The 223,961-nt window shown below is 43.0% G+C and overlaps 4 protein-coding genes across 9 annotated transcripts; 3 read left to right on the forward strand and 1 right to left on the reverse strand.

Moving 5' to 3' along the window:
- The first annotated feature begins 24,823 nt into the window (after positions 1–24,823).
- On the forward strand, positions 24,824–105,365 carry PLEKHA2 (pleckstrin homology domain containing A2). 5 transcript variants are annotated; one of them, XM_070781453.1, is made up of 13 exons: positions 24,824–24,961; positions 26,019–26,174; positions 54,993–55,156; positions 73,507–73,563; positions 80,415–80,463; positions 81,823–81,920; positions 88,707–88,847; positions 89,373–89,519; positions 89,843–89,911; positions 90,318–90,388; positions 94,637–94,700; positions 101,013–101,090; positions 101,527–105,365. In XM_070781453.1, exons 3-13 carry the CDS (start codon positions 55,016–55,018, stop codon positions 101,887–101,889), a joined length of 1,278 nt encoding a protein of 425 aa, XP_070637554.1. In that variant the 5' UTR covers positions 24,824–24,961; positions 26,019–26,174; positions 54,993–55,015; the 3' UTR covers positions 101,890–105,365. The 5 variants fall into 5 exon arrangements, with proteins under 5 accessions (XP_070637554.1, XP_070637551.1, XP_070637553.1 ...); XM_070781450.1 differs by lacking the exons at positions 24,824–24,961; positions 26,019–26,174 and adding an exon at positions 41,430–41,659; XM_070781452.1 differs by lacking the exons at positions 24,824–24,961; positions 26,019–26,174 and adding an exon at positions 41,887–42,025.
- Positions 105,366–105,500: 135 nt separating this feature from the next.
- Positions 105,501–121,440, forward strand: HTRA4 (HtrA serine peptidase 4). The gene is made up of 9 exons (XM_070781449.1): positions 105,501–106,170; positions 106,800–106,899; positions 107,800–108,004; positions 109,221–109,415; positions 110,063–110,095; positions 111,401–111,515; positions 113,449–113,506; positions 114,049–114,144; positions 121,254–121,440. Exons 1-9 carry the CDS (start codon positions 105,690–105,692, stop codon positions 121,417–121,419), a joined length of 1,449 nt encoding a protein of 482 aa, XP_070637550.1. The 5' UTR covers positions 105,501–105,689; the 3' UTR covers positions 121,420–121,440.
- Positions 121,441–123,689: 2,249 nt separating this feature from the next.
- On the reverse strand, positions 123,690–129,665 carry TM2D2 (TM2 domain containing 2). Its single transcript, XM_019953512.2, has 4 exons — positions 129,324–129,665; positions 128,417–128,504; positions 125,626–125,741; positions 123,690–124,159 (listed from the first exon to the last, which is right to left on the reverse strand). The coding sequence occupies exons 1-4, from the start codon at positions 129,548–129,550 to the stop codon at positions 123,946–123,948; spliced, it is 645 nt and encodes a 214-aa protein (XP_019809071.2). The 5' UTR covers positions 129,551–129,665; the 3' UTR covers positions 123,690–123,945.
- A 250-nt stretch (positions 129,666–129,915) lies between these two features.
- On the forward strand, positions 129,916–222,632 carry ADAM9 (ADAM metallopeptidase domain 9). 2 transcript variants are annotated; one of them, XM_019953489.2, is made up of 22 exons: positions 129,916–130,246; positions 142,256–142,353; positions 145,159–145,217; positions 153,985–154,063; positions 159,832–159,908; positions 160,893–161,088; positions 162,582–162,647; positions 163,604–163,675; positions 166,570–166,739; positions 169,521–169,602; positions 170,098–170,231; positions 178,349–178,520; positions 187,589–187,681; positions 188,923–189,118; positions 192,358–192,463; positions 199,380–199,563; positions 208,696–208,776; positions 209,032–209,137; positions 214,230–214,371; positions 216,022–216,109; positions 219,522–219,589; positions 221,153–222,632. In XM_019953489.2, exons 1-22 carry the CDS (start codon positions 130,150–130,152, stop codon positions 221,250–221,252), a joined length of 2,466 nt encoding a protein of 821 aa, XP_019809048.2. In that variant the 5' UTR covers positions 129,916–130,149; the 3' UTR covers positions 221,253–222,632. The 2 variants fall into 2 exon arrangements, with proteins under 2 accessions (XP_019809048.2, XP_070637545.1); XM_070781444.1 differs by lacking the exons at positions 129,916–130,246; positions 142,256–142,353; positions 145,159–145,217 and adding exons at positions 147,932–148,117; positions 148,488–148,598.
- The last annotated feature ends 1,329 nt before the right edge of the window (positions 222,633–223,961 follow it).

A 223,961-nucleotide genomic window follows, 5' to 3' on the forward strand; every position in this document is an offset into this window, starting at 1 on the left:
CACAGACACGTTTCTATGGACGGGGATCACTTTCATTAGTATCAGCTTTCAACAGGCTTTACAGAGTTGGAAGGAACCGGATGGTGAAAGGTGGAGATGACAGAGCTGGGGAGTGGATCGGAGCACTTACGAATCTGTTTTTACCTGCTTACTCTTTCACAGTCTTGTTCTGACAGAAGTCAGTATGACAAGGGGCTTCCCTGGTGGTCCAGTGGCTGAGACTGCATTCTCCCAATGCAGAGGGCCCAGATTCGATCCCCCGTCAGCACAGTAGACCCCTACGTGCTTCAATTAAAGACCCCACGTGCCTCAACGAAGATGGAAGACCCGGCACGGGCAAATTAACAAAGATTTTTTTTAAAAGTTAGTACGACCCTGTGTCCATAACAATATATTTTTTATAGATTGGAGATGCCCTTGAGGACATCCATGCATTTCCAGACTTGATGGATTATTATCATCCCTGTTTCATAGATGAGGAATCTAGAGAAAGGCATCCTGCCCCAGGATCCACACCGGCCTGTGGCAGAGTCAGGGGTGGAACCCAGATGGGCTGGTGCAGCGTGTGAACTCCACGCCTGTGGAGAGCAATGCTGGGCTACACCGCCTGCTCCCTCGGGCAGATCACCTGGGATTTGCACAGCCCCCACAGAGCACTTCCTTCTCTCCCACTGGAGGGATGACTTGATGCCTGAGTTAGTTGTCACCTAGGGATTCTTCCTGATGCTGGACGATGCTATGGGCAGGATGGACTTCAATCTCCAATCCCTGGCTAATAGAAAATCCAGTGTCCTCGCCAGACCACCAAGAACTCTACAGCAGTTTCCCTTCTTATGGTGAGCTTCGATCCATCTTCCTTCCTCCAGGGAATTCTTTACTTTGTCTTAATTGAAGTCCAGTTGATTTACAACGCTGTGTTAATTACTGCTGTATAGCAAAGTGATTCAGTTATTCATACATATGCATTCTTTTTTATATTCTTTTTGGTTGTGGCTTATCATAGAATATTGGATATAGCTTCCTGTGCTGTACAGTAAGGCCTCATTGTCTATCTGTTCTATATATAACAGCTTATATCTGCTAACCCCAACTTCCCACTCCATCCCTCCGCCTTCCCCCTGCTCCTTGGCAACCACCAGTCCCTCCTCCAGTGAATTCTTAATCTTTACATCTAATGACTGTTTCTATGTCTCTATATTTGCATTGACTCAAATATGTACCTTAGCATCTTTTTTTGGAGGGGGTCCCAACGTCACTGCATGTGGGATCTTAATTCCCCAACCAGGGCTGAACCCACAAACCCTGCGGTGGGAGCACAGAGTCTTAACCCCTGGACAGTGAAGTCCTCTTTAAAATATTTTTAAAGAAATCACCAAAGTAGTAATCGTGATACAAAGATAATGACATAGAAATCCTGTGGACGTAGAACAAGTTCACATCACAGGAATGAAATGTCGTGGTCTGTGCGTGGGCTGAAAAAGAATTTCCAGACATGAGACAGAATGAGAGGGAAATACAGTTTATTAGAGTGGGAGACGCTGTTAGAACAGCAGGCCAGCTCAAGGGAGAACCGACGTTGAACAGGGGTCCTCAGTCCACTTTTATACCCAGGGTACAAGGAGTGGGATAGGGGTCTTGCAGGTCATTTGCTGATTGGATGAGGCATATATGCTGGCTGGGGGGAAGAGTAAGGCAAATACCTTCTCCCTATGAGGTAGGAGGGGAGCCAGGTTATACTGCTCAGGAGGACCTGAAATCCATTCGTAGTTACAACATGGGGGAGGGAAGGATGGTAAGGGTCTGGTTTTCCCGTTCCCACACTCCAAGACCCTCTCCTGGGTTTTATCTGTTCTTTAGTTCTTGGGTCACCACGTTAAATACGAATGTTAGACATGCCTGGTACCTACTGAGAGCTTATGTGCTAGATATACCCATGCATTTATTATATACACAGTAAACTCCTCCATAAGAGATACACTGAATCCAAAATTTTCAGTCCCTCAAATGCAGGATTTGGATACAGGATGCAGGAATACAGAAGCAATGCTGTAACAAATTCAATAAAGAGTTTTAAAATGGTCCCATCAAAAAAATCTTTTAAAAAATGGTTTAAAATAGTAAATGTTATGTTACATATCTTGTACCACAATTATAAAAAAGAACCTTACCCCAAGTCTGGTTGAGAATGGGAGTTGGTCAGAGGATGAAGCCAAGTACCATTCTCTTACATCTAAATACATTAATCCATGAAATGACTGGGGTGAGCTTGTCCCACCCATTGGCCATGGTTCCCAAGGTCAAGTTGTGTCCTCTGATTTCATCCTATGACCGGGTACCATCCACTCAGTGGCGACTGATCACCCTGGCTTACCTGTGGATGGGGTCAATCACCCATCCTGGGGTTACCTCATTCTCCAGGATGGAAGCAGCAACTTCAGGAACCTTCTAGTTAGATGGTACCAGGGCCACGGGCAGGGAGAACACAGGAGATGAAAGTATGCTTCTGTCTTCGGAGATTGTGTCAAACCTTCCCCCAGAGAAAGTAAGAACCTGAGCCCAGCCCAACGTGGAAGTACTCAAGGCTAGTGAACTTCCCACTTTAAAATAGTTACAATAAGGACTTCCCAGGTGGTCCAGTAGTTAAGACTTTGTCTTCCAAGGAAGGGGTGTGAATGCCTGGTTGGGGAGCTAAAATCCCACATGCCTTGTGGCCTAAAAACCAAAACACAAAACAGAAGCAAAACTGTAAGAAAATCAATAAAGATTTTTAAAATAGTCCCATCAAAAAAGTCTTTTTAAAAAATGGTTAAAATAGTAAATGCTATGTTATATATATTTTACCACAATTAAAAAGAAAGAATCTTGGCCCAGTCCTGGTTGAGCATGGGAGTTGGGTAGAGGATGGAAGCCAAGTACCAATTCTCTTACATCTAAAGTTGCTTTATTACTAAACACATCACTGTGAGTTTCATAAACAGAGGGCTCAGTGACCGAACTCTGGAGTCCCTGCTTACAGCCATTTGCACAGACCACACACCACCATTCCAACTCTGGCTCTACTATTTCCAACAACAATAACAAACAAAAGCACCCCATTCCTGCCTCTTTATTATACACAATGATTCGATAATTCCTCCACTGATTTGTCTTTTCAGGCTCTGTCCCATCGTTTAAAACCTAAATGTCTCTTCAAGGTATTTTCCCAAACAAAAACAATTCCCTCCTTCAGAGGGATTCCTGCAAAGGACTTTCAAAAAAAAAAAAAAATCTCTATATTGAAAGATGACCACAAATACACTCTAATCTATATTTTCAAAACACTTTCAACGTTTAGTGTCCTTAGTATTCATTAGGAAGAAATTACTTGGAAAAGGTCAGTTTTCATTCCAATCCCAAAGAAAGGCAATGCCAAAGAATACTCAAACTACCGCACCATTTCATGCAAAGATGGGCACAATAAAAGCTAGAAATGGTATGGACATAACAGAAGCAGAAGACATTAAGAAGAGGTGGCAAGAATACACAGAAGAACTGTACGAAAAAGATCTTCTCGACCCAGATAATCACAATGGTGTGATCACTCACCTAGAGCCAGACATCCTGAAATGTGAAGTCAAGTGGGCCTTAGAAAGCATCACTACGACAGACTGGTTCCAAATAGAAAAAGGAGTACCTCAAGGCTGTATATTGTCATCCTGCTTATTTAACTTACATGCAGAGTACATCATGAGAAATGCTGGGCTGGATGAAGCACCAGCTGGAATCAAGATAGCCAGAACAAATATCAATAACCTCAGATATGCAGATGATACCACCCTTATGGCAGAAAGTGAAGAACTAAAGAGCCTCTTGATAAAAGTGAAAGAGAAGAGTGAAAAAGTTGGCTTAAAACTCCACATTCAGAAAACTAAGATCATGGCATCTGGTCCCATCACTTCATGGCAAATAGATGGGGAAACAGTGGAAACAGTGACAGACTTTATTTTTTGGGGCTCCAAACCCCCTGCAGATGGTGTTTGCAGCCATGAAGTTAAAAGACACTTGCTCCTTGGAAGGAAAGTTATGACCAACCTAGATAGCATATTAAAAAGCAGAGACATTACTTTGCCAACAAAGGTCCATCTAGTCAAGGCTATGGTTTTTCTAGTAGTCATGTACGGATGTGAGAGTTGGACCAAAAAGAAAGCTGAGCACTGAAGAACTGATGCTTTTAAACTGTGGTGTTGGAGAAGACTATTGAGAGTCCCTTGGACAGCAAGGAGATCCAACCAGTCCATCCTAAAGGAGATCAGTCCTGGGTGTTCATTGGAGGGACTGATGTTGAAGCTGAAAGTCCAATACTTTGGTCACCTGATGCAAAGAACTGACTCATTGGAAAAGACCTTGATGCTGGGAAAGATTGAAGGCAGGAGGAGAAGGGAACGACAGAGGATGAGATGGTTGGATGGCATACCGACTCGATGGACGTAAGTTTGGGAGTTGGTGATGGACAGGGAAGCCTGGTGTGCTGCAGTCCAGGGGGTCGCAAAGAGTCAGACACGACTGAGCGACTGAACTGAACTGAACTGACTTAGACTATCATGCCCCCACCTCCCATCCCTGCTCCAGAAGCACTGTTTTAATTTTCTAATTCAGCACATGTGTTAGATTATAATCATTCTCGAGGTTCAGGAGTATTGTTTACAAGTTGTCTCCTCACAACCCGACCTCCTGACAAGTGCTGCTTGGATGCAGTCAAAAAAAGAGACTTGCCTCCTGAGCCCCCTTCCCGGAACTTGGTATCACAGAGCAGTTCTGGAATTGGCAGTGTCTCTCCTCTGTCCCCGGTACTGGCTTCTGACCCCTGGTGGGAAAATGTTGGCCAAATTGTGATTTGATAGAGAACAAACCCCAGGAGGAATCGTGATTCAGCCTTCACTGCCCCAAACTTAGAATGGAATGCTTTGTTTCCTAAACCTTCAGAGTTATCTGGTTAACCTTCTCGCCCCTCATTTTTTGCAAAAGTGAGACCCGAAGGGGCCACTGCTGCTACTGAATGTCAAAGGAACACCTCAGTTTACTCCTCAAATTAGTACCTCTGGTTTTAATGGCTCAGAAAAGATCCAAGCTCAGAAAATCAAGGAAGAAAACTGACCTGGTGAGTCTGGATTCACTAGACTTCAAAAATCCACACAGAGAGTGCTGAATTTGGAACCAGACTGAACAACTTAAGATGCCAATGTAACGTTGGAAGAAAGTGACTAAGCAAAAATTCCCCATCATGGAACTTATTGATCAAAGACATCTCACTTTCTGCTGATCAGAAGACCTCATTGCCAGAGGGCAGAGCGCTTGGCGATGACCCAGTCGCTTTTCCCTGTTTTGCAGATGTGTGATGTGGGCAACCAGGGGATCTGTCCAAGGCACATGGTGAGTCTGTGACTGTGACAGGCTGTTGGCAATGATTGGTATTCTTTCCACTCACTAGCTTACCGAATGTATAGACGAGAAAGGAGAGATGATGTCTCTAAGTTTTAAAGAGAAGTTGCTTGGGTTTTGTTGGTTGTTCGTTTAATTGAAACACAGTTGATTTACAATACTGTGTTATTTGAGGAGAAGTGGCTTGCTATTTTATAATTATATATTGTAGTCTGTGCGAATGGCACCTCTGGAGTTTTGACCAGTCCCTGAGAGGCAGACGGGGCTTCCCTGCTGGTCCAGTGACTGAAACTCTGCCCCCAGTGCAGGCTGCTTGGGTTTGAGCCCTAGGCAGGGAACTAGATTCCAAATGCCGCAACTATAAAGACCCTGAATGGCACAGAGAAATCGAAGATTCCATATGCCTTGAATGGGATTCCGTATAGCTTTATATACACACACACACATGTGTACATATGTACATATATATACATATGTACATATATATATACACACACATATGTGTGTGTGTGTGTATGTGTGTGTGTGTGTGTGACTCAGTCATGTCTGACTCTTTGAGATCCCATGGACTGTAGCCCACCTGGCTTTTCTGTCATGGAATTCTCCAAACAAGAATACTGGAGTGGGTTACCATGCTCTCCTCCAGGGGATCTTCCCAACCCAGGGATCAAACTCAGGTCTTCTGCATTGCAGGCAGGTTTTTTACTGTCTGAGCCACTAGGGAAGCTTTCATATTCATATATGAATATGAATATATATATATATATGAAAACTGAGAGGCATCACCGACTCCATGGACACAAATTTGAGTAAACTGCTGGAGTTGGTGATGGACAGGGAGGCCTGGCATGCTGCAGTCCACAGGGTTGCAAAGAGTCAGACACGACTGACCTGAAATGAAACTGAGAGGTAGAATCTGTATGGGGAAAATTTCACCAAATTAGGCCAAACTTTCAACAGCGATGTTGGAAAACAAGACTGGAGGAGACGTTGCCCTTGTGGGCCTGTTACAAAGAGCGGTGGTATTGGTGGCTGAAGAAGAGGATGCGATTTGCCTGCTTTTCTGGTTGTGACTGCCAGCCTCTAGGCAGTCTCATAATTAGAAAGGTTCTCCCCATTTGCGTGGTCCTGGGGCTGGTCCTCCCTCTCACACTAAGCCTGTCCTGTGGGTCCCAAGGCCCCTTCTGAGGGCAGCTCTGGCCTCTGCAGACCGAATCTGCGTGAATAATGATGCTCCCCCTCCTTCCTGACCTGGGCTGGCGTCCCTGCTCCTAGTGGGTGCAGCTTTGGCTGCGGCCCAGAGGAGATAACCCTGAGACATGGAAATTCCAGAAAGTGGGGGAAATATTTTCACCAACAGTAGAATTAGTTTGAGTTTGAGAAATGGGGAAGTGGGCGCGTGAGAGAGAGTTGAGCTGCGGGTAGCAAAGGGAACAGAGAGGAATCAGTCTGACTGGCTGCTTGAAAGAAACTCCAAATGTGAAAATAATTTGCCGCGGAATGTTTACACAAAAACTAATCTAAAGAAGAAACAACTTACACACCAGAATTGAAATGTCACTTGTTCCCAGAGGGAATGAGCTCAGAAGTTAAAAGGAAGGCGGGGGGCAGCCTCTCCAACTATTACATGTATTTTTTTTTATTTTAAGGCTCCTTTGGGTTTACATTGGTTCCAGGAAGAACAGAGGCTCCTATCTCCTGGGAGGTATCTCTGCAGATGCAGAGAGGAGGCCTGAAAAGCTCTGTGTTCAGAACAGAGTGGCTGGTGCTGAAGGCAGAGAGGTCAGCCAGAGACATCCTGTCGATGGTGGTTTCAGAAGAAAAATTCAGCCAGATTTTTGAGATCAAACGTTTGGAGCTTGAGAAACTTCCCCCAGGGCTCCTTTTGTTTATCATACTTTCCTGGCCATTGGAGTTCACAGAGAGTGATCAGAGAGAGAACTCGCCAAGTAGATCCAAATTTGCAAAGGCCCAGTCTTAGGAATGGGGAAGAGCCATGGGGTCAGTGTGAAAGAGTCTCACAGAAAGCAGAGTGGGCATTCTTCATAGGTGTGGCCTGAGCAGGGACAGAAGTTGAAAATACAGCTGCCCCGATGCAGGCAGCTAGCTGGGCACCAGAGGAAAGAGGGGAACCAGGCCTCCTGTTCTTGTTCATTTTGCTTTTATTATTGTTTTATTATTTTATTTGGCTGCACTGGGTCTTCACTGCGGCTCAGGGGTTTCTCTAGTTGTGGCCTGCAGGCTTAGTTGTGTGTGAGACCTGAGTTCCCAGACCAGGAATTGAACCTGTGTTCCCTGCTTTGGGGGCTTTCCAGGTGGTGCTAGTGGTAAAGAACCCACCTGCCAATGCAGGAGATGTAAGAGATGTGGGTTCGATCCCTGGGTCGGGAAGATGCCCTGGAGGAGGGCATGGTGACCCACTCCAGTATTCTTGCCTGGAGAATCCCATGGACAGAGGAGCCTGGTGGGCTACAGTCCACAGGGTCACGAAGAGTTGGACACGGCTGAGCAACAGAGCACAACACAGAGAACCCGTGCTTGGGAAGGCAGATCCTTAACCAGGGGCCACCAAGGAAGTCTCTAGTCTAGTTCTATTGTATAAGCTTCGTCCTACAGCCTAGAAGTCAGCCTTCGAAGTATAAAGTTCAGTTCAATCACACAGTCGTGTCTGACTCTTTGTGACCCCATGGGTTGCAAGCATAAAAGTAGCTCTCAGAATGAAGTTGCTTCATGTACTAAGTGCGGAAAGAAACACCTGATGTCCGCAGACACCACACAGAATCCAGACCTGGAAGCAACTTGTCACCATCTGAGGTCATCACATCAAAAGGGGATCAGGAAGATGCTGTCGCCCAGCCTGAGAGAAGGGGAGCCTGACAGCTGGGAGGCGTGAGCTAAAGGCTTGGGGAGGCCTTCTTACCGGTGCAGTAATTTCAGGAGGCTCCGACTTCCCCTTCTGCAAAACCTCTGACTTCCTCCCCCTCTAAGGCCAGGGCCTAAAGCTTCATTTGTTTGCTTCTGAACCCCCACCCCGCTTGTCTCTGTGCTTTAGGTAAGCAAGTGAAAGTCGCTCAGTCATGTCTGAATGTGTGTGACCCCATGGACTGTAGCCCACCAGGCTCCTTTGTCCATGGAATTCTTCAGGCAAGAATCCTGGAGGCCGTAGCCATTCTCTTCTCCAGGGGATATTCCCGACCCAGGGATCGAACCTCCTGCATGGCAGGCAGATGCTTTGTTGTCTGAGCCACAAGGGCTGGAGGAATTAATTTTACTGCAGGGGACTTAAAGGGAACACTGGTAAGTCCTCCCATCTCCCTCTCTCTGGGTTTCCCTTCATCTTTACCTGCAAATGCACTTCCCGCCACGACTTCCCCCTTGTTTTGTTGGAGTTTTTCCCCTCCACTGTTTTGTATCAAAAAGTCTCCAAGGTAATTACTGAAGTCTGTGTGTGATCTTCTGCCCTGAGGCCACAGCAACTTCCATTCACTCAACAACCTTCACCAAGGGGCTTCTGTGATTCAGGTGGTGTGCTAAGTGTTAGGGACTCAAAGGCCAGTCCTGGGGACTGACTTGGTGGCCCAGTGGTTAAGACTTGACCTTCCAGTGCAGGGGGCGTCTGTTCGATCCCTGGTCAGCGAGATAAGATCCCACATGCCTCATGGCCAAAAAACTGACACCTAAAACAGAAGCAATATCATAACACTTTCAATAAAGACTTTAAAAATGACCCACATCAAACAAACAAACAAACAATCCAGTCTTGGTCCCTCCATAGCCAGGCGGGGTGAGTCAGAGAGTAAAGTATTAAGGACATCTTGTAACAAAGACCCGTGCCCAGGGGAGGGGACTATACAGGAGGCTAGCTTTGCTGGGAAATCTAGCAGGGGACAGCCCAGCAGGTAGGATGTTGGGGAGAAGGGACCAGAAAGTTCACTCTGGAGAAGGATGGGGCTAGCAGATGTAAGTTTTTATATAGAGAATGGATAAGCAACAAGCTCCTACAGTGAAGCACAGGGAACTATATGCAATATTCTATATTATGCCATAATGGAAAAAATATGATGGCTGTATCACTGAATCAGTTTGCTGTACAGCAGTAATTAACACCACATTGTAAATCAACTGTACTTCAATTAAAAAAATAATAATAAAAGAAAGTTCACTCTGAACCCAGCTTGTGCAGAGGAATGGGGTGAAAGAGATCATTTCTGGGGACCATGGCAATCAGGCATGTCCAAGTTGAAAGCCCAGGCAAGGGTCAAATTGTGAAGAGCTGGCCCACCAACCTGCAGTCTGGGCTTTATGCTGGAGGAAATGGGGAGCCATCGAAGGTTTTTCTTTAACTTTTTTTTTCAATAATTTTTACTGGAGTGTATTTGCTTTATAGTACTGTGTTAGTTCCTACCGTACAGCAAAGGAAATCAGCCATACGTATACACATATCTCTTTTTTGGATTTCCTTCCCAGTTAGGGCTTTCCTTGTGGCTGAGTTGGTAAAGAATCCGCCTGCAATGCGGGTGACCTGGGTTCGATCTCTGGGTTGGGAAGATCCCCTGGAAAAAGGAAAGGCTACCCACTCCAGTATTCTTGCTTGGAGAATTCCACGGACTGTATAGTCCATGGGGTCACAAAGAGTCGGACACGACTGAACAACTTTCACTGGGTCATCACAGAGCATTGAGTCGAGTTCCCTGTGCTACACAGGAGGTTCTCATTAGTTATCTATTTTATACATAGTAATGTATATATGTCCGTTCCAGTCTCCCAATTCATTCACACACACACACACCCTTTCCTCCTTGGTACTCATGTTCGTTCTCTATGTCTGTGTCACTATTTCTGCTAGATGGACCTAGAGACTGTTACACACAGAGTGAAGTAAGTCAGAAAGAGAAAACCAAGTATCATACGTTAACACATATATGTGGAACCTAAACAAATGTTGCAGATGATCTTATTTGCAAACCGTTGAAGGTTTTTAAGCAGGAGACAGAGACAGTCGGATTTCTGATTTGGAGAATCACATTGGCTGGAGTGAGGAGAATTGGCTCGTGGAGAGGTGAAAGTGAAGTTGCTCAGTTGTGTCCTACTCTTTGTGACCCCATGGACTGTAGTCTACCAGCCTCCTCCATCCATGGGATTTTCCAGGCAAGAAGACTGGAGTGGGTTGCCATTCCTTCTCCAGGAGATCTTCCCAACTCAGGGATTGAACCCTGGTCTCCCGCATTGTAGGCAGATGCTTTACCGTCTGAGCCACCAGGGAAGTTCCTCGTGGAGAGGTGAGCCTGCAGGCCAAGCAGATTGGCATCCCTGCATGGTTTCTCGGCCAGCTTTGTCCCACTTTGGCAAGTTCTAAGTTCTCAAGAAACTGACCCTTGTGTAGAGATGGGCAGTGATTCCCAGAGAAGCATTCTACAGAGGTCTCTCCCCATATGCAGCTGTGGACAGTTTCCTAGGATTTTTTCTTCAGTCCTCAAGTTTCAGGGAAGGGAATCTGAGACATTCCTAACACACCCTTATGACAGTGGTTCTCAAAGTGTGGTCCCTAGACCAGCAGCAGTCACTATGAGAACCCTAGAAAGGCACATTTTTGAGCCTCACCCCGTACCTACTCATCAGAAACACAAGCACCCCCCCAGGGGCTCCAACACAAGGCTAAAGCTTGAGGACCATTGCCCTGTGGTCTCACACAGGAGATGGGCTCCAAGGGAAAACTGAACGCCAGCCTCAGAAGATTCTCTTTTGGTTGTTGCTGTTTAAGAGAGAGAGAGAGAGAGAGCATCTGCTAAGCAGGACAAAAGCCCACGTGGCGGACATGGAACTATAATAATCATCATTTATTTACTACAAACCTAGTAAATGATTTTGAAAGCCGACTATGTGCACAGTACTCACGGGGCAGAGGGAGGATAAAGATTTAAAAAGACAGAAGGAAAACTTTGCTGGTGGTCCAGTGGTTAAGACTCTGAGCTGCCAATGTGGTGGTGGGGGGAGGGGAGCATGGGTTCAATCCCTGGTCAGGGAACTAGGATCCTGCATGCTGTGCGGTGAGGCCAAAATTAAATAAATAAGTAAAAAATAAAAATTTAAAAAAAAAGTAAAAATGCACAGTGTTCCTGCCTTCCAGACTATCCAGCCATCATCATCGGCATCATCATCATCTACGAAAAACCTTTTAAAGCTAATGATGGTCACTTGTAATCCTCATATGAGACCTCACGGGATTGACACTGCGTACCCTAAGGTTGCTGCCCTCAGGTGATTTACTGTGGACCTGTCACGGAACTTGAACACAGGAAGCTGTCTTGGTCACCAGAGGCATTGGATAATCACTTGCTAAACTGTGATGAAACTCCAACAAGCCTTGTCGACTTGAGTCCTCCTCCAGCCTTGGTCACGTGGCCTCCATTCTCACTCCTTCCCCAAAGTCCTGGGTGGTTGTTTTTTTTTTTTTTTTTTCCCCTCTCCTTTTTTCTTAATCTAGATAATGACAATTCCATTCTCCACCACCTGCAAAGTCAGGCCTCCTTCCATCTTCTCTCTTCTAACAGCAGTTTTCTCATCGACTTTTCCAAGACCCCAAAGGAATTGTCAGGTCAAGCAGACCCCTGATGCTACCAGAGTTTCTCAGGAACTTGACTCACACTCTCCGAAGCCCTTGAGCCCCGAGTCCCCAAGCAGGAGCACTGGCTGCTCCTTTGGGGCTATGAGTGTACAAGTTGTAATAATGCTCAGTGTTCAGCCAGCCCTGGGAGCTCAGGCCTCCTTAAGTCTGTCCCACAGAGGTGGCAGGAGCAGTCCTTTGGTGCCCCGACCCCGAGAACTCTGGCCTTCGCCCTTGGATCTCTGGTTCTCCCCAGCACTGTCGTCTATCTCCCGGCATGAGTGTTGAGGATAAGGCAACCCGCTGCCCTAACAGCCAACTTTAGGAAGGAGAGGAAAACCCCAGTTTTCTAAATAAACGGGCTGCTCCAGGATGAGGTGCTGTCCACCCCTCTCCCATCCCCTCACCCTGTGACTGACCCATTGTAGCAGCCTCACGCCAGGGATTAGTGTGATCACAAGGTCACGGTAGATAGCTGGGTCCATAAATACTTCTGCAGAGCGTCAGTCATTGAACAGGAGCCAGGAGGGGGAAGACCAAGGCGGGAGGGAGAGCTGGATGCCCGCTGGAGCCAGCTTGGAAATCAACTATAAAAACAGAAAAAAAAAAGAGAGAGAGAGAGAGAGAAAGAAGACTGGCTTTCCTCCAGAATGTGAAAATCCACGTACTCATTTTTTTAGGGGGGTTAGCCTGAACCTCAGAACATGGTTCTGTCCCGTGAAGTTGGAAAAAGAAACTCGAGAGCTGGTGCTGTTGGAAATTTCAGGATCTCTGGTAATAGCATCAAAATTGCTGAAAAGTTCAAAGAAAGTGAATTTTTTTGGCACCTTTGCCAGGAGAGAATCTCCGAGAAGCAGGAAGAAACAGCTGGGCTCCTGGGCTGATACAGCTGGGGAAGAGATTACCATTCAGTCTCCTTGGATAAGCAAGGACCACGGAACAAGATGGTCACTGCCGGAGGGGCTGCTCTGTGGGTTCTGGGGAAGCTTGGGATCCTGGGGTTCTTGCCCCTTTTTAGGGTTCATGCTCTGGGAGGTACAGGCAGATAGAAATGGTGGAGAAATGTAATTGAGAGATGAAAAGCTCCATGTGGGAGCACGTTGCCTAAGAGCACGGTATCTAAATAAAGGAAGCCATGGGGTGCTGGAGACAGTGCTGTGGAACTGAGAGTCTGCATTTCACTGGGCGAGGGGAGGGCAGAGGGTGGATCAGCTGCACTGTCACCGGTGGAGACAGCTTCCCGAGCAGCTTGGATGACTCATCTGGCACACGCATGCTCAAAAAATGTTAAATATGGAAGGCGGGTGGGGAGGTGTCCGCTAGATTTGGGGCACATAATTTTGGGGCCTGGCATGTCTGTCTTCAATGACTGAGTTGTTTGGCCACTTTGAACTGAAGGTGACTTGGGGTGACTTACCTAAAGACAGACCACCACGAAGCTTCCGTGGTCAGAAGGCAAAGGCCCAAGTTACTTCGGGTGATGTGGTTAATTCCAGCAGCTAATCAAAAAACAAATTAGCTAACCGGGACATGGAAACACATTATGAATATCAATTGCTATTCATAGCTTTGTTTTCCTTTGGAAACCAAGCTCCAGAGTGAATTTGTGTTTACAGCTGATGTTCAGAGGAAAGGTCTGGAACACGGCCTGCCCTTCCCACACCTCCCTTGGAATCTGTATTGGAGACGGGACATTGAGTTGGGCGCACAACAGATCTGATGCACTATGCCAGTTCTGGCCCACAGAGAAGAGCCAGGGAATTCAATTTCTCCTTTGCCTTTAAGGTTCTACTTCTGCAGAAAAGTAAAGGTCACAGAGAGACTGTGACCAAGCAACTGGGAATACAAGAAACTGTCTTAAGAGGTTCAGAGGTTAAAAGCTAGCCAACAATAGCCATAAAACAGGGGGTCTCAACCTCTGGGATCTACTGGCTGATGATCTGAGGTGGAGCTGATGTATTAATAGAAATACAGTGCGTCATACACGTAATGCCCTTGAATCATCCTGAAGCCCTTTCCTCCCGGTGCATGGAAAAATTGTCTTCCATGAAACCAGTCAGTGGTGCCCAAAAGGTTGGGGACCGCTGTCATAAAGGATTCTGTGTGTGCTTGGAGCTAGGTGAATGTGGACTCTATGGTGATATTTAATCAACATGAGATGTCTTGCTGGGGTCTAAATATATTAGGCAAGCGGCAGATATTTAGAGTGTGTTTGTCATGTGCGATGAACTGCACGGGCCCCTGCTCTGAAAACACCGTGTCATGTATCACGTAGACGGATGAGTCAAGAAATAAATGTACAGAAAGCTAAGAAAGAGTGAACTGAACTTTTGTACCATTAAATAAGGAGACACATGGACTTGAACTTCCCGAGGAGCAACACATGGCTTGCTGCTTGATTCCAAGTGAAGTCACCACACTTAGGATTTATGGAAGGAATGAGCCGTCATAATTTGTAGTTTGATTTAAAGTTTTCAGTCTTTCTTTAGGAGTCGGTAATGGTTACATCTCATCTGAGCTCCGGCCAGCCGCCCTCTGCTCAGCCCGGCTCCGTGTGCGTCTATGCAGACAATGATGTGTTCTTGGCAAAGCCTCTGGGTGAATCGCTGCAGCTGCAGCTGTTTGGGGAGCGGGAGGATTTACGACCATTGGTCTTCCCCATGAGGAGCATATTTGCCTTTACAGCATATTATGCCTTTAGCATATTTTCCCATCAAGACTTTTTTTTTCAGTGAGAACTCATAGAAAAGTTATCCACGGACCACGGTTCTCCTGACCCCGGTCAGCAGAGCCCACGAAGGGCACGGGTCCCGTGTCCCATGTCTACTTCCCAGGACTCAGCCACCTGGCTGCCTCCAGGCTCCTCCAGGTCGGATTTTCCTCCCCTCCTTCTGAGATGCAGCTGCCAAAAAGGCAGGGGACCTTCGGGATGCATTTCTCAGTACTCTGGCAAGCACTTCGAATAAATGGCAGACAAACCATGGGGAGCCCTCGGCAGAGCCGCTTTCTGACTGTCCTTTGGTTCGTCCTCATTCGGGGTCCAGCCCATGATAAGCAGATACAAGCTGGTAGATTTCTAATTTATTTCAAATACATAATGGTTTTAAAACTTGCTGTATGTTAGTTTGCTCAAGCGGCCACAGCCAAGTACCATAGACTGGCTTAACCAACAAGAATGTTTTAAAATATTGACTTATTTATTTGGCCATGCTGGGTCTTTAGCTGTGGCAGGAGGGATCTTTTTTAGTTGTGGTGTGAGAACCTTCAACTGTGACATGTGGGATCTAGTTCCCTGACCAAGGATCAAACCTGAGCCCCATGCAATGGGAGTGCAGAGTCTTAGCCACTAGACGACCAGGGAAGTCTCGGAAGTTTATGTTCTCATGGTGCTGGAGGCTGGAGCTCTGAGGTTCCGGTGTGGGCAGGACTGGGCTCTCCTGAGGGCTCACTCCTCGCCTTGCAAACGATCCCCTCCTTGCTGTGTCTTCTCGCGCCTTTCCCTGTCTGCGTGTGTGTCCTAATCTCCTTTTCATACAAGGACATTGGTCATATTGAATTAAGGCCCACGCTAAGGGCTTCATTTTAACCTAGATTTTTAAAGAGCCCACTTCCAAACACAGCCACCTTCTGAGGGTATTAGGACTTCAGTGTGGGGGTTTGTGGGATGGGGATCGGGGGACACAATGCATCTTAGAGCACATTGGGTATAATTTTTTCTCACCCGAATTTCAGATTATTTCCTCTGGACTGATTCCTAGAGCAGAGATCCCTAGGCAAAAAAAAAAAGTAAAAAAAAATAAAATTTTTGAAAATTGCTTTCCCAAAAGAATTTAACAATCAGTACTGTCACAGTCTACTTTAAAAAAAATATTTTTATAAAAAGTGGATGAATCAATGAAGAATTCTGTTCAGTTGTGCCTAATAGAAACTCACTCCAGTGACTTGACAGATGTTTGTTCTGGAACTTACAGGGGAGCGTGGAAGCCGTTTAGAATTTGTGCAGTGGCTTCAAGGCAGCACCGAGGGGGCTGGCCCGTCTGAGTTTCTGCCTGCTACCTTCTCCATCTTCACCACGTGGCTTTCAGGCCTTTGCCCTGAGCCCTCTGCCTCCCCTCCCCGGATCTCCCCTGGCTGCTGCCTCACTGGCTTCAGACTTTTATTCCAGTGTCTTCTTCTCAACGACACATTTGGGTGTACATACAAACTTCACTTCCTCTTTATTTCCAAGTCTTTCTTCCATGTTTCATTTTTCCTTCTTAGCATTTATCATTCTTTAGTGTGGTGGTGGTTTAATCACTAAGTCGAGTTCAACTCTTGCGACCCCATGAACTGTAGCCAGCCAGGCTCCTCTGTCCATGGGATTCTCCAGGCAAGAATACTGCAATGGGTTGCCATGCCCTCCTCCAGGGGATCTTCCCTACCCAGGAACTGAACCCAGGTCTCCTGTATTGCAGGCAGATTCTTTACTGACTGAGCTATGAAGGAATCCCCCATTATTTATTATGTATATTTTAATTATTTTTATTGTTTGTTTTCTTTTTCTTCCTCTAGGAAGTAAATGTCACAAAGACACATTTGTTCATTATGGTTCGCGTGTGCACGCACACACACATACACACAAACTCTTCCACTTTCAGGAAAGACTAAGCCCACACTGATCTTTCTTTCTTTCCTTCCTTCCTCCCTTCCTTCCTCTCTTCTTTCAGCTTGCCGAAGTTCACACAAAAAGTTAGTGACTGACCAGAAGAGTATGAACCCCAGTTTCCTCAATTTTTTGCCCTTACCACTGTTCTTAAATAAGAATGTCATCAACCATGAAGAAGTAGCCTAACAGGTTTATATTAATAGATATCAACTGCCTGTTGAATTTAGATTTCACAAAGTTTTGAAACAAAGCATGGACTAAGGCCGTATTTTAAACTCAGTAGTACAGTATTTCCAATTACTGACATTTCTGAGCAGGTTGGATTGAGATGCTAAAGTTTGGGTTTGTTCTGCCATAAATTCCTGATGAACACTGAGTGCCCCTTTCCAAAAATCCTTATCAAGTAGAGAACGTTGCATATAATATGTTAACATGTGTGTAAAACAGGAGGCTAAAAATGTATTAGGATGTTCTTACCGATGCACAAAATATCCCTGGAAAGACACATGAGTATCCATCAATGATAATTGTGGGGAGGAGGCAATGGGTGGCTGGGGGCACAGGTGGGAGAGGTGACCTGTGTGAATGGTGATGTCACCATGAGACCGAAGGATACCTTTAAATTTGGTCACAAAAAGATAAAACAGACAAAAGACCCAAACTGTTCAGTCACTGGGTTGTCCCAGGCTTGGCTGGCTCACTGTGTTAGACGCGGAGTTACTGGGTCCCCAGGCTATGTGGCAGCCCAACACACGTCTCCTACACTCCTCCTTGTACACTCGCTCCAGCAATAAGGACCCGCCGCTGTTCCTTGAACAAGCGGATCTCGGGGCCACAAGGGCCTCTGACCTGCGTTCCCTTCACCTGCAGCCCTCCTGCCCCGTCCTTTCGTGGCTCCCTCCTTCACCTCTGGCAGGTCTCCCCTCCACCTTCCCTTGCCACCTCAGATCCCCGTTGCCGCCCACTCCTCCCATTCCCCTTACTCCGTCCTCCCCACACTTCTGTCACTTACTCGTAGGTTTCCTTGCTCCATGAGCTCCACGAGCCAGGGACTGTTTTCCTGAGCACCTAGAACAGGGCCTGCCCCAAAGGCAGCACTCTAGACAGCATACATATTTTCTGAATGCATTAATAAGTTCACGAATGAATCTCGTCGAGGAGCTTAATGCAAGGTAGTATTAAAAGCTGCGTAGTTCAGGAGGGGAAAGTAGGTTTCATTCATGGACCGGCTCTGGTTTCAGCTGCTTAGAAAGCTGTATTGAGACTCAGAGAGTTTGACTTAGGCCATGAGAATGCTGTGGTCAGTTAACTAATGAGTGTCGATCATGGACCCAAGAGGGAAAAAAGAGCTTGCGTGTCCCATAACAGCAATCTGGTCAGCTTGGCCAAAGATGTGGCCAGATCAAGAGCATTGAGAGTGAAATTCATTTTGAATAATGACCTTGAAAAACGTGACTCTGTGTGTCTAACAGCAAGAGAATTCTCTTGTTTCATGTTCCACACGTTTGCCTGCCTGGCTGCTTCCCTGCTGAGAGGTTCCCTGTTCAACAGTCTAAATCGAATGTTCCAAAAATCTTAAACATTAATTTATTTTTAAGCAAAATTTATTTGATTGGCTCCAAAATTGGTAGCAATTGCTTTTCAATTCATGGATTTCTGCCAGTTCTAGGAACTCAACTAGAGATTAAAATTTTCAGTTATCCAATAAATGGGAAAATCTGGATTTTTTTAAAAAGCCAATTAGATTTTGAGCATTACATGAGACTTTTGGTTACAAGTAGCAAAAACAACCCAATATAGCTTAAGGAAAAGGAAGGATTTGACGAGTGCCTTAAATGGCAACCCACTTCAGTGTTCTTGCCTGGAGAATCCCATGGACAGAGAAGCCTGGTAGGCTGCAGTCCATGGGGTCGCACAGAGTCGGACACGACTGAAGCGACTTAGCAGCAGCTCTAGAATTTCTCATGGGGTTTTTACTTCCCCAGGATTGAGGGGCCCAGCTGTTCGGTAGTCCCTACAACTCTTAATATTTTTTTTTTTTCTAACCTGGGGGCTTCATTTTTCTCAGAGCAACTTTCTTTACCAGCCTTTGGTAATCAGTCTCACACCCAACTTTGACACACACAAGAGGACCTGGATTTTTAAATTCAGCTCTAGACTTTGGCTCAGATGGTAAAGAATCTGCCTGAAATGTGGGAGACCCATGTTCGATCCCTGAGTCTGGAAGATCCCCTGGAGAAGGGAATGGCTACCCACTCCAGTATTCTTCCCTGGAGAATTCCATGGAAAGAGGAGCCTGGCAGGCTACAGTCCATGGGGTCACAAAGAGTCAGACACGACCCAGCGACTAACACTAGACTCTTTTGGCCTTAGCACCATCTTCTGAGAAACCTCCATGCCATGAGAGCTAAGTGGAAAAAGAAGCAAATACACAGGCTGAAGTACAAAAGAGGAGACAAGGCAGAAGTCCAAGTGAACTTGTATCCCCATGGCAGCCACGGGAGCAGAAACAAGGGAAGCCTTGTTTCTAGGGACGATGGTACCAATTTCTGGACTGCATGCCTACTGTCTAGAACTTGTCTCAATGGATCTGGAACATCTGAGGCTATTCTGATGGCCTGGACCACCTTTGAGAGACCCACCTTGCTCGTATCAAAATGGTCCCCTTCGGGCCTTTGCCCTGGACCTGTGATCATCTGGACTAATTCTGGTCTCAGCTATGGCTGAGTGTAACATGTGTATGAAAAATCATCTCTGTTGCTGTCGTAGCTGAAGAAAAAAAATGAATTCAGCTCTGATTTGAAACATCCCAAATAAGTTGACGAATGGGCCAGACATGGGTCACAGACTCATCTATGGACCAATCGATTGAGCCACGTAGGTGGGACTTGAGTTTGAGCAAAGTCCAGGAGATGGTGAGGGACAGAGGAGCCCGGCATGCTGCAGTCCAGTCCATGGGGTCACAAAGAGTCGCACACGACTGAGCGACTGAACAACAACCAAGGTGGGATAGGGGGACGGATTCAAATTAAAGCAGGGACCCATTGGTACCTGAGGAAGAACACGGAGACTCCTTCCCAGGAATCAGAGAAGTTGGGGCTGGAGAAAGGGCATTTTTCAGGCGGTCCAAGGTATGGGGAGGGGAGGGGGGCTTCCTCAAAGCTGAGACGTGTGGCCAAGTACCCTGGGTGAGTAGACACTGGGGCCAGTTCCGCCTGACTGGTAATTATAAGAAGCTTTCCAGCTCTCCCTCCCTTCCCACCGCAAGCCCTCCCAGCCCTCACCCCAAACGCTCACTGGCTTTTGGCCCCACATGGTTAGCAGCGGTCCTCTTCTGAATCAATGACGCCGATGGAAACCGTATTGTTACTGTTTTCTGGGATGACCGAGCTCGGCACAGACCGCTCTTGCCAAAGTCACCTGAAGCAATGTGGGTGGAGGTACTCTTTTCCTCATGGATTATTCCACCTGCAGTTAACTCACGCTTTATTTTACTTCCCTTTTCACATCTGTTGCCCGGCTCGGCCCTCTGCCACCTGGTATGACTATTTTTCCCCTCTTCCTTCCATATTGAACAACCCTATCCTTCCCCCCTGTGGGGGCACAGCCCCCAGCAGCCCTGGCAATGTGTCTGCTTCCTCATAAACAGTCAAGACTTGTGCAGTCTTAGCGTGAGAAGGGCCTGTAACAATCAGCCGATCTAATGATTTATCTTCCCTGGGGAGAAAAATGAAGCTAATATACCTGAATTTCTCAAGGTCGCTCAGGACAGCAGGGGCACAGGATAGCTGAGGTCTTGGTGTTTTCTGGTACCTAGCACAGTGATGTCGCCAGGAACTGGATAAAATGACCAGCCAAAAATAGAAACAGAAGGTGGTACAGGGAACCACTCAAGCAGTTCCTCGGGTCCTGTGACTAAAATCCCCCACCCCCATCATGCTTTTCTTATTCTCTTTTAAAATAAACCTGTCCCCCTTTATGGACACGTGCACTGCAGGACTCTCACCAAGGCAGGGCGGGCAAATAGTAATCAAGCCACTGTCATGATCTGTGGGGAATGGGAAAAAAAAAAACCCCAAACCAAAATCCTCAACCAAGCAAACAAAACACACATTAGTGATGGTCCCTAACCATGGACTTCCCTGGTGGCTCAGACGGTAAAGCGTCTGCCTACACTGCGGGAGACCTGGGTTCAATCCCTGGGTGGGGAAGATCCTCTGGAGAAGGAAATGGCAACCCACACCAGCACTCTTGCCTCGAAAATCCCACGGACTGAGGAGCCTGGTAGGCTCCATGGGGTCCATGGGGTCGCAAAGAGTCAGACACGACTGAGCGACTTGACTAACCATGAGAAAGTTTTCAACCGGTTTGGGGAGAAAGGGCAAAAATATTTGATCGGGTTTAGGAGATCGGAATGTGATGTCATCAAACACACGTGGAGACCAGGTTCCCAATACTGCCCTAGCTCTGCCTCTTGTCTTTATCTCATGTAAAAGAAAATGGAATAAAAACTTTCTCCAACCTCCATAAAAATGCCCCCAAATCTCTCCAGTTAACTCTAGAGGTTGAGTAAACCTAAGTATTATGGGAAAGGGATAAATTTCATGTCCTGGGAGCTCAGAGGATGAGAAGAGTGTTTGGGGAGACTCCTCTCCAGGGCTCTGATCAACACCCCTCTTCTGACACCATCAGCTCATCTGACGTACGAGAAACTGAAATTCTATAGCGGGATGGGAAGAAGAGGAGCCGAACTCAGATTGTCTTGTTGGTCAAGTTTCAAGCAATCATATGGAAGCCACAGAAGTGCTCAGTTTTTAAAACATGAAATAGCGCTACAAGGCTCATCAACAAAAATAGCCCCTTGCTTCAACTGTCATCCTTGCCTGGGAGGCAGTCACTATCAACTCAGCTATATCCGATGCTGTTTACTTTCCTAGTATTATATGTCATGCTTATGCTGCTAGTTCTTGATTTTTCCTTCTATGGCTATCTTACTCCAGAATGTGAGATTCTAGCTTCCTAATTACTCTCCCTTCCAGTTACGTAACAACTTTTATCAAATCAATATTCTGTGTTTACGTCAGTAAGGTAATAATGTGATGTTTACATTGACAATGCAAACATTGTTCAGAGAAGTGCCCTGCAGCACATGTTGATTACTTTTTCCTTTCCCATATAACTTTTTGTTTTTCCTGGAATTAATGATTGCCTCTTTGTTGTTGTTACTATTATTTAATTGGTTTTCTATGTGTCTTGAATTCATCTTCTAACTATAAATTATAAAATTATAACTTAAGCATTATAAATTTCTTAGTATTATAAATAAGAACATAATCCTATAACTAACAAGAACTATAAAATTCTTCCTAATACAGTCAAACATATCCAGATCTTATTTTTTCCTTTGAATGTGTCCAAGATTCAACAATCTTGGATTTCTCTGTCCTCCAGAAAGCAGATACGGACTGCTTTCCCCCTGGGTTTGCTGCACAGCTATGATTTGGAAACTTTCCTTCACTTTAATTCCGGGAATTCTTTCCACCTCTCTCCTGTCTTTGGCCTATTTTTCAGGGATCTTGGTTTGTCTCTTCCTTTGGTAGGGAGGAGTACATCTTCCGGTAGCTTTTTGAGAATAAGGGAATGGCAAGTGAATTTTTTGAGACAACGGATGCCTGAAAAATATCTTTATTCTGTTTTCATGATTGGTTTACACTTTGGTTGGGTATAGAAGTCTAGGTTATAAATCGTTTTATCCTTTCAGTGCCTTTGGAAGGCCTTGAGCCCTTTGTCCTGCTGTTCAGAAGTCTGAAGCCATTTTGACTCCTTGACTTCTCCGTGTGATATACTTCTTTCTGGAAGTTTTGGGGCCTTCTCTTGATCCCCGAGGTTCTGAAGTCTCACAGCGATGTGAGATGTGTCTTGGTGTGTGTCTTTGTGTGGGTCTGCTTTCACTCTTTGTCCTGGGCACTCACTGGCCATTTTTTAAAAATTATTTATTTTAGTTGGAGGATAATTACAGTACTGTGGTGGTTTTTGCCATACATCCACATGAATCAGCCATAGGCACATACGTGTCCACTTTCCTCTGGGACCCCTCCCACCTCCCTCTCCACCCCATCCCTCCAATTGACATACTTCAGTTCCGGGACTCATCTTCATTTAGTTTCTCTGTTTTCTCTTTTCATAACTCTCGTTTAGCAGATATTGAGTCTCCTGAATTTATATCAATTTTTTTTCATCTTTCTTACTTTCCAACTTTTTGTCTTTCTATTTCAGCTTTTGGTAGATTCCCTCAATTTGACCTTTCAACCCTCTGAAAGAATTTCTTTCTCTATCATATTTGTAACCTCTGTGACGTCTTTTTTGTTTTCTGTATGCTCTCTCTCTCATTAAAAGGCATCCTGATATTTTTAGAAAATTACTATCATTTTGAAAATGAACACAGTATCTTTTTTTTACCTCAATGTTATATTAATAGTATTTTTTCCATCCCTGCATTGCCTTTGTTTCTTCAAAGTGCTCCCTTTTTCCCTCCGTTTGTTTTAGTCTACCTTTTACGTTGGAGGATTCCCCCAAATATTCAATTTTTTTTTTGGTGGCACTGTGTAACTTCTGGGATCTTAGTTTCCTGATCAGTGAGAGCCTGGAGTCCTAACCCCTGGACTGCCGGGGAGTTCCCTTCTCTACGGTCCTTGATGGTGGTTCATAGTTACCAGTGAGGCACTAAAATCTACTTGAAACTGTTGAGCATAACTGTGGGTTTGAAGACAGGTGGGCTGTGTCAAAGCCGTTGAACCGGGAGACAAATGCTTGATTTTTTCTCTTGGGCTGGACCGTTTCCCAGTGAGATTACTCCTCCACATTCCTGCTAGGGGTTAGGGGTGGACATTGTGGAAATTTAAGCTTTCTTCAGCATTTTTTCCAGCCAAATATAGACGGAGGCCGGGGCAAGTGGTGGCACTCTGTTCAGTACACGGGCTTTCGATGACTCCACCCCTGACTGCTGTTCCACTCTCATTTCTGTCCTCGGTGGAGCCTAGATCCTCAGCCCCAAGGCTTCCGTGTTCACTCTTCTTCCTTCTCACGCAAGCTTTCAACCCATCTTCCTGTTTCCAGCCCCACCCTAACCACACCTCCTCCACCACCCAGTTCAGAGGCTCCTGGTCCTTGAATTCTTGAGCCTGTCTGGGGCTTGGAGATGCTGAACTGCTGGTTTCTTGGTGCTTCCAATCTTCACAGGTCTAGGTTTTTCTGATATAATAGGTTAGTTTCCACTGATCATAGCTTTTGTGTTTTTTAAAAGGTTTAACATTTTTTGTTGGTTGTTGCTGTTTTCACATTCTTTGTCCTTGAGGATGTATGTTCCTTTCCTCCTTTGCTATCATTTTAGTGGAGGCTTAAGAGACAGCAGAGATAAAATTACGTGTCCAGTAGACCATGCTTAACTGGGATTTCCATGTGCCTGTTTGAAAATCCACTGTTCCAGCTTTATTTCTTTCCCTCCCTCCCTTCCGTCCTTTTTCTTTCTTCCTCATTCCTTTTCCTCTTTCTCTCTCTCTTAGAATGCTGTTCCTCCCTCTTTGAATGTGTTGGGAAGGCTGATGTCCTCTGCTCTTTAAAATATAATACTTTGAATATAAACAGCACCTTGGACTCTGGCTTTAATTTGAACACATCATGGTTCTGCAGTGGATTTAGAAATATCAACAACCCACAGTCTGCGCTTCTGAATCTCTTGCCTTCCTGTGCTTGCTGAGAAAACTCTTTGGTATTTTTAGGAAGTGGGGTACTGGCATTTCATCCACTACAGGTCCGACAACCTTTGTTCAGAGTTTAAGTTTCAGAATGGTGGTCCAGGGAGCATAGGGAAAGAGGGCGAAGAGTATATTCTTGACCAGCAGGGCAAACAGGGCCAGGTGAGGATGGGACTGGGTATTAATTAGTTGATGAATTAATTTAAAAATATATATTGTCTACTATATTCCAGGCACTGTCATAGGTAGACGGAGTATGTGCATGCTCAGTCACTCAGTCGTGTCTGACTCTTTTCGACCCCTTGGACTGTAACCCACAAGGCTTCTCCGCCCATGGAATTCTCCAGGCAAGAATACCGGAATGGGTTGCCATTTCCTACTCCAGGGGATCTTCCCGACCCAGGGAATGAACCTTCATCTCCTGCATTGGCAGGCAGATTCTTTACCACTGAGCCACCTGGGAAGCCTGTCACAGACAGAGGAAATGAGTAAGACATTCAGAGTCCAGTGAGGGAAGGCAAACAGCTAAGAAAACACAAGGTAAGTGTATATGTCCTTTATGCTCAATGAAATTAATTTAGCATCTACTGTACATCAGGCCCTGTACTACCATACTTTCATTTTATTTATTCCTTACAGTAACACTGTGTGTGGGGCATTATCATTACCCATTTTAATATAAGGAAGCTGTCAAAATAGAGGAATATACAATTTGCCCTCCCTCTGTCTCTTCCTCCTTTCTTTCTTCCTTATTTTTTCCCCTTTTCTTTCTTTCCTCCTTTCTCAATCTCCCCCCTTCCTCCTTCTCTCTCATCTCTCTCTAGGGGAGAGGTGAGCCCTCTCTCCTCCTTGGCCAGGCACCTGAGTGCCCACCATCCTGGGCTCAGCGTCCACAGTCTCAGAGTCCACTGAGCCCCTGCTTTCTGCAGAACCGAAAGCAGGGGCTCTGGTTGGTGCCTGAAACTGGCTCTTCATCCCTGCACATCACCCCTCTCATCTCCTCCCTCCCAACTCCAAATCCAGGAAGAGCATCTCAGGTTGGACCAGAGAAAGAAAAGAACATCCCGCAGGTAACTAGCAGTGTTTCTGAGTGCTGTCTTCAGCTTGGAAAGAGACAGGGGAGAAGAAACAAGTCATGAAAACATTGACCGAAAACTGTCCCAAACTACAAAAAAACTCATGCCCTTTTCTCCTTCTCATTCCCCCACCCCCCTTTCCTTATTCTTGTAACAAAAATGTACCAGGGTATTGAGACACCAGCTAAGGAACGACTGTGAGCACAGAGGGCCAGGGAGGGGCTGGGGTTAGACCTAGAGAGATTTTTTTTTTTTTATTTTTTTTGACCACACCACACAGCGTGTGGGATCTTAGTTCCCCAATCAGGGATCGAACCCGTGTTCCCTGCAGTGGAAGCTGAAGTCTGAACTACTCAGCCACCAGGGAAGTCCCTAGAGAGATTTTTTAGAAAAGCAGATCAGCTGTTCCCCAGAGAAAGGTCAAGGGGTCACGGGGGTGACTGGGGGAGAGGGAAGCACACACACACTCTCCTCTATGAATTTAATCAGTTTTTCCGTTTTTAAAACTGTCTCTGAAACAGGAAATTGCTTGGGTCTCTTGAACCGAGGGGCTCAGGTCTGGCCTCCCTCCTTATCACTATCACCTTGCTCCTTGGCCATGTGGAGGTGGCTTCCTACAGTTGATGAGAAGCTGGCTTTCTTGTGCAAGGAGCCTTGTTCTTCCCAAACCAGGGCAGGTAAGTGAAGGCCGGAGATTCCTGAGGGGCTCCTCTCACTAACGATGAGATAGAGAAGGTTTGGGGGGTGGGTGAAGGCACCCGAACACCCCGAGTGTTGAGAAAGGGAGGCGGGAGTGGGGTACGGACAGAGGTGCTGCTAAATTCTGGATGCCACCACCTAGATCCAGACCAATTCTCAAGGGAGGTCCTCCCACACCCACAGGAAGGCCAAAAAGAGGTTCGAAATTCAAATTATTTTTGGTGCTTGGGAGATGGGAGGGGAGTGAGAGAAGGCAGTGATAGTAAACAGAACAGAAGGGGAAAGAAAAAAAATGAAAGGCTTGATCAGTATCTTTCCTAAGAAGCAGCTCAGGATGATGTATGGCAAAGGTGATCAGACTCGCAGCTGGACTTGAATGATGTTTTCTGTTATGTATCCACGGGTTAGCCTGTGATGGGGAATATTTACAAATTTCATATGACTTTGGTGTCTGCCCTGAAAGCAGTCTTTTTATATGCCCTCTCCTTTTTTTGGCCACTGTTTTTGAGGTGATGGGGCAGAGATGTTTCGCCCACACTGTACCCACACGCTCTCTCTGCTTCTCTCAAGACAGTTCCTGGTCTCAGTTTCCCCCGACAGCTTCTGTCCTTTCATGCATATCATAGCTTGTTTTGTTATTGTTGTTGTTTTTGCTCTGGGTAAGGAGGATAGGATCACCGTAGGAGCGACAGATAAGCATGGGCCCTGTGATGAGAGGCGAGAAAACATCAGCTGTATTTGAGAATTCGGAGGAGGGAGCAATAAAAGATCCTTGGTACTTTGTTCTTTTCAGGTCTCAGTTTCTCTCATCTCTGAAAATGGATGATTACGATGAGGAAGGGTTGCCAGGTAGACCATAGATACTAGACCTGCAGTTCGATTTGAATTTCAGACAAACAGCGGATACGTTACTAAAAGTCTGATGTTACAATTCTGTGTATTTGAGGTAGTTCTTAAGTCACCTTGGTAGCTCAGATGGTAAAGAATCCGCCTGCAATGCAGGACATGCAGTTCGATCCTTGGGTTGGGAAGATCCCCTGGAGGAGGGCATGGCAACCCATTCCAGTATTCTTGGCTAGAAAATCCCATGGATGGCGGAGCCTGGTGGGCTACAGTCCATAGGGTCACAAAGAGTCGGACATGACTGAGCAACAACACACTTAAGTCACCTCCCCTGGGTGGTGTTTAAAGGACCGGCCCCCACAGGACTCAGTCTTAGGAGAATCAGTTTCTCCATCTCCTGGAGATGGATAGACAGCCAGGTCTCATGTGCGCCTGCCCATCTGTCTCTGCTCCCACCTGCCCTTTCACACCAGCCTTCTCTCTCTTCTAAAAAAGGAAACAAAGGCATTGCCCTTTGTTGTAAAAACCTCCAGGGTGGAGACAGGGGGTGAGTAAAAATATCTCTGTTTGCACTGCTGTATTTAAAATAGATAACCAATAAGCAAAATAATTACTTTTGAAAAAACGTTAAAATAAAAATAGGATGAGGGACTTCACTGGTGATCTAGTGGGTAAGACTTCTTGCTTCCACTGCGGGGGACATGGGTTCCATTCCTGGTTCAGAAACTAAGATCCCACATGCCACTCTCCACGGTCAAAATAAACATCGGTGTTTGCGTTGAGAAAGCAAAAGCCTTTGTAACTGAGGTGCAAGTCACTTTGCAAGGTAGGTGGCTTCCAATGTATGATCTTCTGTAAAACTTGGAAGAAAAAATCCTAACTGAGTTGACCACTGATAGATCATTATAGTAATTAAAAAAAAAGAAGACTTTATTTTTAAGAGCAGTTTCAGGTTTGCAGGAGAACTGAGCAGACAGTACAGAGAGTTGCCATATGCTCCCCCCAACCTCCCCCACAGAGTAATTTTGGAAGTGATGGCTGACCTACAGTTCGAAGGAGTCAAAAAATTGAGCAACACTGCCAAATTCAGCTCTGCTGAAAAGCAGATTTCCTTTTGTTTTTTTATAAACTTTTAATTTTATATTAGAGTTATAGCCTATTAACAATGTTGTGATTGTTTCAGGCGGACGGGATAGGGACTCAGCCATACACATACATGTATTCTCCCCCAAAACTCCCCGCCCATCTAGGCTGCCACATAACATTGAGCAGAGTTCTCTGTGCTACACAGTAGGTCCTTGTTGGTTATCCGTTTTAAATCCAGCAATGTGCCCATGTTGATTCTAAACTCCCTAACTCTCCTTTCCCCCACCCTTCCCATAAGTTTGTTCTCTAAGTCTGTGAGTCTGCTTCTGTTCTGTATCATGTCTTTTTAAGATTCCACGTATAAAGGACGTCATACAATACTTCTCCTTCCCTGTCTGACTTATCTCACTCTGCATGACAGTCTCTAAGTCCATCCATGTTGTTGCACGTGGCCTTATTTCATTATTTTTAATGGCCGAGTACACACACACAGTAAAACTCCACTGTATGTATGTACTACATCTTCTTTATCCATTCCTCTGTTGGAGGACATTTAGGTTGCTTCCGTCTCTTAGCTATTGTGAACAGTGCTCTGATGACATGAAAACAGATTTTAAGTCCCCTAGCAAAGCTGAACTGGCTGGAAATCTTTGCACAGGGTTTGTGTTCACTCAGTCATAACAGACCCTGCTCTGAAGCCTTTCTTCTGATTAACCCTAAACACTGCTGTAACAAAACTCCATACAGCCCCATCTATTTGTTCAGGTCAACAAGTTTCCTCAGTGCATGAAAATAAGAAATAGGGATCGTATTGGTGCTATACCTGCTCATTCTTGCACCAAGTAATATTAATTGATGAATATTTGAACTAATTACATACATATGTAAATATATAAAAATAACATATTTTAAAATTCATCCTCATCCATCTCATTAAGAGAATAATTTCCAGTAACATTCTACTGCTTCATGTTTAGTGATCAGTGACATGTATATTTATCTTGTTACAAATTATGGCAATGGTGAGTTAGTCTCCAAAAAAATGTCTTCACACTTGGAGCCTGAAGGTCGCAGGATAGTTTTAATTTCTAAATTGTAAAATCAATTTATAGAGGCATTTTTGTTTCAGAAAATGGGATGGGATAATCAGAAAGAGATGTCCAAATAATAGATGTTAAAGTAATAAAAGATATCAAAAATATATGACATTTGGATAAACTTCTCTAGAAGTGGAATGAAAATAGAGTTTAAGGAGGAAAGGGAAAAATTTAACATCTCCGACTGTTAAAGAGCTACTTTTTCTTTTCTAAAAAGGAATGGCAGTGTCAAGTTACTATGATACTTGATTTCTATTGGATACCTTTAAAAAGAGTGATATGACAGTTTCATTTAAAAATATCCTATGTTAATTAACAATTGGCAGAACACATTTTTTACAATCACTCAAACTTGTGATTAAAAGTTACAAATGTCAACTTAAAAATGTGTGTAGGGATACATAGTTTTCCAGCATTTAAAAAATTAATGTTAACTTATTTATTTTCTTTTTGGCTGTGCTGGGTCTTTTTTCGGTAAGTGGGTTTTCTCTAGTTGCAGTGAACAGGGGCTACTCTCCAGTTGCTGTGAGAGGGCTTCTCCTGTCGTGGCTTCTGTTGTTGTGGAGCACAGGCTGTAGGCACAAGGGCTCAGTAGTTGCCCAGTCCTGGCCCAGCTGCCCCTTGACATGTGGCATCCTCTTGGACCAGAGATTGAACCTGCGTCTCCTGCAATGGCATGTGGATTCGTAAACACTGGCCCACCAGGGAAGTCCTCCAGCAATTTTTAGCGGGTGTTGGTGAAGAAGTTTGATCACTGTTTTATATCATTGTCTCCCTGCCATTTCTGCTCATAATACTTACATTTCTAGACACTTTATAACTTTAAACAATAAAACATGTCAGCATCATTTTACTAAAATTTCAGAGGATTCCTGGTCCCAAGTTCTTGGTTCCCCATCACGCTGCCCTTCTACTCTGAACTGGGTGGTAGTTGCAGGGTCATGATACAAGGGCTTAAATTGGAGAAACCAAAAATAAACCAGCCCCTGGAGCTCACCACGGAACTATTTCAAGAATATGCAGTTACTTTTCATTGGCCATGGTTTGACTCATGGTGTACTCAGTAACATGTAATTACAAAGCTACATTCTAACAGACTTGACTTCTACTCTAATGCTTGCTTGTCACCTTCTGAGTATAGGGGAGCCGCCGCAGTCCTGGATAGTAACTAATTGAAGTCATCTAACAGACCCTGATGTGAACCCCTCATAGAAGACTGACTACCTCAAATAGCAGCCAAGGTTCTGGTGGATTTTCTTTTTAAGGGAGGCAAAAAAAAAAAAAAAAAGAATGGAAGCAACCATATGTCCATATGGCAGAGGAAATCCACATGGAGAAGCTCAGTCATAGGGACTGGAGCAGTTGAAGTTGGGGAGAAATGAGGAACTAAAGAGCCTCTTGATAAGGGTGAAAGAGGAGAGTGAAAAAGTTGACTTGAAACTCAGTGCTGAAAAACTAAGATCATGGCATCTGGTTCCATCATTTCATGGCAAATAAAAGGGAAAAAGTAGAAGCAGTTACTTTTCTTTTCTTGGGCTCCAAAATCACCGTGGATGGTGACTGCAGCCATAAAAATAAAAGATGCTGCTCCTTGGAAGAAAAGCTATGACAAACGTAGACAGTGTATTAAAAAGCAGAGACACCACTTTGCTGACAAAAGTCCATCTAGTCAAAGCTATGGTTTCTTCAGTAGTCATGTAGAGATGTGAGAGTTGGACCATAAAGAAGGCTGGGCAACAATGAATTGATGCTTTTGAATTGTGGTGCTAGAGAAGACTCCTGAGAGTCCCTTGGACTGCAAGGAGATCCAACCAGTCAATCCTAAAGCAAATCTACCCTGAACATTCATTGGAAGAGCTGTTGCTGAAGCTGAAGCGCCAATACTTTGGCCACCTGATGCAAAGAGCTGACTCATTGGAAAAGACCCTGATGCTGGGAAAGCCTGAGGGCGGGAGGAGAAGGGGCTGCAGAGGATGAGATGGTTCGGTAGCATCACTGACTCAATAGACATGAATTTGAGCAAACTCTGGGGGATAGTCGAAGACAGAGGAGTCACAGTCCATGGGATTGCAAAGAGTCAGACGTGACTTAGCGACTGAACAACAACATAGTCATTTAACAATGTTGTGATAGTTTCAAATTTGAGAAGCACTGTTATTCACATCAGAACAGAAGAGTAAATGATAGTTCTTTCTGTGATGTACACATTGAGACCTACTCTTGTATTCACTTTCAAATACACAATGTGGTACAGTTAGCTATAGTTACCATGCTGTACAATCCAGCCCCAGAACTGATTTATCTTATAACTGGAAATTTGCACCTTTTGACCACCTTCTCTCCCCCTACATCGACCCCCACCCCCAGCTCCCACCACTCGCCTCTGGCGACCACCAATCTGTTCTCTGTTTCTGTAAGTTCAGGGGTTTTTAGATTCCACATATAAGCGAGTGCGTACAGAATCTGTTTTTCCTCTGTCTTACTTCACTTAGTATAATGCCTTCAAGGTCCACCCATGTTGTTGCAAATGGCAGGATTTCCTTCTTTATGGCTGAAGGGTATTTCATTGAATATATGTCACGTTTTCCTTATCTAGTCATCTGTCAGTGGGCACTGAGTTTGTTTCTCTGTCTTAGCTATGGTGAATAATGCTGCAATGAACCTGGGAGTGCAGATATCTTTTTTGAGATAGTGATTTTGTTTCTTTCTGATATATACACAGAAGTGGAACTGCTGGATCATACGGTTGTTCTATTTTTAATTTTTTGAGGAACCTCCATACTGTTTTCCATAGTGGCTACACCAATTTGCATTCCAACAGGGCCCAAGGGTTCCCTTTTCTCCACATCTTGCTGACTTCTCCTTTGCTGTCTTTTTGATAAAAGCCATCTTTATTCATGTGAAGTGATATTCATTGTGGTTGTGACTTGCATTTCCCCACTGGTGAATGATGCCGAGCATCCCTTCAGGTACCCGTCAGCTGTCTGTATATCTTCTTTGGAAAAATGTCTATTCAGCTCTTCTGCCTATTTAAAAAATCAGATTGTTGGTTTTTTCCTTGTTGTTGAGTTACATGACTTCTTTATATATTTTGGATATTAACCCCTTATCAGATATATGATTTGTAACATTTCCTCCCATTCTGTAGGGTCCCTTTTCATCTTGTTGATGGTTTTCTTTCCTTTGCTTTCTTCCGGGACAGAAGAATTTTAGTTTGGTGCAGCGCCGTTTGTTTGTTTTTGCTTCTGTTGCCTTTTGTTGCTTTTGGTATCAAATCCAACAAGAATAATTTCCAAGACCAATGTCAAGGAACTTACCCATGTTTTCTTCTAGAGTTTTATGGTTCCTGGTCTTCCATATTTTAATTTGTACAATTTTCTTTTCATGTACTTTTACTTTAAAGTCTTTTGTAGGGGCATTAAATAATTTGAAAAAGTATATTACTAAGCAAAAGAAACATAATGCACATGATATAATGTTTTAAAAATATACAAGAGCATGAATGAATCCTGTCCTCTCTTAACCACCTCAGAAATGATCTCGAGTTCACCACTCTTACTAGCAAAACTATGAAACTTCTCACCTAAAATCAAGGCGCCCATCACAGTTCAACCACTTTTTCCTACCCCAAAGTCATCACCAAAAGTGATGAAGATTGTCTTGGGCACATATAACTTCGGGGAATGCTTATTAACTTTTCTCTCTCTCCTTTGTTGTTGTCAAGTAATCCATTTACAGAGAGAGGAATGAACTGAATAAAGTCATTTTTCCCTCCCCCGGCCCTCTCCATCTCCAAAAGCTTTTCTATTTTCTTGGTTTCTAGTCCACTGAGGACTGGGAAACCACATAACTGGACCTTTTGAAATTAGATCTTCAGCCAGAATCAATAAGCAAGCCTAAAAAAAGCATCTCCGTGAAGACACAGGGACTTGGCTATTCAGAGGCTCTTTCTCTCTTATCTTCCGGTTCAGAGTGCTCTTCCAGAGACTGAAGTTGCCAGAAAGTGACCTCCAGGTCAAGACCATGTTCCTGATATGTCTGGCAGCCAGCCAGCACTGTGACATCTTCTGACATCAGATGCTGGAGGGAGCATTTGGCCACTTATCCAATTAGAACATCCAAACTGTCATTAGGTATTATGTGTAAGGATAAATTTAGCTTGTTATTGTTTAATTACTAAATGACGGAATGAAGCTGAACTGGGTTTAACTCTCCAGCCTAGTATTACACTTAATTTTAACAAAGTTTGACAGACATGTGGAGTCATTGTACAAATTATGGTGAAATTTGAAAGAAGATTCCTTAGTAAATTACCTGTCTCCGGTGACTCACACTGAACTTCACAGGTCTGGAGGTTCAAACTGCCAGTCAGGTTTCATATATCTTTTCCAGTGGCAGGAGTTTTAATGTGAACGGATACAAAATTGGCTAAAATTTCTTGAAAAATACATCCATGGACTCACAAGTATTTTTAAGTTGAAGATAAAGTTAGTTTTTTTAGTCACAAAGCAACTATAAGATGTCTGCGGTATTTTTAAATTAAAAGCTAGTTATTTGCCTATAAAAGTAACATTTTTCCCCATAATCATAAAATAATACATGCTTAGGGAAGAATACTTGGAAAGTTCAGGAAAAAAAAGACTTTTTAGAATAAAATATTTGTTCATCCTTCCTCTTTTGTCCCTTTTGAACTTTGTACGGCGTGCATGTATTTCCTAATAACAAAATAATGGAAGGACATAAATCCATCTGTCCAAATATCCTGTTTGATTTTCTTTGTTTTGTAATCACCAGCTTGTGTTGAGAATCACTGAGGTAATAGCCAATCCGGTTCACTGACCACCACAGGCATCTCTTGGAATAAACCGGACAGAGTTTATTCCAGCTACCAACTCTGACCACCTTCACCCCAGTATTTTCTAATTGTAGCCCTCATGTAGGCTTGGTGCTGAGGAAATGAATTATGAAACTAGTCTAAGCAAAAATATGTTAACTATAGAACCAAAGCACGGTCATGGATCCAAACCTAAGGTACTAATGTCTGTCTATTCATTCTCTCTCTCTCTCTCTGATTCCACAGACCCAGTTCTTTCCCTGTAATCTCGGGGAATGCAGGAATCCCAGCCATGCACTGCCTTTATTCAAACTGACGGAAAAACAATGCCATCACATGAATCAATAGGAATGGTGCATTTGGCCAGGAGACTGTTATTTCTGGGGGCTGGATGGGCGCTTCGTTTTGAAGTTTATATTAGAGTCAGATTTAACAGTATGGCAATGTTTTCCAAACTCTGTCACTGGGAAGTAATTCTGGCATGTGTCCGTAAGTACTGTCTCTCTCTATATGTATGAGCATAAGAAGTACTATAGAGTGGGTGGCTCAAACAACAGAAATTTCTTTTCTCAGCGTTCTGGAGGCTGGAGTCCGGGAGGGGGTTGCCAGCTAGGTTGGGCTCTGGCGAGAGCTCTCTTCTAGGATTGCAGATGGCTGCCCTCTTGTGTGTTCACACGGCCTTTCTGTGTGCCCTGGAGACAGGGCGAGATCGCTTCCTCTTCTTATATGGCTATCAGTTCTGTTGGATTAGGACCTCACCCTCATGAGCTCAGTTAACCTTAACTACTTCTTAAAAGGCTCTGTCTCTAAATGCAGTCAGATTGTGAGTTAGGTCTTCAACATACACGTTTTATTTTGAGAGGCAGCATAATTCACTGTAATACACACATATCAATATGTATACACTTGTGTATATAAAATTTGATTTTACATACACACTTCCAGGCATTTCATAGAAGTTTTCTCTCTTTTGATTTTACTTTATTAATGTCCCTTACCACTCTTTCCCTTATCCTATAAACAGAAATTGCCAGTGTTCTTCTATCTTTTTCTGTTCTCAAAGCTGAGGATTGGAGCTAAGCAAAAAAGCTTAGGGGACCACTGAACCAAGACTCAGAATTCATGTCTGGCTCTGTGATTCCAAGAGTGTCTCTCCTTAAAAACCTAAATTCTTTCATCTGTGTAAAACAGGATTGATTATCTATAATCCTGTGAAAGTGTGAAGAAGGAACAGCTAATAATTTGTCATGTAATGTGAGCTCTTTTTAGTAAAAGTTTCAAAATGAAATGCAAAGATTTTAATCCAAAGGTATGAAACTGTTAAAATTTAACTGACATTCTCAGCAATTACCATGTGCCCTAAGAACATTAACTCACCGAATCTCAACAACAGTGGTATAAGATAGGTTATGTGTTATCACCACCTTCTCTGTTTTATAGAAATACAGAAAAGTAGGGTATCTGGTGCATGACTACACAGCTCATTTGGGAGAGAGTCAGGAGTCACATCCCTGGTGGTAGCTTGGTGTTAGAGACCAGTTACCATGAAGCCACAAACTATGAAATTGCTGCTTATTCACTTCTAATTGTGTGACTACCTTGTTCAAAAACCTCCACTAGCTCTTTTTTTTTTTTTTTTTTGATGTGGACAATTTTTTAAAGTCTGTATTGAATTTGTTACAATGTTGCTTCTGTTTTATGTTTTCTTGACCAAGAGGCATGTCAGATCTTAGCTCCAATACTTTGGCCACCTGATGCAAGGAGCCAACTCATAGGAAAAGACCCTAATGCTGGGAAAGATTGAGGGCAGTAGGAGAAGGGGGCAACAGAGGATGAGATGGTTGGATGGTTTCACTGAGTCAGTGAGCATGAGTTTGAGCTAACTCCGGGAGATAGTGAAGGACAGAGAAGCCTGGCATGCTGCAGTTTATGGGGTCACAAAGAGTCAGGCATGACTTAGCTACTGAACAACAACACAGTATAAAATTATGTGGTTGTAACAGTAATTTTTTTCCATGGGGATAGTCTTGATCCCTGTCTCCTGTACAATGTCATGACCCTCCATCCATAGTTCATCAGGCACTCTGTCAGATCTTGTCCCTTAAATCTATTTCTCATATCCATTGTGTAATCATAAAGGATTTGATTTAGGTCATACCTGAGTGGTCTAGTGGTTTTCCCTACTTTCTTCAATTTAAGTCTGAATTTGGCAATAAGGAGTTCATGATCTGAGCCACAGTCAGTTCCCGGTCTTGTTTTTGATGACTGTATAGAGCTTCTCCATCTTTGGCTGCAAAGAATATAATCAGTCTGATTTCAGTGTTGACCATCTGGTGATGTCCATGTATAGAGTCTTCTCTTGTGTTGTTGGAAGAGGGTGTTTGCTGTGACCAGTGCGTTCTCTTGGCAAAACTCTATTAGCCTTTGCCCTGCTTCATTCTGTACTCCAAGGCCAAACTGGCCTGTTACTCCGGGTGTTTCTTGACTTCCCACTTTTGCATTCCAGGCCCCTATAATGAGAAGGACATGTTTTTTGGGTGTTAGTTCTATGAGATGGCTGGATGGCATCACCGACTATGCACATGAGTTTGGGTGAACTATGGGAGTTGGTGATGGACAGGGAGGCCTGTCGTACTGCGATTCATGGGGTCGCAAAGAGTCAGACATGACTGAGCGACTGAACTGAACAGTATTTACCTGGTCAGTCCCTCACTGAGGAATATGACAGTGATTTCCAAATTTCACTATTATGAGCAATGCTGCAGCGAATGTATTATTTGACATATATACTCTTGGCTGTTCTGATTCACCCACCACTTCGAGGGGAACTTGAAAGACTGAGAAAGCTGGACAGACCACCAAGAAGCTGCCTAGGCCTGAACCAATGTGCTTTTTATCATAAAGGAGGGCACTGGAAGCGGGAATATCCTCAGCGCCCTACTGGGGGACGCTGGAGAGGCAACCCTGACCAGCCCCAGTTCTTTGTGAATAAGCTGGATGAGAGAGCCCACATACTGAACAATGTGGCCCAAGGGCCTGCCTTGGCTATGGATCCCACTTGATCCACTCTCATTATCCCAGCGGAGCCTTGGGTCACCCTTGATGTGGCAGGTAAAACTGAATTTCCTGTAGACACTGGAGCTGCCTGCTCTGCTCTGACTCGCCAGCTGGCCCCCTCTCCATCTGTGGACCACACCATGACAGGAGTTGGTGGACAGCCCAAGGGAGGGCAATCTACATCTCTCCTTGGCTTCCCAGGTGGCACATTGGCAAAGAATCCACCTGCAATGCAGGAGACACAGGAGGCTTGAGTTCAGTCCCAGGATTGGGAAGATCCCCTGGAGGAGGAAATGACAACCCACTCCAGTATTCTTGCCTGGGAAATCCCATGGACAGAGCAAGCTGGTGGGCTACAGCCTAAAGGGTCTCAAGGTGTTGGATGTGACTGAGCACAAGTTATATGGGAGGAAAAAATGGTTAATAGGTTCAGATAATTGTTCGCTGAGTGAATAGAACTGAATAGAACAATAGTAGTTTGAGTTATCTTTCGAGAAATGTATGGTACTTGGCTACTGAAACCAATAGCAACTCTACAAAATGACCAGCTAGCATTAGAAGTGCAATGGCCTTGGAGCAATTTATCTTTGTGCAAAATGAACCGGCCTGAACCAAGATCAACCACTGACCTTGGCCTCTTCAGTCCCACACTTTCCCCAACAGAAGTCACTGGCCCCAGCTGCAACCTGGTACCTTATATAATGCGTGTCTTTAAGGACAGAGAACAATGCGGTTCCCTGGAGGGTGCCCTGGCTCAGCACTGAAGGTTGTTAGGGCTCTTGGTAACCCAGCCGTGAACACTGAAAATGAATAGAAAGTGCATAAATGGCTAGAGTATAAGACTCTCTGTTTAAACTCGTAGGTTCTGGACCAGTAGTCTCCATTGTCATGGGAAGGTTCCTGTATCAATACTAAGATTCTCCACCCTGGGTTCCAGAAACATCTCTGCCACTAACCAGCTGCAAAACCTTGAGCAAGTTGTTGAACCTCATTTGCACTGACACATCAGGGGAGTGAAATCGCTGCTGTGAAAGGCCCTTTCTGACATTCCTTTCCCCACAGGCAGAGTCTCATTTTCAGATGTCTGGGCTGTTTATTGCACTGAAAAAAAAACCTCATAAAATCAGTCAATGGAAATATTTTCAAAATGTGTCAGAGATGGTCAATGGACCACAGCAGGGCTCAGACTCAATTGACCATCTTTGCCTCTATGGTAGAAGGTGATGGGGGTCTTCTGAGGAAGCACCAGAAATACAGAAGTCAGACTGGGGCCAGGTCCTGGCCAGGGACAAGTCTGGCAGTAAACGGGGCTTCCCAGTGAAGGAGAAGCATCACTGGAAGTGTACCAGTGACCCTTCTCCTAGCCTATCACCGGAGTCAAACTGCCCCGGTCTTCTCAGGCCTATTTCTTTTTTTTTTTTTTAATATAAATTTATTTATCTTAGTTGGAGGCTAATTACTTTACAATATTGTAGTGGTTTTGCCATACATTGACATGAATCCTCCATGTGTGTACATGTGTCCCCCATCCTGAACCCCCCTCCCACCTCCCTCCCCATCCCATCCCTCAGGGTCATCCCAGTGCACCAGCCCTGAGCACCCTGTCTTATGCATCCAACCTGGACTAGTGATTCATTTCACATATGGTAATATACATGTTTCAATGCCATTCTCCCAAACCATCCCACCCTCGCCCTCTCCCACAGAGTCCAAAAGACTGTTCTATACATCTGTGTCTCTTTTGCTATCTCGCATACAGGGTTATCATTACCATCTTTCTAAATTCCATATATATGTGTTAGTATACTGTATTGGTGTTTTTCTTTCTGACTTACTTCACTCTGTATAATAGGCTCCAGTTTCATCCACCTCATTAGAACTGATTCAAATGTATTCTTTTTAATGGCTGAGTAATACTCCATTGTGTATATGTACTACAGCTTTCTTATCCATTCATCTGCTGATGGACATCTAGGTTGCTTCCATGTCCTGGCTATTGTAAACAGTGCTGGGATGAACATTGGGGTACACGTGTCTCTTTCAATTCTGGTTTCCTTGGTGTGTATGCCCAGCAGTGGGATTGCTGGGTCATATGGCAGTTCTATTTCCAGTTTTTTAAGGAATCTCCACACTGTTCTCCATAGTGGCTGTACTAGTTTGCATTCCCACCAATAGTGTAAGAGGGTTCCCTTTTCTCCACACCGTCTCCAGCATTTATTGCTTGTAGATTTTTGGATAGCAGTTCTCAGGCCTATTTCCTGAGAACTGCTTCCAACTCCTTCCAGGACCTCCTCCCAAGTGAACCAGTGCATGCGGTGGTACTTTCTCACTGTGTGCCATTTTCATGGCCCTTCCAGGAGCAATACAAGGCTGCCTCAGCCTCTGAGTGACACTTGCATCCTTTCAGAGAGCTTTGCCTCCCAGGCATCCAATACAGTAGTGCTCAGGAAATATTTGCGGCTCTGTGAATGAGTGACTCAGGCAAGCTCCCTGGGGGACTAGAGTTTTATGGGCTTTAATATAAACCATACCATGGAACTGGAGACTTTTCCCTCATTGCTCCCACTGGAAACTGTCCGTTCCAGTTGGATTTGCTGGCAGTTGGATGGAATTTTGTTCCTTTTCACGCTGAAAACCGTAATCTAATTTTTAAATTAAAAAAACATTTTCATAGCACCTACCTCACGTTCCGCAGTAATCCAAACATTCTACAAATGTTAATTCATTTATTCTTTGCAAGCATCCAGATGTAGAAAATAAGACCAAGAAAGGTTGTCACTTTGCTCTGAGATCAAAGCTAATAAGCTCCAGAGCTGGTGTTCAGACCCAGGCCATCTGGTTGTGGAGTATACGCTTTGCCTGAAATGTATGTGACTAGCAAAAATCTTCATGAGCAGAAAAAACAACAACAAAAAAGATGTTGATGTATTTATTTCAAAGGAAATGCTCTTTCTCTTGTGTCCCCCTTTCCTTCCTCATTCAAAGCAAAATGTTCTAAAGCAAACAGTCTTTTTTCACACCTGAGAGAGCGAGGAGGCTCATTTTTGCTTTGGCAATCAAAATGGAAGAGGAAACTTGTGTGGTTTCATCACCGGTGTTTTCGGGGCGTGTGCTCTGCCTGATCCTGCCTGCCTCCCGGCTCATCTGGCTGGCCCCCACCCCTTTCTCCAAGCTTTGCTGCCTCAGGTCCCAGAGACTTTTAACAGTCCGTCTTTCCCCTGCATCTCTGGGTCACGGACCAGCCTTTGCGGCAATCCCGCCCAGCCAGACTTTGAGCCTCGACGTCTTCTTAGGCCCTCCCCTCAGTCAAAGCTTTGCAATTAGGACTCCGACCTCATCAACTGCAACTGCATCCGAATCCCCAGAAATCGCAGCTCCAGGTCCTCCATCCCGGGGTGAATCCACCGCGTTTCTGGGCTTCGAATGTTAGGCGCCTGACAACGCGTACATTTCAATTATCTGTCTTCTCCGTGCGAGGCTGGCGTCAGAACCTGACAGACCTGCCATTGGTAGCCGTGGGACCCAGGGCAAGTTACTTAACGTCTCTGACTCTCGGTTTCCTCATCGTGGAGGGGATTGATACCCATAGGGTGGCCGCGTGGATCGAACGAGATAAGGCAGAGGCTGCGCCGGCACCTTGGGTTCTCTTCGGTCCCTCTCTGCAATAGGACGTCATACCTGCTTGTCGATTTCCCATTTTTTTCCCCAGAGCACCCTCCAGCTCCGAGGGCTGGGAGGGCGTCTTGGCGCCACGCTCGGAAGAAAGCCCCTATGCACCCTTAGAACGTGCGACCCCACCGGGCTCCTGGGGCTCATTCATGACAACCCGGGAGAGCTGAGATAACTTGCTTCGACCCTAACCCTAAACCTCAGCCCCGCGGTCCCAGATGGCTAAAGACTCGGGGTCCGACGGAGGACCGCCTGAAGTCTCTGGAGGAGGGGGTTGGGGAAGAAGAAATGGAGTCAAGAGTGAGCCCGCGCTCTGGCTCACCTCCCTCCCCCAAGGATGCTCTCATCCCCGGGCCCCCTTCCCACTCGGACACCTGCTGCCCAGCGTCCGAGGCAGGGCCTCCCTCCGCCAGGCTGGCTTCCCGGCCCGCGTCCCACCTGCGCGGCCGCCCCCGCGGGCGAGGGCGAGGGTGGGGGGGGGGGGTGATCCCCGCACCCAGCCTTGGGGGCCGCCGCCGGGCTCCCCGCCCCCGCGAGGTCCGCGCCCCCGGCCGCGCCCCCCTGGCAGCCCCGGCACCCCTCTCCTCCCCCGGCGGGCTCGGCGGAGCTTTGTACTCACATCCGGGGCTGGGTTTTGCTTTAATGCGAAACGTAATTAACCCGGAAAAAAGAGCCGAGAGACGAGAGAGAAGGAGGGAGTGAGGGCTCGGGGGGAGAAGAGCAGGAGGAGCCAGAGGCCCCCGAGAGTTTGGCGGCGACAGAGACCACCCCCCGTCCCCTCCGTCCCCCCGAGAGCGACGGCCCGGCGGGCCCTAGAGGCGCTTCCAGCCGGATGTAACGCGCGCACCCTGCCCGAGCCCCGGCCCTGCGCGGCGGGGTAAGTGGGGCACCCGCGCCGGCCGGGGCGCGCACCGCCAGGGCCGGCAGGGAGGCCGGGCGGCGGATGGGGGGTGCCCACCTGCGGACCCAGGACCCCGGGGCGGGTCGCCACCGCCCCCGGCCGCCTCCAATGGCCCCCGGGGAGCCCGCAGGGTAGCCCCCCCCCCCACCCCCTTCGGCCCTCGGGAGCGTCCGGGGTGGCCAAGGTCGCCGCCGCCAGGGGTCGGGCTGCGGGGGTGGGGCCGCCGACTGGGTGGGGGCGGGTGTTCTGCCGAGCTGCGATTTCTCACGTTTGCAGCGGCGAAACTTCTCGGCGGGTTCTGGCGCTGGGGTACCCGCCCTGCAACGACTGCCCGGGCTGCAGGTAGGGGAGGCAAGCGGACGACGTCCAGGCAAGTCCCCCGGGGCACGGATGGGGCCTCGGAGACGCATCTTTCTCTTCCCCTATTAGCCGGATTCCGTGACAGGCCTAGAACCCTCTCCAGGGAGATCCCGCCCCTGCCCAGTGGGCTCAGCCCGAGCGCTCTCGGGCTTCTGGACCTGAGGGCTCTGGGGTGATTTGGAGGAAACGGCCCTAAAATGCAGGTGGGGTGCTAGATTGGGGAAAGCAGGCGAGGGGGTCTGGCTGGCTGTCTCAACAACTTCTTCCCCTCCACCTTACACGCTTCCCTCTTCTGCTCCAGTTCTAAAGACTGTTAATGCATCGAATTAAAAAAAAAAAAAAAAAGAGGAAAGAGAAAAGAGAGGCAGTGTAGGAACGAAAAGTGTGCAGACACGTCCAGAGAGGAGGCGCGGCCGGGCCATCTCTCTCGAGGCGGTCACATCTCCTCCCCAGGCCAGCCCTGCCCCCAGCCCCTCGCGGGGAGGTTTCCTTCCTACTTGGTGCATCTTCCCCTTCTAACTCCTCTCGCGCCCCTCCCACCCCCCTGTCTTTCTTTCGGACTCCAAATGGGGATTTTCGGAGGAGAGCAAACAGCGGAGCAGGGGGAGGGGACAGGCCTTCCACCGGGACGCCAGCTGTGGCTCCTGGAGGAAGGGGGAGGGGGAGGGGGCGCCTCGGGCTGCCGCGGGGTGGGTGCGCTTGGGCTGGAGTTCCAACACTGTACTCCTGTTGTGTTCAATATATCTAAGTCAGCCACCCCTCCCCACCCCCGCCCCACCCCCCGCTTTCCTCCTTTCTGAAGCTTCATCATCTTTCTTTCTTGGGGAGCAGAGCCTTCCGAAACAGTAAGGCCAAAGATCTGGGAAGAGTAGTGTTTGTTTTCTATTTCAGTTACATTCAATGGTATTTTTTGGGTAATTAAGACACCAAAGACGGTGCTGAACAGAAGATAGCCTCTGTCTTCAGGGGGCTTACCACCTGAGGAGGCCAGAGGAGATCCACCAGTATTTAAAACAGAGTGCAGATTGTGAAAATAGAGAGATCCAGAGTGCTTTGAGAAGCCAGAGGCTTTAAAACATTTTTTTAATTGATTAATTAATTTTTGGAATTAATGTTTGCTTGTGCTGGGTCTTCCTTGCTTCCAGGGCTTTCCTCTGGTTTAGGCAATGGGGGAGATTGTGGGGGGTGGCTACTCTTCTAGTTGGCTTCCCATTTCGGTGGCCCCTCTCCTTGGGGAGTCCTGGCTCTAGGGTGCAGGGGCTTCAGTAGTTGCGGTTCCCCGGCTCTAGAGCAGAGGCTCAGTGGTTGTGGTGCAGGGTCTTACTTGCTCTGTGCCATGTGGGATCTTCTTCAACCAGGGATCTAACCCATGTCTCCTGTATTGGCAGGCAGATTCTTTACTACTGAGCAACCAGGGAAGCCCAAGAAGCCAGAGGCTTAAAAAAAAAAAACCTTCATCCTTTTTCAGATATATTAGCCTTCTCTGTTGTGTGCCACTTGAATGCAGGTGACTGGCCGTAGCTTGTAGTCTAGACTCTGTGCCAGCCTGGTGGTGTATGACATCTGCTAGGTGCTAAGTAAATGTTTGTTGAATGAATGAGTGACTGACTGCAAGCACAGGAATTGTGTGCCCCGTCCAAATGGAAGAGGAGAGCGCAGTGTGAAAGTGCCTCGGACTGGTTCAAGCGGGTTTGTGAGGATTTATCTCGGATGTTGCCTTTGGACCTAAGTGCCCTTTGCCCTCTTTGTAAGCCCTGCTTTTTTTTTTTTTTTTTTAATTAAGTCTCATATGGACAATATATAGCTGATACTTTATTTTTAAAATATTTTATTTATTTATTTTTGGCTGCACTGGGTTGCTGGGAGTGGGGGTTACCCTTTGTTGTGGTACGGGGCTTCTCACTGCGGTGACTTCCCTTCTTGTGGAGCATCTAGAGCCCAGGCTCAGTAGTTGTAGCGTGCGGTTGGCCCGCAGCCTGTGGGATCTTCCAGGACCAGGGATCGAACCTGTGTCCCCGGCATTGGCAGGTGGATTCTTAACCTCTGGACCCCCAGGGAAGTCCTAAGCCCCGCTTTTGACAAGTGTGTGTGGCACTCCTACTGCTGGGAGACTTGCTCACTTCACAGGTGGATGGGTGATCACCTGGGTGTGGATCAAGAGGCCACCTGCCCTTTGGTGGAGAGTCTGCAACCCTTCTTTTCTTTTGCCATTGGCGCTTGCTTCTCTCTTCTGTATGAGGAAGTGGGGCCTGCAAATCCCGTCATGTCATCATAGTGTGCTGACCTGTTCTCAGCCCAGTATTTCCCCCCGAGGTTAAAATAAATACTGGAGATATGCTGCTTTTGGTTGATGCGTGCTTATGGAGAGATTCTGCAAAAAATGAGAAGGGCGAAGCCTCAGCGCCATCACCCAAGCCCCTCTGAACAGCCTGCCTGCTGGCTTGCCTGATATTTGCTGTAAGTGCTGGGTCACTAAGGAGCCCAGATCAGCAGGGGCATGGTTTTCAGATGTGCATTCAGCGGGCACTTTGTGGATCTCCGGTCTTCTTTGTGCGGCAGGTAGACAGGTGGGTGATGCCCCTCACATTAGATGGCACTGTGGCCCCAGTGCAGTAAATATCTCTTTGGTTTCCCTGAAATGGTGGTGTTGCTTATTCCGGCTGGCATAGTCCTGGAGTTTGGTAAAGATGGTCTGGGTGCTGGGGCGCTGCTTTTCCCTGCCTCTTTACTCCTCCACTGTGAGCAGCAGTTGTTGTTCAGTTGCTCAGTCGTGTCTGACTCTTTGCAACCCCATGGACTGCAGCACACCAGGCTTCCCTGTCCTTCACTGTCTCCCAGAGTTTGCTCAAACTCATGTTCATCGAGTCAGTGATGTCATCCAACCATCTCATCCTCTGTCATCCCTTTCCCCTCCTGCCCTCAATCTTTTCCGGCATCAGGGTCTTTTCCAATGAGTCGGCTCTTCGCATCAGGTGGCCAAAGTGTTAGAGCTTCAGCGTCAGCATGAGTGAGCACTTGGGGCCGCCTTACTTTCAGTTTTCCATGCATCTTGGTGAGCTGGAGAGGACTCTGGTGGTCCCATCTGTTAGACTTTGGAAAGGAAGAGAGCAGAGCAAATATTGTAGTGTGACAGCAAGAGAAGACTGCTAGCTCTGTCTGATACAAGCTCATCACTGAGCCAGGGAATTGGCCAGGGCGGGGCGATGGGGTAGGAGGGATGGGTCTACAGGGGCTGGTGATTGGTGCGGTGGGGCAGTAACTGGAAGACTCCATTGACCTTTACTCCGAATCTTGAGTTGCTCTGCTCTCCCCTCCCCTGGTCCCTGCTGGTAAAACCATCCACCCTTTTGGGCTTTATAACTTCTCTCTCTCCTGGAAGCCTTTTCTTTACCCTTGACCCCCACTGATAAATTGACGTGCAGAAGATTAAAGACTGAATTGGGCTCTCTCTCCCGGGGAGGTGGGGGAGATCCATGCCTGGTGGGACAGGAGCTTCCACACTGCCCAGGGCGGCAGCAGGCTTTCAGGTCTCGACCTTTGTGCTGCTGGCCAGCTGAGATAAAGAGCGTGGGAAGTGAGGTCCCCTTCTCCTTGAGACACACGATAGTTAAAGGGCAAAGGTGAGGGCTCGCTCTCCCATCAGTGCGGACTCCGTTTGGCTGTCCACTTGCAGAGAGCATCTATGATACCCCCCTCCCCAACCCCACCCCCTTCCCCGGGCTGAGCAAGAGGCAGCTCCAGAGTCCCTTTCCTGGCACCCGATTGCAGGCCTGGGTCTGTGAACCTGCTGGGTGACCTGGCCCACATGGATCCCATGGATCTCTTGCACTTTTTTCAATAACTTCTTGGAGAAATTTATAGGTGAGAAATATGATGGTTCTCTGAGCAGAACATTCAAACGAGACAGCTTGTTTGAATCCTTGTGAGAGATTCCAGCATCACTGCTTTCCCAGTTGGATTTGCTTACTGATATTGGAGGGGCGGAGTCGGTCTGGCAGCTGTCTGCCCTGTTTAAACTAGTGATGGGAGTCATATACTATTTGTTAGGCACTCCACACCTATGCAACCACACACACACACCACACACACATTTACCCAGTGGTTCGTCTTTACCAGACCTCCTGTTAAGCACTTTTCACACATTATTTCGTTTAATCCACACGGCAGCCTTTGAAGTCGGTACAGCAGTTCTCTCCATTTTGCACACGAGGAAACAGACCCCGGAAAGTTAAGTCGCGGCTGTCTGGCTCTGAGACCCATGGTCTTTCCCTTTACCCTAGCATGTCGGTGAAGTCAGCACGCCCTCTTCTTGCAAGAGTTTCATCAGATGCACTCTTAACTGACTGATCGCTGTCGTCTGCATATCCTCTGGGCCACACCCAGCCCCTCCTTCTTCCCTGCTTCCAGGGATGGAGCCCAGGGCATTTAGACTAGCAGGCTTAGGCTGTTAATACTCTCCCAGCACCTTGCAAAAGGCTAGTACCTAGGAGAAATAAGGATGCTTTCTTTGCTGCTACCATTAGGAAGCCCTACAGCGAAACTGAACTGTTGAATCTTCTAACTGGGGGACTGTCACATTCTGAAAGTGGAAGATCTCAGTTTCTATAGGCTATTTATAGCCCCCCCCCCCCCCCCACCCCGTGGCTGCTTCCAGTGCCGTGAATTCCCTGGGGTTAGGAACCTTGAGTCAAAGGCAGACCTTTGCTTCCTGCCAGCTCCATCCAGCAACCACTTTTTCTCTGAACAGAGATGAGGCTGTTGTTCAGAGAGATCATGAGTATGTAAAATATTTTGTCATTTTCAGTATCAGTATTCAGTCATTTCTGCGTTTCCCCCAGAACTTTTCCCCCACTGAAAACTTTCCTCAAGTGTTTCTTGCCTCCATTCAGGGTTCTCGGGTCCACTGGGGACTGGGCACCTTTTCCTCCCCTCCCCATTCCTGTGGATGTCTGCATTCCTCAGCCTGTTCTTCCGCTGGGAACGTGTTCTCAGGACATTCCCTTCTCTTGCACATTATTCTCCAGCCTCAGACTATTTGGAATGTGCTCTTATGACAGTTTCAGAATGCAGTGATATTATAGCCATAGGAAATAGATGTTCCCACACTTTCAAAGTTGGAATCTTTGGCCCAGTCTCAGGGCTGGGTTGCCAAATAGATGTTGCTTATGTTGTTATTATTGCTGTTATTGTGTTTTTACTGGGGCCCTGAGTGTTGCTGGGCCCTCCACAATGCACCCTGATGCAGGCTGGAGAATTGAAACACAGGCGACCTCTCTGATTGCCTGGCCCAGCGTTTTCGAACTCCACACCCCAGTTCCTGTCTGCTCATTACAGCCCTTGCTGAGACCTCTGATGTCATTTCCTGATTCACTTTCTCCTGTAGAAGTTTAGCAATTTCCTGCGGTGTCCCTCTCGCTCACCACTGATGCTGCTGTCCCCAGCTTCCACCCTGGAGGGTGACAAGACAGCACATATTCACTGCATGCCCTACCCCTCCATGTCAAGAAACACCTTCATGACTTTTTTTCTGAAGGAGAATCCTTGGAATTCTCTGTCCTGCTAACACCAAGTCACGTGAAAGAAAAAATCTCCAAATGTACAGATGGATGAATGTATTTTTTTTCTTTCAGTTCTGAACTGCAGGTTTTATAGTGGATTATTTCATCCTGGGACCAGTACCGTTTAAGGCTTTATCTCTGTTATCACTTCTGTCTTTTGTATTTATCTCAGAAGTATCAGACCAATCAGGCAGATGAGTTTCCCTTATTTCCCTCTTTTTTTTTTTTTTCCTGTATCTTCAAACCCAAATTTGTGATCTTAAAAATAAGACATCCAGTACAGTAAGCCAGAGCTTTCATGACTTAATAGCTCTTTAGCTTTTCTTTAAAAAACTCTGTTTATCCATCTTTTCATTCATTTGTCTAGACATTTAATTTAAACACGTCATTCCCATCTCCCAGATTTCAAGAAGGAAAATTCCACTGGAGGGGGTCTTTGTTGGGGGTCCCTGCTTCCCTTCCCCAGAGCACTTGGCGGGCTGTATCGAAGAGGGTGTAGCAGCCAGCAGGAGCAAGGCACTGACTTGGCTGTGAATCTTCAGCTGACCCCCCAGCACAGGGGCTCCTTTTATGAAGACCAGAGAGCAAAGAACCAAACCCACAAGGGAAAGAAAGAGCCTCTCTTAGAGGAGGTTGCAATAGGAAGTAAGAAACCCAACTAGGCTGGAGGGCGCCAAAGCCCTCTGGGTAGGTACCAACCTTTTAAGCAGTTGTGATGGGTAGAATAGGGCTTCATTAGATTTAAGACTCTGAAACACCAAGAAGTCCCAAGAGAGCTATAATTTAAGCACGGTTTTGCTTCTTTATGGACTCTGGAGAATTGGGAAATTTTTTCTCAGCTTCAAAACTTCTATGCTGGGGATGGGGGTATGTGTGGAGTTAAATAGCTTTCCTCCCTGCTAAATAAAGTAACATGCATTTCCTGTAGAAAAATTTGGAAAATATGAAAAACATACAAATGTAGATAAAATTTGCCCATGACCTGTGGATAATAGCTGCTAATATTTTAGTGTCTGGATGTCAGTCTTTTTCTATCCAAACACAGAAATATAAAAACAATATTTAGAGGCCTTGGGTTCATATTCTAAATTGTGATATTGTATCTTAAAACTTATGGTGGGTTTTTCCCTTATTTATTTAAAATTATGTGAAAACATAGTTTTTTAAAGATTGTGCAGCATTTCCTTATGTGAATATCCTGTCACTTCTTATTCCTTAATCATTGGAACATTCAGGGTATTTCCAACTTTTTGTCATTATAAATTCAGTTGCAGTTGCTATCTTTTTATTTTAATCTGTATTTGCATCTTTGTTTATTTACTTGGATGGAATGCTGGAAGTAGAATTATTGGGTCAGAGGGTATAAACTGAACGTTTTTAGCTCTCTTGTTTCATATTGCCAAGTTTCTTTCCAGAAAGGTTGCCACTCCTGTCCTGGGTATGTAAAAATTCTAGGCAGTGTCTTCAAGTAGATGTCATATGTTTCCGGCTTCAGCCTTCTTACTTTTCTTCCCCACTCTGGTGCATCAGTCTTCTGCTGGGACATGTTTTACTCTCTTGGGGTCTTGGTCCCAGTGATCTATTATATATTTTTTTTAATTAAAAAATATTTATGTATTTGGCCATGCCAGGCCTTAGTTACAGCACCCGTCCTCTGGTTTCCTGATTAGGGATCGAACCCAGCACTCCTGCATTGGGAGTGAGGAGTCTGGACCACCAGGGAAGTCCCAGTTATCTGTTATATATTAATGAGCCTGATAAAGATGTCAGTTGCCTCAGTTCCTAGGGGACGATTTTATTGGCTTGACTCTCCTCCTGTGAAGGAGCCCAGTGCCCTGGAAGGAGCAGTGGAGCGATGTTTGGGACAGGGGTGTTGCCCGATTCGCTCATCTCACTGGAAGGTGGGCAGCCGTTAACTGCTTCTCCTGACCTTTATCTCATCAGTGGGCAAGTGTTGGCCAGGAATCTCGGGTTAGGCCAGGTTGGCATTTAACTCATTTTCTGCTGCTGATCAGTAGGCAAACTCCATGCAAAGTCCCTTTCTTTCTAAAGTTTCACTTTTATCATGAATTAAATATTTAACATATTTTCACCTGCAGCACATACTTGGGAACTTACAAGACATCTAGATCATGTAAAACTTGCCTCTTTTACTTTTCATTATGAACCACTATTTTCTTACTTGGATTATGTGAAGCCATGTTTTGGTTTTGTTTGACGTGTGTGTGTGTGTGTGTGTGTGTCTGTGTGAAAGGGAGAGAGAGGAAGAGAAATTGATTGTGTGCACACATAATTTTGATTTGCATTAAACAAAGTCTAGGAAAGAAGATGAAGCAGGAAGCAAACATGAGAAAATGTTCTGCCTCCCTGGGTGTCATGATATATTTAAACTAGCCACAGTTGAAAATAAGAACATTGAGTGTATGTAGGATTACAGCAGTGTAACAATATGTTGCTGGCTGCAGTGTAAACAGATGAAATAATTTTAGAAATCAATTTTGTAATGGGTGTCAAGAGTTATAAAAGATCATAACCTATGATCTAGTCTTATTATGACTTGGAATTTATGTGGTATCTGAGTGCAAAAGAAGCACAATGTATAAAAACATGAATTTTAGCATTAGAAAAATTGGATATCATCTAACTGTCTAATCATGGAGACATGGTTTAAGTAAATTATAGTAAGTCCAGTCCAGTGATGTTATGCAACCATTAAAAACACTGATTATAAAGACTGGGTAGGAACATGGAACATGTTTATGATATAATTGAAAGTTTTAAGAAGGTTGATTATGTGGATAGGGGCATAAAAAAGCATGCATAAGTGTAAACGATTGGCTGGAGTGATTTTTTTTTAATGCCAGCATTGTTATATTGTGAGTTTTGCACTACAAACGGAGAACGCTAGGGAGGTTGGCGTGCTTTGGAAAGAGAGGGCACTGAATGGGGTGTTCCGAGGTCCCTTCCTGCACACAGTTTGTCCTCCGTGTGTTGAGCTCCCTGCTAGGTGGTCTTGGTATTGAAGGTGGAGGGGCTGGCCTGAGTGAATGCTGCCTGGTGGTCTGACCCAACACCGAGAACACTTGCCATGTTGTCCCAAGAGATGGGACCAGTCATTGTCTGGGTGAGGGTCCCAGGATACGGTGTGTATGTGGGGGTGCAACCTCTGGGACGTATCTCCCAGTGTCGCCGTTTACTCATGATTTTTACTTTGGGGAACTTGGTTAAAATGAAAAGTTTACAGGACAGACTAGACTGTTACACCTGTGGAGTATCATGAGAGCTGGAGAGGATGTTTTGAAGGGGAGAGAGTATGTGCATTTTCATCAAGGCGTCCTGCCCCCTTATGGACCTCGGGCTCTTTCTTCCCTCCAGGCCAGATGGTTGGGGCTGGGCCAGGGGCGTGGGGGGCTGGGGGCAGAGTGAATTGTCTTTGAGGGGCCTCTGTGGGAAAAAGGGGAGCAGCCCCTGGAGACTTGGTTGATGATGGAGGCAGGCTGAAGAGGTAGGGAGAGGGGCTTTGGAGCCAGGGGCAGCCGGCGCCCTGTACCAAATCTTAGCAGCGGCTGGGATGAGGATGTGCTGCCAGAGGACCGGGCTCAGGACCTCAGGTCTGCATGTCACTTCTGCGTGGGTTGATCCAACCACATTTCTGTGATGCTTTGTTCTCCTGCCGCTCATTCTGCGTCCCCACCACCCCCACCTCCCACAGGATGATGAGCTCTGTGACTCAGCTGCTTCTCAGGACATCTGAGCAGCTTTTTTTCGCTCCCCTCGGCCGCCTCCCCAGGCTAGAACCACACTCAGGAGATACGTAACCAAAATTCTTCTTTTTCTTATCTTGCCTTTTGATCCCTGTAAGTCTTCTCCCTCCCTTGAAAAAAATGATAGTTAGTCAATCGGTGATGCTGGACTCTGTGACCCCTTGGACTGTAGCCTGCCAGGCTCCTCTATCCATGGGGATTCTCCAGGCAAGAATACTGGAATGGGTTGCCATGCCCTTCTCCAGGGGATCTTCCCAACCTAAGGATCAAACCTGGGTCTTCTGCATTGCATGCAGATTCTTTACCAACTGAGCCACTGGGAAAGCCCACCCTTGGATCCATGCAAATGGGCAGCCCCCTGTTCACAAATGTTGATGGTGGAAAGAGTTTCTTCTTTGGCCTCTGACTTGGGTAAAAGACATTGATTAATCCTGTTGGCTAAAGAGGGGATATTGGAAAGGAAGCGTGAAGACAGATGCCAGTATTACCAGCTTATTGGCTGCACCCAGAAATGGTCGACTGTGTTATCTGCTGCAGTTTATACCCTTCCTCTTAGAGATGTCCCAGGAATGGTGACAGCCCCGAAGCCCCCGGAATGTCTGTCGCTGTGGCCGGGCTGGCATCATGGAATTTGCTGAGCTTTCCTGGGGGATGGGTGTACACTCACTGCAGGGCTGACCCAGCCTTTCTGCCCGGGACTCCTGAGTTCCCCTGATTCCCTGGGGGAAGCTGCATCCTTTCTCAGGGATCCATCCACTTCCTCTCCAACCAGCCTCTGACCTCTCTCTCCCCATTTGACCTGGCGTCTGCGAGACTTGAAGTCCCTCTTGTGGCGTTCGTTCCTAACCCTTGGCTTAAAAAGCCCATCTCATCTCCCTTTCCTGAACCCACTGCCGGGCCAGTGTGAGACTAGGGCTGGGATGGAGGCTTAGTTTGGGAAGCTGCCCACAGGGACCTCAGACCACGTGATGCAGTGTGTGCGGGGAAGGGGGTATCTCCCCCACCCCCACTCTTGGGGTCCCTCTGCCACTGTGCTGCTATTTCCTTCTCTGTCATCTTCTAAAACTTCTTCTTTCCACTTTTTCTCCTTTTCTCATCTCTTCTTTTACTCTCTCTTTCTAGCTGTGCTGTTTCATCTTTGTCCTGTTTCCCTGCCCACTATATTTTTTGTACCCCATCATTACTTACCGAGTTACCACCAGATCTCTGACGTGTCTGCCTCCTGCCTGAATTGTCTGCCCCACATCCCAGTTTCTGCCTGACTTTACCTAGGATCTGGGATTCGCTCTTCCCTGGCATCTTGGTGTGTGAGCAGAGTATTTTTTTCCCTTGGGACAGCCTCTCAGCTCCGCAAGGCCCCTTAGAGAGTCCATCACGGCATCATCAACATCCTTAGAATCCGCCTCACCTTTTGGGAATGCGTGTCTCTGCCTGTGGGACTTCCCTCCTGGTCCGGAGGCCTGCGGGTGTGGCATCTCGGCTCACAGGCTGACCCAGGGTCTGCAGGGCATGGCCTGAAGCCAGCCATCTCTCCTCTGAGCTTAGTCATAGGCTCGGGGCCATGGCGGGGCTTGGGTCAGGGTGAATTTTGCTTTGTTGGAGCCAATGCCATTCTCTCAATTCATCCCACCCTCCCCTTCCCCCACTGTGTCCACAGGTCTGTTCCCTGTGTCTATTCAAGAGGGACCAGGGGTGAGTGGCGTCTGTCCCCGAGGGTCTGACAGTCGCGTGGGGTTTTCTAACCCCCGGGCGTTGCATCCCACTTGTGCAGTAGGCTGAGCTCTCAGCTGGGACGTGCCTGCCTGTTGGAGGGTGCTTATCCTCGTGGGGAAGAGAACAGGGCTTTTACTTCGGCTAATCAGACAGGAGGAAGCCAGGATTGGGGAGGCCCAGGGCGCGGCTCGTCTCAAATGGCTGGACCCTGTTCTGCAATCAGGGGAGGTGTTTGCAGATGGATGTTCTTCTGCTCCCTCCCTCTTCCAATGGCAAATGGCTTCTGGGGAATAGTGAAGTGAAGGAAGTGAGGCTGGGGCTGAGGCCTCTGGGGGCTGCTCTCTGCACCTGAATTCCCAGCAGAGTTTATCCAAGTATTTGTACTGGAGCTTAAGTCCTTTCTGGACTTCCCTGGTGGCTCTGCGGTAAAGAATCCATCTGTATTGCAGGAGATGCTGGAGACATGGGTTTGATACCTGGGTTGGGAAGATCCCCTGGAGAAGGGCATGGCAACCCACTCCAGTTTTCTTGCTTGGAGAATCCCGTGGACAGAGGAGCCTGGCGGGCTACAGTCCACAGGGTTGGAAAGAGTTGGACACAACTGAAACGACTGAGCACTAAGTCCTTTCTGTGATATTTTCTTTACATATAAAATTGGGTTGTGACCTACTTTACAAGGCTTTTCTGAAAAGTGATAATAATGCCTAGTGTTTATCAGTGCTTCATGTCTGCTGAGCATTTCAATTCAGTTCAGTCGCTCAGTTGTGTCCGACTCTTTGCAGCCCCATGGACGCAGCATGCCAGGCTTCCCTGTCCATCACCAACTCCTGGAGCTTGCTCAAACTTATGCTCATCAAGTTGGTGATGCCATCCAACCATCTTGTCCTCTGTCATGCCCTTCTCCTCCTGCCTTCAATCCTTCCCAGCATCAGGGTCTTTTCAAATGAGTCAGTTCTTTGCACCAGGTGGCCGAACTATTGGAGCTTCAACATCAGTCCTTTCAATGAACACCCAGTACTGATCTCCTTTAGGATGGACTGGTTGGATCTCCTTGCAGTCCAAGGGACTCTCAAGAGTCTTCTCCAACATCACAGTTCAAAAGCATCAGTTCTTCAGCGCTCAGCTTTCTTCACAGTCCAACTCTCACATCCATACACGATCACTGGAAAAACCATAGCCTTGACTAGATGGACCTTTGTTGGCAAAGTAATGTCTCTGCTTTTCAATATGCTACCTAGGTTGGTCATAACTTTTCTTCCAAGGAGTGAGTGTCTTTTAATTTTATGGCTGCAATCACCATCTGCAGTGATTTTGGAGCCCCCCCCAAATAAAGTCTGACACTGTTTCCACTGTTTCCCCATCTATTTCCCATGAAGCAATGGGACCAGATGCCATGATCTTCGTTTTCTGAATGTTGAGCTTTAAGCCAACTTTTACACTCTCCTCTTTCACTTTCATCAAGAGGCTTTTTAGTTCCTCTTCACTTTCTGCCATAAGGGCATTATTATCCCCATTTTACAGAGGCAGAAACTGAGGCCTGGAAAGGTTAGACAGTTTGTGGCCACACAGTCAGTTAGGGGCCAGAACTGGGAATAGAACTCAAGCCCCTGCCCCCGGGTCTGGGCCTACACTCTTCATGAGTGTGAAGATGCTTCGCACTCTGCCTGGCACATAGTGGAGCCTCAGCGCAGTTAGTTGAATACACGTTAATGGATTTTGATGATCATTTGTGGAACGGAGTTGGTGAACGTTTCCAGAGTCTGGTTGGGTGGGATGTTGGGGGCCCTGGGGAAGGAAGGATACCCGTGGGAGAGGGTGCAGGCCTCCCTGCCGGCAGAGGTGAGTCAGCCAGAGCCAGGCACCCGCTTCGTCCTCTTTCTCACAGCCTCTCCTTTCCGCCCTCCTTCCACGCAGGGTGATGTGAGCAGAGCCCAGGAATGCCTTATGTGGATCGGCAGAACCGAATCTGTGGGTTTCTGGACATCGAGGAGAATGAGAACAGCGGCAAGTTTCTGCGGAGGTACTTTATTCTGGACACGCAGGCCAACTGCCTGCTCTGGTACATGGACAACCCCCAGGTGAGAGGTGGCGTGGGAGGGCACAGGGGCTGCCCGGTCATCACTGGGGGTCCTCTCTCTCCGGCAGCACAGCCTACCGGTCGGAAGGCAGGGGAAAAATCCCACAGCACACATACACACGTACAACACACACACACAACACATACACAACTTACACACATAACACACAAAATGTACACACAACATACACACATAACACAACACACATAACACACACAGTGCACACACAACACAACACACACAATATACACATGTAACACACAACACACGCAACAACACAACATACAAATATAACACACAACACACACATAACACATACCACACACATGTAACACACAACACACAACACACACAACACACACATACAACACAACACACACAACATACACATATAACACAATACATACAACACACAAATACAACACACACATAGCACACATAACACACAATATACACATGTAACACAACACACGTAACACACAACACACACAACAACATACAAATACAACACACAACACATGTAACACACAACACACAAAAACAACACCCACACATACAGCACAACACACAACATACACATATAACGCACAACACACACAACATACAAATACAACACACCACACACCACACAATACACACAACACACATGTAACGCACACAACACACACAATGTACACACACAACACACAACACACACAACACACACAACACATACAACATACACACGCAACACACACAACACACACACATACAACACACACATACATGGACAAGAAGCCACCCCAGATTGTAGAAAAGGAAGCTCGTCTCTCCTACCCCTTGGGGATCTGGTGTCTTTTCTCACCATCAGTAATTTTAAAAAATTTCAATGTATTTTATTATAACTCTCTATAGTTTAGTTTTTAATTATGGCTATCATTACAACTGGCTTGCAGATTTCCAGAAATGTAAAAATTGACTCCCGTGAGCCAGAATGAACTGACTCTGTCACAACTATGAAGTAGGTATTGTTATTATGTTTTACAGATGAGAAGATAGAGCTTCAGAGAGATTATTTGCTCTTTTTTAAAAATTAATTTCTATTAGAGTATAGCTGCTTTACAACGTTGTCTCAGTTTCTGTTGTACAGCAAAGTGAATCAGCCGTACATATACATGTGTCCCCTCTTTCTTGGATTTCCTTCCCATTTAGGTCACCACAAAGCATTGAGTTGTGGCCCAGTGGTTAAAATTCCGAGCTACCAATGCAGGGGGTGCAGGTTCAACCCCAGTTGGGGAACTGAGATCTAGCATGCCGTGCAGAACAGCCAAAAGATTAAAAAAAATTTTTTTTATTAAGTTACATTAAAATTTAAAAAAGAGAAAGGATGCAGGAATTTCACCCTTGCAGAAGTCCAGCAGAGGCTGGCAGGGCTGGATTCTGGCTCTGGGCAGCGCTTCCTCTTTCCTCTAGGCAGGGCTGCGTCTCGTGGCCACTCCTGCTCTTCCAGTCTGGGGCCCCGCCCCAGCAGAGAATGTGACCTGGTTCCCCGAACTGGACAAAGGTTGGACCTGTTTGGACCCAGGGTGGGAGATGACTTTGGGGGCCACCCAGTTTGCCACAGATGAGAAACGGAGGCTCACATTGCAACTGCCTTTGGCAAGCACGCAGCAGGACTGGGTGCCTGGCTTAGGGTTTCTGGAGGGGTCAGGCACCGAGACGGCGCCTGAGGCTCTTTAGTGCTGTGCCTGGAATCCCTCGAGTCATCACTAGTCTGGGAAAAAGTTGCCCTGCTCCTGACTGGGGATTTCAGGTCTTTTTTTTCTGGCCCCGTGAGTGCTCTTGGCTCTTTCCTTCCTGCTGCCCTGGATGGGATGGGGCCCCAGAGCCTGGCATGGCCCCTGGACCTGGCAAGGTCATGGGTCACGGCCGTGTTGGGGTTGGGGGCTGGAGTGTGGCTGAGATCTGGCTCTCGTTCAGAGATTTGGGAAGAGGAGAGGCTGATTGTTAGGAGAGGGCTTTGTGCCGTAAGATGTGAAAGTACAAAATATCCGGGGGCTCGCCCACTAGAGACCTTTGGCATGTGTCCTGTGGATCCTATGGCTGAGAGAAAACGCTATAGATACGGACAACCTACTCAGGTCACTGCCACCAGCTGCCTTCTCCCGGAAAGTTATTGTTGCTCAATCACTCAGTCGTGTCTGACTCTTTTGCAGCCCCATGGACTGTAACCTGCTAGGCTCCTCTGTCCATGGGACTTCCCAGGCAAGAATGCTGGAGTGGGTTGCCATTTCCTCCTCCAGAGGATCTTCTTGACCCAGACGTCAAACCCATGTCTTCTGGCCTTGGCAGGCGGATTCTTAACCGCTGAGCCACCTGGGAAGCCCCTTTCAGGGAAAGACTTAACTTTAAATAGAAGCCCCGTGGTTCACCCACATCCCTGGTAGCCCTTCTGTGGGCGTCTTTGATTTAACATGCTGAGCGTGCAGAGCGAAACCCACACATAGTCTCTCCCATTCTGGGCGGACCGGGAATGCTGGCCTCCTAGGACGTGTTGGTCTTGGGTTTGCCTTCGGGCTCTGCTGCATCATTTTCCCGGCATTGCTCTGCACGGGTGCCCATGGCTGGGGCAACATGTCTGCTGGGAAAGGAAGTAGCATTTAAGTTGCTGCCTCCCCACCATGAGAGGGATTGCAGTCAAGTCTTGGATGCCAGTAGACTTGGCTTCTGATGGGCCAGGGCTGAGCCCTGGGCTGGGGTCTCTGGGTCTTATCCTTCCCCTTTTCTCTCTTTGTGTGCCTTCTCCTGCTCACCTGTCTTATTAGCTCAGGGGATTAGCTCTTGCTTCCTACTAGGACTGTTCTTAACCCAAATTCGTGTGCTTGGGTGTGATGGGAGGGAGGCTCAAGAGGGAGGGGCTATATGTATACTTATAGCTGATTCATGTTGTTGTATGGCGGAAACCAACACACCATTGTAAAGCAATTATCCTCCAATTAAAAACAAATGGGAAAAAAAAAAAAAATTCAGGTGCTGGGGGAATCCTGCCCAGCTCTCTTCCCCTGAGAGTGGATGGATCACCCAGGACCACCGGGTCACCGTCTCAGATCTGGACTGTTGCCAGTGCTCAAGAGTTCCCTGGCTCTGTGCTGCCCTCTGATCGGCTGTCTGTGGTTCTAGAACCTGCAGTTCTCTGGGATGCTATGCCTCGGGCCTCCTTGCCAGGGTCTCTGGGGTCCACCTCTGAGGCTCTTCCCACCCTGCCCAGGGCAGCCTCCTGAGCCTCTCTGACCCCCTGCACTGTCAGGATGCTCTCTGTGCTACAGCCTTCTTCGAGTCTGGATTACAAATAGAACTTGTGGTCCCTGCTCGGGATTCTTTACATTTTCCCTGGAAGCAGAGGTTTCAGCTGGCTGGCAGATGCCTAAAAAAGGAGAGACTTGCTGTGACATAGCAATAGTTCAGAACACCGTACTTCAGTTGTTAGCTTTAGCCCTTAATTTGTGTTAATGGCCAGACAGCCATCTTCTCTAAAAGCTAAATCTTTTTGTAAGCTGTAAAATGGTAGAGTGAGCATTTATTACTATGTGCCAGGCACTATTTATTCTAAAGACTTCTTTGGGTTTTTTTTTTTTTTTGAGTATATGCATGATTTTGGGCTTCCCTGGTGGCTCAGATGTAAAGAATCCATCTGTAATACAGGGGACCTAGGTTTGATCCCTGGGTCGAGAAGATGCTCTGGAGAAGGGAATGGCTATCCACTGCAGTATTCTTGCCTGGAGAATTCCATCGACAGAGGAGCCTGGCGGGCTACATGTAGACCATGGGGTCACAAAGGGTCAGACACAACTGAGCAACTGACATGTAAATACATGATTTTATTGCATAATAGTTTGTAGACACTTTGGATACAAGTACTCTAGGATCTTTTCCAACAGTAACAGAAAAATGTTTTTATTGTCTTTGCCTCACTCTCAGACTTATGCTTTTATTTTTTGTTTAAATTTTATTGGCATATAATTAATTTATAATGTTGTGTTAGTTTCAGGTGTATAGCAAAGTGAGTCAGTTTTATGTATATACACATGTATCCACTCTTTTTTAAGATTCTTCTTTCATACAGGGTCGTTGGGTTTTCTTTTCATTCTGACAGGTCTAGTTGGCAGGCATCACTGTCCTCATTCTAAAGGTGGGATGGGTGAGGCAGAGAGGGGAGGAAGTTTGCCTGTGGTTATGTCATAAAGTGGCTGAGCCGGGATCCTAATCCTGGCTATCTGACACCAGCTCCCCTGCTATTATGGCTGAGGCAGTCACCTTAGTGTTGCTTGGGAGGAAGGAGAGCTTGCAAACGTGAGTCTCTTATTGAGAAAAAGAAGCCAGGGCACTCTCAGGGCTGGGAGGTCCTAGAGGGCATGTGCTTGTCTGGCTTTTGATCCCCAGTGTCCAGTATTTGATAAATGTGAGCTCATTGAATGAATGAATGAATGAAAGAGGCTGTTAAAGAGATGCCTTTGTGAAATGGAGAGTGTCCAACATTGCTCTCCTGGGACTGTGACAAGAGCCTGTACCACGTGAAAGTTCTGCAGAGTGAGATGAAGCAGAGAGCAGGGGGTCAGAAAGAGAGGGGTGGAAGGTGATCCCCAAGAGCAAAGCTGGGTAAGGTTGGTCTTTCCCTATGGAGAGGGACACTGGGGACCGTGTGTCGTCACTGAACGTCTTAAGTTTATAGGGAAAAGGAGACACCTGCTATAAGAGTTTCGGTATTTAACAAGCTGGTTTTTTTCTGAAGCCAAGTCTCTGATCTTAAACTCAAGCCTGCTTAAACCCCTTGGAAGTCTCTGTTTTGACTACCACTGCTACCAGTATCACCAGCTGCAGTTACATTCACTGAGTGGGTGTGGTATACCAGCCATTGTGCAAAATGCTTTGCATGTTATCTCGTTAAGGTCCTCTCAGTAATCCTGGGACGTGGGAAATCCAGCATTTCCTCTTCAAGGTGCAGAGATGGTCAGCAGCTTTGTTCAAGGTCGTGCAGGTGGTAAACACAGAGCCAGGTCTGTCTCACGCCAGTGTTTACCCTCTTCACCTTTTTAAACAATATTAATTTGGCTGCATGAGATCTTTCAGTCGCGGCATGCAGGCTCTGAGTTGTGGCGTGCAGGATCTAGTTCCCTGCCCAGGGATAGAACCCAGGCCCTCTGCGTTGGGAGCTCAGAGTTTTAACCACTGGACCACCAAGGACCATCACTGGTCCCTGTATTCTTCACCTTTGTCTGCCTCTTTCCTCCTGATACATGTGCTCAACCCTATGCTGATGTGGAGGAGATGACGTGGAGGGGAATTCAGAGAGGTCTTTGCCACCAGAAAACTTTAGATTTAGTTGGCAAGATGAAAACAGCATACATAAAACTACAGTGGTAAAAATGCCAGTCCGTCTTTACAACAAGGTAGCATGTCATCGGACTTCCCTGGTGACTCAGACAGTAAAGAATCTGCCTGCAATGAAGGAGACCTGGATTCCATTGCTGGTTAGGAAGATCCCCTGGAGAAGAGAATGGCAACCCACTCCAGTATTCTTGCCTGGAGAATTCCATGGACAGAGGAGCCTGGCGAGCTATATAGTCCATGGAGTCGCAGAGAGTCTGACACAACTGAGTTACTAACACGCACACACACACACACACACACACCATGTCATTAAAGTGAACAGCCCAGATGCCACTAGTTTGGGTGCAGGAGGAGGAGTTGCAGTTTTCCTCTGTGCTGCTGGTCCAGGGAAGATGGAGGGCCTGGAGGTGGAGTCTCGGATGGAACGTTCCCAGGCCTGGGAGACGAGAGATCAAGGATCAGGTTCTGACTCTGGCCCTGAGGTGTTTTGTATGTTAGGTGAGTCATCATGGGCCCTTTGGGTGATCCTTAACCCGGCCTTTCGCCCTTCCATTTCCTAAGGGACTGAGACTAGAGTGGGATCTTTGAAATTCAGCATCATTATTTATCACATATTTGCTAAATATGTCCCATATGCCAGGCACCAGCCTAGATGCTGACGCTGCAACAGCACCTAAGACAGAGTCTGGGCCTTTTGTGCAGCTTGCACTGTAGGTGAGGAGACAGAGGATTAGATAAAATTGAGGCAGGGAGAAAACTTCTGGGCCCCCCTTCATGGAGGGGTGACTTAGATCCAGGTCTGCAAGGATGAGTGAGGTTAGAGTTGTAATCGCTACAGGTGATTCACATTTGTTGTGCATTTTGCTGGTTGAAGGGTTTGCACTTAACAGTAGCCTGGAGTGCTGCAGTCCATGGGGTCGCAAAGAGTCAGACACGACTTACTTAGCAACTGAACAGCAACAATCTCATTATAGAGCAGGGGTGGCACCCAGGAGGAAAGGCGAGCTTGCCTGCTTCAAGGGCGTTCAGGGTTCTGAGTTCCCCAGAAGACCAGGACTCACCGAAGCTAGGATTCGTGGCAAGCTCTTTATTAAGAAGAGAGCTGGCAACAGGACAGGGAAGGGGAGGGAGCAGATGAGGGCCCGTGCTCCCGCAGAAGTTGGCAAACGATGGGCTTAGCCTTATGCTCTGGGGGACTCGAAGTTGTCCCAAGGAGGCTGGCTTCAGCACCCTCCAGAGTGGACTGTCAGGGTTCCGGCCCTCTGCAGGTGGACGGAATGAGTTCAGTAGCTGAGGATAGCCCTCAGATGCAAAACAGAGATAGGAGGCCATTGCCGCATCTGCTGGGGAGGATTGGTCGTGGGTGTGTGTTCGGCGGTTATGTGTGCCAGACCAGGTACAGCCTTGAGTGCCTGATAAAGAGTCTGGAATCTGTGTGCTGAAGTATGCAATCAAGTTGCTTTTAACTCCAGACAGAGGTGGCACCAAACAGGTAGAGGATGAAACCCATTAGCTCTAAAGGACCCTATAAATGGAAAGTTTCAATATTATTGATTATGGCCCCTGACTTGGTTCATGCATTTAAAAATCAATCTGCTGACAACATCCAGGACACAGATAATGCCTGAATAGGGACAGACATTGGCTGGATTTCCTGTCAAACATTACAGTGAAGTCATGGCAGGTTATTTTACTTTAATGTTGATCCCTATCATGACAGAAAAGGAGAAATTCCTTCGTTAGGCTGCTCTACTCTGTTACCGACTGATGTTTCAGTTGCATGGCAACACTTACATTCCGCTCTTGTGATGCCCATTTGGATAAGTAATTGCGAGACTAAATTATATGGCCCTAAACAAAGGATAAATCGAAGCATGAAAAGAGTATTATTGCACGTAGACAGTTGTTCTTGTCAGATTTACTCCATAGATTGTGTTTTCTCTCTTTTGCCAAAAAATAGGCAGATGCTCTGAAGCCTGGTAGGCTGCAGTCCATGGGGTCGCACAGAGTCGGACACGACTGAAGCGACTTAGCAGCAGCAGCAGCTCTTATTTTCCAAAGGCCATGATGTGAATTGTGGATCACCATAGTATCCAAAAAGATGACCTCTCTCCTGGTAACTCTTGGACCCTGATAAAAGCCCTTTGCTTTTTTTTTTTGAAGCTGAAAGCAATTCTTTCCTTTGAAAGGGACGGAGAGCTTTAGCTGTATTGACATAAAGATGGATATTTGGCAGCATTTTAGTAGAAGGAATACCGAAGAGTGGTAGAAAATGATATTAACATATCCTATGGCATGGACAATAATTTTGTCTTAAAGGCTAGGCAGAAATTGCCATATTTAAAAACTTGTGCTTTCTGTATCAGAGTCCTCCTTGAGCAAAATTTCGCTGAAATCCAACAATATTCAAAAGATTTGGGGGGAGTATACTACTTTATTAACATTTAATTTCTTTACCGAGAGTTCAAGTATGTACTCACCTTATGTTCAGATTTTTGAAATGAAGGTGAAATGGAGCAACAGCTTTAAGGTTGCCGTGTGTTGAACGCCGCATAGCATACTCACCAAGGACGCGATCTAGGGGAGTGCTGTGACTATGCATTTAGGAGCCCAAGTACAGGGAACAGCCCTGGAATCTGAGGAAAAATGCACCATTCAAGACTGAACAGAGGCCCTTCGTTGCTAACAGAATCTCCCCTTGACTTCAGACTTGACACAAACCGAGGGAGTCTGTCAGGGTACAAACCCCACTGGATCCAGGACGAGCAGTAACAGGACAGATTGGTTCATGCCAGTTCAGATTGAGGGGGCCAGTCTGAAGCAGGCAGGGGTGGCCGGAGGCTGGGAAACGTTGCAGTTCAAGTCCAGGAACGGTATATGGGAACAGCCGTTCTTCTGAGCATTGCTGATTTCAAACAAGTTCCGAACAACGTTTAAAAGATTTTGGGGAAATTCGCTGGCTGTCCGGTGGTTAGGACTCAGTGCTTTCACTGCTGTGGGCCCGGGTTTGATCCCTGGTAGGGGAACTAGGGTCCCTCCAGGGATTTTATGTGGCTTGGCCAAAGACTTTTGCATGATATGCTGAACCTATGAAAATGCCAAGAACCAGGAAAATAACTTGCTTTTAAAAATGGCCAGTATACACACATGGTATATAATTCAAAATCTGGGGGAACTGATTTAGTGACCAGTCTTTCCCTCCCACTCCTGGATCCCAGTCACGTGGCCCCCTAACCAGAGGCGGCCAGTGTTTCCACGTTCTTGTGTGTCTGTCCAGAAATATTCTCAGCATATAACTTTCTTGGTGTAACTTTCACACTGCATAGCATACTCACCAAGGACGCAATCTAGGGGAGTGCTGTAACTATGCACTTAGGAGCCCATGTACAGGGAACAGAGTGTTTTTTAGGGGACAGAGTGTTTGTAATGCATGGATTTTATGTAATTGGTATATTAACTATCCATGTAAACACATGATTTCAAGGGTTAAGTGGAATTTCTGGCATGCTTTTGTCCATTCTGGGTTAGAGTAAGAATGCAGAATTCCTTTGGGAAAAAAAATTCCCCAAAGAAGATTTCAAGCAACAGATCTCACTTTTTTTTTTCCCCACCAAAATGCAAATTCTGCTTAGGGTAAATTATTAAGAAATTGATGTTTTAAGAATTAAAATAGTGTAGGGACTTTTTGAGACTTAGCATAGAATACTGTAAGTGCTCTATGTGCTTTCTTTGGTAATGTTAGTCATTTAGAAAGCTTCTTGTTTTTATAACAAGATGTGCTTTGTTTAAATTAAAAAGAAGTAAAAACTAAGAAGCACTTTGGGACAATTGTGTTAGTCGTTTGCATTGAATTCAGTTCAGTCGCTCAGGTGTGTCCGACTCTTTGCAACCCCATGGACTGCAGCACGCCAGGCTTCCCTGTCCATCACCAACTCCCGAAGCTTGCTAAAACTCATGCCCATCCAGTCAGTGATGCCATCCAACCATCTCATCCTCTGTCGTCCCCTTTTCCTCCCGCCCTCAATCTTTCCCAGCATCAGGGTCTTTTCAAACGAGTCAGCTCTTTGCATCAGGTGGCCAAAGTATTGGAGTTTCAGCTTCAGCATCAGTCCTTCCAATGAATATTCAGGACTGATTTCCTTTAGGGTGGACTGATTGGATCTCCTTGCTGTCCAAGGGACTCTCAAGAGTCTCCTCCAACACCACAGTTGAAAATCATCAATTCTTCGGTGCTCAGCTTTCTTTATAGTTCAACTCTCATGTCCATACATGACTACTGGAAAAACCATAGCCTTGACTAGATGGACCTTTGTTGGCAAAGTAATATCTCTGTTTTTTAATATACTGTCTAGGTTGGTCATAGCTTTTCTTCCAAGGAGCAAGCGTCTTTTAATTTCATGGCTGCAGCCACCATCTGCAGTGATTTTGGAGCCCCCCAAAATAAAGTCTGTCACCGTTTCCATGGTTTCCCCATCTATTTGCCATGAAGTAATGGGACCGGATGCCATGATCTTAGTTTTCTGAATGTTGAGTTTTAAGCCAACTTTTTCACTCTCTTCTTTCACCTTCATCAAGAGGCTCTTTAGTTCCTCTTCGCTTTCTGCCATAAGGGTGGTGTTATCTATGTATCTGAGGTTATTAATGTTTCTCCCTGCAATCTTGATTCCAACTTGTGCTTCGTCCAGCCCAGCATTTTGCATGATATACTCTGCCTATAAGTTAAATAAGCAGGGTGACAATATACAGCCGATACACTCCTTTCCCTATTTAGAACCAGTCTGTTGTTCCATGTCCAGTTCTAACTGTTGCTTCTTGACCTGCATACAGATTTCTCAGGAGGCAGGTCAGGTGGTCTGGTATTCCCATCTCTTTAAGAATTTTCCACAGTTTGTTGTGATCCACACAGTCAAAGGCTTTGGCGTGGCCAATAAAGCAGAAGTAGATGTTTTCCTGGAATTCTCTTGCTTTTTCCATGATCCAGCAGATGTTGGCAATTTGATCTCTGGTTCCAAAGAATGTTCAAACTACTGCACAGTTGCGCTCATCTCACATGCTAGCAAAGTAGTTTGTATTACTGCTTATTAAAATCCAAGCAACTGAAGAGACAAGCCAAGAAGCTTAATAGAGGTTTTACTAATGTAGAACCGTGGTGATGATTATTCTTAGTTTTCTTAAAATTTGTTTTTGGTTATATTGTTGTCAGGCTTTGCTTTAGGTTGGAACCTTCAGCGTTCGTTTCGTGTATCTGTTGTATACATCTATTTTTATATAGTTGTTTTGTATAGTATGTTTATTTATATACAAACAAATATATTTTTTATTATTTTTAAAAATGCCTCTAACACAAAGCAGGTGATTTCGCATTTGTGAGAAGTTCTGAGTATCAGATTCTGCTTCAGAATCCATTGTGTTAGTTATATCAGCCAAGCCAGGACAACTTGATGAACTCATTAAGCTGTGTGTGAGGAAAAAACATCCCCTTTTCTGAGCCTCTGTTACCTCTAGCTCTGACATTGTTGCTGTGCAGATAAATGAATAGGAGAGTGCTCTGACAAACTCTAAAGTACTACTTTAGAGATGCTACTTGTTCAGGTTTGTTCTGCCAGTAACGTCAGGAGGTACAGGGAAGTGGGAGGGCCTGGGATTGAGGATAACAGTGAGGAATTTGTTCTAGCCCTTCCCACGGTATCTGCAGGGGTTGGTGTGGGGGGAACAGAGAGGAGGGGTCAGATCTGAAGCCTGTCTGAAGCAAGTCGGTGGCAGGCTTGGTGACTGACCCAAGGGTGAAGTAGAATAGTCAGCGGTGTGTTACCTGGTTGACTGGGAGAGAATGTGGAGTGGCTGATGGATGTGAGGAAGTTGGGAAGAGAACCATTTAGAAGGGGGAGGGGATGTGATGATGGAGTTTGAGGCAAATGGGCTGGAGGCTGAGTTGAGCAAAGGGACAAGGAGACGGCTTGTTGAACTGAAGATTTTGGCACCATGTCTATGGCCATCAGTTGGTGTCTTGGAGCTTAAACGTGTCCAGGGGATTAAATAGAGCCCAGGCCTTCGACCAAGTCTGAGGTCACTATCACCAGCCTTGGAAGAGGGAAGTGAGGAGCTGGGGGTTGTGGTGGCCAAGAGACTGACACTTCATGACGTCCATCCTGGCTGAACCGGGGCTGGCGTGTGTCCACTAGAAAGAGACAGCCAGATAAGAGCATGAAAGCCTTACCCCAGTGCAGCCATTTACGACACGATTGATTTTTTTATTTTATTTTTATTTTTACTATTTTTTAAAATTCAAATTACTTATTTTTAAATGGAGTAAATTTAAATTTACTTATTTTTAAACCAATATTGTGTTGGTTTCTGCCATATATTAACATGAATCAGCCATAGGTGTGCATATGTCCCCTCCCTTTAGGACTGACTTTTTAAAAATGCTTATTTGGTTGCACTGGGTCTCAGCTATGACATGTGGGATCTAGTTCCCTGACCAGGGATCAAACCTGGGCCCCCTGCATTGGGAGCTCACAATCTTAGCCACTGGACTGCCAGGGAAATCCCAGGATTGACTTTTCTTGAAGGGAAAGATTGAATGCATATTTAACCTGGAGAATGGAGAGAGGAGCTTTTCACCTTTCCTCACAGCGTTCTCATTTGGGCTTCCCTGGTGGCTCAGATGGTAAAGAATCCGCCTGCAATGCAGGAGATGCAGTTTGATCCCCGGGTCGGGAAGATCCCCTGGAGGAGGGCATGGCAACCCACTCCAGTGTTCTTGCCTGGAGAATCCCATGGACAGAGGAGCCTGGTGGGCTACAGTCCATGCGGTTACAAAGAGTCGGACACGACTGAGTATCTAAGTCAAATTGGTACCAGCAGCTGGAACTCCCGAGTGAGGGGAAGACATGTGTTGCTCTCAGAGCATCTGGTAAAGCATCGCCCATCCACCTACCCACCCAGAGCTTGGGAGTATCTTGCTTACTTGCCTTTGGGTCATTCTCATGCCAGGCCAAGGCTGGGATGTGGACAGAGGGCGTTAGGGTCTCCCCCTCCCTCCGTTCCCATCACACCACCCTGCTTACTTAGCAAGTCTTGCTGTTCTGAGTGTCTGTGTCTGGCCTTGACTGCTGGTGGTTCGAGTTGTGGTTTTAGTCCATGGGCGGCCTTGGTGGCTCGTGCCCCGGCTGTGGAATTCCATGTCCACCCCTTCCTCCTCCCTAGGTAATCTTGGGCCAGCTGGTCCTGTCTGCCAGGCACCCGGGAAGCACAGAATAGAAGGCGAGACGGGCCAGCCTCTCCTTCCCCCTGCTCACTCTCTGAATGCTGGTCTTTTGGAGTTTGGCATCCAAGAGCCAGTTTGACTAGTTCCTGCCCTGCCCAGTTTGGGCAACTGTGTAGGGCCTCTTGGTGTAACCCTGCTGGTCCTGCTCTTGTGTTTACCTTTCGGTGATAATCAACTTGTAGATGCTGAGCAGGTCCTGGTTGATGTGAAGAACTGCCTCATGGGAGGTGACCGGTATAAAGGATGGTTCATGGGATTTGAGAACCAGGCAGGGTTGGGTTAGAGTCCTCACGAGACTACTCAGTACTTGTGTGACTTGGTTAGCAACTTGCGTCACCTGCTCCGTCCTGAGTTTCCTCATCTGTGAAATGGGGTTGTCAGGGTGAAGTGGAGTGACCTTGCGCAGCAAGCCTGGTGCATAACAGACTCAAAATATTTGTCAGTTTCGCTTTCCTTTCTTTGGCTGTGCTTGACCCCAGGAGTAAGGGGCTCTGTCTGTCTGTCTTCACTTGACTCCTTGGGGAAGTCTTTTTCCCAAGGTGAGGCTTGGAGGGCTCCTGGTGAATGACCAGGCAGCTGCAGAACCTTCTAGCGCTGACGTTCCCTGAATTTAGGAATCTGGAGATGGGTCTTCTGGTTGTTTCTGTGTTCCCATTACTCTCACTAGAGGATGGGGACATTTTTCTCTTTTGAGAAGAATCAGCATTGCTTCTAGAAAAAAAGGCTCCCCCAGGAGGTACGCCCCATCTCTGTGGGCACTTCCATTCCTTCCTTGGTGTTCAGCTTCCTGCTTCCCACTTTCCGTAGTGGGCGCTCCCTTTGGGACCTTGGTGGCAGGAGAACCCTTGAGCAGAGAGCAAGGGTTGGCAGTGTCTTCATGAAACCATCTGGCTTCGATAGGAATGTGCCCTGTGCCCTACATTGTTCCAGAAAATTCAGAAGCCCCAGAAATGTACAGGCTGCTCCTGACTCCCAGACACCGAGCGGAGCCCTGGGATCTCCCCCCAACTCCACTCTGTCCTTGGCCTCGGTTTCTTCCTCTTCCCTCTTGGAGCTGCTGCAGCCACAGGGTGACTCTCTGGGCCGAAGCTGGGTGTGGCCTCTCTCCCCAGCTGCCTGGGCTCCAGCGCAGAGTCAGCAGGCTGGGTGGCGTCTGCAGCAGGGGTGGGGGTGGGGAGGAGTGGGGGGGGGGCACTCAGACCTGGCTGTGCGAGCTTAGAAACCTGTCACTGCCAGGGCCCCTACCCTTTATGTTAAAACCCTGGGAGGAAGAACAGGCATTGAAGTGAAAGTTGCTCAGTCATGTCTGACTCTTTGTGACCCCCTGGACTATACAGTCCATAGGATTCTCCAGGCCTGAACACCAGAGTGGGTAGCCTCACCCTTCTCCAGGGGATCTTCCCAACCCAGGGATCAAACCCAGGTCTCTCACATGACAGGCGGATTCTTTGCCAGCTGAAGACTGACAAGAAGACTCTACTCTTGTCCTCAGTGTGCTTAAAATCTAGCAAAAAGAGACGTAAAGGCATAGTAAAATACCCTCCAGTATAAAACTCAGGGCTGGGGGATTCCCTGGTGGTCCAGCGGTTAATTCGGTGCATTCACTGCCAGGGGCACGGGTTCTATCTCTGATTGAGGATCTAAGATCCCTCAAGCCACCAGGTATGGCCAAAAAAAAAAAAAAAAAATCCAGGGCTAGATTTTGTCCTGTAAACCAGTTGTTCTCAAACTTGGGCCCATTGAGGGATCACTTGGGGACATTTAAAAAATGTGCATGTTCTGGGAATTCCCTTGATAGTCTAGTGGGCTGTCACTGCTGAGGGCCCAGGGTTCAGTTACTGGCTGAGGAACCAAAATCCAACAAGCCATGTGGCAAACAACTCCAGCACGTTCTGACTGCCTTCCAGTTGATTTTGATTCAGTGTTTTTCGGGTGGGTCTTTTAAAACAAGCTCCCCAGGAGAGGGTGATGTGCATGCATTCAGGGAGGGGGCGGGCAGGCTACTGTCAGATGATGCTGGGATGTGCTGCAATTCGGCTTCGTGAAGGCGGGGCCTCCCGTCCGTCCCCTGGAGGAGATGGTACGTCCCTAGGTGGGCTCTGACACCCGGCCCTCCCCAGTTGCAGGCTCCCAGCGTTCCTGCCCGGACATCTGGCTGTTTAGCTCAAGCAGCTGGCACAGTCCTCCCGGACCTGGAAGTGTCCGGCCTGGAGCTGCCACTCTGGCATCGAGCTGTCACCATTCAGGTCCGGCGATCGGAGTGGACACCACACCGTTAGTTTGGATCAAGCCTCAGTGATCCTGGGTGATCCTCTTTTCCCCCCGTCACTCACTTCCCCCTGGGTGAGGAGCACAGTTGGGGGTGGAGCGGGGGAACTGCATTTTCAGACATGCGTCAGATTTTCCTGGCCTCTGGTGGTGCAGGGAGGTGCCTGTGATCCTAGGAGCAGGCAGGCAGAGGGAGGACCATGGTGAGGGGCTGGGGACACCTCTACCCTGGGCTTGCTGGGCTGGGAGAATGACTGTGTCCTCTTCAAAGCCAGAGAGCTGAGAGCAGCCGGGGCTGAGGGTGGACCGCCCTCCCTCCGGAGGGTGGAGGGGAGATGAAGTCGTTGCAGTGGGATGGGTTCATATCTGGCAGGACGTGTGGGTTTGTGTCTTGAGTGGCTCCTCAAATCCCACTTGATCGCTCGTAATTCCAGCTAGGGCTCTGGAGGCCTCCAGCTGTGGTCTGGGGTGAGGAGACTGAGTTGGGCAAGAACGGCTCCAAGACTTGGCGTCTGCGTCTGGTAATTAGCGCCGCTGGTCGGGGATGGAAGCTGCCCTGGGCTGGGCGCTGCTGTTTACCCTTATGTAACTCTCACAACCAGCCCAGGAAACAGGGCTGATGAGCCCCATCTTCTAGGTAGAGGAACTTGCCTGCGGGCCTAGGACAGTGATGTCTAAGCTAGAATTCCAGCCACTTAAGTTAGACATGGCAATATGCTGCTTCTAGGGCTTCGGGGTGGAAGTCAGGAGAAGCCGAGCCAGGTGTGTGACCTCAGGCAGGTCCCCTCAACACACGACTCACTTCCCTCAAGTACACAACAGGGGCTGGGGGTGGGCCAGGGGGCCAGTGTCCACGGTGGCTGGTGGCGGTGTGTCCCCGGGGCTGTGCAGATGCAGCCAGCTGTGGGCAGCCTCTCCCTGCAGAGCTGTCTGTCTTGGGTGGTTCACAGCCTTCTCAGAGGCACTGTCAGCTGCTCACTGGCCTTTTGGGGTGCTGTGTTTCCTTTTTGGAATCGGATTTAGGGGGTATAGATTTCCCTGGTGGCTCAGACGGTAAAGAATCTGCCTGCAATGTGGGAGATCTGAGCTCGATCCCTGGGTGGGGAAGATCCCCTGGAGGAGGGCACGGCTATCCACTCCAGTATTCTTGCCCGGAGAATCCCATGGACAAAGGAACCTGGAGAGGCTACAGTCCATGGTGTTGCAGAGTCAGGCATGACTGAGCGACTAACACTTAGAGGTACTAGGCCTATCTGTGGTTACCCAACAGAGAGTTTTCTTTTAAAAAAACCAACCAAACAATGCAGTCATTATGTAGTTTAAAAAATGTGTAAATCCAGTCGTCCATATTCAAAATGCTGATTCAGATACTCAAGGGCAGCTTTTAGACTTATGGCCTCGTTTGCAAAAGAGAGGAGATGTCCTTTCTGGATCTCTTTCTCTAAATTTCTAGGGCTCTGAGAATCCTTTTATCGTGGTTTTATCTCCATCCATTTTCTTATGAGTAGGAAGCTTCACACACTGCCTTACTTCAAGTGATGCCTGTGAATTTAGGTTGTTGCACTTGGAAGGACTCTTCCCTGCTATCTAAGATATTTCTTAAGGGCAGGCTCCTGGAATGACAAGTCATCCCACTGTTGACCCTTTAGGAAATTTACTAGATAGTGAAGGACCGGGAAGCCTGGCGTGCTGCTGTCCATGGGGTTGCAAAGAGTCGGACATGACTGAGTGACTGAACAATGATCTGCAGCCATTATTCTAGAGTTGCCTTTGTTTATTGCTTAGAGATGACCCCAGGTCTTCAAAATAGGGGCTCCCAGGTTATTCTTTGAGGCTTACGGCAATAGTTTAAGAGGTCACCAGGAGCTCAGGTCCCGTGGGAGTGGATTCACCAAGTTATATGTGAGAAACTGTCCAGCTGTGATTTCTAACCACGGCCGTTTCTTTGGTACGCTCCCACCCCTCCCTGTGTTTTCATCCCTTCATTTCTGACAGTGGAGCAGTTAGAGAGCCAAGAGACTGTGTCAGGGTAGAATGTTGCCAGACAAGGTGCCTGTGAGTTTCTTGATGTTGCATTTATTTTTTTTATACTGTACAGATACCATTCTATTTTAGTACTCATACCTGCCCTTTGAAATAGACTGAAGATACATGTTTTTATTTCCTTTTTTCCCCCTATATTGTGTTACTCTGTACCATATTTATTAAGAAGAGAATTTGAAGTGTCATCAAACAAGATAAAGCCAACAGGGATATCAGAGCAGTCAGGACAATATGTATTTTATTTTATATATATATATATATATATAAAAACTAGCTAACACTTGTTCAGAGTCATAAAGATGACTATATAACTCTAAACAGGGACAATCCCCAGTGTTTTTTAATATTTATTTACTTTATTTATCTGGCTGTGCCGGCTCTTAGCTGCGGCACTAGAGAGCTTTAGTTGTGGCACGCAGGGTCTTTTTCTTCTTTAGTTGTGGCACGTGGGATGGCTCGAAAGACCCCTGGATTGGGAGCATGGAGTCTTAGCCACCAGGGAAGTTCCTGCAAGTGGTCTTGTCTATTAACTCATCCTTAGAACTGTCTGGTGAGGTAGGTACTATTATGATCCCTGTTTTTACAGAAGGGAAAACTGAGGCTTAGAGATGAAGGAACTTATTCACAAAGTGGTGGAGCCCCCACTTTTAACCACTGTACTAGAATACATCTCTGAAATAAATGAGGCTAAGGGAAATGTTAAGTCCACATACCGTGGCAAGAATTATCACTGTGGTGAGGTGAAGAAAGGTAAGTGACTAGAGAACAAACTTATGGGGAGATGGTGGGGGAGGGAATAGTTAGGGAGTTTGGGATGGACATGTACACACTGCTGTATTTAAAATGCATAACCAACAAGGACCTACTGTATAGCACAGGAAATTCTGCTCAATATTCTGTAACAACTTCATTGGGAAAAGAATTTGAAAAAGAATAGATACATGTACAATTGAAGGGCTTAGGGCTTCCCAGGTGATCCTAGTGGTAAAGAACCTGCCTACCAATGCAGGAGATGGTAAGAGATATGGGTTTGATCCCTGGGTTGAGAAGATCCCCTGGAGTAGGAAATGGCAACCCGCTCCAGTATTCCTGGAGAATCCCATGGACAGAGGAGCTTGGCAGGCTACAGCCCTTGAGGTTGCAAAGAGTTGGACACGACTGAAGGGACAGCACGCACGTCTGTATAATTGAATCACTTTGTTGTACACCTGAAACGAATACAACATTGTTCATCAGCTGTACTCCAAAATAAAATCAAAAGCTAAAAAAAAAAGTAAGTGACTAGTCAAGATTGCAAAGCCAGAAAGTGGCATCAACAGAATGAGACTCTCAGCCTTCCGTAGTCCTGTATCCACTGCCTCGCATAGCATCCTTCTTCAAATGCAAAACCCATGTCTTTCAGAACCTGGCAATTGGGGCAGGAGCTGTCGGATCTTTGCAGCTGACCTACATCTCGAAGGTAATGTCGGCCTGGAGCTCTGGGACTTCATGGTTTGTAAGTAGGTATAGTATCTAAACTAGAGGAAGCACACACCTTGGGCAGCAGCTCCTGGGGGTGTTGCTGGGCTATGATGTGCTCCCCATGTGCCCGTGGAAGCCTTTAACTGACCGGGGCCGGGTGGCCTGTGGCAGCAGGTTCTTGGAGGGTGGTCTTGCAGCCTCTCACTTCTGGGACCCCTCAGTCAGTGATACTGCCATCTCCTGCAAAGGTGGGATGGGAGGTGGGTGGGCAAAGACTGGGACGTGATCTTTTTTTTTAACTGGGACCAAAAGGAACACAACCACAACAGCAAAAAACCCAGTGACTGTAAAGGATTCTCTCAAAGTGTATGGTTTGACTGGCATGGCTCAGAAAGCGTTGGGGCGGCACTGAAAGCTTATCCATGGGCGGGACCGGATCACTGTGGAGGGGAGCCTGGGAGGGCCCCAACCACTCAGCAGCCAGAGAACAGCTGAACGGGCTGGCAGGCCAGCCGACAGCCCATCCCCTGGTCCAGTCTGCACAGAAGAGGCGAGAGCAACCCCTCTTCTGGGCTGAGACCTGGGTGGGGCCTGGGGGGCTCCAAGTGGATGGTGCCCACTCGTAGCTGCTGAATTCAGCTTTGTGTAGTGGCTCCTCCTTGGAGCAGGCACCGGCGCTGACCTGTGATGCAGCAGTGATAAAAAAAAAGGCCGGGGGATTTAGAGCCTTGCTAGAAAGAGGAACTGTTTGTCCAGCAAGGAGAGCCAAGTGGCCCCCAGCCAGCACCGAGGTTCTGGAAGGCCCTCACTCAGCCCTCTTGGGGACCTCGGCTTCCTTGTCCACATTCTCCCCTCCTCAGGGGATGGGGCTCTGATCTGAGTGGCTCCTGTCCATCTCATAATAAGCTTTGGGGGTCCTTGGGCAGCCCTCCCATCTCAGCTGGGCCAAAGGGGAAGGCAACTGCAGGGGTTGCAGGTGGGAGTCCAGCAGAGGAGACTGGGTGCAGGGCAGTGTTTGGGAGCCTTAGAGCGAGGAGGGAAGGACCGGGAGAGGGGAAGGGCTTAGGAAAGCAGGCAATTTGCATGCTTTGTGGTCAGAATGTGGCTGGCTCCCGGAGGCCCCTCCGGCCAGGGCCCTGGGCCCTCCCCTCTCCTGTCCTGTCCTGTCCTGTCTTGCTGTGAGCTCATTAGGTCATTTCACTAGGAGGTTGGAAGAGAGAGAATTCAGAGAGCAGGGAGCAGAGAACCCCAAGATTAATGAAACTCTAAACCATCTCCCATTTGAGAGGGTTTTTTTTTTTTTTTCTCCGTCCTGATGGGAGAAGAGGGACTACAGTCTCTTGCAGAATCGTGATTTATAAATGCAGCTCGGATGAGGGTTTCTCGAATTCTCGGCTTGGGAGGCTGCTTCCTTTAGCAGGAGGGACCTGCCTTGTACCCTCTGTGGAGGGGAGAGGCAGGCGGGGATGGGTTTTGCAAAACGCACAGCTGCCAATGGGTCAGGTTTCTCGGAGAGGAGAGCCTTGAACTGCTTGCTGCCTGACCCAGTGCCAGAAAGCAGGGGTTTTCCCAGAAAAAAAAAAAAAAAAACATTTAGCCTGTGCTGGTATCAAATTCGGCATTCCAGGTTATTTCTTGTTAACCCCTAGGTGTCCCGTCCCCGAGGAACCTGTTGCACCAGCAGCGGCAGCCTGGCCGTAGTGCGTGTGGCCTCCGCTAAGGGTGCTCGTCCTTGTGGGCTGGTGTTGGGAACATCCATCTTCAGAGAGGCTAACACAGAGGAAGCTTCTGCAGTTGATGTCGCAGCAGCAGGGCCAGTTCTCAGGCCAACTAGAAAAAGATGGATGCTGGCCTTTGACTCCACCCACCTCCCTGCTTTGTTTGCGGGTCCTCCTCTTCCACACAGCCAGCTCCACCTCTGTTAATGGGAGTCCTGGCCTGACCCTTGAGGCCAACCAAACTGAAACGTGGGAGTCAGGAGCAGAGAAAGCTTTACTGCAAGGCCATGCAAGGAGATGAGGTGGCTCACGGCCTTCAGGAGTCTCAAGCTCCCTGAAGGGTTTCAGCAAAGCGTTATTAAGGGCAGATGAGAGGGTTGAGGGCCTCAGGGTGCACGTTTCTCTGACGGGCTGATGGTGTTGTGGGAATTCATGTTAGTGGTCGACCTCGGGCTTCAGGAGACATGGGACCACGTACTCAAGGTCATCTAGTCCTTCCTCCGTTTGCTGCTGCTTGTTGGGGGGATGGGGTTCACATCTGCAAAACAACTCAGGAAATTTTCATCAGATACTATTATCTGGGTACCTCAGAGGGGAGCTCAAGCAGAGGATACAGGGAGGGGGGTGGGGGCGGGGAGGCTTTGTCTGCGGAAGGCCCCATAGGGTCCTGTTCACTTACACTTTCAGCTTGGGGCCTGGCTCTCTGTTAATTGCAACAAAGACCTTCCTGGAACAGGGCTCACTCCTGGCTTTTGACGGGCAGGGGTGGGCAGGGTCATGGATCCTTAGGAAAGTCTGATGAGAAGCGTGGATTCATGTCCTGGGTAAATCACGTGTGTGTGCACACACCCTCATTTCTCCTGTGCCTCCAGGGCTCACTGACCCCTGGAAGCTGGTTCAGAGGCTCCAGCTTCGAGCCTGCTATGATTCTGGGTGGGTGAGTGCCTCTTCCCCGGGTCCTTGATGCTGCCTCGTGGGGCAGGGTCTCCCTGGGCAGCACCGAGGCTCCAAGGCCTTTGGCTGCTGCTGCTGCTGCTGCTGTTGCTGGAGGGGCCCCAGCTCTACTTCCGGCTCAGGGGAGCCAGGGTGGGGCGGGCTCGCAGTGCCCCGGTGCCCCATGGCTTTGCTGCTCCTGTGGTCTGTGCAGGATCTGATAAGAGCGAGTTCCTGAGCGTCTGTTGGGCTGGGGGGGCAGGGGGCGGCCTCGCCTGTGTCACTCTGCGGGTGACCTGTGCTCCGTCCCTGCCTCACCTCCCCTGCCCCCCGACCTCTCCCTGCCTCCTCACCTAGGACCCACCGATCAACCACTGCTGTGCAGCGACTTACTTGTGGCCAGAGTCAGCCCATCCACCGCGCCACTTCTTCAAGAGCCTTTCTGCTCCTTCACCACGTGTGAAGGAGCTGCATGGGCTGGCCTAGTCAGCAGCAGGTGGTGTGGTGGGGGCAGTGGTGCTATCCCTCCCAGGAGGTGGGGGTCCTGCCCCCCATCACTGGGATCTGGGGGGAGGCCAGAGCTATACTCCTCCAGAGTGAGTGAGACCCCCCTCTCAGCCCCCACCTTGGCCTTTCTTTCTGAGGGCATAGCAGCCAATAGATGGGACTTGCTTTGTTGTTGTTGTTGTTGTTTTTGGCCACACCAAGGCATGTGGAATCTTAGTTCTCCAACCAGGGATCAAACCCATGCCCCCTGTATTGGAAGCCTGGAGTCTTAACCACTGGACCACCAGGGAAGTCCCTGTATTTTCTTCGTCATTCCAGGACTGTAAGAAGGAGTGTAGTTGCTTCCCCTCTGGCTTTGCCACTCTTGGGGCTGATCAGAGATGTTGAGGGTCTTACCCTTGCTAAACAACCCATCAGGGTTGACCTAGAAGTAGCGTCCTGTTAATTCAGCAAGAGCTGCTTGGCCAGGTAATCCTTCTGTGGTCACCACGAAGCAGATTACAGGTGTGCAGGCGTGTAATCACACGTACTCCCAACTGAACACTGGATAAACATGTAAAAGCAAATGGAAAGCCAAGTGATCTCTTTGAAAGCTTTGACTTCCGGTAATGAGTGCGTTTCCCTCGGATGGGCTGGTAATAAGCTGTGGTCAGAGTGGACTGTTTGTCTCCCAGCCGGGGTGAAAGTGTGAGGAAGGCATGGAGGGCCAAGGTAGTTCTGCGAGGGTCAGGGTCATACAGGAACCAAGGGCGGGGCACACAGGAGCTCTGAGCTTGAGGACCTGCAAGAACACGGGTGCTGAGGGAGGAAGCCCGTGCGTCACCGACAGATCAGAACATCAGATGCAAACAGGAGGGAAACACACAGTGTGGCTCAGGTTGAACTCTGGGGTCTGCATCCCAGGAGAACAAGATGGCACGGGGGGCCAGGGCTTGTTCGCAGGGCTCTGGCGCACAGATGCTAAATAGGCAAGGGGATTTTCATCCTCTTTGAAGGCAGATATGCGGGCTCACCTTTGTCTAAATCTTCATCATCTGGGAGATGATTTAAAGACTTTCTTAGGCTCTCTAGCGTACACCTCACATCATGGTAAACATCAGAATGACTCCACTTCCCTCATTGACTTTAATTGTTTGGCTGTGAGATATTTGAAAGGATTTTCATCATTTTCCTTTTTGAAATGATTTGACTGTGAGTAACTCAATTTATGATTGGCTTTAATTTCTCAGCTATCGTCTTGCACATCCAGGGATTCTCGTGAACCAAGAAAATCAAAGCTGCTGATTATTTTTGAATGTTGTGCGGTTTTTGTGAATGTTTAATTAGAATGTGAATGAAGTTGGCTTAATGCGACATCTTGTAGGCATGTTGATGAGGTTGGTGTAACGTCATATAGACATTCAGTTGAATAGTTATTACTATTGAGTGTGCCATATTCATTTTATGTGTTGGAGGCCAGGTCTCATACATGTTTTGGGGCCCGGAGAAGCTCACAAGGTCCTTAGCATTTTGTCCGTCATGCCAAGCATGAAAAGTGAAAGTTAGTCACACAGTCATGTCCAACTCTTTACGATCCCATGGACTGTAGCCCACCAGGCTCCTCTGTCCATGGAATTCTCCAGGCAAGAGTACTGGAGTGGGTTGCCATTTCCTTCTCCAGGGAATCTTCCCAACCCAGGGATCAATCCTGGGTCTCCTGCATTGCAGGCAGATTCTTTACCATCTGAGCTACTAGGGAAGCCCCTCATGCCCAGCATAGCATGGCTTGCATTGGTACGTGGAGTGGGTGTAAACAGCCTCTCCTTGGTTGAGCAGCTTCTGCATGATAAGGTGGGTTAAGTGCTTCACCTGGGCTGTCACATTTAATCCTCTCCAAGGCCCTGTGAGAGCATGATTTATTATTACTGTTTGATGGACTAGGAAATGGTGAGACAGCTGGGACACCTGGGATGGGGGCCCTGGTGCTCTGGCACCAAAGCCCAGGCTGTGCCGCCTGTCCTTCCTTTGATCTTTTATAGGCTGCCACCTCGGTTCCCATCTTGAGTGTTCTGGGCAGTATTAATTTGGGTTGTTGAGAAATCTGGGCCAGGTCTGTAGAAAGAACTTAGAGCCAAGAGGGAGAATTCAGTCACCCTGGTGTGTCAGCTTGGTGTGTCAGTCACAATCAGATCCTGAGCCACTGTGAGCCATGATGAGACCTTAATTTTTTTTTTTTTTTAATGTTGGGTCTTTCCCTCTTGTTTTTATTTTATTTTATTTGCCTGCACTCGGGTCCTTTAGTTGTGGCAGGGCAGGATTTTTTCCAGGTGGCTCAGTAGTCAAGAATCCACCTGCCAATGCAGGAGACACAGGAGACATGGGATCGATCCCTGGGTTGGGAAGATCCCCTGGAAGAGGAAATGGCAACCCATTCCAGTATTCTTGTCTGGGAAATCTCATGGACAGAGGAGCCTGGTGGGCTACAGTCCAAGGGGTCGAAAAGAGTCGGACACGACTGGGCACACGCACACTATAGGAACTCTCAGTTGTGAGTTCATTTGGGATCTAGTTCCCCGACTAGGGGTGGAACCTGGGTCCCATGCATTAGGAGTGCAGGGTCTTAGCTACTGGATCACCAGGAAAGTCCTAAAACCTTAATTTTGACTCCAAAGTTTTCTTTAGCTCTTGGCTTCTAATGAGCTTCCTGTTAAAGCTAGAACCACTCCAGGAGCCCCTGGGCGAGAGCAAGTTGGACAATGCCCCAGAAATGTGGGAATGGTGTGCATGAGTGGATGATAGCCACATGTGAATATTGGTTCCCAGCCTCGGTCCTGGGGGAAGGGGCTGTCCCCTTAGAAATCCCAGGACCAGTGGTGGAGGCCTGCTCCAGGGAGGTTCAGCCTTCATCAAGGGCAGTCATCTAATTCCATATGATGGAATATGCTTTCCTTTCCTTGTTCAGTGTATTTGAACTCAAATGAGACGGGCTCACAACAGTCACAGAATCAGAACATACATGTGGGGCAGGCTTGAAAAGGCAGGATGACACAGCAGGAGGTAGAAAAAGTCCCGCTTTCTTATGCCCTTGCCTTCAATATGGGATGTGCCCTGATCCCGTCAGCTGCTCTCTGGGCAGGTGGGAAGTGCTTATTTTCATGGTGAAGCAGTCAGGGTAAAGATAAGGGAAATTGATCTGTGTGTCTCAGTGCAGTGAGTGACCCACCTTTCTGTGGGCTCTGTTTGAAATCTGGGTATTTGTGACAATTCCACCTCTGATTCACAGAACTGTTTAGGGGAGGAGGTTTGGTGGTTGGGAGAGGAGTAGGGTCTCGCTAATGTGAAAGGTACATATATTTGTGGTCCAAAGAGAATTTTCTCAGCACTTAGTGGCTTGTGAGCATTTTTGAAGATTCAACACAGACATCAAGATAGCGGTTATCTCTGAGGGGTGGGGCTGGGATTCTATCTACCAGAGAGGGGCACAGAGGGCTTCTAAGAAATAGGATCGATAGTGGGTGATTTCTTAATCTGGATGATGAGTGCAAGGTTTCCACTCAGCCATTAGTTTTTAAAATGCTCTCATATGTTTTTGTATACTCTTCTTTTTGTATCGAGTCCCCTAATGTATAAAGTTTTGAAGGAAAAAACAACACAGCTTTACAACACTGTTGGAAACACACTCACGTTTCTTTTCTTTTTTCATCTGATTTAGGTGAGCATAGCCACCCCAAAGCAGAAACCCAAAACTCCGTTTTGCTTCGGTAAGTCCTGAGCAGAGGATGGGTTTTCTGAACACTCCTCCAGCAGCTTCCTCTTTTGCGTGGAGACGGTCCTGTGATCGATCACATGTGACTTGTACCGTGTGTGTGTGAGGGACCGCTGTCCCAGCCATATCCCTGGGTGTCACATGATCTTCCTTTCCCTGGTCTCCCTGCGAAGATTGTTAATAACATAAGATGGAGGCACAGGCGCCCATGATGTCTCAGTTCTCCTGGCTCTCTGCAGGGCAGGGTGCCAGGTATCTACCGGAAGTCTTAAGGAACCTTTAACTCAGAGCAGAGGAATGGTACAGAGACTTGAGGGAACTAGGGAATGTTCTACTGAAAGTCTTACTGCCAATGAATGATGGCTGGGGGTGCCCCAGGAAGCAGAGCCGCTCAGTGGATGCAGGTCACTGAAGCATCAGTATTTAACTGGCTTCTACTGCCTTGTCGGTGCTGTACTAAGTGCTATGAGCAGAAGCTAACAAATAGCTTCTGTTTTATGTCTGGGGTGTAAGCGCCGCTAAGGCAGGGATGCTCCCCGGCTTTGTCACTGGTATATCCCCAGCACTTAGCGTGTGCTTCCTGGCACAAAGCAGTTGCTCAGTAAATATTCTCTGAAGGAATGAGGGGATGAACTCACCCGATGCTCACCTCCTCCAGTTCTAGCTTATTTTTGCCAGGAGAGTAACATGGTCATTTAAGCTGTCCTCTTTTCCCACTCAGGTTGGTTCAAACTTCTTTGCACACTTTCTCCCACTTCCTTCAACTATCATTGCCAAGCTCAAAAATCGGACTCTCAGATTTTGTGGTCAGCAGATCTAAAAAGAAAAAAAAAAAAAGAAGAAGAAGAAGAACCCAGAAGTAAATTGTTGACCTCATAGAGTGCTGGGGAAGGACCAGGTTGAAAATGGGGTCTCAAAGTCACCGACTTGAACCCAGGCAACCTTAGTTCCATGTCTCAACCACAGACAAGACCCCTAACCCGGGTCAGTTCAGCTAGTGGAAACCAGGAGCATGGGGGCCAAGCTTGCATGTGTATTATCATGACTGTCCAGCGTTCAGCACCTTGGAAAAGCTGTCCAGGCGTGTGTCTGGTGGATGGTGAATGAGCCGCCTTTCTGCACAGCAGCACACCAAGGCCATTAGTGTTGTCTTGTGGCCAATGGAGTAATAATCCACATTTTTTTTTGAGATTGAGAGTGCTCTGCTTCCCAGATACTCCCAGGTGACTTTGCACCATGCGGAACATCTTGGTCTCTTTGGCGGGAATCCTCTGCCCTGCTACACCAAACATCTTAGTTCTGGTGTGTGTGTTCTGACCTGGATTCTTCTCTCTTCGTCCCATACCTTTTGCAGTCATCAACGCCCTCTCGCAGAGGTATTTTCTTCAAGCCAACGACCAGAAAGATCTGAAGGACTGGGTGGAAGCCTTGAACCAAGCCAGCAAAATCACCGTACGTATGATCCTTCTCCTTTCCGGTGAGAGTCTTTCTGCAGTTGGCACGTTTCGGGTGGGGAGTGGCCCGGATGGCGACGGGGACTTTCTCAGGACCCGTTCCGGACCGGTTCCCCTACTTCTTCGTACACCTTGGCCAACTAGCCGCAAGTTGAGCTGAGAGCCTGAGTCTGAATCAGGTTCGAGGGGAAGTTTATGGGGTGTCCCCGCTGTGCTTCCTGGGAGGGCTCCCAGGCGGTCGTGGTTTGGGTCATTCTGGGATGCTGATTCAGAATGTGGTGGGATTGGAAAATGGAGTGCTGACTCTGAGAAACAGATTAGAGGAAACTCACATGAGGGGGGAAGTCGGAACTTTTTCCTGGCTTGGGGGAGACTCTTCTGACTTTAAGAGGCCACCTGGGGACCAGTCCAGGCCGTCCACTGACCTGTCCTGGGAAATCCTAACATTTATAAGCACCAGTTTGCTGGCTGTTCTATGAGGACTCTTGTTTTCCTTGACTTGGCTAAGGAAGAACTCCTTTCTTCTTCCTTAGAAATACAGAAAAAGAAAGGGAGGTGGGTTGGAATAAGGAGAAGGGAAAACTGTTTCAGGGAAAAAAACTAGACCTTTAACCAATAATATAGGCCAACTTCTGGCATGTAAGCCACACTTTGCTGAAAAGCTTGATTTTCTGATATCTTCAGAAGTGCTAGCATTCTAGTGACTTCCAGTAAAAATCAGTATGTGCTGGGGAAGATTATTCTCCCCAGTACCTCAGGGTTCCCGTGAATAATTTCATAGAAGAAACCTGTACACTTATCCAGCACTTGTGATGCTGCCTCTGAGCAGAGTACAATTCAGTCATCGATGTGGTTTTGCTTGTTGGCTCATTTTTCTGATAAACCTTGGTAAGGCAGTGAAAAGAGAGGGGAATGGTGGGGGTCTGTGAAGGGGGGTAACTGCTAACTCAGGCACGTCTGCTACCCACACGCTGTGTGTGTCTGCAGAATGCTGACTTTATTAAAGGTTTTCTTTGTTCATGTTGGAGTCTTCACCCTTCTGGGTCTTCCACACTGTGGGGAGTTTCTTTCAGTGTCTAATATTTTCTTCTCATTCAGTGTTCTCTCTCTCTCTTTTTTTTTTTTAAGTTTTTTTTGTTTTTTTTTTTTGATGTGGATGATTTTTAAAAGTCTTTATTGAATTTGTTATAGTATTGCTCCTGTTTTATGTTTTGGTTCTTTGGCTGCAAGGCATGTGGGATCTTAGCTTGGGAAGCTAAGATCCAGTCGTACCCCCTGCATTGGAAGGTGAGGTCTTAAGCACTGAACCACCAGGGAAGACCCCAGGGTGTCCTCTCTTGGACCTGCCTGCTGAACTGGACTACACAGACTGGGAGGCAGCGGGGGGCCTCTTTTTCCTGCTTTTGTGCCTTGAGCGTGGAGTTGCTCCAAGCGGCTAGTTCCACGCCCTCTTTCTGCCTGCTGGGATGGCCCAGCCTCTGCAGGGCTCCATAACCTCTAGGGTCCCCCTGACTTGCCTCTGCTCTATTTATACCTCTCTTCACTCCTCCTGCCAAAGATCCTGTGGGACAGAAGGAAGACGAGGGGTACCTGACTTCCTCATTACGGGCAAATTTCTCTTAGTGCACCTCGTGTGCAAAGTGAAGCATCTTGGGGACAGGGGATGCAGAGATGAAAGACACAGACCCTGTGTCCAGCGGGGCTTCCTCACTGGCCACACTGTTCACCCTTCACATCACTCCTGTGAGGCGGCTGCTTTCACTGCCATTTTTATGATGAGGAAAACGGAAATCAGAGTCTTGCCCTAAGTCTGCTAAGTCTCTTCAGTAGTGTCCGACTCTGTGCAACCCCATAGACAGTAGGCAGCCCACCAGGCTCCCCCGTCCCTGGGATTCTCCAGGCAAGAACACTGGAGTGGGTTTCCATTTTCTTCTCCAATGCATGAAAGTGAAAAGTGAAAGTGAAGTCGTTCAGTCGTGTCCGACTCTTCACGACCCCATGGACTGCAGCCTACCAGGCTCCTCCATCCATGGGATTTTCCAGGCAAGAGTTCTGGAGTGGGTTGCCATTGCCCTAAGTCTGGAGTTTGCTAAATGACAGAGCTGAGATTCAAGCCTAGGACCTTCTGACTTCTGAGACCTGGAAGGGTTTATAAAAATATGAAAAACAAGCAGCAGATGTAAAAGAAGTTAGATGACATACCACTTTCACATTCATGGCTTCTTGTTAGCCTCATGAAAACCTCAAGTAGGGAGGGCAGGAGTGATCATCTGGTTTATAAACGAGGCAGTGGAAATGTCTGGAGATCAGAGTGACCCGCCCAGGTTCAGGAGCCAGTAACCACAGATCACTGGTCACTGAGTGCTAGGTCACTGAGTCCTTATGATTGAAGATAACGGTCAGCATATGGTATTCAGCCAAAAGTGCAGACGCCAAGGGGGAAAGGGGTGGAGTGAATTGGGAGACTGGGATTGACATGTACACTACCATGTATAAAATAGATAACTAATGAGAACCTACTGTATAGCACAGGGGGCTCTATTCAGTGCCCTGCGGTGACCTAAATAGGGAGGAAATGCAATAAAGAGGAGATATCTGTGTACAGATAGCTGACTCACTTTGCCGTACAGCAGAAACTAACACAACATTGTAAAGCAACCATATACTCCAATAAACATTTTTTAGAAAATAAAGAATTGGGTTTGCTCAGAGTAGTAGTATTCCTGTATTAGTTTCCTAAGGGCTGTTGCAAAAGGTGGATTGCTTAGAGTAACAGAAATGTATTCTCCCACAGTCCTGAGAAGTCTGACATCAGGGTGTCGGCAAGGCCCTCCATGTACCCGTTGAAGGCTCAAGGGGAGAATACTTCCCTGCCCTTTCTAGCCCTCAGAGGCTTCCCTGGTTTGTCCTGCATCCCTCCACTTCTGCCTCCGTCACTGTGGGGCCTGCGTGTCTGTATGGCCCCTCCTCTTAGGAAGACGTGAGTCATTGCACTTAAGTGAAGTGAAGTGAAGTCGCTCAGTCGTGTCCGACTCTTTGTGACCCCATGGACTGTAGCCCACCAGGCTCCTCCATCCATGGAATTTTCTAGGCAAGAGTACTGGAGTGGGTTGCCATTTCCTTCTCCAGGGGATCTTCCCGACCCTTTGTACTTAGGACCCACCCTAAGCCAGCATCAGTTCAGTTCAGTTGCTCAGTCGTGTCCGCCTCTGCGACCCCATGGACTGCAGCACGCCAGGCCTCCCTGTCCATCACCAACTCCCAGAGTTCACTCAAACTCACGTCCATTGAGGTGGTGATGCCATCCAACCATCTCATCCTCTTTTGTCGCCTTCTCCTCCCACCCTCAATCTTTCCCAGCATCAGGGGCTTTTCAAATGAGTCAGCTCATAGGGAGACATTATTCAACTCACTACATTTTTTCGAAAGGGTTAAAAACTGGACAGTGAAATTATAGCATACTTTCCCCTATCACAGTTAGACTATTCCTCATAGTCTTGCCCTGCCTGTGGGAAGAGAGTCCTTGCAAATTTCATTTCCTGTTGCAAATGGAACCCTGTGGATCTCCTCCATCAGGGCACCCTTCACCAGAGAGGGGACGGGATGGTGGAAGAGGGGCCTGTTTCACTGGGATCTTGGGAGACAGACAAGCCAAGAGGATGTCCTTGTTTTCAAGACCTGGTACATGGTTATTGGTGAGTTTGTTCTCTGCAGGCTGATTCACTGTCAGGAAGTGTAAGCTGTTTTGGAGAGCCAGGCAATTGGTCAGAGGGAGCCGATGATGCAGGGGTGTGAGCAGTGATAACCAGCAGTTCTCTGGGTGGGCTGACGGGTCGAGAGGCAACACGACAACCAAGCTGCCAGGGGTCCTTTCCTGGCCGTCGTGAACTCTGAAAGGCTACTCCCCCCCTCCTTAGCTGGGTTTCAGGAATTCATTGGTAGTGGTTTTTAGCAGTGGCGATGACTTTTAACGAGCTTTTGTTTACCTCATATGTGAAATAGAGAAACAGATGCCTGGCTGGTAAAGTGGCCTGAGATGAGTAGTAATGCAGAAAGAGAGGAGTACTTCCTCCGCCTGGCACTGAGTAGAGGCCCAAAGCAACTGTTGTCTCAGAAGGAAAAGAGAGGGGGTGTTTCTGGCCTCATCTGGAGAGGTGGTGGGCAGAGGTCACCCTTCTTCCTGTCCTCTTTCTGGGGCCCCAGTTTTGATCACGATGGTCTTACTCCTTTGAATTAGATACATAGGGGTGTGGTCCTTCATTCCCATCCTTAGCAGGCAGAGTTAGTTCTCCTATGGCCCTGAGCTGTGAACTCCCCCCACCCCCCCCCCACCCCACTTCCTAGCTTACAGTAGTTTTTGAAAATTAATTAGGCTGCTCCAGGTCATGTATTGATGTGAGAGTTGGACTATAAAGAAAGCTGAGCGCTGAAAAATTGATGCTTTTGAACTATGGTGTTGGAGAGGATGCTTGAGAGTCCCTTGGACTGCAAGGAGATCCAACCAGTCCATCCTAAAGGAGATCAGTCCTGAGTATTCACTGGAAGGACTGATGATGAAGCTGAAACTCCAATACTTTGGCCACCTGATGCGAAGAACTGACTCATTGGAAAAGACTCCAGTGCTGGGAAAGATTGAAGGCAGGAGGAGAAGGGGACGACAGGATGAGATGGTTGGATGGCATCACCGACACAATGGACATGAATTTTAGTAAACTCTGGGAGTTGGTGATGGACAGGGAGGCCTGACATGCTTCAGTCCATGGGATCGCAAAGAGTTGGACATGACTGAGCGACTGAACTGACTGGGATCTTAGTTGCAGCATGTGGGATCTAGTTTCCTGACCAGGAATCGAATCCAGGCCCCCTGTATTGGGAGTGTGGAATCTTAGTCACTGGAGCACCAGGGAAGTCTTGCAATAGTGTTTTTGTTTTTCTTTTTTAAACTTTTTTTTTTTTTTTTACAGTTTTTAAAGGTTACTTTCCATTTAAATGATTACAAAGTATTGGCTATATTTCCCATGTTGTATAATATATCCTTGAGCTGTGAGCTCTTGAAAGATCTGGATTCTTAGGTCTTTCTAGCTTCCAAGGCTGTAGAAGAAGTGAAACAGGATGTTAGGTTTTCTTTTGGGGTCTGCAGTTACTTTCCTGGCAGATTCACATGGGGTCTTGGGGCCTTGTGAAGGACAGGCTTTGTGGTGTGGTGGGGACTGAACCAGCAGAGTTCAGGGACTTGGTCTCTGCTTAGATGTTAATATTCATCATGGCTTTGGGCAAATGATTGGACTGCTCTGGGCCTCTCTGGTGATGAAAGATTTTCCTATAAATGAGAAATGGACAAAGAGGAAGAAAAGTGGCAACATGAATGAGGATAAGTGACCTCGGGTTGGGAAGATGGTCAGGACTGGGACGAACTGAGGAATCTGTTCCCCATCCAAAGATTGAACTGCTGCTTTGCTGGAAAACAAGATTGTTTTGTATGAAATATTTCAGATTTTAATTGCAGGTTGAAAAACATACTGGATAGGACAGACGAGACACGGTCGGGGCAAGCCTGCCTTTGGACCACCAGCAACCTGTGGTCTCAAACGTGCCCTAAAAATTCTGTGACTCTCTGATCAGCTGGAGAGGATCAAAGATAAATCATTTTGCAGGAGGGCGATATTTGTAAGTGCTAGTACCGTTAATAAAAAGTTATTAAACCCCTGTGTCCAGTGGTTAAGAGTCCACCTGCCAATGCAGGAGATACAGGTTTGATCCCTGGTCCTGGAAGATCCCACGTGCCACAGGACAGCTAAGCCAGTGCGTCACAATTACTGAGCCCAAGCGCTGTAGCTTTTGAACCCGCATGTTGCAAATACTGAAGCCCACACACCTAGATCCCAAGCTTTGCAACACGAGAAGCCACCACAATTAGAAGCCCAAGCACCATAAGGAAGCATAGGCCTGGCTCACTGCAACTAGAGAAAGCCTATGCAACAGTGAAGACTCAGAACGGCCGAAAAAATATAAATTAATTAATTTTAAAAAAGTTTACTTAGAATATCTTAATTTAAAACTTTTGTATCTTTATTCGTATTTTAAGTGTTTGAATTTATATCCTCTCATCGTTTGATGACCATGATAACTCTATGACTGTGTCACTCATTTAGTGACAAGTCAGAGGTTACACCCCAAGCCCTGGGACATGCTCCCCAAGTCCTGTACCAGATGCCACAGGTGTCTCACCTACTGCCAAGCATCCTTTCTCCCGTCTTTATGTTCCTGGCTCCTTTTCATCCTCCAGGGCACTGTTTGAGCATCTCTTTCCCCTGGAGACTTACACCAACCGTGCCCACAATGCCAACCAGTCCCCTCCAGTAGTTGCCCTGCTGTCAGTCTCAGCTCCTCTTTATTGTCTTCAAGGCACTCACCACAATTTGTAATTATTCTGACTGTTAGTCTTGCTGTATGTTTGCGATCAGTCTCCCTCATCAGCATGGACATGGAGTGTGTCTGTGTTTGCTGGTTTATCTTTGGTCTCTAGCCAGGCAGGGGCTGACTCACTCAGAGTAGGTGCTCAGCGCATTTGTTGAGTAAGTGTGTGGCTGTGTGTGTGTGTGTGGTGGGAGTGGTTTGCTGAATTCCTCATATCCAGGTTTGGATGGATGGAAGGACATGGGGGGAAGGGGTATCTTACTATAACTTGGCACATTAACTTTCTTCTTCCTCCCCGCCTCCTTGGTCACCTCCCTGCTTTCTCTGGGCTTTCCTCCCCAGTTAACCACACTGTCGTTCTTCCCAGGTACCCAAAGCTGGGAACCTGCCCCTGACGACCGAAGTTCTCAAGAGCTTAGCAACTCCTCTGGCCTTAGAGAAGAAGCCACAGGTGGCCTACAAGACAGAGATCATCGGAGGGGTGGTGGTACACACACCCATCAACCAGGTGCTGGGGCCTGGGGCTGCCAGGCTGGGGCACGGGGGGTCCGGGGGTGTCCATGGTGTGTCAGTGACATGACAGGAGGGCAGGACCAAGGAGAGGGCAGGGGTGGGGGAGCTCGTATATGTGGGGTGATGGAGAATACAGACAGTGCAGAGACGAGGCCGCTGCATCTGAAGCTCTGTGGCCAGGATGGCTCTGCATCACCCACGAGGACTGGCACCTGTGAAGCCCGTGGGAAGCGGGGCCGAGGGTGGCTGGCAACAAGCTCACTGTGCCTCTGCCTCGTCTGGTTTGCTTTGGCAGCCCTTCCCTTTCTCCTGGGTCTGCCTGCCCTCCCCAGCCTTGCTCTGTGAAAGCACCCTGTACAGTGCCTGCCCAAGGCAAAAGTTTACTTTCTGGTTTATTTCTTATTTGACTGCCCTCGTGGGCCAAGAGGAAGAGGTGACTGGCCAGGGCTGCTGGGGAAGGCAGGTGGGGCCGTGTCAAGAGCAGGGAGGCGCTAACTCTGCCGTCCCCGTTTCCATGTAGAACGGCGGGGATGGGCAGGAAGTGGGTGAGCCCGGCTCCCACGCCATCCTTCGGAGGTCTCAGAGTTACATCCCCACGACCGGCTGCCGAGGTCCCACCGGGCCGCCCCTCATCAAAAGCGGCTACTGTGTGAAGCAAGGGAACGTGGTGAGTGTCCGCGAGGGGAACTGAAGGGGGTTCTGGGGATCCCCGGAGCCAGTGGGTGTGGGCGAGCCCTAGGGGAGGGCAGATTGCTGGGAGGAGGGTGGAGCCGGCCACGCCCACACCGGCCGATTCCTGGAGGGGCTCAAAGGAAATGAGCGCCCTGCTGTCAGAGGTGCTCCCAGGCGTTTCCGCAGAGGAAGAAATCCTTGGCTCCTCACCCCGGTCCCCCAAGCTGGGAGCCTGGCCTTTGCGGTTCCCAGGAGCTTAGGACCAGAATGCACCCCCGGGGCCTCTTCTAACATTCTGCTCTCTACCCTCTATTGCAGCGCAAGAGCTGGAAGCGGCGCTTCTTTGCGCTGGATGACTTTACCATCTGCTACTTCAAGTGTGAGCAGGTTTGTCGTGGCTCTGGGGCCCTCAGGAGACCGAGGGGGCTCACACACAGGTGTGTGTGTGTGTGTGTGTGTGTGTGTGTACGCGCGCATGTGTGTGAACAGAGATGTGGGCACACAGACTCATCTGTGTGCTGGGAGTGTGCGGCATCTTAGCTCCGTCCACCTGGTGTGGGCAGCTTTGCCATGAAATTAAAGTGGCCTTAATGAACTCCCTCCCTGTGTGTGCTGAGACCCGCAGAGCACCTTAGATTTTTTTTTTTTTCCCTCCTCTTTTGATTGTTTCGGGACCTTGTCTTGTTTGCAGCCTGGTTTCAGCCAGTCATGTCTGATGATAATGGCCGGCTGGTCCCAGCGTGGCCTTGGGCAGACAGCCTCATTCACTCTGTCTCCCCGTTTCCTCCCCCAGGACCGAGAACCACTTCGTACCATATTCCTCAAGGATGTTCTCAAGACCCACGAGTGTCTGGTCAAGTCTGGGTAATTGTCTCTGCTTCTTCTTCTCTGGTCAGAACCCCATATGCCATCTTAGCTCTCCCGTTACTCCCTGTCTGAGGCTCTGTTCCAGAGCCTTCCTTTAAGAGCAGGAGGACTTTGTCTCCCTGACATCTGTGGCTGCCTGTCTCCATCCAAGTGGTCACAGCTGCAAGATGGTGCACTGGGCCAACCTGCCCACTTCCCAGCCCTTTACTCTCACTGCTCAGATGAGCCTATGTAACACTGTTCTTATGGAGGAAAAGAAAGAATATGGAACAGAGGAGAGAGAGGTCCTTCTCAGGCGTCGGATGCTCATTGCCCAGGAGGACTGACCCTCGGGGGGAGGGGGGCACTGTACCCTTAGTAACTCACTTTTTAGCACATTTGCTCAGAGCCCTGTTTGTACCAGTGCCTCTGACCTGAATTGTTATGCCTTTTCTCTTCTCTTCCTTTTGACAAAATCCTTGATACCTTCTTTAAAAAAAAAAAAATTATTTATTTTTGGCCGTGCTGGGTCTTTATTGCTGTGTGGGCTTTTGTCTAGTCATGGCCAGCACGGGCTACTCTGTAGTTGTGGTGCACACACAGGCTTTTCATTCTGGTGGCTTCTGTTGTTGTGGCGCACAGGCTGTAGCACATGCAGGCTTCAGTAATTAGGCTCGTGGGCTCAGTAGTTCTGGTTCCTGGGCTCCAGAGCACAGGCTCAATCGTTACGGCTTAGTTGCTCCATGGCATGTGGGATCTTTCCAGATCAGGGGTTGTCTCCTACATTGGCAGGTGGATTCTTTACCACGGAGCCATCAGGGAGGTCCCCTGTTGTCTTCGTAACATAGGGCTGATTCACGGCAATGCTGTCGGGCAGGAAGAAGAAGTATTTTTTAAGCTGTTCCTCTTTCCTCCAGGAAATGGTTACCTTTCCAGGGCCACGGAGGGCAGGACGAATTTCGGACCTGGGGCCCATTCAGTGGCTCTCCCATATCCGGCACCCATACCGGTGCTCTTGGAGCCAAGCTTTAGAGACCCAGGGGCACCTGGGCTCCTGGCGGTCCTCGCTCGGCCCTCCGTCAGCAGTCTGCAGGGGCAGTTCGCTGTATCTCCCTCCCACGGACTGTGCGTGCAGAGCCAGGGTCACCAGGGGAGCTGTTGACGGCAGGCTGACTGTTCTCACATGAAGGCGTGGGAGGGTCTTGCATGAAAGCGAGGTGAGCTGTGGCCCACGGAAGTGGGGACTGTCGTGAGCCTTGCAAACAGCAGTTGCAGAGTTTAGAAGATAAGGAAAGTTCCCACCGACAGATTATCATTTGTGAGAGCAGCTACAGATGGAAGTTCCAGAAGTGTGGCTCCGGAGCTGACCGTGGGTGGAGGAGAGATGGGACTTGTTCCTGACCCCGGAGGCCTATGCAGGTCAACAGGCGGGCTCGGGTGGCTTAGAGAACCCAGATAATGTTGGGTCCTGAGAGCGCTTCACACTTCACCTGAGACGCTGACCGGCAGAGTCAGACTGAACTGTGGGAAAGAGAACTGAGAGACAGGCAGATCCCCGGGGAAGGAAGCTCCCAGACTCTGCAGGTTCCAGGCCTGTGAGACTAGGCTTCTCCCCAGCCCAGTCAAGGGGGTTCTGGGCACCTGGATAGTCAGTTAATGTTTGTTGAATTGAATTGAATTAAAAGGCTTCATAGGAGAAGGAAATGGCAACCCACTCCAGTATACTTGCCTGGAGAATCCCATGGACAGAGGAGCCTGGTGGGCTACAGTCCATGGGGTTGCAAAGAGTCGGACACGACTGAAGCAACTGAGCACAAAAGGCTTCATACAGCCTGAGAAATGAGAAATGGATGCAAAAAGGGTGGGGATTTCCTCCCAGTTTTGCTTTTTCCTCCCCAGCAGTTGATTACATGACTGTATGTACGTGCATGAATAGTTTGAAAGGTTAAACCACTTTAGCCAGAAGGAAGTGCCATCTCCTCTCAGATACTCAGAAAGGGACTACAATAGCTAATGACATGCATTTCAGATGAGCACCGTGTGACTTTCTCGTTGCACCAGATGCCGCGTATAACTTACAACTGATCTTTGTAGTGATAAGCTTGCTAGAGACGGGCTTCTGATTTCCATTGTACAGCTGGAGTGCAAAGGCTCACAAAGTTTTAGACATATGCCTGAAATACCATTTCCCAGTGGAGTCAGGATCAGGCCCTAAGTCTATCTGACCCCCCCACCCCCACCCCATAGCTGTCCCCTCTCCTGGGGGTCTTTAATCTCATGCTTCTCTTTTGCCCACATGCCCCTGTCACTGGCCACACATCTGCCATTTCCTTCGAGGCCCTGATTCCTAAAGCCAGCCCTGTCTGTGATCAGTCCTGTCTTTTCTTTCTTACATTAAAAAAAAAATTTTGGCCGTGCCGCTCGGCATGTGGGATCTTAGCTCCCGGACCAGGGATGGAATCCATATTCCCTGTACAGGAAGTGCAGTCTTAACCGCTGGACCGCCAGGGATGTCCACCTGCAGTTAGTCCTTTCTTGGAATCATTCTAACTCTTGGCATGTAACACACACTTCAGTGTTTGACTCTATAGTTTTGCTTTTTAATGTTCTTTTATAGGGAAGGAGGTAGATCTCCTGCTCCTGTATGTTCCCCCAGAGACTGGACACACCAGGCAGGCGTTTCACCCTGGAAATCATTTCGGCCATTTGGAGGCTTGTGGCTAAGCATCAACTACTTCTAGCCTTCTTCCTTGCAGAAGTCAGAGCCCTCTTACAAACCTCACCCCCAGTTTGAAGCATCTTTAAATGGTCCACACTCTCCTTCCCTTTCTCCTCTTTCGCATCTAGCCCCCTTCTGAGAGCAGGGATTTGGTGACGTGAATATGGTTGCTGTGCGGATGGAGAAAGGCTTTGGAAATGAGAGATTTGGGTCCCTTAGGAGAGGCCTGGTGGTGGAGTAATTAAGAGTGTAGACTCTGGAATCAGACCCAGATTCATATCCTGACTCTACCGTTTACTTACTTCGGTGCCGTGGACCAGTCACAGAACCTCTTTGAGCCCGGGTTTCCCCAGTGGGGAAAGTCTTACTGCCTCATTGAATGGTGGTGAAGATTGGATGAAATAGCGCATCTCAAAACACAAAGACAGGGATTTCCATGTGGTTCAGTGGTTAAGACTCTGCACCACCAATGCAGGGGGCATGAGTTTGATCCTGGTTGGGGAACTAAGGTCCCACATGCCATATGGCTCAGCCAAAAGGTTTTTTAAAAAGCACAAATAACAGATTGGGGGTTAACAGAGGTGGATGGTTGGGGGTAACCAAAATGGGTGGAGGGAGTTGAGTGGTACAAACCTCCAGTTATAAAATAAATAAGTCCTGGGGATGGAGTGTATAGCATGGTGACTGTGGTTAAGGGCACTGTATTTGAAAGTTGCTAAAAGAGTTGATATTAAAAGTTATCATCTTATCACAAGAAAACAAATTGTAACTATGTAGCGTGGTGAGTGTTGCCTAGACAGTGATCATTTGCTGCTGCTGCTAAGTCGCTTCAGTCGCATCCAACTCTGTGCGACCCCAAAGACAGCAGCCCACCAGGCCCCTCTGTCCATGGGATTTTCCAGGCAAGAGTACTGGAGTGGGGTGCCATTGCCTTCTCCGTGATCATTTGCATTATATCCAAATATTGAATCATGTTGTACACCGGAAACAAATTTACTGTTTTTTTTTCATGAATATACTGTTGTATGTCTGTTATCTCTCTATAATACATACAAATAAACATATGTATATAATATATATATTTAATGTAGATATAATGGATATTAACAGCTTGTGTATTTACATGGGTGTGTTTATATCTAGTAAGACTTTCATTACTTGACCCTAAAATAAAACCTCTCAAAACGGTACCTCTCACAAAACACTTGATACATCTTGGCCACTAAAGAAACACAACTGTAGGCCGTGTCGGGGTGTGGTGCATATGAAGCAGGAGGTCTTAGAAGCAAAGGAGCTGTGTCTTGTGCGAACTGATGGTGGTGTGTATTGGGGAGGGGGTGTCCATGGGGATGGTTAAACCACTGGAGATCCTCCAGGGAGTGAAGCTGAAGGAAACAGGGCAATGCTTTCTGAGGCAGGGGCTGCAGGAGGAAGGGCCTGTGAACCCCCTTTTTACGGTAGGCGGCACAGGTACCCGTCTTAGCTTGAATCAGGTCCCTGGTGGGTGACCAGCATACCTGATAACGTCTTTCCCTCTCTCTGTCTAGCGATCTGCTGATGAGGGACAACCTGTTTGAAATAATAACCAGCTCCAGGACCTTCTACGTGCAGGTAAAAAGCTCCTCCCCCATCCCAAGAAGTCGGGGACTTTCCTTCTCTGTGGAGCGTGTACTTGCAGGCCTACCTTTCCCTTTGCTTTCTCTTTTATTTTGTTCGAAGTTTCTCGGCGGTAAATTTAGGCCCCTGGTAGTCAGTCAGTCCGGGTCCCATTTCATTCTAAACAGGATGTTTGCCCCAAGCTTCCCAACCATAAAATAATAAGAGTGGCCCGAGCCATCTCACTGGGGACTGTGAGCTTGTACCAGCTGCTCTCGGCTCCCAGGCGCCAGCTAAGCAGAGAAAAGGAGAACTGGTCAGTGGTTTCACTTCTCCCTTGGAGGGTATTTATAAGCCCCGGCTGTGTGGACGGCGCTGCGTGCGGAAGGACCAAAGCACAGAGGGCCCTGTGCGGGGACCAGGTGCATAGCCAGCTGCACAGAGAAAGCCACTGTGTGGGCGCCGCCGTTCAGCTCTCAGAAGCGTCTCCCCTCCACCCACGGCTTTGGAGTTCTCCCAGCTCCTCCTCAGATCATGGGAGCTGGAAAGGCAGATTTCCAGCCTCTAGCACGGCCTAGACTTTCAAGCCCTAGTCCCCACCCCGGCCCGCCTAGCGGTCAGTCCACAGACGGCATGTCCCCTGACTCCCCCGCCTTGCGATGATGCTGCCTTTCTAGTGCCAAGGCTGCTGTGGGGTGTGTTGGTTGAAATTTGGGGCCTCCCCGCACAGCGTTTCTTAGGGCTTCCTGCATGCTCCCCACTAAATGCCCTCCCTTTTACGAGGTCGCCTCTCAGCCATTTCGTGAGCAGCTGCGCCCTCCGAACGGGTCCCCCTGGCTGAGCCCAGCAGACCTGCTGACAGCCGGAGGCATCTGTGGGTTCCATTCATTCAGATGAACACCCGGGAAGAGCCCTGGAAAGTGCTGGGGCCTTCAAGCAGCCTCCGTGCTGTTCGGGGCCAAAGTCTGAGCTGTAGGTACAACAAGAACTTCCAGTTCCTGGATTTGACAGATATCTGTAGGTTCTTCTCAGAGTGCAGAGCGTTGCCTCGACCTGGGGACCCAACATTCAACAGAGCAGATCCTGAACCAGAGAGGGAGACAGTCAAGAAAACCAGCAATTAGAACAGTGTGATGAGGTGGGGGTCGGCGTGCTGGGGAGGTGAACACAGGTGACCTCTTAGGGCAGTGTAACTATTCCCGGGTGGTGCTAGTGGTAAAGAACACCCGTCTGCCAATGAAAGAGACATGAGAGACAGGGGTTCGATCCCTGGGTCAGGAAGATCCCTGGAGGAGGGCATGGAAACCCACTCCAGTATTCTTGCCTGGAGAATCCCCATGGACAGAGGAGCTTGGCAGGCTACAGTCCATAGGGGTCACAAAGAGTTGGCTGTGACTGAAGCGACTTAGCACGCAGGCAATAGTTCTGTGTGATACTGTAGTGGCAGATGTGTGAAATCGAATTTTACAGCAGAGTATTAACTTTTAATATATGCAAATTAAAAAAATAATTTAGATGGTTGGATGATCCCAGTATGGCATGCAGAATATGACCAAAGAACCTATGTGTGTTAATTAAGCAACCTCACTCATGGAGGTGGTGGCGGGGGGGTGGGCAGTGGGGGTGGGAAGAAAGTGTGAGAAGGGCTGCCTTTAGAGTAAGTAGTGGTTGCTATGGGAACTCCTAAGAAGGGTACCTCCCCTAGTCTCAGGGAATTAAGGGAAGTTCCTGAAGGAAGATGGAGGAAAAGTGGCCCAGAGAGTTGTTCAGTTGCTGTCATGTCTGACTCTCTGTGACCCCATGGACTGCAGCATGCCAGGCTTCCCTGTCCTCCACTATCTCCTGGAGTCTGCTCGAGTTCCATGTCCATTGAGTCGGTGAAGGTATCTAATCATCTTATCCTCTGTCATCCCCTTCTCCTCCTGCCCTCAATCTTTCCCAGCATCAGAGTCTTTTCTAATGAGTTGGCTGTTCGCATCAGGTGGCCAAAGTATTGGCCCAGGGAGAGGGAACAGCAAGCAGCATGTGAAAAAAAAAAGCCTAGAGGTGAAAGAGGCTCAGGTGCTGGAAAGCTGATATAGAGGGTCCTTGTTAAAAAGCTGTATTTTATCCTGGAGGTTAGGCCCTTGGAGGTTAAGCTGGGGCAGTGACCCAGTCAGATCTGCCTCTTAAAAATCCCATTTGCACAATGGTGTAAGTTTCAGAGCCTTGTTCTCCTCATCTGTAAAGGGGAGATGATAGTCCTTGATCCTGGCCACTTCAACAGGACCCTGGACCCTGGCAATGAATGTCCTGGTTGGTGTGGTATAGTGGCTTGGCAGTGTAGGAGACAGATAAGAAAAGGGTGAGACAGGAGCCAGCAGAGCAGTTGGGAGGCTATTGTCATGGTTTCAGTGCGGGATAAGGAAGCCTGATATCGGATGGGTGAAGAAGAGTGGAAAAATTTGAAGAGTCCTTTCCAGGACTTTAAAGTTGATTGGATGTGGGATGAAGGGAGAGACGGGAGGTGAAGACCCTGAGGCTGGAGCCTCAGGGCGACTGATGGCAGCCGTCACCGCGGAGGACGGACACACGGAAGGAGGGGCTGTCGAGGGCAAAGGGAAGCTTGCTCAGGTGGTTGTGGTTCCTGCAAGATGTCCAAGGTGACCTGTTAGGACAGCCCCAGATGGATGGTGCCTGACATGGTGGTGGTGCTAAGTAAACATATGCCAGGTGAACGATGATGCCAGATGAGATCTAGGACAGAGCTTTGGGTGGAGATAGTGCTTGGGAAACATGAACTCAACCAAAAAGTGTTTAGAAGACACTGCATCGTTGGCAAGAGTGTCTGCACATTAACCAGAACCTTATCATGACTTCTGTCCTCCTTTTCCATCTGCTGTCACATTTCTAGGGTAAAAGAACCCTCACATGGCCCTGAATAAATAAATGAGGGACTGGGCAAATCTGGGTATAGCAGCAGACTCAGAAAGTTGGAGAAGAGTAGAGATTAAAACTCTTTAAGAATATGTATTTATTCATTTAAAGACAACCACCGTAAACTCATTTGTGTTATCACAAGTAACATTTCATGAAAAATAACTCTGTTTCTAAAACAGAGAAGCAACAGGAGTAGCATCTTTTTTTTTTTTTTTTTGTATTTTTGCAAATCTCTTTAATGGCTGGCTTATTGGAAGACAGCAGGGTTCTCAGATCTGCTTCTGCATTCAGTCTGTGGCCATATGTTGTTTTGATGGAAGAGTATGAAGAAAATCTGGCCCCGCAGAGACATGTATTTGGAAAAAGGGGATATTTTAATCTCTCTTTCAGATGACTGTGGCCAGTTTTGCCCTTTGAATGGATCATACGTGGCAGGGCTGTATCTGAAGGTGGGATTTGCTCCTGGAGAGAGGGTAGGGGTTATTAGTTGTTGGAAAGGAGGGCTGCAGAGGTTGGGAATAGAATTAAGAAGGGGCTGCCTAAAAATTCTGGGCAGTTGCAACAGAAGTAACCAGTAATATATATTGGAAGTCTCTTATTTTTTATTTTTGACTGTGGCATGAGGATCTTAGGTCCCTGACCAGGGGATTAAACCTGTGCCCCCTGCAGTGGAAACCACTGGCCCACCAAAGGAGGTTCTAGAAGCCTTTTATTGATGACCTGTTAGAATTCAGTGCTTAAAACCATTGCATCTGTTGTGATGCTGACAGCAGATCCTCAATCAAAGCTCATCAGACTGCAATAAAAACCACAGTCTGCAGTGATTCATTTAATACCCTTTGTTCCTCTCGCCTCAAAAACTGCCCTCAAGGACAGAAACCCTACTTTTTCTTTTGAACCAAGCACCAGAAGTGTAGCACACACTTAAGCAGACCCGTAAGAGATGAAGGTATAAGCTTGGCACTTCCCTTCCTGTTCTACTGAGTTTTCAGCCTTTTTTTTCAGTCTCAGTAATTCACCATGGGGTGGGTGGATTTCAGCTCTGGTTTTTACCTCTGGTTCATGAAACTGCCTTTGTGATGTGGTTTTAAGATATTTTTGAGTTTCTGATGAAAGCTAAGCACAGGCTTTTCATAAAAGATAGATTATACGCATATACTGTAATCTTCACATACAGTTTTGGAGGTTTCACTGAATTTCTGTCGCCCGTGGAGTCCAGTTCTTAAAACTACTAATAGAGATTTTAACTGTGAGCTCAATAACATAATATTCTATTTCTTCTCAGGTGGGATCAATATCTGCCTTTCTATTTGAAAAATATTTTAAGCACTAGAATAATGTTTATCCAGAGAAAAGCAATATCTCAAAGGCAAGTTGAAATATAAGACAATTTTACTTTAAATGTCCAAACAAACTATAGACATAGAGAGGAACATTTATGAATAACATTATTTATAATAGAAATAATGATCAATATCTTTTCAAACAACCCAAGGAATCTGAGAGAGACTTCAAGACATATAGAAATATGTACAGAAATCCTTAGGAAGGCTGAAAAGAATACCACAGAAAACAGGTAGGCAGTGAAGACCTGGTCAGCTTCCCATCTGTAAACCATTTTATGGAGTTGATAAATAAGTATATTAAGAAAAAGTGTGTTATCTTATTTGATCCCAACAGTTTGATCCCTTTAGAATTATATGCAGTTTGAATATGAAGAAAATGAAAAAAAAAGTTGTAGGGGAGAAAGCCACGAAATATATTTATAATATTGGAATTTAAGGCTTCATTTGAGTCCCTCATATAATAATAATAACAACAGTGGTAACTAATATGAAGCCCTTTCTGTGTACCAGGCACTTTCAAACTGCTTTGGCTCAATGAGTTCATCTAATTTTTCCTAGTAGTTCTACCTGTGGAACAAGTCAGCTAGCCCTGCTGTACATAAAATGCCTTCTGGAAGAATCTTGGAGACTGTGTCCTGGTTCTCTTTTTGGACTCAGGATGGGTTTCTTTTTCTGGTTGTCCAGTAACTGGGAAAAGTCCCAGGGAAAGAGGGAGCAGGTAGATCTGCGTGAGAACGTCCTTCCACTGGGGCGCCCTTGCTGCCTCTCTTTGGCCCAGCGCGCTGGGGTGTGAAACTGCTCCCCTTGTAAGTGTCCTGCACACATCTAACCAGGGAGGGTTGGTTTGGCGTGACAGGAAGGGGTAGGCGGACAAGTTTGAGGGTTTTAAAAAAATCAGTTGTGTATTACCTTGGTGTGTAATGCAAAGAGAAAGAAACATTTTAGGGGTGGGGAGAATGAGGGGTGTATGTGGAAACTTTTGCAGGGCCAGCCTGTGATTGCACTCACGTGTGCCCAGGCACGCAAGTGCATGCTGGTAATTTGGGGTGACTCTACCCGAGGAAAGAGCAGGGAGACAAAGAGAGGGGAACAAATGTGAGTTTCTGGATGTCAGGCCTTCAGTCTTGGTCCCAACCCTGTGCCCGATACCTGATGCCACGTGCCACACTGGGTAAGGCCTCAGTAAACGTTTGCCAGGATCACTTGAGCCCGACCTGGTAACGCTGGAAGGCACTCAGAATTCCTGGGGCTCCAACCTGCTGTGGATTCTCCTTTCTTCACAGAGCCGCTGCTGCCCCCTTCTGGCGTTGCTCTGTATTTCTCTGGGGGAGTCTTTGGGCTACACTGAGCATTTTGCAGGATCTCAATTCCCCAACCAGGGATTGAACCCTCACCCTCAGCAGTGGAAGTACGGAGTCCTAACCACTGGACCACCAGGGGATTCCCAGGGCAAGAACTTTCCAAGGGCTCAGCAGTGCGGTACGCATTGGTGAGCCGAGTGCTGCAAGTCTAGCAACTGTGGAGGCCTAGGTGGGACTCCGGACAGACCCAGATCGTTTGTATTTTGAGAGAGGCCCTGTTCCTAGAGAAGCTGCCTCTCTGGGAGATTTTGCAGAGGATTTGGTTTCAGTGGGACTGGAGCTGGAAGTGGGATTATTTGTTCGGATAGCTATAGTAAAACAGAAAGATGACTGCTTTGGGTATCTGGGGAGTGGAATCAAAACCAGCCCTAAACTCTGGGCTCTGGTTTTCTGAACCTCATTTGACTTTTCTGTATAACAGGAGGTAGGGCCAGGCCGATCTTGTTCAACAGGGGGTGAGGGACTTCACCTCTAAGCTCTCCCTCTCTCATGACCACTGTCCACTTTATTGATAAGGTGACAGAGACAACTTTGCTGGGGGAAAACAAATATCCTCAGAGGTCTGAAAGCCACTTGGATGATCTCTGAGATCCCCTCCCGTTCCAATGGTGTGGTTTTCTGAACTTTGAATTGAGTTTCAGATGTGAAAGCTGAAGTCACAGTGCGTTCGTGGCTCTGTAAGTGCCTTGGGTGTTTTGCAGGCGGACAGTCCGGAAGACATGCACAGCTGGATTAAGGAGATCGGGGCAGCTGTCCAGGCCCTCAAGTGCCACCCCAGGGTAAGTCACTTCCTTCCTGCTCACAGTCACTGTCAGCCTTGCGATGAGTTGTCCCGAGTGGGCAGGTTCTGGTGATGTAGGCAAGCAGCCCGGAGCCCAGATGCAGCAGAAGCTCCAAGCTGTCTTGTTTGTTTTTCTCTTTCCACTGATCTGGGTACAAATTTTTATTTCTGTTCAGTCGTTGGAGGAGGTGAGGTAGAGTTGGATAGAGAACCAGGGCTTCTGATGTGTCCTACACATCTCCCTGCCAGGCAGTCCTTGACACCTGCGGAGTGAATGCTGCCGCTGGACATAGTTGATCTCTGTGGACGTGTATCTCTGGGCCTGTGAGGAGGTGATCCTGGGCGGAGGGCCTCTTCCTGGGCCTTTGGGACGAATATTGTCAGGAAACCTTTTACTTTTCTTTTTTTCCCCCTCCCTCTTTTATTTTCCACAGGAGATGTCCTTTTCTCGGTCCATTTCTTTGACCCGCCCCGGAAGCTCCAGCCTCTCAGGGGGGCCCAACTCTATCTTGTGCAGAGGGCGGGCACCTGGGGAGGAGAGAAAGACCCTCTGCAAAGCCCCCTCCCTGGCCTCCTCCTGGCAGCCCTGGACACCCGTCCCCCAGGCCGGGGAAAAGCTGCTTCCCACTGAAGAGACTGCTGAGGACTCTTTGTTCACGCCTCGACTTGGGGAGAGCAGTACGTCTGCGGTGCTGCCCAGCTCCCGGATAAGACACCGATCAGAACCCCAGCACCCCAAGGAGAAGCCATTTGTGTTCAACCTCGATGACGAAAATATACGGACCTCTGATGTGTGATGAGGCGCGGTGCCTGGCAGGGAGGGGGTGGGCTCAGTTAAGGGGCCGTGACTCAGTGTCTCCATCTGATGCAGGACAATCCGAGACCTTCCTGGCACTTGCATCTCTGTGGAGTGGGAATCCAGCTGACTTTTTAAAGAAAATGAATGCAGTGTTTTTCATTTAGGAAGGTCACTAGGTTAGACCTCTAGGCTTGCTCAGTGTGCCTCTTGCTCGACTCTTCCACAGTCCACCTGGTGAGAGGAGGTTGGAAGTCCAGTTTCATTCCTAACCAATTTTTAGTTCCTTGTCTTTGTCTTAGCTTCTTCCCTTTGTTTTCAGGCCAGGCACAGAACCTTGAGGCCAGTCATCTGGTCTTATCTTGTTCTTATACATTGGCGGAAGTTTGACTGTGAAGTGGGAGAGTGGTAACTAACCCAACTGAAAGGGTAGAGGGGGTGGTGGTGGTTAGGGGGGTGGGGGACCCAGGCTCCAGCTTGGTCAGGATACTTTCTAAGGGACAGTCTTAAAATCTGGGGGCTTGTGGGAGGCCCCAAATGTCAACCAGGGAGATTCCCCCACTCCAGGGGACTGCCATAAGGGAAGAAATAGGGGCCTTTTGAAGATATGGGGGAATAATTCAACCCTAGTGCATCAGCCAATTTTGAGAATTACTCTTTTCTCTTTGAGATGTTCTTTGACCCCGAATACTGTCGCCATGAGAGACAGACCTGCCCGCCCCATTTCTGTGTCAGACCCTTAGGATGGGCTTATCAGTGTTCAGTGTTGAGAACAAAACAGATATTGCCCTTGACATGGTGTTAACTGAAATGCGTGGATGGTTGATGAGTGTATGGTAATTCACTTGTGTGATCCATCAGATCTCTATCTTAGAGTTTGAGAGTTGCTGTAAAGCAGATGCCAGGAAGAGATGGAATTTAGTTCACCCAGCTAAAATGCTTTGATTCATGTTTTCCCTACAGAGGAAAAAGTCTCTTTTAGCAAAGACAGATTATCTCGGGTCCTGGCCTCTCAACTCTTCTTTCATGGGCTGATACTAGTCTAGTTTTCAGTGCTGTACATGTATACCTGGCAGATTAGATTTCTTTCTGTTCTTTGTGTTGCCTTTTGGATGATGCCTTGTGTCTGTACTTGCATGATGACACCTCATCATCTGATGAGGTTCTGTGTGCTTAACACCGAGGAGATAACAAAGATAGCCTTGAGAGATATTTATATTTTTAACAAAAATAGAAACTGTGCATAGAAACATTGATTTAGAGGCTCTGCATTGCTGGCTAGAGATTTCCCAGGTAGAAGAGCATAGATTGTATTTCCCATCCTGTATTTTAGGATGTACCTTCTTCCATTTGTCAAGAGATGCTATTTCCAGGTTCCTGGAGGAATCTGTCTGTCCAGCTTATGTGGTGAACTGCTACCAGGGTTCCCTAAAGGGAGGGAATTTGACTCATTTCTGTCTATAACTTTGTATCAGCTAGATCAGTTAATTTTTGTCTTTAAATTAAAAGTTAACAAGTATAGCAGGAGACTAAGAGAAGCATTTTTACCTAAGTCAGTCCCTTCCCCTCGATGTTCACATCCAACTGCAGCAAAAAACATGTAGTCAGAAAATCCTTAGTGGCTTGAGGGAAATCTGTTTCTTTCAGGCAGGGTAGTTTCCTTGTCAGGTTGTGAACTTTTCTTGACTGAACCTACTTTAGAGATAAGCTTCACTTAAATTGTTTGGCTCACTGGTCCTGGTTTGAAAAAGGAAATCTACCCTGAATTTCACTCTCTTTCTCTTTATTCTGCAGCCTCTTGTATACTTTTGTCTTAAAAACCCCTTGTTTGGGGCTTATTTATTTATGAGTAATCAGGTGACAACATATTTCAAGTCACCTGATTTCAAGAAGCCATTCCCAATTCTTCAAGTTCTTTGTCTCAGGTTTCATCTTCAAAGTTCCCACAAGAAAATTCTTTGGCTAGGTCAAAGAAAGTGCACAGAGATATGGAACTATAAAAATAAATTAGGAACTTTTGAGATCTCTTATACATTCCCTGACTCATGGAAAGATGTCATCTCTTGATGTGTCAGATGTGAAAATCTACCGATTTCCTCCTCTCTTTTCAGTAAGCTCTCTGCTAGATTACTACAGCTAAATTAATTGGCCGTTACAGTAAGCTGATCTGTTTCTTAGTAAGAGCTGTTTTGAGAATGTATTAAATTAAACATACTTATAAATCCAGATTGTATTACCATGATAGAGGGAAAACAAGGATTCTAGTTGGCAGATACTTGGGAATTCCAAGTTAGAATGTTGTTAATGTAGCTCCAATACCAGATAAATATAATTATCTTCAGTGAAGCCTAGAGGCATGCTCCTTGCCAAATCTCATTTCAGAATTCCTTTTGTGTCCATTGTTTCTTAGCCTCTGGTTAATTTCACATCATACCTTTTAACGTCACTACACGTGTGAGCCAAAGATGGTGCATATACGACCAAAGTGTTTGGTTTGAAATGTGAAAAGTGGAACCAAACGGGAAAAACAGGGCAGGATCGGTTAGTAGTTAAGTGCATAAAGGCTCTGGAATAAGTCTTGTTTCTTTAAAAAAAGGAACCAAAAAAGGTACTGCATTTTTGTGTGTGTATGGGATAAAAGCATTTTCTGAGTTGCTGTTTTTCATAAGATTTTAGATGTGGTCTTCACCCACTGTGTCTAACAGTTTCAGGTTTTTGAAAGTTAAGGATTTGCTAGCTCAGAGTCAGCTGATGGCTGGTGAACTTAGAATGGCCTTTTGCATTCTGTGAGATGACAGTCTTACTAAGATGTCGTGAAAACAGAAGAGGCACACATTGGTTTCTGAATAGAATGCTGGGCTCCCAGAGAGTCCAACTTCGTAGTTCACTTGAAGCAGAAGGTAGTGTTTTGGTTTTTCTTACCTCCCCTCCCCCACAATGTAATTGTGGTCTGTATGGACTAAAAGGATCCAATACATAAGTGGCAGATTCAGTAGCTGAACTGTGAGATTTGATATGTTTGTTTTCACTGTTAACCAGATAGACATAAGGAGGTAGTAACTAGCGTTTTGGAAATTGAGTTTCCCAAATTAGCTTTGTTTATGAGCTTCCAACATGTCAGAAATAGTTTCTACCAGCCATCGCTTTCTTTTCCCTTACTTCCTTTTTCTCTCTGTGTTATTGCCTGCAGTAGTGAATTACAGTCACTCATGCCTGGTAGAGTTTGAATAAAGCGAATATTTGGCCAAAAACCATACTGTTTGACCCCTTACCTGCTGTTCCAGAAGGTGTGGTATGATCCTGTGTTTTGAACCAGTCTGTTTCAGCTGAAATGCACTGACTTGCAGGCTGAGCTGAGTGCATGGAAACTCTTAAGCTTCTCATTTTATGTGATCTCCTAATTGGTATGTAGCAAAAATAATTTTCTAAAACTGTTTTGTTGCTTGTTTTGTAATAAAACCACGTGAAATACTGAAATATGGTGCATGTTTTCCTAACGCTGACCGTCTGTCAGTGGGTGGGTGATGTGTCTTGTCAGTCTAACCCCGTTCTGGGTGTTACTGGTTTCATGAGGTGGGTCCCTGGGAGGGCGGGGGAGGGGGGGGCGTCGGGGAAGGGCCGAGGACATGTCTCCATCTCCTGGGACTGGACGGGATGGGTTGAAAGGGGGGTTACAGGGCGTGTGTGGAAAGGGCTGCCAGGCTCTGCCCCTTAAAGTCAGGGGCTGGCGAAGGCAGCACTCCAGTCCGGAGACTGCTGCTCATCTGAGAGGGTCCAGAGGGAAGGTGGGAGGCGAGTAGGATGACCAGACCCCTGCAGCGGCCTGCCGGGCTCGGACCCTTCGTTCTGCTGTGGCTGCTGCTGCCCGCGCCAAGTGGGCGCGGGGTCCAGGCCGGACGGGCCTGGCCCGTGCCGCGCTGCCCAGCGGCCTGCGAACCCACGCGCTGCCCCCCGCTGCCCCGGTGCTCGGTGGGGACCGCGCCGGTGCTCGACCGCTGCGGGTGCTGCCGGGTCTGCGCCGCGGCCGAGGGCGAGGCTTGCGGCGGGCCGCTGGGCCGGCCGTGCGCCCCGGGACTGCAGTGCCTCGCGCCGCGCGCGCCCCGGCTCCTCGGCGGCCGCCCGCTGGGCACCTGCGGCTGCCCGGCGGCGGGGGCGACAGTGTGCGGCAGCGACGGGCGGACCTACCGCAGCCTGTGCGCGCTCCGCGCCGAGAACCGCGCCGCGCGCCTCCGTGGTGCGCTCCCGGCAGTGCCGGTGCAGAAGGGGGACTGTGGGGACCCAGGTGAGCCGCGGGCGCGCTCTCGGCGCCCCCTTCTCGCTTCTTTAACCAGTGAGTTCCCGTCGCGGGGTTTGCAGCCGGCTCCTCCCGGCTGCTTTGCCAAAGGGAGTCAGTGCCTCCGAGCTCCCGATTTTATTCCCTCCTTAAGTGTGGCGGCTCAGGGGTAAAGAATTCTCCTGCCAATGCAGGAGACGCAAGAGATGAGGGTTCGATCCCTGGGTGGGGAAGATCCCCTGGAGGAGGGCATGGCAACCCACTCCAGTGTTCTTGTCTGGAGAATCCCATGGACAGAGGAGGCCTGGTGGGCTACAGCCAATGGGGTAGCAAAGAGTCGGACACGACTGAGCACGCATGCTCCTGAAGTTTGGTGTCTGCTTACCGGCTCCCATGTGGTTGCTCCCCAATTTCCTCCCCATAGCTGTTGACCACCGTCTTCCCTTTTAAGTAATTTCCCAATCAGGATGACAGGTCTGGTCTCCTCAAGGTGTATCCTCATGGGGGAGACGGTAGAGAGGAAAGGGAGGGAAACGGGAGAGAGGACGGGAGATTTAAGAGGTGATACTCCATGCGGCCAGGCAGCCAGGGTCCTACTCCTCCAACCCCTGCCCCAAGAATAAAGCATCTCTTCGCAGGGACCGGAAGTGCAGGCTGGCTCAGGAACAAGTTCAACTTCATCGCCTCAGTGGTGGAGAAGGTGGCCCCGTCCGTGGTCCATTTACAGCTGTTCCGCAGGTAAAAGGGGTCTGAGGAGGAAGCTAGAATCCTGGGCTAAGTTTCCTGAGAGCCTCTCTGCTCCATCCGCCCCCCCCTCCCCGCCCCCACTCCCACCGCATCCGCCCTTCCAGCATCAGTTAGTTCTCCCAGCATCACTCAGTCTTAAAAACCGCCCTGAGAAAATCAAGGGGCTCAAAGACCTTGTATAATCTGTTGGTCGTTTCGCCAAAAAGCCCTAGTCATAAGGATTCCTACTTGCAAACCTGAGCTATTTCTCTCCCTCAGACAAATTCGAGGTCAAATGCAAGAGCCAGGAGGCTTCTCGATGGTGATCTTGCCTGGCATCTTCTGCATGAAAGGAATCCCAGACCCAGAGGGCAAGAGAAACTTGTCATATGTCAGTTCTAGGCCAGTTCGGAGTGGAAAATAGGCAGGGACCAGACTTCTCTGGCTCCCTCCTTTCTTGGGTGCTGGATAAAGTGGCACTAGATCCACTTTTGCCCCCAGGATTGGGTTTAGTCGCTGAGTCGTGTCTGACTCTTTTGCGACCCCATGCCGGGCTCCTCTGCCTGTGGGATTTCTCAGGCAAGAATATTGGAGTGGGTTGTCATTTCCTTCTCCACGATTAGGTTAGTCCTCTTTGAAGCAGAGGACAGCTACTTTGAGCAGCAAGACGGGGGCATTCCTGGAAAAGGAGAATTGGAATCAGCTCTCAGTCCTGTTCCTAAGGGATGGCCAGGGCACTGAACACACAGAGTCCGGTTAACGTGGAGAGAATGGAAACAGGGAGAAGTACAATGTCTGAGGAAGCTAGAGTGAGAGAATGTTTGATAAACGCCAGGTTTCTCATGCTTCCAGATTACAGCGGATGCCCTGATTTGCCTGCCCTTGGCTTATGCTATTGTCTTGCTGAGACAGGTCACCTCTCGGCAGTGAGGATGTTCCTGTGTCCAGTGCCTCTGGGTTCATAGTGTCTGAGGATGGGCTCATTGTTACCAACGCCCACGTCCTCACTAACCAGCAGCGGATCCAGGTGGAGCTGCAGAGTGGGGTCCAGTATGAAGCCACCGTCAAGGACGTTGACCATAAACTGGATCTTGCCCTGATCAAGATTGAGCCAAATGTGAGTCTGCGTATTTGGGGATTTTCATCAACTTGCTGGTCTTTTCTTCCCCACCCGATCACACATCTTTTCTTCTTGCTATATGTTTCCTTCGTCTCCCACCCCTGTTCTCTTTCTTTCTGTTCGTCACTCCTTTTTTTTAATTTTTTCCCATGCCCATCTGTCCATCCCTAGCAATTTCTATTAACTACACAGCTGTCTTTTTTTCTCCTTCAGTTCCTTCTCCAACAGAGCCTGCTTCTGGGAAACTTATTTCTCTGCTGTCTTAGAACACCAGACATGACTGTAGTGGATTCCAAGCTGCTAAGATGTGCTTTGAGTTCCTTCTATGCAAAGTGGTCCACATCCCGGCAGTACTGACATCATCTGAGAAGTGTTTAGACAACTCAGATCGACTGAATCAGAACCTGCCTTTTCTTTTTTTTATTTTATTCACCTCTATAATCCTATGGTACTATGCTCTCTTTTATTTTCTTTCTCTTTAGTTTTTTTTTTTAATTTTATTTTATTTTTAAACTTTACAAGTTGTATTAGTTTTGCCTGCGGCAAAGTCAATCAGCTATTTGTGTACGTACATCCCCTCCATCAGGAGCCTCCCTCCCACTCCCTCCACCGTCTCACCCCTCTAGGTCATCACAGAGCACCGAGCTGAGCTCCCAGTGCTATGCCACAGCTTCCCACTAGCTCTCTCTTTCACACATGGCGGTGTGTATGTGTCAGAGCTGCTCTCCTGATTCGTTCCACCCTCTCCTTCCCACCCTGTGTCCACATGTCCATTCGCTACGTCTGTGAGAACCTACCTCTTCGTATGATTCCCAAGAGGTTCATGTGCACAGTTAAAGAGAAAGACTGCTTTGGGTGACCTCCTTTCTGTTCATGGCTTGTTAACTTTGCAAACTTGTGAGCTGGATTCAGGCTGAGTAAACTGCTAACATCGGTTTATATTTCATCAATTAACTTCACTTTGTTTACTTATCATTTCTACAAGCAGTGATTGTATATTTTAGAGATCGTCTGATCATCTTAACAAGTGAGAGTCTGGTGTAGTCGGAGTGTAAGGAAGAAGCCTCAGGCAGTTGTAGAACCGAGGTGTGTGGTCGATTCTTAGATTCTGGGTGCTAAAATGGTAGTGCCCGTGTCATTTATATGTTATACACAAACGCTGATTGAGTCCATTCTTGATTTATCCATCTCATCCCTCCTCACCCACATACAGACTGACCTCCCTGTATTGCTGCTGGGAAAGTCATCTGACCTGCGAGCTGGCGAGTTCGTGGTGGCCTTGGGGAGCCCGTTTTCACTGCAGAACACAGTGACGGCAGGAATTGTCAGCACCACCCAGCGAGGGGGCAAAGAGCTTGGGCTGAAGGATTCAGACATGGATTATATCCAGACGGATGCCATAATTAATGTAAGTCACGGGGGTGGCTGTCCTCAGCCTGTAAGATGCAGTGGCCAGTAAGATCTCACTGGCAATGCAGTGAGAAGAACACTTCAGGGTACCTTTGTTTCCCTTCGGCCTTTCAGGGATGTCCAGAGATCAGGTCTACCCTCGTGGGAGGGCTGGAGTGCCATGCTGTTAGAGGTCAGCCTGTGAGATGTGATAACTGGCATCCACGATACTGGATGGTCTCTTAGGGTCTGTCACAGAGGTCACCACTGCCATAGGAAGTGGTGGTCCCCTTGCTGTTGTTCTTTTTTTTAATTTTAAGATATTCGTTTATTTGTTTATTTATTTATCTATCTGTCTGAGTCTTAGTTGTGGCCCTTCGGATCTAGTTGGGGCATGTGGAGTCTAGTTCCCTGACGAGGGATGGAACTGGGCCCTCCTGCCTTGGTAGTGCAGAGTCTTAGCCTCTGGACCACCAGGGAAGTTCCCTCTCCCTATCGTTCTTTACCTGCACTGATTTCGGAATTGATGATGATGCAGCTTGCCTTTGCCTGCCCTGCGGGAACAGGGGCTCACTAGAGCAGGCTGCTTTTGATAAACCTCTTTAGGGACTATGTAGATGTGACCAGGAAAAAAGTACTGATGGCTTTTTCCAATTCTGTCTTCAGCACGGGAATTCTGGGGGGCCTCTAGTGAACTTGGTAAGTAGCCACTTTATTTGTTGCCTCACACCTCTTCCTGGCTTTCAGAGACTTGACATTTCATGGTGCAGATGGCCATGTTGCTCCTGTGTGGAGACGTGTGGTCTGGTGCTTTTCTATTACTGCACTGTAAGTGAAGAGTTAGGAAAATTTCAGATCTACGATGGGTTTGTCATCCTGGTGTGTGAGCTCATCCAGTTGAGGGTGCCAGAGTTTCCTTCACACCTACTTACATCTCTTCCACGTGTTCTCTGCTTTCCTTGGGTACTTAACAAAAGTCCTGGGTACTAAACCCAAATTATGTCAAACGACCACTGTACTGTGGAATGTATATCCCTGATGACCTCCTGCTTCCACATGTGAAGAACTAACTCTCACCCCAAAATGCTAATTTAGTATTGACCTGCGTAGAGACGATAAAGGCATCAACAACATTGCTCTCTCATGTATTTAATTCTTAAATTTTAATCAACATCCCTGGTGGCAATGCCAGGGTTTCCAGTTGCTCAAATACATGTGGCAACGTGAGAGGCCAGTGCTGTCTGAAACACAGCCTGTGACCGTGGCCTCTGAGTCCCTTTGAGTGGGTCGTTTTTGGTTCCTCTTTACATGCTACATTTGCTTGTAGGAGGATGCCTTGGGTGTGAAATCACTGAGCACTTTTTACTTATAACATTGCACGTGGTTTGGGGCCTGCTTTTTCCAGTAGACAATGAATTTACTAGAGCGGAGATGAAATGCTGAATTTCAAGTCACACTCCAGACCTATTGAATTATAATCTGTATTTCAGTGTGATAGGAAGTCTTTTTTTTTTTTTCTCCTGCCCATTACGTAACAAAAGCTAAGGGATGATGAAATTCAGAAAAAGTATTTCCCACTTCATAATTTATGTTTAGGGGAGCTTTGTTCCTAAGGTCAATTTGCTGAATCTTCTGAATAGTTTCATTGAAGTGTGACTGAAAGTCAACAGCTTTTTGCCTTTTCCATGTTTATTTTTAGTCTCATTTAAGGAATGGAAAGGCATATATTCCTTATCCTCATATCTGTGTTGAAATATAAACTGTGGCTCACTTTGAAAAATCAATGTAATTTGAGCAAGAAAAAAAAAAGTGAGCTCAGGATTAAAACCCCAAACTCCTCAGCAGGAATCTGTACTGGAGTAGGCCCCCTCTGTAACCCGCCACACTGCTGGTCCTCTAAGATGCCACCTGCTGCTCCACCCTAAGCATCCCTAAGCTCTCTCCTTCCTTTGCCTGTTCAGTCTGCACAGCTGGGCAGCTGAGCGATGTCCCCTCCTTTGGCAGGATGGTGATGTGATTGGCATAAACACACTGAAGGTGACTGCAGGAATCTCCTTTGCAATTCCCTCGGATCGCATTCGGCAGTTCTTGGCCGAATTCCATGAGCGCCAGCTGAAAGGTAAGGGGAGTTGGTTCGGACTTTTCTTCCCCTCCAGGCTTCCTGGTGACTCAGATAGTAAAGAATATGCCTGCAATGCAAGAAACCCAGCTTTGATCCCTGGGTCAGGGAAGATTCTTGCCTGGAGAATTCCATGGACAGAGGAGTCTGGCGGGCTACAGTCCATAGGGTTGCCAAGAACTGGATGTGACTGAGCAACTAAGGCTCTTGAGAAACCTATATGTAGGTCAGGAAGCAACAGTTAGAACTGGACATGGAACAACAGACTGGTTCCAAATAGGAAAAGGAGTGCGTCAAGTATTGTCACCCTGCTTATTTAACTTATATGCAGAGTTCATCATGAGAAATGCTGGGCTGGAAGAAGCACAAGCTGGAATCAAGATTGCTGGGAGAAATATCAATAACCTCAGATATGCAGATGACACCACCCTTATGGTAGAAAGTAAAGTGGAACTAAACAGCCTCTTGATGAAAGTGAAAGAGGAGAGTGAAAAAGTTGGCTTCAGTTCAGTTCAGTCACTCAGTCGTGTCCGGCTCTTTGTGACCCCATGAATCGCAGCACACCAGGCCTCCCTGTCCATCACCAACTCCTGGAGTTCACTCAAACTCATGTCCATCGAGTCGGTGATGCCATCCCACCATCTCATCCTCTGTGGTCCCCTTCTCCTCTTGCCCCCAATCCCTCCTAGCATCAGTCTTTTCCAATGAGTCAACTCTTCGCATGAGGTGGCCAAAGTACTGGAGTTTCAGCTTTAGCATCATTCTTTCCAAAGAACACCCAGGACTGATCTCCTTTAGAATGGACTGGTTAGATCTCCGTCCAAAGCGCAACATTCAGAAAACAAAGATCATGGCATCTGGTCCCATCGCTTCTTGGGAAATAGATGGGGAAACAGTGGAAACAGTGGCTGACTTTATTTTTTTGGGCTCCAAAATCATTGCAGATGGTGATTGCAGCCATAAAATTAAAAGACGCTTACTCCTTAGAAGGAAAGTTATGACCAACCTAGACAGCATATTCAAAAGCAGAGATGTTACCTTGCCAACAAAGGTCTGCCTAGTCAAGACTATGGTTTTTCCAGTGGTCATGTATGGATGTGAGAGTTGGACTGTGAAGAAAGCTGAGCACCAAAGAATCGATGCTTTTGAACTGTGGTGTTGGAGAAGACTCTTGAGAGTCCCTTGGACTACAAGGAGATCCAACCAGTCCATCCTAATGGATATCAGTCCTGGGTGTTCATTGGAAGGACTGATGCTGAAGCTGAAACTCCAATACTTTGGCCACCTCATGCGAAGACTTGACTCATTGGAAAAGACTCTGATGCTGGGAGGGATTGGGGGCAGGAGGAGAAGGGGACGACAGAGGATGAGATGGCTGGATGGCATCACCAATTCTATGGACATGAGTTTGGGTGAACTCTGGGTGTTGGTGATGGACAGGGAGGCCTGGCGTGCTGTGATTCATGGGGTTACAAAGAGTCGGACACGACTGAGCGACTGAACTGAGCAACTAACACTTTCACTTTTCACCTTTTTCTTCCCCTCCAGTGCTTTTCAGGAGCCCTCAAAGGCCTTACCTGTGGTGGAGACACTCCTTTGAGTACTGCAGAAGAGAGAGTCATGTTTCATGTTAGACCCGACTCCGATCACAGTGGGGCCAGGCAGCAATACTGGGGGCCAGGCACAAGGCCTGGCGTGAGGTGTACCCAGAAATATTCGGATTGAATTGCTGTGGAAAGGAAAGCCTGGGGCTGGAGGTGGGGCGGTGAGCCTGCGCTAATGACGAAGGTTCTCTGAAGCACGTTTGTCTTGGCTGACAGCCTGAGAGGGCAGTTATAATTGGAAGGAATATTCTGTGACTCCGGGTCTTTTAAGCTCTGCCAAAAGGAGAGAGGTCTTGTTGTCAGTAACACATTATAATTTTCCTTTCCAGGAAAGGCTCTCTCACAGAAGAAATATCTGGGTCTGCGCATGCTACCCCTCACAATGAAGTAAGCACAGGCTTGACTATGTCTGGGTTGTATTTCAGAAGCAAAAGTTACAGATAGAGAGTCTGAACGGGGAAGGTAGAGGATGTGGTCAGCAGTGGATGAATCACCTACCACTTGTCATGGAGTCGGTGACCGCGTCTGCCGGCACCAACGCACTGTACTTTCCACGGGACTCTTTCACTTGTGGCTGTATTTTTTTAATTTACTTTCCTTTTGGCTGCACCACGTGGCACATGGGATCTTTGTTCCCCGACCAGGGATTGAACCTGTCCCCCTTGCAGTGGAAATTCAGAGTCTTAACCACTGGACAGTCAGGGAAGTCACACTAGGGCCACACTTTATAACGTCCAGTGGTTCTAGGCTTTGGCACCGAGAATCAGGGGAAGAATGACTGTGGCCCTGTGACCAGCTAGATGGTGTCCTTGTCCCCTGGGTGTGAGCCTTGGGCAGAGCAGAGAGTCCCCGCTGAGAGCTAGGGGTGGGCCAGAGCTAGTTCACTGTGCTTCCTAACCTCCTGGGGAAACTCTTGTCTCTCTTCCTAGTCTGCTTCAAGAAATGAAAAGGCAAGATCCAGAATTCCCTGACGTGGCTTCTGGGGTTTTTGTACATGAGGTGATTCAAGGAACAGCTGCTGAAAGGTAAGAGCAGTGCAGGCCCCAGCCCAGGCTCCTCCCTTCTCACTAGATGTGTCCCGTGGTAAACGTGTGTAGGATCCAGGGTCCTGTCCCGTACTGTGGGCTCCACCTGCAGAGGCTACTGAACACCTGAGGGGTGTGACCGACTGCATTTTACGTTTTCTGCATGCTTGCATGCTAAGTCGCTACAGTCCTCTCCGGCTCTTTATGACCCTGCGGACTGCAGTCCACCAGGCCCCTCTGTCCATGGGATTCTCCAGGCAAGAATACTGGAGTAGGTTGCCATTTCCTTCTCCAGGAGATCTTCCCAAGCCAGGGATCAAACTTGCTTCTCTTAAGGTCTCCTGCATTGGCAGGTAGGTTCTTTACCTCTAGCCACCTGGGTAACCCCATTTTGCATTTTACTTAATTTTAATTGATAACTGAATTAAAACAAAACAGAACAGAAGCAATGTAAAATGTTTTCCCATGAAGCATACCTTTTTTTGTTGTTGTTCTGGGAAGATTGCATTTTACTTTAATAACTGCACTGTGGAAGAAATTATCATCAGGTATACGCTGTTTCTCAGAGAAGGAAATGGCACCCCACTCCAGTACTCTTGCCTGGAAAATCCCATGGACAGAAGAGCCTGGAAGGCTGCAGTCCATGGGGTTGCTGAGGGTCAGACACGACTAAGCGACTTCACTTTCACTTTTCACTTTCATGCATTGGAGAAAGAAATGGCAACCCACTCCAGTGTTCTTGCCTGGAGAATCCCAGGGACGGGGGAGCCTGGTAGGTTGCCGTCTATGGGGTCGCACAGAGTCGGACACGACTGAAGCAACTTAGCAGCATATGCTGTTTCTAGAAGATTTCAAAGAGTGTAAAATATGTATAATAATTATTAAAATATGACATGTTAAAATGATATTTTATATATACAGCTAAGACATTAAAGTACATTTTTATATGTTAGTTCCATCTGTTTAAAAATTAGAGAAAAACTTTTTTTTAATGTGGCTACCAGTTCACATAAATTTAAACTAATTTTGCTAGAATTGCCAAATCTACTCTTTTGCTACCTTACTTAATAAGAATCAGAAGAATCTGGAGGGTTAGGAGTTTAGGAACATATTCTAGGTACTTTGAAATCCTGGATGACACTAATCAGTTCTCTGACACTATCAGAGGCCAGCACTAAACAAGTACATAAAGTGAATAAAGCAAAGGCTAGAGACATTTTGAGAGATTTCCAGTAACTACTGAGAGAAAAGATGACTCGGTCTACAGTTATTCTCCTGGTCTCTCTCTTATGCTTCTTGCATATCCTTCCCTCACCATTTTTGTTTTTTTAAGGGCTCAACAGTCTGCTTAGATTATGTTAACCCTTTTCATAGGGCAAGAATCTATAGGGTACTAACTGTTCAGAACAGCTAAGTGTTAGGCTTCCAGTTACTATATTTGACTTGCCATTGGCTTTTCTAGGCTTTCTGGGTCCCTGCCCCCACTTATTTTTAACTTCTGGTTCAAGGCCAAAGCTATTTCTTTCAGCTCTTCAGTCCTTGCTCCTCAAAATTTGGTCTGTAGACCAGCAACAATGGCATTAGCCAGAGCTTTTTAGAATGACAGGAGTACCGCTGGAAAAGAATTTGAAAAAGAATAGATACGTGTCTAGGCGTAACTGAATCACTTTGCTGTACACCAAAACTAACACAACATACTCCAATATAAAATAAAAAGTTTAGAAAGAATCAGAATCTGCTTTTTAAATAAGATCTTCAGGGGATTCAGGTGCACGTTACACGGTGGGAAATGCTGCTGCCTTGAAGTCTCTGATAAACTGGAAATCTTCCTGGTGTCACCCACTTATAATAGTGATTACACTTCCGGTAATAACAGCTGGCATTTATCAACCACTTACTGTGTCAGGCATCATTTAAAGGGTCTGAGGGCCTAGAGGAGCTATCCCACATTGAAGGTCAGGAAGGGCGGTGGTGAGGAGATACCCCTCGTCCAGGGTAAGGAGCAATGGCTGCGCTTTGCTGGAGCAGCCGTGAAGAGATACCCCACGCCCAAGGTAAGAGAAACCCAAGTAAGACGGTAGGCATTGCAAGAGGGCATCAGAGGGCAAACACACTGAAACCATACTCACAGAAAACTAGTCAGTTTAATCACACTAGGACCACAGCCTTGTCTAACTCAATGAAACCAAGCCATGCCCATGGGGCAACCCAAGACGGGCGGGTCATGGTGGAGAGGTCTGACAGAATGTGGTCCACTGGAGAAGGCAATGGCAAACCACTTCAGTATTCTTGCCTTGAGAACCCCATGAACAGTATGAAAAGGCAAAATGATAGGACACTGAAAGAGGAACTCCCCAGGTCAGTAGGTGCCCAATATGCTACTGGAGATCAGTGGAGAAATAACTCCAGAAAGATGAAGGGATGGAGCCAAAGCAAAAACAATACCCAGCTGTGGATGTGACTGGTGATAGAAGCAAGGTCCGATGCTGTAAAGAGCAATATTGCATAGGAACCTGGAATGTCAGGTCCATGAATCAAGGCAAATTGGAAGTGGTCAAACAAGAGATGGCAAGAGTGAACGTCGACATTCTAGGAATCAGCAAACTGAAATGGACTGGAATGGGTGAATTTAACTCAGATGACCATTATGTCTACTACTGTGGGCAGGAATCCCTCAGAAGAAATGGAGTGGCCATCATGGTCAACAAAAAAGTCCGAAATGCAGTACTTGGATGCAGTCTCAAAAACAACAGAATGATCTCTGTTCATTTGTAAGGCAAACCATTCAATATTACAGTAATCTATGTAAAACTATGTAAATATGTAAAACTATGCCCCAACCAGTAACGCTGAAGAAGCTGAAGTTGAACGGTTCTATGAAGACCTACAAGACCTTTTAGAACTAACACCCAAAAAAGATGTCCTTTTCATTATAGGGGACTGGAATGCAAAAGTAGGAAGTCAAGAAACACCTGGAGTAACAGGCAAATTTGGCCTTGGAATACGGAATGAAGCAGGGCAAAGACTGATAGAGTTTTGCCAAGAAAATGCACTGGTGATAACAAACACCCTCTTCCAACAACACAAGAGAAGACTCTATACATGGACATCACCAGATGGTCAACACTGAAATCAGATTGATTATATTCTTTGCAGCCAAAGATGGAGAAGCTCTATACAGTCAGCAAAAACAAGACCAGGAGCTGACTGTGGCTCAGACCATGAACTCCTTATGACCAAATTCAGACTTAAATTGAAGAAAGTAGGGAAAACCACTAGACCATTCAGGTATGACCTAAATCGAATCCCTTATGATTATACAGTGGAAGTGAGAAATAGATTTAAGGGCCTAGATCTGATAGATAGAGTGCCTGATGAACTATGGAATGAGGTTCGTGACATTGTACAGGAGACAGGGATCAAGACCATCCCCATGGAAAAGAAATGCAAAAAAGCAAAATGGCTGTCTGGGGAGGCCTTACAAATAGCTGTGAAAAGAAGAGAAGTGAAAAGCAAAGGAGAAAAGAAAGATATAAGCATCTGAATGCAGAGTTCCAAAGAATAGCAAGAAGAGATAAGAAAGCCTTCTTCAGTGATCAATGCAAAGAAATAGAGGAAAACAACAGAATGGGAAAGACTAGGGATCTCTTCAAGAAAATCAGAGATACCAAAGGAACATTTCATGCAAAGATGAGCTCGATAAAGGACAGAAATGGTATGGACCTAATAGAAGAAGATATTAAGAAGAGATGGCAAGAATACACAAAGAACTATACAAAAAAGATCTTCACGACCCAGATAATCACGATGGTGTGATCACTGACCTAGAGCCAGACATCCTGGAATGTGAAGTCAAGTGGGCCTTAGAAAGCATCACTACGAACAAAGCTAGTGGAGGTGATAGAATTCCAGTTGAGCTATTTCAAATCCTGAAACACGATGCTGTGAAAGTGCTGCACTCAATATGCCAGCAAATTTGGAAAACTCAGCAGTGGCCACAGGACTGGAAAAGGTCAGTTTTCATTCCAATCCCAAAGAAAGGCAATGCCAAAGAATGCTCAAACTACCGCACAATTGCATTCATCTCACACGCTAGTAAAGTAATGCTCAAAATTCTCCAAGCCAGGCTTCAGCAATATGTGAACCGTGAACTTCTTGATGTTCAGGCTGGTTTTAGAAAAGGCAGAGGAACCAGAGATCAAATTGCCAACATCTGCTGGATCATCGAAAAAGCAAGAGAGTTCCAGAAAAACATCTATTTCTGCTTTATTGACTATGCCAAAGCCTTTGACTGTGTGGATCACAAGAAACTGTGGAAAATTCTGAAAGAGATGGGAATACCAGACCACCTGATCTGCCTCTTGAGAAATTTTTATGCAGGTCAGGAAGCAACAGTTAGAACTGGATATGGAACAACAGACTGGTTCCAAATAGGAAAAGGAGTTCGTCAAGGCTGTATATTGTCATCCTGTTTATTTAACTTATATGCAGAGTACATCATGAGAAACTCTGGACTGGAAGAAACACAAAGTGGAATCAAGATCAAGATTGCCGGGAGAAATATCAATAACCTCAGATATGCAGATGACATCACCCTTATGGCAGAAAGTGAAGAGGAACTCAAAAGCTTCTTGATGAAAGTGAAAGTGGAGAGTGAAAAAGTTGGCTTAAAGCTCAACATTCAGAAAACAAAGATCATGGCATCCGGTCCCATCACTTCATGGGAAATAGATGGGGAAACAGTGTCAGACTTTATCTGGGGGGGCTCCAAAATCACTGCAGATGGTGACTGGAGCCATGAAATTAAAAGACGCTTACTCCTTGGAAGGAAAGTTATGACCAACCTAGATAGCATATTCAAAAGCAGAGACATTACTTTGCCAACAAAGGTTCGTCTAGTCAAGGCTATGGTTTTTCCTGTGGTCATGTATGGATGTGAGAGTTGGACTGTGAAGAAGGCTGAGTGCTGAAGAATTGATGTTTTTGAACTGTGGTGTTGGAGAAGACTCTTGAGAGTCCCTTGGACTGCAAGGAGATCCAACCAGTCCATTCTAAAGGAGATCAGCCCTGGGATTTCTTTGGAAGGAATGATGCTAAAGCTGAAACTCCAGTACTTTGGCCACCTCATGTGAGGAGTTGACTCATTGGTAAAGACTCTGATGCTGGGAGGGATTGGGGGCAGGAAGAGAAGGGGACGACAGAGGATGAGATGGCTGGATGGCATCACTGACTCGATGGACGTGAGTCTGAGTGAACTCCGGGAGTTGGTGATGGACAGGGAGGCCTGGTGTGCTGCGAATCATGGGGTCTCAAAGAGTCGGACACGACTGAGCGACTGATCTGATCTGATCTGATGTACTTGTTCAAGCCCCCAGTAATTTGGGGATATAGGTGTTATTTTACAGAGGCAGCAAATGGGGTGCAGAGGTTAATGACCTTGGAAGTTACATACTGTGTCAGTCAGAAGGCAGGGATGTGGGACCTGGCTTGGCCCCTGGATTATCTTACTCTTGCGGCTGCTGTTATTGTTTCTGAGAGACAGAGTGGCTGGCAAGAAGATGGGTTTTCAAGTCTGAAACATCCAGGATGAAATCCTGCTTTAGCTTCTTACAAGCTGATAGTCATGGGGGAAGCTCTCTTATTTGTCTGAGCCCCAGTTCCCCATATTTGATGCATAGTTTGCATCCAGTAATACTTTACAGATTTCTTTTTCTACTTACAGAACTATTGTGAATTAACTTCTTTCTTTGTGCACCATACCAGGCACCAACCCCTCCACCTACACACTGCCCCCACCTCGCTCCCCCCTCCCCGCCCCCCCCCCCCCCCACCCTGCAACTGCCCTTGTTCTCAAGGTTTTCTCTGCTTTTAGCTCTACCCTTGAACTTCTCTTCATATGCACTTCCTTTAAATTTCTCTTTTCTTTTTTTAAAATAAACTCCACATACCCTGATAATCCTCCCACATTATCATTTCTTCCCTGGGCTTCTTAGCTTCCTATTCCTCACTCTTTTTACTTCTGTACCTGGCGGCTTATGAGATCTCAGTTCCCTGACCAGGGGTCTAATAACCTGCCCCCCTGGCAGTGAAAGCACAGAGTCCTAACCACTGGACTGCCAGGGAATCCCACCAATGCACCCCCCTCCCCAATTCCCTCAAATGGTGTCTCCTGTGGTCATTTGACTTCAAGCCTGTTTTTGACTTTAAGACAGATCGTCCACATGGCTATATATTTACTGTACTGTTTTATATCTGGAACCAGTTTTGTTTCTAGAACATATATTCTATGTGAAACAAATATGTTGGAGGCTGAAAATAATCACAACTTTGAGGGAAAGAAGCCTTAAATATTTAGAGCTTGGAGCTTCGTGATTGGTTTTTGACTTTCTGGAAATTGCTTCTGTAGTACAGCTCAGCATACCCTCCAGGTCCATAAATTGTAGGTGAAGGTGGGGCAGGTAAGTGGGCTGTCAACACCCCACTGATCAGAGTGTAATTGTCTGGAAAAATATGTATTGCTTGGGCTTTTCACGTTTATTGGTAAGGTTGAGGGTATGTTTCAGGTTAAGTGAGGTCAGGGATTAACAGAAAAGAAAAGCTCAACTTGCTATTTCAAACCAAATCTAACATATGGGAGGGGCAAATTTCATACATATGATTCTGGTGGAATATGAATTTTAGAAAGGTGAGTAGGGTTGTTGTTCTCCAGTGATTCTGTAGCATATACTAGAACAGCCCCCATATTTGGAAGTGAAAAGTGAAAGTGAAGTCACTCAGTTGTGTCCAACTCTTGCAACCCCATGGACGAACCTGCCAGGCTCTTCCAAAAATGGATTTTCCAGGTAAGAATTACTGAAGTGGGTTGCCATTTCCTTAGGATCTTCCAACCCAGGGATAGAACCCAGGTCTCCTGCATTGCAGGCAGACTCCTTACCATCTGAGCCACCAGGGAAGTGGCATATTTGGAAGGATGGAGGCTATTTCTGGTTCCCTGGTTTGCATGCTTAATGTCAGCACGATAGTAGTGCCTTAAGAGACAGACATTAAATTCTAGATGGGGGTTAAGTCAAACTCTTACAGTTTCATGGTCCTTTTTTCTCCCCTCCCAGCTCTGGGTTGAAAGACCACGATGTAATTGTCAGCATAAACGGACTGCCTGTCACCACGACAACCGATGTGATTGAAGCTGTTAAGGCCAATGATTCACTTTCCCTCCTGGTTCGTCGGAAAAGTCAAACTTTGATCCTGACAGTCACACCTGAGATAATCAATTAAAAGCCTTGCTTTAAAGATAAATTATCATCTAACAAAACCAAAGCTACATTACCTGGTTTGTATTGAGGATGTGCCAGTGATGGCAAAGGGTTTTAAGATCTCTTTCTTTTGAAGAAAAATGTGTGCTTTTAAAACACACATAAACACATTCCAGAACCATCAGGTTGGGGGTGTTACAACTGCTGCTGAGAAGCCTAAGGGAAGTAGAAGGACACGGTGCCAGGAAGTCTGGGGAGCTGATAAAATTTTATTTAACAACAGGAAACAACTGAAAACGGGCAGTTTCTAATTTATCCCGATGGAAGGACATTTTAGTACTATAAAACTTCTCTATAGCCATAAACTGGATATAACACCACACACACACACATACATACATCTATCTACCAATATTAAGAAACTGAATCCAGAGTGCAAAGGAAATCACATTTTTAATATTATTCCTTTACTCAAACAGTTTTTCAGGTTTCTCACATTTGGCCAGGGTTTGTAAATACAGAGGATGCTCATCACTTGGAAGTCACACTGAAACTAACAAATTTGGATGGTCACAGAGGAATATAGATTCTCAGGTTGTCAGCTAGCAGTGGAAACAACTCTGGTTCCCATCAGCTTTTCTGTGAGGAGGGCTTCTATAAAATATTCTATAAAATAGAAACTCTAATAATTTACAGACTTTTACCTCTTTACCCAAGTTCTTCCTGGAAACATTCATGATCAGTGATTTTGAGTCTGAAAGCTGCCACAGTTTATTTATTTTTTAAAAATAACTTTTGATGGGGTTTGTGAATATCTTTAAGTAATTTTTTTTTTTTTTTTAAGTGTGAGATGAAGCAGGATTTGTGGTTTAAAGTAGTATCTTATTTGGGGCAGGATTTCAATTTTAGTTTTCCAGATTTTTCTTAAAAGTGAGTTTTTCTTTTTAAAAAGGGGCATCCTTGAACTCTCTTAAGTTCTATGCAGAAATTTTAAGTTTATGTGCATTTTTCTGGGGAGAAGGTTCAATTTCTTCAGGACCCGTAGCAATTTAAAATATACTGCTTTAGACTACAGAGATTATAAATAAGAATCTATCGATTTACAGTTACGAAGAAGTTGAGGTCAATGTGGTACAGAACTTTCAAGACAAAAGAGAATAATGTTTTCATTTTTACATAATTGACACCATTTAATACCATAAGAACAGCGGTCATATTAATCAGGGATAATAAAGCTGAAACTTTCAGGAAAACTGCTTCATAATGATAGAGAGTATCCAGTTATTTTAACTGGGATTCTTGGCTTTTATGTCAATTATTACGAGACTGAACTTTGAGCGGTTCTACCTTGATTGTTCCTAGAATTTATACATTGCCCAAATAGCAGGCTCTTCGTAAACCCCCTTTTTACTTTACACTTAACAGTTCTTTTCAACTCAGATTGTAAGGGATGGGAACTAAGTTTTAAAACCCACAAGTTTAGAACATTTTTTTTAATCCCCTGTGATGTGGGAACTTGAAAGCTTGGCTGTCTCTTTCCCTATGACTGACTGTTGTAGCCCACAGTGAGAAACTTTGGTACCATGCTTATTTTGACAAATGTGTTTGGTTTCTGTTTCCCACAAGTCACATCCTAATTCTATCTAGCACTCAGCAGTAATATTCTTTAAGGAAGAGTCTGTTTTTCTTTCCAAGGATGTGAGGCTCTTCATTTTATATTATGTAATCATGAAGAGGAGATTTAGAGTTATTTGTATGATTTTTTTTAATCTGTCTATAACACGGGCTTTCTAAATTGGTAAATGATACCTTTTCAATAGGAAAATTCTGCCAAGAGTATAGCTGAACCCAGACATGTCTGGAACTGTTGGCTTTCAAAACATAATTGGACATTAGAGGGAATTACTATACTGGATATATTGCCTCTCAGGAGTAATAATGATGAAACAATAGGGTTTATTAATAGGCTTATTTCAGATGCTCAGCTTTAAGCACAACAGATATTGAGTTTCATTCTACCTATTGAAAATACCCAAACAAGCGTTCCAGGTTGGCAACATTCATTCTGCAATTTAAATTCAGAAGGTCAGAATTTCAGAGTGTATTCAAATCGACTGCTGTTTCTACTTCTGCTGGACATTTTCGTTGGTTCAGCTTCTGATCTCCACTGCACGAAGGCTCAGGGTCACAAAGGCACAGGCCAAAAACATCCTGTTAGGTCCAACTGCTCCAAAGGGTTGATGACATAGCAGCACACAAAAATAAAGAATAAGGAGACACTTCTGCAGCATATAAGTTAATCACTATCCTTTATATTTTTGGTACATGAGGGAAGGTACAAACTTGATACCCACAATACTGTCTGCTTGTCATTTCTAGTCTGCAAGGTCAAATTTGGGTCGAACGTCACAGTCTGAAGCCACCTTCCTAACCAAAGCCATTCTCTCCAACGAGGGAAAATACTGGTCAGGCCTGATGTTGAGGAGTTCTGAGCCTGCAGAGATGAATCCAAGAGCCTTGCCTCTCTGGGCCACAACAGCAGCTCTTCTTAGTAAATGGTGCACCAATTGCTGCCGTCACTGGGCATCAGTCCTCCAGTGATCAGCAAAATAAGGTCAACAAACCACCAAATCCCAAGTCCTCCAAGGGTCAAGAGCTTCCCCACTGCTGTGCCAGTGTGTCCCAGGCAGAAACGATCTACTCCAAAACATCCCAGGAAGAAAGAGTAGAGCAAAGTGGTTATGAAGTAGTGTCCGGTATACCTAGACACAAGGAATCAAGAGGAAGATGCTTACCACGTGAAAATGAAAACACTTAATGCTTTATTAGTGAATTTCACATAAGTGACAAGATGGGAAGACAGTCCCTCTGTGACTTCTTACCAAGCCCCTCTCCCCCAAAGGAAGATCTCTAGTTTGTCTAGATTCTCAAAAAGGTACTTGCTAAAGTACGGAGGGGGCTTCCCAGGTGGCGCTAGTGGTAAAGAACCTTCCTGCAATGTAGGAGACACAAGAGACATGGGTTCAATCCCTGAGTTGGGAAGATCCCCTGGAGGAGGGCATGGCAACCCACTCCAGTATTCTTGCCTGGAGAATCCCATTGACAGAGAAGCCTGGTGGGCTACAGTCCATAGGGTCGCAGAGTCGGACATGACTGAGCGACTCAGCACACACGCACACAAGGTATAGAGGACCCAGATGAACCAATACAGAGTTGGGCTGGATAAGAAACTACTAAGGACATTTACAGGACAGGTATCCTGCTTGGAGTGGTGTCTGGGCGCCCATCCCTTTCCTGCATAGGCTCTTATCCTGAGGGAGGATGCAGTTCTGAATGTATTTCTCTCATGAGGTGTTACCTTCCCTTAAATGAACACTGATCTCCACGCTCCTCTCCTGCTGTTTCATGGCACCCGAAAAATGGGACTTCTTGGAAGGACTTCTGTCTTACATACTGTGATGACATTCAATTGCAGATACTCTAATGGTATCACCTAACACAGTCACAAATCTCCATCAGCAAATGGTATACATAAGTTCTGTGCCTTCAAGTGGAGTTTACAGAAAGAACCCTAATTCGTTTTTTTAAAAGTTAATTAATTTTTGGCTGTGTCAAGTCTCAGTTGCGGCACGCGGGATCTTTGCTGTGGTGTGCAGGCTTCTCATTCTTAGCACGCGGGTTCAGTCGTTGTGGTGCGTGGGCTGAGCTGCTTCGCGGCAAGTAGGAGCTTAGTTGCTGGACTAGGGATCGAGTCCACATCCCCTGCATTGGAAGGTGGATTCTTAACCCCCGGACCACCAGGTAAGTCTCAATAACCCTAATTCTTCAAGATAATACTGCTTTTCAGGGAGGAAGGCCTGCACTTTTCATAATAAAATCTTTCCTCCTGAAATTCTACAGCTGTTTTCAAAGGATGTATGCCTATCGTAGGAGTTCTGAAGTTGGATTATCTGTTCTACCTCCTTCATTTTGTGGAGGGGACAGAGACTCTGGGTGCCCAGAGGTCCTTTAGCTGGTTGGTGAAAGGGACATTTAGAATTCACAGCCTCTGGCCTCCTGTCCAGTGTCCCCTACCTTATCACCCCATTGCTTGTGTGTGGAGTATGCACAGCAGTAATCATGCTGCCCCTTTAACACTTAAGGTAAAAGAAAAAAGTCAACATCAAGAGAGGACAGAACAGCCCTACCTCCATCTAAGTACCAGCTACTCCATGCAGACAGCACTTACTTTATACAAGGTTTGTTCTCTCGGAGGAAGGTCCTCGGGCTGGCACACTCAATTCCATCCAGGGCCCGGCACTGCACGCGAGTGTGCTCCACATCTCTGTAGGCCTGACCCCCAAACTGTGGGGTAACAACCACAACAGAACAAACAAACTAGCCAGAGCGAGCAACACAAAACATCTCTTCATATGAACTAACAAAAGCTGGCCCAGGACAATAACTATTCTAACGAAGGTGGGGGTAAAGCTGAGCTGAAGAGCGAGGAGTTTAGTGATCATACTTCAAGAGATTTTCAATGAGTCGATCCTAAATGGACATGGTTTTAAATAAATTCCCTTTCATTTTCTTTCCTTGTGACCACCTTCTTTGATAATATAGTACAGAAGTTTAAAATCAGTTTCACTAAATGCCATTTTGGATTAGCAGGACACAGTGCTTTAATTAATCCTACATTTACAGAAGAGAAGAGCACACGAGTGCATATTTGGGAATGGGTATTCAAAAAGTCAATGTGTAGAGACTATCATACAGAGTGAAGTCACAAAGAGAAAAATGTCGTGTATTAACACATACATGTGCAGTCTAGAAATGTGGTACCGATGAAGCTATTTTTAGGGCAGGAAGAGACACACAGATGCAGAGGATGGACTATGGATGTGGATGTAACGGCGGGAGGGGAAAGGAGAGGGAAGAACGAATTGAGAGAGCAGAACTGACGCACATACGCTACCAAGTGTAAAACAGCTAGTGGGAAGCTGCTGAATGGCACAGGGAGCTCACCTTGGTGCCTAGTGATGACTTGGGGGCGGGGGATGGGCGGTGGGCGGGAGGGAGGCTCAGGAGAGAAGGCGTATACGCATACATACAGCTGACTCACGCTGTTGTACAGCAGAAATTAAAACAACACTGCACAGCAATTACACTCCAATTAAAAAAAAAAGTCAATGTGTATTTGAGGTCTATTTTACATATATTATAAATGAACATCGTTAGGAAAGAACTCAGCATGTCAACTGACTCAGGACTTTATGCAGGTCTCGAAACTGTGATTTTCAGCTCACATCCATAGTAATGTAATACATCTATACGTAAGTTTAAATTCCAGCAAAACATTTCAGAAGACCTCCGACCCTTTGTGTAACTGAATTCTAGCAGAGGAAGCACAGCTGGGCATTCTCCACATCGGCACCTTATTAAGTACTTCACTACTGTTCTTGCTGGAACATTCCTCAAAGGGAAGTGGGTGGAACGTGAGGATGTTTACTCTTGCCCCTCCCTTGGGATTTGGGGGCCCAAATGCTGACAGTCCCCCAGGACTTCTGGGAGAAGTGACAGTCTGAGCATCTTGACAGGATCAACCCAGTGTTTTAATGAAAATGGGCAAAAGTAAGTATTGTATAGAGATCACTTATTTTTGCCTATTTTCATTAAACACTGGGTTGATCCTGTCAAGGTGCTCAGACCGATCTCTATATGATACTCTGGGCTTCCCTGGTGACTCGGTGGTAAAGAACCTCTTTGCCAATGTGAGAGATGAGGGTTCAATCCCTGTGTCAGGAAGACCCCCTGAAGAAGGAAATGGCAACCCACTCCAGTATGCTTGCCTGGGAATTCCCATGGACAGAGGAGCCTGGTGGGCTAGTCAATGGGGTTGCAAAAGAGTTGGTAACGACTTAGTGACTGAACATGAACATACAATGCTCACTCAAACTTTTATCAATAATTACCCATAGAACAAAATCTCATTGTATTGAAAATATTTCTTTACTTGTGATTGCAGCAAGAGTTGCCTTTTTGGCCTTCTTACTTTCAGGTTTATTTCCGTGTGTCTGATTTAGTAACAAAGAATATTTTCCCACAATTCTCTTATAGCTGACAATGTCTTGACTTGCATTATGCAGCATAATATAATGGTGAGTCCACAGAGAGGAGGAAGTATATGAACTTCGCTGGTTCTGGGGAGACTGACTAGGAAGCATGAGTCCAGCTTCAGGGATATTATTAATGGAACTGAAGGGCTTCTTTTCATTCTAAGAGGCCATTGTTATCCAAGGCTCCTTCTGAATGCTACAACCCCTTACAAAGACATATAATGATGAAAAGTTAAAGTGTTAGTCGCTCAGTGTGTCTGACTCTTTGTGACCCTGTGGGCTGTAGCCCACCAGGCTCCTCTGTCCATGGGGATCTCTAGGCAAGAATACTGGAGTGCGTTGCCGTTTCCTTCTCCAGGGGATCTTCCTAACCCAGGGATGGAACCTGGGTCTCCTGTGTTAGCAGGCGGAGTCTTTACCACTGAGCCACCAGGGAAGTATACTGATAGGCCTGATCTATTTCCTAAGGACGTGCTGGAAACTGCTTGCCTAGTGAAAAGAAAGGTCATTGGCAAGAGGAGCTTTGCCCCAAATGCATATGTAACAAAGATACTGTTGAATCCAGCATCAGTTTTAGAAATTGCATAAACCTTCCTTTTGCTCTTTCAGGAAAATACGTGCCTTGAAGGGTAGTCAGGGCTGATATCTGAGCTTCAAATCTGTCAATCACAATGGCCAAAGGAACTAAAGACAGATTGGTCTTTGCACCTGGGTAGTTTTGGCACAGAGCCTGCTTCTTTCTGAGAAGACTAAATGTCTTGTTCAGCCACTGACCCTGATCATGCTGGAAATTTTCAGTAACAGTCATTTCAATGAATTTTACAAAAATATAATTTCATACTCCTCATAGTTTTCTGTAATAGCATTTAGGCAATATTGTTTCTCTATGGAAGAGTTTGCTTATAAAACCAAACAAAAACCCACCTTGAGACAACCATAACCAAGTTCCTGGAATGCTGTTGTGTTTCCAACATGATCCACTGGGTCTTCACATTCTATAAATTCATCGGGTCTGTAAATCACCAGTAAGATCATCATTAAGGTCTTTCTAAATGGCTGTTTACAGGTATATAGTCATAACAGGCAAGAGACATTTCTGCAAATTTTCTGGGGGTTAATGTCCCTCTGAATCTTCCCCAAGACAAGAGATTCTGTCAATTAGGCTGAAGGACAGCAGGTCAAACAGCCATCCAATGACCCTTTGGTTAAGGCGGGGTGGGGATGAGGGGTGTTTCTGGTCCGTTTTCTACACCGATTCTACCTCTGCCAAGGCTTCATCTCTTCCCTAGGCAAACAGCCACAAGGCTATGGGGGCAAAATCCAGGCCAAAGGATTCCCAGCTCTCTTGCATTTTTCAAAAGCCTTTTCTTATTTGATTTAAAAGAGACATTAAAAGTTTTGACTTGGTTCTGCAACGCTAAGGTTACTGCTTTTATTTTTTTAAGGAGGTGCCACGTAGAGGAGAGTGATTTACTCCACTTGTGCACCACTCAGTACCAGCACGAACGAGGGTGTCTCCTTCTGTTAAAGGGAGCAGGTACAACCTTCCTCAGGCTATATAATGTCACTGTTTCCTAGTTCTCCTCTTTGGGGAGCCCAAAGGATCAGCCACCGACACAGAGGAGTTTTCCCCTGCAGGAGTGCGTTGAGTGAGAAACCTGTCATGGTTATTTTTCTCTCGCGTGTCGACGATCAGGTAGTTCCTCCAGGTGGAGAGGGACTGGGGGGCGCGGGGAAAGCAGCCTACCTCCTCCCGTCCCCCCGCACAACCCCCGTGTATCCCAGGGACCCCATCTTCATCTCCACCCGCCTCGACGACAGGGTAGCTTACAGGTAAGAGCAAAGGATGACTGGAGAGTGGGGGTCGCCATACTCCCAGCTCGCAGCGCCGGGGGAGCCCTCTGGGTGGGCGGCGCCAGCGGATGTGAGCTCGGGCTCGGCGGTGGCGTTGTGCGAGTGGCTCCGAGACACACAATGCAGCAGCAGTAGATTTCCCAGCAGCAGAGCCGCCTGGCCGCACAGAAGTAAGTAACTCACCGGGTAACCCCCCAGCACCATCTTCCCGGGCCCAGAGGCGGAGATCCGGCCTCAGACCCCCGGCCCCAAGCCAGCAACCGCGGACCCAAGCCCTGCCTGGTCAAGGCCTCTCCGCGGAGCCCCACGCCTCGATGCCAAACAGCCAATGGGAGCTCAGATTTTTACGTCCCGCCCAACTCAGACAGCCAATAAGGAAAGGCTGCGCAGGAGGCGGGCCTGCGTTTCGTTTCTGTGGGTCAATTCCGCTTCTGGGGCTCACGCTCCGCCTTCTTTTCCGTGACGAGTGCTTCTTCCAATAGGCTCCCTCGGCCCGCCCCGGAGTAGGCGGGCCTTGAAGCAGGAGGGCGGGGCAAATGGCGATGGGCGGGGTCGACTCCTGAGGGTCTGAGGGGACCGGAGAGAAAGCCCGTTCTCACTCGCCCGGGACGGAGCGCTCCGTACGTCAGTCAGGCGAGCGGGCGCCGCGTCGGAAGCGAGCTCGGACCGGAGCCGAGTTGCGTCAGTGCCGAGCGCGCGCGCATCGCTGCCAGCCCTGGGGCCCTGGCGGGGCTGGGGAATCGTGGAGCGGGCGGAGGCAGGGGCGACCGAGTGCTGAAGAGAACCTGCGGGCTCGGGCTGAGATGGGGTCGGGCGTGGGCTCGCCCTCTGAGACTCTCCGCGTCCGGTGGCTGCTGTTGGTGGGCTTGCTGAGCCCAGCCCTCGGCGGGGCTCGGTCAGGTGGGTGTCCACCCCCAGGGACCTTTCGGGATTCCAGTTTCCTAGGGCCGGGATGCTCGTAATTTTTACCCCGCGGTGCCTGAGAGTGGCGGGGCCTGGCCTGGGCACTGGAACCCGACCCGAGTCGGGAGGCGGAGCCGCTGGGCTGCCTGTGGACCAGGGCTCGGACCCGAGGCTCCGGGTCTGGGCGCCCCCAGTTCTCCTGGGCACTGTACTCGGGTCTGGTTCCCAGTCCTCGGTCTCTTGCCGAGCAGAGCCTTTTGGGGGTGAGCCCGACCCCCAGTCTCGCGCCAAGCTGGGTGCCCCCCCGCAAGACCCTCCTGGGGTGACTCTCGGTCCGACCCCGAACCTCAGGGACTCGGCTGAGAGCCTGGGAAGCTGGCTGAATGCGCGCGGAGGGTTTGAGAAGTGCTTTTTAGAAATGGAGCTGGGGTTTGCTTGCAGGGTAAATGTCACTGGGAAAGAGACCGGGAGATGGAACTTTTTGCTCCAGGTTTTCATGATTTGAAATTTTGACCATCATTTTATTAGTGGAGTCACCAGTAGGTACCACAGGGCTGAATTTAGCGATGAAATAAGAGGAGGGGGGAATTGCTTATTTTGGGGGCTATTTTGTTGTTTTAGTAAGAATACTTCTTCTTTTTTTTGGAAACGAAGTGCTACATTTTTATAGCCAGTCTTTTATTTCCGTTTTTGCTGGGTTGGTAATGTCTCAAATCCAGGCAGATAATCCTTACTCTGCTTAAGTCACAGGCTTACGGTAAGAATTGAATCATTCGTGTGAAATTGCTTTTGACTTGTGAAGCTTCCCTTAAATACATAAGGTATTTGTATTGGAGATGCTCATAGTGGAAACATTTAAATTGCCAACACTAGCTTCTGTCTGAAAACACTCTTTTGTTTTGGCTCGTGTTAAATTATTGTTTGCATGGCTGTGTTTTCTTTATCAGCCATAGAGTATGATGGAGAATGGGGTTTCTACTAAATCGTTATCTTGAGAGTTTTTCAAAGGTGAGGATTTTAATGCAGGACTGAATTTAGATTTTTTTTCTCCTTATTTTATTATTTTTAAATTAAGAAAATTTGCACCATTGCAGGAATTTTAAAGCTCTCAGTACTGAAACTTTCTTGACTGGGAAGGTACCTAATCTTTTCTGTTTGAAACTGTTTTTGCTATGGTGTTCTATTAATACATGGTTAACATTTACCAGCGTTTAAGGGGCAGTAGGTTAAACATCTGGAGTTTTAGTAATCCATGATTCTGTTTGGAATACTTTAAATAAGACTGATTTTTAAAGTTTATGTATTGATTTTTACATTGCTGCATATAGATGGATGGAATATCCTTATGTTTTATAACAACAGCTTTAACAGTTTATAGTTTAACAGTCCCTCACTTAAACACCTATATGCTTTCAAAATTTAATCAGCCTTCATCGAACACCTATGAACACCGAGCTCAGTGCTTGTGGAGGGGCACAGAGTGACCAAATGTGCTGAGTTTATCTGAAGGTTGTAGGGGAAGGTTTTATTGAGAAAGTGATATTTGAACTGATCTGTATGGGTGAATATTCAAGGACAGGAATTCAAAGCAGAACGGTTTTTGCAAGAGTCTAGAGAGATAAGAACAGGACTAGTTAAGGAATGGTGAGAAATCACCAGGGGGTCCACCTGAAAGGGAGGCGTGGATAAAACTAAGGTAAGTTGATACCAGTTGGGGAGAGGCTTCTGTGATGTGCTATGGGATTTGGACTTTACCCTGGAGTAAGTTCTTTGGGCAGGATGGTTTTTAAATAGGGCTGTGGGCTTCTCAGGAGAAGGGGTAAAAGTTTACAGTGGTGAAGAACCCACCTGCCAGTGCAGGTCAAATGTAAGAGACGTGGGTTCAATCCAAGATCCCTTAGAGGAGGGAATGGCAGCCCACTCCAGGATTCTTGCCCGGAGAATCCCATGGACAGAGGGTTGCAAAGAGTTGGACACCACTGAAGCAACTTAGCATGCACTTAGCACGTGGTATAACTTAGATTTGCGGTCGCTGTAACTGGCTACACAGTGGAGGACGGACTATAGGAGGGAGGGACTGGAGGCTGGGAGAGACCGGTTAAGAGGCTTTGTACTAGTGTGCAGTGAAATCATGTTTCCCTACGGGAATGTTCTTCTAGAATCAGCTGACCAGATTTTTGCAATACGGGATGTTTAAAACATGCGCTGAAACCATTTCAACTAATGAAAGAGGAATTTGAATACTCAGTAAGAACCACCCACACATCAGTTACTCTAGGAGTTAAATAGATTTTGTAGGGTTTTTAAAAAAAATTTACTATTTATAACAATTGTGTCAATGAGGAAGTGCAGTATACATTCCAAAAAGCTGAGGTAGTACACTTAAAAAAAAAAAAAAAAAAAAAACTAGGGCTGACAAAGGTAACTTTGTATCATTGAGGAAATTAGGCAGGTATGAAACCTCACTGGATTTTTTTCTTTTAAGGTAGTGATTATGATGTACAGACCTAAATTTTTTTTTTCCAAGACTACAATTCTAGAGGAAATGAGTTTTAAAGCTTACTCATGGTGAATCACTGTAAAATGAACTAGGTGTTAAGAACCTGGTCCATACTAATTTTGTTTTTAGGTGCTTGTGAATTGTTTGAATTTGGTATGTTTGTGCTAAATAGGAGAATTTAGTCTTTTAAATATAAAGATAATTTGTTTCACACTATTATGTAAGAAAATAAAAGCATTTACAATGAAAATGTGTACAAAACAAGTTGCTGGGTTCTAATACTGTTTTCCAAACATACTTTGAATTTTACCTTACCAGGAGTTCCCTGGTGGGCCAGTGATTAGGAACTGGTTATTTCATCGAACTGTAGGTTTGATCCTTAGTTGGGGAACTAGGATCCCACAAGCCACGTGGTGTAGCCAAATAAAAATAAATAAATAAAATTTACCTTACCAAAGTTGACTATGTATGTATACATTTTTAAATCCTGCTTTATTGTAGAATCCCTCCAAAGATGCAAACTCTAAGTAACTGGAAGCTTTTTCTTTGGAATAGCCACAAGCTCAAATATATGACATAGATAGGCTCATGATATTTCTTTTTTTTTTTCTTTGATGCCTAGTATACAGACTTCCCTGGTGGCTCAGATGGTAAAACGTCTGTCTACAATGCGGGAGACCTGGGTTCGATCCCTGGGTTGGGAAGATCCGCTGGAGAAGGAAAGGGCAATCCACTCTAGTACTATTGCCTGGAAAATCCCATGGACAGAGGAGCCTGGTAGGCTACAGTCCATGGGGTCGCAAAGAGTCGGACACGACTGAGTGACTTCCCTTTCCTATACAGCAGAGACTTAGAGTTATGCTGTCTTTTGTGTCAGAACTATGGGACTGCCTCATAAGTAAATCCTGGTCCTCTTGGTATCACAGTAACTAACCCCTCCTACTACCCTGCCTTTCAATGGGGCCAACATAGACCCAATTAAAGTTGAATTGCACTTTGAATTGTATAGCCTTGTTCATATGTTAAGATGTTATTGTATCAATACTTTATTTTTCATTTTGTGATGTGTCATTTCAGTCAAATGGTTTTCCCCAGAGTGAGTTTAGGGAACGTGAGAAGTTCACCTATTTTATTCAGTTTTTTAAAAATATACAGTTGTTTTGTATTTATGTTGATTTTAACATAAAGAATTAGAGTATTTAAGCTTATAGTAAGTAAAAATGATGTTACTGTCAAACATTTGTCATCAGTTCAGTTCAGTTGCTCAGTCATGTCCGACTCTTTGCGACCCCATGCATTGCAGCACACCAGGCATCCCTGTCCATCACCAACTCCCAGAGTTCACTCAGACTCACGTCCATCGAGTCAGTGATGCCATCCAGCCATCTCATCCTCTGTCGTCCCCTTCTCCTCCTGCCCCCAATCCTTCCCAGCATCAGAGTCTTTTCCAATGAGTCAACTCTTCGCATGAGGTGGCCAAAGTACTGGAGTTTCAGCTTTAGCATCATTCCCTCCAAAAAAATCCCAGGGCTGATCTCCTTTAGAATGGACTGGTTGGATCTCCTTGCAGTCCAAGGGACCTGAAAGAGTCTTCTCCAACTCCACAGTTCAAAAAGCATCAATTCTTCGGCGCTCAGCCTTCTTCACAGTCCAACTCTCACATCCATACATGACCACTGGAAAAACCATAGCCTTGACTAGACGAACCTTTGTTGGCAAAGTAATGTCTCTGCTTTTCAGTATGCTATCTAGGTTGGTCATAACTTTTCTTCCAAGGAGTAAGTGTCTTTTAATTTCATGGCTGCAGTCACCATCTGCAGTGATTTTGGAGCCCAGAAAAATAAAGTCTGACACTGTTTCCACCGTTTCCCCATCTATTTCCCATGAAGTGATGGGACCAGATGCTATGATCTTCGTTTTCTGAATGTTGAGCTTTAAGACAACTTTTTCACTCTCTTTCACTTTCATCAAGAGGCTTTTGAGTTCCTCTTCACTTTCTGCCATAAGGGTGGTGTCATCTGCATATCTGAGGTTATTGATATTTCTCCTGGCATTCTTGATTCCAGCTTGTGCTTCTTCCAGCCCAGCGTTTCTCATGATGTAGTCTGCACATTTGTCATCCTGTAGGACAAAACCCATTCCCATACATGGGAAATGCTTCTTTCTCTTTGACGTTTTTTTTTTTCATGAGATTTTTTTTTTTTTTTAATGGTTTAACTTATTTTAGAAAGGATCCTCCGCACCCTTTCCTTTAGTAGTTCCTAAGAACTCTCATACAAGTAGAGCCCTAGAGAGCCCATTCCACTTCCTTTGATAGGTTGGAATCTTGTTATGAATAGAAGCTCCCACCTCAGCTGCTTAAGTGGGGAGGGTAAGCAGTGTATGAAGTGTATAATGTATCAATACAATAAGTTCTCTTCATGCAAATGAGTTCTGTCCTGAGAGTGCCTTCCTAAGTCCAACAAAGTTAAACTAGGTACCCAACTAACACAATCAACTGTATGATACTGTACTATAATAGGCTTAGAAAACTTTTCACACAAATATACATAAAAAACAAGCAAAAATAAAAACATTTGAAATCTTACAGTACAGTACCTTAAAAAGTACAGTAGTGCAGTACAACAGCTGGCATACATGGACACGTTTGCATCTTTGAAAGTTTGCAACTTCTAGGTTTGTATGTAGGGGACTTATTGTACAGTGAAATATAGCATTGCATTAACATGGACAAATATGTGGGCATGAGGCTTTGTGGGAAATTGCTATGAAAGATGCTACTCATAAAAAATAAAGCTTATTTTAGGTAGTGCATGAAAATTTGCAATTATAAGCTCTATGTATAAGCTGTAAAGATCAAAAGAGGTCATTTACTCAGTATATTTATTGAATGTCTATTGCACTAGTGCAGGAAACAGGATGAATAATGTACTGCCCTTTGTTTCAAGAAACCTAAATTTCTTGGGAGAGGAATTTAAATCCTCTGTGGTATTAAATCTTATAAATGGTGTTTTTCCCGAAGGACTGCTTACACACAAACAATGACAAAAGCCCTGTTTGTTTTTAAATGTAAAAATAGGTAAATGTAAAACAAAAGGTGATAATGCAAAAAATGTCAGAATATAGGACACAGCAGTGGAAATTATGATTATGTTTGAAGATAGCTATTAATGTATATGTTCATTTGGCATTGACCTTGTAAATGGAATGAAAATACATGGCTCAGAATCACAGTGATTTATGAATCTAATTAGGTTCTCTTCAAGAAATACTTCAGACAACAGAATTATCTTCAGCCTGTATGTTGAACCCAGGTTTATTTTCTGTAGTGAAAATACTTAAGGGTCACTCTTTGTTGACATAGTAGTTGGGAAGGAAAAGAGAAAGTCCTTGGCTGAGGGTTCATTCACATTTGTTTGCTTTGCATTTCGGTAGAATTCTTTTAACTTATTTCTGTCTACAGTCTTAACGGAGGAAGGACTTCAGTGCCCGGGGCACAGAAAGCCAAACTGTGACAGCAGGTGTTTGCAGTCAAGTCAGGATTTGTTGTACCGAGTGGGAGACAAGTCTCAGATCCACTTCAGCTTGGCTTTTCAGTTTTTTTTCAAGGAGAAGAGCAAAAATGCTGGAATTTATCATCATCTTCTAGCATTTCTTTTCTTAAAACCTTTAAATTTTTTATTGGGGGTATAACCTATTAACAATGTTTTGACTGTTTCAGGTGGGCAGTGAAAGGGTTCAGCCATATGGATTCATGTATCCATTCTCTTCCTGGGCTTCCTGGGTGGCTCAGTGGTAAAGAATCTGCCTGCCAATGCAGGAGACATGGGTTCAGTCCCCGGGGTTGCAAAGATGCCCTGGAGAAGGAAATGGCAATCCACTCCAGTATTCTTGCCTGGAGAATGCCATGGATTGAGGAGCCTGGTGGGCTACAGTCCATGGGGTTGCAAAAGAGTCAGACATGACTTAGCGACTAAACAGCAACAACAACAACAGTTCTCCCCCAAACTCCACTCCCATCCAGGAACAACAACAACTCTCCCCCAAACTCCCCTCCCATCCAGGAACAACAACAACAACTCTCCCCCAAACTCCCCTCCCATCCAGGAACAACAGCAACAACAACTCTCCCCCAAACTCCCCTCCCATCCAGGCTGCCACATAACACTGTTCCATCTGCTATCCTGTGTCATTTTCTGACATTTTGTAATTGCAGTTCTGGGAGTCAGAATGTGTCTGGTTTATGATTCGCTGGCCATGTGGTCCATGGCAGGAGGCCTGGTGAGCTCATCCTGCCCTGGAGAAATGATCTGAGTTTATACAGGAATGATAGATAGTATCTACAACAGCAGTTTCATCATCTCAACGATGTTATCGGCAACTGCAGTCTTAATCACCTGACTCTGGTTGATGTGTTCAGTTAGTGTAGGACTAAGGTCAGAGGGGACAAGAAAGGGGATAGAGTTTGGAATAGAGAGATTAATCATAAACTCAGTAAGGGGACTCAGTTTCACAGGTACTGTTATACAACATGTCAGACTTCCTCCAAAACACAATACATAAAAAATCTAAGGAGTTAGCGGAAGAAAAAAGTGCTACTAACTCACACCTTTTTCTTTTACTAAGTATAGGACGTTTTAAGTTTCCTGTTTCAACTCTTATCTCCAGCCCATGTTTCCTAGTAATGTGATTTTTGTCACGTTATACACAAGGTCACATAAGCATCAAATTCTGTCACATTTGAGCTGATTGTATTAAGATTTTACTTTGCATTGTGAACTGTCTGCAGCTGCTAAGTCGCTTCAGTCGTGTCCGACTCTGTGCGACCCCATAGCCGGCAACCCACCAGGCTCCTCTGTCCTTGGGATTCTCCGGGCAAGAATGCTGGAGTGGGTTGCCATTCTACCAGTGGTTTTTTTTGGGGGGGGCGTGATTTTGCTCCCTAGAAGGCATCTGGAGGATATTTTCTAGTTGTCACACCAGTGGAGCTTCTGGATAGGGTGGGTAGAGGTCCTCACCACCCTGCTTTGGCCAGCAAGACACCCACAGCAAAGAGTTTTCTGGCCCCAAATGTCAATAGTGCTGAGGCTGAAGCTTTGTAGTACAAATAATGTGGATGCACGTCCTTGACAGTGATATGGGAAACTTGGTCTTTTGATTCCCATGAGAAAGGGCTACTAATTAAAGACTGAAAAATAAAAGGAATTTGGGGGAAATGTATGCAAGGTATGAACGGGAAAAAGAATACAAATAAGCCAAGACTAGTGATAAAGGAGTGTTGAAAAAATATGGGAAGGAGGGTTTTCATACAACTAGTGTATATTTATTTTTGAATGACATAACCGTAATATGTGCATTTCTTATGATGTTTTGAACTCCTAAGACACTCAGAAAGTGGATCTTTGGATTTTAAAACCTAGAAGTCAGTAACAGAATAATAGCTCTTATGTGTAGAAGTTATTTTGGTCTGATGTAGTTGTGAAAGCCTTTAAAAGATAAATGATTAATTTTGCTTTCTTATCCAAAATAAGAATTGTGGTTGAAAATGTATGGAAGGAAAGGATGTGTCATATTCCTTTATTGGATTTTCATTCTTTGCTAACAATCTTGGTAAAAAAAAATTCATAGCTTCAGTCCTGGTTGGAAATTAGTCCTGACCTTTACAGGTTTCAGTGTGAGAGCTCTTTAGATATGTGCCTGCTCATTTGTAGTTATCTTTTCTGAGGTATTTCTTTTTCTCTGTGGTGTTTGTTTCTGAGTTGTAACAAATTTCAGTTGAGTTGCATATGGTTTAGCTCCTAGCGTAACAGTTGCCTGAGCCTACTAACATTTATATCCTTGCCTGTAATGGTTTACTTAAAAAATCTTTTATTTTTAAATGTTTATAGAATCTCAGGAAATGCATATAAATGCACAGAATGATTGACTTTTCATCACACACAGCTTCTCATCTGTTACCCATGGAAAGCATTTTATTCCTATCATTACTTCTAGAGTGACCTAGTAGTTGAACAAATGACCATGATCTAGAACAAAAGTATTAAGGGAGTTTGAGAAAACTGAAGGCCCTTGAAAGGTTTATTTTGGGCGAGGAAATAGTTCTATACCTCAGTTAATTTAGGATTAAGGATATTTTTACTTAGTGCTTTGAAACCTGCATCTGTTAAGGCCATGAATTTCTTTTGAGATGGCTCCCAACTGACAACTCCAAATATCTGAGGGATATTTTGTCATAGCGTATCATAAGGATGCCTTATGTCAATCAGCCCCTGATTGCTTTTGTGAGTATTGGAGTCCATTTCTAGTATTTTTATGTGATGATGTGAAGCCCCATTTTGTTGCTATTATGCCAAACAGAGTAAAGAGTTTGAAAACTGTTAGTGTGACATGTTGTATTGAACATGAAATAAGTTATATTTTCCTGTTTACATTGTATCTTTAAAAATTTTAAACTAGACAAGATTATAGACATTTTATTGCACAGTGGTGTTTTGTGGAAGGTTAGACTTCATTTTAATCTGCATCTGAGACCTCTGAGGGACGTAAGGCAGTTAAGGAATGAATGACCGTTAAGAGTTTGGATGGAAAGAAGGTGAGTGGGAGTAGAAGGTGTCATAATCTAGATGTGAAGTTAATGAGACTGATGGGTAGAAATTAGGTGCTGAGATTCTAGATAATCAGTACTTTAAGTAGTTTATGCTTTTTTTTTTTAAGTTGAACAAACACCTTTTTTCCTCCCCTTTTAATTTCAGCAGTAATTTGGGGTTTCAGAATACTCATTATAAAAACAAATTCAAACAATACAGTCAGGCTTGAGTGCAGGAAATAAAAGTCTGAGTCCTTATCTCATTACTGTGTAGTTCTATTCCATCGTGGTAACTGCTTTAAACAAGCTTGGTATGTTTACTTATGATACATGTTTGTTTATGACACACCTTATGGTCTCATATATGGGAAAGGAAATGGCAGTCCATTCTGATATTCTTGCCTGGAAAATCCCATGGACAGAGGAGCCTGGAGGGCTGCAGTCCATGTGGTCACAAGAGTTGGACACGACTGAGCAATTAAACCATCAGCATCATGGTCTCAGGGCTTCCCAGGTGGTGCTAGTGGTAAAGAACCCAGCTGCCAGTATAGGAGGCAAAAGAGACATGGGTTCCGTCTCTGGATGGGGAAGATCCCCTGGAAGAGGGCATGGCAACTCACTCCAGTATTCTTGCCTGGGAAATCCCATGGACAGAGGAGCCTTGTGGGCTACAGTTCATAGGGTCACACAGAATTGGACATGACTGAAGCAACTTAGCATGCACTGTGGTTTCATATATAGGATACGTGTTGTATTTTTAACATTTCATAGAGATTATAAATAATACAGAGTTTATGAAGTGAAGGTAAAAATAAAAGTCTCTCCCCTCCTTCTACTCCCTATAGATTATTACTTTTAAAAATATTATTTTACTATAAGAAATTTAAACATACACAACAGTAGAGAGAAGAGTAATAAAAAGGAAAAAGAAAGAAAAAAAGGGACTTTCCTGGTGGTCCAGTGGTTCAGGCTCTGCACTTCCACTGCAGGGGGCGCAGGTTTGATTCCTGGTCAGGGAACAAAGATTCCCGCATGCCGCAGCCAAAAGGAAAAAAAAAAGTAACGAACCCCTGTGTACCTAGATTTTAATATAATTAAATATAATCCAGATTTTAATATAATTTCATATGTGTCTGATCCCTCAAACGCACACTGAATTATTTGGGTGAAAATCCTGGATGTCATGTCATCTTGCCCTTGAATATTTAGAATGAATCTCTATGACATCAGGACTTTTAAAGAAAACCTTACCCACAGTAGGCTTATTACACTTTAAAAAATTAACACTAATTCCTCAAGATTTTCACATATCTATGCAGTGTTAAAATGAGACTGTATCAGATGCCAGCATGGGGGTGTGTCTCCCTAAGGGATTTATATGGCCTGTTTTAATTATGTCCAAATTTTGCTTAAGTGATGACTTTATTTTTTTATAGTTATGTTATTTTTCAAATAATACATGATTATTTAATACCTTTGGTAATTTTAAAAGTACCAAATAGGATCCTAACAATAAAATTTTGCATTTATACATGAATCCTGCTTGATTACTTCAGTGACAATGAAACAAGATGACTTTGTGCTCATTGTTTTATTTACTTATTTATTTTCATTTTTATTCTTCTAGGTAGATCTTACTTTTTAAAATTGAAGTATAGGTGACTTACAATACTGTGTTATTTCCAGCAAAGTGATTCAGTTATATATATTCAGATTATTTTCTATTATAGATTATTATAAGATATTGAATTTAGTTCCATGTGCTATACAGTAACATAAGGTCCTTTATTTTATTTTTATTTTTTTAGCTTTTATTGGAGTATGGTTGATTCACAATGTTGTATGTGTTTCAGGTGTACAGCAAAGTGATTCAGTTATATATATATATATATATATATATATATGCATGTATATTCATTCTTTTTCAGATTCTTTTCAGTTGTTCCTTGTTGCTATCTGTTTTACATACAGTGGTGTGTATCTGTGAGCTCCGCACTCCTAGTTTACCTCTCTCCCCTTTCAAATGATGATTTTAGAAGCCAGACCCGGTTCAGCCGGTTCAGCTGTGATTCCACTCTGTGATGAGCTGTACGGGTTGGAATTGGGAGAAAGTCTTGTATGATGGTTCTGAGTTCTTCATTTTTTATATATTTTAACTATTCAAGTTTTTAGAACAGATTAATAGCAGTAATTTCATTGGAGATAATTGCTACATTGTTAGCAATTTACTTATTAGAGTTAATACATCAGGCATTAAAAGTAACTTTTTCCTTTTACCATCCTTGACCATTTTGTAGGCATCCCCATACCATCTCGGGATGACATTCATGTTGGGTGAAGGTAGGAAATGAGAGAGAAGTGAACAGAGCCTTCACTCCATTTCCCCATGTTAGCATTTTTTTTTTCCTTTTGTTTATATCTTAAGATTTCTTTTAAGACAGAGGGTTAGGATTTATAGCTAAAAAATTATTTGAAAATGATTGCTGTGAATATACTGTTTGGATAAAGGCTAACATCCTTGTTTTTAAGAAATACATTTCTTCCCCTTTATACTATCTGGTATATTGCTATTTTGCTATTTTCCTATAAAACTTTATATAAAACTGAATATTTTATTTTTTATTACTAATTTGTTATTTTCTTATCTTTTGGTTGTGCTGCATGGCATGTGGAATCTTAATTCCCTGACCAGGGATCAAACCGACACCCCCTGCATTGTCAGATAGAGTCTTAACCACTGGACCACCAGAGAAGTTCTAAAACTATACCTATTTTAATGTGAGAATGTCAGATGGTTTTTCTATGAATTGAACACTCAGCTCTTTTTTTTTGAATATTTGGCTTTTGATTTCCATTGTATTTTAGGGGGAATGTAGTTTTTCAGGTTCAATTGTTATGTTTGTTGTTCCTTATTCTGTAGGCTTTCAACAGACCTCCCATCTCTCTTCTTATGAAATTATAACACCTTGGAAATTAACTCGAGAACGAAGAGAAGCCCCTAGGCCCTTCTCAGAGCAGGTAAGTTATCTCTTGAGAAATATGTATGTATTTCAGTTTCACTCATTTTAAGACAATAATGTTATTTTCATCACTGATTGGTTCAGTGAGTAATGTTGACCCATGCTTATGGCACTTGTGTCCATTGGACATTATTCTAGTAAAAGTGACATACTGATTCTTAGTAGCTTGTTTTTTTTTTTTTTAAAGACAAAATAATCAGCTTGAAACATAAGTGGGTGAAATAGTCAGTTAAATAAAAGTCTGTGACCAGTATAGGATGCTGGTTACATAGACCTCTGACCGTTACCTGACTGGTGATGGTTACAGTGTTCTTCTTACAACAAGAGTTCACCTCTCTCTTAGTGTATGACAGGTAGAGTACTGTATGCTGAATCTTCACTGACACTGGAGAATGTGTGTTATATGTATGTATTTTTATATCTGGGGATGTTTGCAAAAGTGAGTTTTATTGCCATATCGGAAGAAACATACTATACTAACAGTGCACAAAAATTATTTTTCAATACTATTTTTCTCTTATTGTAAAGTTCAGAAATAATGTATTTGGATATCAACTGATTTTGCAAACCTTTCAACTTCATCGAAATATAATTTAACTTTATTATGATTTACCAGTAACAAGTGATGAGGATAAAGAGTTTAGCATATTACCTCTAAATTGACAAAGTATTTCTAGCTATGAGATAGGTCGTACATTGTTTAGGGACTAGGCAGAGTGAAGAGTACACTGTAGTTAACATCAGGAACTTTCAGAGTTACCCTCCCTCTGGGCATTACCATGGATTGGGTAGATCATTCGTCTTCATTTACTTCTTTATAAGTAAGGAGTATATAACTCTAAGATCTCCTTCCAGTGGAACGGTTTATAATTTTTCCTTGCTTTGTTTTGAACTGGACATTCTCCTCTTTAATTTTGTTTTGCCTTTATCAATTTGTGTTTTCATTGTTATTTCCCCCCTCCACTTAGTAGCATAGGGACAGTGTTTTTCTGCTTCATCCTGTCTCTGATGATCTTCAACAGCTTTGCACTCATAGATACTTGGGATTGTAGTGAATGTCCCATATGTACCCTGATAAATAATCGGGAAAGAGGTGGAAGCACCATTTAAGCCCTAGGGATATGATGTGAACGAAACAGACAGAATTATGTCCCTGTGGAGCTTCCATTCTCATGGGAGGAGAGACAGAGACAAATAGGTAATATAATTGTAAGATTAATAATAGAGATTACTTAAGATGGTAAAGAGCCCATCTGCCAGTGCAGGTTAGACATGAGAGATGTGAGTTTGAGCCCTGGGTCAGGAAGATCCCCTGGAGGAGGAAATGGCAACCCACTCCAGTATTCTTGCCTGGAGAATCCCATGGACAGAGGAGCTTGGCAGGCTGCAGTCTATAGGGTTGCATGGAGTCGGACACGACTGAAGCAACTTAGCACACACGCAAGATGGTAATAATCATTGTGGGGAGCATTAAAGCAGCAAGGAACTGGGGAGTATTGGAACTGGGGGTGAGGGGTAGGAGGGTTTGTGTTTTTTAATAGGACAGCCCGGGAAGACCTTCCTAAGAAGGTGACTCTGTAGGAGAACAAAGACCAGAAGGAAGGGAATGAGCAACGCAGGCAGCTATTTGGGGGAAGAATGTACTATCATAAATTCTCAGAATTCTTCTCAGGGGAGATGACAGTGGTGTTTTTATATCCTGTATTTGCCCAAGAGCAGAAAGGAATAGAAAGACACATGCCAAAACTGTGCAAGGAGATTGGTGTTTTTGTTGCCTCTGGAGATGGAGGTCCCCACGCAGAATTTGGAAGTAGAACCCTAGGACGTGGATCCGGTCTCAGCCTTAGGAATCAGATGCTGAAGTGCCTGAGGAAAGTGGATCCTGCTGTTTCTTGGCAAAGTGTTCACTTGGAGTCCAGAAGCAGTAGGGAGAATAATAAGCACTTATTATTTAATTATTAATTCTAATAATAAGGACACTTCTGATAATATTATTGTTCATTGAGTCCCTCCATGATTGTCTTTTTTATTAGAATTAAGTTTCTAGAGATCACATTAAGTGCTTCTGGCTAATGAAACGGTAAGTCACTGGGGAAGTTATTTTAATGTTTAAGGTAGAGAAGAGGCTCCCACAAACAGAGGATATGCAAGTTGACTTATCTCAGTTCTTTGATTCTGAGACACAGTCTTCATGAGGTACACTGTTATTTAACGTGCCGGTAATTAAGAAAGAAACAGACTGCTGCCAGTTAGACTACTTTGCCTGTGTACGATGTGTCCCAATTTCAGAGATGTTCACAGAGATGTGAGGGGGGGGAAAGTAGGTTTAGAACCGATGAAATGTGTTAAGTCCTGTGAAGATGTAAAGTCATAAAAGTGTATTAATTTCATCTAGCTTTCAGATACCCAGAACAAGGGATAATCTTCTGAAACTAAGAGGTTCATTAGATTTAAACAAAAGGAAGAATTACTTTTTACTATAGGTAATACAGGAATGGATTTATTAAAAATAATCCCTGAAGTTATAGCACAATTGCAATTGTAAATGAATTGAAGAAGACTTTAGATAAACATGTGGGTCGTTTTCCACTATAGGTTATTCAAAGAAGATAGGGGTGATCAGAGTCCATTTTTATTATTTATGGGCATATTTCAGGTTGTTTCATAAAGGAGTTCCAGTCAGTACCAAATTATTTTCATTCAGGATGGAATTTCTAGTGTCCTTTAAATACCTAAATACCTGTTGTTGCAAAGTTATTTAGAAGATAGTGTTTTATTGTTCTTTTCTCCTTTGTGCATATAGGTATCTTATGTCATTCAAGCTGAAGGAAAAGAGCATATAATTCACTTGGAAAGGAATAAGTAAGAAATTTTATTTACTTTGCCTTTTTGGTAATTTTTTTTCTTTTTTCAATACTATATGGGTTTCTTTTCTAGTTAGATATTGCTTAGTAGGTTGTTAAGAAGGTGAGACTAATAAGAGTAGAAGTATGGAAAAATCCCTACAATTTTGCATTTCCACTGACACTTAAGCAAAGGAAAATAAATCTAAAATAAAGGAAGAGAAGCTTGTACTTAAGAAAACTTTAAAATCATGACTGGCCCAACAAACCACTGAGCAGGTGGTAAAGAAGTCTTTAGTAGCTTTATCTGTCTGCTAGAGGTGCCACAGTGAAATACTACAGACTTCAATAACAGACACTTATTTTCTCCCAGGATTGGAAATCTGAGATCAAGGTGCCAGCATTAATGTCTGGTGAGGACTCTCTTCTTGGGGTGCAGACCCTTCTGGCTGGCACTCACGTGATCTCTCCTTGGCTTGTGTACAGAAGCGGGGTAGATGGAGGAGCGAGCTCTCTGGTGTTTCTTCTTATGAGGACACTAATCCCATTGGCTTAGGGCCCCACCCTTATCACCTCATTTAACCATAATTTCCTTAGTGGGCCCCATCTCCAAGTATAGCCACACTGAAGGTTAAAGCTTCAGCATAGGAATTTTGGAGGGGCCACAAGCACTCAGTCCATAAGAGTGGTCTCTCGCCCTCCTTTTTAGTTTTGGCATATTTTCACCTGATCCTGCCTTGGTAATCTGTGTACCTCTGTTGCTTTTTTGAAATTCTATGCTTCTGACTGTGCTGAGCCAACCACTGTCTTGTGGCCCATCCTTCCCTGTCTTCCTTTTCTTATGAAGCTAAACTTCCAGTATCTTTTCTTGAGAGATTTCAGAAAAAAGCAGCCTAATAGACCCATTTACATGGAGGTGTGATTGACGGGATGTAAAGTGCTGCTCAGAGATGTCTCCCAGAACCAGTAGCAGCAGCTCCTGGGAGTTTTCTAGAAATGCAAATTCTCAGGTCCACCCCTGGAATGAAGCAGAATTTGGGGAGGTGTCACAGCTATCTGTGTTTTAACAAGCTTCCATCCTGGGCGATTTTTTACTGACCCTCAAGTTTGAATAACACTTTTTATCTTAGAAGAGAATGCTGAGCTGAAGAGAGTGAGATCTCTCTGGCAGGGCTTTAGGCACTGCGACAGATTCTTTCGGACAGAGAGGCGCTTTGTGTCCTGGGCACTGTACCCGGTACTTTTTATTGTATTACTTATTAATTTTCTCAGAACTTCTGAAGTCCAGCTTGTCTCCAATGTAATGATGTCACTGTGTACAAGAATTTTTAATAGATATAAATATTTTCTACTCTTTCTATAAGAAATGGAAATTAAAACGATTTCAACATAATAACAGTTTCTTATATTCTCCTAGTTTCAGCTTATAAAGTATTTTCCTCAGCTGTATGTCATTTATTAGACTATCATATCAATTTGATAATAGAGGAGTCTTGTGGTCCTTGCTTCAGACTCAGAATGCTAAGGTTCAGGAAGTTCACTTGATTTACTCAGCATCACATAGTTTGTAAAAGGGGCACACATCCTAGTCATTTGACCTGGTATCTAGTGATATATATGTGTGTGTGTGGTGTTGTGTCTACATTCCTATGCCTCTTGAATTGGGGGGCAAATGGTACTTTTTCAGGCATTTGTTGAGAGTTGCCAGGTCTTTGAATGTCTTTGAGAAGCAGTCATCAAAGCTAATGATCACTAGTGAGAAAGAGTTAGGGTAGATAGCCTATTATGGCTCTGAGTGAAGAAGTGAGTATGTTTGAGTGCTTACTTTTTTCCTCCCAGGGCCTACCTTGTTTTGGATCATGAATCTCTTGGTGAAAACAATGAAGCCTCCTTACAGGGGGATGTACATAATTACTTACGTTGGGGTATTTGGCTGGGACTGGGGGGTTGTGTGGCAGAAGATAGCACACCTCTTCTCTCCCTGTGCTGAAAAAATTTAAAGATAAAATAAAGGAGTGAGTTAGATAGAAGGTTAAAATATCCCTCTCATGGTTGATGAAGGCTGGGTTAGGGGATTTACCAGAGAATGAGAGCCCAATGGACCTGTGAGTCCTGAACCCTGGATTAGGCAGATTCAGCCACTCACGTCAGCGCTGTGCACCATGGCAGTCCTTGTCCTAGAGGAGCACGGTGGAGTTTGTTCCCACTGGCAGGCAGTGACTTCTAAGGAGGAAGAAGGGCAGAGCAAGGCCCAAGTACCCTCTTCAGTTTATTCTTTTTAAATTCACCACCAGAGGGAGCAAAGAGTGTGTGTGTATATGTTGGGGAGAGAGGAGAGACGGGGCAGCGATTGAACGTGGTTGAATAACTGAAACGACTCAGGACTCCACAGGCTCTCCCGAGCTCACTCAAGGAGACTTTCATAAAGGTAAAGGGGAAAGGACTCAGGACGAAGACAGCAGAGGAAATCATCGAAGGTTTAAGAACTTCCAAACGGAGTCCCTCGGGGTCCTTTCTCAGTTGTACAGATGTGCACGTGGCTTCAGATTACACATCACTGAGATATGAGTGAATCGTCACCTTTTCAGGGTAGCCCAGGCATGTGTTTACCAAGGGGGTTGTTTTATACCATACTGGTCACGTGGCTAAAGTCAGGCTGTGTAACTGATTAAACGGCATGCCAACCATCCATCTTTCCATCTCTTAAAACAGTCTATAGACGCCTGGAGACTTAGAGCCTTAAGAGTTGCATTATAAACCACTAGCTGGCACCTTGCATCCCTGACTTGTCCATAAGCCCTGAAGATAAGTATATTGCTGCTCCAATTCTGCTGCGAAGGATGCAGAGCCTTTGCTTGACCTAACTTTGGTCATGCTACTGAACCTTCTCCTGGGCCCCATCTGTACACTTTGTTGGAGGTAATCTGGTTTTAGCAAGAACCCTGCCAAGTGAGGTTAGCAAGAACCCCCCCACCCTTAGCTTCTACCATCCTTCCCAGGTGATGTCTGATCACCATGGTCTGTCTTCAGTAAGAATCCTTTTGATTGGTTTAGCCAGAGTCTCCTTCACCCCGGTGTTTCATCTTAGTAATTTTGTACCCACTGACCTCCCACCTTGCTCATGGGGTACAAATTCCCACCTGCCCATGCTATGCTTGGAGTTGAGCGTGACCTCTCTCCCCCACTATAAAATCCCATTAGAGTGGTCCCCATAACTTCTGCCAAGCTCCAAATAAGATTGGCTTCACCATCTTTAACAAGTGTCGTGGAATATTTTTTTCTTTGACAGTCATGGTGGCATGACTCAGGTAGGATCAGATTCATCACTGGACCCCTGACCTCTCACTCTGGACACCTTCAAAGCCCTCATCTTCAGTCCTGACTGATCGGGGATCCTTTGGTGAGTCTGATTCCTGAACCTTTGCTCCAGACAAATGTCCACCGAAACTGGTAAAGACAGACTTGATTCTTAAGGTTTTGAGTGTATGCTCTGAAGTTGGGTCAGAGTGCCAGGCTTCTTTCGACAGGTACTTCCTGGGCTGGCAGCTTTCCTTGGCTCCTTGTTCTGATTGGGGATTACTCCCTGGCTCCCTGGGCTGAAAGTCCCTTCCTCTTGGCTCTATGTGAGGTCTCTTTTTTCTCTTTCTTGTATCTGGCTTCTCCCATTGGAACTTCTCAGCCAACTAAACCACCTCTTCTCCCATCCTGCTGACTCTGCTATGCCAGCTCTGTCTGCTTCCTTTCTTCTTAACATGTTTTGCTGAGCATAATTTGAAACTTTGCTGGTGTCTTTGGGAAACTTGAGAGCTTCCTGGATTGACTGCTCCTCCTTGTTGCTTCTGCTCCTCCTTCCTCTTTCTGCTACCATCAGTCTCCCCCACCACCCCATTCCCTAGATCCTTTGATATGTCCCATTTCGAACCCCCACCTCCTACATCCCTCTGTCTACCCCTGACAGACTTCAGACTTTCAACTTCCACGGCAGCGCCTCAGCTTCCCACAGTCATTTTCATTTTTAGTTCCTTGCCCTCCATCAGGGGCTCTCACAAAACTCAAGTAGCTCTGAAAATAACTCTACTTGAGTCTGAAAAGAGCAAATGGAAATAGGTTGTATGACTTACATGGGTTTTGGAAACATCCAGAAAGCAGTTAGGTGTTTCCTCAGTCACCTGCCTAAAAATTAGACCACGGCAAAGGAAGATTACTTACCATGGTGAAAGAAAATCTTAAAAATCTCCTCCAGAAATACTGGTAGGCAGGTAACCTTAACTTGTTTTATTTGCCAGAGTCAATTCAGTTGAAAATACAAAATGGTGATAAACCACTGAGATTATATTGCTGCTTTACTAACTCATGGCTAAAATTTTAAAATGAAAGCCATGTTTTCTATTTGTGTCTGTCTGTATGTTTATATATGTCTATGTGTATGTATACATGTGAAATAGTTTATTCCTGCTGGAAATGAATCACATTAACTTATAAAATCCCTTAAATATCCAATTCAAATAGGTTTAGAGGTGGAATGAGCACTTACATAAATTATTTTCATAAAACTCTTGGGAATACAGACACTAACCCAAGTTATTTTTTAAGTTCACATGATCTCGAATAATCTTTTAGCTGGTTTTTATAGTGTAGATACAATTGTTGATAAACTCTGACAGCTTCAGAGTTGTCAGTATTAAATACGTAATGCAGATATGCAATTTTTTTCTACCTTTGTTTACTATTCAGATAAGCTTATGTTATCTCTACCAGATGTTTAAGATTATAAATTATAAATTGACCCAAAGAACAAGATGTATAATAAAAAAAGGAATTGCTTGATGTCAAGCATGGCAGCTAAAAACAAAGGGGGAAGAACCATAAATATATAATTTTTTTTTTTTTTTTGCTTTTGTGATTTTTTTTATTTTTGGATACTTGCCTGATTTGTCAATAAGAAAAAAAACTTAAGCTAGCTAGTTTTGTTTAATTACTGGCTCATGAAATTTTCATGACTCATTCAAGAATAATTGTTCAGAACAAATAAAATAAAGAGATGTAAGTGACATAGAAGTTAATAAGTGAACTTTTCAATGGTAATTAAGTTTTATGTCTCCTTAAAAATGATTTAAAAATTTTTTTTCATAACTTGAAACCTAAAAGCTATACTAAGTTAAAGATGGATAATCACTGACTAGATAATTTCTAAATACGATAAAATATTGAAATATTAATTGCTGAAGAGAAATTTAATTTTATTTACTTTGGCATCTTGTTTTTATGTGGTATAGAGAAGCTAATGTATTTGTGTCTGTTGATAAGCATGAGAAATTATACTATGAAAAAGATACATCTCAAGAAATTATGAAATAATGTATTCATAAATTTTCTACAGAATGATAGCATGTAGCAGACAGTTTGCAGTTGCCTGCTTTTTAGCTTTTACTGAAAATTAGGATTACTAATGACTAAAATCTAATCAACATACGTAAATGAAGCTATTAGAAATAATAAAAGTAAAGAAAACAAACTATATGCAAGGAAAATAAGGTGTATTTTTGATAAGGAAGGATATAAAAAATATGTTTTACTAAGGGAAAAAGAATAATTTTGTCCCAAAGTAGAATAAATGGTTGTTCCAGAATGACAAAGAAGAAAAATGTGGAACAAAAACTGAGTGATATAAAAAAATTTGTGGAAAAGGGACCTTGGAAAAAGAATCTTTCCTTGTGTGGTCAAAATTGGCTATTGTTGGATGGATTTATTTGTAAGGTTTTTTGGTTTGTTTGTTTGTTTAATTTGCCTAATATTAATAGTACATTGATGCAAAACCAGAATTTGGTTTTCTTTTTCTGTTAAAACAGGGTTTTCTTAGATTATTGGTTTAGTTGTTTCTCTTTACGTTTAAATACATAGCTTGAGAAGATAAGATGTGTTTTAAGATAATTTCCTATGTGACATGTGTTTATCAGGTCTTTGATTATGTGAGAAAACCAAATCTTCTCAGTATTAAGAGAACTAAGAGTTTTTTTTTTTTTTTTTTTCTAAATAACTATATAGCTTCCTGTGTTTGTCTTTGAAATTTTTTAATTGTGACTTTGGCTAAATGGACAGTTAAGTGTTGTTTCACAGTGACACTTGTGGTCCATTAGTCAAATGTTGAAACCTTTTGGCATGTTTGACAGTTTCCACAAATCAAGTTCTAGTTGGAGTCTTTTTGACCTCAAACTAACTTTGAGATTTCTCAAATGCATCTTGGAAAATCTCAAAGGATTTGTCTCTCTCCTTACAAAAAGGGATACTGAACTAATAAGGCTTATTTGATATGTTAATGCATCTTATTTTTCATAGCAGTATAAGTTATTTGCATAAGTCAGTTAAAAATCTGCCCTTGTTGGTTTTATTACCAAGGCTTTGATTACAATGTCGTATTTGGGAATGATGTGTGTTGAATCAGATGTGACTAGATAGCTTTAAGGAACTAAGGTTGACTTTAAGAAGGTAATTGTTTATGCAGCTCCCCTTGGAAAAACTGGCTTGTTCTGGCTTACAGGATTTCCTGCCTTACAGGTGAGTAAGGAAGATCACTTGTGGCAGGGCCAGGAACCTCAGGATATTTGGGGGACCTCAATAAGAAAGTTTACCCAAATATATAGATATTGTAGGCATATCTGGTGGCAAGTTCTTGACTTAGCCTCCTAGCCGTAAGAGTTGTTGGTTCCTTCTGAAATGCTCTAGCAAAGCAAATTCAAATGAAATACTATATGGTCAATCACTGTTTTTACTGTACTTACATGAATAACTAGGCCAGATTTAATGAGACCAGACTTATGTGCAAACAAATTAGTCTTACTTTATCTTTCACAGAAATGGGGGTGACTATAGAAAGAATGTGGGTTTTTTTTGTTTGTTTCAATGGAAACCTGTAGTGAACCATTGCTACTTTCATCTTGCATATTTTGCCAGCTTTACCAAATCCCGAATTCTTCTAGTTTCCTTCAGTATCTGGCTATAACCCTCTAAGTTATCATTTCCAATTTTTATCCTTTCTGACTTGGAGTCATTGAGAACTAAAATCGCCCTTTTCTTGTAACTCTAAGCTGCAGCTGGAAGATTGATGGAGCCTTCAAAAAAAGGCTGTTTCAACAGATCACGTGTAGGCAATCTTTATGCCTTCTGTGGTGTGGGCCTCTCAGGAAGTTCATCAGAATACCTGATGCTGTCACCAGTGACATTCAAACCAGGACAATTTGTCAGGTGGCCAGTGCTGCTTTCACTGTACCAACTGAAGATGCCCTAAAGAAAGTGAAAGTGAAGTCGCTCAGTCATGTCCGACTCTTTGTGACCTCATGGACTGTGGCCCATCAGGCTCCTTTGTCCATGGGATTCTCCAGGCAAGAGTGCTGGAGTGGATTGCCATTTCCTTCTCCAGGAGATCTTCCCAACCCAGGGATTGAACCTGGGTCTCCCGCAGTGCAGGCAGATGCTTTACCATCTGAGTCACCAGGGAAGCTCGAAGATGCCCTAAGCTCAAGTTTAAAAAAAATCTTGATGGCTGCCAACTGAGCTCAGAAACTTGGTTTCTAACCATTCAGCCTTGTTTTTCTTTTATTTTCATAACAACTCCCCTCATTAACTGCCTGACTGCTAGCTCCACCCAGTAAATATCCCCTTCTACCAAGTTCCAACAGATGATTCAGCTGGTCTGTAATCAACAAAAGACAACTGAATGAGGAAATTGGCTTGTGTTATTCAGAGGAAAGAAGAATATCATTTCTTTCCTTAAACAAGAGAGGAGACTGACAAAGATTTTTTGCTTGATCAAACTTCAGTCAGGTTTCAGAACCTTCTCTAAGGCCTATCAGTGTGGTTTATTGTAAAATCTAGTTTTAGAAAGAATTTCCCCTCTCCCTCCATATCTGATCACTCTGGTGTCTGATCAAGTTCTTTATCTTCCACCCCACTTCCCCGCCCAGTGATGTCTGGTTACCCTGGCTTGTCTTCAGCAAGAATCCGTTAGGTTGGTTTAGCCAGAATGCTCCTCACCCCTGATGTTTCCTCTTAGGAGTTTTCCATCCACTGACCCCCACTGTGCTCCTTGGCTAAAAAATCCCACTTGCCCATGCTGTATTTGCAGTTGAGCCTGCTCTTTCTCCCCACCCCGCTGTAAAATGTCTTTGAGGTGGTCCCTATACTTAATACCAATAATAAAGTCGACCTTACTGTCTTCAACAAGTGTCATTGGATTTTTTTTTTTGTAATAAAGCTAACCCTGTTTTTGCACGTGTGGTTTACACTGTGGATCTCCCTTAACATGGGAGGAAGATTCAAGGATCAGCAATAATTGCTTCTTTAAATAATGGACAGAAATTTTGCCCCTGTACTTAGAGATTAAAGGCAATGAGTGCTGCTTCTTTATCCAGGACATTTAAAAGAGGGTAAAATAATTTATTTTCTTCTGGAAATATGATGTACCATGTAACCAAATTTATACTTTTCCTATGAGACGAATCAGAAAACTTTAAGGACATTACAAATGTTTTTTGCAACCAGTGTTTTATGACCATGAGAACAGATGCACAACTCAAACATTTCTTTCTGATTGGAATGTACACGATTTCAGATGCAAGTGCATTCATGGGCTTTATGTTTTATGGCAGCTCCTTCTTTAAACAACAATTTATCAGGTGAATGTTTTTATTCCTGCTCATCTCTACTAGGAATAATGTCTTATAAAAGTTGTTTTCTTAGCTGTAAAGAGATAAAATAATCTTATATGGTATGTTTTATTCTTCCTGCAGAGACCTTTTACCCAAAGATTTTGTAGTTTATACCTACAACAAGGAAGGGGCTCTGATCTCTGACCACCCTAGTATACAGGTAATTTATTTTCCTCTTGACCATATACAGAATTTAAAACAATTATAATTTTAAAGTGCATTCTCTTCAGCTGCTCTGGACTGTTACTTGAGGGCGTCCTTTGATATGATAATATATGGTGTTGTCCTGGGGTGGGAGTGGTGGGTACATTGACATAGATTAAACTGTACCTTATAGCTCTTCTGGTTCTTCATGGTCAAGTGTTTTTTTAAAAGACCAGGAAAATAATCTTCTACCTTACTGATCATGAAGGGGAAAAGTTTGATTTATATTTTGATTTTGCTGAAACTTGATGAATAAAGCACATCTCAACTTCCTTATTAAACCATTAGTTTAATTAGACTTACCATTAGTGAGTGAAGTGAAGTCCCTCAGTCGTGTCCGACTCTTTGCGACCCCATGGACTGTAGCCTATTAGGCTTCTCCATCCATGGGATTTTCCAGGCAAGAGTGCTGGAGTGGATTGCCATTTCCTTCTCCAGGGGATCTTCCCGACCCAGGAATCGAACCCGGGTCTCATGCATTGCAGGCAGACGCTTTACCATCTGAGCCACCAGGGAAGCCCCAAAGAACAAGCACTTGTTTGCTATTAGATATTCTACTTTTTTGTTGAGAAAAGAAGTGTGGTCCTCTCTGCATTAGAGAACAGAGTATTCCTGAAGATGCAACTGGAGGAATATGTGAAATAATTGACAGATGTTGACTTTGGCTTTATGTATTATTTATTTAGAGCAGAAGCATTTCTAATTTTAGTTGGAAATAATGTCTTAAAGTCCCTTTTAGCAGTTAGGTATTATCTGTTATTATTATTATTTATTTTGCTATAGTTTTCAGGAGAAATATTTACCCCTGTTAAGCATGTATTGTTTTTCCTCTGAGTTTTGTTAAATTTTGCTAGATGGAGTTGTGTTAGTTTTGTACTTTTGCAGTACTCTGCAAATAAATAGAAGGCAAAGCTTTATTTTAGATGATTTATGAGACTTTTTTAAAAAAAGGCAATGCTGACTTAGACCTATCCTTTTCTGGCCAATTTTCTGATTTTTTTTATCTTAGTGTTCTGTTTGTTCGTTGTTTTATTTTATTTTATTTTTTTGAAAAGTGCGTGTTTTATTTGTTTTATTGTTTGTCTGGTGTTGAACAGCAAAATAGTAGAGCAGTTTAAATGTATTGATAGCATTATCCGGACCGCAGATCATCCATTCATCCATCCATCCACCCAGTCATCCTTCTGAAGATTACTATAGCATAAGACCAAAGACCACATAATTTATGCAACTCAATGAAAGCAGTGGTTTTTTAAAAAGGCGTGCTTTTTCTCTTGGAGAGGTTTCTTGGCCTGGATTTTGGTGACACACTGCTTGGACTTGATTCCTGTGTCTATTATTTATTTGCTGGTCAAGTTTCTTTAACCTGTTTGTGCCTTAGTGTCCTCACCTTAAAATGGTAATAATAATTGTAACTTCATGTGGTTATTAGAAGTTTAAATGAGTTAATTCTGGTAAGATATTTACTAGTCAGTCTAACAACTATGAATTCAGTAAATACTTTTTGTTGCTATTATTGAAAGTTTATATGCTTAAAACTGCTAAAAATAGATTCAGTTACATGGAAATTTATGCAACTTTTATAAAGTATTGTGATTTAATTATGTTTTCTTGAGTGTTTGAAAAATATAAACTAAGATGAAGCCTTTCACGTATTGGCTATTGAATATAGATAGTTTCAGATAGATAAAAATGGAATAATTCTGAATTCAGATAGACAAAATTGTGACTGTGGATCTGAGCTAGCAATTAAAACTTTGGTACTAGGATTTTTCTGTGTGTGATAACATTGTGAGATATCATGGTGACATAGACATTTAACGTTAATAAAATGCAATTAAGTTGGACTCTGTGGGAGAGAGTGAGGGTGAGATGATATGGAAGAATGGCATTGAAACATGTAAAATATCATATGTGAACTGAATTGCCAGTCCAGGTTTGATGCATGATACAGGGTGCTCGAGGCCGGTGCACTGGGATGACCCAGAGGGATGGGATGGGGAGGGAGGTGGGTGGGAGGTTCAGGATGGGGAACACATGTACACTCATGGCGGATTCAAGTCAATGTATGGCAAAAACAATACAATATTGTAAAGTAAAATAAATAAATTAATTAATTTAAAAAATGCAATTAAGTCACACTGAAAAATGTAAATGCTTTCCCTTGTGATTCTTCTATTTAAATTAATTTGTAAATCTCTCATGTGGCTTTCAGCATCTTTTGCAAGGCCATATTTTTTACAAAGAAACACAGTTTTAATAACCACTTGATATGAGTTGCTGTGTGAAGTCAAAACTCCAAATTAGTCTTAGACCTTTGGGTACCTTGCAGTTCATTAGAAAGTGCCTTAACTAACTCCCTCTTTGCTCTGTAAAGACTGCCCCAAGCTCTCTGGCTCTTGTGGTAGGAGGTTATTCTCAAATAGTTGTGAGTACTTCTGCTTCCAGTAGTTGAGTATTTTCGCGTGTAGTTTGTGTGTTTCCAAACTGTTTATGCCATTTTACCTTTAGTATAATCATCAGATGCAGTTAGGTGTTTTGCAAACTTGCAAAATAGGATTTGTTGTTTTTTTAAAAACTAAATGGAAGGTTTTAGAAATATTTGGTAAAACCAAGTTATTAAAGAAATACCATCAAGCTGGTAGAGTAAGTGATCAAGTGCTAAATTTCAGTCATGTCAAATGATGAGCCCTTCTATAGTAATTGAAGTGAGAAGCTTTACTGACAAATTTAACTTACAAACTTAATTTTGTGAGTTACTGTGTTACTATTTTGTAAGTGCTACCCCATCTGTAATAGAAGAGATATTTTTTCCCCCTCTGGTGAGAAGACAAACTCAAAGCTAGACTTTAACTTCAAAGTGCTAGAAAGAAAAACAGTGGTTGTAAATAACCCCACACTGGAAAAAGCTGTAAAATGTTGAAATTTAGCCTGTGTTGTTTAGTGCATAATTTTTAAATTTTTTCAGAAATTCTCACATTAGTTGCAGGAATAATAGGAAAAACAGTCATGTAAACCCTTCACCTACATTCTCCAAGTGTTAACATTTATCATACATACTTTATCCTTTCCTCTCTATTTTTTCCCCCTGAAAAGTATGTTATACACCTGGTGTCCCTTTACCCTTTAAATACTTCAGTGTAAATATCCTAAAAGCAAGAACTTCAAAAGAAGTCACCATAGTATAGTTCTCAGCATTAGGAAGTTAACACTGAAGCAATACTGTTACTCAATTACAGACCTTATTGATATTTGTTTTAGTCCATTACCCTAATGATGTACTTTATAGTGAAAGAAAATTCAAGTTCATGTGTTGAACCAAGCAGTCTTCCATCCCTTTTAGTCTGGAAATCCTTGGTCTTCCCTTGTATTTCATGAAATTGGCATTTTTGAGAAGTATAGGCTGACGTCTTGTAGAATGTCCTGCAATTTGAGTTTCTGTGATATTTACTCACAATCAGATTCAGGTTATGCACCTTTGGCAGGGATCCACCCTGAAGGGTTCCCTGTATCATATCATGAGCATGTCCTGTAATTAGCTTAGTTTATCACTGACAGTGTTAACGTTAATTATTAAGGAGTTATCTGCTCAATTTCTTCTCTGCGAAGTTACTGTTTTTGCTTTTTTAGTTAATCTTTTAGGTAGATATTTTGAGGCTTTGTAACTATCCCATTTACTCACTGGCTTCAGTATTTAATATTTGCCTCAGTTGTTATGGTGGTTGTTAAAATGGTGATTTCCCTAACTTCATCAGTGCCTCTGTATGCATTGATGGTTTCTCCTACAAGAAGAGTTTTTCCTTCTTATGTGTTTACATCAGCATTGATGCACAGGTTCTTACTTTATCATGAGTGAAATTGAAGTCTTTTCATTTATATAAGGGCATTTTTATACCTTTTGTGAATTGTCTGTTCAACTGTTTTGCACCATCTTCTGTTGGATTTAATCTTTCCCCTTTAAAGTTTCAAAGTTCTTTGTATTATACTATAGTACAGTTTTAGCTATGATAAAAGTTACAAATAATTCCCTCTAGTCTGTGAGTTGTCTTTTTACTTTTTCTTGGTGTTTCTTTTAATGTAGAAGTTTTAAAATCTTTTTTATTTTCTTAATGCAGTAAAAATGATCAGTCTTTCCTCCTGTTACATCAAGATTTTGAGTGATAGAAAGTCTTTCTCTACACCAGGTTAAAGAGGAATTAAGCTATGTTTTCTTTTAGTTCTTGCATAGGTTCATATTTTTTAGTGGTTCGATTCTTAATCCATTTGGAGCTTTTTCTTCTTTTAATTTTTTTCTTCCGTATGAGTGCACATGTATCTCCCCATCCTGAACCTCCCTCCCCACCCCATCCTGCAGCTTATTCTTATGTATAATGTGAAGTATGGATCTACTTTTATCCTTTCTCAAATGTCTAATCCGTGGGCTGAGCACCATTTTTAAAAGTGCATCTTTTCCTCGGTGATTTGAGATAACCACTTTTATCATATAAGGTTCCACATGTATTTTGGTCTGTTTTGAGAATGTGTTCTGCTCCACTGGTTGGTCTCTCAGTTAATGCACCACCAGGACCCTACTGTTTTAATTATTAAGGGCTGATGATATGTCATAATATCTGGCAAGTTCAGTCCTCCTCCTCCTCCCCTTGGCTGTTTTTTTTTTTTTTTAATGCTTTACAATTGTTTTAAAGAGGAAAAAAAAAATCTCCTTGTGTACTAAAAAAATCTGATATTAATAAGTGATATGCTTATATTTGGAGAGGGCAATGGCACCCGACTCCAGTACTCTTGCTTGGAAAATCCCATGGATGGAGGAGCCTGGTAGGCTGCAGTCCATGGGGTCGCTAAGAGTTGGACATGACTGAGCGACTTCACTTTCACTTTTCACTTTCATGCAATGGAGAAGGAAATGGCAACCCACTCCAGTGTTCTTGCCTGGAGAATCCCAGGGATGGGGAGCCTGATGGGCTGCCGTCTGTGGGGTCGCACAGAGTCGGACACGACTGAAGCAACTTAGCAGCAGCAGCATGCTTGTATTTCCACTGGTCAATTTCTTGCTCAAAATGAAGAATAAAGAGTCTTTAATTTATCAAGATGGTTAAATGTATAACTAACAATAATAATATAATCAATATGCTTAAGCAGAAAAAGAAAGTCAAAGTCACTGTTTTTGCCGTGTGCTGAATTGTTTTCCCCCTTGGTGTCATTAGTCTGTCACAAGGTCCTCTTCTGTATTGGATTTCAGTTGGCTGCTATGGTGTCTTCTTAACCTGTGATTGAAAATGTTAAACATGACGTTATGCTGCCTTGTTCCGCTTCTAGGTTTAAAGGTTATTGGGGTAGAGTTGTTTGTACTTAGTATCCTCTGGACTGCTGCCTTAAAAATTTGGCAGAAATTCAAATTCTTTGTACCCATAGGGTGATAGTAGACAGTCTGAAGATAGTCCAAAGAATGCCATGTGATAATTATGGGATGCCAATAATAGAATTGGAGAAGGAAATGGCAACTCACTCCAGTATTCTTGCCTGGAGAATCCCATGGACAGAGGAGCCTGGCGGGCTACAGTGCATGGGGTGTCCATAGTCAGACACGACTTAACGATTAAACCAATAATAGAATAAAAAGTTTAGTTGATTGGCCTTAAATAACTTTTGGTTCTGCACTCTCTATGATGATTTTCAGCAAGGTAATACTATTTTGAAATTGACACTTTTTTTTTAATCATTTAGAATCATTGTCATTATCGGGGATATGTGGAGGGCACTTACGATTCATCCATTGCACTCAGCGACTGTTTCGGACTCAGGTAAGGAACTTTCTTTATCAGCATTTTTTCATTCCCTTAATTCTTTTCCCTTTACCTATCTCTGTCTCCAGATCAAGTCATTTTAGGGTACTTAAATTTAGATTTTACTTTGATGTTGCTGAAGGTCTTTCTAACAGTGTTTCAGATGTCCTTCTTGGCATGTTTATTTAGGACAGTATTACAGGTGATGAATTTTATTACCTAAATAAAAAAAAATTCATTTTTTGAGACCACTAAATAAATTTTGCTATTTAAAAATAAAGCATACTTTAAATTTCTGTCACCTTTTAGGTTTATATAACTTTTACTTCTGTTCTTTTATCTAAGCCTCATAATGACTGTGAAAAGGGGCTGATTGCTTCCATATTTAGGTGAGCAAGCTGAGGTTCAGAGAAATCATACCATGTGTCAAGTGAAGTGATAATAATATTAAATTTATGAAGGGCCTGGCAATATCACACTGGACTGGTTGATTGGTTACATGATTGATTGAACTAATAAATATTACTTTAAATTCTCAAGCAAACTGTATGAGATGGCGATGAGTACTATCTCCATCTAAGCTGTGACACTTGTAGAACAATTACTGTGTACCAGGCAGTGTCCTAAGTATTTTTTGTGTTCATTAAATAGTTTTCAGGACAACTCTAGGAAGAATGTCTATAAGGCTAGTAGGAAACATTTAGGATTCAAACTTTGGTCCTCTGGCCTCCAGACTTCACACTTTAAGCCACTATTCTGAATTGCCTTTCTTTATACAGTGATCTCACAGAGGGATTAAGTAATTTTCAGGCCAGTTAGTAGCTGTCTTGAGCTTTTAATTTAGGGCTGCCCGACTCTAAAACCTCTATTTTTCTCAACACCATGTTATCCCTTCTTACATATGTTAAGAATTAGGACTTGAATTCATGTTTCTTAATTCCTTTTCCTGTGTATTTTTTTTTTCCATCCTAAAAAACTGTGTTTGTGTAATACAACACTTAGAGGCTTGCTGCATATAGAAAATGTGAGTTATGGGATTGAACCCCTGCAGAACAGCTCTCATTTTGAGCACATCTTTTATCGAATGGATGATGTCCACCAAGAGCCTTTGAAATGTGGTGTTTCCAACAAAGTAATGGAAGAAGAAACCACAAAGGATGAAGAAGAGGAGCATCCTAGTATCACTCAGCTCCTTCGAGTAAGGAACTAATGTATTTCTTCATGGCTCTGACTCAGGTTTAAAAACAATCATGTATTTGTGCATTAAACCAATACCTGTTATTACTGTGTTTTTGCCAGCTTTGTGCCAGACATTGTGATGGGTACCAGGGGATAAAAAGATGAGTAATATGTAGTTCCTGCCACCAAGTTGAGTACAGTCAGACTTCTGTGTTTTGGAAACAAGAGCTTAAGTCTTAAACAGTAACTATATTTCTTTTTGTCATTGCTCTCTAATAATCCATTACCGTGACTTTGAGAGAGCAGTGGACTTTTTAATGTGAATACCCTTTACACAGACTGGAGCTCTAAAGTGAGAGAGAGGGAGAGACAGAGAGGGAAAGAGAGAGATTGAATTTTAGGACTTTAATGATCTCAGATGTTTTCCTGGGGCACTCGTGGTATCCCTGTTTTGAGACTTCTTTAGGATTCCTTGGCTTCCTCTTGACAGGGGTCTCTTAACCTGAGCTGTTTCTGGGACCAGAGGAACCTAAGTTGCAGACAAAGGCAGCTTTCTCTGTAATGAGATGATGTCGCTGTGCCTCTACAAGAGGCTTGTGCTTCTTCTAGAGTATTTTAATTAATTCATACTAATTTATGGCATTGTTTTCATCATCTGTTCTGACATTCATTCTTTTGATTCTTGGATGGTTCTTTTTAAGTTTAGTCATTGGAAAACACTTAAATTTTAACTCATTCTATACTTTACATGGGTGCTTCCCAGGTGGCGCAGCGGTAAAGAATTTTCCTGCCAATGCAAGAGATGCAGGAGAACGTGGATTTGATCCCTGTGTCAGGAACATCCTATGGGGGAGGGCATGTCAGCCCACTCCAGTATTATTGCCTGGGGAATCACATGGGCAGAGGAGCCTGACGGGCTACAATCCATGGGGTTGCAAAGAGTTGAACACAATTGAGTGGCTGAGCATATATGCACAGTTTATGTAAGTTTTTGAAAATCACAAAGCTACTCATTTTTTAAAAGTAGCAACCTTGTATGTCAGTGCAAATTGTAACTCAATAAGACTGGAAGGAAAAAAATAAAGGAAAAGAACAAGAAAATAAAGTGCAGACCTTGTCCTTCCTTCTTGGGTTATTAGCAGATACTCTTTTTTCCACTCTTGACAGAGTAGTAGGTCATCCAATTAAAATATACTTGTATGTGTGTATAGTTTTGATATTAGAGAATCAATAATTCATCTTTGGAAACTTGAATAATTCATGTTATCTTTAGGATTTTTCTCAGAGCACTACAGATGGCATATATCACTTTTAAAAACACATGTTTTTTTGCCTTATTGATGTAGGATGTGTTAAAAATCATTTTATGAAATTCTTAGCAGACATGAAACAAGTGATAAGATCATTGTGTGTTAAAAATAGGAGTCTTATATGTAGTCGTCTTATATGTAATCTGAAGATATAGTCTTTTAACTTTTTGCTTTCCTTTATGGTGTTTGTGTTTTTTGACAGAGGAAAAGAGACATCTTGCCACAGACCCGCTATGTAGAGTTGTTCATTGTTGTAGAGAAGGAAAAGGTAGGATTGATGACAGTTTTTCTCTTTTTTCATAAAAAGAAGGTGAGAAGTGAGGATCCCATGAAGGAAATATGAAATATATTTGTATTGATTTTTATTAAATGACTTTTCCCTGTAATATTTATACATGATATTCATAATATGTCCAGAACTGAATGTAGCACTGACATTATCTCTACCTTTATTTTTACTGGTGATGTTTTTCCACTGTTTCTTTTGGGTGATTTGCAAATGTTAAACTTCTCCCTTCTTAGGAGGGAGCAGAGTTTAGATGATAAGTTTAGAAGGGAACAGAGGAGAATGAGTCAGCTTAGCATTTATTATTTATTTCATTGTACAGGATAACACATGACATTTTCCTTATTTATACTTAAGACTGTGCTTTACTCAGCTAAGAAAAGTTACGTAATTTATTTCAGCATTTACAAGATTATTAATTTTAGATATAACTGCTATATATTTTAACCTATAGATTATTTGAAATGTTTTATCTGACTTCCGCCAGCTTTGCTGTTGCTGTGAACCAAATTGTTTGCAGAAACTTAACACAACTGACAAGTCCTTTTTTGTAATCCGCAGAGGCAGTTTTGAGAATCTTTATGGTTTTTAAAAAAAAACCCTTATTGTATATAGACTGGAAAATAACAAGCCATACTTTTAGGAGATAGAAATGTATTCTTATTTGTTCATTATAGGTTCATTATCCTCAAGTGTAGAAAGAAGCATAAGGGAATGTGAATAAGCGTGAACTCTGTCCCTGATAATGTATTAAAGGTTCCAGTAGAATATGATGGACAAGTGATAAAAAAAGGAGACTTGAAATATTTTTTCTCATTACTTTCTCCACATAGGTAGAAAATGGTTTAAATAAAATATTTGGATTCTTATCTTGAGATTATAGAAATTTTTTTCTTATATTGCTTTGGTGATCATGAGTTTTCTTCTTTGCCTTTCAGTATGATAACATGGGAAAAAACCAGACTGCAGTGCGAGAAGAGATGATAAGTTTAGCAAATTACTTGGATAGTGTAAGTTTACTTTCTATCAGCTGGGATTATTCTGTCCTTTCCTCTCACAGCCTCTGAATAGAATTTTAAAATTGTCTAATTTGGGGCTCTGATTATTCTAGAGGATAAGTAACTCAGTCTTTCTGGGGTTTGCTCTCGAATTTGTTTTGTAACTTTTCTATGTTTAAAAGGAAAGTATAATTTTAGAGAGAGTGAGACAAATAAGAGATTTCAAATTAGCATCTACTTTATCTTTAGTGTTGAGGAGAAATTCATCAGTTGATCTGAGAAAGAAATGAGAAGTTTATTTGAGCCAAATTTGAGGATTATAACCCAGGAAGAGCATCTCAGAAAGCTCTGAGAACTGTTTTTCCCATTAGAAGTCAAAGCACAGTTATATAAGTTTTTTTGAGACAGAGGAATGTGCATTCAATGAGGTATTATTGACAGTTTACACAATCCAGACCTAAGCATCATCATGGCCCTAGCAAGGTCAAGAAGGAATGTTATCTTTAAGGAGTTGCCTTTTTGATGTTAGGAGAATGCTGCTGTTTATGATTGAGCAGGTATTTCTGCCAATGGAGAGGTTTGGTTGATGCCTTATGCAATATACAAATGCACAGTGGGGTGAGAGAGGAGGCCAAAGGGCAGAGAAAAATTTTTCTGTGTAAATTTTTCTTGTCTTGCCATAAAATATGACTTTTATTTCACAATAGGTAGACTGAGGTTCTCTGGCACTTATGCAGAGATCTTTGAATTTTTGCTGAGAGACTTATTTTAAATAAGGCTGTCTCCTGCTCTGAAACTATATATGACTCTGTGTGTGTGTGAGAGAGAGATAGAGAAGAGGGAGGGATTTGATTTGAGATTTTAGAGTTTATTCATCTAGTGGGAGATATTGAAGAATTAATGTTCCTTTTTTAAGTTTTTATTGGAATATAGTTGATTTATAATGTGTTAGTTTCAGGTATACAGCAAAGTAAATCAGTTATACATATACATATATCCACTCTTTTTTTTTCAGATTGTTTTCACATATAGGCCTTTACAGAGAATAGAGTTTCCTATACTATACAATAGGTCCTTCTTAGTTTTATATACCGTGTATATGTCAGTCCCAATTTCCTAATTTATCCCTTCCCCCCTTATCCCTTGGTAACCATAAGTTTGATTTCCTCCACCTTACTCAACTTCTGTTTTGTACATAAGTTGATTTGTACCCTCTTTTTTTAAGAGTCCACATGTAAGAGCGTGTATCATACTGAGTGAAGTCAGACACAGAAAGACAAATGTCATACAGTATCACATTTGTCTTTGGAAAAATTTAATCTCTAATATGAATATGAATACCAAACATAATAATGATGATGATGATGATGATAGTGATAATGTCCTACTGAATGTTTATAATGTACTAAAAACTGAGTCAAGTGACTTATATTTATTAACTCATTTATTCCTCACAGTATCTCTGTGAAATAGAGATGAGTTCTATAAACCTTTATCTGAAACCTTTGGGGTGCATGCCATTATACTTTTGGATAAGAGTTTAGAAAGGTAAACCTGTTCACTATACAGTATATGTATAACATGTAGTTCACTATGTGTTGGTATTACTTTACACCTTCAAAAGGGTCCTGGGGGAGCACCTTGTAATCTAACTCATTGATATTTCTGTAGTGAAATGTATGAATATTTATATTAAGTGAACTAAAGGTGAACAGTAAATAAGCTTTCATTAGTTTAGGGAAAGGTTTGGATCCAAAATACCAAAAACTTTAAATATCCAGAGTTTGTCAGCTTTTGGAATGGAAGATAAAAAGGATTTCAAACCTTTGTTACTTTTGTTTTGTGAATGAGGAAACTCAGACCCTTGAAAAGTTAGAGTTCCATTATATTGAAGGAAACATTTTTGATAAAGAGGAATCCTATTTTTAAGTGGGATGTTACTTAATTATAAGTTCAAAGATATTCTCATATTCTTTATTATATTACTTTTATTGAAGTGTAGTTGATGTACAGTATTATATATATTACAGGGGTACAATGTAGTGATTCACAATTTTTAAAGGTTAAACTCCATTTATAGTTATTATATTGAGTTGGCCAAAAGGTTCAACTAGTTTTTTTCATACCTGTTTATGAAACACCTGACAGAGCTTTTTGGCCAACCCAATAAAATATTGGCTATTATTCCCTGTGTTGTACAGTATATGCTTGTATATCCTTGTAGCTGATAGTTTGTATTTCTTAATCCTGTATACCCTCCCTTCCTTCTCCCCACTGGTAAGCACTAGTTTCTTCTCTATATCTATGAATCTGTTTCTCTTTTGTTACATTCACTAGTTTGTTGTATTTTTTTTAGATTCCACCAAGAAGTGTTGATGTTATTTAGTCACTAAGTCGTATCCACCTCTTTGCAACCCCATGGACTGTAGCCTGCTAGGCTTCCCTGTCCATGGGATTTCCCAGGCAAGAATACTGGAGTGGGTTGCCATATCCTTCTTCAGGGGATCTTCCTGGCCCATGTCTCCTACAGTGGCAGGGAGATTCTTTATCACTGAGCCACCAGGGAAGCCCTCCTATAAGTGACACCATACTGTATTTGTCTTTCTCTGTCTGACTTATTGCACTAAGCATAATACCCTCCAAGTCCATCCATGCTGTTGTAAATGGCAAAATTTCATTTTTATGCTTGAGTAATAGTCCATTTGTGTGTGTTTGTGTGAACCCAGTCATCTGTTGACAGACACTTAAGTTGCTTCCAAATCCTGGCTATTGTAAATAATGTTGCTGTGAACATTGGGTTAAATTTATCTTTTCAAATTAGTGTTTTGTTTTTCTCAGATATATACCCAGGAATCGTTCTCATATTCTTTAATAAATTTTGTATATGTTTATGTTTTTCTTCCCAGATGTACATTATGTTAAATATTCGAATTGTGCTAGTTGGGCTTGAGATTTGGACAAATGAAAATCTGATCAGTATGGCTGGAGGTGCTGGCGACGTGTTGTCGAACTTTGTACAGTGGCGGGAAAAGTTTCTTATAACACGTCGGAGACATGACAGTGCACAGCTAATTCTGTAAGTGATTTTTTTAAAAGGTACTCTTTATGATATGGTCAGAATAATAATTTTTGCTTTTTTCTTTTTTTTGCAATCATATTCTCTTAATTAAAGTTTTTGAGCATTCATTTAAATGAGGAAAAAGTTTGATTTGTAGAATGAGTGCAGTGTTCTAATAAGACCTGTCTGTTGGATCTCTTGTGACCTTTATCCCACGTCCTCTTCCTCTTTCCCAGGTATACTTCCTTATTTTAGTATGGCATGTTTTCTAGTTTCTTCTTGTGAAAGGATATATTGAAAGAAAAAAGTTCTGACCTCGTTCATGTCAGAAAACGTGCTTTACAATGTCAAAACAGAATTTAAAAATTATCTCTGGTATACCAGAAACAAAATATACTTTAATTTAAAAAAATTATCTCAATTTGACCTCTGATTATCCTAGTGCTTAAGTAATTAATTGTTTCAGGGCTGTGCTTTTTCATTTGTTTTGTACATTTTAGGTTATTTTGTCAGGTCTAACATTTTTGGCATGAAATCTTTTTCCTTCAGAATTTTGAAGGCATGGCCATTGGTCTTTTGACTTCCAAATTACTGTTGAGAAGCCTTAATTCATTCTTTTTTTTAAAAAATCACTTTAGAATGGGTGAATTTTTTTGTACGTAAATTCTATCTCAGTACAACTTCACTGAGAAACTTTAATGCATTCTGTTTCCTGTTTTTTAGTATATGCCTTTTTTTTTTCTTCCTTTCTGGGAACTTGTAGGATCTGCTCTAGAGGTTCCCAGACCTCTAAATTTTCTTGATGATATGCTTTGGTGTAGGTCTTCTATCACTCATTGTGCTGTGTTCTTAGTGGGTAATTTCAGTCTTGAAAATGTAGTTCTAGGAATTTTTCTCAAATTATTTTGTAGGTGATTTCATCCTCTTTATTTTTATTCTTCATTCCTTCAAGGATTCCTTTTACTCAGCTGTTGAATTTCTTGTGGTTGTCCTCTAATTTTTTATCTTTTGTTTCCTTTCTTCTCATTGTCTTTTTGTTCTGTTTTCTGGGATATTTCCTTAAATTTACCTTCTAAGGTTTTTGTTGTGTTTCTCATTTCAGCTATCTTATTTTTAATGCTTAATAGCTGTTTTTGTTTCCCTTAAAATTTTTATTTAGTCAAATTCTTATTTCATGGATATAATAGTGTTTTTAAAGTCTCTTTGCCATCCTTCTGATATATTTTAAACATTTTTCTTTTTTCTACATAGCATTTTCATGGTACTATAATAAAACTTAAGCTTATATGATTAGTTAATACAGATATATTCCAAAAGCTTATAGCAAAACCCTCACTTAAAATATAAAAAAAATTTTATTCTTCTTAGAAATTTTCTGGTTGATAGGCTGACTTTTTGCCAAAAAATATTTTATGTAATAATTTTTCCCTCCTTCAATGTTGAATGGTACCTAAAATAATTTTTTCTGAGGTGAAATTTCCCTTGATTTTATTTTATTTTTTTTGTCATATGAGTTAATTTAGAGTAAGGCACTGAGAATGCCTACATGGATTTTTATGACCCCATAACCACAAAAGCTTGATCCTGACATTTCGATAAATTTTTAGTAAAATTGTACCCAGAAGTGCCCTCAAAGCCCGACAGTGAGTATGCCTTCTTGTTCACAAAAGACCAAAAGGAACGGACAACAAGCACTCCCTGTGCTTTGCCCAGCCACACCTACCAAGCTGTCTCTCTCTGTTTGGTCTTTGACTGCCATGTTAGAGGTGTTTCTCAGATATCTGATAATCCCTGATTGGTTGAGAATGGGATACTAAAAAGCCTTTTTTGAAGCATTGAGGACATAAATGTGGCTCACTACGGGGTGATCTGGCTAAAATGTTTCCATAGCAATCCCCTTATGTCAGTATCAGCCTCTTGTCCTGGCTGGTCAGGTGTCCCAGAGAATGGTTTATTCATTCATTTAAAAGATGTTTGTTATGTGTATAGCCTAGGCCCTTGGTTATGGCAGTGAACAAAAGAGACAGTTCTTGCTCTCATGGAATTCATACTGTGTTGAAGGAGATTTATCTTGTAAGATAAATAAGTATATATATTGGGTCAGCCAGAAATTTTGTTTGGGTTTTACCCTAACAGCTTATAGTGTGCTAAATAACAATAAATGGTAAAGAGGAAAAATAAAGCTGAGAGGGTAGAGGTAGAAATATTGGAGGAGTGAGGTTGAAATTTTAAATAGCATGGTGAGGAAGGCCTCAGTGAAGAGATGACCTTTGTGTAAAGACCTGAAGGAGGTGAGGGAGTGTTATGGGTGTATATTGGGGAAGGCACAGGGACCAGGTCCTGAGATACAGGTGTGTTCCCGATGTTCAAGGAGCAACCTGGAGACCATTCTGACTCTTCTGTTCTCTGTGCTCCCTGCTCGCAGCCTCCTGTATGAATATGCCATTGAGTTTGTTATCTGTCTCTTTCCACTAGAATTTTTGAATAAATAAATATAATGCATTTTAGGAAGGTTTTTCATCTAAAAGGTAGAAAACAAGTTGGTTTGATATATCTAATGTATATCTTCATTTGTCTGAAAAATGAACTTGTAATGTCAACTTTCACTCTCTGAAGATAAAAAAAAAGATAAGGCTTTAATTGAACTCTGATTTTTAAAGTGCTATTTATCTTTGTCATTTTTCTCCCAGTTTTTATAGGTTTACCAATTAGTTTAAGATTACCCAAAGAAATAGGAGCAATGTGTACCTTTTTTCTCTCAAGTACATTTTATAACTTTTCCCTGTTCTCTTCATTTAGGAAAAGAGGGTTTGGTGGGACTGCGGGAATGGCGTTTGTGGGGACAGTCTGTTCAAGAAGCCATGCGGGTGGGATTAACGTGGTATGTTTTCTTCTTGACACCTTTGCATGTTTGCATTATGAAATGTCCAGTAATCGTTTATTTCCTCTCCTAGTCCTTACAACAATATTTTGAGTGTTACAAGGGATCTGTTCTTGCCCTAGAGACTGGATTAAGTTTTCTAATACTTATTATATGATCATTAATGCCTCACTTTTCATGAATTAAGGAACAGAGACTCCATCTGAGGAAATTAAGTTAGAACCATGAGCTTGTTTTCCCATCAACCACCATGAATAATCTATTGGCGCTCCTGATCTGTTGCTTAAATGGTCGACCTCCATCATCAGTATGTTAAGTCACACCAGTTTCTTACTAGACTGCAGTGTTTACAGTCTGATGTTGGTTGCTTGCTTTATCATGTCAGCTGTCAACATTGTAGTGGTGAATCTCCTTTTGTGAAAAAGAAATTTTAGAAACAAAAAAATAATCCTTTTTGTTCAGAAACTTAATTAATACCTTCCTGTGTTTGGACAGTTTGGGCAGATCCCAGTGGAGAAATTTGCATCCATTGTTGCTCATGAGTTGGGTCATAACCTTGGAATGAGTCATGATGATGGGAGAGGTTGTCACTGTCCTGTAAAGAGCTGCATCATGAATTCAGGAGCATCGTGAGTAACTGAATTCTTTTTATTCTTCTTCCTTTTTCTTTTTTAAAACCATTTATTGAACATTTGTTTAATGCTAAAAATAAACAATGAATGTATTGCTCATCAGTACTCAAATTTCTGGGAGGAAATCATTTGCCATGTTCTGTAAAACATCAGTATAAATTTTCTTTCATCTGAATGATATAAGAACCCTACTCTAATTATTGATTAATTCATCTCATTTAAATTAATTTAATTTGAAGTATAGTTAATATAATGTGTTAACTTCAAGAGAACAGCAGAGTGATTCACTTGTAGATACATGCGTATATGTGTGTGTGTGCTCAGTCCCTCAGTAGTGGCCAACTCTGTGACCCCCTGGACTTAGCCCACTAGGCTCCTCTGTCCATGAGATTTTCCAGGCAAGAATACTGGAGTGAGTTACCATTTCCTTCTCAGGGATCATGCTGAGTTAGGGATCTAACCCACATTTCCTGTGTTTACCTGCATTGGTAGGTGAATTCTTTACCACTGAACCACCTAGGAAGCTCTATGCACACACACACACACATTCTTTTTCTGATTCTTTTCCGTTATGAATTATTGCAAGGTACTGAATATAGCTCCCTGTGCTATACACTACGTCTTTGTTGTTTACCTGTGTTATATATAATAGTGTGTGTATGTTAATTCCAAATTCCTAATTTATTCCTCCCCCCTGCCTTTCCCCTTTGGTAACTATAAATTTGCTTTCTGTTTGTGAATCTGTTTCTGTTTTATAAATAAGTTCATTTGTATCATTTTTTTAGATTTCACATAAATGTGATATATGATATTTGTCTTTCTTTGTCTAACTTACATCACTGAATATGATCATCTCTAGGTCCATCTATGTTGCAGCAAATGGCATTATTTCATTTTTTCTTATGGGCTCATGGTATTCCATTATATACATACCACATAAATACCTACACACACACGGCACATCTTTATCCATTTATCTGTTGGTGAGTATTTAGATTGCTTCCATGTCTTGGCTGTTGTAAATAGTGTTGCTATGAAAATTGGAATGCATGTATCTTTTTGAATTAAGAGTTTTCTTCAGATATACATCCAGGAGTGGGATTGATTGCAGGATCATATGAGAGCTTTATTTTTAGGTTTTTAAGGAATCCTCACATTGTTTTTCATAATGGTCGCACCAGTTTACATTCCCACCAACAGTATAAGAGAGTTTCTTTTTGTTCACACCCTCTCCGGTGTTTATTATTTGTAGACTTTTTAATGATTGCCATTCTGACTGGTATGACTCATTGTAGTTTTGATTTGTATCTCTCTAATATTTAGCAATATAGCATCTTTCCATGTGCCTGTTGGTGATCTGTGTGTCTTCTTTGGAGAAATATCTATTTTAAGTCCTCTGCTCATTTTTTGATCAGGCAGTTTTTTTTTTGTTTTTTTTTTTTAATGTTAAGCTGTATGGGCTCTTTGTATGTTCTGGAAAGTAATCCCTTGTTGGTTGCATCATTTGCAAATATTTTCTTCCAGTCTGTAGGTTGTCTTTTTGTTTTGTTTATGGTTTCCTTTGCTGTGCAGAAACTTTAAAGATTATTAAGTCCTACTTTTGTTTATTTTTTGTTTTTATTCTATAACCCTAGAAGAGGAATCCAAAAAACATTGCTGCAATTTATGTCAACAAGTGTTCTGTTCTGTTTGCCACTAAGAGTATCTGGTTTAATAGTATCTGGTTTTACATTTAGGTTTTTAATCCATTTTGACTTTATTTTTGGTGTTAGAGAATGTTCTAATTTCATTCTTTTATTACATATAGCTGTCCAGTTTTCCCAGCACCATTTATTGATTAGACTGTCTTTTATCCATTGTATATTCTTGGCTCCTTTACCATATATTAATTGACCATAACTGTGTGGGCTTATTTTTGTGACTTTCTGTCCTCTTCCACTGATCTATACGTCTGTTTTTTTGTCAGTACCATACTGTTTTGATGACTGTAGCCTTGTAGCATAGTCTGAAGCCAGGCTGTGTGATTCCTCCAGCTCTATCCTTCTTTCTCAAGATTGTTTTGGCTATTTGGGGTCTTTGTGTTTTCATACAAGTTAAAATTTTTTTTTGTTCCAGTTCTATGAAAAATGCCATTGATCATTTGATAGGAATTGCATTGAATCTGTAGATTGCTTTGGGGAATATGGTCATTTTTAACAATACTGATTCTTCCAATCCAAGAATGTGGTATATCTTTCCATTTGTTTTTGTCATCTTCAATTTCTTTCATCAGTGTCTTATTTTCAGGGTACAGGTCTTTTGCCTTTTTAGGTAGACTTATTCCTAGATATTTTATTCTTTTTGATGAGATGGTAAGTGAGATTGTTCAGTTAATTCACTTTCTGATATTTTGTTGTTAGTGTATAGAAATGCAACAGATTTATGTGCATTAATTTTGTATCTAGCAACTTTACCAAATTCATTGATGAGCTTTTGTAATTTTCTGGTAGTGTCTTTAGGATTTTCTGTTTATAGAATCATGTCATCTGCAAAGAGTGACAGTTTTACTTCTCTTTCAATTTGAATTCCTTTTACTTCTTTTTCTTCTCTGATTGCTATGGCTAGGATTTCCAAAACTATGTTGAATGAAAGTGGTGAGAGTGGGCATCCTTGTTTTGTTCCTGAGCTTACAGAAAATGCTTTCAAGTTTTCACTATTGGGATGCTAGCTGTGAATTTATCATAATATGGCCTTTATTATGTTGAAGTATATTCCCTCTTTGCCCACTTTCTGAAGAGTTTTTGCCATAAATGGATATTGAATTTTATCAAAAGCTTTTCCTGCATCTATGGAAATGATCATATGGTTTTTATTCTTCAATTTGTTAATGTGATGTGTGACCCAGTTAAAAAAATTAGGTCATATGTATTTTTGTGGAAGAGCTGGATTTGTCATGATTATAAATCTTGTCTTTCCTCAGGGTATGCTGACAGCTATCACCTCAGTAGGGGATTGGGACAGAAGATGGGGGTTCTGGAGCTAGAGCTGGGTATTTATTTGATGGCACTTCCTCTCTGCTCAGTGGCCAATATTGCCTTGTTGGAGGTGAGGTTTGGTCCCAAGTTGCCAGAGTACAAGCCCTGAGGGTTGGGTCTTAGCCCGCTCTGTTCCCTTTACATGTGTGCTACCCCCTGCTCTCAGTACCAGTACCCTCTGCCCAGAGGGGAGTAGTATTTGGGCAAGAGGGGCTGGTATGACACTTGGCATGGGTCTGGGCATGAGCTGTGGCAATCCAACCACAGAAAGAGATCCACAAACAAAGGCAGTTTTGTTTCTTTCCTAATATGTATGTCTTTCATTTCCTTTTTTATTGCATTAGATAGGACTGTCAATTTTGCCTGATACTAATATACCTTCCACAGATTTTCTTTTTTGGTTGAGGTAGTATATATTTTCTATTCCTTTACTTGGAACTTTTCTTTATTCTTATGTTTTAGATATATGCTTCTAAACAACCTACATTTAGGTTTTGTTTTATAAACCAGCCTGGAAATATCTGTCTCTTAATTGAATCATTTAATCTGCTTATATTTAATATGATTACTAATGTACTATATTATGTAAATATAGATGCCATTGATTATGATACCCTTACAGCATACCACTTAGAATGAAAAATGCCAATTAAATTAATACAAATTGTAAGATGAACTCAGAGTATTTTAAATGTTTAAAGAATATATTTTAGAAAAACACATCAAATTTGCTGTGTTATGACTGTGGATTTTAGTTCCCTGCCCAAATTTTCAAGCTTCTCATTTTTGTCTCTGACCAAAGCATGCAGAGATTTTCTTTTTGGGTAGTTATTGTTTGATAATTCTAGTATCTGGAGACTTTATTGAGTTTATCTGTTTTTTTTCTCATGGTGTCTTTTCATTTTTTTTATAGTTGTTCTCATAATATCTTGTGTCTTCATGTTATGTTTTGATAATGCATTGGACATTGTATTTGAACAGGTTTTTGTAAGAATAATTTGAGAAGTAAGATTATGTTATCCTTAGTGTATTAAATCTCCTTTTTGAGGACAAATTTCCCACCTTCTACTTCCTATGATATTTAATGAACATTAGTTGACTGTTGGAGAAGGCAATGGCACCCCACTCCAGTACTCTTGCTTGGAAAATCCCATGGACGGAGGAGCCTGGTGGGCTGCAGTCCATGGGGTCGCTAAGAGTCGGACACGACTGAGCGACTTCACTTGCACTTTTCACTTTCATGCATTGGAGAAGGAAATGGCAACCCACTCCAATGTTCTTGCCTGGAGAATCCCAGGGAGAGAGGAGCCTAGTGGGCTGCCATCTATGGGGTTGCACAGAGTCGGACACGACTGAAGCGAGGCAGCAGCAGCAGCAGCAGCAGTTGACTGTTAGAAGTTGGGCCTTATAAAATTTTTTTAAATTTATTTTTATTTTATGTTGGAGTACAGTTGTCTTAACATAGGCCTTTATTTTTGATGCTAGAGTTTTCCCAGATAATCAGTTGAAGCCACCTCTGTTTAAAAGGTAGATAATCTAACTTTGTAATGTAATTTTTATTATTTAAGATATTTGAGGGACTTGGTAGTATTCTCCTTACACACTGCTCTTAGATGCCTGGCCGTATGAGTGGTGGTCTTCCTGGGAGGTGTGTTTTCTAGAGACAAGTCTTTCTTAACTCTGCCCTTCAGTATTATCAGAAAGCCTCCATAATCAGAGTGCTCTTTTTTTTTTTAATTAAAAAAATTTTGTTTTTTGCTGTCCACATTGTGTGACATGTGAGATCTTAGTTCCCTGACCAGGGATCAAACCCATGTCCCCTGCATTGGAAATGTAAAGTCTTAACCACTGGACTGACAGGGAAGTCTCCAGATTGCTCTGAAAAAAAAAAAAAAAAATATGAGTGCCATCACTTAGAATTCTTTCTTAGGACTTCCTATTCCTAGGCTATGGGGATTAGGATGGTAGTGGTGGAATTGTGTTCTGGTTATTTCCAGATTAGTCATTAGTCATTAGTCTAAATGACAGTTGATTTTTGTGGGTCATATCCTGATAGACCACTTCCATTCCTTTTACCTTCTTTTGCATCAGTTTTATAAAACTCACTTCAATGTGACGGAAGAAATGTAGAGATGCTGTAGATTAATATCTTAGTACCCAGAGGTGATAGATAGAGAGTAGGAATGCTTTAATTGGTATTCAAGCCAAGAAAAGAGGAAGCTCATCCTTCTTGTTACATTGGTGACGGCCAAGGATGACTAGGGAAAAGAATATGTTTGTTTTATTATCCAAAGTGTTTGTGAAGGCCAACATGGAGATGTTTGTTGTTATCTTGGTTTACTAAGCTTCATAAGAAGTGGTGAAAATTTTGTGATCCTTCTCAGTACTGTAGTCAACTTCCTTGTGTGTGAAACAGATTTTTTTTGTAGATTGCTTTAGAATCACACAAATAAAACATTGTTTCTATGAGAAAATGTGTCCCAAGGACTGAATAACAAGTTTATTTCAAGAATAATCTGTTTAGGAGTGGTGCACTCTGTAGATTAAAATTAGGGACTCAAGTATAGGAAATACACACATGTATGCACAATTCCTGTGACTATTAGCTAATTAATATATTCTTAGATTATTGAAGCATGTAAGAATATACATTGTTGCATGCACTATGTTGCAGGCACTTGTATTAACCATATAAAGAACAATAATAGGAAATAAGAAATTAAAAAACGGCTTGCTTGTTTATCAGATAATTATCTTATGCTCTAGTTTGACATTTCCACTTGACATCCGTTGGACTCAGACTCTTGTTGCTTCTAAAACCTGCTCCGCCCCCATCTTCTCTGTGTCAATTAGTAATAATGCCTTCTTTCTAGTTGCTGCCTCCTGTGTGATTTTCCTGCCTAGCATAGCCAATCTGGTGATCTTATTAAGACATAAATCAGATCACGTGGTTCCTGCTTCATGCTTTTCATTGTGTCACTCCCCTGCCTTATTTCACTTATCGTAAAAAGTCAGATTCATGCAATGGCCTCTTCCCACCTTTCTGATTGTACCCTCACTGCCTTACTCCACTCCAACCCTACTGGCTTCCTTATTTGATCCTTTAGCATAGCAGGCAGACTTCTCCCTTAGGGCTTTTGCACTTGCTATTTCTTCTCCCTCTAATGTTCTTCACCCCAAAAGCCAGTTTTCATTCAGTTGTCCCAGTGTTTGAAGCACTTGTTCTGACAGCTCTTTGAAAAACTCTACTCTGGTCACTCTGCCCCCAACAAAGGTCACCCCCTTTACCTCCTCACCTTTTCCCCCAGCGGCACATATCTTCTAATGTATTATTGAATTTATTTATCCATTGTGTTTATAGTCTGTCTCACTCAGTAGAATGTCACCTTCACAGGGGTGGGGATTTTATTTTTGGTCTGCTTTGTTTACTGTTTTCTCCCTTGCACAAAGAAGAGTGTCTTGTACATAATAGATGTTCCACAAATATTTGTTGAAGGAATAGACATTGTTCAAAAGGGCTCTTTCTCCTCACAATGTTCTTAAGCAGAGAGTAGCAAGAAAAAGAAGTATATGGAAAACAAGTGTTTTCATTATTGTGGGAAATCTTGTGCTAGGTCTTTAGACTGCTTTCCAGTCCTAAGAGCCAAGAGGCAGGACTGAATACTTCCTGGGAGGCTCTGGTCTGGTTAGCAAGGGAAGAGTTTGCCAAGAGGACAAGGTCTCCCAAGAAAGGATCTGTTTCTTTGATTCCCTGGATGTACAGAAGACATGGAATTGATAGGAATGTCTTCTCAGTTGTTACCGTGTAACACAGTTCTCTTCCCCACGGCTGGCACCGTTGCTCAAACCAGTGAAAAGGAGATTCTTTCAGGGCACCAGATGCCTCTGATAAACCTTTAATATGACTTGAATTTCTCAAAGGTTCTTGTTATAGAGGAGTGTTTCCCACTAGTCTTCAAAGTGAAAATAGCCAATGGGACTATCTAAAAATACTGTTATTGAGTAAAACAATAACTAAAAGAACTCCAGCAACACATAGAAACACATCAAAATTGTATTTATATGAATATCACATGGGGCTTCCCTGGTGGCTCAGTGGAAAGAATCCGCCTGCAAACAATGCAGGAGATGCAGGTTCAGTCCCTGGGTCGGGAAGATATCCTGGAGGAGGAAATGACAAGCCACTCCAGTGTTCTTACCTGGAAAGTCCATGGACAGAGGATTCTGGTGGGCTAGAGTCCATGGGCTTGCAAAAGAGTAAGACACAACTTAGTAACTAAACAACAACAAAATAAATCTATAGTTCAAATTGGACCATTTCTAGAAGCCCCCATTTCTAAATTCTTAGAAATTACCATTGGAGGCAATTAAACCTCAAACTGTGGCTGAAATTCTGCACCAGTGCTTGCTGCTTCTCTTCTAGATGATGAGATTTATGATTTTGTATTTTCTGTATCTTCTGCCATTTTATTTATTTATTTTTGGTCACACTACGTAGCTGGCAGGATCTTAGTTCCTGCACCAGGGATTGAAACTGAGCACTCAACAGTGAAAGTGTTAAGTGAAAGGGTTAAGTCCTAAACACTGGACTTTCAGGGAATTCCATCTGCCATTTTATTTACTTCTTTTTTTGCAAGTAGTCAGTTTCTTTCTTTTTTATAATTTTTATTTATTTGTTTATTTTTGGCTGTGCTGGGTCTTTGTTGTTGTGGGGGCTTTTCTCTGGTTGTAGTGAGCAGGGCCTACTCTCTAGTTCCAGTGCACACGCTTCTCCTGTTGTGGAGCACGAGCTTTAAGGCCTGTGGGCTTCATTAGTTGTGGCACATGGGCTCGGCAGTTTCGGCCTCCTGGTACTAGAGCACAAGCTCAGTGGTTGTGGTGCACGGGCTTAGTTGCTCCACAGTATGTGGGATCTTCTCAGATCAGGGATCGAACCTGTGTCCCGTGCATCGGCAGGCAGATTCTTTACCACAGAGCCACCAGGGAAGCCCCCCTCTGCCATTTTAAATATTCACTTCCTGTTGGTTGAAGACATGACTTAAGATTTTCAAAATGTTTAATTGCTATGACTTAAGATCTTTTTCTTTGTGTTTATTACAGAGGTTCCAAAAACTTCAGCTCTTGCAGTGCAGATGACTTTGAGAAGTTAACTTTAAATAAAGGTGGAAACTGCCTTCTCAATATTCCAAAGGGTGATGAAGCCTACAGTGCTCCTTCCTGTGGTAATAAGTTGGTGGATCCCGGGGAAGAATGTGACTGTGGGTCGCCAAAGGTCAGTGTAACATGTGATGTTTGCTTTGCAAAGTTACCTTGGGATTTGCAAAAAATAAAATAGCTCACTTTGCATGACTCTAGCATAGTTTGGATAAACTCCAGGAGTTGGTGATGGAACAGGGAGGCCTGGCATGCTGCGATTCATAGAGTCGCAAAGAGTCGGACACGACTGAGCGACTGCACTGAACTGAACTGAGCATAGGAGGTAAAGTAAAATTTAGTGGCAAAATGAAGATTGGTATTTTGCTTGTGGGACTATGTTCCTGGGGGGTTGATTATCCCTTCTTTCCTAGAACATAACCAATGGTGTCATCTGTTCTGGTGTCCAGGAAAGTGCCGTGTTTATTTTTCTATTTTTGCTACCTTCTACCATTTCTGTTATGGTTATTGAGTCATTTATTTATTTTAAAGAACGACTCAGTTTTTCACTTGGCTCTTTACTTGTAATGTTCACTATTCTGTCACTGTCAGAAACATTTATTGCAGAAACATTTGTTTAGTTGACCTCATTTCAATAGTAAATTGAAGCTGGCCCATTCTGTAGAATTCTTGGTTAACAGAGTTCTTGCTACTCAAGTTAGCATTCTCCCTCTGTTAACCTTCAGTTCACCTGCTGCTGTCTGGCTTTCTCATACCTGTTAACCACACCTAGAGCCATAAGTCTGGACCCGTCTTTATTATTAGTGTTCTGCATCTCAACCATTTTCCTGTCAAAATGGCCTATTCAACACCGCCTAGACAAGGCTTAGGAGGAAAACAATTTTTAATTACATTTAAAAAATTAAAAAAAAGTTAAATTTAAATTTTAAAGGAATTGGTTCAGTTGTGTGTAAGCTTTACTATATTCTCAATTTTTTCCACAAGTGGAATTTCTTTTTCCTTGCCTGATCACACAGTGCCTGGCTTTTGCCAGAAGACTTCGCATTCTAGAAAGGCAGTATGTTTTTCTTTGTGTGTTCGGTTTTATTTTGGGGCCATGCTGCATGGCATGCAGGATCTTAGTTCCCTGACCAGGGATCAGACCTGGGCCCTTGGTAGTAAAAGCACAGGGTTCTAACCACTAAACTGCCAAGGAATTCCCAGGCAGTATGTATTTTATGATGAAATTGTAATGGGCTGTCATTGCACTATTCCTGCACGTTAGCAACCTCTCCTTAATGTTTTACATGGTACCATCCTCTCAGTAACCCTTGGAGATTCATTATTTCTTTATACCCTCATTTTCAAGTGAGGAAAATAAAGGCTGACTAGGTTATGTTTAATCTCTAAATTAATGTTACACTGTTAGGATGACTAAGCTCTTCTTTCTAGGCATTCTCCTTAATTATTTTATATGTTTTGATTTCTCCTGTTTACTTCACTATCAAACTAACTGAAATAGTCTGTATTTGCTTTTTGAACTTTTGTACTACAAATTACTCTAGAAAAAAGTACCTCTTCCCCTTCAAATATCACAGTTCTTTTTCTTGGTATTGAAATTTCAAATAGTAAGCACAAGCAAAATTCCCTTCATACTTTTATTTCTTCCATATATTTTTTTAACTTCCTTCTGTGGTAATTATTCTTATAAGTTTAGTGTGTTTCTCTACAGATTTTATTCTGTGTTTATAGACTTATGTACAGTATGTATATTTGTATCATAATTGGGTTTGTTTTAGGATTTTATCTTTTTTACATAAGTAAAATCTGACTTAGTATGTTATGTAGAATTTTTTTCTATTAATATATCCTGGAGATTTTTTTCCATGTCATTGTTATTTGCACATAATCCTTTGATCTGTTGACTAATATTACAGTATAAGGAATATATTATGATGTATTTTACCATACTCTCATTAAAGACAGTCACTCACTGTACTTAGTATTTTTTTGTAGTGAACAGTATATCCTTGTATATGCCCTGTGTATGTGTGTATGTGTATATATATATATGTATATATATATACAGAAGTCTAAGATAATTACATAAAGGTAGAATTATTGAATTGAAAAGCATGTTTTTTTAATTTTATTAGAGACTATCAAGTTTCCTGGAAGAAGGGTGTGTTGGTTTGTACTTTTGCCAAAAGAATGTCGTGGCATTTAGTGCGCCCCGCCCGCCTCCCCCCGATAATTTTGTAACTGAGCAAGGTACACATTTTACTCCTGTTTCAAGATTTTCATCATATAGCCCCTCTATGTTCTATTGTTTTTTTCTAGCATTTTTGTAATTTAAATTTTTTATATAAACTCTATAATTGGTGGGGGGTTGTCATGTGGAGAGTACAAAACCATTTAAAATGGTACTTTCACCATAAACAAAATTCCTGTATACATAGTCTGTTTCCTGATTCTCTTTTCTTTTATGAAGCTATCTGTCTGTCTTACATAGTATTTTTGAAAAAAAAAAACTAACAACTTTACTGAAGTATAATTGAATACAAGGTAAAAAAAAACCCAAATTCGGACTTAGATAAGAAAAGGCTTTATTCAGAAGAAAGACTGTTGTAACAGGGAGAATATGCTGATCTCAGAAATCTGGAAGCATCTAAAAATCAAACAAGAAGATTTTTCTTTTGTAGGGTAAAGGTGGGGCAAACGTAGATAAGCAGAATCTTTTACTGGGAAGCTGGATAAGCAAGGGCAAATGCCCAGTGAGGTCTCAGAGGAAGTTGTCCTGTGGTCTGGTGATTTCCAGGAGAAGCTGATAAGGGGTGGGGATACTTGTCCTCAAGTACTTGGGGGAGGGGCAAGTATCACCAAATATATTTTTTTGTGCAGACAAGTAGAGTTCAAGGGTCTACAGGAAAGAAAGAAGCCTCACTAAAGTTTGGTCAAGACAAAGCAAGAAGAAACAGGCAATTATGAACACTTGTCAACAATGAACTGCACCTGTTTAAAACATGGAAGTTCTTTTTAAAAATTATTATTATCATTTTTTATCTTTATTTTGATTTTCTTATCATACTGCATGGCATGTGGGATCTCAGTTTCCTGACCAGGGATGGAACCCATGCCTCCTGTGTTGGAAGTCTCAACCACTGGACCTCCAGGAAAGTCTCCCTTAAAACATTTATTATTGCTGTTATTTTTAATTTATTTATTTTTATTATTTTATTTGTTCTAATTTTTAAATTTGTAAAAGTTTTTCTTTCTCTTTTTGCCACACAGCATGGCATGTGGACTCTTTGTTTCTTAGTTCAGTTCAGTTCAGTTCAGTCGCTCAGTCGTGTCCAACTCTTCGCGACCACATGAAGTGCAACACGCCAGGCCTCCCTGTCCATCACCAACTCCCAGCGTTCACTCAGACTCACCTCCATCGAGTCAGTGATGCCATCCAGCCATCTCATCCTCCGTCGTCCCCTTCTCCTCCTGCCCCCAATCCCTCCCAGCATCAGAGTCTTTTCCAATGAGTCAACTCTTCGCATGAGGTGGCCAAAGTACTGGAGTTTCAGCTTTAGCATCATTCCCTCCAAAGAAATCCCAGGGCTGATCTCCTTCAGAATGGACTGGTTGAATCTCCTTGCAGTCCAAGGGACTCTCAAGAGTCTTCTCCAACACCACAGTTCAAAAGCATCAATTCTTCGTCGCTCAGCCTTCTTCACAGTCCAATTCTCACATCCATACATGACCACAGGAAAAACCATAGCCTTGAATAGATGGACCTTTGTTGGCAAAGTAATGTCTCTGCTTTTGAATATGCTATCTAGGTTGGTCATAACTTTCCTTCCAAGGAGTAAGCGTCTTTTAATTTCATGGCTGCAGTCACCATCTGCAGTGATTTTGGAGCCCCCAAAAATAAAGTCTGACACTGTTTCCACTGTTTCCCCATCTATTTCCCATGAAGTGATGGGACCGGATGCCATGATCTTTGTTTTCTGAATGTTGAGCTTTAAGCCAACTTTTTCACTCTCTACTTTCACTTTCATCAAGAGGCTTTTGAGTTCCTCTTCACTTTCTGCCATAAGGGTGGTGTCATCTGCATATCTGAGGTTACTGATATTTCTCCCGGCAATCTTGATTCCAGCTTGTGTTTCTTCCAGCCCAGCGTTTCTCATGATGTACTCTGCATAGAAGTTAAATAAGCAGGGTGACAATAGCAGCCTTGACGTACTCCTTTTCCTATTTGGAACCAGTCTGTTGTTCCATGTCCAGTTCTAACTGTTGCTTCCTGACCTGCATACAGATTTCTCAAGAGGCAGGTCAAGTGGTCTGGTATTCCCATCTCTTTCAGAATTTTCCACAGTTTCTTGTGATCCACACAGTCAAAGGCTTTGGCATAGTCAATAAAGCAGAAGTAGATGTTTTTCTGGAACTCTCTTGCTTTTTCCATGATCCAGCGGATGTTGGCAATTTGATCTCTGGTTCCTCTGCCTTTTCTAAAACCAGCCTGAACATCAAGAAGTTCACGGTTCACATATTGCTGAAGCCTGGCTTGGAGAATTTTGAGCATTACTTTACTAGCGTGTGAGATGAGTGCAATTGTGCAGTAGTTTGAGCATTCTTTGGCATTGCCTTTCTTTGGGATTGGAATGAAAACTGACCTTTTCCAGTCCTGTGGCCACTGCTGAGTTTTCCAAATTTGCTGGCCTATTGAGTGCAGCACTTTCACAGCATCATCTTTCAGGATTTGAAATAGCTCAACTGGAATTCCATCACCTCCACTAGCTTTGTTCGCAGTGATGCTTTCTAAGGCCCACTTGACTTCACATTCCAGGATGTCTGGCTCTAGGTGAGTGATCACACCATCGTGACTCTCTGGGTCGTGAAGATCTTTTTTGTATAGTTCTTCTGTGTCTTCTTGCCACCTCTTCTTAATATCTTCTGCTTCTGTTAGGTCCATACCATTTCTGTCCTTGATTGAGCCCATCTTTGCATGAAATGTCCCCTTGGTATCTCTAATTTTCTTGAAGAGATCTCTAGTCTTTCCCATTCTGTTGTTTTCCTCTATTTCTTTGCATTGATCGCTGAAGAAGGCTTTCTTATCTCTTCTTGCTATTCTTTGGAACTCTGCATTCAGATGCTTATATCTTTCCTTTTCTCCTTTGCTTTTCTCTTCTCTTCTTTTCATAGCTATTTGTAAGGCCTCCTCAGACAGACATTTTGCTTTTTTGCTTTTCTTTTCCATGGGGATGATCTTGATCCCTGTCCCCTGTCTCATACCCCTTATTATTTCCCAATCCTCCTTATGCCATCACTGATCTGCTATCATTGTACTACAGATATTGCTGTCATTAGTGTGCATTTCCTAGAATTTCGTGTAAATGGAATGACTCTTTTTATCTAGGTTCATTCACTCAGCATAGTTATTTTGAGATTCATCCATGTTGAATGCTACTGTGTCAGTGGTTCATTCCTTTTTATTGTTGCTCATCATTGAGTAGTATGGAGATACTACCTGCTGTTTATCCATCTGTTGATGGTTATTTGGGTTGTTTGTACACCAAGAGCTGCTGTGAACATTCACGGTCAAGTCTTTATATGGATTTATGTTTTCACTTCTCTTGGGTAAATACCTTGGTGTGAAATGACTGGGACATATGGTGGGTGTATATTTGACTTTCCAAGGAACTTTCAAACTGTTTTCCAAAGTGGTTTTACCATTTCACATTCTTGCAATCAGTGTACCTGAGTTCTAGTTCTTTTTAAGTCATTTCTTCCACCTCATATGGTCAGTCTTTTCAATTTTGGCTTTTTTGTTAGATGTGAAGTGGTGCCTTACTGAGGTTTTAATTTCCTTTTCCCTGATGACTAGTGATGTTGAACATGTTTTCATGCGCTTATTTGCCATCTCTATTTTCTTTTTTGGTGACATGTCTCTTGAACTCCTTCCTGCCTTTAAAAATTGGGTTGTTTTCTCATTATTGAATTTTGACAGTACTTCTTATGTTCTAGATAACAAATACTTAATCAGATATATGATTTGCAAGTATATTCTCCCATTCTTTTCTTTTAAGTACTTTAACAGTATCTTTTGATGAGTAGAAGTTTTATATTTTGATGAAGCCAGTTTGTGCCTAATGGGTTGTGCTTTTCATGTTGTATCTAAGAAATCTTTGCCTAATCCAAGATTGCAAATGTTTTATCCTGGAAGCTTTGTCATTTTAGGTAATGTATTTATTTAGGTTTATGATCCATTTTGACTTAGTTTTTTTGTATGGTGCATGGTTTTAGATAATTTTACAAATTTTCAGGTTTTTATTATGAAATAATTACAAACTGACAGAATGTTGCAAAAACAGTCTGAAGAGTCCTATGTATTTTTCACCCACTTTCCCACAAAGGGTGACAAATTGTTTAGTGATAGAGCCAGTACTCTTGCCTGGAAAATCCCATGGACAGAGGAGCCTGGTAGGCTGCGGTCCATGGGGTCGCTAAGAGTCAGATACGACTGAGTGACTTCCCTTTCACTTTTCACTTTCATGCATTGGAGAAGGAAATGGCAACCCACTCCAGTGTTCTTGCCTGGAGAATCCCAAGGATGGGGAGTCTGGTGGGCTGCCATCTATGGGGTCGCACAGAGTCGGACACGACTATAGTGACTTAGCAGCAGAGCCATATCATATCAGTGATACTGACATTGGTATCATAACTATTAATAGTTTACAGACTTTATTCAGCTTTTACCATTTTTAACCTGCAGTTGTGTATGTACTTTTATGTAGTTTTATGCCATATAGAGATTTATGTAACCACCACCTCAATTAAAATACAGAAGTATTCCATCAACTCAAAAGATCTCCCTCCTGCTACCTCACTGTAATCACATCCACCCTCACTCTGGCCCTTATCCCTGCCCCTGGCTTCCATCTGTGATTTTGCCATTTCAATAATGTTTGTCACTGCAATAATAATGGAATCATACAACATATAACCTTTTGAGGCTGACTTTTCTCACTAAGTGTAATGCTTTTGAGGTCAGTCTATGTTGTTGTTTCATTACTTTTTACTGGGGAGTAACAGTCCATTGTGTGGATGTTACTTCACAGATTTGGAGTAATGTTTAGGCTGGTATTTCCCCTAGCACAAAGGGCCTATCTGAAGTTTGTTAAACTATTCATCCATTAAAAGATATCTAGGTTGTTTCTTCTGCTGCTGCTGCTGCTAAGTCGCTTCAGTCATGTCCGACTCTGTGCGACCCCATAGATGGCAGCCCATCAGGCTCCCCCGTCCCTGGATTCTTACCCGGATTCTCCAGGTAAGAACACTGGAGTGGGTTGCCATTTCCTTCTCCAATGCATGAAAGTGAAAAGTGATAGTGAAGTCGCTCAGTCGTGCCTGACTCTTAGCGACCCCATGGACTGCAGCCTTCCAGGCTCCCCCATCCATGGGATTCTCCAGGCAAGAGTACTGGAGTGGGGTGCCATTGCTTTCTCCTAGGTTGTTTCTAGTATTTTGCTATTATGAATAAAGTTTCCATGAATTATATTCTACTCTTTATCATCAGAGAATTAAAGAAAAATGTGGTCTTCATGAGTAAGAGATGAATCTCATCAGAGAAATGTATAATAAAGAACCAAATGGAAATTATAGAACTTACCAAAAAGTTTAATAAGTGAGATTCATGGATATAATTAATAGCAGAGTAAGATGACAGAAAAAGAGTCAATGAACATAAAGTAGAACAAAAGAAATAATCCACATCTAAAGGAAAAAGAGAAAAGATAAAAAAAAAATGAACAGAATATCAGGGACATGTAAGCAATATCAGCTAGCCTAATGGAATTATAAGTGAAATCTCAAGAGGAGAGGAAGGAGAGAAGAAAAGTATTCAAAGAAGTAATGGCTGAAAATTTCCCATATTTAACAGAAAACATTGAGTTACAATTCCAAAACACTAAGTAAAGCCAAATCAGAATCATTATAAAGAATGATCGTGGGTACATTGTAATCAAAGTGCTGAGATAAACAGAAAATAAAGCAAGAAGTCAGAAGAAAATCTGAAACAAATAGATCAATAGTGGCTGATTTTGGGGCCAGAATACAATAGAACAGCATATTTATGGTTCTGAAAGGAAAAAAACCCATCATCCTAGAATTCTGTAACATAGGAAAATAAATATTCTTCAATGATTAAAGCTCATTTCCCCTATCTCCTTCTTGCCTCCTTGTCCTCCTCCTCCTTTCTCCTTCCTTTCACAAACAATTCAGACTTCAAGACATTAGTTTCAACATAGGAGAATAGCTGTGTCTGGGTGAGGGGTTGGAGGATGGGAGTGATGAGCCATGGTGGCCCAAAGTGGGGTGAGAGAAGTCAAGCAGTATAATGTCCACATGGGTAAAAACCTACCCTGCAGAGAAGTCAGACCCTGAACATGAAGAGAAGTGCATTTATGGATGCTTAATTTCCTGTGGAAATTGGAGAAGGAATGGGCTACCCACTCCAGTATTCTGATCTGGAGAATTCCACGGACCATATAGTCCATGGGGTCGCAAAGAGTCAGACATGACTGAGCGACTTTCACAGTTTCCTGTGATCATTAAACTTACTGTTACAGACTGAATGTTTGTGTTCCCCAAATCCATGTGTTGAAACCCTAACCCCCAAGTCTATCTGTATTTGGAGAAAGGACCTCCAGGAAAGTAGTTAAGATTAAATGAGGTCATAAGGGTGGGTCTTGATCTGGTAAGATTAATGTTCTTATAAAAAAGAGCTTGCTTGCTCCTGTCTCTTGACACATGCTCTGAAGAAAGGCCATGTGAGCACACAGCGAGGAGGCAGCTGTCTGCAAGCCAGGATGAGAGTCTGTGCCAGAAACTGAATTGGCTAGGACTTTGATCTTGGGTCTCTAGCCTCCAGAGCTGTGACATAATAAATTTCTTTTGTTTAAGTCATTAGTCTATGGTATCTTGTTCTGGTAGTCCCAGCAGACTAAGACACATACTCTCAGTCCTTTGAAATACATTGAGACCTACATAATAGCTGAAGAGTCGCTGGTAAATCCAGAAGGATAGTAAGTGACTGTCTCCAGAGAGTACCTCTTACAGCCAGGTTAGAAAGAAGCATAGGTTGAAGGGAAGAATTTTGTTAACGAGTCTTGATGGCAATAATTTCTTTCTTTATTGACAGTCATTTTCTCTTCTCAGGAATGTGAATTGGACCCTTGCTGTGAAGGAAAGACCTGTAAACTTAAATCATTTGCTGAGTGTGCATATGGTGCCTGTTGTCAAGACTGTCGGGTAGGGAATTCCTCCCTATTTGGAAAAAAAAAAAAATAGGAAAAGGAAAAATGTGCCTGTATCAAAATTGGTTTTCTCTGATTTGTAAGAGAGCACTATTTTTGATGGAAAATTTGATTTTATGATTAGATGGAAAGTTTTATGATACTTGTTTGCAGTTTTGTATCATCTTCTTTTATGGCAAATGGTCTAAAGAAATTTTTTTCTGATTTATGAGTGACCTATGTTTTTCATTAGAAATTCAATAATAGGAAGTTGACACTGAAAGACCCTCTATCATTTTACCCCCTTCATTTAGCCATTGTTGATAATTTATTAATTTAGTCACTTTTTCCTATGTAAATATGAATATGTGTGTGTGTGTGTGTGTGTAAGTGGATAAACATGGGTATACATATTTTTACTATGTCCTTTTTTCAGTAATATACTATTGATTTTCTTCCATTCATTTAGTTCTATAGGTTTATATAGTTAGTGTTCCTTTATATGGCTGTACCATAATTTCTTTATCTGATCAACTAATGATGGACATTTAGATTGCTTCCAGTTTTTGCTTATAAGTAGAATTGCTGGAGTGTGCATGTGAAAATTTTGACACACGTTTTTATACTGTCTGCAGATGTGCCAGTCTGTATTTGCCAGTGTAATCAATGCACTGATAACTGTGCAGTGTACAGTATTGATTATATTATATAATCATTTTGTTTTCTCTTACTAACATGTCTTCCTTGGTGGCTCAGACGGTAAAGAGTCTGCCTGCAATGTAGGAGACCCAGGTTTGATCTCTAAGTTGGGAAGATCCCCTGGAGAAGGAAATGGCAACCCTCTCCAGTATTCTTGCCTGGAGAATCCCATGGACAGAGGAGCCTGGTGGGCTGCAGTCCATGGGGTTACAAAGAGGTAGACATGTCTGAGCAACTAACATTTTGACTTCACTTACTAACATTTGTTGTCAGCCAGTGTTATAATCCAGGTTAGTTTGATAGGTGTAACGTGGTTTTATATCTTCGTTTAATTTGCATTTCTTTTGGTCATCTATGATGCTCTGCTTTTTTCATTTTCCATATTTCATGACTTTTATAAATTGCCTGTTATTGGCCTTTGTTCACTGTTCTATTGGGTTATTTAATCTTCTGTTTTTGTTAGACCTTCTTATAGATATAAATACTGTGGTTTCAAATTTGGTTAATTTGTGGGAATTTTCCTGATATTCCTGTTCAATTTCAATCCTATTATCCTAGTTCCGTCCAGGAGGCACTTTGTGCCGAGGAAAAACCAACGAATGTGATGTTCCGGAGTATTGCAATGGTTCTTCTCAGTTCTGTCAGCCAGATGTTTTTATTCAGAATGGGTATCCTTGCCAGAATAACAAAGCCTATTGTTACAATGGCATGTGCCAATATTATGATGCTCAGTGTCAAGTCATCTTTGGCTCAAGTAAGATATTTTATTTATATTGATTGCTTTGCTTTTATTTATATATTTTTTATTTTAGTTTTTGTTAAAAATGAAAATTGAACATTATTGCTAAAATTGAAGTTCTGTTTTCTGTCTCCTATCACGTCTCCTATCACGTCTCCATCTTTCCTTCTCCATAGGTAGTCAAGGTCATGAATTTGATGCATCCAAGTTCATTTGGTGATTTTTGCTTTTACTTTCTCACTGCCCTGTCCTGTGTATATTAACATTATGTGTATATATACATGCACAGTATTGTATTTTAGCTTTAATAAACTCATGTAAATAGTATGGGGATATACACATGGATCTTCTGTTTTCATTGTTCACTCAAAATGTTTTTGCATTCTGTCTGTATTGCTGTATTTGGATCACAGAGCATTGTGTTATATAATTGGAATCCATTCTTTTCCTAGTAGTATATATATATTTTTTTATTTTGTGTGTCTTAAAATTTTTTTTTTTATCAAAGTTAGACATACACTAGATTATAGAGTCAAATTATTCATCAAGATTCTATGAAAAAGTAAAATGTACTTCCGGGCTTCCCAGGTGGTGCTGTGGTAAAAGAACCCACCTGCAAGTGCAGAAGATGCAAGAGATGGGGGTTCAATCTCTGGGTCTGGAGGATCCCCTGGAGTAGGAAATGGCAACCCACTCCAGTCTCTCCTGGAAAATTCCATGTACAGAAGAGCCTGGCAGGCTGCACACGATGGGGCTGCTTGACTGAGCACGCACTCATCAAAGTACTCCCACTTAATAGCTCATCCCTGCAGGCTACCACTATTAACCTTTTCTTCCTCCCTTCTAGTTAATTACTTTGTTACTGGCTCTAGGTCTTTAGATAATTTCTTCGTCATGCTACTTTTTTTATTTTTCCATTCTAGGTATTAAATGTTAATTTTTCACTGTGGAGGATAAGGATTAAATTTCTTCCCTTCTCTTCTCCCAACACTTGTCAACTCTTATCTACTCATGTTCATTTTTCATTCTCCATCTTCTTAATATGGATTAATTATAATTTTAGGTAGAGCTGTGTTGACTCTTGTAATCTTGTGATTTGTAACAAACAAATAAAAAAATTGGTCTTTGTTCAGTTCCTGGCACGAACTCCTAAAAGCTTTGGAATTTCCCAAATGATAAGAGCCTTGAAAGTGTCTTTTGTTATGTCAACCAGGTGACTTTTTGGCAAATCCCTTGGTTACTTAAGGATGGGCTGGTTGCCAGAGAACAAACCCTGTGGTTAGTGGTTGGAACTTTAAGTCCCCCTACCTCTGGGGAGGGGAGAAGAACTGGAGATGGAGTTACTCTCCAGTAGCCAGTGGTTTAATCAATCTGCCCATATAATGAAGCCTCTGTAAAAACTGGAAAGGATAGTTTGGAGAGCTTGGGACTTCAGTGAACTTGTGGAGAGGCAGGAAGAGAGCCTGAAACCTCCAAGCCCCTTTCTACATACCTTGCCCTGTGCATCTCTTCCATCTGTCTGTTCCTGAATTATTGATATATTCTTTGATAATAAACCAGTAATCTAGTGAGTAGAAATTTCTCTGAGTTCTGTGAGCTGCTCTAGCAAATTAAATCCAAGGAGGGGGTCATGGGAACTTTGACCAAATAGGCTTTGAGGAGAGACCCTCTAAGGAGAGACCTGCTCAGTCGTGTCCAACTCTTTACGCTCCCATAGACTGTAGCCTGCCAGGCTCCTGTGTCCATGGAATTTTCCAGGCAAGAATACTGGAGTGGGTTACCATGCCCTCCTCCAGGGGACCTTCCCAACCCAGGAATCAAACCCAGGTCTCTGCATTGCAGGCAGATTCTGTACCATCTGAACACCAGGGAAGCCCTCTGATATATTGGTTTGTCCAAAAGTTAATTGGTTTTTCTCTGTTATGGAAAACCTAAACAAACTTTTTGGCCAAACCAATATTCTGCACTAATGGGCAGGTTTATTGCTGTTTAGTCACTCAGTTGTGTCCAACTCTTTTGCAACCCCATGGACGGTAGTCCAATGGGCCCCTCTGTCCATGGGATTCTCTAGGCAAGAATATTGGGATGGGTTGCCATTTCCTCCGCCAGGGAATCTTCTCAACCCATGGATTGAGCCTGTGTCTCTGCATCTTCTGAATTGCAGGTGAATTCTTTACTGCTGAGCCACAGGGGAAGCCCTGATGAGCAGGCTATTGCAGACCAAAAAAAGTAATTAGAGATGGGGCGGGGGGAGATTGTTGTTAATTTAGCTGCATTTTCTTATATAAATGTGAGCATGTGTGTTTTGCTAGGGTTATTGCCATGTGACGTTTATCCTGTGCAAGTATTCTGCATCCATTTTCAGATTACTTCATCCTCTGCCTTTTTTATGCCATCTCCTTTCACTGCATGTCCATTTTCTTTTAAACTGAACAATATTGTACCAGGTGCGTAAGATAGGCACATGAATTTCCATCATTATATGGATTCCATTATATGGAAAGTACTGCCATTTTGGCTGCAAAATATTTCCAAATAAAATATTTTTAGGAATATGTATAAGTGGCAAAGTTGAGCATTAAAGGATACATATATAAAATACAAGAAAACAAGAATGGATTGATACTTTGACAGTGTCATGGCTGTTTGTCAGTGTAATTAATACCTAAATTAAGCTTCCATATATAGTAAATTGGGCTGCCCTGGTAGCTCAGTGGTAAAGAATCCACCTGCCAATGCAAGAGATACAGGTTTGATCCCTGTGTGAAAAAATAATAGCTGGCAGTGTTTTCACCAACTCTCCCTAGCCTGATCTAACCAGGGGTGCAGTGGAGCTGTGAGAACAGTGAAAATAAGGAGACTGAAAGTGCTGCCATACTGTGCATGGTTTTTGACTTATTTATAATTTCATCTTCTTTAATGACACTTCTTTGAGTACTTGAGTGTTCGAATGTTTAATGTTTAAGTACCATGCTAATGTTTAAGTACCAACCAGGCTTTATCTTTACATCTTGTTGTTAATTATAAATGTGGAGCAAAATGTTTCACCTGTAGGTTCTGAAATTTTTTCATAGTTGTTGAGGCAGTTCATCCAGACGTATGGACTGTTGTGGCAAATGCTTTTATTTGTGAATTAAATTGCCAAGTCTTAAAAACATTAAAAAATTTAAAAATTTTATTGGTGTATAGTTGATTTACAATGTTGTGTTAGTTTCAGGTGTACAAATTTTTTTTTTTTTTTTTTTATGTTACAGAAGCCAAGGCTGCCCCGAAGGAATGTTTCCTTGATGTGAATTCCAAAGGTGACAGATTTGGCAATTGTGGTTTCTCTGGCCATGAATACAAGAAGTGTGCCATTGGGTAAGTGGAGGCAAAAAAAAAAACAATAAGAAAAACACATGAAAGAATGTGATATCAGTCATCTATAGGAAGTTTTATAGCTCCTTGTGACTGTTTTCTCCTCCTTAAATGTATAACTTTTCAGACTTAACAATTTTATAAAGCATGGCTTCAGAGAGACTGAATATGAATGGTAAAATAATGCATAGCTTTTGACATTAACTGTCTAAAATATAATGTTTTTTATAATATCACTTTTGTTTATCCTTGTTCTATAGTAAAAGCCTCAAATAAACATTCTTCTTTTTCCTTTTGTTAAAAGATTTGCGTGCTAAACCCATATATAAAGGTACCTGCAGAATTAATTCAGAACTTCATAATTTTCTTCTGGCTCTATATAATTTTAAAGTCATTAATTAGAAAACTTTTTTGTTTCTATAACATTTGCACATTGTGAAAAATAATATTGCAAAGTTATAAACAAGAGAAGAGTTATCATGATCTCTCTTTCTGTATATGTTCACTAATTTCAGTGTACGTATGTCTTCTTTTATTTTGATTCTGTGCACCGTACACATACACAGTAACGTTAATTTTAAAAAAATTGGAATTAGTCTATAATACGGTGCTTTCCAGATACACAGATAGATAAATGTAGGTATGTAAACATATAAATCATTCTGAATGGAGCTCTTCTGGTGGATGTGAGGGCAGGAAATTCCTACCAGCTGAGGTTCACCCAGAGGCTTTGACCATGAAGCCATGGGGCTCTAGAGAATGAGCTGGATACTCACTGCTGCTGCTGCTTAGTCGCTTCAGTCGTGTCCGACTCTGTGCAGCCCCATAGACGGGAGCCCACCAGGCTCCCCCGTCCCTGGGATTCTCCAGGTAAGAACACTGGAGTGGGTTGCCATTTCCTTCTCCAATGCAGGCAAGTGAAAAGTGATAGTGAAGTCGCTCAGTCGTGCCTGACTCTTAGCGACCCCATGGACTGCAGCCTACCAGGCTCCTCTGTCCATGGGATTTTCCAGGCAAGAGTACTGGAGTGGGGTGCCATTGCCTTCTCCAGGAAACTCACTAGACTGTATTATATCTGTTGCAGTGCTAACATTCTGTATCAATTATTTTGTTTTTTGTAATAGTCATATTTTTATTCTAAAAATGGTTATAAAAAGCCAAAAAAATTAAATAATGCTGTGCTTCTCTTCTACCCACTTCACCTCCTACTCTGTTGGGTAATAGCAAAGCCACTGAGGTAAAACAATGCTCATGAAGAAGAAATAACAACTGTGACTTCCATGTTCCTAAATCTAACAGAGTATCTTTAGGTCTTCAAGCTTCTGGACCTTTCAGTAGCATTCATCTATGTTGAGCATTTTCTCCTTGAAGAAGCCCCTTTTGTTGGCTTTTGTGTGGAATGCTCTTCTAGTATTTTTCTCTGTTTCTGGATGCTTCTTTAATGTATTTATTTGTAGGCTTATCTTTCTCTACTGAGCCATTAAATGTTGAGAAATACTTCCACTCTGCTGATCTGGCCCTCTGCCACAGGGCCATGACATGTGGTGTTCCTTCTGCTTAGTTTGCCCTTTTGTCTCTGCCAGATCTCATTTTAACTAACTCTTTTAAGATAAGAATAGCAAGGAGAGATAAGAAAGCCTTCTTCAGCGATCAATGCAAAGAAATAGGGGCAAACAATAGAATGGGAAAGACTAGAGATCTCTTCAAGAAAATTAGAGATACCAAGGGAATGTTTCATGCAAAGATGGGCTCAATAAAGGACAGAAATGGTATGGACCTAACAGAAGCAGAAGATATTAAGAAGAGGTAGCAAGAATACACCCAAGAACTATACAAAAAAGATCTTCACAACCCAGATAATCACGATTGTGTGATCACTCATCTAGAGCCAGAGATCCTGGAATGTGAAGTCAAGTGGGCCTTAGAAAGCATCACTACAAACAAAGCTGGTGGAGGTGATGGCATTCCAGTGGAGCTATTTCAAATCCTGAAAGATGATGCTGTGAAAGTGCTGCACTCAATATGCCAGCAAATTTGGAAAACTCAGCAGTGGCCACAGGACTGGAAAAGGTCAGTTTTCATTCCAATCCCAAAGAAAGGCAATGCCAAAGAATGCTCAAACTACTGCACAATTGCACTCATCTCACACGCTAGTAAAGTAATGCTCAAAATTCTCCAAGCCAGGCTTCAGCAATACGTGAACTGTGAGCTTTCAGATGTTCAAGCTGGATTTAGAAAGGCAGAGGAATCAGAAATCAAATTGCCAACATCCACTGGATCATCGAAAAAGCAAGAGAGTTCCAGAAAAACATCTATTTCTGCTTTATTGACTATGCCAAAGCCTTTGACTGTGTGGATCACAATAACTGTGGACAATTCTGAAAGAGATGGGAATACCAGACCACCTGCCCTGCCTCTTGAGAAATCTGTATGCAGGTCAGGAAGCAACAGTTAGAACTGGACATGAAACAACAGGCTGGTTCCAAATAGGAAAAGGAGTACGTCAAGGCTATATATTGTCGCCCTGCTTATTTAACTTATATGCAGAGTACATCATGGGAAGCACTGGGCTGGAGGAAGCACAAGCTGGAATCAAGATTGCCGGGAGAAATATCAATAACGTCAGATATGCAGATGACACCACCCTTATGGCAGAAAGTGAAGAAGAACTAGAGTCTGTTGATGAACATGAAAGAGGAGAGTGAAAAGTTGGCTTAAAGCTTAACATTTGGAAAACTAGGACCATGGCATCTGGTCCCATCACTTCATGGCAAATAGATGGGGAAACAGTGGAAACAGTGTCAGACTTTATTTTTTTGGGCTCCAAAATACTGCAGATGGTGATTGCAGCCATGAAATTAAAAGACGCTTACTCCTTGGAAGGAAACTTATGACCAACCTAGACAACATATTCAAAAGCAGAGACATTACTTTGCCAACAAAGGCCCGTCTATTCAAGGCTATGGTTTTTCCAGTGGTCATGTATGGATGTGAGAGTTGGACTGTGAAGAAAGCTGAGTGCTGAAGAATTGATGCTTTTGAACTGTGGTGTTGGAGAAGACTCTTGAGAGTCCCTTGGACTGCAAGGAGATCCAACCAGTCCATCCTAAAGGAGATCAGTCCTGGGTGTTCATTGGAAGGACTGATGTTGAAGCTGAAACTTCAATACTTTGGCCACCTGATGCGAAGAGTTGACTTTTTGGAAAACACCCTGATGTGGGAAAGATTGAGGGCAGGAGAAGGGGATGACAGAGGATGAGATGGTTGGATGCATCACTGACTCAGTGGACATGGTTTTGGGTGGACTCTGGGAGTTGGTGATGGACAGGGAGGTCTGGCATGCTATGGTTCATGGGGTCGCAAAGAGTCGGACATGACTGAGCGACTGAATGAACTGAACCAAGACTTCCTCAACTTCCTTTCCAGGGTCAGATGTCCCTCTTATAGATGTGCTTAATGCCATGTGCTTTAAAGAAAGTATTAGTCAATTTATGTTGTTCTAATTCATTACAAATTAATTATTCATAGAAACTATTTCATAGAGTATTTACAATATATCTTTCTTGATATAAAAAACAGAGTAGGTTGAAAGAAGTTAGCAAAACAAAGTATTTCAAAAGAGGGTATATGACTATCTTGAGTAGTCTCAAAACTAGCTGTAGCACTCTTTTTCTGGGGAATTTTTTTGTATATTTAAATGGCGTGGGAAGGCTTTATTGCCTTACTATTGCCTTAACAAGAACAATCATTTAAAAATGATACTGCTTTAGAATAAGATAGATGCTGTAATAGGTAATTTTCTAGATAAAGGGAAAGTCAGATACAAACCAGTCATAAGCACAGCACTTTCAAGATTCTTTTATGATGTTTAGGAAAAACCAAGGAAGACTCTTTTGTGTACTTTGGGGAGTTTGATCTATCTTGACTAACATAATTAGGCTAAATCAAAATGAGGAAAGTAGCAATTTGAAAGTTGAAGGAAGGGTGACTAGGTTAAAAAGTTGCATGCTTCTTTTTCTTTGAATTTGATATATTGTGTTTTCCTTATTGTTCAGTTCTTAATATTTTCTTAGTTACATTGTGATTTCTCCTTTGACTCATGAGTTATTAAAAATGTATTGCCCATTTCCAAGTATTTGGGAGTATTCTGGTTTTCTGTTTGTTTTTGGTTTTTAGTTTACTTCCATTGAGAACATACTTTGTATAATTTCAGTTCTTTTCAATTTGTTAGGATGTGAATTACTGTCCAGCATATGGTCTGTTTTGGTCAATGTTCCATGTCATTTAAAAAGCAGAGTATTCTGCTGCTATTGGATATATTGTTCCATAAATGTCAAGTTAATTAATTGTCATATTCAAATCTTCTATATTCTGGGTGTATGTGCGTATTTATCTGTCTCTCCTTCAGTTTCTGAAAGGGATATGTGCAGATCTCCAGCTATGATTATGAAGTTGTCTACTTCTTTTAGTTCTGTATATTCTTCTTGTATGTGTTTTAAAGTGTGTTCTTTGGTGCTTATATTATTAGGTGCATACACATTTAGGATTGTTATATGTCTTCTGAAGGAACTGAATCTTTTATTATTACCAAAGTCTCTACTTTGGAATTTTTATTTTTGGCAGTATTTGTCACATAAACATTTTATTTGCTTATATGACTATTTGCCTGAAACAGTTTTTCTATTGGTGCTTGTGATATAAATTTAAATGAATATAACAGTAAGCATCTCTTAGCTTTATTGGCTGTTTGCATTTCTTATTTTGTGAATTGCATATTTATATCTTTGCTATTATTTTTCTGTTGAAGTTACTATCCATTTAATGATTTGTGATCGATTTTTAAAAATATATTAAGAGTATTTATTTTTCTTTTTTAAAAAAATTATTTTTTATTGAAGGATAATTGCTTTACAGCAATTACAGAATTTTGTTGTTTTCTACCAAACCTCAATCAGCCATTTTGTTTTTAATATGTCACCAAGACTATACATGAAACATTGAATACATTATAGAAAAATGAATTTTGGTAGGTTCCAGTAGATGCTAACCAAGATCTGTTTTATTCTATGCTTTGTTTTAGAGGTTTTCATAACTAATTTCAACTAACTCTGTGACACTGGGGCTTCCCTGGTGGCTCAGATGGTGAAGAATATGCCTCCTATGCAGGAGACCTGGGTTTGATCCCTGGGTTGGGAGGATCCCCTGAAGAAGGGCATGGCAACCCACTCCAGTATTCTTGCCTGGAGACTTCCATGGTCTGAGAAACCTGGCAGGCTACATAGTTCATAGGGTTGCAAAGAGTTGGGCACGACTGAAGCAACTTAGTATGCATGCTTGCATGTGACATAGGCATCATTATATAGCTCTTGTTTTTCAGATGAAGAAACTGAACTTCAGAAAGTTTAAGCATTTCACTCAGATTGCCTCGTAAGTAAATGGTGACGTAGGAATGAACATAGGGACTTTCCTGGTGGTCCAGTGGCTAAGACTCTCTGCTCTCAATGCAGGGGGCCTGGGTTCAATCCTTGGTCAGGGAACTAGATACTGCATATCAGAATTAAAGATCCCAAGTGCTGCAACTGAGACCTGGTGCAGCCAAATAAATAATTAATTTTAAAAAAAGAATAAATGTCAAGTTGGGACAAAAGAACTTAACTCTTAAGTGCAGGATGGAAGGAAAAGCAGGCTTAATAGCAGCATGTGCAAAAAGCAAATAGAGGTTTTAGCTAAGGATAAATTCAAGGACATCAGTAATATAATGTAGTTTCCATAAGAGCTACTGTCATCCTGGGTTTCATAGAAGTATAATATCTCAGTGAAGTAAATGACAGTTCATCTTGTTCTTTGCTAATCAGACTGTAACTAAAGTTTCCTGTTTCACTCCGAGCACTGAGGTTCAATAGGTAGTGAGACAAAGTGGAACATATTTAAGAGGGGAGCTTCCTTGTTGCATGAGAAATAATTGTAGAATATTTCCCTGGTGAAGTAAGTCATTTGGACCTGCATGACAGTTGTCCTAAAAGGTTGCCATGTAGAGGAAAGAAAAGATATTATCTGTGTGGTCTCATGTTGACCATCTGGGACCAATGAGGAAAAGTTATAGAGAGAAAGATGTTAACTCAGGAAGTAAAAGAATGTTATGATAGTTAGTGTGAGAATATTTAGGAGGTGATGAATTAGAGGAATTGAAAAATCATATCCTACAATGACTTGGTCGTGATATCACAGGGGAGATTTAATAGGGTAGGTGCTTAGATCAAAAGACAAGCCATTAAAAAGGAAATTTCAGTGCAGCATCTTAAGAGTTGATGTTAGGGATACTTAATATATCATGAAGGGATATAGGAAGAACATTAACTCACACACCCTTGGTAATAGGAATTGTAGTCAAGGAGGTCTTTGTAGAGTTCTAATACTGAATTAGTGAATTAATGAACTAATGAATTGAGTCTTTTAGTAAGTAAGAGTTAGCTAAGCGAAGAGAGATTGAGTTCCTTCAAGCTTGTTTAACATTACAAAATCTGACTCTTCTTTATTATAACTCAATAAAAAGACACCATTGAATTTCAGTATAGTTCTGTTATTTTCTATGTAAAAGCATTTATAAAATTATATCACATTTAAAAGCAACTACATTAGTTAGACTTTTTTGAGCCCTAAGCAGATAGTGAAGAGGGATTCTTAGGTGTCCGCATCATCACCCCCGGTACCCTAGGAATTTGCGTCTTTACATGCACTTACATCTTCTCTTTGCCATATTGAAAGAGAGCTACTTTGATCTCTGTTGCTGTCACACACTTTCTCTGTTGAGATTCCCTTCAGCTAAATAGAAATAAACTCTCTGTACAAAAATATATAATTTTTCTTTTGTAAGTACACCAGATGCATTGTAGTTTGCACTGTTTCTCTTTCTTTCCAGGAATGCTTTGTGTGGAAAGCTTCAGTGTGAGAATGTACAACAATTGCCTGTATTTGGGGTTGTGCCTGCTATCATTCAGACTCCTGGAAAAGGCACCAAGTGCTGGGGTGTGGACTTCCAGCTTGGATCTGATGTTCCAGATCCTGGCATGGTGAATGAAGGCACCAGCTGTGATGTTGGAAAGGTAATAAAAATGTTTTTTAAAACAAATAAAAAATTTAAGAATTAAAAATAAAATCATTATACAAAGTGAGTGGTTCTTTTCTGGTTATAAAAGAAATCTCTACTCATTGTGGAGATTTGGAAAAACAGAAAGCCACCAAGAATAAAATTAAGAATGGCTATACCTCCTGATGATTTATAGCCATATAAAGCTTTCTTTTCATTTAAAATTTTTATTGGAATATAGTTGGTTTACAGTTGTGTTAGTTTCATGTAATGGTTTCTTTAACTACGGAAATGATCAGTTTTTATAATGGTCACTGAGTTGGAATATTCATTATCTGCATCTAATTTGGTAGTTTCTACAATTTCATTAAAGAAACTTCTATATCCATAAAAAGAAGCTATAATTCTGTTACTCTGATTTCTTTCTTAGAGTCATGTATTATAACCTGTTGTTTCTGTGTTGTAATATACTGGGCACCTCCCCCCCCCCACCGCCCCCCCCACCCCCTTTCAATGTGCTGTTGTTTATTAGTCAGGGTACTACTTGCTGGGACATTTAGGGGATTTTCAGGAGTGTGTGTGTGTATGTGTACATGCGTACGTGACTATACTATAAGTGTTGTAATGCTTGTCCTCCCCACGCTTCCTGCTACTCTGACCACAGCTGTTTGGATCAGATGTGAGCCAAGAGTTAGCTGCTGAGTTACTACCAGTGGTTCTGGATGAGATGAGCTAGGCCTAACTCCATTTGTGGGGGGAATACATAAGTAAAGAAAGGCACTTAAGAGTAGAGCTGAAACTGAGAAGTCTCTGAGGGATGCCATAATGTAGGAGTAGGGCTAGAAGGGTGATAGCAAGCTTAAGCTATATAGGAGAGATCTAAGGGTGCAGGATTGTTGAACAAGTTGAAGAAACCAACTCAGGAGAACAGAGGAGGAAAGAGCGAACACAATTGACTGATTATGGGACCATGGGACACATGAAAAAGACAGAGAGGCCCTCAGGTTACCTCAGTTTCTACCAAGTTTTCAATTCCCATTCTGTTGTTCCTCATTCTTACAAAAAGACCCTTGTGTTTTTGTGTCTGCCTTTGCCATGGGCTTCCCTTGTGGCTCAGCTGGTAAAAAATCCCCCTGCAATGTGGGAGACCTGGCTTCTGTCCCTGGGTTGGGAAGATCCCCTGGAGAAGGGAAAGGCTACCCACTCCAGTATTCTGGCCTGGAGAATTCTGTGGACTATAGCCATGGGGTGGCAAAGAGTCGGACATGACTGAGTGACTTTCACTTTGCCATGCCATTAATTCAGCTACTGAGGTTAGTATAAACAATGTTGAGGTAAAGGACTTAATAAGAAATTTCACAACATCCTGGTTGTTTTCTGAGGTTAAAGGCTAACCTACTGGGGTACATATGTTTAAGGTTTTATATATAGTTTTGCCAGATTTCTTTTTATAAAAGTTTTTCCCTGTTTATTTTCTGAGCAGTTTTCAATAGTTAGTGTTTCAGTTCTCTATATTGTAATCAGGATTAGGTACAATTGTTTTTAAACTGTCATTGGTCATTTTCTTTTTATTTTGTTCTTTCTTGACTGCTAGTGACATTAAATTTTTTAGTCTCCATATATTTATTCCTTCTTTTGTGATTTGCTTGTTAATATTCTTTGCTTATTTAAAAAATTGTGTGTTTTTCTTATCAATTTTTAAAGAGCTATAACTTATGTCATATAAAACTTAATATAATACATTTTAAAAATTTATTTGCCCTATTTATTACTTGCCTCTTTTGATTTTAGTATTTTTTTCCATGTTTACTTTTTTATATAAACAAATCTATTTTTCTTTTCCTTTAAGAAAGGAAAAGTAAAGAAAGTCTGACTTTACTTTCAAATTTTAAAGACTTTTCTTAGTATAGTATCAGAGAATTATTTTCTAGGACATTAAAAAATTTTTAAATGCTTATCTCTTTAGTCCAGTTTGAGTGTATAGTATGAGGTTGGCATTCTTTTTTTCATCATTTTATTCATTTAGAGATGATGACTGTATGCTGACTTCTAATGTTACTTTTTTTTTTTTTAGAATGATTTGTTATTTGCCTACACCTCAAGTATAATCTCTCTTTTAATTTGAAATCTTATTTAAATTGCTTATTAAATTTTTATATATACTTGGGCTTGGTTTCTGCTTTTTCACGTCATGTCCACTGACTGGTCTGACTACTCATATGTCAGTAATTGACTTCTTTTAGTTTTTATTAGTTTTATAATGTATTTTTAATATTTGGTTATATAAATGCCCCTTCATTCTTTTTTCATAGTTTTCTTCGCTATTAATATTCATTTATTATTACAGATGAACTTGAGATCATTTTGTCAAGGTGCCAAAAAAAAAATTAAAAGTAAAAGCGCTTTGGAATTTTGGTTGGGATCAAATCAGATTTATAAATTTGTAATGGGGAAAAGTGACATCTTTACATTATTCAGTCTTCTCATAGAAGAACATGGTATGTCTCTCAATTTCTTGGGGGTTGTATTTTAAAGCTTTAGTTATAAAGCTCCTTTTCATTTTTTTGTTATTCCTAGGTATTTTATATTTTGATTGCTATTATGAATAACACAGAATTATTATGTTTTCTAATTTGTTGTTACATTTTTAATTTGTTTTTATTGGTAAGAGAAGCTATTTTGTTTATAGTTTTATTGGCTATTATTGATATTCAGAAAAATATATTCATTTGTGTATATTTACTTTGTCACCAGCCATATGCTTAGTGTTACATATTTTTATTATTGTATTAGAATTTTTTAGGTAAGCTGTTATCTGTAAATGATAGAAAGTTGATTTCTTTTCTGATACTTACAATTTGAATTTTTTTCCTGTGTAATTGCAATGGTAAAACTTGCAGGATAATTTTAAATAATAATCATGATAGTGTACTTTGTCTTCTCCCTAACTTGACTGGGAATATGTACAGTCTTTCAGGGTTATATGTGATTTTGACTGTTGACTTGGGATAGATAGTGTTTTTCATTTAATGGAGAATCCTTTTATTTATTTATTTATTTTTTATTATATTTTTTTAAATTTAATTTTATTTTTAAACTTTACATAATTGTATTAGTTTTGCCAAATATCAAAATGAATCCGCCACAGGTATACATGTGTTCCCCATCCTGAACCCTCCTCCCTCCTCCCTCCCCATACCATCCCTCTGGGTCGTCCCAGTGCACTAGCCCCAAGCATCCAGTATCGTGCATCGAACCTGGACTGGCAACTCGTTTCATACATGATATATTACATGTTTCAATCCTTTTAATTGTAATTAGTAAGAAGAAAAGAACAAATAGTTTTAAAATTTTATAAGTATTTTCCAATAGCTGTTTAAATAATCACTACGTATTTTCCTTTGACTTGTTCATGTGTTGAGTTACGTTGGTAAATTCCTTGACATTAAATTGTCTTTACAACCCTGGAGCAAACACTGGTAATGTAGATTTATTTCTCAGTCTTTGTGCTGGTGAATATACTTTTATATTTCTGAAGCTGTCCTCTTATGCTTTTTTAACTGATGAAAATTTACTCTGTGAATTTTAGTCAGTACTCTTAAATTTCACAGAAACTCAGCTAAGACTGAATTAAATCATAGCAGGAAATTTACTGATTCAAACCACAGAATCAAATACAAAGCTTTGGAACCCAGAATCTCAGATAATGTTCCTATGGTTCTTTTACTGTATCTTTCATCTTTGTTTTCCATTGCTGTCCCCGCCACCTCCCCTGTAGCCAAGCCCAGCTTTATTAAAATACAATTGATATGCAACATTATGTAAGTTTGAGCTGTACAATGTGATGATTTGATATATATTGTGAAATAATTAGCACAGTAAGGTTAGTTAACACATCTGTCACCTCGCATACATTTTTTTTTGGGTGAGAACATTTTAAGATTTACTCTTACCAACTTTCAAGAATATAATACAGTATTGCTAACTGTAATCACCATGCTGAATATTAGATCCCCAGAACTTATTCATCTTATAATTGAAAGTTTATACCTTTTGACCAACATCTCTCCATTTCTCCCATTCCCTGGCAACCACCCTTCCAGTCTCTGAATTCAGTTTTTAAAAATATTCCATATATAAGTGAGATCATATGGAATTAATTTTTCTCAGTCAGACTTATTTCTCTTAGTCTGAATGCTCTGAAGATCCATCCATATTGTTGCAAATGGCAGGACTGGTTGTTCAGGAGTGTGTTGTTTAATTTTCAGTTTTGTGAATTTTCCAGTTTTCTACTAGTTATACTACTGTGGTTGAAAAAGAAACCAGATAGGATTTTGATCTTCTTAAGCCTTGTTTGGAGAAGGCAATGGCACCCCACTCCAGTACTCTTGCCTGGCAAATCCCATGGACAGAGGAGCCTGGTAGGCTGCAGTCCATGGGGTCGCCAAGAGTCGGACACGACTGAGCGACTTCACTTTCACTTTTCACTTTCATGCATTTGAGAAGGAAATGGCAACCCACTCCAGTGTTCTTGCCTGGAGAATCCCAGGGATGGGGGAGCCTGGTAGGCTACCATCTATGGGGTCACACAGAGTCGGACATGACTAAAGTGACTTAGCATAGCATAGCAAGCCTTGTTTTGTGGCTCAGCATATGGTTTATTACATGGAATGTTCTGTGTGTGCTTAAGAAAAATATATATTCTGCTGCTGTTGCATGAAATGTTCTGTATATATCTTTTGGTCTATTTTGGTCTATAGTGTTCTTCAGGTCTTCTTTTTCCTTATTACATTTCTGTATGCATCATCTATCCAATATTGAAACTGAAGTCCCCTATACTGTTATTGTATTGCTATTTCTCCCTTCAATTCTGTTATTATTTGCATTAAATATTAGATGCTCCAATATAGGGTGCATATATACTTGTGATAATTGACCCCTTTATCAGTATATAGTAACCTTCTTTGTCTCTTGTGATTGATTTTGTCTGAAAGTGTATTATATGTGATACAACTGTTGCTACTCCTGTTCTCTTTTGGTTACTATTTGCATGGAATATCTTTTTCCATCTCTTTACTTTCAACTGGTGCATATCATTAAAGTTAAAGTGAATCTCTGTGGGCAACATATTGTTAGATCATTTTTCTTTTTTAATACATTCAATCACTTTGTGTCTTTTGTTTTAGAAATTTAGTTCATTTATGTTTAAAGTAACTATTGATAGGTAAAGACTTATTTAACTGTCATTTTGTTAAATGTTTGTTGCCTGTTTTGTATTTTTTTTGTTTCTCCCTTTCTGTCTTGTGATATATTTTATTATAGTGCATGCTTTAATTCTTTTCTCTTTATCTTTTGTGCATCTACTATAAGTTTTTTTTTCCTTTTATTGGAACTTTATTAGTTTCCTTTGATGATGTCATATTTGCTTGATTTTTCCATGTAGCCTTGCATTGGTATTTGTGTATTTGAAGGGGGTAAACACCTCTTCCAGTCTTTACAGAAAGGTTTCAGCTGGTAAATACCTCCTGCCTGTTTTGTGTGTAGATGGGATTATCTCTGGAATCTTAGTCTGCCTGGTTTGGAACTGGTTTCAAATCTGTCTCTAGATATGCCCTGGGACCTATGGTTGGTGAACTTTTTATTAGGAACTTGGTAGGGTATTGGTGCTAACTGGTCCCTGGGTATATTGAACTGCCCTTTTCAGGAGGTAGCCCCAAGACATGGTCCACAGTTGGGTCCTGATACAGCAGGCCTATTACCAATTGCATGGATGGGTGGAGCTCCTATCAGGTACCTAAGAAGGCTACTGTCTGTTCACTAATTGAGTCCCTGGATGGGCAGGACTGGTTTGTGGAATGTGATTGAAATGGACTGGAATGAAATCCCAGGAGCCATTTCACATTTTGCAACCAAAACTGAAGTCTGTAGACCTGGTTCATGAGGCATGGATATGCATTTCCCCGGTGAGGTACTTGGATGTGCTGGGCTCCTTCCTGACCATGGCCTGACCAGTTCAGGATCTCATCAAGTACAGACATGACTGTCTCCTCTCTGATGTCGGTTCATACAAGGGAACTAATCCTATTGGACCAGGGTTTCACCATCATGACCTCAACACACCCTAATTACATACCTTTAGATATCACCACACATGGATTAGGGCTTCAGCATAGGTGTTTTGAGGGGAACCCAAACATTGAGTGTAGCAGACAGTCACTAGAATAGACTTTAGTTAATAGAAGTAGAAAAATATTCATTCTTGTCTCATGCCTATGTAGCTTTTGCTGTTGAGTTGTGCATTGTGTTCAGTATGCTAAAGTGTGGTTTACCTCAACATGTGTACAGTTTAGTTGTTTTTGATTTGAATATAATAAAGAAATGATTGGTCAAGGTTCTCCAGAGAAACAGAACCATTAGGTTGTGTATGTGTGTGTGTATGTTTGTGTATGTATAAGGTTTTTTTTTAAAAAAAATAAGGCATTAGCTTATATAGTTATGAAAAATAACAATCCCAAGATCTGCAGAGGGCAAGTTGGAGACTGAGAAGACCTGATGGTGTACTTCCTGTTCAAAGGCTAGCGAGTTTGAGTCCCAGAAAGAGTTATGATTCAGTCTGAGTCCAGAGGCAAGGAAAAAAAAAAGAACCAGTGTCCCAGTTAGAAGGCAGGCAGCAGGAGAAATTCTCTCTTATTTGGAGGAGGGTCAGCCTTTTAATTTTTATTCATGCCGTTAACTAATTGGACAAGACCAAGATAAGGAGGGTAACTTGCTTTACATTTGATCAACTTATGTGTTAATCGCTTCCAAAAACGTCCCACAGAAACATCTAGAATGTTTGATCAAATATCTAGGCACCCTGTGAGCCAGTCAAGTTGATGCATGAAATTAACATCACAGGTCCACATCTTGTTAGCTTGGGGTCCTTATGCATCTCCTTAAATTATACATAATCTTCAACATGATAACAGTCTTTGAGATAATCTTGAAGACAGTAGCATGGTCATAATTTTGCATAACATGGTAGAACTGTGTACAACCATTGTATCTCGTGTGTAACAGAAAATGCACTAAATCCTACCTTGAGGAGATTAATTCTTTGGCCACTGTGTACTTTTCTTGATATCCTGTAACTTAAATCCTGTCATGTAAAGTTAGCAATACTTAAATACTATGATATAAAGGTAATACATTGTATGTTACCTGAGGGACTAAGAGAGAGAAGAAAAAAGTATTTGATACACGTACACACAAGCATGTTTATAACAAATTGAGGGAATGGTCATGATAATTACAGTTTTCATTTCTGTAATATAGTTATAGCTGATGTTTCATTTGTTTTTATTTTTGGCTGCACCGTGTGGCTTATGGTACCTTAGTTCCCCAAGGGGTCGAAGCCATGCTTCCTGTAGTGGAAGCACAGAGACTTTACCACTGGGCCACTAGGAAAGTCCCTATAGCTGGTATTTGTTAACTGTCTTCTTCCCTAATTCTTTATTGTCTTTGTTTTCAGCAAGGACTCAGCTGATTAGGATTTTTGCTTGGCAGGATGCTGTAAAACCTTCATTCCTGAAGGCTCTGGACTGTTAGTAGTCCTGTCAGGATTGGGTGGTTGTAGTTTTCTACTGGTCTTTATAATGGTCATACTAAGAAACACCCTAAGGGATCTCCTATATTCCACACATACTCTTCCTTATTCCATTGTGGAGTAACAGTCCAGTTTTCCCTTGGGAATGGATCAGTCACATCAGCCCACAGTAACTCCCTTCTTTGTCTGTTCGTTCAGAGGCATGAGAAATCTGAAGTGAGTGGGTGGCAGTCTTAACTTCCAGTTCAGTGGAATCACTGATGTGTTTCCTGATGGAAGCATTCTTCCCTCTAGAATTAAGACTTCTAGATTAACTATAGAGCATAAAGTCGTGGGAGCAGGGAGCAAACATTTTGCTAGTGGGCCACTAAGAGAAATAGTGAGTGGTGCCACTCCATTTCCACACCTTGATTGCTGGACCTCTGTCTTATACAGGCAGACACATAAAAGTAATCATTACAGTCAGTTAGAACAAGTTATTGCAAGTTCAGAATGAAAATATGAATTGGAAAAAAACCTATAAAAGATGCTAGATTGCAATATTCATTTATCCTGTTTGTCTGCCAATTTCTCTCAAAATATAAAGGAACTAATTAGGGAATAGATTCCAAAGTGTGAAGTATATGAGATTGCATCAGTAGATAAAATTTCAACAAGTTTTGAAAAGTTGAAAGAGGAAAGAAAGTAGTTTGCCAGAGTAGTAGGACATACAGCTTACAGTGCAGACTGATAGAGTGTGAACAAAGAGCCTGGATCTTAGCCTGGCAGAACCCTAAACAGATTGGTGATTTGGAAACAGTGATTATAGCTGAGAGGGGTGGGGGAAAACATGATATTGAAAATGGACTTACATTTAGTTGACTGATGGAGAAGCTAGTCCTTCTGTCTGTCTGCTTCTCCTGTCCTGTCAACAAAGCAGCGAATTGCCTGTTACCCTAGGAGCAGGTTGGAGATGAGAAGATAAGATTTTTTATATTAGTTGGTCATCCTCCTAAGAGATGTCTGTCTCCCTGTCCTAACCCTAGTACACTGTTCATCTTCATGCATATATAACTGAACTATAGATTTATTGTTACATAAAGTTGGAGGATTTTGTGAGGAAGCTGAACAGAAAGACTGAAACAGAAAAATGAGAGAAAAGATAAAAGGCTGCAAGGGTAAAGTAAAGATTTTAAAATCCAACTAATTTAAATCTCTAAAGAAAGAAAACATAAATGAATAGTTGTGGAGTTTCAGAGCCTTTTCTGTAGTAGTGGAATTATCTCTGTCTGATTTGAAAAAATCCATTTGTGAATATTTTACTTTAGATTTTTACGTGTATATTTGTAGAGAAGGATAGATTATAGTTTTGTTTTAGGCCTTTGTGTCATCTCTGTCCTTTTTGATTGTTAGTTCTATGTCAGTTAGTTAATTTCATCAAATACGCAGTATGGGAATTAACTATTCCTTAAAAGTATGAAAGAGTTCATCAATGAAATCATCTACACGCAGGTCTTTTTTTCCCCCTGGCTAGTTTACTAATGCGTTCAAGTTTTCTTTACTCATTACTTCTTTTTCTTTCAGATCTGTAGAAATTTCGCCTGTGTAAATGTTTCTGTTCTGAATTATGACTGTGACATTCAGCAAAAGTGTCATGGACATGGGGTAGGTAATAGTCTCTTTTGGTTTGTTCACGAAAGTAGTGCTTGAATAATGAGAGTTCTCCGTGAGGTTGCTCAGTGAGATTTCTTAAGGTTTTTAGATATTGGGGAATTTAGACACCTGATAAATTCTTCATTCTTAAGAAGAATGTCTATGGATTTGCATGAATTTAGTCTTTTCTCTTAGTTCCTGTCCTTGAGTTCATGATTTAGAACGTCATTCACAATTAACAAAAGTGGTATTTTGATTTCTTTGAAGGTATGTAATAGCAATAAAAATTGTCACTGTGACAATGGCTGGGCTCCCCCCAACTGTGAGACTAAAGGATACGGAGGAAGCGTGGACAGTGGACCTACATACAACGGCAAGTAGTATAGAGGAAAATGAGTGTGATCTCTCTGTGGTCTATGTCAGAAATTGGGCATCCTTGTACCTTCCCCTCACTTCCCACATCAGTTAATCTGTTTGTGTCTTTATATTTAAAGTGGGTTTCTCATAGGCAGCATTTAGCTGGGTCTTGGCTTTTTTTTTTTTTTAACTCGGCCAGTTTCTGCCTTTTAATTGAGTTGTTTTGGCCAATTATATTTTGTTTGATTATTGATATGCTTGGGTTTAAATCTAACATAATGATATTTTTCTATTACAGTCTCCCTTCATATGATATTGTGCCATTTCAGGATGCTTCCATTTCTCTCCTCCTGGCTTTTGTATTGAATTATCATACTATATATGTTTTAAACCTATAATACATTGTTATCACTTTTGCTTTAAACAGTTGATTATTTTTAAAAGAAATTTAGATACTAGAAAAGGTCTTTATATTTACCCACATAGTTACCATTTTTGATGCTCTTCTTTTTTGTGTAAAGTCAGATTCCCATGTGATATCATTCAGTTTCTGCTTGAAGGACTTCTTTTCACATTTCTTCCAGTGAAAAATTTACTTTTAGCTTTCTTATATCTGAAAAGGTCTTCATTTTGCCTTCCTTCTTGAATAATAACTAGGTATAGAATTCTAAGGTGACAGTTTATACCCTTTTTACTTCTTAAAAGATGTTCCTACATTGTCTTCTGACTTGCATTGTTTTTCCTGAGAAATCTGTCATCTTTTTTTTTGTCTTCTGTTTGTAGTGTGTGTTTTTTTACCCTCTGGTTGCTATTAATAAGATTTTATCTCTAATTTTTAGTGTTTGATTATGGTGTGCTTGGGGTTTCTTAAACTCTCTGGATTTGTGCTTTTTTCTTTAAATTTGAGAAAAGTGTGGTCATTATTTCTTCAAATATTTTTTCTTTTTTTTCTCCATCCCTCAGGAACTCCAATTATATGTATATTTGGCTACTTGGAGTTCTTTCACTTCTCAGTGTTTTCAGTCAGTTCAGTCGCTCAGTCGTGTCCAGCTCTTTGTGACCCCATGAATGGTAGCACGCCAGGCCTCCCTGTCCATCACCAACTCCCTGAGTTCACTCAGACTCACATCCATCGAGTCGGTGATGCCATCCAGCCATCTCATCCTCTGTCGTCCCCTTCTCCTCCTGCCCCCAATCCCTCCCAGCATCAGAGTCTTTTCCAATGAGTCAACTCTTCGCATGAGGTGGCCAAAGTACTGGAGTTTCAGCTTTAGCATCATTCCTTCCAAAGAAATCCCAGGGCTGATCTCCTTCAGAATGGACTGGTTGGATCTCCTTGCAGTGCAAGGGACCCGAAAGAGTCTTCTCCAACACCACACTTCAAAAGCATCAATTCTTCGGCGCTCAGCTTTCTTCACGGTCCAACTCTCACATCCATACATGACCACAGGAAAAACCATAGCCTTGACTAGACGGACCTTTGTTGGCACTTGATTTAAAAAAAAAAAAATTTATTCTTTATGTTTAATTTGGATAGTTTCTATTATTATTCTTCAAGTTTACTCTTCTGTGATGTCTGATCTGCTATTAAGTCCATCCAGTGTATTCTTTATCTTTGATATTGAAGTTTTTATCTCTGTAAGTTCTATTTCTCCCTCCCCTTCTTTGCCTTACTCTTTCTTTCTTTCCCTTTCTTTTCCTTCCTTTTTTCTTTTCTCCCTCGCCCTCCCTTCCTCCCTTTCTTTCTTCTTTTCTTCCTTTTTGTCTCTATGTAGCATGTTCAATCTTTACGCTAGCTTCTTGAACATGTAGAATACAGTTATAGTAATATCTAATGTCTTTGTCTACTAATTCTGTCACCTGTATCATTTATTAGTTTTTATGAATTAATCTCCTCATTTGGGTCATATTTTTTCTGCTTCTTTGCATGCCTTGTAACTTTTTTACTGAATTCCAGAAACTGTGAATTTTGCCTGTTGGATATTAGGTATTTTTGGATTTCTGCTGATGAGCTTTGGATGTAAGCTTAAGTTACCCGGATGTAATATGGTCCTTTAGAACCTTTTTTAAAGCTCTTTTGGGGGGGACCTGAGCAGCATTTAGCCTCGGATTGATTTTACCACATTACTGAGGCAAACCCTTTCTGTTTATTCTATTCAATGCTGTTAACTATGAAGTTTTCCACTAAAAGTGGTAGGAACAGGCATTCTTTCTAGTCCTGTGTGAGTTGTGTGTGGGCTTTGTTCCCATTAATCCTTTCAGGTGATTCTTTCTCTGGCTTCAGGTGATTTCCTTACATGCATACATTGATCAGTTCTCAACTGAGTATCTGAGGGGAACCCTCTGCAGATCTTTCAAGTTTTGTCTGTGCAGCTTTCTCCCTTCTGGTACTTTGCCTGTGAACTCTAGTTATCTTGACTTCTTCCTCAACCAGAATCCTTTCTTCACCTCAAGGAAACCACTGGAGTTTGCTTAGGTTCCCACACCCCTCATCACAATCTGTTAACTTTCCCTAGGCAGCAAACTGGGGCAATTGTAGAGCTCACCTTGTAAAGCTCTAAGGGATCACTGCTCTTCATTGCCATATGTCCAGTGTTGTGAAAACCATTGCTTTAAGTATTTTGCCTGGTTTTCTGGTTGCTATAGCTAGCAGGATAAATCTGGCCCGTGTTACCCCATTTTGGCTAGAAGTGGAAGTCAGAACTATACATTTTAATTCATTGATGGATTGTGTCATAACTTGACTTAGCTGTTATCTAATTATTTGACATTTAGGTTGTCTCTAAGTTCTTGATATGCACTGATGACATTGTAGTGTACGTCTTAATACACATTTTTCCCAACTGAAGCATAAATTGCCATAATGAGATTATTAGATTGAAGGGTATAATCCTTTTTATGGTTCTTGATAAAAATTCCAAATGAGCTTGTGTAATGCCACTGACAGTATGAAGGTGCCAATTTTAATATAACCTGGCCAATGTTGCTTTAAATTTTGTCTTTTTCTTATTAGGTATAAAATGATATATCAAACTGGCTTTAAGTTTTCATATTTTTATTTTTAATTGTGTTGAGTATTTTATGTAGTTTCATATAACTTTTAAAACAAAGTTTTGGTACTTCTACAAATTTAAAATTAGGATTATTTTATAGTTTACCACTTAACGTTCATACTTACTATACTCTTTCACTAAAGAATGTGAAGCAGACAAAATTAATGTTAACTAATGAATTTTTAAAATTATAAGACTTAAAATCCATAAGCCACAAAAAATAAGATTGATAAATTTAGCTACCTTGGAATAATAAAATTATGCATGAAGAAAAGCATTGTACCATAAGACAAATGACAAAATGGGAAAAATATTGCCAATTTATCATAGACAAAACTTTTCTCCCTAATAGATAAATGACTTTTAGAAACTGAGAAGAAAAAGAAATACAGTATAAATCATGGTACAAAAAGAGAAATCCAAATTAAAATCATATAAGTTTTCACCTGCGAGTTTGGCAAAAATGCAGTAGTTTGACTCTATGGGTGAGGTTGTGAGGAATTCTTGTGCATTGCTGGCTAGCATGCTAACTTTTTAAGAAAATTTATTTTATTGAAATATAGTTGATTTACAATGTTGTGTTAATTTCTGCTATACAACAAAGTGATTCACTTATACATATATAAATACATGCATTCTTTTTATGTTCTTTTCCATTGTAATTTATCACAGGATATTGAATATAGTTTCCTGTGTTATAGTTCAGTTCAGTCGCTCAGTTGTGTCCGACTTGTTGTAACCCCATGGTCTGCAGCATGCCAGGCTTCCCTGTCCATCACCAGCTCCTGGAGCTTGCTCAAACTCATGTCTATTGAGTTGGTGATGCCACCAAACCATCTTCCTCTGTTGTCCCCTTCTCCTCCTGCCTCAGTCTTTCCCAGTGTCAGGGTCTTTTCTAATTAGTCAGCTCTTTGCATCAGGTGGCCAAAGTATTGGTGTTATATAGAAGGACCTTGTTTATTCAGTGTATATATAATAGCTTGCATCTGCTAATCCCAAACTCCCAATCCATTCCTCCCCCTCCTCCTATCCCTCTTGGCAACCAGAAGTCTGTTCTTTGTGTCTGTGAGTGAGTCTCTTTCTGTTTTGTAGATAAGTTCATTTCTGTTATATTTTAGTTTCCACATATAAGTGATACCATATGGTATTTGACTTTCTCTTTCTGACTTACTTCACTTAGTGTGATAATCTCTAGGTCCATCCAGGTTGCTGCAAATGGCATTATTTCATTCTGTTTTATAGCTAAGTTGTATTCCATGGTTTTTAAGTACACATCTTACTTATCCATTCATCTGTCAGTGAACGTTTAGGTTGTTTCCATGTCTTGGCTGTTGTGAATAAAGCTGTTAAGAATATAGGGGTGCAGGTACCTTTTTGAATTATAGTTTTGTTTGGATATATGGTGTGCTAACTTGTAACTACCACTGTGGTAGACAAGTTGATAACGCCTTTAAAAAACAAGTGCATTTACCCTCTGATACGTCAGTTCTACTTTTGGGAATTTATTCTATAGGTACATCTATGTGATATGACATGTATACAAGGCTATTCATTGTAATATGTTTTTGTAATAGCAAAGATTGGAAAAATGAAAGTATTAGTGGGTACTCACTGACTGAATAAACTATAGGGCATCCTTGCAATGGAGTTTTGTATAGCTATACAGAAAAAGAGGTGGTGCTCTGTGTATGGTTTGGGAAGATACATAGTATGGCTAAGTGAAAAAATAACATGTGTAATGGCATTTATGTCATGCTACCTTTTGTGTAAGAAAGGTTTGCAATAAAACATATTTTGTTCTTGCTTATCTTTGCATGAAGAAACACTGTAATATTATAGAAGAAATTAATAAAAGTGGTTACCTTTAGGAAGGCAGAAATGAAGTGGGTAAGCAGGAGGAGTCAATAAAACTTTTCAGTATTTTTCAGTTGAAAATCAGTGTGACTTTTGAACAATGTGAAAATGAATGTAAAATATATCATCATCTAGTATATTTTAGTTAATACAAGTTAACTTCTAATTTAATTATCATTAATATAAACTCCTTCTCTCTAGAAAACAATGCTGCCTTGAGGGACGGACTCCTGGTATTCTTCTTCCTAATTCTTCCTCTTACTGTATTGGCTGTTTTTGTCTTCATTAAGAGAGACCAGCTACGGAAAAGCTGCTGCAGAAGGAAGAGATCACAGACAAATGAGTACTTAGATTATTTTTCTTTTAAATTCTAAGTAATTTAATTATGTATGATGATAATCATATCATAGAAGATAGTTTAAAACTAGCATTCTAGTTTATCTCTGTATTCCTTGGCATGATGAGCAGGAATTAAAGGGTAAGTGGTGACTCAGCCACCTCTTATAATGGTGAGGGAAAAGGCTTATGATGACACCAACCTGTATACTACTGAAAATGGCCCCTAGGCTTCATTTTACTTTACTTTGATTTCTGGTAGTGGGGTAAGTAGAATTTGGGACTGCAACTTCTGATTTGCATGCCATTAAAATTTTTCCTTCCTGTCTATTTCCAGTATCAGTTCTCCTAGAAGTATTCTTCAAGTCTGTTTTGAAAACAGATTTTATGTATCATCAGCTTTTAAGAAATAATCTTTGATGGAAGAAAGGGTTGTCATAATTCAGACACCTGACATTTCTAGTCTACATGTTGGACTCTTGTACTGCTGTCTCTCACCAATCATTTCTAATACGTTGGCATTGGAATGTAGCATGTGTTAGCATGGACCTTGTAGTCAGACCTAAGTGCAAGTTCTAGCAAAGCTATCATTTGCTAGAATTATGAACAGAAATAATAAGTATCTAAGCCTTGGTTACATCCTCTACAATGAGAATAATAATATTACCTATCTCTGGAGGGCTTCATGTGAAGATTAAATAAGGAAATATTAACAAATAAAACCCATAGCACAATGCAGTTATTTAATAGCTAGTTTTTATTATTGTAATGTTTCCAAAATGTTCATATCTTGCCTGGAATGCTCACTTTTACTTCATTGCCCTATTTCTCACTTACCTCACTTAAAAACTGCATAATATTTTCCTAGAGAATCCTCATGTTAACTTTATTTTTTTAATGTGTTCTAAAACAGATATAGATTTCTTTTTGTTTTTAAAATATAGTTTATTGAGACATAAGCCTCTACCCCCTTTTTTTTTTAGCACACTGAGTGGTTTGGCAGGATCTTGATTCTCTAAGCAGGGATTGAACCTGGGCCCCTGGCAATGAACGCACCAAGTCCTAACCACTGGATTGCCAGGGACTTCCCCAGATTTATCTTTCTATCCTTTCTTTCTCTTAACTTTCTTTCACACTTCACACTGACCAATCCATGTAGATAATTCCCCAGTCTGCATCTCTGAAATTTTAGTTTCATAGCAATAGCTGTCTCCTGTACATAGCTTACTTACTATCCTTTTGGCAATGTCTAACTCTTATGTGACATCTTTCCAGCCAGCTTGTTTTGCTTCTCTTGGACTTCCTAATATTCAGAGTGACTACTTTAGACCTAAGAATATTATTTTACTAGTCTCTGATTTCAGGAAGACTTGAGGAGTTTGAGAACACTGGCCTGATTGTCTAAATTATTTCTTAGTATTTCAGTTTATTTAATTGTAAAATGAGATTAATAAAACTTTCTAGTACTCTAAGGATTAAAACTGGGTGAGAACTGTTAAAAATGCCATACGAATTTTAGCTGTCATCATGATCTTATCCACCACCACTACCAGTATCATTCTTCTGTATTTGGGAAAATACAAGTCTGTATATTAATGCTATGTCATGTAGAAATGTCTTAATCTTAATTTAGCTCAAAAGTATTTGTATCTTTCAGATCAGGTGGCAAAAATCAAGCAAAAGATTCTAGACAGCCAGCGAGTGTTCCTAGACCTGTTTCTTCAGTGATTCCTCCCAGAAACGTTGTAAGTTTAAATGAAAAATTCTTTTCCTCTATTATATTATGGTACCACACTTTTAGGGCTTCCCTGGTAGCTCAGCTGGTAAAAAATCTGCTTGCAATGCGGGAGACATGGGTTTAATCCCTGGGTTGGGAAGATCCCTTGAGGAGGGCATGGCAGCCCACTCCAGTATTCTTGCCTGGAGAATCTCCATGGATAGAGGAGCCTGGCCGGCTACATTCCATGGGGTTGCAGAGTCGGACATGACTGAGCAACTGAGTGCAGCACATCACATTTTTAAAGCTTAAAAAATTGTTACATAATATCCCAGGTGGTGCAGTGGTAAAGAATCTGCCTGCCAGTGCAGGAGACACAGCAGAGTTGGGTTTGATCCCTGGGTCAGGAAGATCTCCTGGAGTAGGAGATGGCAGCCCACTCAGTATTCTTGCCTGGAGAGCCTGGAGGGTTACAGTCCGTGGGATTGCAAGGAGTTGGACACAACTGAATGACTGAGCATGCACACATAGGAATAAACATAGATATTTTCCAAAGAATTTAGGAGTGTGGTCTGCAGATGGCCGCTGGGTTAGTTAATGGAATAGCACTAGGGTCCCTGGCTTAGAGGAGATGGGAGGAAAACTAGACATTGAGAATGTCTTGCCTTGAAACCAAGCCTAGAAAATGACCTGGGTTTTATGCTGTCACTCTTTTTTCCTATGTCTGCTATCTTTCTGTTTTCAATACCTGGCTTCCCCAGGGCATCTAACTAAAGATCTGGGGCTGAGCTCCTGGAATCTTGTCTAGTTGTCTCAGCAATGGGACCAGCAATCACTGTCCTTTGGAGTGTATTAGGGAGTACTGGGATAATAATATACTTTTTCTAACATGCATATATCCCTAAGAAATAACAAAATATTGCTTTATCTGCTTTTAAACGTTATATAATGTTGTGTTTGCTGTCTTACATATGTATCTGCATCATGCTTTTCCCCCTTAACATTGCTTTGTGGTTTATCTCTATCAGTAGATGTAGCTCTAATGCATTCATTTTCACTGTTGATATTATATTACATAAACTCCACACAGTTTAAAAATCCATTTTTCTTTTACCAGTTTCCAATTGTTCATTGTTACAAATAAAGCTGAGATGAGCATTCTGTATGTTACTCATGCATATGTGTGAGTTCTAGGGTGGTACTTGTATAGTGGTTGCTATCCACATGTGGCTATTTAAATTTTATGTTATATTAAATAAAATTAAGAATTCTATTCCTCACTGACATTTTAGATGCTCAATAGATCACCTGTGGCCACTGTTGTAGGGGCACCATAGGCATAGAATGTTTCCATCATTACAGAAAATTCTATTAGAGAATCTCTATATTCTGTTAGAGAATTTGGTACATCTGATATAGGGATATACCAAAGTTAAATTGCTGGGTTGAAAGATATTTGAATATTTACTTGAAAATGTCAAATTGTTTTCCAAAAGGATTATACCATTGGGTGATTGCATTGTCAGTGGTGTATGAGCATTCCTGTCAAAGTAAATTTTGGCAGCATTTGGAACTGTCAAACTTTTAAAGTCTTTCCAATTACAAGGAGGTTAAATGATTAGATATCCTTCTAAAATGGAAGGATATGTATGGAATCTCCCTGTTCTTCTCCCTTTCCTTATATAAAAAAGAAACAAATTGTTATGCCCTTTTCCCTTAACCATAAGTCTTGGGGATTTTTCCATATTTCTACATATATAGGATGATCACACAGTCCCTACATATACAAGTTAGAAATTATGTAGTATATAATTTTTTGTCTTTGACATTTTTTTTCCCTTTTCTATTGTGGTAAAATATACATGTGATAAAAGTTGCCATTTTGACCATTTTTAAATATACAATTCAGTGGCATTAATTACATACACAGTGTTGTGTAATCATCACTGCTATTTCTGAAACTTTTTCTTTACCCCAGACAGAAACTCTGAACCCGTGAAGCAGTAATTCCCCATGCCCGATGACCCTGCTGTTCTACTTTTTAAAAATTGAGATTAAATAGACATATCACAGGCTTCCTTTGTGGCTCAGCTGATAAAGAATCTGCCTGCAATGCAGGAGACCTGGGTTTGATCCTTGGGTTGGGAACATCCCCTGGAGAAGGGAAAGGCTGCTGCTGTTGCTGCTGCTAAGTTGCTTCAGTCGTGTCCGACTCTGTGCAATCCCTACCCACTCTAGTATTCTGGCCTGGAGAATTCCATGGACTGTATAGTCCAGGGGGTTGCAAAGGGTTGAACACAACTGAGTGCCTTTCACTTTCACTTTCAGACATATCACGTTATATAAGTTTCAGGTGTACAACGTGGTTCAATATTTGTACACAGTATGAAATGAGCACCACAGTAAGTTACACATTTTTTCCCCTTGTGATGAGAACTTTTAAGGTTTACACGCTTAGCAGTTTTCAAATATGCAATGAAGTATTATTACCTGTAGTCACCATGGTGTACCTTACATCCCTATGACTTATTTTATAACTGGAAATTATTATCTTTAACCACCTTCATCTGTTTTTACCCATTTCCCTCTCTGCCCTCTGTCGTCCCAATCTATTCTCTGTATCTAAGCATTTGGGTTTTTTTGTTTATTTTTAGAGTCCACATATAAGTGAGATCATACAATATTTGTCCTTCTCTGTCTGACTCATTTCACTTAGCTTGAATGCCTGTAGTCCATCCATGTTGTCACAAATGGCAAGATGGCGTTTTGTTTGGTGGTTGAATAATATTCGTGCATATGTACATGTGTTTGCCACAGATGGACCCTTAGACTCTTCCATATATTGGCTATCATAATTAATGCTGCAATGAACATGGGGTGCAGATAATTATACAAGTCAGTGTTCCATTTTCTTTGGGTAAATACTCAGAAGTAGAATTACTGGATCATATGGTAGTCATGTTTTTAATATTTTGAGGAACCTCCATACTGTTTTCTATGGTAGCTGTACCAATTTATATTCACATCAACAGTGCACAAAAGTTCCCTGTTTTCCACATCGAAATCAAGGGTATTTGAAAATTAATGGTATTTACAGTACTAGTTAGGTACTGTGTACATTTGGCAATACATTTTTGGAAGGTTTTATTTAAAATATATTGACCTAGGAAATATTAATATGTTACCTTTTAACTAATGGAGTTGATCAGGGCCAAGATAATACTTTGTTATTATTGAATTTAAAAACTATAGCTTAAAAGGATTAAATATTCCACACTCAGTAGCAAAGATATGTTGAATACGCAAAATATTTTAAATGTTAAGATTATAAGTCATCTATTCATTGATTTTTAAATAGATTATTTTTATGTGGAAAATAACCTATATAGAAAATATATTGATGAGTGCATTGTGGTAATAACTTTTTTTTTTCTTTTTAGCCTGTACAAACAAACAGATTTCCAGTACCAACTTACGGAGCCAGGCAGCCTCAGCAGTACCCATCAAGGTCTGAAGTGAATTCACTTAGATTACTTGACCAGGATAGAACCCAGGGTTAATGTTTCAATAGTTCCCTTGTATTTTAATGTAATTTAAGACATGGTATTTATTGCCAACAGTATAGATAAAGCACAGTTTGCAGAAAAGTTTTTAAGAGGTTTTATTTTTGTCATATTAATGAAGTGTCAGAATGAAATTTTAAAGAGGCCCCAACAAGACACTGAACAGCTGCTGTAGCCTCTGGTATCCATAAGATTCAGAAGCAAGGACCTTTATAATAACCAGCAATGGCGAATCACATAGGTTTGACTAGACCTCCCATTAGGAACAGCTAGAAAAGCTAGACAATATAAGAAAATATGAAGGCATCAGAAAACTACTAAAGAAATGAAGGATTATTTTTTAAGGTCCAGGAGAGGAAGGTATTCCACAGCTGAGGATGACCTCAGCTGTGGGGACCATTTTTCTGTCCTAGATTGTATCTACCTATTCTGCATGGGCGAGGATAGAAAGCTGAGGAGAGCTTTCAACAAACTAGGGCTGAGAGGACAAAAACTGGAGCCCTGCCAGGGAGATGGTACCCTAGCAAATATCCCAGGCTTTGTGTTGGGACCCAGGGGCAAGGGTGAATCAGACCCTCGACTTATTTCCTACAGGTTTGGTTGTTTTCTTTCACTGTTTGCCTCCAATTTAAAATAGCATAATTGGTAAAGAATCCTGCAGTGCAGGAGACGCTGGTTTGATTCCTGGGTCATGAAGATCCACTGGAGAAGGGATGGGCTACCCATTCCAGTATTCTTGGCCTTCCCTGGTGGCTCAGCTGGTAAAGAATCAGCCTGCAATGCAGGAGACCTGGGTTCGATCCCTGGGTTGGGAAGATCCCCTGGAGAAGAGAAAGGCTACCCACTCCAGGATTCTGGCCTGGAGAATTCCATGGACTCTATAGTCCATGGGTTGCAAAGAGTTGGATATGACTGAGCAACTTTCACTTTCACTATCTCAATTTACAAAGCTAGACATACAAGAAAAGAAAATGTGACTAAAACCAAGAAAATGTACTCAGAGGGTATCCAGTTAATAGAGTTTATTAGGTACAGACTTTAAAGTAGCTATGATGATCATATCACAGAACTAATAGTCAAGTTTGAGAATTTCACACAGAACTAGATGTACTGAACTTAAAAACCTAAAAAAATAAATCAAATGGAAATTCTAGAACTGAAAAGCACAAGAAAAATGAAGGACTCAATGTATGGGCTTAGCATCAACAAGAAAGGAGAAGATTTTATTATAAACATTGCATAAAATACTTCTTACCCCTCCCTACCCCCCCAAAAGTCCTTCAAATTATGATTGAATTGCACACTGAGTAGTGTCCTCCAGTATAATCTTTATTATGCAATAAGAATGCACTGAAATCCAAGTGAACATCAGGAGAAGAATATATAAATTGTGAAACAGATGCTCACCAGGCAAAATTCAGTGATGGTTTTAAGAATGGCGTTATGAATGTAGCTTTATTTCATTCAGTTGAGACATATGATTAACTGTCTTTTTTACCTCTTCACAGGCCACCTCCACCACAGCCCAAAGAATCATTTCAGGGAAATTTAGTTCCAGCTCGTCCTGCTCCTCCGCCTCCACCTCCTTTATATAGTTCCCTCACTTGATTTTTTTTTTTTAGCCTTTCATTTTGCAGACATCTTCAGGGAACTGAGCTAATACTTTTTTTTTTCCTGATATTTTCTTGAAAAGCCTTTCTTCCTGCTGCAATTATGAATGAAAAACAAAATACCACAAAACAGACTTTATTAATACAGAAAAACAGAACTTGAGTAGTGGGAAATGAGAAATAGAAGAAATGCAGTAAAGCCAGGGAATTCAGAATAACATTTTCATTTCCATTACTGAATACATTTTATTCAGTCATCTGTGAGGTTAATGTACCTGACATGAATTATGTTATTTTGAACATGTTATTATAATGATTTTCAAATTAACTGTATTGTTTCAAGTTTTGTCATTATGTGCTTAAATGTAACTCTGAATTTTGACCTTAGTTATCATTAGTGTAGTTTCTTGTTGAACATGTAATAATCTAATACCTGTGAAAACTAATTAGCTGCCAATTAATATTTAATATTTTTAATCTTGCACAGACTAATAATCATCATACATTAGAATTTTGTGTATCTCATTCATTACATGAATAAAGGAATACTCTATTCAGAAGAATGCACAAAATACACAATTAAGATATCATAATACTATTTAAAAAGTACAAAAACACACTAAAAGTGTGTATGTGTATACATACACACAGTTGTTATCTTCCATTTTTATGAACATTCTATGGATAAATGCTTCTATGGATTCTATGGACAATGGATTCCATGGATCTATCTATGGATAATGAATATTAGCCAAGTTAATTTAAAAATAGAATTTCTATTGTGAATCATGTTAAAACACAGCATCCTTTTACAGTAGCATCATTTTAAATAAATTATAAACTTTAAGGTACGAAGTATTTAATAGAACTAATCAGATATGCTGTTGATTCATAGCTGTAATAAAAAGCAGGAGCAATTATAATATCTTCAATCAATTGAGCTATCATAAAACCACTTGAGAATCTCATGAGCACTTTAAGTCCAAAATCTGAAACTTCAAAGATTGCTATTAATATACTTTTGAATGTTTACATTTACTAAGGTGTGCTTGATAATGTCTCTGTTGATTCTAATATTTTTCAAGAAATTAGGCTGGAGAAATAAAGAGAAGTGTTTTTAGATAAGTGCAAGAAAACTAGTGGTATCTGCGAATTGTTGTCTCAGCTGTGATAAAAAGTGAATTTTTACTATGGAAGAAATGGTATGAATGATGAAAATTTAAGCACCTAAAATTTTTTCACAACCTTTCATAATAAAGTTTATTAATAAGTTTATTAACTGAATTTCTTTAGTTTTTTAAAAAATTTTTGGTTTGTGTATATATATATATACATACAAACATAAGATTTACAATAAATAAAATACTTGAAATTCTGATTTGTGTTGTCCATTAACTTCTTAAATACTCAGCTATTTATAACCTTATTCATTAAAACATACTAGTTTTAGATAAAACTACTAGTCAAATGTTTATAGATACTATCTCACTAATTTTCAAGACTTCTGGCAAATTGTGAACAAAGGCTTTTGGTTTGAAAAAGCCTTGAAAAACAGATTGGTTTTGAAGAAGACACATATCTTAGTCCTCTGAAGATGGTACTTTATGTTAACAATCAGATATATAATAAAATTGTAAACAATCCCAAATAGTCTTCAATTTAATCTCTGAATGAATTAATATACAACTAAAATGTTTTGTGTTTGTCACTGATATAGTTCCACAAATTTTGCCATTGTAGTTCATATCACTGAAATTTTACAGTTAGTAAATATTAACACTGCAACTTAAAACTTTCTCAGGATTAAGTAATTCCTTGGATCTTTGAATGTTTAGGATTGTTTTTTTTTTTCTGGCTGCACCACAGGTCAGGTAGAATCTTAGCCCTCTGACCAGGGATCGAACCCATGCCCCCTGCAGGGGAAGCATGCAATCTTAATTGCTGGACCATGAGGGAATAAGCTATTCTAAAAGATTATTTGATCAGCCTGAACTTCTTTTGCTTTTATATGCATTTTTACATATTTTATATGCTTTTTTTTTCCATGTAGGTTTGTCCTTGATTTATCTTGGATTGTTATTTTAAAAGTTGTAAAATTTCTTGGTCATAGATGCCACTTCAAAATTTGAAAATATTAAAGGTATTCTTTGCCATCTGCTAAAGATGTTTTAATAATCAAGGATAAATTATATGTAAGTTTGGTGTCACTGTATGGCTATGTTCACAGACTTATTATGTTGTTCAAGATACTACATTTTCCCTTTCTGTCAGGCAAATGCCTGGGTCTACTAACTATATGCTGCTAAGTCGCTTCAGTCGTGTCCGACTCTGTGCAACCCCATAGACGGCAGCCCACCAGGGTCCGCTGTCCCTGAGATTCTTCAGGCAAGAACACTGGAGTGGGTTGCCATTTCCTTCTCCAATGCATGAAAGTGAAAAGTAAAAGTGAAGTCGCTCAGTCGTGTCCGACTCTTAGTGACCCAATGGACTGCAGCCTACCAGGCTCCTCAGTCCATGGGATTTGCCAGGCAAGAATACTGGAGTGGGCTGCCATTTGCATTCTCCGACTAACTATATAGTTAAGCACAATCCAGGTTTTCTTAAGCACAGAACAGATTTTATAAAAGTCTATAAATGTTTACTGAAACTACTATCTTGCAGGTACCATATTAGATCATGTGACATATAAATTCTGGATAGGACATGC

This window comes from Bos indicus, chromosome 27, assembly GCF_029378745.1.
Source record: "Bos indicus isolate NIAB-ARS_2022 breed Sahiwal x Tharparkar chromosome 27, NIAB-ARS_B.indTharparkar_mat_pri_1.0, whole genome shotgun sequence".
Classification (NCBI taxonomy): Eukaryota; Metazoa; Chordata; class Mammalia; order Artiodactyla; family Bovidae; genus Bos; species Bos indicus.

Coding starts and splice junctions, on each gene's coding strand:
- PLEKHA2 (XM_070781453.1), top strand. CDS start 55,016: ATGCCTTATGTGGATCGGCAGAACCGAATCTGTGGGTTTCTGGACATC. Junction 89,520..89,842: donor GTGTGAAGCAAGGGAACGTG/GTGAGTGTCCGC, acceptor CCTCTATTGCAG/CGCAAGAGCTGGAAGCGGCG. Junction 90,389..94,636: donor GAGTGTCTGGTCAAGTCTGG/GTAATTGTCTCT, acceptor CTCTCTGTCTAG/CGATCTGCTGATGAGGGACA.
- HTRA4 (XM_070781449.1), top strand. CDS start 105,690: ATGACCAGACCCCTGCAGCGGCCTGCCGGGCTCGGACCCTTCGTTCTG. Junction 108,005..109,220: donor TGATCAAGATTGAGCCAAAT/GTGAGTCTGCGT, acceptor ACCCACATACAG/ACTGACCTCCCTGTATTGCT. Junction 111,516..113,448: donor CCATGAGCGCCAGCTGAAAG/GTAAGGGGAGTT, acceptor TTTCCTTTCCAG/GAAAGGCTCTCTCACAGAAG.
- TM2D2 (XM_019953512.2), bottom strand. CDS start 129,550: ATGGTGCTGGGGGGTTACCCGGTGAGTTACTTACTTCTGTGCGGCCAG. Junction 125,742..128,416: donor TTGGTTATGGTTGTCTCAAG/GTGGGTTTTTGT, acceptor GTTACCCCACAG/TTTGGGGGTCAGGCCTACAG. Junction 124,160..125,625: donor GAGAACAAACCTTGTATAAA/GTAAGTGCTGTC, acceptor CCTTGTGTCTAG/GTATACCGGACACTACTTCA.
- ADAM9 (XM_019953489.2), top strand. CDS start 130,150: ATGGGGTCGGGCGTGGGCTCGCCCTCTGAGACTCTCCGCGTCCGGTGG. Junction 145,218..153,984: donor ATTCACTTGGAAAGGAATAA/GTAAGAAATTTT, acceptor TTCTTCCTGCAG/AGACCTTTTACCCAAAGATT. Junction 209,138..214,229: donor CAGTGGACCTACATACAACG/GCAAGTAGTATA, acceptor CCTTCTCTCTAG/AAAACAATGCTGCCTTGAGG.